At 39.2% G+C, this 288,358-nt stretch overlaps 1 protein-coding gene, 1 long non-coding RNA gene and 1 other non-coding gene across 7 annotated transcripts; 1 reads left to right on the top strand and 2 right to left on the bottom strand.

Annotated features, from left to right (window-relative positions):
- Positions 1 to 86,634: 86,634 nt before the first annotated feature.
- ERCC6L2 (ERCC excision repair 6 like 2) lies at positions 86,635 to 218,424 on the bottom strand. Of its 4 annotated transcripts, none has more exons than XM_060609871.3 (19): positions 217,987 to 218,422; positions 213,828 to 214,252; positions 180,222 to 180,341; positions 165,237 to 165,430; positions 161,349 to 161,510; positions 160,728 to 160,935; positions 157,722 to 157,862; positions 156,578 to 156,691; positions 155,553 to 155,672; positions 149,552 to 149,623; positions 148,800 to 148,945; positions 145,996 to 146,091; positions 136,689 to 136,788; positions 130,122 to 130,274; positions 125,299 to 125,379; positions 122,603 to 123,767; positions 118,969 to 119,123; positions 94,281 to 94,462; positions 86,635 to 87,970 (listed from the first exon to the last, which is right to left on the bottom strand). In XM_060609871.3, exons 1-19 carry the CDS (start codon positions 218,030 to 218,032, stop codon positions 86,998 to 87,000), a joined length of 4,653 nt encoding a protein of 1,550 aa, XP_060465854.3. In that variant the 5' UTR covers positions 218,033 to 218,422; the 3' UTR covers positions 86,635 to 86,997. The 4 variants fall into 4 exon arrangements, with proteins under 4 accessions (XP_060465854.3, XP_060465857.3, XP_060465858.3 ...); XM_060609874.3 differs by lacking the exons at positions 213,828 to 214,252; positions 217,987 to 218,422 and adding exons at positions 205,737 to 205,832; positions 206,560 to 206,659; XM_060609875.3 differs by lacking the exon at positions 86,635 to 87,970 and adding an exon at positions 88,225 to 89,856 and having other exon boundaries at positions 217,987 to 218,423.
- Positions 125,486 to 125,591, bottom strand: LOC132664014 (U6 spliceosomal RNA). Its single transcript, XR_009603385.1, has one exon. It is a non-coding gene; the product is annotated as a U6 spliceosomal RNA (small nuclear RNA).
- Positions 126,398 to 265,264, top strand: LOC144614183 (uncharacterized). Of its 2 annotated transcripts, none has more exons than XR_013551791.2 (3): positions 126,398 to 126,851; positions 147,670 to 147,774; positions 148,892 to 148,969. It is a non-coding gene; the product is annotated as an uncharacterized LOC144614183 (long non-coding RNA). The 2 variants fall into 2 exon arrangements; XR_013551790.2 differs by lacking the exon at positions 148,892 to 148,969 and adding an exon at positions 265,001 to 265,264 and having other exon boundaries at positions 126,400 to 126,851.
- The last annotated feature ends 23,094 nt before the right edge of the window (positions 265,265 to 288,358 follow it).

The following is a 288,358-nucleotide window of genomic DNA, read 5'->3' as shown; positions in this document are numbered from 1 at the left end:
ATGTATAATGCTTGGACTCAAGCTGGTATCCACAAGGAAGGACATCCACCCAACTAAATTTCAGAGGTTCTGTCATTGAAGAAAGAAGGAGGTATTAGGATATTAGGAAACATTGCACTTCATATAAAACAACCCCAAGCCCCACTGACCAAACTAAAGGAGATCCAGAGCCTCCCAAGGCGGCTTCCTTGATTTGTCAGAGGTCCTCCAAGGTGCTTCAATGTTGGGTCCTCACTGCTCACTTGCGTGGATTCCTACAGCAGCTACGGAGCTTCCTCGCCACCAGGCTAAATACGGATTCTGTAGCAGATGTGCCTCTGTGCTGTCTCAGCCACTGCTGCTGCCAACGACCCTCAGAATACTGAACACTGGGCAGAGCTGTCCCCAGTGAGGACCAGAGTGAGGGATGTTTTCCTCTGTACCACCAACCAGCCTTTCCCCTTAATTCTCCATACACAGCAGAGACCAGACAGTACCCCCACGAGAATTTTCTGAACTTTGAAGACAGTGAGATGGAAATAAAACAAGGAGAAGGGCTTACAGTGACCACACAGGCCCAGACATTCCAGGTTTCTTTATCAGACTGCTCCCTCCTACCATCTTTGGAGGTACTCTGAACATCTCCTCACTCCAAACTCTAGAAAATGACCCTAAGAATGTGGGGAGGAGGAAATACAAAATCTCATCTCTAAGATCCGCATCTAGAGCCCCTATTCCTTAGACTAGAACATCCACTCCCCAGGGTGGTAATATCTGTTCCTTAGACAACCACCTACAGCGCGCGGCCCCCACAAGAATTACATAATCACCAGAATGTTTGCAGGGTCTGGACTACTGACCGTAAGTATCCTCAGCCCAGCCGAGCAGGGCTGAAGGAAGATCAGCCCTGCTTCTCTGCAGTCTCGTCTCTCAACTGCTCAACCCAGTTACTCAATCTCAGCTGTGCTCATAAACAAGCACCTTCCTTTCCACAGAACTCTGATTCAGTCCACATAGCTTGGCAGGCAAAACAGCCTCCCTTGTTTTTCCCTGAATTTGTCCATCTCTGTTGATGCAGGAGTTTTCTCAATGAGGATGTGCCCGATAGCAAGTCAAGCCTCTCGTGAGGCGAGGAGTCTGAGTCTGGCACTGTTCCTGGGAGGAGAGGGAGTTAGGAGGTCAGATGTGACAGGAAGCCATGCAGCAGCCCTGTTTTACACATTTATGTTCTAGGATCGGCCTTCTGGCAGTTCTGTCTACCTAATTCATGGTGACAGTTTCTCCTACAAGAGAACTAGGGGACAGATACAAGGGCATTTAAGGAGGGAAGTGTACCCTTCTGGATCCAGCACCCCCTGGAAACTGTTTCTGCTGACTAAAGTAATAACCTCTTGACTTGCGAAGTCACCTCTGAGAATCCTAGAAATAGAAAGCATGGTCTAGCTGCAAAAGGGCAGCTCTGGGTTGCGCCTACTTTCATGTGGATTTTTGTCCTTGTTTTCATGACACTAGCGCAATGAAATGGTTCATCCATTACAGGGGTAAAAATACGAGATATAAATATTCATTTTCTGCTCATGTGATGAAATCTTCGCGTATCTGAAATTTTATGGTCTCCTGTCATTGGAGACTCATGTTTATTTTATGTGAAAGGTGACTCCACACTGAACTTTGTAAACCCTTTACATAGCTGAAACTGTGTCTCTCTTCTCTATTCACTGGTGCACATTTATATTTCTTTCTCCTTTTGCACCTTTACCATCTGTTATTCATGGGAATTATCTTGCTATTGGGATGAAATTGTCTTTAGCTGGAATCTCCTCTGTGGGAAAACAGTGCAAGAACGTACTTACCTTTGGTGGTGGTGAAGCTTTGGCATGCAAGAAATGGAAAAAGAAATGGTGGAAGGGAAGAGACTGTGGGGCCTAGGAATGGGGTGATTTCTATGTTTAGCAGGAAATGTCTCTGCCACATGTAATGGAACAGGAGGCCTCAGAGGTGCCTAGGGAGTGACACCCCGCAGGGAGCTCTCTGTTTCCAGGCCCTGACGAAGCAGGTTAGAGTTTTCTCTCCATGGATATAATTTTATTGTTGAAACACCAATCAGAAAATAAGCAGAAAAGCACAGAGGATAATAAATAGGCATCCAAGAATCAGCTGTCCCAAATGATCAAATGTGAATCTTTGAACACACTTACTTCTAACCTTTTTTTCTAAAAAAGGAAATATTATAGACATTTTGGATCCTACAAAGTTCCTCTCTCAGTTATCCCTGCTTCATCCCCACTCACCATCCCTATGGTATCATTCCAGCCAGGTTATCAAATGTTTATGCATTTATGTGTCTACACATGCTAAAGAGATTTACTTTGCTGTTTTTTTTTTTTAAAGACCACATAAATGGCATCAAACTGTATCAACATTCTGCAGCTAGCTTTGTTCATTCTAGATTGTGTTCTGGATCTATGTTGAGACGTATAGAACTAGTTATTTGTACTGTTGTATAGTGTTCCTTTATATGACTATGTTAAATTTATTTATCCATTTCTCTACTAACACACAATTGGGGAGAGCTTTCTTTCCTTTTCTATTGTAAATAGTGCCCTTGTGCTATTATTTCTAGAATTGGAATTATAGACATGGCTCGGAGATATTGCAGGTTTGGCTCCAGACTATGCAATAAAGTGAATATTGCAATAAAGCAAGTCAAATGAATTTTTTCTTGTTTATATGTTTACTCTATACTGTAGTCTATGAAGTGTGTGATAACATTATGTCTAAACAATGTATTTACCTTAATTAAAAGGTAATTAAAAAACACTTTATTGCTAAAAAATGCTAACCATCATCTGAGCTTTTGGTGAATTGTAATCACTGATCACAGATCACTATAACAAATACAGTGATAATGAAAAAGTTTGAAATATTTCACGAATTACCAAAATGTGACATGGAGACATGAAATGAGCAAATGCTGTTGGAAAAATGGTGCCGATAGACTTGATCAATGCAGGGTTGCTACAAACCTTCAATTTGTAACAAAACCACAGGATTTGGGAAGCACAGTAAAACAAGGCACAATAGAATAAAATATGCCTGTACCGGGTTACCGAGTTTATTAATCAGGGTAGCAAAAGATGGTGTAACAAATGCAAATGTATAATGGCTCAGACAAGCTAGGAACTTATGTCTCCTTCATGTGAAGACTAAGGTGGATGGTCCTTATTGGGAAGTTGCTGTCCTCCAAGTGGGTTTCAGGGATTAGGCTCCTTCTCTCTTTGGGTTTTTCACCACAGGAATTCCCAGGTAGCCATGTTGGCCCAAATCCAGCTGGTGGAAGAAAAGAGACGGGGTATAAAGTCATACCCTTCTCAACCACCTCAGCCTGGAAATGGTACACATCACTGGGTCACATGGCCCCACGTAGATGCCACGCAGGCTATTTTCCAACACACGGGTAAACCTAACAATATCAAAGTTTGGGGGAAATGTAGGAAAACAGAAACTCTCATATACCGTTCTGGGGATGTGAATTAATACACCACTTTGGAAAGCAGACATTCAGTGAAGGTTTGGGTTCTGGAGAAAGATTAGGTCCCTGTATGTGGAACAAAGGACTTGCTAATGGAGATTAGGACCCCATCTCTGGATGTTTTCTGACTCCTACTGTCATTCTGCCTGTCCACCTTGCTTACTGTACTTCCTGTAGGTCATTTCTTCTTCTCAGCCTTCCTGGGGCAGTTAGGATATTTTAGTTGCTGCAACAAAAACTTCTGACCCAGTAAGCAAAAAGGACAAAAATGTAATTTCTAGGAAGGATAAGGAATGAGTGAGGAAATGGAAGGATTAGCTGAAGAACGGGACCCCAGCATGGATGGGAACCAGGATTTCCTGGATTCAGGGCACAGGACATAAGGGAGAGTCACTGGGATGGATTAACTCCACCCTCCCATCCCTCTACTCCAAGAAGAGGTCTGATTGGCTGAGGCTGGGTCACCAACCCCTCTTCCCCCCAACCACCTCCCCCCCCCCCCCCCCTTGACTAGAGAGTTGGAGCACAAGTGATTGACACTAAACCAAATCAGATTCACCTGTGCTGGTGCCTGGGGATACTCTGGTGCCTTTGCCAGAAGAGGGTGAGTAGGTGCTAAGCAGGCACTAACATAAATCTCAGCCTCTGGCCTCCTGCTTCCTCTCTCCACTGATCATCCTCAGAGCCATTTCCTTTGGAACGCAGAACCTCAAAATTCTTCCCATGCTACTTCACAGAGCTAGTCACCTCTTTTTCTCTCCCCCAGGCTGACTTGTCCAAGCCTTTTGGAGATAAATTATGCCACTCCACTCTGAGACACATCTGGATGCAAGAAGTTGTGGTTCCAAGGAATGCCTTTGCCTCTGCTCTACACTCACACTGAAGAGAGAGGGCATGTTCCTGCGACAGTCTCTTGTATGGTTGGGTGGTGTTGAAGATAACAGCAGGAGAGAGAATAAATATTGGGTAGAAAAAAGGAAAAGGAGGGTGGGGAAGGGTGACAGAAAACAGAGAGCCTAAGAGAAGACAGCACGACAGTAGATTGAACTGTGTGTTTTTTCCAGGTGATGGGTTGGGTTGGGTTGGATTGAGATTTTTAACTATTTTTATGGCATTGGAGTACATTTCTGGTCGCCTTATCAGAAAAAAAATGTTTTTTTTTTTAATGCATGAAATGAAATACATAGAATTACAAAGGAAACTAATTATATTGAAATACAGTTATGAAAACTTAAGCGTTTCGTCAAATAGTAATATGTGTGCTTCTTTCTTAATGTTTAAATGACGACCTAGTGGTGGGTCTAATTGCTGGAATGCGAAGAAGTGATGAGCTTATGTGATATAAAGATATCCATGATTTTACTGGTGACAAAATTTCTGTACTGCAATTGGTCCTAGAAGGAAATGCTACATTTCAGTTAGAGGTTCATGAAAATAAAGATGGGGGGGGGGGGGTTCCCCTGCAAGTCTACCAGGCTCCTGAATTCTATCTTGATAGACACCAAGTTCAGAATTTCTGCTCTGAGTGGAGGGTGAAGAAGCTATTTCCATGAGACACTTTGAAACAAGGAGCTTAGGCTGCGCTGCTTCAAAGCACCAAGTATGGCCCCGATGCAGGCAGAGGGCCATGCCCTCCTCTGTGTGGGACTCTGCCCTGATGTGGCAACTGGGGAATAGTGGCTTTGAGAGGACCAGTAGTGGCCTTGTCACATGGATGTGCTCAGTGGTACCCATCTTTTGGTTCCTCCAAGTGAAACCCCACACAGGGTAAGAGCAACATGGTGGTCAAGGTCTGTGGAGGAGGAGGAAGGGAGTGAGCGGCCTGTTTCCTTTTCAGCACCTGGCACCACCAGGCACCTGGAGGCCCCTTGCAGATGAGGGGCTTCTTCCTGTCAGATTTGTGACAGCTTTTTCAACATAGGTAGGGGTTTTAACCAATCTTCTGCACCCAGTGACATTAGCCAGATTTAGGATCGTCTTGCTCATCTTCTTCCTGGAGTTGATGCAAAGCTCTGGGAGTTCACACGGGTGCTTTGAGGGCATTGGTTTGAAGGGGCCTCTGCATCTTGATCTTAATCTTGGTCCTAAACTGAAATAGAATTCAACCTCTCTGGTCCATGGGTGGTTCTACAGACATGTGAGGATGTCCCATGTGAACCCTGGCTCCAGGATCCCCTTGTCTTAGATGTCTTTCTCTCTCTCTCTCTTTCCTCCTACTTCATGAGCTCAGGAAACACTCAAATGCTTTTCACATGAGGGGCACTGTGGGCTTTTGCTGGCTCTTTAATGCCTGGACCCCATACATGTCATGACCTACTACAGTACCATAATGGAGCAGAGGCTGCCCTGTGAGGTCTGATGACTCTGCTTGGGAAAGAAGGAGCAGGTGAACTCCATCCTGGTATCTCCAAACCTGAAGAGAGATTCCATTATTTTTTCTTTTCTTGGACTTAGCTGGTGAATGGGAAGGGCAAGCAGAGGTACCTCACACATGAATCGCCCTTTTGCCTCCCCAGCTCCTCCCTCCCCAGTTCAGACCATATTTATCCAGTCTTCCATGGGCATGTGCTTTGTCTACTTCTCTTTCCAGTCTTGTTATGACACAAACTATCTGTTTTCATGTTTTGGGAGGGGGTAGCCTTTTGCAATACAACCCACCTCCCTTCTCTCAAAATTCTCAACTTTTACAAGTTAGGATATGGGCTTTCAAGGCCATTAATTCTGAGTTTCAGGAGCCTATTTAACACCAAAAATCCAAGAATTCATTTCTTTGGTTTCTGCATCTGGCTCTGGTCCTGCAGCCATGAGTAAAAGCAGGTAGGCAACAAAAGACAGAGTGGGTCACAGGGTAACTTTTGTATGAGGAAATGATTTTGTATCTCAGATTGTCATATCAGCATCCTGAGATGTATAATCTCTGGACATTCATGGGAATGTGAGCATTCTAGCATCAGCCACATTTTCTGTCCCAGAAATGACACTATTCCTTCTTGTAAAGCATGAACATATTGTAAATTCTAATTTCTGTTTTATCACATACCAACCTCTGAGAGAGAGAAGGTATATGATGTTGATGACATCACATTCCATTTGGAGATACACTAGAAGTGTTTTCATCAAGAAGAAAGAGAATGAGGGGAAGGGGAAGAATAAAAGGAAGAAGGAGGAGGAAGAAAAAATGAAGGCAATTAGCATGTTGAGAAAGCTCATCCATGCAACAGACAGCACAGGAGACAAGGGGTGTTGGGGGAAGAGGCCACATGTATCATTGGGAGAAATAGTGCCCTGGCCTTGCTGATGGCCTAGAACATGGACTTTGGCCATGAACACCTTTTTCAAGGAGCTAAGTGGAGGCTTGGGTATCTGATCCCAGGAAGATGCAATTCCTGCCTGCATTTATGTGCTCGTGCTTTTCAGTCTTCTCAGAGAAACCACCTCTACTCTCCAGAATCTTCATTCCTAAGAGGCTCAGCCAGACTCTTCCGGAGTCCTGGTGAACACTCAGCAAGGACAGCAGGACAAGCAGTTTGGCTGAGGGAGCTGTGAGCAGCATCACCCCCTCAACCCCACTGGTGCCTGAAGTTATGTGAGGGAGGAACACTCTGTCTCCACAGGGTGGGCCCCAGTTGGGAAACATCATGTGGTCAGGGCTGAGGGTAAAGATGGCAGTGTGCCCCCACATGAGCTTGTTCCCATAAAGAGTGCCAGTCAGAAAGTTTCCTTGGTGGGGACAAATCAGCGGAGTGTGAATGGGGCCCAAGCAGCACACAGGCATCACGGGCCAGCAGCTTCCCAGTGTCCCAGATAAAACTCGCAGTGCCCTACGCCCAGCAGAAAGCAATGGATGCTCCCTAATAAATGCTCTCATGCATTTATTAAATGTTCCTCATGCTGAGGAACGCTCCCTTGACTCCCACTTTGAATGGATTTCCTGCATCTCAGTAAGCAACCAAACAACCTTAGCTGGAGGACACTGAGAGCCCAGGGACAATGCGTGCCTGGGCTGAGGGTGAGTGTCTCCCTAGCTGTCTTGGTTTCCTCAACTCTGTGTCAATAAAGTATTTCCTCCTACAAGGCAGGACTCCCTGGGAAGTTTGCATTTTCATATCACACTACCCCCAGAAAACCAGTATGTCACGGAAGTAAGGGTGTGGGCACCAGAGATCTGGGGCCTCTGTCTTCTCATCTGGGAAGGGAGACTGCTGCCAGTACCTACCTCACAGGTGACATAGGACTAAGTGAGATGACACATGAAAAGTGCCTTAAAACAGTGGCCACCAGGAGCGCTCTTCAGCTGTTTCCTGACTGCACCTCAAGCAAATCCAAAGCCACAAGGCTATAGCAAGCAGCAGAGAGTTATTTACAATTTCATGGAGACACAAGTTTGTACATAAGTCCTATGCCACAGGCAAAGTTCTCGTTGGTCACTTCTGTCCTCTGCCCAAAATTTCCCTAAGGTTGTCGTCCTTGAGCACTGCCTTTCAATCACATCTGCCTGTCTTCAATATGACTGTAATCATGAAAGTTTTCGTTTGTGATAATAGTGGAAAGTCTTAGCAAGACCATTTTATAGTGAGGCAAGGGCTGTTTAAGGCAGTCTGATAGCACTTAAATGAAGTTCACCTAAGATCCACACCCAGCAATTCTGCGTCTATGCACCCAAGAAACTCGCCCATGTGTTGTGGGGTCATATACCTCAGTGGCTGTGAGGTTCATCACAGCACGGCCTGGAAGTGAGAGAAAAAGCATGAGGGGTGCTGGCTTTGGAGCAACAGACTAGGTGCACAGCCATGCAGGAGAAAGGCTCTTCAAGTGGCTCTCATTGAAAAGGTAGAAACAAAATATCTAGAGGCTCCCAGTGCTCAAAGTGACAGTGGGGACCAGCGCGTGGATGCAGGCCTCACCTGGTGGTCTGTTAAAAAGGCAGCCTCTGTGGCCACCAGACCGCCCCATTCCAGACCTGCACGTTAACAAGATGCCCAGGTGAGCACATTAAGGTTGGAGAGGCGTCATCTGCTGCAAATAAGGCAACAGCATGCTCTTCCCACAGCCTCGGAAAATGGACTCACATCAACACCTTAAATGTTTGCCTTTGGGAGAAGAGGGATGGGACAGGAGAATGGAGATAAAGGTTACTACAGAAAGTAAATGAAAACTAAGCAGTGAAATGCGTCTCCTGGGGATGGGGATGTGGGCACTTTCTGCCAGCAAGATTATTGAAGATGCAGATATATTTTTGCCTCTTCCCTCCTGGTCCACAAGCCCCTAAAGGAATCTCTGACCTGAGGACAAGCTTGGGGTCAAGGTCTCAGCATTGTAGACACACTTGCTTTGCCGAGGCTGGGCAGGGGCATCAGGCTTGGACTCTTGTGCTCCATTTGCTGGGGCTGCTCCTAAGTTCCAAGTACTTGCACATGGAGCCGCGTGGAAAAACAGGCGGGGCACTTAAGACAGAGCATTTGCAAGACACACACAGAAGAAGAGAGGTCTTTTCATCTAGCGCTGATTCCCAGTCAAAGCAAATTCCAGAGATTGTGAAGAGCAAAATAGTATTAAGCAGAAAATCATTTTGTGTTGAGAGACTCCGTACTCTGCCATTTGCTTGCAGTCTGTCTATTGCTTTATATAGTTACTTCAAAGCGCTGGATGGTGGGTTCAGAAGGAACTATTAGTAACAGAAGCATGGTTTAAAAAAGAAAGCGTGGGGAAGGAGGGTTGGGGGAGGACGGGATGGACCCAGACCACTTCAATAATGCCCAGAATATCCACAATGAAGCTGGAGCTGGAACTCCTCGTTTATGGAGCTAGAATAACAAGAAGCTGGCTTTTTGGCATCCTTATTTGGCTCTGTGTGTGGTGTGTGTGTGTGTGTGTGTGTGTGTGTGTGTGTCTTTTCAAATCTTGGAAAACTGAGGATAATTCAAACACAGGCTCTGAACTCTCCAGCTCAGAGTCAAGAAAACCCTGGATGAGATTACCATGGACAATGACTCTTCCAAAATAGTTAATGTAGGAAGTGTCACTAAGTAACTTTTCAAAACCTAGGCCCATGCCTGCCATGCTTCTTTTGCATGGCCCCGGTGGGGATGAGCGAGACAGGGTTATTGCAGAGGAGAGAAGCTGCCTTTTAGGAAGGAAATGGAGACTGAGCCCTGGGGCAGGGCCAAGGAGCCTTGGCCCTGTTTGCAGCAGAGAAATGGTTGGGGGCCTGCCCACCACTGAGAAGAAAACCTAAGGCCTTGGAGACACCATAAGGATTCTTTCCACTTTGCTTTTCCTTTCATCAGAGAAGCTCAGAAACCCTTTTACAGAAATTAATGAGGCCCTCATTGTCATTGAGTATTATCATTTCCGTTCTACAGATGGGGTAACATCTAAGGTTATAAAATGAATGAGTGATGGAGTCATCCTTATTTTTGAGGAATCCCAGTTTTCCAAACCCATTCTGTGGATATTGAACATGGGCTGTAGTAAAAAGTTTCCAAAAAAGAAAAAAAAAGTTTTGGAGTAGTCTTTGGAATTCTGTATGTGGTACTGTTCAGTCTATAAGATGCATGGTGCATCTTTTCTGCTTAACTTGTAGAGTTTCGGAGCAAATCAAAAGAGGTTAAAGGGATGTGTAAATACCTTGTAAAGTCTACCACGAGACACAAACATAAGGTACTAGCACCAATAAAGGATATGTTTTCTGTTGTGTAATTCTGCTTACCCAAGACCCTTTGGGGAGGAGAGTCACCTAAGGGCTGTGCTGCCAGGCCTCTCCCTCTGGTTTCTGTTCAGACCTTTCATTACCCTGTGCAACTGTCCTGAGCCATTTTATTCACCTGGACTCCCGAGAACCTGTGAGAACCTGTGCCCCTGGAGGCAGAGTTTTTAAGGTCCTTGACAAAATGTTCAAAATAAAGGCCATGCAGTGGGATTTTTTTCTACAAAGCCAAATTTATTCAACTGAAAAAAACCTGTCCTTAAATCTGAGGCCCCCATTCCTTTACTTGGCATTACAATGCCATTCTAACATTTGGTGCTAAAATGATGGTGTCAGTGGATGGTAACTTTTTCCCCCCTTAATGTGTTTACTTGGAAAAATTACAAGTTGGCCGCTTTATATAAGTCCTCTAGTTTTGTTTTGTGTTTGAAATTTTATGGGTCCATTAAATTCCACAGTCTGGGAATCACTGCTAAATGCTCTATTGTTTGCTTTCTGAAGGCCTGAACTTGTGCCTATGGGAAGCAATGAAGTGCATATACTAGACCCTTTATAGGACACTGATGAGGAGGGGAATTTGGGCTGGGCAGTCTCTGACTTAGGAACGCAGGCTTCCCAGAATTTAGGTAAGCAAATGGGCGTCAGAGCTCTCATCAACAAGAGGCAACTGCTTGGACCATGATTCAGATCTCAGAGGGTGGCCTGGCCGCAAAAGTGTGGCGGGGGTGGTGGGGAGGACACCTGCTTCGACCTGCTGCCTGGGTCAGAGTTTATTCACAGCATCCTTAGAGCTAGCAGAAAATAACATTTTGGGTGATCATTAGGGGTAATTCAAGCCACACTGTGTTTGACAGGTCTATTGCCCATTAATTAGGGCTTTGTGGGCAGGCCCAATACTTTAATGGCCATTTATAGTGTTGTTTCTAAGGAAAATTGCCTTCTGATTCCAAATCGCTATATTAAAATTAAACTCTTGAAATGGCTCATACAAGGTAGGATCTGGGCCCCATCCAAGAGACCCAAATGAATGAAAACCAATAATTAGCTTTTCTATCGTGTATTCTTACGTGTCAGCATTAAGGTCTGGTGAGCCTTCTGAGGTAGACAGAAAGGCTGGGTTCTAGACCTGGGGTTCTCTATGCAGCCACCAGCCACATGTGGTCCCAGCTGTGATGGGCTCTATTAAGTACACACTGGATTTCAAATATGTAAAATATATATATATATATATATATATATATATATATATATATAATATCTCATTAATAATTTTTAAAATATTGATAGCACATTGAAATAATATTTTGGATTTATTGTGTTTAAAATATAATATTAAAATTAGTTTCACCTGTCTCTTTGAAATTTTTAAAATATGACTAGAAAATACAAATTACATAAAATTTTAAATTGCATATGTAATCTGTGTAATTTATGGCTTGCTTTATTTCTATTGGAAAGCACTTCTCTAGACCAGGGAGGTTGGCAAAGTACAGCCCATAGCCAAATATAGGTCATTGCCTGTTTTTGCAATAAAGTTTTATTGGAACACAGCCACACCCATTTGTTTACATATTGTCCCTAGCTGTTTTTGAGCTATAACAGCACAGTCAGTAGTTGTACAGAGACTGTGTGGCTTGCAAAACCTAAAATATCTACTATTTGCCCTTTGACAAAGTTTGTCAACATTTGGTCTAGACTATCAGGGTTCAAATCCTGGTTTCTAGATTTACTAGCTGTGTGACTTGGGCAACTTTATCTATGTGTGCTTCTGTGCTTTCTTTCTTTCTCTCTTTCTTTTGTTAGAACAACTCAGCAAAATAGAATTCCGGAATTATTTTTGGACAACACTGTTTCACACATAAATCAAACAGGCCAAAAAAATAAAAATAAAAAGCAACTTCATAGACAAAAAAGCTAAAAACAAAAGAAAACTTTCATCTTTCGCCTTTTTAACCATCTTCTATAAGCCAACTACTTATTTTTTTTTTCCTTGAGTTATTTATTTATTTTTGAGAGCGAGGGAGAGAGACAGGGAGAGAGAGAGCATGAACAGGGGAGGGGCAGAGAGAGGGAGTAAGAGAGAACCCCAAGCAGTCTCCACACTCCTAGCACAGAGCCAGTTTTGAGCTCAAACTCACAAACTGTGAGATCATGACCCAAGCCGAAATCAGAAGTCAGATGCTTAACCAACCAAGCCACCCAGAACTACTTATAGTACAACTAAGTATATACACACAAAAAGCTACTGGAATGCTGGGAATAAGATTGTTTTGTTGTTGTCGTTTTCACTTTTCTTATAAGGTTTGTCTTCTTGAAATTATAATGGACATAGTCACAGCACAAGTAAGGTCAGAAGTAGGACAGAGAATGCTGGGAAGTCTGGTTAGGTCATCAGAGATGACCCCTAACAATATGTACAAAAATATAAAATGTAAATAAAAAATAAAATTTTCCTTTTTAAAATACTTAAAAAAAAATAAAGCAGGGCTTTGGAAGTTTTGGTTCTTTTTTCCTCCCCTGACATAGATTTCCAGTGTGGTTTGGATGGGTGGCCAGGTGCACGTGTCACTTGTGGTGGCGCCACTGGGTGGGACTGTCCACTGGAGTGTGACCAAGTTTAGCGTCTGAGATGGGAAGTGGAGGGTGAATAGGTCACAATGGCCTTTTTTTGTTGCTAAGTTTAACTTTTCCTTTCTTGCTGTCTAGTCACCCTCGTTGGTCTTCTGCTTCTCGGTATGGACATCAACATCCTCATCATCTTCAGCTGCTGTGTGCCCACAGCTGCCTCAGCTTCCTCATCTTCCTCTCCACCCCCTTCCTCGCCATTGCTTTCCTCCTCTTCCTCCTCCTCCTGCCCTTCTCCCTCTTCTTCATCTACCTCATTGTCGGCCTCCTGCTCCCCATTTTCCTCACAAGCTTCCCATCACCAGGTGTGGCTCTTCCAGTCTCCACCTCCTGCACAATTTTCTTCTCTTGCAAGTCCTTGCTGGTCATCCTGAAGCTGGTGCCTGGGGAGTCTGACAGGAGGAGAGCCCCAGTAATCCCATGCAGAGGGTCAAAAGGAAAGGAAGAGGAAGAGAGGTGCCTGGGTGGCTCAGTGGGTTAAATGTCAGACTCTTCATTTCAGCTCAAGCCATGGTCTCAGGGTTTGGGAGATCCAGCTCCACTTTGGGTTCTGCGCTGACAGAGCCTACTTGGGATTCTCTCTCTCCCTCTCTCTGTCCCCGTGCTCGGTCTCTCTCTCTCTCTCGCTCTCTCTCTCACAAAATAAATAAACTTTCTTTTTTTTTTTTTTTTTAAGGAAATCATGAGTTGGAGGACTCTGGCCACAAAACTGCAGGAGTCCAAGGTGGCAGAGGTGGTTGTGGTCAACCGAGAGCAATGTAAACATGGCTTTTCAGAGCAGCCGTTCGGGGGGTGCTCCATGTTTTCATCTGTAAAATGGGGGTAATGATGAAGCTGACCTTATTCCAAGAGGTTGTGGTGAGGATCAAGAGAAATAGTACGTTGGGGCGCCTGGGTGGCTCAGTCAGTTGGGTGTCCGACTTCGGCTCAGGTCATGACCTCGTGGTCCATGAGTTCGAGCCCCACATGGGGCTCTGGGCTGACGGCTCAGAGCCTGGAGCCTGTTTTGGATTCTGTGTCTCCCTCTCTCTCTGACCCTGCCCTGCTCGTGCTCTGTCTCTGTCTCAAAAATAAATAAATGTTAAAAAAAAATTAAAAAAAAAAAAAGAGAAATAGTACGTATCAACCATAGAGTCAATGTTGGATAAATGCATCATCGTCGTTTTTCAGATGACATGGCTGGAAATCAGAGAAAACAAAAGAGGCATGCCTGGGTGGCTCAGCCAATTGAGCCTCTGACTCTAGATTTCAGCTAGGGTCATGATCCCAGGGTTGTGAGATCAAGCCCAGGGTGGGGCTCCACACTGAGCATGAAGCCTGCTTAAGATTCTCTCTCTCCCATGGGGCACCTAGGTGGCTTAGTCGGTTGAGCATCCGACTTCAGCTTAGGTCATGATCTCACAGTTTGTGGGTTCGAGCCCCGCATCAGGCTCTGTGCTGACAGCTTGCTCAGAGCCCGCAGCCTGCTTCAGATTCTGTGTCTCCTTCTCTCTCTGCCCCTCCCCTGCTCACGCTTTGTCTCATTCTGTTTCTCAAAAATAAATACATGTAAAAAAAAAAAAAGATTCTCTCTCTCCCTCTGCTCCTCTCCCCACCACCCCTGCTCACACTCTTTCTTAAAAAAAAAATTAAAAATTAAAAAATATATTAAAAACAAAAGAAAAAGTCCTTTAAAAAAAGGATTATTAGTGCCAAGAGGGTAAATTCACAGCCTGCATGAATACCGTCTCCCTGCTCAGATGTGTCCTCAGAATCGTTCTCAACACAGTTTTCCAGGCAGTAAACACAACTGGGCCTGGCATGTGGGCAGAAACCTCTTTGTCATTTCTGCTCCAAAGACATGGAATTTGAGGTCAGTTGTAGACCTGTAGATTCTGTAGACAGAATCCAATGTAAGTCGCTCTTGGCGTATCAAATAAAAACATATTGTACTTTTGATGTCCCCTAAGAGTTATAGAGTTTTTTTTAAATTAGGGGCATAAAATACAAATAATATTTTGCATTTACAAAGTTCTTTGCAATTTGTAAAACATTCAGATAAAGTTAGTAGAGCAGACACTGTTATTCTACTTTCGAAGATGGGAAGATTGAAGGTCAGAGAATTGATGATTTCTCACCAGTAGAAAGCTAGCGAGAAAGAAGCAGGACTTAGGCCCTGGTCTGCAGGTCCATGATCTCGTATCTCTGGTCACCCTTAGAGCCAGAGCCCTCAACAGAAATGCTTTAGAGAACTGGCAGTATAAAATTTTGAAGCAAGCTGGGTACAAATTTTGGGCAAGCTGGTGTACAAATTCTGTACACCAGAATTTTGTCTTCAGTTCCAAAAATGTTTACTTTCTTCAAATTTTCCAGAGATATGTCTCCTTCTTACATACCTTTCTTTTCTCCCTAAATTTGATAATGATAGGGTGTTTAAAATTTTTTTTTTAACGTTTATTTATTTTTGAGACAGAGAGAGAGCATGAACGGGGGAGGGTCAGAGAGAGAGGGAGACACAGAATCTGAAACAGGCTCCAGGCTCTGAGCTGTCAGCACAGAGCCCGACGTGGGGCTCGAACTCACGGACCGCAAGATCATGACCTGAGCCGAAGTCGGACGCCCAACCGACTGAGCCACCCAGGCGCCCCAATGATATGGTGTTTTGATTAGCTATTGCTACAGAAGAAACCACCCCCAAACTTAGTGACATAAAATAACCACCAGCCACTTACCACATCTCACAATTTTGTGGGTGGGCTGGGCTCTGCTGGGTGTTTCTTTCACATCATGGTGTATTAGCTTGAGCGGTGGTCAACAGAACGCTCGACCAGGCCGGAATGTCCAGGATTGCTCATTTATATGGCTGAGAATTAGGTTGGCTGTTGGCTGGGAGCTCAACTGGGGTTCTGGAATGGAATGTTCTAGTCCTTTCTAGATGGCCTCAATAAGTGGAGTGGGCAGGATGGCTGAGTTCCAAGATGGAGTGTCCCAAGTATGTGGAAGCAGAAACTGCTAGGGTCTTATGACCCCATTTAAGATTAAGATTAAAGAAGTTATGCAGCATCACTTCTACCACATTCTGTTGGAAAGAGCAAGTCACTGGCCAGTCCTGATTCAAAAGGGGAAATTGATTTCACTTTCGATGGGAAGAATGACAATGTATTTGCAGCCATCTTCAATTCATAACGTATGGGCACAGAAAAAATATGTCTCTGCTGTAAGGAAAACAACAGAGCAAATAAAATGATAAATTACATCTGACGTTCAGCTGTGGTCTGAAGAGATAAGAGAAAGTGTGAGACCATGGCACTGAGGGACAGGCAGGCCTAGGCAACTAATGCCGGGTAGGAATGTGGGCTCACCATTTCCAAAGGACCTCTCAATTTCCAAGAGAAGGCCAGAATATGAATTTTCATGTGAAGCCTCTACTTTTTCCATGTGAGCTCAACTTTTAACATCATATTGCATGGGGCGAATTGACCTGTGAGCTTCCGGTTTTCAACATCTGCTTTATACCCTCATGGGACAGCTTGTCCTTTATGTGAAACACCTGTTGGCAAGACAGTTGTGAGCAACCCATTTACCAGAGAATATAATGTCACTGCTTTGTGGTTGGTAATAAAGGGAGGAGAAAAGAACAAGTTAATTATCATGAAGCAGGGTAGTCGCCAGGGGGAAAAGGCATTTCTGTCATTTATTTACTAGTATTTACTTACAGGACAATAAATCAAAGTCTCATGTCTACCAGGGGAAGCAGCAGTGGCCCCAGCTATGTCAGACACAGGTTTTTATATGATGAACACCTGGGGAAGATGGTTTCCAATTATTTCATGCAACTCTTATCAGATTCCAGGCTGGAGAAGACTAGGGAAGGGACAAGAAGGGCAGACTGAGTGGGGGGAGCCTAAGAGGAGATGCCCCAGCCCCCGGAGAGACGCGCTGCTGTCTGCAACAGAATGGAAGAAATGGGCAGAAGAGGGACACCCTGGCTCGAGTGGTGTTCAGACCTATGGCCACCCGAAGTGATCCACCTGCCTGGGCAGGAGGTCCTCACACCCTCCCCAGCCCCACGCTCAATGTCTGGGCCTTTTCTCCCCATGGAAACCAAAGAGCATTCAGTTCAGCAATGGAAAAAAATCTTTCCTGCAGGATAGGGAAGAGACACCCATGTTGAAGAGCTCCCTAAACAGACACTGGCTGTGGCGGGTAGTGGAGAGAACGCTTTGAAATCTGACTCCTGGGATACTGCACACACCAAACAATTCACAACATGTAAGGCCACCGGCGACTGGTGCCTTCTGATGGGAACTCTAGAGGGGACAGAAGCCACACTGGGGATAATATCCTCCTCCAGGGGGCTGCTTGAAGGGTTTCCCAGGGTGGAAATAGGAGCCAGGGATCTCTCCTTGCCTGCCGCCCATCCACACAGTATGTATGGGTACACATGCCAGGGCCTGGTGGGGCGTTTGTGCCTCCATTTGCTCCAGTCGTTCATTCAAGAGGGTTTATCAGCCAGGTGATTCTCCGGGCTCTGGGAACCCAGTCTTGACCTTGAGATGAGTGCAGGCTTTCCCTGCAGGACCTGCACTGCACAGCCCAGGAGGATGGGGTTATAGGTCAGGCGTCACCCCCGCTGCTCCCTGACCGCCAGGTGGATTAGGAATGGGGCTGCTGTCCCCGTGACCTCAGTGAGCCAGAGGGCCAAAAGGATGTAGGTCATATTTTCCAAATGTAAACAGGAGTTAAAGTTGAAATTAAAAATATATGTATTTTAGTCTCCACTTTGGGGTGAAAGAGGCAGTCTGGGAGATGTAGTTTGGGCGAGGAAAATATTTTGTTTCTAAATGTTTATGAGGACTGTTGGTCAGGATATTTGAAATTAGGGCCCTCTAGCGAATTCCTGACTACATGGGATAAAATACTTCTGGGAAGAGCAGTAGAAACATGGAAAACAAAAGAAGAATTGTAATTCTGGGGACAGAATTCTTATTTGTAATATTTATATAACATATTCATTGCTGGATGGGAAAACTGCCCTTATTTTGTATACGAGCATGAGAAATAATTAATAACTAATAATAGCTGACATTTGTTGGACTCTTATTCTGTGCCAGATATTATCTTAGTAACTTTGCCTATATTGTCTTATTTAATTCTTGCAGCAACCATCTGGGATGGGTACTCTCATCACTCCCAGAGGTAAGACACTCCCCCAAAGTTTCCCAGTTCATAACTGGCAGAACCTAAAATCAAACTCAGGAAATCTGAAAGAGAGAGAGAGAGAGAGAGAGAGAGAGAGAGAGAGAGAGGTAGAGGGAGAAGGAGTGGGAGATGGAGAGAGAATCTCAAATAGGCTCCATACTCAGCATGGAGCCCGACGTGGGGCTCGATCCCTAGGATCACGAACTGAGCTGAAATTAAGAGTCAGATGCTTAACTGACTGAGATACCTAGGCACCTCTTTTGTATTTCTTTTTTAAAAAGTAATTGCCTTTAAGGAAACATACATACAAATGACTTGGGAAGTGCTTAACACATTCAAAGGAGCAAACTATTTTTGAGCAATCCAATTTCTTAGGTGAAACAACATAGAAGTACAGGACTTTCCCTGTTTATTACAGCAGCTTTGTCCAGGGTGTCTCCAGCAAAGTACTCCACCAGCACTTCCATGAATAAGTACTGCTAGGTTTGGAAACCACGAGGCCATGTGGCTATGTCTTCTAATGTATTTTGTATGACATAATCATTTCCCTAAATCTCTGTGTGCCCCCCTCCCAGCCCATATCAGCACAATTTCATTATAATCTCCAGCCAATTCCATTTTAGCACAATAAAAACTAGCGAGTTAATGGCCGGCAATTGAGGGTTCTGTTGAAAGTTTCATCTGGGAAAAGATATAGAAGATAAAGCTTTTGATCAATCTTTGAGAACGCTCTTGCCTGCAGGCTGACGTGGTGGTCTGGACTTCCTCTGTGTTTATAGAACAGCCCTCCCGTGCTGGTCTTCTAGCGCAAAGCCACAGCCACATCTGCAGTGCCTCTGGTTTTAGAGCCTGCAACTGAAGCACTAGAAATGTTACATTTGTCCCCTGTTGCCCACCTCTCATTTTAGGTTTTTTTTTTCCTTCCTATTCCCAAAGGGGGACCATCTATTTTTGGTTAGATAAATGGTTCATCATCTATTGCTGTGGACTTCCTTTTATGATCAATTAGTTTGAGGCTGTCAGCGCTGCTTCAAAGCTACCATGTATCTTTCACACCCCTCTACCCTGTAATTTATAAGCCCTATGGGTTTCAAGAAAAAGAAAAAAAAAAAAAAGAAAGAAAAGAAACCCTCCAGTACTTTTATTAGCTGCTGAAATGCATCAGGGTACGTACACTTTGAACTGCACAGAAGAAGATAACCATGCCTGTAATTGGAATAACTCACATCGGTCCCCTCTTGGCTCCCTTTAATAACCTCTGCATTGTTTTATCCCCAGGATTTATTGATGACCTGCAGTACCCTCTCCCAGGCCCCAGCCCACTGGGGTGTTTGTGGGGGAAAGGGCAATGCGCGTGGCCCACTCCCTGACCTGAGCCGCCCCATAAATCAGGGCCTGCATTCGTCTGTGATGGTGAGCCAGATGGCAGCTGTTGTTGGAGGAGCTCAACAGGAATCAAGGCCTGTGATCTTTCCTGTTGCTAACAGGCCTGATTTTTTATGGCTGTCAGCATCCTTGGAATGGCTGAGGGAGGCATGCAGGGAGGCAGGGGGCGGGGGCCCAGTGGCTCTAGATCTCCGCTTTCTTCTCCCAAGGGGGCAAGGCACAAAGGTCTTTCTCTCTTCCTCACCGGCCAGGGGGCTTGGCCTTATACTGTGTTTCTGAAGAAGTTGCCTAGAGTGTGCGAGTGGAAAGCTAAACATAACCAAATACCTTGTTACAAAGGAAAATGGCGGTCAGCTTCCCTTTGCTGTTGGTACATAGGCCCTGAGCATCAACCTACCTGAAAGATGAGTGGCCCTTTCTGTTGGAATATTGTCTAAAACCCAGTAGCTTCTTAAAACATAGTCTTGTTTCCCAAATATCTTTTATATGGAAATAAAAGCAATAAAGCTAGTTGGTGGGTCCAACATTTGGATTTTTTGCTTTTCCAGAGTGAATGGACAGAAAATTCAGGAAGGATATAAGGGTAAAGGATGAAAAGCAAAGAGCTGGCCAGACTAAAGAAAGAAACCCCAGCTAGTTCTGAGGTACCTGATTAGGGGGTGTTAGCTGCAGAGATCCGGTCATTAAGGTGGAGTTGGACCACAGTGGGTGTACCGGCCTGAACACCAGTGTGGAGTAAACAGTTTATTAACAGTCCTTGTGTGGTCCAACAGCCTGCCTCTAACAGATGCAACCTCCCAGCAAGAACAGAGCCGGCCACAGGGCAGGGCCGTGTGGCCAACACCAAACAGAGCCTACAGAAGCCCAGAGGAGATAGTAATAGAATCCCAGATGCAGCCAAGTAGTTTATAGCACAGGAGAGTGAATCTATTTATTTATTTATGTAGGGCTTGAAGCTAGCCTCAGACCATAGCGACACTAAGCTTACAGATAAAAGCAGGCATACCCAAGAAATCACATGCAGAAAGTTCTGGGGGTGGGGGGGAGGTGGACATCCAAGTTCTTAGAAACATTGTGGGTCCACTGAGACTCTTGGCTGTGACAATATTTGCTGCAGTGGGATTTAGCCTGCAGCCAAGTGTCCACTTTTCAAGTGTTGAGTCCAATGGACCACAGGTCCACTCCCATTTGGGATTGTCTGTAGGCCAGTGTCATGGCTCTTATAATCTCTAGAGGTCTTGCTTGTTTAAGAAAGAAAATTACTGAAACAGCCTCAGGGACAGTTTACCAGTACAAGGCATATTCAAGACAGGCTGGCCGGAAGAAAACCATTCAGACGTTTCCCCCAAAGGGCAGGTGGTCTGCTTTCCTCCAGACCAATCGGGGAAGGGCCCAGGTGCTGTTGTCAAGGGGATCAGGCCACAGGTTAGAACTTCCTGACTAATATCAGGGCAGGTAGGCATGGGTGAAAGTAGGCGTGAAGAATTCTTTTCCCAGAGCCAGGCATTTTGGCTTTCTGAGACACCTGTGAGATGTGCCATTGACTCATAATGTAAAAATGGTGGTCAGACTCTGCCTTCATCTGGGCCCACCTAAGCAGAAGCAGCAGAGGGTACAAACACAGGCAGACATTTTTTACTCCTCCTTGATTCAAGTGCTCTGACCAGGACTATGTTTGAACCCCTCCCATTGTAAAGCTTTCGGGAAGGATTTCCCATGTATGACCCACATGATTATATTGGGCTTTCTGGGGGAGTGCAGAAAGGCATCCACAGAGTGGCCATAGTGAGAGCCCGGGAACCTGAAGAGATAGAAGAGCCATTGTGGTGGGCAGGATAATGGCCTCTAAGGATGTCCATGTTCTAATCCTTGGAACCTGTGAATATGTTACCTTACATGACAAAATGGGCTTTGCAGGTGCGATGATGTTAGGGGTCTCAAGATGGGACATCATCCTGGTGGGCCCAGTGGAATTGCTAGAGTCCTTGAAAAGGGCAGAGGAGGGAGGAGAGTCAGGGGAGAGGTGACAATGGAAGCAGGGGTTGGCATGATGTGACAGATGGCCAAAGGGGCCAAGAGCCAAGGAATGGGGCAGCCTCTAGAAGCTGGAGAAACAAGGAAATGGATTCTGTCTTAGAGCAGAACACAGACCTACTGACACCTTGATTTTAGCCCAGTGAGATCCATTTTGTACTTCTGATGTCCTAAACTGGAAAGGTAAAAAATTTGTGTTGTTTCAAGCTTCTAAGTTTGCAGTAACAAACTTGTGACAGCAGAAACAGGAAGCAAGTACACTCATCACTTATGAAATGGTCTTTCCATGTGTTCACCTCCCTTGTAAAAAGGCTTTGTTGCCCCTCCTATGATTGGACACCCATGATGTTCTGAACAACTCTGAACAGGTGACAAATGAAGAACTGAGGGCTAAGAGTAAACAATTTGTTTTCTGAGAACAGATTCAGTGGCTATTTTAACAATCAGAACAAATAAGCCTTGCACGTGAGACCCAAGGTCAAGAACTAGCAAAGACAGGCAAGGGGCTAGTCAGAGATTCAGCTGGGGAGTTCACTTTCATTCTGGAATAAATATGCTGACACAGAAGTATTTTCCCCTCGGGCATCTCTGTCCAAGAAAAAAATACTTATTTTTTCCCCTAATTGTTAAATCTGACTTAAGCAAACATACACACGCAAATACATACACAATTTGGTCCTTGTTGAATTTCATTTTACATCTGACATAATGACCTTGGGTTTGTAAAAGCTGTTGAATAGGAAGGCAGTATCTTATAGTGGTTTGAGCGTGGGCTATGGAGTCAGAGAGCTGGGTATGGATAAATGGCCTCTTTTCACATTAATGATTGACCATGGGTAGTTCATCACCATCCCCAAATCCCCATTGCCCGCATGTAAAAGGGGGCTAAATCCTGGTCCCTACATCACAGCATCATTGAAAATATTAAATGACATTGATGTCCTGGGCCCTTATCAGAGTTCTCAGCCCATAGGCACATAGCTGGTGCTCTACAAATATAAACTGGTTATCTTAATAATTATATTTGGTATAACTAAATGTGCAGTTTAGTTAATTATTCATTTAACTAAGTTCATAATCTGACCCAAAGGTGATGAAGGTGGCTATGACCATAAGAGCAAGCATTTGGGGTGCTGGGTGGCTCAGTTGGTGAAGCATCCCACTCTTGATTTCAGTTGAGGTCATGATCTCACAGTTTATGAGATTTAATCCCGAGGCGGGCTCTGTACTGACAGTGTGGAGCCTGCTTGGCATTCTCTGTCTCCCTCTCTTTCTGCCCCTCCCCCCACTTGCTATAAATAAACATTAAAAAAAAGCAAGCATTTATTGATCACTTGCTGTGTGCCAGACATTCTTTGAAATACTTTACCATGCAATAATGGAAGCTCAGGGAATTTGAGTAACTTGCCCAGTCACCTGGCTAGTCAGTAGCGGAACTCGGATTTGAACCCAAGCAGTCTCAGCTTAGAGCCTAACTAACCACTCTGCCATGCTGACTTTCAAGGGATACCCTCTCAAGGCTTATGCCACGATTCCTATAACCACGGGATAACCAGCAGATTCACTTCAGCTCCTGGTTTTCTTATGTTCTATAGGGTCAGTGTGGTGCCCTGGGCATTTTCCTTAAGATTAAATGATGCTGATTAATATCTTGGAGATGCCATGCAATTAAAATCTTGGCTTCCCAGTGGAATACAGGTGGAGATGTGGAAGAGGGTAAATGATTGTTTGGCCAGGTGAGCTTGAAGCAAGTCTTCCAGGCGTCTCTCCAGCATTGTGGTCAGGGCAATCCCCAGGACTGCTAGTGATAGTTTAGGAATGATTCACTTGGCATTGTATTCTGGACACAGGGTGAGTACTAGGGCACTCACCTTTCATGGGTAGTCATTTCCATGATTACAGACAAGCATGTGCTTTCCAGGATTCTGGAACATGTGGGTGTAAGGAGCTATAAGTGTGATTTAATACCACTCTCATACTCAACTGGTGGCAGTGCACAGCATGGGAAAGACAAGAATCTTCTACTGAAAGAGGCGACATTTAAGAATGATTTCTGTTTCTTTGCTGTCATACTTTGAGTTTAAAACTAACAGTTTATATTCATAACGTAAAGTGAAATGAAATGAAATGAAATGAAATGAAATGAATAATGAGTTCCTGGTGTATTGCAGTGTAATTAGGCTGTCCTTGGGGGTGGTGAATCACCCAGTGCACTAGGTTCAAAGTTCGCGCTTTGCTTCAGTAGTAGGGAGGCTGCAGATTCCATTGCATGACAGTAACATTTCAGACTCAGCTTGTGAACCCTGATGGGTTCTGTTGCTATGAATATTATTGCCGTTGGATTATTTTGTGTTGAGGCCTGTGTTCTGTTAGTATTTTCAGAATCTTATTTCAGTTTGCATACGTTTTAAATACCAGGAAGAGTTTAATGGGGAAGCCGGGCTTATGTAGGCTTCATAAACTGCAGGAAAACGAGCTGTCCTCGAGTCTTGGTCAGTTTTGTTGCCAATTTGGAGAGCCAGGGACTCTTGTCTCAGAAGCAACCAGACAGAACAGCTCAATGCCAGCAGGGGCCTTGGGGAAGAAGTGGGAAAACCTAATGAAACAATGAAACAATGGGTACCCAGGAGGAGCCAAACTAATAAAAACTAAGGACAGAGAAAACTGAATGATAGAATAAATAGGGCAAAGGTGATTTTATACCCTCTCAAGCTCTTCTTGCACACCCACATATGCTACTCAGTACGTCATTCATTCATTCATTCATTCATCAGATTCACTCATCTGATCATCACTTTCAGGAAAGATTCAGAAATAATGGATCATCAAAAATAAAAGCCACAGCATGAATGCAATGAGTGAGGGGAACATACAGAAGGCAAACTAAGGCATGAAACTTAACAGAGAAGTTAGGCAAAGGAACATTGTTCTCTCCAGTTCAATACAATCAAATCTCAGAGTGGATCTGGTGGTTGGCCTATGAGCATTTTTTACTTGCTAAAAAAAAAAAAATAGGATAAAAGCAACCACTTTGTTTATTTTCATATTCCTCACTTCCATATAAATAATGGAAGGATTGGGAAATAAGAGTGGTAAACTCCAGTAGATGAGAAAAAGAAGGGAATTAGCAAGACGTGGGAATCAAATGGGAAGTCACCAGAGGGTGGCTCAGAGAGAGGGGACAAGGAGGAGAGGAAGTCACAGAGAAAGGCTCCACAGAGTATAGCATCACAGAGTGGAAGGAGCCCTGTCTGTACTCTCTAGCATCTCAACGTTCATCAGAAGGATCCATATTCAGTGAAATACTCTTTTAGCTTCTGTCTCCCCATTAGTCTATCAATTTCTCCCTAGAGAAGTTTCTAACCCATAGTACATCCATAAATGCTTGTTGGACTCGGGTCTAAAAACGATAAATGGAAAAACAAGTACAAGGAAAACATCTGTGAGATAGAGATGATGGAAAATAATAGTAAGGGACAAAAGGAAAGAGACATCTTTCAGGTGTTGGTTTGGATCTTTCCTGACCGTTCTAGAATCAAGTGCCCCTCCTGTAGGTTTCCCCAGCACTGTGCACTTCCTTCACTGCAGTCTATGGTGGCCTGGTCTGTGTCCACCCGACTCTCTTCCCCAATGGACTTCAAGCTTTGAGCAGATGGCAAGTGTGCCCATCTGGCTCATTAGGGTGTTCTAGAAGCTAGCGTGGTGACTGGCTTCTTGTAGTTGTTCAATCTATATTATTTTGAATGAATAAGAAAATGAGGCAAAAGTTTTAACTCATCATGAAGAATCTCATGATGAAATAAGGAAATTTGTTTTCAAAACACCTGAGGGCATGAAAAGGTGTTTAGGCACCTCTGAATGAAGAGATTTAATTTGAAAATTAAAAAAAAAAAATTAAGGCTCTTTGGTGAAAAAGCAGGGAAAGCTGCTATAATAATAAAGATGTGTGGTATGATCTGGAATTTTGGTTTCTTTATCTTTAAAATAAACTAAGTCATCACCATATCCTTTTTGGGAGGGTTCAATGACACTGTGTGTAGAGTGTTGAGCGTTTACAATTTATTGGCCTTTACAATGAAGACTGGTAAGTTGAGTGAGATAGAAGCCCAATTTGAAGTGATTTATGAGAAAGAAAGGGGGGGGTTGCTTTCCTGGCTTGTGTACCCAGGCCAAGACGATGGCAGGAAGGGGCAGTATGGGTGAACCCCAGATTCTCTTGGTGTCTCCACAACTCTGGCTGTCTCCACAAACCTGTCACTGTGGCCACCAGCAGCTCCAGACTCATGTCAACAGTTTCACAGACAGAGGGGAAAATGGGGCTTCTCTCTATGGGCACCAAGTCAACAAAGCCCGAGAAGGTCTGTGATGAGCCCCACCCAGTTATGTCCTCACCTCCTATGCTCCACACCATGCTCAGGAACCTGATGCACCATGGCTGCCCTACTCTGGGGCACATGCTCACCTTTCAAAAGAGGGCCAAAGCATTGCAGAAATCATTATAGGCCAGGAACTCATCCCAATTTCTGTCTCTGATATTCAGTAAATGGAAGCTATTAATGATAGAAGCAGTCACAACAAAATGCAGTGAAGGAAGTGAAGGAGAGGAAATGACCCTCAGTTTTTCCACTTTATTCTTAGTTTAATAGCATGGACCTGCCCCTGGCTTTACATCTCAATCCCTACTCTGTATCTGAAAGCTTAAAAAATTGGAAGTCACATACTGCACTTTGTAAATAACAATATTCCAATTTGATCAATCTGCCAGCCACACTCAAGGTGACTGGCATCTTGTACCCACTTCCCTTTTCCCTCCTCCTCTTGTTTGAATAAGTAAGTGTCAAGTTCCACAGAAGGAGGCACCATGCCTCCTGTTTTCTTTTGTGTACCTTGCCTTACCCACAGAGTACTGTGTTCCCAGGAAGTGTTTATTGAGTGCTTTTTAATAATTGAATGAACAAGCAAATGGATGAGCAAGCACGAATGGTGTTGCAAGATGAAACTCATGTGTCAAAACGTTTTCTCTAAAAGTAACTTGAGGTGCCTGGCTGGCTCAGTCAGAAAAGCAGGGGACTCGAGTTTTAGCCCAATGTCGGGTGTAGAGATTACTTAAGAAAATAAATAACTTTAAAAAATAAAAGATAAAATAAAAATAACTCACTGAAAATAATTAAAAATTCTGCCTTAGGAAATATGTCTCCTAAGCCAGTTAAACATATTTGTTGGATGACTAAGATGTACAGATCCGTGAGTTTGGCACACTTCCTGAAGATTTGGCCTCTGAAAAGTTTCCAATTAATGACTTCTTGTTTGTAAAGTAAGCTATTTTAATATTTCTCAGTGAAAGATTAATTTATCCCCTCGTATTTCAATTCTGAGCTGTTTTTGCTAATCCTACAAGTAAAACGTAGTCTGAAAAGGCAGCATGGAAATCCAAAGAACACATTTACAAAAGAGCTCATCAACAAGGGAACATTAACACAGTGCCCTTGAATAGCTAAGTTCCGGGGGGCAACCAGCAAAGGAATGAATCAATTCATGTGCAATCAGTCCTGAAATGTTTCCCAAACGAGGTGAGTTTGGAGTCATATTTTAAGGGAAGTTAGAACTGTGCATTGAAATTAGGAGTGGGGACAGGAAACTGGAAAAAGGAATCATCTAGTCACAAACATGAATTTTAAAACAAGACCGATAGATCTCTTTCTCCCTGTCCTTAGGAAAATACATTACCTCTGAGATTAATGAGGGGAAGGGGGGGTGCGAGAGCAGATGGAGGAAACTCGTGGGCAGTTGCTCAATGAGCCCCCTCCTCCCTCTGGGCTGTTTCTAGAAGCAGGATCGCTGTGAGACGTCGGCACCAGGAGGAGGATATGAGACACTGGACTAGAGTAGCTGGAGTTTGAACACTGTCAGGATGCTGACAGGCTGTGAAACTCGGCATCTCTCAAAGCAGCAGAAGTAATCACTGGGGTGTTTGGGCAGAGACATCCAGGTAACTAGGAGAGGCAACAAAGTACGTCGGAGGCACACTAAAACCCCAGTCCAAGCGTCAGTCTGGATTTACAGAGGTGATTAGGCTGCATAAAACAAACAAACAAACATGACAGAGAGAGAATGAGAGACAACTGACTCGTTAGAAGGGCCTAGGCTATGCTTCGTAACAAACAATGCCCACGTATCTGTGGTTCAAACAAAAGTTTGCTTCTTGCTGACACTTCTTGTCCATTGCACGTCAGCATCACAGTCGCTTGTGAGGAGACCCAGGCTGATGGGAGCACCATCCCGACACATGCGACCACCATTGACAGGATAGGACAAAGGGAGCTTGTGGATTCCTCCGCAGCGGTTCTTCAAGCTTGCGCCCAGAAATCTCTTCCTCTCGCATCTCATTGGCCAGAACAAGTCACGTGGCCATGACGAACTTCAAAGTTCTCCATCATCTCCTTTCAGTTTAATTTGCTAATAAAACTCGCTTCAGATTCTCAAGCTTCACACACTGTATTTTTTCTTTAAAGCCAGTCTTCATCTGGATTTATGTTAATATCTGTGAATAAATAAGTTATAATAAATGAAGAAGGCTTGGATTGTGTGCTGTGAGGAGTCGTCTTCTATGCCGAGTGAAGGGCATTGCTACAATAGAATATTCTTCGGGAGGCAGAAGTTTCAGGTTGAGAGTCTGTTATGGTTGGTTAAGGACTGGCCAAGGGGAATTCCCTAAGTGGAAGGACCTTTGCTTTGCGTTATGCATGAGCAGGTCCACAGCCAACGGTGCCTCAGTGCTGGGGGGAGAGCCTACATGCATGTAGTGGCCGGTGAAGGCAAACAGTCCACCCCTGGGTGAGTGGGGTCAAGGAGTGTCTGATAAATGTGTGTTTCTGTCAGTCTCTCTGTTTTGGCCTAAGACACTTGGGACAGTGAGGTTAAGATCTGTCTCCTGTCCACTTATCTGCTCCAAGATTAATGAAGTAATGTCCTTTAGGGATTGAAATTTAAGATTAAACATAATAGCTTGGAGTGGAAATACAATGGTTACTCAAAGGGCACAGCCTGAATCTCAATCCACTAAGATACATCTGCCAAAAACTTACTGAATTCCTTCCTGTGGACCAGGTACTGTTGTAGGCACCTGAGGTGTGGTGATGAGCAAGACAGATGTGGTGGACGCTGTGAGGTGCCACCCAGGTCCCCCTTTAGGAATGCAACTACTGGGAGTTCTAATGGCAGATGGCCCTCAGGTGTCTGCCCTCTGGGGACTGCCTCAGCCACAGGAAGCTGCCTCCCTCAAGGTCATGTCCACTTTAGACAGCAGCCCACATCCAGTGACTGATCAATGAGGGCAACCTCAGGCGGAGAGGACAAGTGTAAGGGTCCTGAGGTGGAAATAGACTTCAGGAATCCGAGGAAGTGCACTATGGCTAGAGTGGCATGAGCAGGGGGAAGTCACCATGAGTTTAGTGAGGTAGGTGGGGACAGTCCATAGAGGCCAGGGCCATGGCAAGCACTTTAGATTTTAAGGGCCGTTAGAGACAGGGCACCACTAGTCCATAAGGGGCTGTCCGTGATTTAGAAAAGGGTACTCATGTCTCAAGTTTAAAAAGAAAAAGAAAGAAAAGTTCTGTTAATGACCAGGTTAGTGCACAGTTTGAACAACCATTCCTAGGATCCCTGCTGGGAATATCAGGAATGAAGCTGACCGTGGCAGCTGAGACATGGAAATGGGAGGGGACAGGGGTAAGATGATAGGAAGAATATCAACCCTGGAGTTTAATCAGCAGCATCCAGCCTAAGTTGACCCAAACAGTGGTTCCATAATTCAAACTGCATTTTAAATCGATGGCCAAACATATGTATCCTGTTAGGACTCAGGCAAAGCTGCTGCTGTGTGGATGCACCGTTGACTCAGCCTGGCTCTCCCCACATGCACACTCTTAACCCCTTGACATGGGGGTGCACATGCAGGCAATAGTGTGCATACCCTTCCCACATACCCCCTCCACCTGTGCATGTCCCAGCTTATTTAACACAGCTGGAGAAGGCTGTGTTTCTTTGGATGGTTAGTTCCATATCTCTAAGTAAAATGGTGTATTTCTTGTATCAGATAGGAATTGTGTCCATCTGCCAGGACAGAGATCCAGCAAAAGCTGCTTAAACAAGATAAAGGTTTGTTTATCTCTCACATAAGAGAAACCAGACACAGGGAGCAGAAAGATAGAAGGAAGCCCGATCCTGAATGATTATAGAGCTACCATAGAAACACTGGACTCTACATCTGGCAAGAAAAGAGATGAGAGAAAGGAAAAGGGGAATGCCCACATGCTTTTTGACCTTTTAAGGAGCTTTTCCATAAGTCCTACCAACAACTTGGTAGGATTCAGATTTCATTGGCCCTTAGTTACATCTTCTCTCTACCTCTGTCCTGACACAGATATGTCACTATTTATAGTTAAATTAATAATCAAAATTTCTATTTCTATTTTTATGACTATGTAAATATTGTTTCAGCTCCAAGAAATGAACCATTTCTTTTCTTACAAAGAAAAATTCTTGTAAAGTTGTTGGGTTTTCCTAGAGTTTTGACTAGCCTCTCCTTTTTTGTACTGCCATTATTATAGCCCCAGCTTCCCTCCACCCCCACCCTGACCCAGGGTCTCCATCACATTAAGTATTCTCTCTTTCTTCTTCCTCACAAAGTCCATTCTCCCAGGACCTCTTGTTCTTCAGTCTCACCCTCTACTGGTTGATCTCAGTCTGCTGCAAAACTGTCATCCTTGGACTTGGTCATTACTGCTCTAATGGGTCACAGGCAGTGTGTATTGGGTTCCATATCTTCTTTCTTTGTTTACTCTAACATTTTGTTGGAACTTAGGAACTTGATCATCATAGATCAGCAACCAAAGAGGTGCTGGACTAGGCACCAGACATATGGACATCAGTGAAACATAATATAATCCCTGTCCTGAAGGGTTTCACAGTCTAGTGATGGAGACAGGTGGAAAGATAAGTAATATTACTTAAGTGCACTTACATGTGCTAGTAGCTAAAGCACAAGGCAGCACATGAGCAGGAGCAATGAAATCTATTTGTGAAATCAAGAAAAGCTTCATAGTAAAGGTGACACCAGGTCCTGAAAGAAGACTGTTTGCCGAATAGAGAAGTGGAGGAAGGGAATTCCGGGCAGGGGTAACAACATGTGCAAATTCACGGAGGCACAGAAGCCAAAGCCAGTTAGAGAAATACAAATTCAGAGATACTGAAGGATAAAACACATAAGATAAGGGTGCCTATGTGGCTCAGTTGGCTGAGCATCCAACTTTTGCTTTTGGTTCAGGTCATGGTCCCAGGATTGTGGGATCAAGCGCCATGTTGGGCTCCGTGCTGATGTGGAGCCTACTTGGGATTCTGTCTGTCTGTCTGTCTGTTTCTCTCTCTCTCTCTCTCTTTCTCTCCCTCTGCCCTTCTCCCCCACTCAAATGCTCTCTTTCTCTAAAATTAAAAAACAGCAGCAGGGCACCTGGGTGGTTCAGTTGGTTGGGTGTCTGACTTCGGCTCAGGTCATGATCTCATGGTTTGTGAGTTTGAGCCCCGCTTTGGGCTCTGTGCTTACAGCTCAGAGCCTGAAGCCTGCTTCGGATTCTGTGTCTCCCTCTCTCACTGTTCCTCCCCTGCCTGTTCTCTGTCTCTCAAAAATTAATAGACATTAAAAAAAAAGTTTTTTGAAATTAAAAACAGCAGCAGCAGCAACAACAACAACAACATATAAGGTAGTCAGTTAGGCTGGTGAAGTAGGTTATGGCCAGAGGATACAGGACATAATATGCTTTCCAAGTTCCAAAACCCCTTTGTAAACTTATGAGTATGTCTTATTTGCAAATTGTGGGTGGCCTAAGCAGATCTATAAATGTAGGCAGGGCATTAGAAACCCCAAACATTTCTGTAAAAGAAATAAAGTCTCTTCAATTCTGGTTGTTGATTGTTGGTTTCTCAGTCCCAATTCAGACGGAGGAGGCCGAGATGCTTCCACTGGGTTTACACACCCCTCACTAACAGACTGCTTGAAGTTTTTCAAGAGATAGAGTTTTATTAGAATGTAAAAAAGAATAATTGGTTTAGTTAATCTAGTATGCAAAATCTTTGGTGTTCCTATGACACTATAAAATGTTGGGATTCGAAGTAATTACAGATCTCTCTAGCACTCTAAATTTTCCCTGCTTTAAAATGCTAAAACGATTTTTACCTAGATGCATACTTTGCTTTCCCTTCAAAAGACAGAGTTAAACCAAGTCACAGAGGGTAAGACCTTCCCCTTTCCACCTTTGCAGATTATTGGGTTTGTTCTGTATTTGCAACATTTCTAAGTGCTTCAAAGGGGCTGTGGCAGACATAACCTCACCTCATAGACTCCTTCTGGCTCCACATCACAAGTCTCCTGGGTATTTTTACAATATTATTAGTTGAAAACCATTTAAAATATCTTTCCTGCATAAATGCATGCGTATATAGCTTCCCTGTTTCCCTGCAATATCCACATTATTGGTAGGAAGTAGCCAATCAGACAACTGTTTTATGAAGAGGCTCATACCTGGAGAAAAAACTCCCTCACATTCCTTAAGGGTAGACCCCAGAATAAGGTACTTCATGGTTACTCCCTTTTCAAATTAGGTTTGCTCTCATGGATCAAAGTGTTCCATGGATTCTGTCATAATAGCTCTTTAGAGAAGAAAATAGTCAATTATTGGCTGAGGGAATGGTGGAAAGGTATATGCGTAGAGGGGAAGATTATACTAACAATATTTTGAAATCTACTCCTAAACTAAAACCTAATTCATAAGTTTTGTTAGGTACATTTGAAAGTATTGGGTTCATTCATTTACTTTTCCAACTATTATTGAATGTGTATCTAGTTTAACACTAGGCACTTGCTGGACAATGAACAATGTCCTGCCCTCAAGGACCTTAGTCGTCCCCTGGGTGGTAGATGAGGGAGACTTTCTTTCACACAGTGTTGTCAGTGCATGGCGGAGGAGTTAGAGCCCCCCACCCCTCACTGTTGCGCTCACATTTTCAGATTTAATTTCCACTCCTAAAATGACATCCTCTGTCCAATTCAACAAATTGCACTATTACAAAATGTCTTCAAAAAAATTTTTAAGGCTTTCTGGTCATTGCTCAACTGCAGATGATTTTCTTTGGGTTCAACCTACTTTAATATGGTTTTTCTTGGCCTGAAAATCTCGGCATTGCCACTGAGGACTCTCCTTCCTTCTGGAAAAGAATGTCAACTGCTTCAGGCTTCCATTCCAAAACTCTAAACCAATCCAATATCATTCTGGAATCATTTCTAGGGATGTGTGCATGTATATTTATACATATATATTGAAGTATATATATTCATGTACATATATGTAATATGTACACATATGCAAGTGTATATTTACACTTCTGGTTTTGCCCCTTTTTTCTTCATACTAGAAAAAATGCAATATAGATAAAGAAACTAAAACATGAACTGGTTTAAGGCTCCAGATTTCACAACTCAGTGAATGGAAGGAATTTCGTAATGACCCAAAGAGGAGTATCCTCACGGTGTCCCACCTCTAAGCTTGCGGGGGAGACACCCTTTGGAAGTGAGTGTTATTATACAATTGTTGTTAATGAGACCATTTGGAGTTATCTTGACCCAAATCCTCATGTGGCAGACAGGAAACATCTGCGAGGGGAGAAGCTTATCCTGACAGCCAAATCCCTACAGGGCTTATCAGTTTTATGGGAATAATCGACAAACACCCGTTCCATTTTGTGCCCCAATCGGATACCCTGCTGTGGGGCAGCCGTTCTCAACTTTTCTGCCACTCTGGAATCACCTGCAGAGATTCTAAAGGCATTCCTGTTGGCGTGCTGCCTGCAAGGAGTCTTCCTGGAGTGGGATGGGTGGGGCTGGGCACTGGACGCTTGAATAGTGATTCTGAAAATCAGCCCAGTTTGGGAACCACTGTGATGGAGTCATTGACCTAGCAGCTCCTGATATTTAGGGGCTGAGACTACCAAGGTGGCCTGTGTTCCGTCTCCCTCTCTTTTTCCAGAGTGGAAGGTCCTGGAAGCAGGACAGGGATATGTGGAGCTGCCTGGACACCAAGGGTCTGGGCGTCCCTGCTGCTGTGGCCGTGTGGATGCCGCCACACACCTGGCCCGGAGCCCCACGTGGACTGTTGTAATGGGGAAAGATAAGCTTCTTGGAATAAAAAGAAGGCAGCCTGCCTTTTCTAGATTCTTGTGCCAAAGCAAGAGGTCTCAGAACCACAGGGTGGGGGGAAGCTGGTTCATGGACACAAAAAAGCCAAAGGACAAGAGGGCTCTGTGTTAGCAGATTCATTTATAAGGAAAATATCAGAAGCAAAAGGCACACATGGGAATATTGTTATTGGAAAGAGTATTTTGCTAAAGAATTTTTATAAATGGAAACTGCTTCAAGTTCAAGCCATATTTAAAAACACAACCACATGGGTGGCAGGAAGGAGGGTAACAGCTGTGTTCAAATATTTTTCTGAAGGGATGAACACCCGACCTCTTTCAGCTGTCCCTCCAGCAGGCCTGAAGTGGCTCTGTGGGTCTTGCTTGTGCTTGGACTGGCCCCCTCACCCCCTCTGAGGCCTCTGTGACCTGGTGAGGATGATAAAACATGGTGGTTGGTAAAAAAGATGTCCATTTTTTTTCACCCGGGGTGATTCAAGAACAGTTCATTTTGGAGGTGCCTGGGTGGCTCAGTTGGTTAAGTGTCCGACTCTTGTTTTCAGCTCAGGTCATGAATGATCTCATGGTTTGTGAGTTCAAGCCCCACGTTGGGCTCCACACTGACAACGTGGAGCCTGCTTGGGATTCTCTGTCTCCACTTCTCTCTGTCCCTCCCCTCCTTGCTCTTTCTTTCTCAAAATAAATAAACATAAAAAAAGAAAGAATGGCTCATTTTGGTACTAGAGGGGAGAAGTGGACAGAAACTATGTACAAGTTAGTGGAAAAGTCAAGGAGTCAGATTGTCTATGAAATTCACACCCAAGGAAGCTCAAAGTCTGCTCAGGAATGTTTTTTTTCTCTCTCTCTTCTTTTGACCCATGGTAGAATGGACTGGGTTAATTTTGGGTGTTTCCGGGTGGCTTTTGAGGATGGGGGTTGAGGGGATTTGGGGAACTTGAAGAAAATAACTGTTTGTGAATAGAGCAAAAGTGAAGGTTTGCTGTGGCGTGCAGCCCAAAGCCTAGTGTAGGCCTTCCTTGGTGGTATTTTTGGAAATTGCTCTGATTTGATACAACCTTTTTTGGCCTACTGGAACTTTGCTTATCTAGAAAAATACATTTCTGTGTGAAACAAGGTATACGGTCCACTGCTAGACATGAGCTCCATGAGGGCAGGCGTTCTGGTCAGCTGCCCCCATGCAGTGTGCTCTGTGCCCAGACCAGTGCCTGGCACCAGGGGCAGGTACTCCAAATATATTTGTTGAACAAATGAAAGAGTAAGTGCCTGACCTATGAACTCCCAGGAAGCATTTCTGAAGTAGACAGAAGACCCTTAATACCCATTTTCTCCAAAATTAATAATTTCAGTTCCCAGGAAACAAAAATTTTTCTGACCTTCTATGTATTGTCTTATAGCATATAAATGTAATTAATGTAAATAAAACCTGTTCCATCCTATTTATAATAATTAACATTTTGTGAGCACATACTGTAGAATCAGGCATTGTTGAAGGAGCTTTGCATATATTAACCCATTTTCATCCTATACCACTGTATAGACGAAACAGCTCTTCCCATTTCACAGATGAGGCAATGGGGGCACAGAGGATTTAGTACCTTACTTAGGGATAGTCTGCTAATGAGTGGCAGAATTGGGACCCCAGCCCAGGCAGTCTAACTCTGGACTTTGTTCTCCTGACCACTGCCCTGCCCTGTGTCCAGAGCTCATCAAGGGGACCCCTCATGGGTTTGTCTGCCCACATCCCACTCCTTCCTTCTGGACCAGCCATATCTGCCACCCTAAGGAGAAAGCTGTCTGCAACCAGAGAGTGAGCAGAAGGAAGCCAGGTGCTCAGAGAAACAGGCAGGAGAGACCAAGAGTACTGGAGCATCGAACCTCTGCTTCCCAATGTTCTGGAGACCCGCCATGTTCCTGCCATGGGATCCATGATCTCTGCAATGTTTCCCCTTTTGGCCGAAGCTAGTTTAAATAGGGTTTCTGTCACTAATGACTTAAAGTGTTTGAACTGGCAGAGGCAGAAGCTCAACTCTGAGCTCTACACCCAAGATTTCAGAGCCCTTTGCCTTTTTGTAAAGAAACAGGCCTTTGTCTAGAGAGGGATGTGAGCCCCTCTCACATGGCCTTCCCCACAAGGTGGGACTGTTCAGGAGTTGCTACCCCAGATGCTTTCAAAGATGCTGCAGCACTTTGTCTTGTGATCTCTTGTGAAGGGACTTTAAGATTCCTTTCATCAAGAGGGGGAGTCTGTTTCTCTCCCTCTTAAATTTGGGCATGACACATGACTTGCTTTGACCAATTGACAGTTATCAGAGGTAGGTGATGTGACCTTCAAGACTAGGCCTTAAAAGTCCTTGCAGCTTTTGCTCTTGCTCTCTTGGGGCCCTGCCCTGAGGCCCCCATATAAGGAAGGCACCAGCCCCTGAAGGATCAGGGGCCTCGTGGAAGAAAACTGAAATGTCCCAGCTCAGAGCCAGTAGCATCTGCCAGCAAGTGCGAGTTGAGCGTGAGTCCCTGTTGGACCTTCCAGTCCAGTTAACCCTCCAGCTGAATGCAGCCATGAGAGTGAGCTCAGGTGACCCAGCAGAGAAACCAACTTTCAGAATCAAAAGAAATAACAAGTCATGTCATTTTAAGCCACTAAGTCTTGGATTGGTTTCTTTCACAACAACAGATAAGTGATACAGCCAGGTTCCATGTTGTAATTTTTCAAGTTGTTTAGCTAATATTCCTAATGGGAACAAATACAGCTGGCAGGGAGCAGGAAACTTCCAAATGGCCTCTCCCTAGGTGCCTGGGTTTTGTTATTTGGTGAAGAGGTATGGGGATAGAAAGCATGACAGGAAAGGAATAATAACTTATAAAGCAGAGAGGCAATCGTTTTTTGGGTTTTTTTTTTTTTTTTTTTACGTTCAATTCCAGGAATTTTATTTTTTTATTTTTTTTATTTTTGTTAATATGAAATTCATTGTCAGATTTGTTTCCATATAACACCCAGTGCTCATCCCAACAGGTGTCCTCCTCAATGCCCATCACCCACCCTCCCCTCACTCCCTTGCCCCCATTAACCCTCAGATTGTTCTCAGTTTTTAAGAGTCTCTTATGGTTTGGCTCCCTGCCTCTCTAACTTGTTTTTTTCCCTTCCCCTCCCCCATGGTCTTCTGTTAAGTTTCTCAGGATCCACATAAGAGTGAAAACATATGGTATCTGTCTTTCTCTGTATGACTTATTTCATTTAGCATAACACTCTCCAGTTCCATCCACGTTGCTACAAAAGGCCATATTTCATTCTTTCTCATTGCCAAGTAGTATTCCATTGTATATATAAACCACAATTTCTTTATCCATTCATCAGTTGATGGACATGTAGGCTCTTTCCATAATTTGGCTACTGTTGAAAGTGCTGCTATAAACATTGGGGTACATGTGCCCGTATGCATTAGCACTCCTGTATCCTTTGGATAAATACTAGCAGTGCTATTGCTGGGTCATAGGGTAGATTTATTTTGAATTTTTTGAGGAACCTCCACACTGTTTTCCAGAGCGGCTGCACCAGTTTCCATTCCCACCAACAGTGCAAGAGGGTTCCCATTTCTCCACATCCTTGCCAGCATCTATAGTCTCCTGATTTGTTCATTTTAGCCACTCTGAGTGGCATGAGGTGGTATCTCAGTGTGGTTTTGATTTGTATTTCCCTGGTGAGGAGTGATATTGAGCATCTTTTCATGTGCCTGTGGGCCATCTGGAAGTCTTCTTTGGAAAAGTGTCTATTCGTGTCTTCTGCCCATTTCTTCACTGGATTATTTGTTTTTCGGGTGTGGAGTTTGGTGAGTTCTTTATAGATTTTGGATACTAGCCCTTTATCCAATATGTCATTTGCAAATATCTTTTCCCATTCTGTCAGTTGCCTTTTAGTTTTGTTGATTGTTTCCTTTGCAGTGCAAAAGCTTTTTATCTTGATGAGGTCCCAATAGTTCATTTTTGCTTTTAATTCCCTTGCCTTTGGAGATGTGTTGAGTAAGAAATTGAGGCAGCTGAGGTCAAAAAGGTTGTTGCCTGCTTTCTCCTCTAGGGTTTTGATTGTTTCCCATCTCACATTCAGGTCCTTCATCCATTTTGAGTTTATCTTTGTGAATGGTGTAAGAAAGTGGTCTCGTTTCATTCTTCTGCATGCTGCTGTCCAGTTCTCCCAGCACCATTTGTTAAAGAGACTGTCTTTTTTCCATTGGATATTCTTTCCTGCTTTGTCAAAGATTAGTTGGCCATACATTTGTGGGTCCAGTTCTGGAGTCTCTATTCTATTCCATTGGTCTATGTGTCTGTTTTTGTGCCAATACCATGCTGTCTTGATGATTACAGCTTTGTAGTAGAGGCTAAAGTCTGGGATTGTGATGCCTCCTGCTCTGGTCTTCTTCTTCAATATTACTTTGGCTATCCGGGGTCTTTTGTGGTTCCATACAAATTTTAGGATTGCTTGTTCTAGCTTCAAGAAGAATGCTGGTGCAATTTTGACTGGGATTGCATTGAATGTGTAGATTACTTTGGTAGTATTGACATTTTAACAATATTTATTCTTCCAATCCATGAGCATGGAATGTTTTTCCATTTCTTTGTATCTTCTTCAATTTCCTTCATAGGCTTTCTATAGTTTTCAGCATACAGATATTTTACATCTTTGGTTAGGTTTATTCCCAGGTATTTTGTGATTCTTGGTGCAATTGTGAATGGGATCAGTTTCTTTATTTGTCTTTCTGTTGCTTCATTATTAGTGTATAGGAATGCAACTGATTTCTGTACATTAATTTTGTATCCTGCGACTGCTGAATTCATGTATCAGTTCTAGCAGACTTTTGGTGGAGTATGTAGGGTTTCCCATGTATAATATCATGTCATCTGCAAAAAGTGAAAGTTTGACTTCATTTGAGAAGCAATAGTTTGATTGTACAGGTATTTACTTTGTGGCCTAAAAAATGCCTTGGCACATGAGACACCTGGCTGACTCAGTCGGTTAAGCATCCAACTCTTGATCTCAGCTCACGTCATGATCTTATGGTTTGTGAGTGTGAACCCTGCATCAGGCTGACAACACAGAGCCTGCTTGGGATTCTCTCTCTCCCTCTCTCTCTGCCCATCCCTCCCGCTTGCACTCTCTCTCCCACAAAGTAAATAAACTAAAAAAAAAAAAAGGTAACAAAGGGTTCTTGTTCCCTGGCATTAAGTCTGAACTAAATGTCAGATGCCTTACCAGGTGCATAAGGAGAAACAGTACCTGCCTGGGAGAATGGGTATGTTAGCTGTGCAGTGTGAATTTATGTGGATAAAGCCCTGGGTGTCATTCGAGTGCTGGTCTGATGAAGTGCCCTTGCTAGAAAAGAATGTTCTGGGTGAGCCCTGAAAATATTTGCACTTAGAGTCCCAGGATCACATGGCCATGCATTCACTCTATCAGACCCTGTAATACTTGTGCTTCAGGAGAACCTGATACAGAACTAAGGTGGTCAAAACTTGGGATATGTTAAGCTTCCAAATCTGGAGTTCTTGACTCAGCCAGAATGCTTACAAATTTAATGTGTTTTATACATCTTTTCTGATTGTACCAGTTCGTTCAGGAAAAGGCTTTCCAATGCTTTGCTGTTTTTCTTCCTGGTTTGCTAGAATGCCATGGAATATAGAGCCATGGAGCCTTGAGATATAAGGGAGGAAAGGTCCTTGTTTTCTGTGAGGTTGGGAGTGTCTCCCATGGCTAGAGACAGACTTGAGGAGTGTGGAGTTGGATGTTGGCTCCTAGGGAATCTCTGTGTGCTCAGGGCCGAGAAAAATGCCTTACTTAATTGTGATCAAATTCTCACGGCCACATAAACTGGTGTCCAGCCAGATCTCTTGGGTTTCCTGGGATCTCACTAAAAAGAACGTAGGCCACAGGTGTGATTCAAGTGTCTGAAGGACTCGGGAGAAGGAGATTGCACGGAAATCTCTGGGTGCGAGACTGTAGACAAATCTATATGGGGACAGTTTCCTTGCATGGGGAAGGTATTCAGCATGTTGCAGGCTGCATGTTGGGTGTGGTGTGAGGAACGATTGGGGTCCAGGCAGGAATGTTCCCCCTCTGTCCCCAATGACACCAAAGCCTCTTTTTAAAAAAAGAATTTTTTTAACATTTACTTATTTTTGAGAGACGGAGAGAGACAGAGAATGAGCAGGGGAGGGACAGAGAGAGAGGGAGACACAGAATCTGAAGCAGGCTCCAGGCTCTGAGCTGGAGCTGTCAGCACAGAGCCCGACGGGGGGCTAGAACCCATGAACTGTGAGATCATGACCTGAGCCGAAGTCAGTTGCTTAACTGACTGAGCCACCCAGATGCCCCTTCTTTTTTTAAAAAATTTTTTTAACATTTATTTATTTTTGAGAGACAGAGCATGAGCAGGGGAGGGACAGAGAGGGAGGGAGACACAGAATCTGAAGACACCAAGGCCTCTTTGCCAGGAATCTCTGCCCTACGGGGATAAAACTATAGCTTCAGGGACAAAGAAACAGTGCTGCGGGAGGGATGTTTTCATGCCTGCTGGGGAGATGGACTCTCCTGGGGGTGAGGCAGGCAGAGATTAAGAACAGGTGGCCTGGGGTGTGGAGGGCACTATGGTTGGTGTGTGTGTTGAGAAGTTTGGCCATGGAGCCCACAGATCCCTGTGTAGAGCTTTAGCAGCAGGGCCATACCCTTAGTGCAGGCTGGTGAGACGAGCACAGACAGCCCGGTGGATGGATGTGGGGGCCACACACAGCAGAGGGATTACAAGGTTATTTATGTCTAAATCGTACAGCTATAGATATAGATGTAGATACAGATGTAGATGTAGATATATAGATATAGGTATAGACATATAGATATATACTGTATATATGTACATGTACATACACACACATCCACTGTTGGATTCTAAGACAGAAAATAAGAGAGGGCTGATGTCCCATCCCAGAGCAAGTGGGGATTCCAGTCAAATTGTTCCAATGATTCTACCGGGGACCTACAAGCTGAAAGGTCACAACATCCTCTGGACAATTTCTACATGAAGACCTTAGGGCTCAGAGAGTAAAGTGATGTGTCAACAAAGGACAATACTGTGGACCTCACAGGCTAAATGTGGTCCAGGCCTGTTTTTGTAGATAAAGCTGTATGGGCACCCAGCCACAGCCAGTCAGTATTCAGAGGAGGGAAGGTTGGCATGTGGCTCCATCAAGGGCTTCGTTCCAGAGGAGAAGGTATCCCCACGCTCTCTGTCATGATTGCAGAGTAACGACCAGGGTGAAACCCAATGGCAATTCTGAATAGATGTCATCAAAACAAGGGCATCTTGGAGCAAAAGATTTTATAGCTCATGTCGCTTGCGGGATTGAAGGCTGAGAGTGGCCTTGGCAGCTATGCTGAGACAATGGCTTGGGATGGAGTCAGCACAAACAGCACAGGCACTGCGGGTCCCCAGACAAGCTTCCTTTAAATTAGCTCATTCCAACCAGTAACCTGTAGCAGCTTGAACGTCAGTTGATGTGCACTTTTCTTGCCAAGGGAGAGAGAAATGGCATAAGAAACTTGTGAAAAGCTGTTAGAGAAGACATGATCCAATCTTTGGCAACTGTGTTTGGACTCAGAGCTTTGTGCCAGAGGTATCTCTACCTTTATTATGCACCGTAGATATGCCAGAGAGCCGGGCAAGAAGGACTCAGCGGGGGAGAAGTGAGGAGGAGGGAAATTACGGAAAGAAACCGATGAACTTTATAGTCTTCAAGTGGCCGCTTCACAACATCTGGAGGCTGACAATCCCCAGACACCCAGCCATCGATCCTGTCAGACAGGCCTGGATGCAGAGGCGACCCAGGCCACAGGGCCAGAAGTGCAGCCAGCACTGGGCTGTGCGGGGCTGAAGGGTGAGGAGGATGGCCTCTGCACCTGGGAGGCCACACGGGGCTGTCTGGTCCCCGAGGCTGCAGCAGAATGGGTCACGGCTGTCCCTGCTGATGTTCAGAGCCAACACAGCTCAGGTCCTTCTGCAGGAGCCGTGACGCAGCCTCACAGTGGCTCCAGTCCAGCTCCCCACCCTTCTTCCCTCGTTTTCTCCTTCAACCTCCAAGACAGCAAAATGTGCCACAGGAAAGGGCCTGAGACTGCAAAGAAACCATTTCTGTGGGCACTGGCACTGTCACATGTGAAATGAGACAGGTGTGGAAGGGAACAATGAATTTCCAAACTATTTATTTATTTATTTAGAATGTGCTAATCTCTAGCTTTTTAAAAATGTTTTTATATTTTTGAGAGAGAGAAAGCACACGTGAGCGTGCAAGCGGGGAAAGGTAGAGAGAGTGGGGAACAGAAGACCCCAAAAAGGCTCTGTGCTGACAGCAGAGAGCTTCACGCGTGGCTCGAACCCATGAACTATGAAATCATGACCAGAGCCAAAGTCGGATGCTTAAGCTTAACTGACAGAGCCACCGAAATGCCCGACTAAACTTTTATTTTAAACCAATAGATCCATGTTTTTCAAACGATATGTTAATCAAAGCGAAGTGGAAACTTCGGGTTGGGGGATGGCCCAGGGGTGACACACAGCCTGGTAAAGCTGCTATAACAAAGTACCCCAAACAGCAGGGACGAATTGTCTCCCAGTTCTGGAGGCCAGACATCCCGAAACCAGTGTCCACTCGGCTGGTTCCTGCGGGGGCTGTGGGACCGATCTGCCCCAGGCTTCTCTCTAGCTTGTAGATGGCGCCTTCTCTCTTCACGGTGTCCCTTCCTCTGAACATTTCCCCTTTTTATAAGGACATCGTTTGGGTGGGTTAGGGCCCGCCACCCTAACACCTCACCTTGACTTGATTGCCTCTGTAAATACCCTGTCTCCAAATAGTCCATATTCTAAAGTACTGGGGTCAGGGCTTATCTGAATTTGGAGGGGACACAATTCGACCCAGAACAGAGTCTTTCCTGCTTTGGCCCACCACCTTCTGAAAATGGAAACACAGAGCTCCAGACGCATTGCAAAGCCACATGGAGAACCTTATCAGCCCCTTCCCTAAGCTGGAAGTCTTCTTTGGCACAGACCTGTGCTAAATGAAACCCTTTGAGAATATGGGTGGTTACTTGGTGGCCTGATGTTGGTTTCTAAATGCCGTTTGTATGGAATAATGCCCAGGGAAAGGTCAGGTTCCACGGCTGGCATAGGGAAATTAAAAGACTAGTCTGACATAAATATTTGTGCTAGCAAGTAATGATGGGAGCATGTCAAAAGGACACGGCATGGGGCATGGAGGTAGAAAGTAGAGAGAGAGAAAAGAAAAAAGGACACAGAAGCCTGCTTGAAAGGGGCGTCATTAGTGAATCTAGAATCATATGAACAGCAAAAGAAACAGTGCTTGTAACTGATTATAGTCTTTTGAATAAAACAGTGATCTAGGAGTTTATATTGATAGAAATGAAGGAATTGAAGAAAGAAACAAATGTGGAGAAAGGAATGTACTTTCTTATAGCCATGTTAACTAATGCCAACTAATAGTGTAATAATTAGTTAGATTTAGAAAATCACCATTTGTAGCTGTCACAGTAATAATTAACTCAGGCGCGAATGACCATTACATGGTAACACCAGTGGGGGAGAATGTGATGGCAAAGAGGGTATTTAGATAGTCTCCAAGTCTCTTCCCACAGGTTATTTATTCGTTTCCAAGGGAAAAATAGTAACGTTACAGTACAGAAACCTGAGGGACATCACCTCAACTGAGTGATCATTGTTAACAAAATGACGAATGAAACAAAGTATCATCTTGTGCCTCCTCATATGATGCAGTAAAGACACAACAGCATGTCTGTGCTATTCTGCATATTTGTTTTTTATGGCTGCTGTAAAAAAAAAAATTACCGCAAACTTGGTGGCTTAAAATAACAGAAACTTATTCTCTCACAGCTCTGGAGGCCAGACGTCTGAAATGGGCGTCAGTGATCCAACATCACTAGTTATCAGGGAAATACAAATCAAAACCGTAAGATATCACCTCACACCAGTCAGAATAGCTACTATCAGAAAGACAAGAAATAAGAAGTGTTGGTGAGGATGTGGAGAAAAGGGAGCCCTTGTGCACTGTTAGTGGGAATGCAAATTGGTGCAGCTGCTATGGAAAACAGTCTAGAGGTTCCTCAAAAAAACTAAAAAATAGGGGCGCCTGGGTGGCTCAGTCAGTTAAGGATCTGACTTTGGCTCAGGTCATGATTTCACAGTTTGTGTTTTTGAGCCCTGCATCGGGCTCTGTGCTGATAGCTCGAAGTATGGAGCCTGCTTTGGATTCTGTGTCTCCCTCTCTCTGCCCCTCCCGTGCTCATGCTCTGTCTCTCAAAAATAAATAAATGTTAAAAAAAATAATAAAACAACTAAAAAATAGAATAGAATAGAAATATCATATGACCTAGTAATTCCACTTCTGGTTATTTCTCTGAAGAAAATGAGAATGCTAGTTCAAAAAGAGCCTTTAAAAAAAAAGTGTTCTTTTGGGAACACTGTATTGAGATATAAGGCACATACATACAATTCATGCATTTAAAGTGTACAATTCGGGGAGCCTGGGTGGCTCAGTCGGTTGGGCGTCCGACTTTGGCTCAGGTCATGATCTCACGGTCCGCGAGTTCGAGCCCCGCGTCGGGCTCTGTGCTGACAGCTCAGAGCCTGGAGCCCGTTTCAGATTCTGTGTCTCCCTCTCTCTCTGCCCCTCCCCTGTTCATGCTCTGTGTCTCTCTGTCTCAAAAATAAATAAACATTAAAAAAAAAGTGTACAATTCAAAGGTTTTTTGTATATTCACAGACTTGTGCAACCATTGCCACTACAACTTTGGAACATTTTCATTACCCCCAGCCCCCTCCCCTCCCCCAACCCCCAGCCCAGCCCAAGGCAACCAGTAATCTACATTCTGTCTCTAGAGATTTGTCTGTCCTGTGCATCTCATAAGGAATCCTATATGTGCTCTTTTGTGTTTGGCTTCTTTCACTTCACATCATGTTTTCAAGGTTCATCTGTGTCGGAACATGTATCAGCACTTCATTCCTATTACACGCATAGGCTTATTTGTATAAAATTGTGTAAAATGGCCCGAGGTTACTTACTTCCTCACAGCAGGCTGAGACCCCTTAGTTCAAAAGCCACCGGCGCCACACTCAAATTGTGCACATCCAGTTGTTTTAAGAAGAGCTTAAACTAGCAAATTTTTAGCCAGTTGGGGCCTGCCTACTTTTCATGCTGTGGGAAACTACTAGAGCCTTGTGGTCTTAAGGCCCAAGGGTGCTAAGGTCCTTCTGAGCTCTCTGACCTGAAGGCTGCCCGCCATGCTGCTGAATGGCAACCCCTAGATATATCCATCCCCTTTCTGGCCCCTCCCCTGGGGTTGCCTTTGCCCTCTTCCCCTTCAGGCTGGTGGGCGCCTTGCCATCAGCCTCTTCAGGGCTCATGTTGTGAGGAACTTCTCCTTGCACGCAACCCTGTCCAAGTGCTCCCCAGGAGAGTCTGCTGTGTGTTACTGTCACTCATGGCTATTTCCTTTTTTTTTTTTATTTAAACTTTTTTTTTAATGTTTATTTTTGAGAGACAGACACATGGCATGAGTGGGGGAGGGGTAGAGAGAGGGAGATACAGAATCTGAAGCAGGCTCCAGGCTCCGAGCTGTCAGCACAGAGCCCAACGCGGGACTTGAACACTCACGAGCTGTGAGATCATGACTTGAACCGAAGTCATTGGACGCTCAGCCAACTGAGCCACCCAGGCGCCCCAACTCATGGCTATTTTTCCTTGATCACCTCCGCAAATCACTCAGAACTCTTACAATTCCTTTTTATTGCTGAATAACATTCCGTTGTATGGATATACCACTTTCTGCTTATCCATTCATCCCTTGATGGACACTTGGGTTGCTCCTAGCTTTTGGCTGTTGTCAGTAGTGCTGCTATGAACATTCCTGAGCAAGCTTGTTTGAATGCTTGTTTTCACTTCTCTTGGGCATAGGTGTATAACTGCTGGGTCGTATGATAACTCTATGTTTAATTCTTTGAGGAAGTGCCAGACTGTTTTCCAAAGCGGCTGCACCCATTTTGCATCCTTACCAGCAATGTATGAGGGTTTCAATTTTTCCATGTCCTTGCTAACACTGGTTCTGATCTGACTTTCTAGTTATGGGCACCCTAGGGGAAGCGGAGTAGTATCTGATTGTGCTTTTGATTTTCATTTTCCTGATGACTGATGAGGTCAAGCATCTCTTCATGTGCTGTTGGCCATTTGCATATCTTCCTTAGAAAAATGTCTATTCAGATCTTTTGCTCATTTTTAAATTGGGTTATTTGGATTTTTATTATTGAGTTGTAAGAATTCTTGATACATTCTAGGAACAAATCCCTCATTTATATATATGATTTTCAAATATTTTCTCCCATTCTGAGGGTTGTCTTTTCACTTTCTTGATGATGTCCTTTGAAGCACAAAAGTTTATAATTTTGATGGTGTCCCATTCATGTACTTTTTTCTTGGGTTGCTTTTGCTAAGAATCATTTTAGTTCTTCCATTTTGAGTTAATTTTTTTAATATAGTGTATGTTCTTTTGCATGTGACTATCCACTTGTCTCAATGCCATTTATTTAAAATACAACCATTGAATTGTTTCAGCATCCTTGTTCAAACTCAATTGAGTGTAGACACATGGGTTTGTTCCTGGACTCTTCATTCTGTTCCATGCACCTATAAGTTTGTCCCTTTTTTTTTCAAACAATTTTTTTTTTTATTTGAGAGAGAGTGAGAGAGAGAGCATGAGTGGGGAAGAGGGGTACTAGGAGTGAGAGACAGAATCCTAAGCAGGCTCCATGCTCAACATGGGGCTCAATCCCAGGGATCATGACCTGAGTTGAAATCGAGTTGAAATGACTGAGCCACCCAGGTGCCCCTATAAGTTTATCCTTATGCCAGGACCACAATGCCTTAATGCTTGGAGATGAAGTCTCTTGTGTGACTCATTCCCCCACCTAATGAACTGCTCAGGTCAGGATTCACCTCAAGCCCAGTGCCCTGCACCTGAAGGTGTGGTGTCTTTTTAGGGTGCTACTGCTCTAGGTATTAAGATTTGGCTATACTCTGTCAATGTCCTTTGATTTTTCTTCTTTCCAGCCCTTCTGTGGTCTTTGTTGCCAACAGCCATTCCATTCCTCAGGAGTGTTCCCCTTAGACTGGGGCAGTGACTCCTGCTTCCTTGAAGCAGTAAGAGATCTGGTAGAGGGTAGTGGTCAAACCCACTGTCTACAAAGGGTGGGGGGGCTTCCTCTGTGCTCCCCAACTCCCATGGACACATCTGCACCTCATTTTTGTAGCTCTGGTTTAAGAATACTAACATCAAGGGGTGCCTGGGTGGCTCTGTCGGTTAAGCACCAGACTTCGGGTCAGGTCATGATCTCACAGTTCGTGAGTTGAAGCCCCACATTGGGGTCTCTGCTGTCAGTGCAGAGCTCACTTCAGATCCTGTCTTTCTCTCTCTCTGCTTCTTCCCCACGTGCATTCTCTCTCTTCCCCTCTCTCTCTCTCTCAAAAATAAACATTAAAAAAATTAGAAAAAAAATAATGCCAAAGTTGAATCCAAGGTATGAAATGGCCTAATTAGAGAACTGGCAAAGATGTTCAAGAATAACATCTTGAACATCTTAAAAAAAAATGCTGAGAATTGAATCCATTCGTCATCAGGAATACTGTGCCTTTAAAAACTTTCCCCAACCTGAAACATTTCCAAAAAGGGTAACTTTACAGACTCGCAAAATAGAATCTAGAACTAGAAGGGCAACTGAAAAGAGGCAAACATCACTGCTTCAGGAGCAAAATACTGGGGAAAGGAGACCTCCCCAAAGAATGTTTTCATGGGAAAGAGGGATGTGCAGAAAGCTGAGATTGTACATCTCCAGAACAAGGTCACTTTAGGTGCTTTGCTAGAAACTGAGAAGATCTTATATGATCTGGGAATGTCTTCAGTGAAAGCATCACCTGTAGTGATTTTAGACAGAGGAAGTGTTGTTAATGTTTCTCATCTGGAGCCCAGCTGGAAGGGAATGGGGTGCGGGAGGGAGTCCAGGGACACCTAGAAGAGCTTCTTTGTTTCCTGGATGAAAAAACAGCATCATCATTTTGCAAATAGGAAGTGAAACATAAAGGGGTAAGAGACCAATACAAGATTTAAGTTGTGCGATCAGAATTTCAGAGTCTATGCCCAAGCTATAATCACTAGACCCTGACCCCAGAGGGCAAAGGAAGGAAAAATGGAAAAGGCGTAGACTGGCTAGACTGGCCCGTTGTATCCAGAATGGCTCATCTTGGGTCCCCCACCCTCCTCTGCTGGGACACGGGGGTCGGTCTTTTCCCCTTGTCTATAACAAGGTGTAATTTTTTTTGGTTTAAAGAGGTTTATTTATTTATTTAAGTATAATTTATTGTCAAATTGGCTTACATACTACACCCAGTGCACATCCCAGCAAGTGCCCTCTTCAATGCCCATCACCCATTTTCCCCTCTCCCCCCCGATCCACCCTCAGTTTGTTCTATTTAAGAGTCTCTTGTGGTTTGTCTCCCTCCCTCTCTGTTTGTAACTTTCTCCCCCCTTCCCTTCCCCCATGGACTTCTACTAAATTTCTCAAGATCCACATATGAGTGAAAACATATGGTATCTGTCCTTCTCTGACTGACTTATTTCACTCAGCATAATACCTTCCAGCTCCATTCACGTTGCTGCAAATGGCAGGATTTCATTCTTTCTCATTGCCAGGTAGTATTCCATTGAATATATAAACTACATCTTCTTTATCCATTTGTCAGTTGATGGACATTTAGGCTCTTTCCATAATTTGGCTATTGTTGAAAGTGCTGCTATGAACATTGGGGTACATGTGCCCGTATGCATCAGCACTCCTGTATCCTTGGGTATTTTTAATAAGCACCAGGATAAACAAAGGGGTGGATTGAAATCTTTAAGGGGTCCTCTTTGCCCAAGATTAAGAGAATACCATATGATCAGAGCTCTATGGGATCTCTGGGGTTTTGGTCTGTTTCAAGGTGTTCTAAGCAGGGATTACCAACTTTTTTACATGATAAATACATGTTGATTTAAAAAGTGCAAGTAAGCAAAAGGATAATAATTACCTGGAACTCCACCTGATAAGATAACCATTGATGATATTTTCATCTCTACTCTTCACAACTTAAAAATACACACACACAGAGACACACATGTGAACACATATTTGATTTCTTCAAATATTGAGTCTCACTGTACGATAGTCTTTTGTAGTTTTTTTTCCCACTCAGCTGTGTATGATGACTATCTTCCCTTGTCAACTGAAAGTTTTCACATCATTTTTTAGTGGTTTCTACCTATGAATGTATCACAGCCTTCTAGTAATACATTCTAGTATTTTTTTTAATTTTTTTTAACGTTTTATTTATTTTTGAGACAGGGAGAGACAGAGCATGAATGGGGGAGGGTCAGAGAGAGAAGGAGACACAGAATCTGAAACAGGTTCCAGGTTCTGAGCAGTAAGCACAGAGCCCGATGCAGGGCTCGAACTCACGGACAGTGAGATTGTGACCTGAGCCGAAGTCGGACGCTTAACCGACTGAGCCACCCAGGCACCCGCATTCTAGTATTTTTTAAAGTTTATTTATTTATTTTTAGAGAGAGAGAGAGAGCACGAGCAGGGGAGGGGCAGAGAGAATGGGAGAGAGAGAGAATCCCAAACAGCATAGAGGTAGATGAGGGGCTCAAACCCATGAACCATGCGATCATGACCTGAGCTGAGATCAAGAGTCGAATGCTTAACCGACTGAGCCACCCAGGCACCCCTAGTAGATTGTATTTTAGATCAATTACCATGATCATAGCAACATGTTTTTGCCTCTCCTGAGCACAGCCAGAACAGGGCTCTCTGTTATATGTCCCTCTTGCTTTTCTTAATGTCTTAACTTTTCTTAATGAAACAAGGGTCTATAAGAGGGAGAACAAGTGACCTCATCCCAGGCAGACACAGAAATCCTGTTTAAGGATTCTTTATTTCTGGTGGTTCCCTTCCTTAAGCTCCAATGAAATTAATAGCTTTCTTTGAACAGATAATACTCAAATGGGATAATACATTTGGGATGATATGTAAGATACAAAATTGCTATATAATTGTTATAATAATAATAACAATATTGTTATTATAGATTAAGCTCTCGATTTTGGAATCCCATAGAACTTTTAGAATTACACAAAGCAATATCTTGCCTCACTTTAGCCATAGATGTGCTCCTGAAATTTTGGGACAAACTAAACATTTAATGAATCAAATCGTACATTCAAACCTAAATTTTAAAATGTTTTTTTTCTTCCTTTCTGATGGGTGTTCAGTTTTCCCTTCAGACTTCTAGTTCTCCCTTCAACTTTAGTTTCCTTTCAAACTTTAGTTTTAAGCCCCACCCCCTTCCCACCAGAGGTGAAGGGTGGGCAAACACTGAAACCTTCTAGAGGGACCTGTTAAAGGGCTGGTCTATGAGCAGGGCAACCTGTTTGCTGCCCCCCAGCCCTCCCCACTCTCTCCTCCCCAGGGAGTCTGGCCTGTGCGGACTGCACCCTACAGCTCCTGGGTTCTTTGCCTTCTGGGTGCATTTGGCCAGTGGCAGCAGGAGATCAGAAGGAGGGGAGAGTGAGGCCAGGGCGTTCATTGCTCTCACTTTGTCTCTGCAAAGTCATCTCTCAAGGAGATATCCTCCTCATGACTTCTCTCTCCTTCTAGGTTCCCATAACCTCTCCCTCCCTCACCCCTTTGGGTTTGGTGGTGGCAAAAGTTTCACTGCCCTAGCCCACACTTTGTTAGTAGCCCCTCTAAATAAACCCTCTTCTATCTTTCTAATTTGAGCGTGCCTCTGTTTCCTATTGGGACTCTACTCAATAAAGTCTAGAGAGCTTAGAAACCCTTTGCTAGAAGATTGAATCCTTCCTTAATTTGGTGGCCAGAAGTCAGGGGAGGCTTTGCTATTTCTCACAAGGGCTCTGTGAGTAAAGATAAGGGCATGCAGAAGAGGGATAGGCACAGGGTCAGGCATCAAGGATCTGGGTGCTGAACAAATGGCAAAACCATCAGTGGAAAGAAGAGCATAGAGTTTAGGTATGTAAGCATTGATGCCATGCTGCCTGGGTTCAAATACAGCACACTGCTTACTATGGCAGCCAACTTGAAGATGGCTGCCAGTAATCCTGTCTCCTGTATTTTGTCCTTGTGTAATCCCTCCCTTTGAGTGGGGGTGGGAACTTGTGACTTTCTAACCAACAGAATACCACAAAGGTGATGAGATATCATTTCCATGATTATGTTGCATAAGATTATAACTTCCATGCAAGCAGACCCTCTCCCCAGCTGGCTTTGATGATGCCAACTGCCATACTGTGAGTTATCATTAAAAAAGGCCCATCAATCAACAGTCAGTAGGGAACTGAGGCCCTCTCCCGAACATCCCTCAAAGGAATGGCCACTGGCCAACAACCCTATGAACGTGGAAGCAGGTCCTTCCCCAGTTGAGTCTTCCCCAGATGAAACCCAGCTGATAGCCTCTTGAAAGACCCTGAGCTGGATCACTCAGCAATGCTGTGCCTGGGGTCCTGGCTCACAGAAGCTGTGAGATCATAAATGTGCTTTGTTTTAAGCCATTAAGTATGTGGTGATTTGGGGCACCTGGGTGGATCAGTCGGTTAAGCGTCCGACTTTGGCTCAGGTCATGATCTCGCTGTTCCCAAGTTCAAGCCCTGCATTGAGCTCTGTGCTGACATCTGGAACATGGAGACTGTTTCTGATTCTGTTTTTCTTTCTCTCTCTCTGCCCCTCCTCCACTCATACTCTGTCTCTCACTCTCAAAAATAAACATTAAAAAAAATTTTTTTTAAGTACGGTGATATGTTGGCAACAAAAGATAACTACTATGGGGCACCTGGGTGGCTCAGTCAAACGTCTGACTTCAGCTCAGGTCATGATCTCACAGTTCGTGGGTTTGAGCCTCATGTTGGGCTCTGTGCTGACAGCTCAGAGCCTGGAGCCTGTTTCAGATTCTGTGTCTCCCTTTCTCTCTGTCCCTCCCCTGTTCATGCTCTCTGTCTCAAAAATAAATAAACATTAAAAAAAAATTTTTAATAAAAAAATAACTAATATACTTATTATCTGTGTAATTGCAAGGAAGCCACTAAACCAATTTATGTCTTAGTTTCCTTACCTCTAAGACCAGAATTAAGATAACAATCAAACGCTTCTGCTTTGCAGGGCAGACACAAGAACAAATTAAGATAACTAATATGCTTAAAGTAGCACCTGTCACATAAGTAGCTCATCACATATCAATGTTGGTTAAGATTTTCAGAGCAGACTCTAGCCTCTTCAGGACTACAGCACCTTACCTGATCATAAGACTTGGTTGGCCCTTCTTCCTCTGCTCCTGTCCCCCAAGTCACCTCAACTTTTTGCCCAATTGTCTCTTTGGTTAGCGTGGTATTCAGTGACAGATTTCCACAGAGCAGAAAGCACCTTGCCGAGCCCTAAAGCATGAGAGTACTTCCCCAAACCTTTCCCAAGACTTGGCCACCCCTTCTGTCATTTTCTCTGTGGGCTCTCCTCCACTGCCATCTCTGAATTCCTTAGAAAACCAACTAAAACACAGCTTGGTTAATGCGTGGACAGCCCAGGAGCAGAGCACAAATCTGGATGTCTGTTCAACGGCATTTATTATAATGCATCCCTCTAGGGGCCAGCAGAGCATCAGAGAACCATAGCATGCATGAAGCTGGAGAGGAGTGTTTTCCAGCCTTGTGTCCCTCAAAACATAGTGTTCAGCTCAAATGTCACTTCACTGTTCTGCCCAGATCTTGGATCCGTCTCTCTTCCTAGAGTCTGAGAGATTTTTAGATCTCAAGGATCCTTTCCTGTCAGTCCTCTTTTCCTATACCTCCCCCACCACCCATACGCTCCAAACTTTCAGATCCATCTTTTCAACACAATGAGGTTAAGGTCTCCGAGCAACTTCTTTTCTTCTCGTACCCACCCTTGTACCTTTTCTCTCACAGCACTTACATGCAAAACGATTTCTCCTTTCCCATTCAGCAACCCACTCTATTCACTTCTGCCTCCTGTTCCTACCTACCTTGGTAGATTTGGTAGACATGGCTTTTTCTCATTGTCCCAAAAGTCAACCTCCCAAAATAAATGCACACCTGTTTACCCATGCAAATAAGCCAGAAAGAGGATTAATAGTTGTCTCATCTCCATGCACAATATTTTTTCTGAGTATACGCTGCCCCGCAGGCTGTGGTGGCGGGGGTGGGGTGGGGGCAGACCAAAAGAGGAAAAGGGACCTGTCCTAAATTAGCCACTTACCTAAATTAGCTCATTACCACTTCAGGAGTAAAACTCAGGGGTCCTGACCCAGAGCAGATTCTGTTAGACAACAGGATTGGTCTGTTGTCTGGGTCCAATCAGCTGGGCAATAGTTATGGTTCTTTCTGAGCTGTTAGGTAGGACAAGCCCACAGTGAATTGGAAATCCCAAAGGTCAAGGGTTACCTCCTATTTACATTCACCACAGAGAGTTGGATGTAAGAAGTACCCAGGAAGCATGAGTGGATGTGACTCTGTTGTTTCTTTCAGAGAAGAAGGCAGGGAACCTACAAGAGGTTGGAGCTTGTTTGGAAAAAACAGAAGACCGAACTTGAACTTCCAGATGGAGTCTTTCTAGAAGTTGTTTCATTGTAGCTATTTTGCCTTTTAGTGCACGGATCACTTCAGGGGGCTCTACTGTACCCATTCTGTGTGATCACCAGGAAAATGATTCTTGTCCTTATCAGCCATGGTTTTTTAACATGTGAGTAAGCGGATCTTCTGCATCTTTTAAATCTCATCCAGCTGAGCAAGGAACCCTGGCACTGAGGGGAGAAGGGGGGTAACGCAGAGTGGGTTTGTCTACAGATTTATTCACTTAGCAACATCTTTGCTTTTTTCTGCTCCCCATTTTTTGGGTGGCGGCGGGGGGAGGACACTACAATACTGGGATGGGTGAGCCGACAAGTGGGTGGATAGACAGAAGAAGGAGTTTCCTCCTTGAGATTCTCGTAATTGGTGTGTGGTTTACATCCCATTCATCTGGAGGGTGCTGATAGGAATTGGAAACAGTTTGAGCTGAATTTGCCTCTGGTGACACAAAGGTGCCAATCTCAGCTTGTCAGTGGTCTCTTGTCTCCTTCACACCCATCAGCTCTTGCTTTATTTTAAACAAAACACCCTCTAGTGTCCTTAACCTCAAGTAACCAGCACATGAAGCTCTTCACATTTAAACTGAAAGCACGATGACGTACATAGAGTTTTAAAAAAATAGCAGGAGAAAGGTGCAATGAAGTCCCAGGTGTCCCTCTCCAAAAGAAGCTTTTAATGGCTGAAAACTTGCAGAAAAATGTTAACCTCCCAAACCAGGAAACAGTACATACTTTCCATTTACATGAAAGGAATTTCTCTATACCCAGCCCTTGCTGAGTTTGCTTACTACCTATGAGAGAGCATTCAAATCCACTCTGGTTCATTCTTTTCAATGCAATATATTCCATCGTACAGTTATATTTAACTGATCTATTTCTATTGATGGTAGTTTTGGTGGCTTGCAGTTTCTCACGGGGTGGCTTTGGGGACAGAAGTCTCCTGGCTGGAACATGGGGCCTCGTGGTCATTTGTGTGTTTGTCTTGTTGAAGGCATCTGTCAGCCAACGGCCAAGCACACAGACTCCTCGAGATACTCCATCTGGCAGTGCGGGCCCACCATGGGAGAGGTCAAGGCCCAGAAACTGAAAGCCAAAGAGGTACAGATAAAGGCACTTGGGCCCCTGGGTCCCATATGCAGATGCCACCACATAGGGGCCTCTGTGGGGAGTGGGGGAACGCTGTCTGGGAGTCTGAGACATGCACTCTTAGTCCTACGTCTGCAGAAGAGTAAGAAACACAAGGAGCCTTTGTTGTGCTCCAACTAAGAGCCAGCCACCTTGACATGCCATGGCTTTCCTCCCCATCCCAGGGACAGGTGTTACCAGCCCCTTGCAAGTGGAGGTGGAGTCACCTGTCCCAGGCCAACACTACTGTGGTCCTGTGGTGCATGCTGGGGTCCCTTCTCAGATAATTCTGAGTCTGAAATTCTTTCCCTCCCACCCCTGCCCTGGCCTCCTTTGTAACTTTTCTTGCCCTCTCCTTTCAGGATAAACTAAATGAAGTCAACACGTGTGTACTAGCTCCTAGTCTTTGCAGGACACTTTTTCTCCCTCTCCTGTGGGTTTCCAAATGGGAGGCACCGTTGCCTAAGGGGCTCCAAGGTTTCAGATCACCCTCATGGGCCATAGATTCAAGAAGTCCCCCTTCTGGCAGCCTCCTTGGGAAGTTGTCACAGGATGCCCTCCTGACATATGGGACAACTGGTGTGAGGGCGGGGTGGGTAGGGAAATGGTTCCTCCCTGCCTTCAGCCTCTCCTGCCAACCCGAGGAGCCCACCCGTGCAACCCGTGGCTCCTCCAGGCCACGCTGTGAGCTCCAGCTCTGAGTGTGCTGAAGGCTGGGCATCAGAGGCTGCACCAGGGCTCAGGCTTGGACTTGGAAGGGAGGAATCTTAGAGGTTCCTAGAGCCCAAGGTGGGGGATGGGTTGGTGAGGACAGACGGCAGCTTCCCCAGGTCTGGAGACTGAAGGAAGAAGTGCCTGCTGTCAGGAAATGTCAGACACCTGCCCTCTCCGCGCCGCCCACCCCGCCAGCGCCCACCGGACCAGTGCCCGTGGGAAACCGATGGGGAGAAGTGGATTGACAGCCACTAGCCCTGGCCTCAGGCCTCCCGCTGCCATCCAGCCCCTGTGCTGTCAGCAAGGCTGTGGGACCTCCCCAGACTGCTTCAAGGTTTGAATAATAACAAGGGCAGCCATTCACGGAGAAGTTACCAAGGCGGGAGCTCTCTAAACCGAGGCCTTTTCTAAACCCCAGGACAGCAGGCAGGCCAGGTACCAACACCCACATTTTACAGATAGCAGAACGGAAGCTAGAGCGGGGTCCAGCTCTGCGTCTCAGTGCACAGCGCACTTGGGAGCTAGGCAGACAAAGCGCGAGGCTGAGGAGGGAGGAAACCTGGGTGGCAGGCCGGGGTGGCTGAGAGGTGGCTCTGGCTGGGGCACGGGGAAGCAGTTGCATTATAAAAGCCCTTTGGGCCTTGTCTTTCTTGAATGGGGCTATTTAGTGGTGAATCCATAATGTTGGAGCAGATTGGACTCCTTGGCAAATCCCTTGGCAAAGCCCTTGGCAGGCTCCCTCTAATGGAACATCCAGAGAGAAAAAGTCCCCTGTCCTCCTCCGCGGCCCTCGTAACCTCCGGCCCCACCCACGAGGATCTTGTTTGCTCTGGCAGACAGGGAGCCCATTCAGAGCCCTCGAGTGGCACAGGCAGAGTCTGGCCCGGGAGCCTGGCCAGGCCGCGTCTGGGTGGGGGGTGGAGGGGCCGGGGGCCCTCTAGGAGGCCGCGCTGGCTGGGGAGGGGGCGGGGTGCTGACTTTACTCTGGCCCGTGAGAATGACTGACTACAGTAAACCAGAAAGCCACTTCCAGCTGGTGGTACGAGGTCTGGTGGGCGGGTGTCCGCTGCCATCCTGCCGCGGGCGGGGCTGCGGTCTGTGCCAGCCGCAGGGAAGGCTGTTCCAGGGCCAGCAGCAGCCCCGGGGCGGGTGTCGGGCTGCGCACACAGGGAGGATGTTCACTGTACCTGCCCCCCCGGCTTTGGACACCCACAGCTTCCCAGCTTAGCACTTTAATTACGCTGCCTTCAGAGGGCTTTGTTTTTATACAAGGAGGGGCTGCCCACGCCTTTGTATTTTTCCACGGATGGGAAATACTACCTTACCTTAGGCTCAAACCCCATCTGATTATGACGGGGCTGTGAGCGAAAGTCACAGGCTGGCGCCCAAACTGCCCCCAGGGGTCTCCCAGCCTTGGGAGTTAGGTCCTCATTTCCAGCCTCTTGCTGGGGCAGCCCAGCCCCCACGCGGTAAGAAACCTGGCTGCCCAGGGGTGTCCCCTGACAGGAGAAGAGACGCAGCGTAAGGAATATTGGCGGCTTCTGCCTCCTGCCTTTCTTGTTTGCCACAAGTGTCATGACTAGCTGAAGGTTATTATGTTTAAATATTAAAAAATGCTTAGCTAAATACATTGGCTTGTTTGCTTTTGCTGATAGTAACAGTCTACCCACAGAACCCTTTCAAACCTCTTCAGTGTTTTGGAAAGTGGATAAGGGACTCATTCAGTGACGTGCAAGTTTGACCAGAGCCAGGAATGAAGCATGGATTTCATGAAATGAGGAATAGCCTCAGACCACACACAGAGACATTTCTGAACTCAGGGCCTCCCTCTCTCCCTCTCTCTCTCTCTCTCTCTCTCTCTCTCTCTGTGTGTGTCTCTGTCTCTCTCTGTCTCTCTCTCTGTCTCTCTCTCTGTCTCTCTCTCTGTCTCTCTCTCTCTCTCTCTCACACACACATACACACACACACACACACACACACACACACACACACACTCCCCTCTTCTGACCCTGGCAAGCTAAACTGGCTGGGACTGACAGCGGGAAAGCCCTTAGTGGCATCCATAGCCAAAGGCCAAGGGGGCTTCCAGGGCTTAGGTGGCCCTTTGTTGGCAACAAGCTGATGAAAAAATGGATTAGTACAGTGTGCACCCCACCCTAAAGAGAGCTCACACACACACACAAAGCCAGCGCCACCTGAACACAGCTGTTTCAGAAGGAAAAGTTGGAGCTGAATGGAAGGTTGAAATCGCCTTTGTGCGGGGAGGCAGGAAACACACACACGTTTTCCCCAAGAATGAGGCTGATTTTTTGGCGACTTCCCCCGAGTTCAGTGATCCGGGGAGTGCCCTTGGCAGCCCTACTGCCCAGGCAACAGTCACAGGAATCAGGTGGCCCTAGTGGACATAGCATTTCTTCGTATCATATGCGGTACTGTAGGTCACGAGGAACACAGGGCTGCACAAAAATGAGATTATCAGATCTTCTGGGAGACGCTGGGGCAAAACTATGTATCCACCCCTTCGTTGCAAACTTCAAATGGAGTGAACTGAACCTGACTGGAGCCCTGTTTGAAGTTTGGAAGATCTTAAGTTTTCTTTTTCCTTTTTGAACTTTTATGTAAATGGAGGTTCCAATGTATCCAGAGAGAAAATGAGGCAGTTCATTCCAGAAAGATTTATGGTGCTTTCCCAGGCACAATGAGTGGGGGTGAGTATGTGGGATGAGGGCAGGGTGAAGGAGCACAGCCCCCTGTCCCTACAGCCCCACAGTCCTAGTCACATGCCGTAGGGCAGCTCATTGTTAAAGCGATGAGCTCCCCCAAAGCCTCGGCCCAGGCAGACATCACCATCATATTTGGCTTGGCAAAGCCTGCAGGCGTTTTGTGGCTCTTGTTTTTTCCCCTCACCATCCACTGCCTCACACTGTGATTGTTCTTGGGGAGGTGGGAGAGGGGAATTGCCAGCACCTTCTCAGGCTGTCCCCACTTGCCTCTCATCAGGGAGCTTCAAGGACAGTGACCTGGAAAGAAGACTTGCGTGCCTTCTTTCTTCTTACGCTCACGCTTTTGAAATGAGAAGATGATTTTGCCAAGAATAAATACAAAGTTGGAAGCCCCAAGGTTCTGGTTTCATTTGGAATGAAGAACCCACATAGTTCCAGGATGTCTCAATAGGTCACACGAGTTCTTCACCTCAAGCAGCACAGACCATCAGGGGAAGGAGTTCTCTCTCCTGAGCTTTCTCCAGGTTTTCCTGAAGCTTCCTCACATTCTGTGACCATGCGGGTGAGATTGTTGATCCTGGCTTCTCCTGTCCACAGCATGAACCACGGAGATGGAACAAGAGCCAAACTCAGAGGTTCCTGGCTGAGCGGCCACCAAGCATTCAGGAAGGTTTCCTCCCTCCATTCTTTTCCTGGGTTGACGCCAGCTCTGACGATGATGTTACCTCCTGCGATAAACTCACTCATATTGTAACCCAAGACCTGCCCTTCAATCCCTTTGCCCTCTACCCTTACAAATTTGTGTCCACAATTCATGTCCCAAACCTCTGCCTCCAAGGCAGCTCTGCTCCTGTACCTCTACCCATCCCATGCACGTAGCTGCCACCTCCCGGGCACCCAGTGAACAGAGAGCTGGCTCAGTAGCAGCCACATGTCCTCCTGGGAACCAGCTTCTCATCTGTGGCCCCACTGGATCACTCTCAGGTCAACCCGACTCCACAGGCCTCCCGGAAAGGGCAGAAGAACACCTTGTCCTCCAGCAGTGAAAGAGAGACCATAATTTTGACCTTGTAGGACAGTGTGAAGACCAGGTGAGATTTCCCCCTTTTCTTTATGTCAGCAAATATTTATCAAATATCTATTATGTTCCAGGCCCAGAAAAATTCCTAATTCCCAGGTATTTAATAAACATTTTGGAACACATTAGCAGAAAAAGGAGTAAGAGAGAGGGAAGGACTTTTTTCCACATAGCCATTCAAGGATCCAGACCCCCCACCCCCCACCCCTCCCTCTTATGGTCCTGGAAGTGTCTCCATCCATCCCGTGGAAGGGGGAAAGGGCCAAGATCGTGTGCGGGAGGGGTATTGGGAGTGGTAATCAAACTTTTGAGACAGTTGTAGAGTTACACGAAATTATAAGAAATACAGAAAGATCCTGTGGACCCTTTACATCCAGGGTGCTGCCATGGGCCAGGGTGGGGGGTCCTGGAGGGCTGTGTCCTGGCCGAGAATCGTGAGATGTGAGTGGTGCCCGTGACAGGTGCTTATCACCCCACTCAAATCAGCTCCCTGATGGGTACTCATGCTGGGTTGAGGACTGGAGCCCAGGCTGTGAGCAATCATGGGACACCTACAGGAGGCAAGCTGGTGTGACGTGACAGACCATCCTTAGCTCATAGGTGAGACGAGGGTGATGTGCAAATAAAGCAGGTGGAGAAAGAAGGATGCAAATATTCACTTACTTATCTGAAGCTGAAGGGGTTCCATGGATGGAATTAGAGGGCTGTGTGGTCTTTGACAAATCATTCAACCTCTCTGAGCCTGTTTCCACATCATCAATAAAATAAAAAGCACAACACCTTCCTCCAGGGCCTTATGAGGCTAAATGAGAGCCTTCATGAGAAGAACTTTGTGTGGTCCATGCACATATACTCTGTTTTAAATAGACAAATACCAGTTGTAACCTTACCTTGCCTCATGAAGAATATACTCCACATTTTCAGAGTTAAAAATTACATTAATCTTTAATACAGTCTACTTCTTGGGTTTTGCCATTGACATTGTTTTTAGAGAAACAAGTTAAACCAGAAGCAACTTTAAAATGGCTTCTAAGCCTGCATTTCGGTTTCAAGATGTTGATAGACAAATTCACTCAAAAGATGGGATAAAATCCAGCCATTGACAGATTAATTTAGTTCAAAAGTTGTCTGTTTATACTTTGAAAATGTCTAATGGTCTGTTAATCCCATGAGTAAGGATTTACCTGCCAGTAAGACCTTTTAAATATCAGCAGATAATTTAAAAGATGAGAAAGAAAGAAAAGAAGAAAAAGAGAAAGAAGAAGAAAGTCTGGCTCTGGTTGATTGGTCTGAAAAATCATATAAATTGCTTTTTTATAGGTAGTAAAATTAATACATAGATATTGATGGACATGTAAAGAAATATAAAAGGAAAAAGTAATAGTCACTCTTATTTCTACTGCCCAGAAATAAACACCACTATTTTTATTTATTTATTTATTTATTTATTTATTTATTTATTTATTATTTTTTTTTCAATATATGAAGTTTATTGTCAAATTGGTTTCCATACAACACCCAGTGCTCATCCCAAAAGGTGCCCTCCTCAATACCCATCACCCACCCTCCCCTCCCTCCCACCCCCCATCAACCCTCAGTTTGTTCTCAGTTTTTAACAGTCTCTTATGCTTTGGCTCTCTCCCACGCTAACCTCTTTTTTTTTTTTTTTTCCTTCCCCTCCCCCATGGGTTTCTGTTACGTTTCTCAGGATCCACATAAGAATGAAAACATATGGTATCTGTCTTTCTCTGTATGGCTTATTTCACTTAGCATCACACTCTCCAGTTCCATCCACGTTGCTACAAAAGGCCATATTTCATTCTTTCTCATTGCCACATAGTATTCCATTGTGTATATAAACCACAATTTCTTTATCCATTCATCAGTTGATGGACATTTAGGCTCTTTCCATAATTTGGCTATTGTGGAGAGTGCTGCTATAAACATTGGGGCACAAGTGCCCCTATGCATCAGTACTCCTGTATCCCTTGGGTAAATTCCTAGCAGTGCTATTGCTGGGTCATAGGGTAGGTCTATTTTTAATTTTCTGAGGAACCTCCACACTGCTTTCCAGAGCGGCTGCACCAATTTGCATTCCCACCAACAGTGCAAGAGGGTTCCCGTTTCTCCACATCCTCTCCAGCATCTATAGTCTCCTGATTTGTTCATTTTGGCAATTCTGACTGGCGTGAGGTGATATCTGAGTGTGGTTTTGATTTGTATTTCCCTGATAAGGAGCAACGGTGAACATCTTTTCATGTGCCTGTTGGCCATCTGGATGTCTTCTTTAGAGAAGTGTCTATTCATGTTTTCTGCCCATTTCTTCACTGGGTTATTTGTTTTTCGGGTGTGGAGTTTGGTGAGCTCTTTATAGATTTTGGATACTAGCCCTTTGTCCGATATGTCATTTGCAAATATCTTTTCCCATTTCGTTGGTTGCCTTTTAGTTTTGTTGGTTGTTTCCTTTGCTGAAACACCACTATTTTTAAAAAATGTTTATTTTTGAGAGAGAGAGGACAGACTATGAGAGGGGGAGGGGCAGAGAGAGAGGGAGACATAGAATCTGAAGCAGGCCCCAGGCTCTGAGCCTGACGTGGGGCTTGAACCCACAAATCATGAGATCATGACCTGAGCCGAAGTCGTATGCTTAACCGATTGAACCATCCTGGTGCCCCAACACCACTATTTTTTTAATTCCCTCCGACTGTTTCATTTTTAACCAGCAAGAATAAAGTGATTTTCATACTGTGCTGATATACCACAAAGTACTACCAAAGTAGACAACTCACTTTAGTTAACATCAGAAGACCTTTTGGGTTTTTTTAACCATTAAAAAAATATATATGTACCCTCCAATATCTCTAGTTGTCTAGCAATATCTGCTTTAATTTCACCCACATTTTCCATTTTTTTTTTTTTGTCTCTCTTAGACTTTCCTAAAAACTTCTAGTACTCTCTATCTCACTGGTGTAAAAGAACACAGCTTTTAGAACCACACTGGGATTCATCCATAACCACAGATGCTGAGGAGCCCAGTGACAACAAATATAGGGAGAGAAGGGGACACATGAGTCCTGCCTCACACGACTCTGTCCCCACGGATGTATTTCATGACCACCATGGTAGGATGGTGGTTGGGGCTCGGTCCTTCCTTCCATTCGCCCTCCTCAACTGCAGGGGTTGTAATGCTACACAACTTTACCAAACTCTCTTGCACCTGAGCTTTCGCACATGACTTTGAGTCAGCCTGAGTCATCCCTGACTCATCCCTGAAAGCTCAGCCTACGTGTGTTTTTTTTTTTTTTTTTTTAGCCCTTTCACCGATTCTGTAAGCCATTTTGCTTAATTAAGCCCAACTCAGTCACACTAGCTAGAGTGAATTCTGTTCTCTGCAACTGAGCCTCCCACTGATACTGCTGTTGTATTGGATCTATTTTGATCATCTGCGATGAGTCCATGTCCTATGAAGCAAGAAGGGGTCTGTCAGAGAAGTGCTATGATGGCTTGCAATGTGCCAAACTAATGTTAAGTTAATCCTCTCAATAGCCATATGAGCTTTGTACCATTATCCCTTCTATCATCCAGAAGAGGAAACTGAGTCACAGATGGATTATTTTATTTTCCTGGGGTAAAGAGACAAAAGCCAGCTTTGTCCCTGTGCAGTCTGGCTGCAGGAGGTATGCCACCCTACACCACCCGGCCTATGGTGCCTACAGGCTAGACAGTCTGATGGTTGGTCTAATGTGTCTGTTCTTTTGCAAGGACTAAAACCAAACACCATAAAGTACACAGTTACGAAGTGGGCTGTGTTTTGACTCTTTGATTTTGTTCATCTTAATAAAAGGTTTATAAATCAGGTTTATAAATCAGACCTGAGAGATTTTCAGATCTGAACTTAAACAAGAGACCAAAAGATCTCACTCCTACTATGTTTTCCCATGTGGAGAATTCACACTCTCTTTCCCACCCTCCCCTAACACCATGCCTCAGCAGAAGGACTTACCATAAGAAGACTTTTAGCTCTTAAAAACTGATTTCTTACGTCTTGCATTTGAAGTCTGGACTATTAACCAAGTTAATAACATATTTTTAGTCTGTTCCCAAAGAGGGCTGGGAGTATGAATCACACATACTGTATGGTCTTGCTTTCTTTGTAGGGAAAATTAGCGGGGAAAATGCTTTTCTCACCACTCCTCCACAGAGATAATTTATCACTACTTGAGGAGTTGTGTGTTTCTGTGGCGGCTTGGTTTGGAATTGCAACAAACTCTCTAACTTCTGCAAAATTCCATTTATTTTCTGCATGGAATGCAGCTCAATGCACCGACGTCTTCCATACAGCAGTCATAGCCCTATTAAAAACAGTCCTCAGACCCCACTTACACTGAGAGCCTCGCCACTGCTGGCATCAAGTAGCTTGAGCTCATAAGTTCACTGTACACATCTAAGATCTTCCCCTCACCCCCTGTCCTACTCCAACCAGCACAAAAAGGGGCAATGCTAACTTGATGGAATTAAAAACTGCCAAAACCACATAAAAGAATTCAGGCCTGGGTGTAGCACTCAACTGCTAAGTCTGAAATCTTCCCCCGAGTGAATCCTCCACAAACCAGGTCAGTCCCCAAAGCTGACACTACCTTAGCCAGAGAGGGGCCCATGGCGCCATTAAAAACTCTTGCCAGTGGTTACTCCAGACAATGTAAATACAAAACTGGTTCTTGTGTTTACTTAAAGCTATTGGCATCAGACTCATTCCTGGTAGACAAAGATTATCTTGTTTACAGCAGCATCCAGATGATGGACAAGACTCTGTATAATATAAATTGAACTATGCAGGGTTGGGGGGGCACCCGTTAGCGTAAACAACTTCCCTCAAGCGAAACAAATCCTGCCAAGGCTCAAGCTGGAATTCATTTATTCTACTGCTTCAAGTTGACTTGCTCCAACATTAAACAACCACAAAAGCAGAGGGATAAGAACTGATGTCCGAGGCATGTGAGCCTGTCCCTTGAACTTCTGCATTTTTTTGCAGAAGGTGTTTCTGGCCTTGCCATGCTGCAGTGTTCACTTCTCTGCAAATGTTGTCACCCCGTCGCTTCCCAGGATGCTGTGGCTGTGAGCTGAGCATCCATACAGAGGCAGGAAGGGGCAGGGCCCCCCCCCCCCCCCGAAGAGTTGCTATTGTCCACTCGAAAGCATTTGGTCTGGTGGCTAAACCCAGACTTGGGAACCTTAGTGAACTGAGTGATATAGAGACAGATTTTAGGATTTCAGGGTAAATGTGAAGAGCTTGATGATGAGCTCCACCCAGTCTGGGATTCAGACTTGCTTGGCATTGGTGACACGGCCTTGCTGAGATTTATTCACATGAACAGCCGCAGGGCCTGCTAGGAAAGACTCATCTACGTGAAGACAGAATCCAGCAAAAGAGCCAGTCCCGTAGAGAGGCGTGACTCCAGGGCCCACCTGGTGACATGGCAGCAAAGACCCCTGAGCAGGAGAAGTCCTGTTGGGGAACACAGTGACCCCCCAGAAGGCGGTGGGGACAGGAAGGAAGAGCAGCAGTGGCAGAGGTCACATCCGGGAGCCACCCAAGGAAAAGGAGACTCTGTGTGGGGGTGGGGTGAGTGGGGGAGGAACAGGACAGAGGGAGATCAGGATCCTGCCTCACAACAGGAGAGGAATAAATGAATGAATGAATGAATGAATGTGTCCCTTGCTCCAGCACAACGAAGGTGATCCAAGAACTGAAAGGAGACAGGCTGGGAGGGGCCGGCGGGACTTTGTTTCTCTGAAAGTGCTCTCCCTCTCAGGTTTTCTCCCTCTGCTGCCTGTATCTTCTGTAGATTAGGTCCACGTCTTTATTTTGGTGCCTTTGGTGCCTTTGGTGTCTTGCAGATGGTGGGATCTGGCACGGTGAAATGACTCCAGGCCAACTCTACCATCCGATCACCGCCCTGCCCTGCTTTCTTCTGGCTGCCCCCTTAGGGTGGCCGGAGTTTGGAGTGCTCCTCTTGGCCATGTACAGGCCAGTATGCCTCCACTCTTTGGAAAAACCTCCCTGAGGCCCCAAGCCACAAAGAAGAGCCACATTTACCCCCATCATCTCTTGGCTTGTACCACTCCCCACAAGTGTTGAGACCTTTGGCATCTGAAGGTAGGTCTTTCTCTGCAGCCGGAGCCCCACCCTCATCTTGGCTGGTTCCACCATCCATGAGCCCTGACTCCACTGATCCTCTCCTATCCTTAGCCTCGTCCACCCATACACGTTCCCCCAGACTGGAAAAGCCACTCTGACTTTACTATGGCTTGCCCACCCACCTATTCCCATGCATGTGTGCTTTGATTTCACGGACAGCTCTAGGCATGTGGCTTTTCCATGTCCTTCTCATCTACAAGGCAGGAACCTTCTGGCCCCATTTGATTCTCTGATTCTCATGCCACCAACCCCTCTATCTTCGTGCCCCTCAGACCTCTGCCAGGGCTTGCATGCCAAAGCTGGACTCTGGATCAGGCCCCTTGTCTACCCTCTCTGCGCTCACACTTGGCCAGCATATGGTTTATCTGTTGCTCATAGAGATTACCCCAAAGTTTAACAGCTTACTACAACAAACACGTATTACCTCACACAGTTTCTATGGGCTTGTCTGGTGGCTGTGGTTTAGGGTCTCTCATGAGGTTGCAGAGGAGGTGTTGGCCAGGGCCATGGTACCTGAAGGCTCGACTTGAGGCTACTCCACACAGGGCTGCTGGCAGGGGGCCTTGGCTCCTGGCCACAAGGGTGACCCTGTACGACTCCTTGAGCATCCTTATGACATGGCAGCTGTCTTCCCCAAAGCAAGTGATCCAAGCAGGAAAAAGGGCAAAAGGGAAGCCAAATGGGCTTTTGTGACCTGGCACTGGAAGTCTCACACTTCACTGTCACTTCTGCTACATTTTGTTCCTTAGAAGCAAGTCCCCAAGGCCAGCCCACATTCATGGGAGTGGCATACTTTAAAACCACCACAGTTCACCTTATTCTCTTCCTCTCATGAGAGCAATCAAACCGCTTTTCTGCCCCCTTGACTGCAGCCAGAGCCAACTTAGGAAATCTTAACACTGAGTAGAAATTGCATCTACCTTCCAAAGACGGTGCACAGGCAGATGAACCCTGATGGATTCCACAAACAAACCACGGGGGCAATGCTGATGTGTTTGTTCCAGCCTAGCTGGACCCTTCTGCTTCTGGTGCATCCTCTCCGTGACCCCAGGGGACTCTCACTGCTGTTCCTTGGTGGCACATCCAAGTCCGTCTCTCTCCTCACTACCAGACACCACTACTCCCAGCAGGCAGTTTGCCTCTGACTTCATTGCCTCCTCTCCTCTTGCACAAATGCACCTATATCATAAACTTACTTTTCCTCCCATCTTAGTGGAAGAGGGGCTTCTCTCCTTTTATTCAAGTTGGATCATTCTGGATCTAATTCCATCCTTCCAGCAATTGGCACAGATTCCTCTCAATCTTTCATCTTTATGCTGGATTCCCTGCCCAACTATGAACAAACTCATGTTTGTTCCAGACTTTTCTTTTTTAAAGACAAAACAAAATAGCAATCCATTCTTGGCCCACTCCCTCTTCTACCACAACAACACACCCACAGCATCCTTCAGGACTGTCCTCTGTCTTCTCCACTTCACAGTTGGGCTTCTAGAAAGAGTGACCTGCACTTTGGTTACTTCTCCCATTCTTTTTCACCACTCCCCACCTCTCAATCCCCTGAAGTCTAGCCTACGTCCCCAGCCTCCAAGATATTGATGGGGCCATCATTGAGCCAGCTCCACAGAATATTCTGCTTCCACAGAAGGCTTCCACAGAAGAAGGCTTCCACATAGCCCTGGGCTCCTTGTTGATACTTCCTTTCTGTTGACACACTCTCTCCCCATCCCTTTTGGCTCCTCACTCCCCTCTGGCTCCCTGGTTCCTCCTAGAATGCTCTTGGTGTCTCTGAGGGATCTCACCAAACTCATGCTCTATCCCCTCCCTGGCCTTTCTCGACTGAACAGTCTTTGCTCAGGAGCTCAGAACTTACTGCCCAGATGCCCTTGGCACCATTCCACCTGGATGTCACTTGTGAACATTAACCTTAACACGTCCCAAACCAGACCAATTATGTTCCCTCTCAAACATAGCATCCTTGTCCAACTCAAGCCAGAGCCTGGGAGCCTTCCATCTTTCCCCCACATATGGCCAATCAGTTAAGCAATCTTGGGAAACAAAGCAAAACAACAACAACAACAACAACGATAAAGGCTGAGGCCATATTGCTGGGGTTCCCAGCTCCCTCTGCCACCTCTCAAGCTGCTGACATAGATCAGGCAAGGTCCTTAATCTCTGGGCCTCTGTTCTCTCATTGGTAAACTGGGCATAATAACAGTATCTACTCTGTAGGCATGTTGTGCTGGTAACAGGGAATAAGAGCCGAGAAAGGGTGGCTCTGACCATTCGGTCCTCTTTCCCCCGGTGGCAGGCATTGGCCAAGCAGTGCTACTCAGGGTCTGAGTCACAGACCAGAGCCAATTTGGGAAATGCTTCTTAATTGGTCTGTAATGGGGTAAGTGCAGAAGTTGAGAGTCAGTGTTTTAACATTATAACCCTAAAGTGTTTTAAACAGTTACAGGGCCCAACGGATAATTTTATACATGTTAAATCTCATAATAAAAAGCTGGGGCTTCACTTCACACCCGTTAGGATGTCAACTATCAAAAAACCAGAAGGTAGCAAGTGTTGGTGAGGATGTGGAGACATTGCAACCTTTGTGCATCGTTAGTGGGATTGTAAAATCCCAGTGCAGTCGCTGTAGAAAAGAGTATGGAGGTTCCTCAAAAAACTTTTAAAAATGTATTTCTTTGTTCTTGAAAGAGAGAGAGAGAGGAAGCAGGGGAGGGGCAGAGAGAGAGAGAATCCCAAACAGGCTCTGAGCTAACAGTGCGGACGCAGGGCTTGATCCCATGAACCATGAGATCATGACCTGAGCCAAAATCAAGAGTTGTACGCTTAACTGACTGAGCACCACCCAGGCGTCCCTCCAAAAAATTTTTTTTTAAATTACCATGTGATCTAGCGATTGTACTTCAGGGTATATTCCCCAAAGAATTGAAAGCAGGAAAGTGAAGAGATATTTGCACCCTCATGTTCGTAGCAGCATTATTAATAACAGCCAAAAGGTAGAAGAAACCCAAGTATCCATTATAGGGTGAAAGGATAAACAAAATGTGGAATAATATTCAGCCTGAATATGTGAATAATATTCAGGAAGGAAAACTGGTCACGTGCTACAACATGAGTGAATATGAGGACACTATACTAAGTAAAACAAGCTGTATGCAAAAGGACAAATACTGTATCATTCTGCTTATAGGAGGTCCTCATCTAGAATAGTCAACGTCACAGAGGCAGAGGGGAGAGTGGCTGTCAGGGGCTGGTGGAGGGGGTGGGGAGCTGCTGTTTAATGGGTAGTTTCAGTTTGGCCAGATGGAAAAGTTCCAGAGATTGTCTGCCCAGCAATGTGGCTATACTGAACTCTACTGAACTGTATACTTTTAAATATTGTTTTAAGTTTATTTCTTAGGGACAGCACGCGTGAGCAGGGGAGGGGCAGAGAGAGAGAGAGAGAGAGAGAGAGAGAGAGGGAGAATCCTAAGCATACTCCATGCATCAGCGCAGAGCCCTATGCTGGGCTCGAACTCACAAGCTGTGAGATCATGACCTGAGCTGAGATTAAGAGCTGGATGCTCAACCGACTGAGCCACCCAGGTGCCCCTACTGAAATGTATACTTAAAAACGATTACAATGGTAAATTTTATGTGTGTTCTATCTCAATTAAAATTTTTTTTGATAAAATATTAGGACTTATATTTTGTATGTATTTTAAAATTACATTTTTCAGATGATTCATTTTATAAAAGTATCTATCCAAGAATTGGGACCAAAACACTGCATGCTACAGATGCCTCCAGAGGGACTGGCCTGGGTCAGGTTCACCTCCATTCCTTACTGGTTTGCCTGCTTGCACTCTGACCCCTCTTCCACCCATTCTCAACGTTGACCAGAGTGTGCTTTACTAAACAGCAAGGTTAACCTTGTGTCTGTCTGTCTTGGGCAAAGATTTTCAGTTGTTTCATACTTGCTTTAAGGGAAATCTCAACCCCCTTAACTGGGCACATGGAGCCCCCTGGGCTCCAGCGATGCCCCTGCCCGGCCTCACGGATCCTCATCCTGTGATGGATCTGCCATCCCATCCAGCGCCCTGGCACCTTCTTTAGATTGCAATGCCTTTGCCCCCGTGTCCCACCCACCTAATTCTTGTTTGTGTGTTAAAGGCCAAGGAAGCCTCTGAAAGTCTAGGCCTCACCATTGCCACGTGTGATTAATCACGGGGAAACGAGCCTCCTTGGCATTGACAAAAATGTAAGACGCTGTAAAGTAAGAGGTCAGGCACTGTGATGGGCCACATGAGGGAAGCTTCAGGCAAGTGGGCACTCCTCAAATGTGGCTGGAAGATCCTCTGGCCTCTAGCATGTGTTTCTGGGTCTCCCCTGGTTCCTTCTCCAGATACATTAGCAGGCTGGAATGATCTGGGGGGTCCTTCAAAGCTGGCAGGTGGTGGCATCAGACAACAGGACCTGTTGGCATGAACCCGTCGTCATGAAGTGCTCGGAAGATTCTGTCTTTCCTTTCAACCTGGGAGGACAGAGAGAGGCTTTGGGCCAGCTTTCTGATGTGCTTTCCAATGCGCAGGTTGCTGACTGGGCCGAGCCGGTCACCACAACCCGGTGTGACCGCTGGCTCCTTCTTGGCTTCTTCCTGGGCCTCCCTCCCCATCCTGTGGGAGAAACCCACTCCCTGCCAACCGGTGCTGGCCAAGATCCTGCTCTGGGAGCCTGGATTCGAACTGTGTGCCCAACTCAGAATAGGTTTTTGAGTGACTACTGAACGACCATAGACAGAAAGGGCCTCTCTTACTTCATGATGCCTACAAGAAGGGGCATTGTCATTCGGAGGCCAGCTGTCCTTCCTGGAGGCCTAGTTCCCAGCCTCCTGGTGACAGTGTTTTTTGTTTTTTTGCTTTTTTTAAACAGTAAAAAATCTTTATATTATACATAGATCTAATGGAGGAATTAGGAATTATTTATGGTTTCCTGCAATCCTCCCAGGTATAATATGTCAGATTCAAACTGGAAACTATGCCTGGAATGAAATCCTACTTGAAACAGTTTCTTGTGGTTCATATTAATGACTGGCGACTGGCGGGTTTACACAAACAAAATGAATATTATAATTTGGTGGATAAGCAAATAAATTACTTTTATAGGGTTTAGACACTTTCCATGGAAGCTTTGATTTATCCAAAGAGGCGTCTATGCATACAGGTTACTAAATTGCCAACATGAAACCCTTGAGTCCTGGTTCTTAGATTAAACGGGAGCTTGGGCCCTCTTCTCTGCAGACTTCTTGCTTAAATGGGGAAATAAAATACTTGATAAGTAGAAAGATTCTTTGTTGACATTTTTAAGCCAGCTGGGAGCCTTGAGAATTTGAGAATGGACCTTTTCACAGGCCATCAAGGGCCTGATGGAGTCTGTGGAAGACAAAGGCATTTTAGAGATGGCCAGCATTGTCTCTTGCCCACTCTGGAGCTGTCTTTGGCTCTGCCATCCCCAGGCTTTTGGTGAGATCTCAGCTGGTTTTAACTGCCCCAAGGTAAGACAGGGTCTTTTTGGGTTTTCATTGCCCTGGAGCATGACGTTACTGACAGATAAAAAGGCTCCCCCAGGACAGCTATTAAAGCTGAAGGGCTGCATTTGTATAAATACCCAAACAAAACCATCAGGGAGATATATGGCGAGAGACAAACTCTCAGAATCTCAGAGACAAAGATAAACAAAGCTGGTTGCAATGACAGAGCCAGACCAGACTGGGGTTCACAAGAAATGTCCCCTGAAGGAGCTGTCGCAGGCACACCTATGCGGAGAGACCAGGCTGAGAAAAAAAGGCTGAGCGAGGTGCTCAGTGTAACTTCTGTTTTAACAAAGCAGGACTCGCTCAGCTCAGCTCAAGTTGTACCAAATGAGATGAATTTGCTCTTTCCTGGAGGATCCAGTGGGAGACATGTGTGGGGGTGACTTTTCAGATCTGGGGTCCCTGGTCTTTTCTTGATGAAGGAGTGCTGGCCTCAGAGCTCAAGGTGTGTGTAGAAGGTTCCCAGTGGTGGGGTAGCTGGGTCCAGCCCGGGAGCTCTGAGGAAGGGGCATGTACAAGCTGCCACCATTGTCCCCTCCCTCCCCCCCCTCGCCTCCAGGCACATACAGAGCTCAGGGGCAGGCCTCCAGACAAATCCATGCTACCCCAGTGACCCATGATGTGCCACTGCTCAGCCGGGGGCCTGTGATTTAGTTTTTCTACCCTAATATGATTCTAATCTTGTCCACAGTATGCTGGATCTAATAAAAAAAAAAATGGTGGAATGCTTGTGTGCAGTTAATGTGGATGGAGGATGACCAGCCAGCCACTCCCGGAATAGGCCCAGATAAAGAGCTCCCAGACCAGGTCTTGGGACAGCAGGCAGGGGGGCAGGTCTGCAGTGAGCAGGGAAGGCTTGTGTTACTGCAAAGCTGAACTAGGCGGTGGGTCCTCAGGGATGCAGAGCGAAGAGGGCTCAGGAATCTGTACGCTTACTTTTTCTTTGCAACCAGTTATATAAATACACACGCAAGCTGGTTGCTGCCCGAAGGGTTCTGGCATGCAGCCAAACCATCCCCTGGGTCCTGGCACCTGGACACCTCAGCTTTCTAGCATTTAGAAGGCAACTTGATTGGAGTAGGCTGTGGATTTTGCTGATGCCGGGAAATTATTTTCTCTTGGATTCAAACCCTGCTTTGCTTGTCGAGAAAGGGAGACAGTGTGTTCTGGATAGGCATTGGCGAGAGATACCTCATTCTGGTTATTCTGGATGCCTCCAAACACCCAGCACAGGTCTCTGGGTGCCCTTGGTATACAAGCAACAATTGAGGCCTTGACTTGAGTGTCATCTCCTTGGGGACATCTTCCCTGACCAGTCTTGCTCAAAAAGCAACAAAAAAAACAAAACAAACAAAACAGACAGAACAACATAAAATTACCCACCCTGGCATCTTTCATTTACACCACTTAACGCTATCTGGAAATATTTATTTCTTTGCTTGTTTATTATGTCTGTCCCTCTGGACATGAGGTCCAGGAGAGCAGGGACCTTATTTGCATGGTCATGGTTCTATCCCTAGCATCTAAAACGGTACAGAAACACTGTGGAATGAATGGATATACTTTAAAACATACCCAGGGTTTGTATTTATCAGGTTGGTAAGATACGCAGAAATGACTGTCATGAAGGATGAAGCCTATACTCACAGGTTCCTAAAACAGGAGGCACGGCACACCATGTAGGGGGACCTAGGGGAACAGCAGTTATCCAACAGGAGGCAGAAGGAGAGAGGAGGAAGCATGGGCATGAGTCTTTACTGTGGTTTTCAAGGGGAAGGAGTCGGTGAGCAGGCTAAGCAACTGAGCAGATTTAGGATCGGCTAGTATGCATAATTTCTGCAGACTCTGAGTCATGAGGGTGGTCCCTCATTGTCTAGCACCAGGAATATTGCCTATAGTGCCTCCCAGACTGTAAAAGCCAGAAAGAAGAGGTGGTTTGGAGTCTAGGTTCCGGAGGGGGTAGTTTGCATATCAAAGACATGCAGGCAAGTTGTTTGCTATCTGCAGAAAATAGCTAATTCTGGGAAGGGCAGTCCCTTGCTTGGTTGGTCCCCAGGTTCCCAAGATGTCAAAGTATCATAAAGCACAGACAGTAGAAAACATGATCAAGACAGAATGACGCTTTGTCATGCATAGAAATGTAGAAGTTTACACAGATGTGAGAGAACCTTACATACTTGGAATGAGCTAAGACAACTAGGGCATCGTTCTATTTCTACAGGTCCCGAAATTGCCATGTATCCTTTGGGTGGTTTGGCCAATGGAATACTCAGTGGGGAAAGATCTTTTCTGACATCACCTCTCCCCAACTTTTATTGAAGTATAACATGTTTTCAGGGAATTGCATAAGGTACAGCTCATGAATGTTCATAAACTGAATAGACCCAGGAAACCAGCACCCAGATAAAAAAAAGAGAACATTACCAGCAGTTGGAAGTCCTTCTTGTGTCCCTTCCATTTCCTACGGCAACATCATGATGGTGCACAGGTTAGTTTTGTCTGTTTTTTAACTTCACATATATGGATTCATCATTTTTTTCTAATTATATTTGCAAAACTCATGCATATCATTGCATATGGTAGAAAACAGTTGCTTCTTACTGCTATACAGTATTCCACTGTGTGTACACACCCCAACTTATTTACCCATTCAAATGTTAAGGGCCATTTGGGAAATTTCCAGTTTGGTACTAGGACCCCTCCACTGACTTTTCCCCACTCGTGTGTCAGCCAGTCTTGCAGTTGAGAGCAACAGACCTTTCCCTGGGCAATTTGACTCAGAAAGATGTATTTATTGGAACTGTTCAACGTAGCTCACAGAAGAAAAGGAGGGAGCATCCAGGCTTTGAAAAGGGATGGCCAAAGGGCAGGCATTTGGTGGAGCTGTGGAGTTATATGGACACAGCTGGGATGTCTACACCATTGCAAGCAAGGCCCTTCTCCGTGAGTCATGAGTGGGGAGAGGAGGAGGGCAGGCTGCAGGCTGGGGCCGCCATGTGCAATCTGACTCAGGACCCACAAATGTTAGGAAAGGAAGGAGACTAGGAAGGAAGGAAGGAAGGAAGGAAGGAAGATCTTCTACTCGTGGCAACTCTGAATGACCACCCATCCTAACCTGGTATGGAACTGCAGGATTGGCCACTGGTTAGCAGTTACCAGGCCAGGAGGATGGCGGCGCACATGTGGCATTTCCGGAGCCCCCGGACACTTGTGACTGACTCCCAGGAGCAAGAGTCTGAAATCCAGTCTCCCAGGCATCAGATTGGGATGACTCTGGGCACAACTGACCCTCCAGAGTCCCCAGCAGAATCAGGCTGAGCCTACTCTCAGGAGATGTAGCCTGAAATCATGCCCTTGTTTGGCTTCCCCTTCTTTCCTCCGGGCTTCTCTCCCTCCATGACCCATCTACTCTGGTGCACTTCTTTAATATGTCACGTGTAGACCGCATCTAGTCCTGGAACTGCTCCTAGAGAACTGGACCTGAGCTAAAGAATCTCATGAGCGAAAGTATGGTATGCATGTGTCTGTGGTGGATGGTATATGTAGGTATGGTGTGTGTGTGTGTGTGGTGTGGTGTGGTATATGTGTGTGTGCTATATGTGTATGTGGTGTGTGTGCATGGTGTGTTTATATGTGTGGCGTGTGTCACTAAGTCCAGGCTGTGAGGTGGAAGGAGAAGGGCTCTGATGCTGCCCTATGTCTTGATGGTGTTTGCTCTTCTGTGCCTTCCACAGCCCAGAAGAGGTGACTGAGGTGGGGGAACTCTCCCACCCGCTCCCACAGCTCTGTCTCTTCCTCTCCTCATGATCCTGCTCCCAATCTCCTCCCTCTACCCTCTTCTCCCCTGTGCCAGGTATTAAGCTCCCAATCCACCCCATCCGCTCTCCTCCACAGGACTCCCAGCCCTCCATTATGCGGGCCGCCCTTTGAGTTCTGCCAATAGGGGGCACCAGAGGGAGGCTGCAGGACCTGTCCCCTTCTGTTTGTTCCTGTTCCTGTCAGCATCACCCCACAACAGTCGACTGTGACCCCAACAGTGGCTGGGGGTTCCAGTTTTCCAGTTTGCTTCCCTCATTCCTGGGGTCTGCCTTATCCCCTTCCTCAGGGAGGCCAGCACCTGCTGGCAGGGAGGTCCACTTCAGAGACGTGAGCCTAGTCCTGGGGAGGTCTACCTCCGAGCTTCCAAAGCTCCAGTGCCAGCTGGCACTGAGGTCTGGTTCCAACTCCTCAGGGCCCCTTCTCCATGTTTCTAGGACCCGGGTTCTAAGATGCTGCCTTCTTCCCCTCGTTCCTTGGGAATGCCAGCTGCTTTCTTCAGTGATTTTCTGTGTGTCTCTTTTTAGAGTCTTTCAGCCCTCCAACACCTGTTCAACCAATTCACTATATTTAGCTGTCTCTATTAAAGTAAGGGGTGGGGTCTGTCTTCCTGACAGGCTCCTAACTGGAAATCCGCTCTCCCTCTCCCCAGGGCTCCCAGAGGCACGGTCTCATGCATTGCTCAGTGTTCCCTTGCAAGTCAAGAGAGAAATCCAAATGATCAGTTTTAAAATTCAAATCTTGGGGCATCTGGTTGGCTTAGTTGGTAGAGCATATGACACTTGATCTCAGGGTTGTAAGTTTGAGCCCCATGTTGGGTGGAGAGATGACTTAAAAATAAAATCTTAAAAAAAAAAATTCAACTCTTATTCAAGATTACTGATGAAACTATCAATGCAAACAAAGTGAAAAAGCTCCACAATGACTAAAATTGTGTATCGACAGAAGTCAAATCACCTCGACAAGGTTTTGATTGTTAAAAGTCTGACTTAGGGAGTTGTTGGAAAATTCGATGTAGAGGAATAACAGGGTCAGATGTGTGGTGGGCTTCTGATGTGTTTTGGTTGCTCACTGTCCGTTCACACTACTCCTACCAACTGGCTCCATTCCATGCCGCCACCACTTTCAGTCCATGAGGTCAGGAGCTACTCTCCCCAGCCCAGAGGGAACGCGTGACTCAGGCCTGGCTCCTTCCTACAGGACTTGGAGTTGGCAGCATGCAAGCTGGAGTTTCTGTTGCCACTTTGCCACTGCATGCAGCCTGAGGATGAAGCCAGCTTTGGAAGAAGGGTAGACCTGAGTGGTGAGAAGGAGGCCCTGGGCCTCAGTGATGGCCATTGAGTTTCCATATCAAGCCAGTCCTGAAACCAGCCTCACACCAATAATTCTTCTTTTTGGTTAAGTCAGTTTGTGCCACTGCAATCAAAAGAGTTCTACCAGACAGATCTATAGATTTTTCTAGAAGACTTAAGAAGTGAAAGACGTGAAGGCACTGCAATGGTTGAAGCATTAGGACAGTGGTAGGAAATTCGAAAGGAGGAGGTAGAGTCAAGAAATCTTAAGACTTGGTTTCTGAGTAAACACAGTAATTGAGAGAAATGGAGGCAACCAGTGAAAAAGATGGCACTCAGATTTGGGAAATAAGGTTGAAGATTGATGGTGAAATCACTGAGTTGGGAGTTAAACACAGGAGCAAGATGAGTGCAGAGCTGGAGATGAAGAAGACCACTTTGGACACGAGTTGCCCGTGGATCGCCCAAGGCACTATGGTCACACCAGAGCAGCTGGGTGTGAGTGTGAAACTCAGGAGAGAGTCGGGGGTGGCACTGAAGGTTGGCAATCACCCCCACATGGACCGGTCACAAGCATGGCAGTGAATGGAGATCGTCTGGTATGAGACTAACCCCAGGTTGAAGGCAGCCTGGCAGGACATGGAAAGGACAAGCTGAAAAACAGGAGCCTACCAGGGCAAGACTGACAGAGGTATTACGACAGATAGATGTGCAAGGACAGCCAGGAGAACAGCTTTCAAGGAAGGGAGCAAAACATTCAAGAAGGAGGTAGCGATTTGCTGTGTGATGTCATGGGCCACCCCATCCCATCTAGAAAGCCAAGAGAGTTCTCTCCTGAATGACCAGACTGATGAGGCAGATTTCAAATAATGTTTGTCTCTCACTTCCCTTCATCCCCTCTGCTTATATCTTCTCCTCTTCCCAGTCACCAGTGCCTCCACCAAGGTGCTGGAAGGAAGGAAGGGGGAAAAAAAGAATGGAAGGAAAAAAGGTACTGATATAGGGACTCTGGCCAGGGAAAGCAAAGCTTTGGTTGCATGGTGTATGCAGCTCTGCCTCTGTTTATGATGTGACCAGACTATGGCACAGGAGTTGAATCATTTGGCTACTGGAGCAATAAGTTAGTAGCATTTCATAGGGGGTGCTTTGGTTCACTTTTGGTAAGCAATTAGTGTTTAAAAGATGTAAAGTTAGGAAGGACCTAACTTTAGACCATCTTGGTAGATAAATGCCAATATGAAAACACCCCTCACCAGAAAAATAGTAAAAATCGTCTTGAGAAAAGAGAAAGCCACCCTTGTTTGGTTAGGATCTCTGGTTACTGTTTCATTTGATGGACATCCAGGGGTTCTTAGATTCCAGCACCCAGCAAACCCTTCTATCATGATTAAGTCTTTCCAAACCTTGTATGTTGCACATCCTGCTGTATTTTTTGTTCTGGCCCCAGAGGAGACTGGGAAAACCTTTCAGCCTCTATTGGAGGTGGATGCCTCCTCATTCCTGCTGCAGCCCCATTTGAGAATAGAGCTTAGGCCACAGGATACAAGCTCCAAGCTGAGAATCTCAGGGCTCCATTCTGAAACTGTGCTGATTTTTTTTTCAAAGCATCAATTAGTATACTTTTTAAGTGTTAATACAAAAGACATCAAAAATGCAGTTAAAAGAAATGACACGTGTTTACACATGTGTGGACTATTTCTGAAAAAGACATACAGGAAGCTGCTAACAGTTAAGGATGGAAAAGCTTGCCCCTGGTTGAGAAGGAGGGAAACTGTATGCTTTTTTGTATCGTTTGAATTTCATTTTATGGATGTATACCCCCAAATTAATTAAAAACTCTATAAAAAAAAGCAATAAAGCTGCTGATAGGGTATGTATTCCAGGAAGGAAAAGACAGCATAAGCATTACATAACAGATAAGGTCACAGAATTAAAACACAGGGATTCACTAGGGCAAATGCTAATCACATAGTCCCTGTTCACTGTTGACCGGGAGCCTCTGCCCATCTTACCCAGGTCATGGAAGGATGGGTGGGGAGGAATCACCCTAATTCCCAGGCAGGAAATGGGGACAGGGTGGGTCCTGGAAAGGGGACTACTGCTGACTCCTGATTTCCCAGCCACTAATTAGTGATGAAAATCCAACCCCCACCCAGGACAAAGGCAGCCCAGACATGGCCTCATTTACATGCAAAGGAAGTGGCCACAGGCTGATGCTTGGCAGGGGCTGGGGATGAGAGGACACTAGTGATGCCTGTGTTTGTGGGAGAATGAGGAATATGTTGCTAGTCCTCCCTGTGGGTAGGACACCTGTGGTGTCTCCAGGATGCTCCCAAGCAAGAGGAGCTGACGGAGGATAATAGAGAAATCTGTCAGGTGAGCACAGGAGGGGGAGATAAATGTGGAGATGGTTCTAACTTGTCCAGGCCCAGAAATTCAGACCACTAATCCACTAAAGGCTGGTGGAAGAGCAATGGGGCCTCTGAGGCATTCCAGATCAAACCTTACCTGACATCCACCTGCCCCATCCATTTAGTACTGCTGTTAACAGATCGTTTGCTGCCACCTGGCCCCCAGGATACAGCTGGTACTGTGGGTCATTCCATCACTGTTGGGAAGGTCAAGGTTTCTGCAGAAGAGCACTGCAGTGGTAGAGAAACAGACTCAAGGGTAGACTGCCTGGTTCCATATTGCCTCTGCTGCTCTGTGTCTCAATTTCTTCTTCTACAAATCAGAGATAGAAATAATACCTGATAATACCTACCTGGAAGGATTGTTGGCAGTTGAATGAGAATATCCACCTGAAGTGTTTAACAATGACGTGTATAGGAAGTCTTGCTCAATAAACGTGAGCCCAAGCCCTCAGTTTTTATTCCCCAGCCCAAGCATGCTTAACCTGAGTAACAGGGGAAATATGAGGTTTACAATCACCGAGGTCCCTGTGTGCTTTAACACGCTTTTGGGGGAAATTGGTGTTGAAAATAGATTAGGAAGGGGAAGAGGCTAAAGACTAGACATCCAGGGAGAAGTTTGCAGGCATCCAGACGGAAGGTGGAGGGGCGGGAACTCGGGCCCTTGGCGGCAGGATTCGGGAAATATTTCGGAGAAATTCTCTCTAGGACTTGATAACAGGCTGCGAACGGGCACTTGGCCGAGGGCACCGGCTTTGCTGGCGGGAGGAAGGTAGGGCGGCAGCTGCGGGGCAGATCATAAAGGTGTGGGAAGGAGACCGGCGGCTTGGGACTGGAAGCTGAAACAGCAGGCCCGGAGGCGGCGGTGAGTGCAGGGGTGGGGTTCGGGCTGGAGTCGGGGGACGGGGTGCCTGTTCCCGAGTGCAGCTGACGCTCGTCTAGGTGCAGTGTGCGTAGGCGCTAAGTCCGATTTCCAACTCCAACAGTCAGCTGCGCGGCAGTCGGGCGGGCGTGGCGGAGCCGCAGGGGGCACTCGGCGACCCCGCCCTGGGGACCGGCCGGGAGTTCCCCGCTTCCCTCTCCCTCCCTTCCTCCCTCCGCCCCTCGCCGGGCTCAGGGCTCCCATTCCGCCCAGCCCCCGGCGCCTCCGCCCTCCCGCTTCCCATGACCTCAGTTAGACGCGCTCGGGATCAAGTTCAGGCTGGTTTTCCAGCGGGCCGCGGGCCAGACCGCAGAAACCGCCGCCGTTCACACCCGGCGGCCGCGCGCCTCCCGCGGCCAGGGCGGGTCCGACGCGGGCGGCGGGGGACGGACCTCTCGGCTCGGCCCCCAGCCCCGGCGGCGGCTGGCCGAGGGGCTCGTCTTTCACTACCCGCTCACTTCTAACCCGGCGGGGCCCGAGGGGTCTGCGCGCGGGGGAGATACGCCTCTGTGCGCCGCTAACTGGGGTGGGTGGGCCCGCAGGAGCTCGCGCCCACCTCCTGTCCGGACTCCCCCCGCCCCCGTCCACTGCTAGTCACGGCCCACCCCCACCCCCACCCCCAGCCACCGCAGGCCCCGGTCCACTCCGAGTCCCAGCCACCGCGAGCCCCAGATTTCCGCACCCCCACCCGCCGCCGCTCCCCGCCCACCTCCAACCAGGGATCCTTTCGCCCTCCCCAACACTAGCCGTGATTCTCCGCTCCGCTCCCCGAAAGCCCAGGATCCCTTTCCACCTCAAGCCCCTCGCAAGCCGGGATTCCCGCCCCCACGCCACACAGCCTACCGCAAGCCCAGGAGTTCCCCCTTCCACAGCCCACTGCAAACTAAGGGTCACTTCCTCTCCACTCCCGGCTCCCCGCAGGTCCAGGATCTCTCCCCGCAATCCCCGAGCCATCGCAAGTCTGAGATCTCCCTCCAAGCTCTCGCTCACCACAAACTTGGGAAACCTTGCCCCGCCAACCCCCCCCCCCCCCCCCCGCCAGTTTTGGATCCCTTCCCATCCGTAGCCCTTTACAAGCCCCGTATACCCCCGACCCCGACCCCGCTTGCCCCCCCGCGGGATTCCAAGCCCGGTCCTGTGCCCCAGACCTGGGGAGGGGGTTGGGTATTATCACGCGCGGCACACTCTCCCAAGCTCAAGGGGGAGGCAGGACCCCACAAAGGGCTGCCCCTCCTCCCAGCCTCAAGTTTCGCGGTGCACAAGCCTCCAGGCGCGACTGGGAACGGCAGCCGGCCACCCAGGGCTTCCTACGAACCCTAGAATTTAGGACTTTCCCGAGGTTTTCGGCTAACGGCAGATAACGCGCCCTGGAGGCGCAAGCCCCTGGAGTCTGCTTTCATGTTTTCCATCACTACAGCCAGAGCGTAACTTAATTAGCTTCTCCTTTCCCCAAAGGGAGAAAATGAACCTGATTCGGAGGAGCAGATTGTCTCCTCGGCCTGGGTGCAATGAATCCCGGGCTCGGGTGTTGCGGCCCCGCAGCCCGGGTTTCCAGCGAAGATTCTCAGCGGCGGTGGGTGGCCTTCTGGAAACTTCAAACGGCTTTACTTTATTTGACACAATTTCTACACATAGGCACCCTCTAATATTTGCCTGCGGGGCGGTGGGGTTGGAGGGAGGCGGGGCCCGGGGCGAGGCGGACCCTCCCGGGAAAGGAACACAGGCCGAGGGGGCAGAGCGCGGCGCACCCTCCGCGCCCAGTGCGGGGTCCGGCAGGGCGGCAGCTGCGCGGCTCCCGGGGCCGACCCCGCCCTGCAGTCAGTCACACGCGAGAGAGGAAAGGCCAAAGAGCTCCCCTTGCCCGGACTCTGGAGGTGCTCCAGGGCCGGACTCCCGCGGGAAGCGCTGTCCCAGACATTCAGAGCACTTCCAGTTAAACTCCCTCCCTCTCCTCCCGCCGCCTGTTTCTCGCTCTCCTTTGGCACTTGTGTCTCCCGCTCCTTTGCGTAAGTTGGAGGTTAGGTTAATCAGAAGCGTTATGTTTGGCCAATCCCAAACTCAAACTTCTCTACAAGGCGCACATTCCTTGTCATTTGGCCTTTTAAAGTCCAGGGGAGACTGGAGGAAGTGATGTTCTGGCCTTCTCATTCTTTCAGGCTTGGCCCCCAGCCTATCCCCAGAATTTGGGGTGACCTTTTCTGATCACTCTAGTCCAAGCAGGTTTCTTCTCCCTCTTTTGGACTCTGGAAGCCACCTTGTTTCCACCAGTCAGAAAGCACACATCATTTTGTACTTGGGTTCCTTGGTGGCTCTTTCCTTTTACCCACAGATCTGCTCCTCCACTCCAACATGCCCTAGCACACTGCCATGCCCTAAGGTGTCTTTTAGGAGCTGTTGTACCTTTCAGGGCAATGTGGCAGCTCCCGGCCATTTCAGGAGGTCCCTGGCACCCTTGCAGGGCTGTTTTCGCCTTCTCCGGGCAGGTCAGTGAACTACTGCCCATGGAAATGACTTGCCTGGTGATCTGACTTCTGGAGGGTCCTGGGTTTGACATTCAGCGTTCCTCCCACCTCACTCAACCTGCTCAACTTTGCTGCTGGCATTTCCCTTGGTGTGTGTGTGTGGGGGGGGGGGGGTGAGGGGAATGAGGGAGTGAAGAGGTTTGAGTAGGATGAGGTGTTTGGGGGAGAGCAGGGAAAGCTGATTTAGTGGGGGAAGCTACGAAGTGGCTGGACAGGGGACTGAGGCTCCACAACACTGGTGAGTGGGATGCTGGGGAGAGGGGGTGGACTTGGGAGTCAGGGACTGACCTGAAAGGATGAGGGGGGGGGGGGCTTTGCCAGGCAGCACTAAAGGGAGACTACTTAAGGTGTTGGCAATGGGGAGAGAGGGCAGTGACTGCTGGCTGCAGAGAAAGAGTCAACTATTGGAAGAATAGGGAAGGTGCTGGCAAGTGGGTGGGTGGCAGGATGGGGCTGGTGGGCATCCTCTGATCACGTGAAATGAGTTCTCAAGGAGCATGTGTTGGCATTTATGTTTTGAAAAATTACAACCTCTTCTTGTTCTTATCAATGCTTTTATAGTTTTAGGAAAGAAAGAAATTATGAATTAGCTGTTATGAGCCTTCTTTTGGAAGTCTTTCAGTCCAGAAGCATGTATCACTTTACAAAAAAATAAAATCAAAGTTAAAAGATATATTGGGGGGGGACTAATTCATATTTTGATAGGATGACTCACTAGAGTTTTCTTAGAAACATATAAGACATTTAGAGATGCACACTTTCCCCCTTGTTTACATAAGTGAAAACATTATACAGTGAGTTAGTTATTTCTTTCAACAAGGGGCCCATTTAGTTAACCGAAAAGATGTCTGTAGAAAGAGGCATTCTTGATTTTTAACCATGAGACAGCAGTACAAAACCAAGAATGTCAGTTGGGCATTATCTGTGTCAGTGACAGAAAGGCATCAAACTCCCATAATTAAGACTAAATTTTCAAATTCAGGGGATAACCTGTTGGTTAACCTACAGCAAAGTAAATAAAGTACATATTAGAAAGCTGAAAAACAATGCCAATGATAACTTTGGGTCTTGAAAAAGAACAGTGTGGCTCCACGATGATCTCTGTTGTATGTCCATGGGTGAGGGGGCTCACTGAGAATGTCAGGCAGGTGAGTCCTGCTCAGTGACAGACTCAGACATCGTATCATAGTGTGAAACTTTAAAAAAAAACAAATAGGTGCTTGTGTTGACCCCTAGACCTCCTGCACTAGAATCTCTTGGGGATGCACTTGGGCACCTATGTATGGAAAAGCCTCTGCAAGTGGCTCTGACTTGCCACCTGACTTGGGCTGGGAACCACACAGCCTCTGACTTCCTTGAGAGGGAGGGTCAGTCTGAGTCTCTCCTCTGAAGGGCAGACAAAACACCCAAAGGGCTGTTTTTATATTTAAAACTGTAAGACCTTGTGAGGCAAGACAGCCCTCCTGTGGTTGCCCATTAACAGAGAAAAAGTGTGTTCTTCCCACCTGCCATAAACACCACATGAAGCCAGCACTGAGTATGTGTATGTGTGTGTGTGTGTGTGGGGGGGGGGGGGGTTGGGGGGGGTTGGGTAGTGCACAAGGCTGTCACCCTGAGCAAATGCATGTCACTAGTGACAAGATGTGTTTCTGAACTTATGAGTCTTCTCTTTAAGGCTCCCAGAGGCACTGGGTAGAGGATGCTTTGCAAAAGCAGGTGGGGATGGAACTGGGGAATGAGATTACATCAATGATAACCCAGTGAGAATTAGGTGAGGGCTTAACAGGTGCCCTGCATGCTGGGCTCTTTGAAGGCAGATCCATCGTACAGGATCTTATAGATTCACTGGCATCCTAGGTGGGTCCTAGACCTACTGTTACCTGGATTTATGACATTGGTAGTAGCCATGGAGGTCTATTCATGAACTTTGAACCAGGCAGTTATTATATTCTTAAGGATTTTATAGACTAGTAGATGTCGAATAAAACTTTTGGGTACTGACATATGGTTATCAACTTTTATATCAAGTAAGGACAATGAAAAAGACTGAAAACTACGATCTACCATCATTTCATACGAAGAAGACAATTTTAATATCATAAAGGAAGGATAACTTCAGAATTTAAAAACTGCACACACTGAATTTTTAAACTATACTGCCCTTGGCTTTCTCATTTTGTGTGGACTGGGGAAAAGTTTATCACCAAACTCCGCTCTGCAAAGTGAGGCTCCATTGTCTTGAACACTTAGGGGCAGCCACACTGCTTGCAGATGATGTTAATTTACTCTGAGAAGTGGTTTCAGGGCTTTAAGGGAAACCTAAGGAATTCAAGTGCAAAAGTCTCTCAGTATTTTGCCTCAGTTTCCAATAGAGTGCTTTAAAAAGAAGTAAACAAAACAGACTATGGCAAATAAAATCTTGGAAACCTGAAGTTGGAAGGTTTTTTAGTAGTGATATGGTCCATGTGGGGTTTTTTTTTTTTGGTAAGTTTATTTATTTTGAGAGAGGGAGAGAGAGAGGGAGAGAGCACAAACAGGGGAGGGGCAGAGAGAGGGGGAGAGAGAGAATATACCAAGCTGGCTCTGAGCTGGCAGCCCAGAGCCCAATCAGGGCTTGAACTTACAAAACCATGAGATCATGACCTGAGTCAAAACCAGGAGTCAGAAGCCGAAGTGCCTGAACCACCCAGGTGCCCCTGGGCAGGATTCTTATTGTCAGCCCTTCATAGTGTCTGTTCCCAGATTCATCAATGGTTTCTCCAACTCCTCCTATTGTTCCAGTGCAGGGAAAGTCAACCCTTACAGTTTCTCTCCTGGAACTCTGACTGGCTCCTCTTCATACCAGACCCTGTACTCTGCTTGACACACTGTGCCTGCATGAAAATAATGACATATTTCACTGATAACTGCTGAAAACTAATTTTTAAACTCCAGGTCTGTATTTTTGCTTCCATTTTGACTTTTACTGATAAAAATAACTTTAATTGTATTTCATTATATTGTGTGAATATCATTTTATGACTTGAAAGTCATTATATTAAATTTTTTTTTTTAAGTTTATTTTTGAGACAGAGACAGCGTGAGCGGGGCAGGGGCAGAAAGAGAGAGAGAGAGAAAGTGAGAAAGAGAGAGGGATAGGGAGAGAGAGAGAGAATCTCAAGCAGGCTCTGCACCATCAGCACAGAGCCGATGCAGGGCTCGAACTCATGAAACCGTGAGATCATGCCCTGAGCCGAAACCAAGAGTTGGATGCTTAACCAACTGAGCCACCCAGGCACCCCTATATTAAAAAATGTAAAAGCATTTTATTTTATGAAAGATCCACTTTCATTAAAAGTGGTATAAAAACTGAGATGAAGGGGCATCTACTTGCTTATCCAACCTCCTCCCAACAGCTAGTCCCACAGCAGGCTGACAGCATTTCTATGTCAAGTCTACCACAGACTACACAACACATTCATTTTGTAGCAAGCACCTCAGTGGTGAAACTCAGCATCTGATAAATCTGAACACAACTCAGCTGCAAGTAGGATAAAAAAAAGATGAATCTAAAACAATGATTTGCAAGCTGTGATTTTCAATCATTAATGGGTTGTAAAATCAATTCAGTGGGTTATGAGAGCATTAAAAACCACACATACACAAGAGCCAAAAGAGCAAATTCCTACACATCTTTTCTAGATCAAAGTACAACTGCATGCCTTACAGGTAAATACTCTTTCATAAACATTTTATTTCATCACATATATGTACTAACACGTATGTACTAGGTCATGACATAAAATATACTTCACAGCCCTCAACCACATCACATTGAAAAACATATTTGGTTATTCAGTCTCTTAAAAGATTTGTTTCTTTGTTTTCGTTTTGTTTTGTTTTTCCATTTCTGAGCCACGGCTCCCCACTGCAATGGCTGGGTACTCTGAAGCTCTCCCCGCTCAACACAACAACAATTTATGGTGCTCTTAGTACCACCATTTCCTGGTTCACTGCTATTTTCTATTTTTCCTCTTCTATTTTTCCACAGCTCCAGGAGCTCAACTTAAGGGAATTGCCACTGGGCATCTGAATGTGGATCAGGTCCCTGCTGCCATGTGCCAGGCATGATGCCAGGGGCTCTACACACATGACTCTTTACAGATATGGTTCCTTATCTTTCACCCGTAGCAGTATCTCACCTATCCCTCTCGAGGCACTGGCACAGGACACATAGGGACTGAGGGAATGTTTCCACGTAAATGAATTCAACAATAAGTGCATTCTGTTGATTGTAAACCACATAAATTCAATTCAGCAAAAGAGAATAGTTTCAAATAAAATGTTTCCTCATTTCTCCATACTTAATACAAAAGTACTATACAAAGCTTAATTTATATTGATTAAATCCTAATTGTATAAAAAGTTGAGGCATTGGTGTTCTGTGGCTACTGGTAGTAGTTTTATTACTTCGGTGTCGTATCTCATATAGTATAGTTATACAACATTAACCCTTTGATTTTGAGCAGTTATAAACTTATTTTAACACAACATCATATATTCATTACTAGTTATTACTCTCACCTAAAATAATTTAGCAATAGTACATGATACTGAGGGAAAAGGAAAACAGTTAACTTAATACTTTTCTAAATGCTAGTAAGAAAGAAACACATCAACGCACACCTGATTTGGGGGATGGCCATAACTCGGCCTGTGACTTCAAATGGAATCTGGGAAAGTAAACCAAAGGTGTTTTTAAGCTGAAAGGACACAAATGTTGAGTTCAAACCCTTCATCTTTCATATTAGGCAGTATCTACACACGAAGGTAAATGACTTATCTACAGGCACATAATTACACAGTAAGAGAGATGTCCAAGGTCTCCTGATAACAAATCTAGACTTTCTCTATTTCATAACAGAGGTTCATACATACTATAATACAATCATATTTTTAAAAGATCAAATCAGATATCAAGGAAAACAAATCCATCATAACCTTTTAGGCTAAAAAACCCTAGAGCAAGAGTTTAATAAAAATGCATGACAGCTGTGTTCAAGATAACATAGTGTGGAATACAGTGTTGTAAACATGGATGGCAGAAGTTCATGGTGACAGTAATTCACTGTGTGTTTATGCATTAGTTTTGTGCATTAGTTGTGTTTTCATCTGTATCACTTAAGCTAAATTTTTTCCACAAAAATTTCTCATTTGATTTCCAAAGCGAAGTTTCCAGCTCCTCTTTCCTTTTGGAGGATGCGGCAAGGGGCACTTTTTCACATAGAGTCTCTATCACTGCCAAGTCAGTGAGTTTACTAAGGCTGTCGTCATTCTGTTCATTCAAGATGTCCCAGAAATCTTTTGGTCTCTGTTTTGCTTTTTCCATGGGCCCTGAAAGAACTTTCTTTGGCAGTTGTGTGGGACTGTTCCCATAACTATTAAAGAGGTCATCAAGAATAGATGTGTCGCCAAGTAAGCCTACCACAGAAGTGTTTCCTAACACTGGATTTTCTACCTTCTTGTTTTCCACTTTGAAAAGGGGTCCGTTTCTTGAAATGCCTGTTCTTGTTGGGCTTTGTTGCTCTTTCATAGTATATTCTAATTTTTCTAACTCATATGCTTCAGACTTACTGTTCAGGGAACAGGATACTACAGTATCTTTGTATGCTTGGCTGTTTTTTCCATTGTCAGTCTCTTGGGTAGAGCTCATACGTGATTTGGTAGTCTCTCCGTCATTAGAAAGTACCTGTTCCCTATGGGAACCGTGAGTTTGAAACTCAATGGATTTTTCTTTATATATTTTTGGGCTGCAAATTTGAGAAACTCTTTTGGGAGAATCTTTAAGTGCCAAAGTTGCAGAATCTGACAGGCCTTCTTTTATAAGAGATTCTGTTTTTTCAGATTTATTCCTGACTCTCTCTGTTTTCTGACAGGAAGTTTTAATGCATTCTGAAGCAAAATCCACAAAAAATTCTTTTACCTCCGGATACTGAGAAGCATAAAAGTCTTTTAGCATTTTCTGTCGTTCTTCTGATGTAGCATTAGTTATATTTTTAGCAAATTCCTTTACAGAAGGCAAGTTAAAATAAGAAGCCATTTCTTCAAATTGTTTTCTGAAGATTTAATGAACAAAAGCAGTAGTTATTTTTATTATTTTATTTTTAAAGAACTCACCATCAGTGATACTAAAAAAAGACACAAAGCAATGTTCAGTTGATCCCTGAACAACACAGGTGTTAGGTTTCCCTGTGTAGTCAAAAATCTGAATATAACTTTTGACTTTCCCCCAAATTAGCCTACTGTTGACCAGAAGCCTTATTGATAATGTAGAGAGTCAACTAATACATATTTTGTATGTTACATATATTATATATACTGTATCCTTACAATAAAGTAAGCTAGAGAAAAGAAAATGTTGTTGAGAAAATCACAAGGAAGAAAAAATATATTTGCAGTACTGTATTTACTGGAAGAAAATCTGCCAGTAAGTGGACCCACATAGTTCAAACCTGTGTTGTCCAAGGGTCAACTGTAATCTTATTCATTTAGTATATATTAACTTAATTCCATAATGAAAATGCATTTTACACTAGCAGAATGTGACCTCTTTCCTTATGCTAGTGAAAAAAAATTCTAGTTCATGAAATCACCAGCTTTTGAAGTTATTTTGATTTATACTATTAGGCATTTCCTGGGAATGATGGGATCCCAGCATGCTGCTCCTCCAGTCAGCCAACTTACGGCTGACATGAGAATCATAATTTATATAATCTGTCTGAAAATCTATATTGCATTCAAGTCCTATGAAATAAAATTGTCAAAAAAAGGTCTTAATGAAAAGACAAAATTCTGAAAAATAAAGGGATTTTTTCTTCTCTCCTTTTTTCCCTTCTTCCACAAATACAACAAAGAAATTTCATACAACTTTTTGATGATCCTAAAGGAAAATTCTAAACTGATAAACCTAGATTCTTTCTTCCCCCAACTGGCCTGCCTTGAGTATAGACAGCTAAACTAAGAAATGAGATGTCATTTAAAGGAGTGAGTTTTACTCTTAGTATAAGATACTAACAAAAGCTGTTGTATTCATGTGTGAGAAAATGGACCTTCCAGAACCCTGGCAAGACAGAGGCAGAAAGATTGTTTCACAACCCTGGACACCAGACTGTGCTCCTTTCCCCAGGTGAGGGTGCTATGGACTGAACTGCAACACCCTCAAATTCATTATGTTGAAGCCCTAAACCGCAGTCTGACTATATGGAGATAGGGCCTTTAGAAGGTAATTAAGGTTAAATGAGGTCATAAGAAGCCATCAGAAATATCTTTCTTGGCCAAGAGAGGACACGGTGAGGTCACCATCTGCAAGTCAGGAGAGCCCTCACCAGGAGCCAAATCAGCTGGTACCCTGATCTTCAACTTCCCAGGCTCTAGAACTGTGAGAAGTAACTTTCTATTGTTTAAGCCCCAGTCTATAGTATTTTGCTATGGCAGATGGAGCAAAGACAGAGGGTATTGCTTTGCTGATGCTGAGTTGGGCCACGAATCAGGAGAGCTCAGTGTTTGTAAACATTCTTTAAAAAAAAGCCAGATGGTGTTGTAACACATGATTAAAAGTACCAAAGTTTTAGAATTATGTTTATATTTGATATAGTTCCTTAAAACATTCATTTATACATTCAGCAAACATTTATAGATCCTCTATGTGCTAAGCACCATAGAGTTATACAGCAGTGAACAGCCGACCACCATATTCTTCAAGGAGTTTATAGTCAAGCTGGAGGAGACAGACACATGAAAACCAAACCAGAAGAGAGTGATAAATCCCACTACAGATGAAATAAAGGGCCCTGTGGGTTCCCACAGAAGGGGTACCTGAGCCAGTGATGGATCATGGGTAAGGTAGCAGGGAAGGCTTCTCTGGTGTCACCAGTCAGGCAAGGGTAAGTGAGGAAACCGTCCAGGGAACGGGGAACATGCACAGGCCCACTTCAGAGAGAACCTGGTACACAGAGGGGCAGGAGAAATTGCCAAGGAAGAGGCTGACTATCATGAAGGGTCTGTATGTCAATTTCAAAAGTTTGAATTTTATCCTGCACACACAACAGAGAATCCTGAGGGTAAAATAATGATTTATTTGTAATGTATGTAATTTGGAGCTTTAAAGCCACTATTATTTTGCTGCTCAGGCCAGGTTATGTCAAGTTTGTGTTTCCTGTGATTTTAGTGGCATCCATCGTGCATGCTCATGACTTTTGTGGCTTCAGATGAGCACCCTGCCTTCTAGTCCTCTTCACTGCACTGGTCCTCTTCACTGTTCCAAGTCCAGATATTATCTATGCCTGAGCAACAGCCACTCTTACTGCCAAGAGAATATTTAATAACACAAATACAAGCTTCCAAATTTCTGTCCTGGAAATTGCCAATGTTCTTGTTGGAAAGCAACAAGCACGTTCTTAAAAGGTTCCAGTTTTTACTTCATATGAAGTAATGAGGTATTATTTTGTTTATTAATCATTTCCAAATCCATTTTCATGGCCTTTCTAATAAATATTTGTGCTGTGAAGATTAAGTTATTGGCAAAGTTACAGGCTGATGTCTTATTTATCCAAGACTTGGTGGTGTCTCAGCAGCTGCCAGAATACTTCACCTTTGCTGTGCTGACCTCACTCAGAATCTTACAATTCTGTCCCTTTTGGGAGGAGAGCTTCTGACCCCATGTTATACCAGTAGTATGCAAGTAAATTAGGCTGGGAGGTTGTCCTTTACAGGATGAATATGACTGATTATAATTCATTTTATTTTTGCTTTCTAACTTGCTTTCATAATTCTTGGTCTTTAAAAGAATTTTCTCTAAGTATTTAAGGAAGGTACACTCAGGAGGTATAAACTAGCCACTTTGTAAGGAAAATTTAATAAACTAAAGTAGACACTCATAAGTCACTAGAAGAAAGAAAAAAAACGGAAATCAAAGACAGGTATATTTTAGCAAATATATCCAGAGTAGTTGTGTGTCATGTATATAATTCAAGTTCTCTTCCCTTTTCATGAGAACTGAGGGAAAATGGTGGGACACAGCTAGGTTATCTTCTTTTTGCCTGAGCTTTCTTAAGTGAAGGGAGGACTGAAACTTCATTCCGATGACCTGACGGCCACAGCGGGTACGGATTCGTGATTCTCGTAAAGGAGGATGATTAGTGGGAAAGATGTGTCAGCAGTTCTGACATCGATCCCTAGGTCAGAGGTTGGCATTCTAACATTAGTCTTTCACTTAGCCTAAGGCATTTATTCCCTGGGATGGGTAGAGAAGAAAGTGAGAGAAGAAAAATCTAATCATTTGTTAATAGTTTTATTTTTATATACAGTGCTAACGGAGATAAAGACACTTGTGCTCCTTAAAAACTGGTAAAATCCATTATGGTCTGCCTCTGAACAAAATAATTGCCCAAAGCAAATTACCCCAAATTTGCCCAGAATCATCATTGTAAGTCTATTTATGAGGAGAGATGCTACTGTAGCATGTAGGGTGTTTGCCTTTCTGGACAATGGTGGGTAGCTGAGAGCCGCACTCTAGCCTACCACACCAGCACCCAAGGGCTGAGGAGCTACCAAACCCGTGAGGAAAGAATTTGGAACAGGGAGAACCATCACCATTTGCCCATTGTCTGCAGAGGCCTTCAGGGTCAATTCAACCATGCCTTTCATCCCTGCTTAGCTCAGTCACTACTCCTCTGTCACCTGTAACAGGTGTACCAGGCCTTTTCCTGGTCCTAGTCTCTTCCTCCCCAATCTAATCGAATCCCTCACCCTTCCAGACCATTCCTCAGCCCCTGGAATGAGGCTATGCTCTACCAACTCCCCTGTTCTTCTCCCCAGATGGTCCCTCTATCCCCTCATGATGCCACCTCCTCCCATACGGCCCTCACAAGATAAGGCTCTTATACCTCACATCTTAAACCTCAGGGTTCATGCTTCACATGCTGCTTCCAGACCATTTTTTTTTTCTTAAAGATTCCTTTCCCTTTTGCAGGTTTATGCTATCCTGCTAATCCATTCTTTCCCTCAATTTGTCAACTGACCTCTTAGTCGCTTCCTCCTAGTGACTGAACTCATGATCAATCCTGTTTCCTTTCCCATCTCCTGCCATCACTCTTGATAACACCAACATCCATGTGGATGGCCCATGTAACTCCAACTCCTAGCCCACCAATTTCTTTACCACGATCCCCCACTCCCCAAGACTCAACAGAATGTCAGGTCCCTATTCCTAAGGACATATACTGCCATTGTCATTACCATTAATTGCACAACCTGCAAATCCCTGAATTTAGTCACCTCATAATCCAGCTCAACTGTTTAATTCCCCCATGACAACAATGCTGGAAGATACTTCTGACCTCATCAAGCCTCCCCTTGTTTAGCTTAGGTTCGACTTTATAATTACTCCTTTGCAAACATCTTTCAGCTTCTTTGCTTCTCTCTCCCTCCATTCTAACCCCTGATAAAACCCAGCCATCTCCCTATTCTGTGTCTGTAACTGAGCAATTGAAGCCTGGCTGAACAAAGTCTGCACAACTGCATGGATGCTTTTACTGGAATTACTCTCCAACAGGGACTTAACATGACCCATGAATTCCAGTCTCACCAAGCTTGCTGTTCTAATTGATAAATGATTTATTTCATGACTTTTCTCTCCTGAAATTTCTCTCCCTCTGATTTGATACTTTAATTCTCAGTTAATTGAGAAAATATCGCATCTATGCCCATCTTCCATCCCTCCTCTTCTGATGCCTCTCAAAGGCTAGACCTTCTTCAGTAGTCTGGATCCCACCCTCTCCTGCTCTGCAGGACTTCTGTTACCACTTCTCCAGCATGATCTCTTTTTTTCCATATTGGTTTTTTTCCCTCAACACACAAATAGGTTCTACTGTCTTCCCAACTTAAAAAAATTTACCTTTGACTGCACAATGCCCTCCAACTACCGCAACTTTTCACACTCACAGAGAAGTCTCAAGATCTGCCCATCCCCTGCTTCCCACCTCACCCCGAGTCTGCCTAGGGATTTGTAGACTGCTCACATCAAGGCAGCCAGTGAGTTCTCCTGCCAGTTCTGGAAGGCACTTTTCCACTTCATCTGATTCTGGTTCTCAGCAGCATTTAATAAAATGAAGCACTTCCTCCATTTTGAAATTTTCACTCCTCTTGGACTTCAGGACCTTATAGTGTGCCTCCTACCCAGCAGGCCACTGTCCCCTTAAGGCTCAGTCCTAGCTTCTCTTCTGTCTGTGCTGGGTTCCTAGGCTGTTCACATAACCTGTGGCTCTAAAACCATTTAAAATCTCAATGCTGATGACTTCCACATTTAGATCTCTAGTCCCCAAATCCTATTTTCATAGAACCTCAAATTTAATACAAGCAAAAGAGAACTCTTGATTTTTTTTCAGTCCAAACTCCTAGTTTTCCCCATTTTAGTAAATCCAATCTGTTGCTCCATGGAAAAGTTAAGAGTAGTCTTGTTTTCTCTCTTTCCCAACAACCAGTCCATACCAAACTGAATTCATCCACCAAACTCTATCTCCATGGGAACCACTCTACCGTAAACCACCATTGGCTAGTTCCTTATGGTCTTCCCTAGTCTGCTCTCTTCCACAAAGAAATTAGAACAATCTTTGAGAAACATACATCAGATCATGTTCATGCCTCAATAGCTTTGACACACCTGGGACAAAATCCAAACTCTTATCCACAACCTACAGGGCTTTGCATGCTCCAGCCCCATCTATGTCTTGGCCTTCAGCTCATGTCTTTCTGCTTGGTTTATTATGCACTAAGTACACTAGTCTTCTCTCAGTTCCTTGAGCACATCAAACCTCTTTGCTCCCTAGGGATGTCCTTAATCTAGTTCTTTGCCTGGTTATCCCTCAGGTCTCAGATGCCAACTCTGTTGCGAGGTCTTACTCTCTACCCAATAGAAAGCCATTGGCCCCCCTCCAGATCACCTTATTCTCTACCAACCAGGCCTGTCCACTTCTTTCCTGTAATACACCATTTTATAATTATTTATAATTTTTTTTTTTTACTTTTGAAAGTTTTATGGTTTAACTCTCACTGCACTGTAAACTGTCCTTTTTTATCCTGTCTGTGTAAAACCTAGCACAATGCCTGAGTGCATATTAGGTGCTCAATATTCAAAGAGTAAATAAAATGCAATTAAGTGTTTCATTTATCCATACAAAATGATTTCATTTTTTTATCAATTGAGGGATTAGCTTTCTAAAAACATCTAAAACATTTTGAATTTATTTTTTGAAGTATACAAATTCAGCTGCCAGGTATGGTTAAGATTCAAATTATTTGTATATTTTATTAAGTAGCTATATTTCTTTTGAGAATAATTTTTAAAGTCCAGTGTTGCTATACACATACCTGCGGATCCCTTTTGGCGTTTCTCCAATTATAAAGGTGGTCTGGTCTGTGTGGTAGACTTTTTTCTTCTTTTGGCTTACAGGGTGTGAAATGTAAAGGGGAAATGAAAAGTTTCCTTCACTTAGTTGTTGGTCTTTCTTTGAAAGTGTCAATATATCTGTCTTCATTTTTTCTTTATGTGTCTGGAAAGAGAAGGAATGCAAAACCTAAGTCTGAAAAAATAGTCGTTTTTGGTCAAATGAGGAGATGGCCTTATTTTTTCCAAAACCTCTTTATAATCAAGTATATCATATTCTCTAGTTGATAACAATATGAGAGATGTTAGTTAACTTAGATTTTTAAAAAGAAGATATAGGAATAAGTTACTTTTATATATTACTTTTATATATTTCATAAATATATATTTATATTTTATATATTTTATATAAATATAAACATTTATATTTATAAAATAAATATTTCATATAAATATATATTTTATATATTTCATAAATATATATTTATATAAATATATATATATTTATATAAATATATATTTATATAAATATATATATTTATATTTTATATATTTATGAAATATATAAAAGTAATGCCAATACTATGATGTTTCCATGGTGTCCATCGTTTAAAATATATGTTAAAGAATATATCTTTCTTAAAGATATAATAAAAGTAATAGCAATAATATGATGCCTTCATTGTCAAGTTTGTTGGGATATTATATACATGCTGATATCCACAATCCTAAATGAGGATAAAAATTAATGATTATAAAAATAATGGCATAAAAACGAGATATTTAAAATTCTTAAATCAGTAATTTCCCTCAATATTATTAATCAGATTTTTGTTATTTAATTTTACATAAGTAGCCAAACTTTAAAATAACAACAATCTTTATGTGATAGTTAAATAAGAAACCATTTTCATAAATCCTACCTTTTAATCTCTACTAGATTGCCAGAATATTTAGTGATTTTAAGATGCTAACTACAGTTGGTTGACACTATATATAGAATTATATTTATTTTACAGACTATACTTGTTGCTTGTCTAACATAAATTGTTAAAAACACTGAGTCAAGAAAAAAATAATTTTAATTATTGGTTCCAATTTCCCTGAGAAGATGGTACAGTGAATACATGGAAAGCCCCACCCCACTCCAAAATGAGAAGACTAGATACAATTTGGTAACAACAACAAAATTACATTTGAGCTCAGAAGTGAGAAAGGTAAATCTCTAGGTGCCAAAAACAAAGAAGTGGTGAATAGGAGCTGATGCTCAGCAGCCCAGAGTTAGGGCCTTAAGTTATAGTTTACAGGACCCCATGTATAGAGGGGAGATGGAAATGACTGAACTCCCTGCATTAAAAGACAAAGAAACCAAAAACACAGTAGGAATTAAGAGGCTATCCAGTTTGCAAATTAAAGCTAGGAAAGTCCAAACTGGGAACACAGAAGAGAAGCAGGCTACCTTCCTATTCTAGATAGGAAGAATCACTGGAATGCCCAGCCTGTGCCATGTGTGGAATCTGATTTTGTAGCACCTGGGTGGAATGGAAAATCTAAGCTAAAAACCAACATAAAAAACTGGTCCAGAATCAGTGAAAACCATAGATCTCAATGAAGAGTGAATATAAAAACATACCATGGGAAGATTTCTATAATCCAGAGAATGCTTTTGATTCTGATGGGTGGTGGTGGCGGGGGGGGGGGGGGTGGGGGGTGGGGTGGGTTTGGGCAAAAATTATGAAGAATATATAAAACCCACCACCATGAAAATGGGCAGAAGCAACAAGTGTGAGAATATGTATCTGAGGAATTATAGATAACAAAGCAATCTGCAAGAGACTTTAAATCATTAGCAAGTCCAGAAAGATAAAGGAAAGAATAGAATATACTAGGGCTGGTATTATATAGACAGATCTGAAAGAGCCAAACACAAACTCTAAAAAGGAAATGTGGTTTTGAAATAAAAATAGAGATAGGAACAAACTCAAAACATGGGTTAAGCAGCAGACTAAACAGCCTTACAATGATAGTTGATAAAGTGGTAGAGAAAGAAGACATGGCAGAAGACATACCAAAGTTTGTAAAATATTAGAAGGTAAGAACAGAGAAAACAGAAGAGATAATATAAAGACATAATGGCAGGTAACTGAAGAAGGCATGAATCCTCAAACTAAAAAGGGAAAGCAAATCTCTCGTGGGAAAAATAAAAATAAATCTGTACTTTGTTATATCACAGAGAATATCTTTAAAAACTGCCAGAAAGAAAAAACAAGATATCCCACAAAGAAATGACAATCAACCTGAAGACAGACTTCTCATGAATACCACCACCACCAGAAGACAATACCTTCTACATGCAGACAGGAAAAAAAAATATAAACTTAGAATTTATACCCAGTTAAACTATCTTTAAAGAATTCTTTTTTTTCAGACATACATACAGGAGTTTGCTAGACACAGATTCTTGCTGATGACATAATTATTTTTCTTTTACAGGAGTTCAGTGGGATTGAAATGGCACATATAAATGAATGTGTGTAGGGAAGAGTGTTTCATTCCACAAATATTTACTGAGCACTTGTTATCTTCCTGTCACCATGCTATGCAGTTGAGAACAAAAATATTTACATATACAAAGAGGCCTTTCCCTTAAGGGACTTAAAAATGACAAGCCAATTTTTAAATTTTAAGATGGAACATTTAGTTTTTTTTTAAATAAATCACTTATCTCTTCAACTTATTATATTTAAATTCATTTTATTGAAATAAACTGAACATTGGATAACATGTAAGATATAACTGTATGCTATTTATTATTTCATTTCATTTCATTTCATTTCATTTTTCATTTCATTTTAAAGTGATCTCTATCTAACATGGGTACCGAACTTATGACCTGAGATCAAGATTCACGTGCTCTACACAGCCAGCCAGGCACCCTGTAGCTGTATGTTTTTTTAGTAGCAAACCATTTCTAATGAAAATAAATTGACTTCTTATATGTCTATTGTGACTCAGATGAACAAACATAAAATGCTGAAAGTACTTTCCTTAAAGACATCATTTCTTGAATCTTAAAGCATCAACAAAGAGGAAAATGCTGACCTTTAAAGATAAATCTGTAAGAGATTTGACACACTTATTTTACCTCACAAGAAAACAGATGGATGTTATAAGTTTCTAATAAAAAGGCTCATCATCTTAAGATGATTCCCAAGAAATGATCTATTATTGTAAGGAGAGATGGTATGTTTACGTGAGGATAAGTGAAATAAACAGAAAAAGAAGGAACTGGGCCAAGAACACTCCCTCCTCATATACTGCAATTTCTGAAGCCATGGAGAAATCATGCCAGACAATGGTAATTTTCAATAATTTACATGATTACTCTTGGTCTTTCTGACTCTGGCAAAGCATTACAAAGCTCACATTTTGTATGGATACATTTTTTTTTAAGTCAGTTTTATAAATTCTTCAGGAAAATTCAGCTTTTCAACACAGGTATCAAACAGGTGGATCTTTAATTTTGCCAAGAATTCTATATTTAAAAACTTGATTGTGTTAGATAATCATTCTTTTCACACATGGGCTTAATACCCTATCCTTCATTAAAAACAAACAAAAAAAATCTATCTAGGTTCAGATAGGTTCATTTTAGTAGAGTACTTTGTACTTAAACAAGGTTGTAAACAAAATTTTGTTTGTTAATTAACTTAATAAACATTTTAGTGGCCTTGTTACAAAGCTGGTTTCACTACTTTATAGTAAAATGGTATCCTTTACAATAGTGGATACAAGGAAAAAAGTTCCAAAGTTTAGTTCCAATTGCAGTGATAGTTATGCCATAAAGCAAAATTCAAGGCCTATGGCCAAGATGAAAAGTTTCCAGATTATGTGAATTGGACTCAAACTCATTCATTACCACTTATGTCAAAGCTGTGAAGTCATATGACACTGAGGCAACACAATGAAGTAGCAACAGTTATAAAGGCTCGAGTAATGAAAAGTTCAGTAAAAAAGACTGGATTAGGAATTTAAAAGACAATACTGTCCCTCCTTAACACTAGGAGAGAGGGTGAGGTTGCTTGCTAAAGAAAGCAAAATAAATCCACTCCTCTTTCTGCTAAAGAGTAGAATGGCCAACAACTGGAATACTATGCCTGTATTTAAAAGGAAATTTTGCAATCATGACCTGAATAAGAAAGAAATGCCAGTTTCTGCAAAAGCCGCTAACTGTTCCTAATGTTTTCTTAAAAAGTTTCTTCAAAACTATCCATCAAGATTTGCCTTGAGGAAGTACTTCTATATTCTGTGATTCTGATGAGTTTTCCGTCATATTACAATTTATGATTATAATAATAAGGAAATATAAAGATAAGAACTTTGTACATTGTATTGTATAAATATTTCTGCTAAGTATTTTAGAAAGCCTGACACTATTAGAATATAATTTATAACTTAGTAATTGCTACATTCATGATTATTTGCCTAAGTTATTGGGTATTGTTAGGTGTTTCTACTATAGTGTTTTTCAAATTCGATTTGTGGAATCTTTATTAAAAATAAAATCTAGTAAGTGGTTTACCCCTAGGAAATGTAAAAATATAGTTAAAAATTCATTTGATGATGAGATTAGTTGAATGGAAATGGGGGGATACTTAAGAAGAAGCCGGATTATCAGAGAATTCTGAAATAATCATTCTAATCTATGGGTGGTAATATGTCTTCCTCCTTTGGACATACACATACTATATGCAGCCATCAGTTGAGAACTGAAAAAGTAAAGGAAAAACTGTCCCCCTTCAGACCACAGTTAACCAGGGCTAAAAAGGTAAAAGATAGGTTATGTCTGATTATGGTAAATCCTAATCTCATTCATATAAATAAGAATTTAAACACATGATATGCTGTTTTTACAAAAATAATGATTTATTATTAAAACTAAAGTTCATAAATATAAAAATTGTTTAATTCAGTTAAAACATTAAGTATATATCATTTCGGTAAAGGATAATTGTTCTAATATATTTTGGCCAAAATAGTCTCCTCATCTATTCACAGTTAAATGCTTAACTTGGAAATGGCTCACTTCAAAGACTTTATGAATATCACCTTTGATTTAATTTTCATGAAGTTATAAAATCATTATTGATTTTTTCTGATTTGTCTGTAAATTGTGTTTGAAAATATATCATAAAAATTACTACTTAAAAATGTACAGGGGTGCTTGGGTGGCTGAAGCATCCAACTCTTGATTTCGGTTCAGGTCATGATCTTACAGTTTGTGGGGTCATGCCCCTGTGTAGGGCTCTGCACTGACAGCACGGAACCTGCTTAGGACTCTCTCTCTCCCTCTCTCTGCCCTTCCGTTTGCTCATGGGCAAATATGCACGTGTGGGTGCACTCTCTCTCCAAAAAAACAAAAACAAAAATATAAAAAATGTATTTTGTATACATGTATACATGTATGTATATTTTGTAAAAAATATAAAAAAATGTACAATGTATACATTCTACAAAATAAAACCTATAATTATTTTAAATTATAAAAGATCTACATTAGGATTATAGTGAATAAGAGAGCACTTTTGTAGGGAAAAATTCCTTCTTCTAGAGTAGCCCAAATGAATCCACAGTAGACCTAAGCAACTGTATATAATTCTGTATAATTTATTTCTTACTGAGAAGTTTTAGGTTTATGTTGGTTCTATGAAGAAAGTTCCTTATCTTACTCATTGCTCTAAAGATCAATAGTAAGAAAGATTCAAATAACTTTTGATAATACTCTTTTGCCTTTGAAGCAAAATTCTGTGTTTCAAGGCATTAGATCTAAGCCGAGTTATGTTACTTTAAATGAAATAAGAGTTATTTTTTGAAAGGCAAAACTAAAAAGGAGATAAAGTATATATAGATTTTCAATATGAAAGAAAAAATAAAACTGACTCTTAAAAAGTTTAAAGATAGCAATCTTTACTGTCAATGTGCTGAGAAAAGAAAAAAAGAATATTCCTCTTACCTCACAGCCATATGATTACATTAGCAAGTTTCTATTTGCTATGTAGGAAATCTATCTTTATGTACTAGGAAGTTTCACTGGGAATAGTGCAGAGAATGTTTAAGTTAAAAAAACAACAACAAACTTTTCTACTAACAGTCTTTGAGGTAAAAAAAAACAACAACTTTGGAGGTAAATTACTGAAGAACTGTAGAGAGCACCTAGATAGGAATAGCAAGGAAATGAGCAGAGCTGATGGGGATCAATCTGTCCTATAGCCACCTACCTGTAACAAGTGGGGGCAAGAAACAGAACAATCCAGGAGAGTGAGTTTCAAAAGGAATCATGAACAGCCTCCAATTCCCATTTTAGCAAGAGAAATATTATTGTAATTTCTGCCATCTTTTTTTTAAAGTATTGATTGATTGATTGATTGATTGATTTTAATATGAAATTTATTGTCAAATTGGTTTCCATACAACATCCAGTGCTCATCCCAACAGGTGTCCATCACCCACTTTCCCCTGCCTCCCACCCCACATCAACCCTTAGTTTATTCTGTTTTTAAGAGTGTCTTATGGTTTGCCTCCCTCCCTCTCTTTTTTTTTTTCCTTCCCCTCCCCCATGGTCTTCTGTTAAGTTTCTCAGGATCCACATAAGAGTGAAAACGTATGGTATCTGTCTTTCTCTGTATGGCTTATTTCACTTAGCGTAACACGCTCCAGTTCCATCCACGTTGCTACAAAGGGCCATATTTCATTCTTTCTCATTGCCAAGTAGTACTCCACCGTGTATATAAACCACAATTTCTTTATCCATTCAAATAATCCAGTGAAGAAATCTGCCATCTTTCTAAAGCTCCTCAGGGCTAATTCCTGGAGACGCAGCCAGAGCCAATGCAGACACTGCGACTCTTCCTCCCCTGCTCATCTATCCATACCCTCCACGGAGGAAGCCTGGACAGGGATAAGGTACAATGCAGAACAGCCTCATAGGATGGGTAGCCTTACCATAGTGGGCCACTGGGAATTATGGAAAAGTTTTATTAAGCAATTTTAGAATGGCTCTGTCTGCTAAGCTGGTCTCTCCAAAAAACACCCTGTAGAACATATACCAGAACAAGGAGCAAGAGACATGTAACAGACACATTCACTGTTTTGTTTTGTTTTGTTTTGTTTTTCCCCCATAACCAGATGTTTAGGTTTGATTAGTCATTGACAAAACTGGAAAGAGAGAGACTTTCAAAGGGATTGGAAGGTCCTGATGGCTTGGATCCACTGAGAAGCCTGAGTTTGGATTCTAAGATCACCAGAGTATCTGCCCATTATAGGAAAGCTCTTGGTCTACACCTTGTTCCTGAGAATGGCACAGAGCCTCACAAGCCACTCTACAGTCACTGCCATGTGTGGGTGTGGGTGCACCGTGTAGCCACTGGTCCTCACAGTGTCCTGATCACACCAACTTTGCCATAAAGACTAGAAAAAAAAAAAAATCAGTGTTCTTTTTTTTCTTCATTCAATCTTAAATAGTGAAGTCTGAGAGGCAGCAATGCTTTTGTTTACACATCTGTTCAAACAAAAGATTAAAAAAGAAATCTCCCTTTGGGTAAGGGCCAAACTCTATAAACACATAAGAAGTCATAAACTTCTTTGTCTTTGCAAAGCAGGGAATCAGGAGTATTATAAAAATATATAGCACATGTAAATACATTCATTCAAATGGCATCTGAGTGTCTAAAAGGACAAAAACTTTTAAGGGTCTTTGCACAGGTGTGAAAAAGCTCCTATCCTGAAAGTAATCATTCAAGATTTTTGCCTGGAGGTAGGAAATATTCCGTGAATGCAGTTTTCCAATATTCAGGAAAGCCTAAGGCAACTATGAGCTACTCCTGAATTGTCTTTACTCATCCTCTGGTTGAAAGCCAGGTGGTTAGAGGACCCACCACAAATACATATTAAAGTCAAATTTTCTGCATGTTTAAAAATGACATTCAAATCTGAAAAAAAAACCCACTTAGATTCAAATCCAAAATCTTTTTGGGGGGGTTGTTATTGCCATTCTGCTTTACTCCTGGAAGAAGTAATAGTTACAATCCAGCTATATCTATGTATCTCTACCTGTATCTGTATCTCTCTATATTTTTAATAGTATTTTGCTTTCTAAGTGAGTCACAACAGAACAACTTTATAATGGCTGTCCTGAGCCTAGGTTCCTTTTTTATCCACAACAGTCCATTTCTCATTATCTGATAGACGTATATATCTAACCCTGGGAGAACAGGTGAGTATTATGGGGCATGCAGCACACACTGCAAACAGAAATAGAAAAGGCCCATCTCCTTGGGATCTGTGACCCTGAAGACACTGCCAGAACGGTCATCTGTGGGAACAGGCCAGGTGAGACAGTGGCAGTCAGAGCACTGGACTCAGCACCTTGGGCCCTAGGGTCCAGAGGAAACTGGGGAAGTTTTGTTAACTTTTTGAGCCTCATTACCCTGGGGGATAATGAGTGATTTGGGGATCAGGACCTAAGGGGGTAGGAATTTGGATCAGGGACTCCCATTGGTCTCTTTCATATTTAAAATTCACAATTCTGGGGCGCCTGGGTGGTTCAGTTGGTTGAGCATCTGACTTCGGCTCAGGTCATGACCTCACTGCTCATGAGTTGGAGTCCTATGCTGGGCTCTATGCTGACAGCTCAGAGCTTGGAGGCTGCTTTGGATTCTGTGTCTCCCTCTCTCCCTCTGCCCCTCCTCTGCTTGTGTTCTCTCTTTCAAAAATAAACATTAAAAAAAACAAAATAAAATTCACAGTTCTAGCAGTCCTTATAAGATCTTGAGAAAGTAGTAATCAGTAGGTCCTTAGCATCTTGTAGCCCTGACACAGTTTCAAATCTTTATATGTATTACTTGCATTATGGTAAAACTTTATCTAAAGACCATTTGAAGGTCCTGTACTTAATATTAATAATACCTGGTATGTGAAAAGGTCACAGAAGGTGGTGCTGATGGAAAAATATTTAAAGAAAGCCTTCCTTCGCAGGCATCTGTCCCTACCTGCCTTTTCAGCAGCTGGCATTTCCCACAGGGAGCTTAGGCTCCTCCCTTGCTTCCTTCAGGCCTCTGGCTGGAGTTAAGGCTTCTAAATGTAGGCTGACAAAGCCACCAATGGTTCTCTAGCATCTTGGGAAGATCATTTCAAGCATGTCCCAAATGAGAGACATTGCAATTAGCTGTGATGTTTGATGCAGATTATTATTAATAATAAAGTACTGAAATTAGCAAATTAGAGTGGATTCTGTATGGCCACATCATTCTGATGTGCCTTCTTGAATCCTGTAGAAAAGGAAGTAAAGCTTTTACACAGAGAAAGGCCAATTAAAAGTATATCCCACTAGAAGTGAATTTAATGATCAGGATCCTCTCTTCATATGGTCCAAGATGGCAGTTCTGAAACTATGGGTCTTAAAACCTCTTTACACTTTAAAAATTATTAAGGACCCCAAAGAGCTTTTGTTTGTGTGTGTTTTACCTATTAAACATTCAAAAATATTAGTTAATCCATTAAAAATAACAATAAGCTGGGGCACCTGGGTGGCTCAGTTGAGCGTCTGACTTCAGCTTAGGTCATGATTTCGCAGTTTGTGAGTTCGAGCCCCACATTGGGCGCTGCACTGTCAGTGCAGAGCCGACTTCGGATCCTCTGTCCCCCTCTCTCTGCCCCTCCCCCCACTTGTACTCTCCCAAAAATAAATTATTTAAAAAAATAAATAACAATAAGCCAATTACATGTTAACCCGAAAAACTCTTTTTATTTTTGTTTATTTTTAAATGTTTATTCATTTTGCAAGAGTGAGCATGTGCACATGCACTTGCATGACACAAGCAGGGGAGGGGCAGAGAGAGAGGGAGAGAGAGAATCTGCACCATCAGTGTGGGGCCTGAATCAGGGTTTGATATCACGAACTGTGAGATTGTGACCTTAACCAAAATCAAGAGTTGGATGCTTAATTGACTGAGCCACCCAGGCTGCCCCTGAATAACTTTTTTAACAACAATAACGACAAAACATTTTACATTTTCCAAGCAAACAAAAAATTAACATGAGTAGTGGCTATTGTTTTTATATTTTTTAACTATCTTTAACATCTGGATTAATAAAAGACAGCTAGAGTCTCATATCTGGCTTCTGCATTCAATCTGTTGCAACAAGGTTGTTTTGGTTGGAGTATATGAAGAAAATCAGCATCATGTAGACATGTCGTTAGAAAAGGGAAGAATATTTTAATGGCCTTTTCAGATAATTGTAAATATTTTTTGATGCTATATCAAAACTCAGTTAAGGTTAGTTTCATGTAAAATCTGAAACCATATCAGTAAATTTTTACATTATTAAAATTCATTGGCATATGTTGTACTTTGGCCGGATTTTTTTCCCCAAGCATGACAGTGATATTCACTTGGTCATTTGGAAATACCAATGAACTGAGTTATGTAGATCTTTAAAATGTGACACATTCAATTACACAGCATTGGTAAGTCATATTTGTTGTTATCACCACCTATTGCATCAGGAAAAAATATGTAAGTATGGGGAATGCGTCATGGTCATGGTGGAAGATACAAGATTTTCAACATTTTGCTTTATTTTATTTTTTAAAAAAAATTTTTTTTAAACGTTTTTATTTATTTTTGAGACAGAGAGAGACAGAGCATGAACGGGAGAGGGTCACAGAGAGAGGGAGACACAGAATCTGAAACAGGCTCCAGGCTCTGAGCTGTCAGCACAGAGCCCGACGCGGGGCTCGAACTCACAGACTGTGAGATCATGACCTGAGCCAAAGTCGGACACTCAACCGACCGAGCCACCCAGGCGCCCCAATTTTCAACATTTTAATTGAAAGCTTGAATTTATCCCTGGCAACACGTCCATGCCCACTGGTTTCCTTGAAGTACCAAACTCACTAGGTTCATTTTTAAGAAATTACCTACCAAATCCAAATAACCAGTCTGTCTGTCAGCAATTCTTTCAAGTACAAATGATGTTTTATTAAAAAAAAAGGTGGCTAGTTCACTTTGCAGCTCAGGTGTACAAGTGCTTATGTACACTCCCTATTTTAGCAAACAGAATAGAATGAAAGATGAGTATAAAAGGTTGAGATTTGATAAAACGAGCCATTTTTATCAAGGATAAAAATCAATCAAAGATATTCATCAGACAGTCGGTTTAAGCGGCCAACTTCAGCTCGGGTCATGATCTCGCGGTCCGTGAGTTCGAGCCCCGCGTTGGGCTCTGTGCTGACAGCTCAGAGCCTGGAGCCTGTTTCCGATTCTGTGTCTCCCTCTCTCTGACCCTCCCCTGTTCATGCTCTGTCTCTCTCTGTCTCAAAAATAAATAAATGTTAAAAAAAAAAAAAAAAAAGATATTCATCAGAGAAACTAGCTTCCTTGTCCTGCAAGTATGTACAGAATCCAGAGACTACTAGGTATGATTTGGGGCCACTGAATGATTCATGATAAGCTGCCAGCAGTTTTCTCACCATTACTTTTACACCATTTGTGCAATGTCAACAAGTGAAAAAGGCACTTCAAGTTATTCTGAGAATAGTTCGGACCTTGCAGACCCCTGAAGGAGTCTCAGATATCTTAGGGGTCCATGAACCACATTTTGGGAACTGCTCATCTACAATAAGCTGACATGCCTTCAATCAGCACATACATGATACCTCCATGCTGGAAACTCTGACCAGGATGATCGAGAGTGGATTTTGGTTTTACCCAGCTTTATGCCTACACACAGGAAAAGGCTTCCCCCCTTCTTGAGTGAAAACAGAAGGGTCTTTCTGTCTAGAATAATGATTACCAGCTCCAGGCCTGGCTCTTAGCCTTCTTCACTAGGGAATGGTTAGATATTATGCACATGTTGAAAGTTACTTGTCGGAGTATAAACTCTAACATTTCAGTCTGTTCAGGTCAGTTTAACATCTTTTGATTATTTCTCTACATGCAAGGCCTTTCATGATGTGTTCCCTCAATGCAGTCTTACTCTTCCTGATGTCCAATAGATGCTGGCTTGGTTAGGCTAATCTTCTCACTACTGCCAAACACATCATGGATATGCATTTCTGGAGCCAAATTTCCTCAGCCTTGCCTTCTGCCCAACATAGTTCTACCCATGCTTGAAGGTCCAGATTCATGAGATTTTCCTTGCGTACTTTTTTTTTCTTGCATTGTTATTTCAATTTCTCATTTGATAGCTTTATTATATAAATGGAATCTACCTTTATTTAAAATGTTATATAATCACATACAACATACCAAGCCAAGCAGCAACAATGTTGCATGTAGGCCAAAAATCCTAATTTCACCCGCCAAAGAAATACAAGACCAGGGGGCTCTCTTTGAATAGGTAGGGCCCCTATTCTATTGGAAACTATTTTGATTGCTTAGACCTTACCTATGTAACTGGAGCTATACATGCCTCTAACACAGAGAGCAACCATATATATATTTTTTCATATTGAGTCCTGAGTCATTTAGCCGACAGCCTTTCAATAAATGAATGTTGGATGAAAAAACATAACGCAAGTAAGAAAAATTTTTGGAAGACAATTTACCAAAAGCAAAAAGTTCTTCCTCTTAAGGTATTCATTACTTCACCTGGCAACAGTAAGAGGATAGCCTTATATGCTGAATAAAAAGCAGGTTATGGCTTTCCAATTCCATTTTTTAAGCAGTTGCTGCTACAGTCATGAAAATTGTTTACAGATTAATTGAAAGTTGATTCTGATAGTAACTTGGCTACGGGATGAGAGTCCCTTTTTTTTATTTAAAAAAAATTTTCTTTTTAATTTTTTAATGTTTTATTTGTTTTTGACACAGAGAGAGAGAGAGGCAGAGCATGAGCAGGGGAGGGGCAGAGAGAGAGGGAGACACAGAATCCAAAGCAGGCTCCAGGCTCTGAGCTGTCAGCACACAGCCCGACGCGGGGCTCGAACACACAGACCATGAGATCATGACCTGGGCCGAAGTTGGACGCTCAACCGACTGAGCCACCCAGGCGCCTCAAGAGTACCTTTAAAATAAAACATCAGCTTACCAACAATCTTAACATAAAAGCGGTGAGAGCTGACTCTGGTCATGTTAAAGGGGATATTATCCTCATCAGGAAAATTGCAAAAATATCACAAATTCCAATGTTAGATTAGGGACCACAGTTCAAACATATTTATCCTGCCTAAAGCCACTGCACTGCACAAGAATTCATGTTCATATTAAAAATTAGAGTAATTCCTCACATTTTTTATTTGTAGACTCTCTTTGAAAAGGCTGTAGTTAATAGCTACTAGAAATTCAATTAAAATCAGTAAGCTCTGATTGAATATCTATGTACCAGGTACTATTCTAGCTCCAGGGAATAAAAGAATAAGCTTCCATTCCTAACACAAATGAGTTTCACAGTCTAACCAGGAATATAATGGCAGACATTGTTGATGGCCTATCAACAGCCACTGTTACTTTCTTTGTTGTCTGAACAAAATTGGAGTTCTCTTAGAGATGTGCTCCGGGATGGTGGATTGCTCTCTCAGTTCTCGGGGTGGGGGGGCTGGGGGGTGGGGAATAAATGGAGATTAGGCAAGCTAGTCATGTTTTGCAACAAAGATTGTTCTCCTCAACAAAAGGAGACATGTATGAGAGAACCATACCTTTCTGTCTTTGGATGATGCATTTGTATAAGAGAATGAGTTCTTGAGATGCAGTGGTCATCCTGCAACATGAGTCAAAAGGCCCAGGCACTAAATGTTGACTTACCAAGGCCAATGACGCAGAAAATGAGAAAGCCTGAATCCTTATGATGTCATTGGGCTATAGCACTAAACCTAGAAATACCCCTCAACAGGCTTGCCATTATGTGAACTAGTTAATGGCCCACTGTATAGGTCACTTTTATTAATTAATCAATTATCTTTATTGAAATATAACTGACATACAATGTTACATTAGTTTCATAGTGATTTGATATGTCTATACATTGTACTAGGCTCACCACAAGTGTAGCTACCATCTGTCACCACTATTATAATACCATTGACTGTATTCCCTATGCTGTACCTTTCAGCCCTGGGACTATTCATTCCAGAACTGGAAGCCTGTATCTCCCACTTCCCTTCACCCATTTTGCCCATCCCCCCACCCTCTCTCCTCTGGCAACTATCAGTTTGTTCTCTGTATTTATGGGTCTGTTTCTGCTTTTTGTTTATTTATTCGTTTGTTTTGTTTTTTAGATTCCACATGTAAGTGAAGTCATATGGTGTTTGTCTTTCTCTGACTTATTTTACTTGGCATAGTGTCCTCTAGGTCCATTCATGTTGTTGCAAATGGCAAGATCTCATTCTTTTTTGTGGCTGAGTAAAATTCCATTGTGTGCATACACCACATCTTCTTTATCCATTCATCTATTGATAGACACTTGTGTTGCTTCCCTATCTCTGCCACTGTAAATAATGCTACAATAAACATAGGGGTGCATCTATCTTTTTGAACTAGTGTTTTCATTTTTGGGGGGGGACAAATACCCAGTAGTGGAATTACTGGATCTATTTTTTCAAATTTTTTGAGGAACCTCCCTACTGTTTTCTGTAGTGACTGTACCAGTTTGCATTCCCATCAACAGTGCACGAGGGTTCCTTTTTCTCCATGTCCTCACCAACACTTGTTGTTTCTTGTGTTTCTGATTTTAGCCATTCTGACAGGTGTGAGGTGATATCTCATTGTATTTTTTATTTGCATTTCCCTGATGATTAGTGATGTTGAGCATCTTTTCACGTGCCTGTTTGTATAGGCTAATTGTAGATGGTTATCCTATTCCTTGCAGCTGAAAGTATCCTGTAGACATATATACGGTATCACATAATACAATGGTAAGTACTATAGCAGATACACACACGTAAAAATGAAGATGAGGAAGACATTTACACTGCTTTGGAGAGGCCTTAGGGGACAGCTGTCTTTGATGATACAAGGGGGAGGAGTTCAATAAGCAGACACAGGTGAAATGGAATTTTAAGCAAAAGCAGCACAGGAGCAAAGGCATGGCAGGGTAAAAGTCCACGGTGTGCCCGTAGACTGGTTCACAGTCTGAAAGCTGACCAGAAGAGTCTGTTCATCTTTACATCCCCAGTGTCTAGCACAGTGCCTGGTACAGAGTATCAATAATTTTGAATGAGTGTCTCAGAATGAAAATGAAAAAGCAGGCTAGGGCCAAATTGAGATCGGCCTTATGTGCCATGGAAAAGAAGCATGATAAGACATTTCACATAACTTTGGAAGGCAGAAACTTGAGGTCCTAAGTGATTGTTTAGATGTATTACTGCTAGATGAGGAAAGCTCACAAAGTCATAAATGGGTAGGGATATCTTTTCTGGCACTGTTACCCATGTTCTCCCTTCTTGAGTGGGTTTCCTATACCAGCACTGCAGCCAACAAATGGCACGTATGGAGTGCAAATGAAGAATACCAGCATTTATGCTGCTCTAAAATGACTAAGATCTTTACATGATCTGCCAGTGTACTCTATTTAACGTTAACTTGTGGAGCTAAGACTTGAGAAGCCTTGACTTCATGGTGAAGATGGTTGTGCCTTATGTAATACTTTCACACAGGAATTCAAGTGACCATCATTTTCTGCACTCCCACTCTGTGCTGCCTGTTGCTAGGCTGTGATGTTTATGAAAGTGTACACAATGGTCCTAATCCTTAAGCAGCCTGTAACCTACCCAAGGAGAGAACAAACACATTTGAGGTAAGCAACACTAATATGGTGTCCACCGTGTCTACAGTGATGACTGGTGTAGAGTATGGGTGTGAAGGGAACTTGGAACAGAGTGATCTCTGAAGACTGAGGGAAGTGGAACTTGAATGGGTCCACCTGGAGTGGAGGATCAGACAGTAGATGATATGGATATAGAGGTGTAGACCGAGTAAATTTATTGAAAAGCATGGGTGCCAGGCAACCTGAGAATACTTCTCATTCAATAAGGAGGGACTATTTTCCCTGGCTCAATTAATATGTCCAGTGGTAGCTCTGACAACGTTTAAGTCATCTGCAGAGGATTTCCAGGAAAACCAGGAAAGTTGTTCATGGAATAGTGTAAACCACTTAAAATTCTCAAAACATAGTGATGGGTTCACTGTAACCTTACTGCAACTGAAAACATAAATTTATTCATAAGGTATCAATTATATATATATATATATATATATATATATATATATATATATATACAATACAATATATAATTATATATATATATATATATATATATATATACATAAAACACTATTTTAAATCTCTGTGGTTATCAAAAATGAGTCAGGGATATATCCTGCTATTTAGAAGTCTAGAGTTTCATTAGAAAAGAAGAAGAAGATGTGTACTTATAAAACAAATTTGGAAGTCATATTTTAGAATAACAGGCCATAGAAAGTACTATTGGGTGAAGCAGAAAGAGTGTAAGAAGGACATCTTAGTTCCAACTTAGGGAGGAGCTGGGTCAGGCTTTGTGGAAGAGACAACAGGATCTGAGGTAGGTTCTGAAAGGTAAAGAGATATGGAGATTTGGGGGGATGAAAAAATTAAGGCTCAAGGTTATTCCTGGTGGAGAAAAAGCATAAGAGAAAAAAGCAAAAAAATCATGTCTTTGCCAAAACATCTCTGGCACAGTAGATAGTGCCAACAGTGTGACTGTTATTTCTTGAGTCCAGACAGAGCTTTAACTATCTAACAAAATATTTTTTAAAGTGAAGGATACATTCAGTCCACTTAAATTTTTTTGTTTAACTGCTAAAGTGAGGGTGATTCTTCACAAGCAAGTTATTTTGAAAAATCAGACTGATTTGTCATATTTGAAAAGTAAAATGGAGGAAAAAAAAAAAAAGTAAAACCACCAGAACAAAATAGAAGCCAAAGAAACTGAGGAAAAGGCACAAGAGAAGATAGATGGATTGAAAGACTAGGGATTTAAATTGACTGACACTATTGAGCCTGAGGGAAGTCACTTACCCTCTCATTTTTAAAAATCAGTAAAATGATACTTTTGCATTAAATAGTCTCCAAGAATCCTCCAAATTCTGAAATACTATGTTTTGCTAGTCTTATAATTTTGCCTCATTCATCCTATAAAAATTCAGAATTCATATGTTTAGAAACAAGATTCTCAGATGAAAAGGCAATAGGTATTTCCATTAAGTGGCCATTCCAATTGCTAACTGGTTTTCATAGAAGGATAAAATATACGTTGAAAAGGGCTATTAAGTGCTTAAATTTCTTTAAGTCATGAGGTAAAGTCAATCAGAGTTCAATGAGGTCTTATATCTCTAAGCTTTTATATTGTTAATGAGAAGGCATTATTTGAAGAAATAGTATTTTTTAACTATTTAGAATTAATCTTCCAGCTATTTAAACAGAGAAATTGTTCCAAGAAGCGACATCTATCTACTGTGCAATTGGAACAATGGCCAGCTGGGAGAGTTAGAATACAACTATTTCCTGATAGGCAAAGATTATTTTTTCTCAGTTCAGTTCATTGTGAAATTAGTTAATAATTCTTTTCAAATATATTTTTTTTCTGTAGAATTCTTCATGAAAAATGAGTCCTAGCTCAAGGTAGGTCCTTTGTCTATACAATTAGAGAATGCTAGATATCTTTTATGGTATTCTAACATATGCTGTTATTGGTACTATCAGCAACAGAAATTGTATTGGGTCATTGTAGAGAATAAGAGAGGGAGTTTCACTCATCACCCTTACTGATCAGCAATAATAATAATTACAAAAAATAAAAATTTATATTTTGAGTAGTTTTAATGCCTTTATCACAAGGAGCTGAATGTGTTTTGTACACATCAGGTCAGTAGTCCCGTTTCTCTGTTAATCCTGGTAATACCACTGTGAGGAAGAACACCACATCTACTTGTAGCCATCAGCTAGGAGGGAAGTAGGTGTGCATGTTTAAAGGTAACAGCAGATTCTCCTTGCTCTGACTAGGTAACAGGTGTTCTTCACAAATGATACACTATCTTTCTGAATCAATCCTAGTTCCAAAGAATCAAACTTGTCATGCCAACACTAGTTACATAATTTCATACATATACACACAAAATTTAAACACTCTTGATCTCTCCTAAGATTACGTGAAGGAATAACTTTCTAATATAAATACCATAAAATTAACATCTAGCTACAGAAAGAAAAATGATCAAACCATGAAAAATCCCACCCAGTAAGAGTTAATTCCGTTACATGCTGAAACCATAAACCTTCCTTACTCAACTACTTCATAAACCAGTCATTTGTGAACGATTACTTTAAACCATCATGCCATTCAGTATCCTGAAAAATAGGATAATGGAATGCTATATCTCCCTAAAGTCTGCTTCATTGTAAACAGTCCATCCCTCCTTGCTGACTCCAAAAGCTGTATAAACATACTGCAATCAAATCCACCATAGCTCATAGAGAGCCTTTCTTTAAGTAATCTACAAAATGCCAACCTAATACAAATACAAGAAAGAGGAGTTCTTACTAACACGACATTTTGTATTTACAGTATTCTGAACAGTGCTTAAACCTGCACGGGTTATAAAAGGCACCCTTCCCCACGCTCCCCCCCTCCCGCCTGGGCCGACAGCATGCGCAGGCCTCTCGTTTACACCACACTGCAATAACATAAAGAAGGGTTTACTATTAATCCAGGTTTTACTACAAAGCGACCCGTTATTTCTCTGTCAAACACTGGCAAGAGTGCCAAGTGTCTGTCATCCAATTCAGGGGATTAAGTCTTCTTTTATAGTCTGATACTTGTACCAATTTATAAAAATACAGATATAGTTTCTTAGAGTTGGTCACAGTCTATATTTTGGCTTGGATTCAGGCAGCAGAGGTTGACCATGACAGCTGGCAGGAAACTGAGTGAGAATACATCCTCCCCCTCTCAGTCACCAGGTCTCAGTTGCCATAGTGATTAATCCTTAATTGAATGCTGTCTTTGTACATTTCTTTTCAGAAAACTTTAAGTATACTTAAGTTGAAAACATGCAGTTGACTGAAAAAATGAGGCAGCACATCACAAACAGGTATAGCTAAATTCTGTGACATACTTCCATATATTAAAGGAACAAATTAGCTCTAATAAAGGTATTATCAGTTCTTTCAAATGCTTAAAGCGTTTCTTTCTGGTCTGAGGTTAGACCTAAATCATACAGGTTTTCCCTCTTGTTACCAGACATCTCATCTTTTAAAATAAGCTGTCTTCAGACATGGTTCTAAAATATCTAAGTACCATTTAAGGCAAAACGAGTTCTTATCTTACATAGTTTGCATTACTCAATAACAAAGGTATGATCAGAAATTTATTATAGGAGAGACAGGTTTTCATTCAAGACATCTATAAAATATGTTACATAAATAGAAATTAATTTATAAAAGTATAAACTATAAGAAAGTGAAGGCAACATGGAAAAGGCTGTGTATTTTAGGCCTCTTCTTAATATATGGTTGAATTTGAAAAGCAGGTTCAGAGCTCTTGTCATTTTGGCTATCAATAATTATATCAAAAGGACTGAGAAACTCTGAAGACCACAGGAGTTTATCAAGGATTGTGGTATACACTACTTCTCTTTTGTAACTTTTCCATTTAGTGTATTTCTTTGCAATTTAGTTAAAAGCCCTTACTTGGATTCAACTACAGTATTCCTTGGAAAGTGAAACATCTGCATATTGTGACCACTTGCTAATCACGTATTACCTTCATACAAAGAAATAGGATTTGTTTTCTTTTTCTTAGGAAACAAGACAACATATCTGCCTCTGGCTGCAGACACACAGACACACACAGACCACACACGCGCGCGCGCACACACACACACACACACACACACACACACACACACAGTCTTTTCAAACACAAACAAAGGTCTCTAATAAAACTTTGGTGACAGACAAGAAGCACTCAGAAGAATTCTCAGTAATAAAGGTTCTGGATGTGAGCTCTAAGATGAAAGATACTGTACTGTAGGTGGGAGGTCTGGGGATTTCTGGAGACTTTAGAAGCAAGAGGTTTGCAGATAATTTCTGACACTATTGCTTTTACCTTGCTTTGTTTCCCTTTACCTTATTCTCTTTTCCTTCCTTAACCATTTTTAATTTTTTTTCAAAACTGCAAATTCACTGTTGCCACCCACCACACACTACAAGCTGCAAAACCTCTCAGGGAGTGACACCCAAATCTCTAATCGAAGATGATGGTATGTTCCACTGACTTACTCATTAAAGGCGCTGAAGTAATTTTGACCAGATACGATGAAATCAGTGAATGTGAACATTTTTTTTTTGTAAAAATTCTGAGATGGCTTTGAAATGTTGTCAATATCTCATATATGTAAAATAATGTATTTTTTTTAAAGTATCTTCAGAAATCCTTAATTTAACCATCTTTATAAGTAGTTTTAGTAAAGAGAAAAATGATACTATCATTGTTCCATTTCCCTGACATTACTGAGGTAGTCTTTGGCTTCCAGAAGACTTATAATGAGGAGAACCAAGAATATTATGTACAGAGATTAATGCAAAAGGATTAGTCTGATGGCAGAGTGATGTCTCACTCATTTGAATGTCTGTCAGCAGCTATGGCAATATCTTGAATTAAAAGCAGTCACTTCAATTGAAGAATCAAAACAGAAAATAATCTATCAGCTTTAAATAGAAAAGTTACTATTATCTTCAATTCTAACACAGAATATCTAAAATAAACTAATACAAAGTAATGAGTGGCTTTCTATTTTCATAAGCAAAAACTCAGTAGTCACATACAAAATTATGAAAGATATTCTACCAGGAATATTCTTGTTTTTCTTTTTTTTATTTAAAAAACTTTTTTAATGCTTATTTATTTTTGAGACAGAGAGAGAGAGAGAGAGAGAGAGAGAGAGAGAGAGAGAAGGCGGGGAGGGAGGGAGGGAGAAGGGCAGAGAGAGAAGGAGACACAGAGTCCAAAGCAGGCTCAGGCTCTGAGCTGTCAGCACAGAGCCCAATGCAGGGCTCAAACTCATGAGCTGTGAGATCATGACCTGAATCAAAGTCAGATGCTTACCCAACTGAGCCACCCAGGTGCCCTTCTTGTTTTCCTTTTAAAGGGAGTCCAAAGCCCCAGATCTGCTAATATCACCCATTTTTAAAATTTATAATTAAATATGGCTGCATACAACTATTTATGGATTATTTTTCCTCATTAAGCCCCACCTTCCAGGAGAATTAGAGACCTGACATTAGTCTTATCCAGTGGTAATAATAACAATACTTATTATTCACTGAGTGCTTACTTTGTGTCAGGTACTGTTCAGAGCATTTTTACCTCAGTCTTTGCAACTTTTTGAGGTAATAAGTATAATTATTTGTATTTTAAACACAAAGAAAGTGAAGCACAGAGAAAGTAAGTCCCTTTCTCATGGTCACACAGGAAGTATGCAAGAGAGCTAGAATTTAAACTCTGACATTCTGAGTAGAGTGTATGCCATAGGCTAATTGTAGCTATCAAAATTCCTCCTGCCCCCAGAAGAGTACAGAGTTCAACAAACTGAAAAGGAAACTCATTATGTGAGATCTTTATTACAAATTAAACGAAATGAGGAAAGTATGAGATATATCTCAGGGGTTGTAGTTTTATGTAAAAAATACAGTAGGTTTAGTTTTTGAGGTTGGTGAAAAACTAAGAACATCATAAATATGTATGAGCACTATCTATTTTGAAAACTCTGATTTTCTTATAATAAGTAAGATTTTTCTTTTTGAATGCTAAGTCTATATACTGTCCCCAGGTGATTTTTGCATATAGGTAATACATTACAACTTTCAAGAAAGTACAGCCATATTATTAACCTGATGTATTAAACAGTAGAGGTAAAATCTGAGGGACTCAATCTTATTCTGTTGGAATTTTGCTGTATCAAGTATTGATTTAAAGAAGTTGGCCACTGTAATCAGTGTGTTTGTACAGACTGTTCTTGGCCTGCTAGCATTGGTGGCATGGGATTGGACATCCTGCTTAGTGGCTTTAAAACTTCCCTGAATATTTTACACCCACTATGATTTAGTCACTAAACAACACATTTCTTCATACTCCCTTCTTCAGGTTTACTAAGTTGGTCTGTGTGTGATGGGGAGACATACAGCCTCAAAGGGCATATTAGAAATCCTAGAGGATGAATATTACAACTTGTTTCTCAGTAAGAAATGTGCCTCACTCTGAAAATCACTGTGAAGAGACAAAGTTCCTGATGAGATTGTGCTGTCGCCCTCAAGAATTTGGGGGCTAAAAAAGATTCAGAACTACTGGTATTAAGGGCAAAGCATATTTCTAGCATTTTCATTTTTATAACTTTCCTGAAGAAGTTTCCAAAGGGATATTTTATTGCTTTTATATGTAGGGGGTTGCTTCTCAGGTCCATTGTGGGAAGAATCATATGAGGCTGCAAATTTCTTCTCTGAGAAATATGTAAATAAACTAACAACCAATAGCCAATTAAATTATTTCATTGACATCTACTATAGGGGTTTGCCAAATTATGTGACATTTTCACATTAAAATTTGTTTGGATAAGGGCATGATTTAAAAAAAAAAAAGGTATGGTTGAAAAAAAAAAAAAGCCCTAATAAAAAATCAGTTGTCTATTTAAGAAATTCTGCTGGCTCCTGGGTGTTGTATGGAAACCAATTTGACAGTAAATTTCATATATTAAAAAAAAAAAAAAAAAAAAAAAAATTGTTAAAGAAATTCTGCTGGCTCTAATACAGCCAATTTCTGGCAGACACAGCATATTGCTGATTAGTTTTTTCAGATAGTTCCTACAAGATAGGCAAAGTAGAGAAATGTTCTCTACAGTGTTGGTTGAGAAATGGTATCTAGATGAAATGAGAATATAAAAAAGCAGCATACTTGGGTCATGAAACTATACCTTCATGCATTGCATTGTCCCTTTGGATTACAATAAAAAATGCTAAAAGCACGGTCTTCCAAAATCTGTTATTTACATTTACTCCAAGCATATTATAAGACAACTGGCTGTTCACTAGATCATTCAATGTCCTCATTTAAAATTCCAGGTGACAAATTTCCTCAAATTAAGTGCTTGGAAGAGAGTTTTCCTCCTCCCTAGAAGAGCTAGCTTTTTTTTTTTTTTTTTTTTCCCCCTTTTTCTTAAGGACAACCATTTAGCTCAGTGTTTCTCAGCAGGGTGTTATGGCATTTTGAGCAGAACCATTCTTGGCATGTGGGATGGCCCTTCCCACTCCCCCACCCACAACAGCCATTTAGTATCCCTGGCCTTCAGATATTAATGCCAGTCGGGCACTCAGTCACTGTGACCACCCAAAGTGCCCACACACATTTCCAAATGCAGTAGTTGAGAAAACACTAAATGGTTTACTTCCTTTGTTTTGTCTGCCAAGAAACTCGATCAAATTTGTCATTAAAAAAAATATATATATCTAGGTAAGAACACTATGTCTTATATATCTGCATTCTAACTTTCTTTTAGTCCTGAACTTCCAGTTTAATTTGTATTTTCCTTGGTTCTGAATTTCATTTTGTATTCTGATTTTATTGTTAAGACAATCCAAATTCTTTGTGGAACCAGAGGAGGAACAAATAAATAAAGACAGCTTGACAGTTCAGAGGCATTCCCCCCTACCCCTTCATTCTTCAAAGTAGAACTAACTAGAAACAAAGTATGTATCCTTGTTACATACAGTACCCACTTTTAACTCCTACAGGTAAAGTGGTAGAAAAACTAATCCTCAGATACTCAGCTTAGAAATAAAGAACAGCAAGCCAAAGAGAAAAAAATATTTTTCAGACATTTGATGAAAGTGACTATGTGTAAATGAAATACATTTATGTAAAGACTTATTTTTATATAACAGCAATTTTAAATGAGAAAATCATATAGAAAGAATTTATTACTTTTAACATTATATGAATCCTTTTGCTAAAAATATAAATTCTGTATGCAGCTAGTTCTTCCATGTGTGTCTTTATGTAGGGTGAAACACTTTGAAGGGCATCTAATTATACACTTCTCCTTTTCTGTATGAGCAGAAGTGGTTTTGGTTCTGATTTAACTGCACGATCCCCTCAGATTTCTGTTTTTAGCAATCTTTTATTGGGGGGATAATTCAACATTATTAGGCATTTAGATACATATTTGCCTTTTATTATTTATTTAAAAACATTTTTTTAAATGTTTATTTATTTTGAGACAGAGTGCAAGCAGGGGAGGGGCAGAGAGAGAGGAAGACACAGAATCCAACGGAGGCTCCACGCTCTGAGCTGTCAGCACAGCACTCAACATGGGACTTGAACCCACGAACTGCAAGATCGTGACCTGAGCCAAAGTTGGATGTTTGACCAACTGAGCCATCCAGGCACCCCTAGATTTGCCTTTTAATATAAAACATAATTTAGTGATTACAGTGCTCCAAATGGTGTTCTGTTTTTCATACTTATTGGTATGTCACTTATAGTCTAAGTAGCTACTTTCGAGGGAGTATTTAGAGAAGATCCTATGAAGTAACTTCTATGAAGATGAGATTAAATACTAAACATGTCTGTACCCTATGTTCTCTTACCTTAGAAGTGCAAACGGCTATGTTAGCAGGAAGCTGGGAAAACTGCTTCAATTCAAAGACATCACGTGCTGCCCATCGGCTCATGTGATTTTCAGCTTTGCTTGATCCAATCACATTCTGGTTTGAGTGAATATAAGCCACTTCCCGAACGCCATCTAGGAGGTAATTGATGTTTATTAAGTGATGTCTCGTTGTGAAGCAATATGGTTGCGCATATATTTTAAAAATTATCAGCAATACCACTAAAAAGAGGTTATGCTTTATTTTTTATCCTCAAGAAAAACGCTGAATCAGTATGTTAACATCACAATATTCTTTAAAAAAAAAATTGAAAAGAGAAAGAGTCCTAATATATTGGTCTAGGTTATCTTAGAAATGACTTTTCATTCTCATCTATATGAGAACTTCTGAGATTAGGTAAAAATCTTTTGATTTAAAGCTGAAATAAGGGGTTTTGGTGAAGAGAAAAGTCATGGTGAAGGGTCATCTCTATGGATTTGTTGTTTCTGTTGATTAAAAAATTCTTTTACTAATTTAAACAGCAGTCTAGCCTCATCTATCTAGCAATGGAGTGGAAGAGTGAGGTTTGTGACCAGGGAGTTTCATTTGGTTGGCTTTGTTCAGTTTTACTCTTTGTATTCTGTCTTTTTTGTACATATGCCCAGAGAATGTCAAGATTGGGAGCTTTTTAGGGAATGAAAAAAATTAACTGACAGCTTTTATCTGAAAGAAGTTTAAAAAATGGCTACAGTTTTTATTGCTTTGCTTCTAGGTACCTATAACTTACTTTTAAATTGTGGTCCTAAAAAGGAAGGCTAGAACTGAGGTCTGTAAAGGCTCCTACAAACATCCCTGGCAATGAACCTCAGTTTTGACTTTCAACACTTGTGCTGTTTCAGTCTTGAACCTCTCTCAACCCAAATTGGCAATCACAAGAAAACAAGATGTTGTTAAATAAGGTAGCTAAAAGGGCAACTAAGATAAAATTCTCCCTAAATTTCAAAACATCAGGTAGCGTGTATGGCAACAATTTAAAACCTCCAGAAGGATTCAAGGATTCTTCTGGTAGAACATTTACTCCGATTTCTTAATTTTGATGACATGTTTTATGCATTATTCAAAATAGCATTAGTTCCACACTACTGACATCTTTTACACAGTAAAAAACAAAAACAAAACTCAGTTGATCTTTTACAGAACGGTTTCTGCAATAATTCCTCAAACCTAAATCTAACTGTAGCACACACACCAAAGGACAGTCCAGTACTTAGCTACAAGGGTACCAAAAAATATATCAAATCGAACTTTTGAATAACCACAAAAGAAAACTTGCTTTGTAAATAAGTCAAATACTTATGATTAAAGTTTTTACATCAAACTATCCTTGCTTATATATCAGCTTCTTTCACATAGTGTTTTTGGGAATGAGTCAGATACTTTTAAAAGCAGCGTTAACTCTTAAAATGACTAAACAGGTTCTCAGCAGATGGTGGTGGCAGGGGACACAGTTTTTCAATCTCCCCGAATCCCTACATAGAATGGACAGCAATGAGTCAGCAAAACAAAAGGCCATGCACAACACATACAACGAACTAAGATGACAAGATAACCCCCCATAGTTTGCCCTAAAATACAAATAGATGGGGACAATCCACCAATAGTACACCATGCACAGCATCAGGGTGTGTGTGAAGGAAGCAACAGGGTGGCATGTGATGAATTTGAAAATAGGAGAGCCTAGAACACCCAGCAGGTGTTCCCTGGAAAGCACAGTGAGCCACTTACTGTGAGTAGCTGAATCTGGGTTTTCCATTCTTTAAAGCTGAGTGGGTACAGGGGGCTTATGAAAAGAAGGCCTGAGAGAATGAAGCAAACTTGCTCTGAGGAACCCCCAAAGTGACCCACCAGGGCTCCCAGGTCAAGCCCACACAATGAAGAAAACTGCTGGGAGGGAGTCAAAATGTGCAGGGTAGGAAGATCAGGAAGGGGGGAAAGAGAAGGCCTAGAGCGGAGCAGTGGGCAGGCATAGAGGCAGGAAATCCCACCACGGTTTTGAGCACTGCACAAAAAACCAGTTATGGATCTTTGTGAAATTGGAAAAGATTTCCTAAATTCTGCCTCACTTAAAAAACTCAGGGAAAATAAGGTCTATGAAAATGAGCAAGAGGGTCAAATATCATAAAAATTATTACAAGAGAAAAAAGAATAAGCAGCAGAATGAAAACATGCCAGAAACATGTGCTCACAAAGCAGATTAAAATTGTAATTTCAAAACAGGTAATAGACATTAAGAAAATGGTAAGACACAGGAACCAACAACATTAAGTCATAATTAGAATAACTCAGAAATGGGTGACAGGACTCAGGAAAAATTTAGAAGTTAAAAAAAATTCAGAAATGAAGACAACTAGAAGGAACACAGAGGGAATTAACACAACTACTGCTTTCAGAGAATGGAAGGGTATTTTTAAAAAGCAGAAAGAAACAAAAAAAAGAAAAGAAAAAGGGCTTGAGATAATGTGACAAATACTGAAAACAGGTAAAGAAAGTTGAATATTTGAATACCAGGCATCTCTGAAGCAAAAGGCCAAAGCAAAGGAATAGAAAAAGTAAGTAAAAATACTAGTACAGGAATAGAAAAAGTAAGTAAAAATACTAGTACAAGAAAGCTTTCCTGATATAAAACCCGAGTTGAAACTACATTATGACAATCTTGACCCAAGAATAACCAACAGTGCCAGGGTCTGAATGTCTTTAGGAGATAATTAGGTCATGAAGGTGGAGCCCTGATGAATGGGACCAGTGCCCTTGCAAATAGAGACATAAGAGAGGTGAGTTCTGTCTCCACTAGGTGAGGACACAGCAGCCTTCTTTAGACCAGGATGAGGGCCCTCACCAAGAACCTGACCATGCTGGCATCCAGATCTTGGGCTTCCAGCCTCCAGAACTATGAGAAATAAATGCTTAAGCCCCCCAGCCTGTAGTAGTTTGTTATAGCAACTTGAACAAAGATAAACATTCAAACACAATCTGGTAAATTTACTAGGCAAGAATGAAAAGAAAAAAATTCTTTGGGTATCAAGGGGGAAGAAAAATGACGTGATAGGAAACTTCATGGCAAAAGAAAATGAAGCCTCATGTTAAAATACTTCAGAAAAAGAAAGTGTGAGTCAACGATTTCATATCTGGCAAAAATGACTTTTAAGTATAAAAGGGCATAAATAGTTATCAACAGGAATCTCAGGGAATATTATTCTCATGAGCACTTCCTGAGGGAGCTACTAGAAAATAAGCTTCTGACGAAATTGACAGGAGAGACACTGACAGAAGGACTGAAGAGGAGCACTAAATTTATAGTTACCTACAGGTCAAAAGTAAATGAAGTCTGGTGGGGGGATGGGGACGGTGATTCAGTTGGGGCACATGGAGGGAGCCCTGGGGTGGATGACAAAGTTCTCCATCTTGACCTAGGTGGTCTTCCCTTTATCCTGCCACCCCCCATGTCCTCATTTGCACCTCAGTGTAGCATCTTGATTATAGAGCTGTTTTACAAGCTAATTTAAGAAACTTTCCCAGAACTATTTGATTGCACAAAACAAATATGTAACAAAGTTTTCAAAATGTCTATAGTTACCTAAAAATTTATCCATTGATTCATACATTTGCTCTTGATTGACAACTCTCTCATTTGAAAATTGCATTGATTGTTTTGGCATAAAAGTGCTATTTTTCTTATGGGTAGGTAATTTTGAAGAGAAACCGACCCTATCTTTTAGAGTTTTTCGTGTATGGCTCTGTTTAGAGAAACTGATGTGGCGAACAGTTAAATCATCATCTGAGGATGAAAAATCATCGATAGCCTGAGAGCTACAATCCCCATCTGCTGCATACAGTTGATTTGTTTTCTTCATGGTTTTAGGACAAGTGTGAAGTTCCTTTTTATCTTCCTTTTTTCTCTTAAACCTCAAAGAACTAGTAGGTCTTTGCTTTCTTGCTCTTGACTCAGGGAAAATTTCAATGTCATCAGACTCGTCACTAATATCACTACTGCCTTTTCTTCTCATAATAGATTTCAGGGTCACATTCTCAGGGTTTAATTGTTTTGAAATTAGGCTATTTCCTTTGACATCAGTCTTTCTATCATCCCCATTATTTCTTATTTCAACAGGATGTTCTCTTTCAGAACCTTCAGATCCATCCACGAGTGGCTTAAACTTTACACCATTCTTGGGGCATCTCTGAGTTGTATACTGTGTGGGAAAGATGACATCACTATCTTCTGATTCTGTGACGTTCTGTAAAATGTGATGGTGGTCAGCTGTATTTTTTAAATTGTTGCCATCGTCAGACTCAGAAGAAATATTTTGTTCTAAAATGTTCTGACTTTTATCAAAGATATATTTTTCATTTGGATTTAGGACGTTAGCTAACCTCTGATGTTTTGAAGTACCAAGAGAGTCACGACTTTTCTGATAACTAACGTCTTTGGCTTCTGTTGAAAGACATATGGGCTGTTCATCAGGACTTTCATCATCAGAGGCAATATTTCCATCACTTTCCTCAACTGTATTACATTTTGTTTCAAACAATTTAGAGAAACCACACTGGAGTAATGTAAGCTGTCCAGGAGGACCTGAAGTTTTGCTTGAGTCAGAGGCTTTCTTTTTAGCAGTCTTTATTCTTGAGCTTCCCACTGATTCATCATCACTAAAATCACTGCAGAGATTACATGCTTCTTCTGTCGGCAACTCTGCAGGCTGCTCCAGACCTCTGTGTTCTTGACAGTCAGGGTCTCTAGGCTATAAAAGAAGCAGTCACAGAAACGTTAGAAAATGTCCAGATAATATCAAATCTATCATACTGCAAGGGAATGAAATTTGGATGGAAGATAACTTATGTACTAATATACCACTTGGTATTTTTTAAAAGTACAACATTTAATAAACAAATGTAAAGGATTTAATATTACAGTTGGGTACACTCTTTTTTCAAGTTGAATAACTTTCCAAAATAAAAGTTTAGAATATGACATAATCAAGTTATCTATAAGGAAAAAACAGAACAGAGCAGTCAGCTTCTAAGATGCAGGGGCTGATTCTGGTCTCAAAAGTAAGAAGTATACAACTCATTGTTTTCCATGGTCCAGCACATACTTCCAACCACGTTTTAAGAAAAACATAAATTTTCAGGTATTAACAAAGTAAAGAATTCACAACTGGAAAATGGTTCTAATAGATTAAAAATAAGATCTGATAGGATCCTGCCCATCAGAAATAAAGAAAATATTTTAGATATTTTGAAGTGAAATTTGCTACAAATTTAAATCCAGTATTTATTATTTTTACATCAATTGGAGCTAAATACATCCTTCAGTTTCTTAAAGCTGAGGCTTTATTAGTAAACAATTTGGGGAAACTATTATCCAGTAATTACTCCTTTTTAGAAATCCAGTAATACATTTGATGTTTGTATATTTCTATAAAGTTAGAAAAACATTCACCGATATTCCAAATCACTAAGCTGGTATAAATTTACACTTAAATTCCTAAATGCAAGAAAAACCCAGCAACAACATAAACAAAATAAGAAAAAACCTTCTACATGTACATTCTTTACTTCTGAAGAGGGCTTATGATGATAATATAGACTTTGTAGTATGTGAGATGACAAACTACCAGAAAGATCACAAGATCAAGGATGCAAATAAAATAAAATATCTGTCAGAGAGTAATTCTGATGTTTGGATTTAATAATCTTAAACACACAATGATTACTATTTTTCTATTTAATTTGTTGTTTAATTAAAAATTAGTTAGGTTTGATTGGCGTACTTAATTTTGGATTTACAGTTTGGTATAGTTAAAATTCTAGTTTGGATGCAAATGACTGGTGATTGTTCCCGAATGTGTTCTTATGATATGAAATGTTAAATTAGCCTAAATTATTTTTTAAAAATTTTTAAAAGTTTATTTTTAAAACAGAGAGAGAGAGGGCACGTGAGCGCACGGGGGAGGGGCAGAGAGGGGGGGGACAGAGGATCTGCAGTGGGCTCCGTACTGAAAGTAGAGAGCCCGATGGGCTGGGCTCAAACTCACAAACCATGAGATCATAACCTAGCTGAAGTCAGATGCTTAACTGACTGAGCCACCCAGACGCCCCAAATTCACCTAAACTATTAATTTTACTGATCGTCTGCTTTGTATCCTCGACTTTTTTTCAAAGACTTTTTTCTTTACACGTTGAAAAATAAAGAAAAAGGAAAAATAGCTTAAAATTGTCCCAGTACATGTTTTATAGCAGTTGTAGGCTACAGATTAAAAAATTGCTTACCGCTTCTTGTTTGTGTACTGGAGGCTCCTCTTTCAACCATGTTGTGGCTGTCATGATCCCTGCTTCCACTTTGCCTTCTCTCTAAAAGAATGCAAAAGAATTGTAAAATATGGGGTAAAAACAACCAAGTAAACAATAGCGATGGCATGCTAAAGCTTGGGATTAACTGAGAGCAGCTTGCTTTAGCTCTAACATGAACTGCTTCAGAAATCAGTGTGCCATCCTTGTGCAGGTCTATGCTAATCTTCTCTGTATTGTTCTAATTTTAGTATATGTGCTGCCCAAGTGAGCACTGCTTTAACTTTCTTCCTTAAGTTTTTTTTTTTAATTTATTTTTTGAGAGAGAGAGAGAGAGAGAGAGAGAGAGAGAGGAGAAATGTGAGCAGGGGAGGGGCTGGGAGAGGCGGACAGAGGATCCCAAGTGGGTTCTGCACTGACAGGCTGACAGCAGTGATCCTGAAGCTGGGCTCAAACTCACAAACCATGAGATCATTACCTGAGCCAAAGTTGGATGCTCAACTGACTGAGCCACCCAGGCGCCCCTACCTCAGCTTTCTTAATGTTATTTTTCCATTTTGTTAATTAATATAAACTCATATATAGTTTATATAACATTTTAAAATGCTCATAATTTTAGGTAGTACAGAGGTACAGTGGAAGTGTGCTGGGCTCATAAAGTACACTTATTTCTTGTATTAAAGCTTCTTTTTAAGATAGAAAATAATACTTTCCAGCCAACTCCACTAAAAGTTCTGGTACGGGAGGGAGAATAAAAACAATGTTACATATTTACCCAGTAACAATATCCATAGTAACTATGTCTACACAATAGCTAAGGTAAGGACATATTAACAACATTTCAAACACTACAGATAATGTTGAATATTGGGAATTTGATATTCTAGCCTATATTGTTAATGTATTTATTTAGTTCATATTCATTAAAATTTATTTTATTCATTTAGTTCATATTCATTAAAATGTTTATTGATTCCTTCAGTGTAACAGACATCAAATGAAAAGGACCATCTAATATGAAACTAAAAAAAAAAAAAAGATCTTAATTGTGTAACAGGCTTGCTACATCCTTTGGGAAAGTATTTATGCTTTTAAAGCTTTTGGTGTATCATTCAGCAAAGGTATTTAATGGCCTAGATTCTAGAATATTAAATTCTCCTTCAAAAGGAAATCAATTTATTTTTCTATTTAAGGTTCTGTTTACTGAACAAGGGGAAATAACCACTACCATCACCAGAGTTACAAATGCCCAACTTACAGATACGCATATGTACCGGTGGCGTGATTCCAGCCACCTGGTATCCAGGACAACAAGTGAGAATCTCCCCTACAGAACTCTGGAGAACGATAAATAGTTTGTTGAGATATTTTCTCTCAATGCCTAGAGGCTGTTACTGCAAGGGAGGTGGGCGGGCGGGGGAGGGGGTCTGCTTCCCAGTACTGCCTTTATTCTTTCAACAGAAGCCAAATGGCTACAACAGATGGAACAGGGAGCACCAGAGATCCTCAATCCTGTTGCAACCCTCTTGTGAAAGGTAAATGGCAACTCTGGTCTTTTGTTTCTCAGGCCAACCATGTTGGTATCATCCTTAACTCCTCTTTTTTTCTCAGACCCTATACCTAATCCATCAGCAAATCCTGTCAGCGGCACCTGAGTAATATATTCACACTCCAATCACTTCTCACACCATCTACCATGATCGCTCTAGTCCAAATCACCATCATCCCTTGGCTAGATTATTGCAGTATCCTCCTACCTGGCATTTTGCTTCTGCTTTTGTACTTTGATAGCCTAATTCGTAATATTTAATCTAGATGTATAGGTCAGACTATGTTTCTCTTCTGTTCAGAACCCTCTAATTGCTTTTTGTCTCACTCAAAGTTCTCACGTGATCTGGCTTCCTCTCATCTCTCCGGCCCCATCTCTTGCTCTCTTGTTCACTCCACTCCAGCCACTAGGGCCTTCCTGCCGTTTTGAAATTATGCTGGGCATGTTTGTCCTGCGGGGCTTTTGCATTTGTTCCTCTACGTAGAATACATCTTCCTCCTGCCATCTCCTCAAAGAATCAGTTGCAACCTCACAGTGAGCACTTCCTTGGCTACTCCATCTAAAACTGCAATGCTCTTTTCTTGACAGTCTCCCAATTTCCCTTCCCTGCTCTATTTTTAAAAATTAGGATACAATTTACATATAACACTGTGTACGTTTAAGGTGTATAGCGTGTTTTGATACATTTATATATTGCCGTATGATTACCACCATAGTTTTAGCTAACACCTCTATCATGCCATAGAATTAGCATTTCTTTTTTGTGGGGAGAACATTTAAGATCTAGTCCATTAGCAATTTTGAAACGTATAATACAGTGTTATTGACTATAATCACAATGCTGGGCATTCGATCTCCAGAAGTCATTCATCTTCTACCTGCTCTATTTTTATCTTCAGAGCCTGTCATCATAATAAACTCTATGCATCATTATTTTTTCTGCTTATTTGTTTCCCCAAAATAGAAGGTAAGTTTTTCAGTGAGTAGAGCTTTTTGTCTATTTCATTCATTTCTGTATGCCTAGCTCTATGATGTATAGTACTTGACACTTGGCATACACTCAGTAAATATTTGTGCAATTAGCTCTCAATATCTATCTCTAAAGCGGGACCATGACAAAGATAACAAAGTTAGTGCAAAGTAGAACTAAGCTGCCTGGACACTTGGTGGGATGAGCACTGGGTGTTGTATGTAAGTGATGAATCACTGGGTTCTTCTCCAGAAACCAATACCACACTGTATGTTAACTAAATAACTTGAAGTTAAGTGAATAAATGAAAAAGAAAAAAACGAAAAAAACAAAACTAACCAACCAAAAAAAAAAAAAAAAAAAAAAAAGAACTGTCTGGAAATCATCAGGTTAAAAGTGTTCTATAAATTAAAATTTCTACATCTTAAAACATTTTAAAAGGGATTTTCTACAGCCTTTAAAAATTAAAAATGTCTCATAGGAAGTAAAATAATTATTTTACTTTGTGATATATGCTTCCATTATACAGGGCTTAGAATATTTTAAAACACTGTTTGGCCAAAAGGAGCATGAATCTAATGAGGCCTGAATAATTTTGCTATTTATTGTTTATTTATTTATTTTACTTTATTTTTTTAGAGCAAAAGACTGCCCTGTAAGCACCTGGCCTGAATAATTTTAAATTCTTACTCATAACAAATATTGCGGTGCTGATAATGTGCCTGGCAAGAAGTTAAGCACATTTTGCAACGAGAAAAATGTAAGACATGGAGAGTCCTGTCATTAGTCAACAATCCTGGAGGCGAAACAAGATATACTTAGGACAACCAGAAAACAAGCGAACATCCCATTTAATAACTTGTCATACTGAATGTCTTACTTAACATTTGCTTGAGGAATAGGTTGCTATTCTGTTAAAATAGAGGGCTCAACTATTTGATAAATAAGAGAAAACAGGAGAAGTAATATAATGCTAACATATTTTATAGATAATAATTTCAAATGAAAAACACAAATACAAGTTGGTATGTTGGGTAGTACTCTGAGATGGAAGTAGGATCTGAGGGGTGGCCTGGAATACTGGAATACTAACAAGGCTCTGATTATAAAAGAGAAATGGGAAAGAAGAAGTCCATGAAATAGCATACTCAAAACAAGAAAAAGACAGGGGACTTTATTTTTATTTATTTATTTATAAGTAATCTCTACACCCAACGTGGGCCTTGAACTCACGACTCTTAAGATCGAGAGTCGCATGCACTTCTGACTGAGCCAGACAGGCAACTCAAGACAGGGGGACTTTAAATGGGCCACTCAATTCAAATCAAATAGTTACTATAAAATAAAAATTCAGCAGTATACACCAGACACTGTATAATAGTTGCAATATTCACAGAATACATACGATACACGTCTTCCTCTTAGCCATCTTGCTTACCATGCTTATTGATGTTACATGTTCATTATGTAAGTGTTCTCTTTCACCTCTCATCAAGATGGTCTAAATTCTTTAAGGACAGGGACCAATAACTGTTTTTATGAAACTCACTATTCAATCAAGTACTGAAGCTTTTGAAAAGCTAAGGGAAACATCCTTGAATTTTGTGAGGCTCATTTTCCTCATCTATATGAAAAGGAAGTTGATACATATGATATTCCAGGATTTTATGATACTTATATCAATATCAACTGGAAAATAGGTTAATATCCATAGTATTCTGGTATATCAAAGAATTTAAGCAATTAAAAAAAAGATATAAATTTCTGTTTGAAGAATAAGAAACATCTGTATGCTAAGGATGAACACAACTGGGAGAGTTTGAAATATTGGTGTGGAATTTTTATTGGGAACAGAAAACAAAAATCTCCATGAGACATGAGAATGCATCTCAGGGAGTATTTGGTAACTTTTAATCAAAACACATTTTATAATTTTGTTTATTTAGGAAAGTCTCTTTTTTTTTAAGTTCCTGACTTAGCAGCTGTTTTCAAAATACTACATTTCTTTCTGCCAGTCTGAAAATGGTCTTGGGAGGTCATACTATGTACTATATGTATCTGTATTTGTGTGTAGACATTACTTATAACTATGCATGGGGAAATCTTAGTTTTGAGGTACAATAATTCATTTCCTATTTCTAAAAGTAGAAATTCTAAACACAAGGCATTTTTTACAAGAAGACCCCAAAGTTCTTTGAAAAGATACCAGCAGTTATATTTCAAGTTTCCTGTTGGAGAAAATTGTATTTAAAATAGTACTGAAAAGGTCAGGCAACAATTTCACACCTCCAGGATGTCCCTTGTAAGACAAGACGCTTGGGACCTTAGTTTGAACAGATTATAAACCCCAAAAAGCTCTCCTCGATGTTCTTTTGATCCTTGAACTGCTTCAAAATATCGCTTGGCATTTTCACTTCCAACCACCACACAGTGAAGTTGCTAAAACAGAAAAAAACACAAGATATTTTTGAAGTGTTTGCTCCAACAATATGTCAGAATTTCCTGGCATTCTCTGTATATACACAGCTTTAGCTGGAGCAGGCAGAATCTCCTTAGGGAGGAAATTTTATTTTAATTTCGCTGGCAGATGTTGCCATTATGGCGAAATAAATAATAATAAACTGGCCAGTCTTATTGAAGAAGAGATCTTACATTTCCTATTTTATGTGTTCTACCAACCGAGTCAAGATCCCATTGCTATGCAATATTCACTTGATGTAAAATGTTTAATGATAAAGGCATGTAATACATCTGACTACACTTTTCTCCTTTCTAGACTCATTACAATAGGAACTACTAAAACTGACAAAAATCATCACTATTTCACCAAAGTTAAATTATAACTTAGTAACTACATGATAACCACATTAGTATCAAACCCTAATTGTAGCCATTGTTATACTGTCAACTAACAGCAAAACCCAATCACTGTTTAGAAACATTTAGGCATCTTTGAAACAATTTGAAATACAGAAGGAATCCTGAAGGACATTTATCACTTTAGTAACATTAGTGTATTTCTTTATTTGCTAGATATTTTGCTAAATATAAATATAATCTGATTAACCCCATGTACACTTTAAAATTTCTTGAAAGAAACAAAGAATGCACAGAGTGGAAAATAACCGTAGTCTGTTGTTAACGTAAGGATTAGTAAGAAGTTGCTTTGCACTATACTAAATTACTATAGGCAACTGAAATAATTCTTTTTTTAATTTGAGGGAGTGTGTGTAAGCACGTATGAGTCGTATGAGTCGGGGAGAGGGGCAGAGGAAGCAGGAAGGGGGGAGAGGGAGAGGGAGAGGGAGAGGGAAGGAGGGGGGTAAAGGAAAGAGGGAGGGAAGAAGGGAGGGAGGGAGGAGGGAGAGAGAAAGAGAGAGAGAGAGATTGAGGGAGAGAAAATCCCAAGCAAGCTCCACACTCAGCATGGAGCCCAATGCAACATGGGGCTCAATCCCACAACCCTGGTATTATGACCCTAGCCAAAATCAAGAGTCAGATGCTCAACCCACTGAGGTGCCCATGAAATAATTCTTATTAATAATATTTATTTTTTGAATACTTACTACCTGTGTAGCATTTGTACATTCTCTCATTTAATGCGTACAACCCTATAAGACATTGCCATTTTCTTTTTGGAAATAAAGACTAAAATTGGAGAAATTAAGTGCCTTCTCACAGCTGTCTAGCCAAGAAGTGTCATTTCTAGAATTTATACCTGGATTTGGCTGAATTCAAAATTTATACTTGTAACAATTTCTCATCTCCAGGAGTTCCCTTTTATTTTTTACTAAAGAAATTTTTTAACGTTTATTTTTGAGAGAGAGAGAGAGAGAGAGCACATGCACGTGAATGGGGGAGGGGCAGAGAGAGAGGGAGACACAGAATCTGAAGCAGGCTCCAGGCTCTGAGCTGTCAGCACAGAGCCCAACGCGGGGCTTGAACCCACAAGCCATGAGATCATGATCTGAGCCAAAGTCAGATGTTCAACGGACTGAGCCACCCAGGTGCCTCCAAGATGTCCTTTTTAAAACAAGACCCTTGAGGGGCACCTGGGTAGCTCAGTCAGTTGAGTATCTGGCTTTGGCTCAAGTCATGATCTCACAGTGTTTTTTGTTTTTTGTTTTTTTAATTTATTTATTATTTAAAAAAAAAATTTTTTTAACGTTTATTTATTTTTGAGACAGAGAGAGACAAAGCATGAACGGGGGAGGGTCAGAGAGAGGGAGATACAGAATCTGAAACAGGCTCCAGGCTCTGAGCTGTCAGCACAGAGCCCGAGGCGGGGCTCGAACTCACGGACCGCGAGATCATGACCTGAGCCGAAGTCCACCGCTTAACCGACTGAGCCACCCAGGCGCCCCCATGATGTCACAGTTTTATGGGTTCAAGCCTCGCATCAGATTCTCTGCTGTCAGCACATAGCCCACTTCGGATCCTCTGTCCTCTCTCTCTGTGCCTCCCCTGCTCACATGCATGAACACATGTGTGCTCTCTCTCTCACAAAAATAAATAAACATTAAAAAATAATAAAAATAAAACAAGATCCTTGGGACCTTAGTTTGAGGAAGCTTTGAATCAACATCCAAGTTGATCAGTTGGTTTCAATGCCCCAGAAACATGGACTATAGTCCAGGAAATATGGAATCACAACAATAGCAACTGATGTACCTGATAGTCCAGATGATTTCACTCTTTGCTCCTGACTCTTTCTTAAACACTGTATAGTCACACTGCAACTACTTAATGTAATCACCAACTTGTAAGCGTTAATCTGAATCTTTAGAAGTTCCCTACTTTATCGCAAAATTTATAAAAGGCACATTGTTTTATACTTAAAAGAAGTTTTTCAAAGTGGCTCCCCTAAAAGTGAAGGTCAGATACATCCATCTGTAGGCTGCTATAAAAAATAGGGTTGGAATTAAAGAGGGGAAGGGAAAAGAGTCAGTAATTGGAAAATGTAGCTTAGTTTCTGGCTTAAGAAAAACCCATTCAAGGATACAAAATGTTTGGATTTCTTCCTAACAACATTCAGGATACGCAAGAGGTAGAAACAAAAGTAGTGTTCACCATGTTAAAAAGTCATGGCCCCTTCTTCCATCTTCAAGGCAGTAGCATGGCATCTTCATATAATCCTCTATGACCCCTTGCTTCTGCTGTCACATCTCCTTCTCTCCTTTCTCTGATCCTCCTGCATACTCCCACTCCCTTTAGTGATTACATTGGCCCACCCAGAGAATCCAGGTGGATTTGATGTAGATATCTTTGGGAGAACATTAGCCTACCACCATAAGGACATGCATAATGAATGATGGAGGCTTGACAAATGACACAGAAGCCAGCTTGAAGGGGTTCTCACTGGACAAAACTGAGACAGTTTGAACACCAAAATACACAGTGATATTCAATAGGTTGTAATGTAATCTATTACTAATATAGAGTAATATTACTAATATCCCGAGTCCAAATATATTAATAGAAAAGAAGGGCAAGCTCTTTTTTATGGTAGAATAGCAACAAATAAAGAAGGAATCCTGGAAATTAAAAAATCACCATCTGACAATCATCACAGTGGTGGCTGAGTCAGGTGGGTTTCATCAGTGAATGCTAGGGCTGACGGGTACGGGCTTGACAAGGAACAGGATATTGGCATAGTCTCAGAGGATGTCCCCATAAAATACTTACTAAGGGAAAAAATGGTGACTCTGCAGTAAAGAAAGCTGGCAGGCACAAAACTGGTGATCAAGGTTAGCATCACCAATGGTGGGACAGGTCATCACCAGGTGCCTTCTGACCAACGCAATGAGAAGAACATAGAGTCATTTCTGTACTATTCTTGCCAGGGGTTCCTGGCTTGAATCTGGACATGAGGAAACATCAAATGGACCTATTTTAAAAGAGAGCTAACACAAGGAAAGGCCTTACTCTTTAACACTGTGAAGGTCATGAAAGACAAAGGGGGTTTGGGTAACTACTCCAGTTGAAGAAAACTAAAGAGACATGAAAAGAAAAAGTTGGTAACCATGATCCTGGATTGGATCCTGAACCAGAAAGGAAAAAGGAGACAAGAAATTGCCAGGAAAGTTAGTGAAATCTGAATGAGTTTTGTGGTTTACAAGGTAATGTTGTATCAATGTTAGTTTCTTGATTTGGATAACTGCATTCTGGAGAGGGTAATAGGGGGACAAAGCAAGTGCAAAACAACACACAAAATTGAATGTTAGAATGCATAAAACTATTTTTATATGTACATCTAAACAGGAGAGTGTCCTTTGGAGGGAATACACACTAGAGAACTTAGAGGTGATAAATCTGCAACTTTCTCTCAAATGGTTCAGAAAAATAAATAAAGATCATGGCTGAGGGAAAGAGAAAAGCAAACGTGATAAATGTTAACTGGGAAATTTGGGTGAAGTTAATTGGGTGTTCTCTGTGGTATTCTCGGACTTCTTCTGCCAATACAAATATATTTCTAAATTACACACACACACACACACATATATATATATATATATATATATATATATACACGTATACATATATATATATACATATACATATATATATATATACACACACACACACACATATATACATGTACACATGTAAAAATGAAAGGTGAATTTCTGAATGCCAAACTTTAGATTATGCTCCAAACATGAAGGAAGGCAGTTGCTATGTAAGTGATGTTTTTATTTTTTAAAAGTATAAAATGTCTGAATGCATTATCACAACAAATACGAACAAAAACATCAAAGTGAAATTTCCCTTTGAATAATACAGATCATCCTTTATCAGTCTTAGCAACACTGTAATATTTAGGTATATCCTTCTAGATCTTTTTTCAGTGCAGTTAGAGCTATTTATGTACATATACAGAGATAACTTTATGCATCAACATAACTGATATACTTGTTCTGCAAGTTGTGTTGTTTTGTTTTGTTTTGTTTTGTTTTAATCTCACTTAGAAATGTCTTGGAGATCTTGCCAGATCAGTATGTCTGCTCTATAGTTTTTTTTTCTGCTATTGGGTGTATCAGAATTTATGTTACCATTGTTATTATTGGACATTAAGGCTGTTTCTTTTTTCATTTTTTAAACAAATACTAACAATACCAAATATAAATCCTTGTCATCTTTCACTGTGCATATGTGAGAATATTTCTGTAAGGTAGATAGGGAGAACATACTATGTGTTTTAATATGTTGTGATATTAGCCTGTAAAATCAGTGTACCAAGTTATATTCTCAAAAATAGTATATGAGTATCTCTGTACAAATACCCTCACCAATAATGAATATCACCAATCTCCCTGCCTCCCTAAACACACACACACACACACAACCTCACTAAGTCTTTGCAGAATATGTGTAACACATTATTATTTTATATTTCTAAATTACAACTGTGGTTAAGCATCTTTTCATATATGGGTTAACCATTTGTGTTTTTTCTTCAATAAAATGCAAAATTATAGTCTTTTTATTGATTTGTGGAAGTTCTTTATGTATTATAGATGCCAATCCTTTGTTTATCATATGTGGAAATTTTCTTCCTAGACACTTTTTAAATTTGGCTTGTTGTTCCTCTGTCATACATAAGTTTCACATTAAAAATTTAGTTAAATTTACAATATCTGCCTTTAAGACTGTATTGGTTTCCTAAGACTGCTTTAACAAAATGTCACAAACTGGGTAGCTTAAAACAACAGAAATTTATTCTAAAGAACTACTCCTAAGATGAAAAGAATAATGTCCTACTTTTTCCCAAGATTGGTTAAATATACCTGAACAAAATAATGTTCAAGTAGTTGTGCTATACCCAAGAACAAAAAGATGACAGGTTTCTTATAGAGCTAAGTGCTTTAAGAAAAAACAAAAACTGCTGTGTACAATTCTATTTTTAGAATTAAGAAAATAGCATAAATTTAAGATTGGATCATTTTTAGGTTAACTACCACCACATGTGGCAGATGTTTGCTCTTAAATAGATGCCAACAGAATATATAGGGAGTAATTCAAATTTAACATTTATAATTAAACTTGAGCCTCATTCCAGATCTTCTCAAGTGAGCAATTATAAACTAAATAAATTTTATTTAGAGATATAAATGGTGAAGTAATTAATACTGTAAGGATATTAAAGAGTTAATGCAATTTCAGATGAACACTAAAAGCACCAGCACAGTAGTTAATACACTTGCGTTGTATTCCTATAATTCCATTTACTGGGGTATCCCCGGGTCCCAGTTTCATTATGTACAACATGAGATGATTGCATTAGATATCTTTAAGGCATTTTCCCCCAGTTTTCTTCATGTCATGGTACACACGGAAAAGGGTAACATATGAACACCTACCTGGAAAGGTTTCTTAAGGTTGGAAGTCGGTTTAGGTAAACTTGCTGCCCAGAGAGCTGTGTGATCATTGTGTCGGTGCACCTGTGTCCCGCCTGTAGCATATCATTATGTCTTGGCCCACAGGCTGGGAAGCTGTGACCTTGCTACTCAAATTATAGTCTGCAGTAGTCTTGGCACTCCTGGGAGCTTGTTAAAAATTTGAATCTTGGGCTCCACCCAGAGCTACTAAATTAGAATCTGTAGTTTGAACATCCCTAAGTAATTCATGTACACATTAAAGCTCAAGAAGCACTACTCAAAGAAAATTTCAGCTCTAAAATTCAATGAAAGTAAGAATCTGTTTTACAGGATTTATTCTACAGTATATTTCATAATCTTATTAAATTCCATATTACAGTTAAAACGAAATTAAAAACATTTTTACACAAATTTCTGGAAGTTTTGATATAGACAAACGTTTACTTCTTAATCTGGAAAAGGGAAATATATTTACCTGCTTGTATACCTGTCGTAAGTACATGATCTCCTCCACAGTTCCCAAAGATATCAGCCTAAACACTTTCACATCCCTGCATTGCCCAATCCTATATGCTCTGTAAAAAGATTTTTAAAAAAGCCAACAAAAAACAAGTGAAGCAAGGTTCAGGAGGTAGCTTTAGGACAAAAAAAAAAAAAAAAAAAAAAATGGAACATTACTAAAATTTTAACTTAAAAAGAAACATATGTGCAGTTTATTCTATGTTAATTATACCTCAATGACACTGTTTAAAATGGGGGAGGGGAACAGTTATTCAACTGGCAAGCCTACAGAAGTGCAGATTTGCAGCCCTCATTTCACAGAGATTTCTGTCTGAATTCACTCAGTTGACTACCAGCAGCCCAGGTATTTTGACAGGGACTATAATGCTAATTAAGACAATAATTAGCACTGATTCACCCCACTGGTGAACCATAGATCTAGTCCTGGCAGCTTCTCTCAGGTGAAGGCTTTATTGGATGCTCTGAATGAGGTCACCTGTTTCTAAATACCTGTTACAGTCACAATTTGGGGAGTGGGGGTACTGATGTTTTAAACTTAAAATTTGGTGAAAATTTTTGACCTTATAAGGTCACTCTATGTTGTTGTATCTGATGCTCTCTCTGCCTCCTTCACCCAGTACCGTACTCCTAATAGAAAAGGACTTTACTACTAGAGGGTGTCTTGGGGCCCTGCACATCTTGTACCCGAAAAGGGGGATGGGGCCTCTTGTGGCACAGCACAGCCAGGGTAAATTACTGCATTCTCACTTTCATCCTGCAGGCTAGATATAGAGGGGCTCATAATCCCTTTCTTTCTCACAGTGGATTTGAGTCTTAAAATTTTTTTTAAATGGATCTAAGGAAATGTCTTTTGGGTGTGTGCTCAATTGTTTCATAAATAGGATAGATTCTTTAGAATATATATTCTTTACAGACAAAAACCTTACAACATGTTACTTTAGACCTAAGCTTCATCAATTTCTGGGTCCATTAAGTAGGGATATGTTAAGTGATGGTCTTTTTACCATGAAAATAAGTACTGAGGAACTGTTATACAGTATGGAGGTCAAAATCTTCCTTTCTCTTCTTGGTTCCTCCTGCCAGAGTTAATTGAAGGGCAGGGAGGAAAAGAGAAATGTTGTTCATTTAGTTTTATTGTCAACTAATTTAAACTGAATACCAAAACACAGTACCCTAGGATAAATAAGATATTAGGTCTTGATATGTTGTTAAGACAAAAGAAAAAAAAAAGTGAAAATTTTTCTGTGGCTTTCATGTGATTATTTTCCTTTATAGCTGTCAGTGGTGTGAAGCTGTTTAAAAGTGTGGGCTCTGTAAGAGCGCATGAATTCAGATCCTGAAATCATTGGCTGTGAACTTCAGCAAGTTACTTCAGTTTGTTGTGCCTCAGCTTCGTCACATGTAAAATGGGTAGGATAACACTGCCTATCCCATAAAAGCTTTGATATCAGGGTAATGCTGGCCTCACAGAATGAATTAGGAAGTGTTCAAGTTTTTGTAAGAGCCTGGGGAAGAATGGTATTAATTCTTGTTTAAATGCTTGGTGGCATTCATCAGTGAAGCCATCTGGTCATGGGTTTCTGTTTGTTGGCATTTTTAATTACTGACTCAATCTTCTAGTTGTTGGTCTATTCATATTTTCTATTTATTCATGTTTCAGTCTTGGTAAGTTATATGATTCTTCAAATTTGTTCATTTCATCTGGATCATCTAATTTGCTGATGTACAACCATTTATAGTACTTATAATCCTTTCTATTACATCAATAGTAACATCTCCTTTTCCACTTCTGATTTCAGTTATTTCAGTCTTCTCTTAGTCAATCTAGCTAAAGGTTTGTCAAGTCTGTTGATCATTTTGAAAAAGAGCTCATGGTTTTGTTGTTTTCTATTGTTTTTAGTCTATTTCATTTATCTCTTGTTTTATTCATTCATTCATTCATTCATTTATCTCTGTTTTCATCTTTATTACTTCTTTTTGCTAGCCTTAGGTTTAATTTGTTCTTTTTCTAGCTCCTTAAGGTATAAGGTTGGAGAGTTGATTTCAGACCTTTCTTCTTTTTTAATGTGTTTACAGCTATAAAATTAGCACTGCTTTCACTGCATTGAATAAGTTTGAATATGTTGTGTTTTCCTTTTCCTTTTTCTCAATTTTCTAATTTCTTTTGTGATTTCTTTTTAAAACCAGTGGATACTTAAGAGCATGTTGTTTAATTTCAACATATCTGTGGATTTTCCAGTGTTTCTTCTGCTGTTGATTTCTAATTTCATTCTATTGTGTTTGGAAATGAAACTATAAAATTTCAATCTTTTAAAATTTATTAACATGTTTTGTAACCTAACATATGCCCTATCATGAAGAATGTTTCCTGTGCACTTGAGAAAAATGTGTAATTTCAACAATCTAAAATTGTTGGAAGGAGAATTCTGTATATGTCTGTTAGGTCCAACTTGTCTATAATGTCATTCGAGTCTTTCTTCCCTTATTGATCTTCTGACCAGATGTTCTATCCATTATTGAAAGTGGAGTACTGAAGTCTCCTACTACTATTGTAGAGTTGTGTACTGCTCCTTTCAATTCTGTCAATGTTTGCTTTATATATTTTACAGCTTGTTTATTTGGTATATTTATGTTTCTATTTGTCATAGCTTCTGGGTGAGTTAAATCAAGAATTATCATTGTATGCCATCCTTTGTCTCTTATAACAGTTTTCAATTTAAACTTTATTTTGTCTGATATTAGAATAACTACCCCTCCTGTCTTTTGGTTACTATTTGGATGAAATATCTTTTTTCATCCTTTCACTTTTAACTCATTCATGTCCTTAAACCTAAAGTGAATGTCTTATAGACAGCGTAAGTTGGCATGCCGTGTGTTGTTGCTTTTAATTTATCCTGCCAATCTGTATCTTTTGATTGGAAAGTTTAATCCATTTACATTTAAATGTATTAATGACAGGGAAGGATTTACTTTTGCTATTTTGTTTTCTGTATGTCTCATGGCTATTTTGTCCCTCATTTCCTCCATTACTGCCTTCCTTTGTGTTATGTGATTTTTTAGTGACACATTTTGATTCCTTTCTCATTTCTGTTTGTGTATATTTTATAGATATTTTCTTTATGAAGATTACATATAACATCCAAAAGTTATAACAATCTACCTTAAACTGATACCAACTTAACTTCAATTGCATTAAAAAACTCTCCTTTGCAGCTTTGTCCCCACTTTTGTGCTTGATATCAAAAATTAAATCTTTATATTCATTATTCATTAACACAGATTTATATTTATTTTCATGCATTTGTATTTTATGTTTTTAAAAGATTTTATTTTTAGGTCATCTCAACACCCAGCGTGGGGCTTGAACCCACAACCTCGATATCAAGATTGCATGCTCTGGGGCGCCTGGGTGGCGCAGTCGGTTGAGCGTCCGACTTCAGCCAGGTCACGATCTCGCGGTCCGTGAGTTCGAGCCCCGCGTCAGGCTCTGGGCTGATGGCTCGGAGCCTGGAGCCTGTTTCCGATTCTGTGTCTCCCTCTCTCTCTGCCCCTCCCCCGTTCATGCTCTGTCTCTCTCTGTCCCAAAAATAAATAAAAAACGTTGAAAAAAAAAAAAAATTTAAAGATTGCATGCTCTACCAACTAAGCCAGCCAGATGCCCCTGCATTTGTCTTTTAAATTAAAAAAAAAAAAAATAGGGGTGCCTTGGTGGCTCTCAGTCAGTTAAGTGTCCAACTCTTGATTTTGGCTCAGGTCATAATCTCATGGTTCATGAGTTTGAGTGCTATGTTGGGCTCTGTGCTTACAGTGTGGAGCCTGCTTGGGACTCTCTCTGCCCCTACTCACCTCTCAAATAAATAAAGAAACTTAAAAACAAACTGTGAAAATTTCATTAAATAAAAAATAAAAAGTAGATTTATAAACCAAAATTATAGTAAGACTGGTGTTTTATATTTGTCCCTGTACTTACTAGCACTGGAGAATTTTATATTTTTATATGGTTTTGAGTCACTGTTAGAGTCCTTTAATTTGAACTTGAAAGTCTCTCAGCATTTCTTTTAGGGAAGGTCGAGTGGTAATAAACTCAGCTTCTGTTTGGGAATGCTTTAGTTTCTCCCTCAGTTTTGAAGGACAGTTTTGGCTGATATAGAATTCTTTGTTGATGTTCTTTTCTTTTGGCACTTTAAACATATCATTCTACTGCCTCCTGGCTTGTAAGGTTTCTGTTGAGAATCTGCTAATAATCTTACTGGGGAATCTCTTGTACACTACAGGTCATTTTTCTCTTGCTGCTTTCAAGATCTGTCTTAGACTTTCTCCAGTTTGATAACCTGTCTCAGTGTGAGTCTCTTTGGGTTTACCCTACCTGGTGTTTGTTAAGCTTCCTGTATTTGCATATTAATGTCTTTCCTTTGAATTTGGGACGTTATTATTTCAGTCATTATTTCTTCAAATAGCTTTGTCCTTTTCTCTCTCTTCTTTTGTATTCCTACAATGTGTATATTGGTCTATTTAATATGTTCCATGAGTTCCTTAAGCTATGTTCATTTTCCTTTGTTTCAGTCTTTTGGTTTGTTGCTCCTCAGATCTGTCTTCAAGTTTACTGCCCAAATATGATGACTCTTTCTAGTGACTTTTTTTTTCATTTCAGTTATTATATTTTTCAGGTTCAGAGTTTCTACTTTGTTCTTTTTATATATACATAATTTCAATCTCTTTGCTAATATTTTAATTTTGTTTATATGTTGTTTTCCTGATTTCCTTTAGATCTTTGTCCATGTTTCCATTTAGCTCTTTAAGATAGTTGTTTTAAACTCTTTGTCTAGTAAGTCCTATGCCTGTGTTTCTTTAGAAGATTTAATTTGTTCCTCTGAATGAGCTAGTTCTCCTCTTTCTTTATAAATGCCTTGTACTTTTTCGTTAAAAATTGGCCATTGATAAAACAGCCACTTCTAGTCTTTGCAAACTATTATTGAAAACATTCATTAATTAAGAGGCTGTGTCTTGAGTCTTAGGAGCAGCTCAGGGTAAGGATTAAAAAATTGTCTTTGGGGGGCGCCTGGGTGGCTCAGTCGGTTAAGCGGCCGACTTCGGCTCAGGTCATGATCTCACGGTCCGTGAGTTCGAGCCCCGCGTCGGGCTCTGTGCTGACAGCTCAGAGCCCGGAGCCTGTTTCAGATTCTGTGTCTCCCTCTCTCTGACCCTCCCCCATTCGTGCTCTCTCTCTGTCTCAAAAATAAATAAATGTTAAAAAAAAAAAATTAAAAAAAAAAAAATGTCTTTGGTCATTTTTGGTTATGTGTGACCAGGGCCTGTGTGTTTGTGTGTGTATGTTTTCTGGTATCTCCTGTATACACAACTGCTTTTAAATGTCTTACTTTCTCAAAAAGTCTCATCTCAGCCTCTTCTCAGGGCTTTAGATATATTCTACTGTATTCCTCTACTGTAATATACAGTCCCACTACTGCTTTCATGCACAATGAATGGCCTATAACTGTCTTCAACAGCTTCTGCCAGTCTGAGATCCAAGCTATGCCACCGTTTCTTACCTAAGCACTGTCAGGTGAAAAAGAAACCATTCCCTCTGGCAGCTCACAGATAGGTTAGAAAGTTGCAAAGGAGTTCCACACTGCTCTTTCCAACCTGAGAGGGAGGGAACAGGGAACTAACTGTTACTTCCTCTTCCTGGCTGTGCTGTGCCAGGAAATGGGGTGAGGCAAGAATGGGTAAAAATGCCATGAAATTTCCTACAGTTTTGAATATAGCTTCTTCTTGATTGGGAGTTTGCTTGATAACTGTAGATCTTCGATTTAAATAGCTTCCATAAAGTTATTTTAATCTGTCTAGTTTTTTAAATCCACCCATGGGGAAACATATACCTAGAGCTTCCAGTCTGCCATCTTGCTGGCATCACTCTTTGATTTCCTCTTTAATACAAGAGTTATTTAAAAATATATTTTATATTTTAAAATGTCCATATGGAGAGATTTTTATTAGCTACAAGCTCATTGTTACTTTCTAGGGTCTTGTCTTTTGTATTAATTAGAGGCATGTAATCTAGTCCTTGTGGTTTCTATTAAAATATATAGTTATTTAAAAGTATGCTCTAAAACGTTTTTTGAAGGAGTGGGTATTTTCAGTTATTATATGGTTAAATACATTTATTAAGTTAAAGGCTAAATACCTGTTAATCAAATAATTTACATACTTCCTTTTTTTGCCTAGTTGATCTATTAATCTTTGAGAGAAGGATATTAAGTTTCCCATCATGATTGTAGATTTACCCATTTCTCATCATAAAAGAGTTTTGTCTTTGTTATGTAGTGACTATTATACTTTCCTCATCGATTGTTCCATTTTGTTTTCCTCAATGCATTTTGCCTTGAAGTCTATTAATATTTTGCCATTCTTACTTTTTGTTATCTCCCTGATGAGATTTTAAATATATTTTATTTTTAACCTTCTATGTATTTTTGAATTTTATAAATATATAAAATTATATCTATAGCAATAAGCATAAATCTGAATCTAACATTTCATTTTTACCTTCTTTTTTTTGTTTAAAAGGAAGTTTTACGTTTGGCTTTATTTCTCACAGTTTACATTAGGTTTTATATTTGCCATGCTTAGTTTCTTTTACCTCTTGCTATACACTCATATTTCCAATCATTTTACTGAAATAATCACATTTTCTCAGTGATTTTTTAAAAATTTCTTTTAGTTGTTGTCCTTAAATTTTTGGCTAAAATTTTAAGAACACATTTTTTTGGCATAAATTTGAAATCTGACCAGGATATCCAAATTCTTTTTTGATGAAATATAACTTCTAACACAATTACCCCCACCCTCTCAATGTTTTATTGAAATTATATGAAATTTTAGTGTTTGATTCTTATTAATTTTCTTATACCATCCCTTTATATTTCTCAGAATCCTTTCTTTATAACTGCATTAAGTCTCTCAACTAAACCATGAATAATTATTTAGACTTAAATATAAATTTTTCAGTTCCTAGATGTCAACAGATGATTTATTTCCCCTCACATATTGATATTTTAGTCATTTATTACAACTATAAGTCAAAATTATTTTCTTGCAGATACATCATATGAATTTTGTCACTTTGACAACTTCTGTTGTCTTCTAGAATTCTATAATGCAGATGAAAAGTCAGTTCTTCAAAGTCTATTTTGCAGGAACAGTGGGATTTGCAGAAATGAGTGGGATTCTCATCTGTTGGTAATCTGTTTTGTTCTTTTTTTTTTTTTTTTTTTTATAAATAATTTCCTCTCCCTCTTTCTCATTCAGGCATTGTTTAGTCCCCTTATCTTTGGAACTTAGAAATATCAGCAAGATGTGTTTCTGTTTTTTCTCCTGCTCTGTCACTGTGTTTTCAAATATTCATTCCTTTTATTTTCCATATCAATTTTCACTTTCAGTCTTCTTCATTTTATTACTCAGACCTTGTAATGAGTTATTTGGTAACACTTTTAAATTCTAAGCATTTCTAGTTTTCTTTTCCATGCACTTTTTTTCAGGGTGCCCTATTCTTATTTTATTTCCTTCAGGGTCAGTTTTTCATCTTGGCCCTTTTCTTTCATACTGCTGGTTTTATTAAACTGTCTCACAATTATTTTTTTTTTAAATTCTTTAATGCTTATTTGAGAGAGAGAGAGAGAGAGAGAAGAGTGTGAGTGGGGTAGGGGCAGAGAGAGAGGATGACACAGAATCTGAAGCAGGCTCCAGGCTCCAAGCCATCAGCACAGAACCCAACTCAGGGTTTGAACTCATGAACCATGAGCCAAAGTTGGAAGCTTAACTGACTGAGCCACCTAGGTGCTCCATAAAAGGTCTCATAACTCTTAGCTTTTCATTCATAATTACAAATGAAGAACTGGGTGGACTGCACAGGAAAGCTGGTCTGGATTTCCATGAAGGTACATAAGTCTATTTAATCATTTCCCCGTTTTGTGTTCCACAGAGACCTGGGAAGCAATCCTTCAGGTTCAGTTCTGCGTTATGATCTGATCCTAATGCCCACTGTAAAAACCTTTTGTCAGTCGGATTCCCCACTTATTTAAAAAATTTATGAAACAATTCTTTCAGTTTTGATCAAGGGGCATCTGTTGTAGGCCAACCTCTCTTTATATTGGGTACGGGAGAGGAAATTGTTTTAGAGTTAGCACATTAATTAATTTCTAACAAGAATTCACTCTGGTCTGTTTCTACATCCTATAGTTACTGACCCCAAGCTTGCAATTTCTCTGTGCTCTCCTGCTGACTTTGGATTGTGGCTTTTCTCTGCTGGTTTCTTGATTACACAGATGCTGTTGTAAGACAGATTCTGCCTTCTACCTTCTGAGAGTTTCTCCAAACTTCTGATCTACTAGTAGTGACCTTTCCTATCTTCCTGCAGTATGATGGGTTTGTTCCCTTTTTTTTTTTTTTTTTAGGTTTTTACTTATTTATTTTGAGAGAGCGAGCAAGTGCAAATGGGAGAGGGGCAGAGAGAGAGAGAGAGAGAGAGAGAGAGAGAGAGAGAGAGAGAATCCCAAGCAGGCACCATGCTGTCAGTGCAGAGCCCGAGATGGGGCTCGAACCCACAGAGCCGTGAGATCATTACCTGAGCCCAGACCAAGAGTTGGACACTTAACTGACTGAGTCACCTGTCCTTCTTAAATCAATCCTGCCAAAATGGGATTCTGAGATAGAAAGAAAATAAATTGCTGTTATCAGCCTGCCATTTGGGTTCAGATCTGAATACAATTTTTAATTACATTTTTTTTTTTTTTAAGTAGGCTCCATGCCCAGCAGGGCCCAACTCATGACCCTGACATCAAGACCTGAGCTGAGATCAAGAGTTGGATACTTAGGGGCACCTGGGTGGCTCAGTCGGTTAAGCATCTGACTTCAGCTTAGGTCATGATCTCACAGCTTGTGAGTTCGGGCCTTGCATTGGGCTCTGTGTTGACAGCTCAGAGCCTGGAGCCTGCTTTGGATTCTGTGTCTCCCTCTCTCTCTGCCCCTCACCAACTCATGCTCGGTCTCCCTCTCAAAAATAAATAAACATTAAAAAAAAAAAAAAGAGTTGGACACTTAACTGACTCACCCAGATGCCCCTTAAATGCAATTTTTTTAAATAAGGTTTTCTCTGTCTTCTAATCATAGTCATATTATAAAAGCAACTTAAGAGAATCACAAGGGGGTATTTTCAGATTCAAAGTATTTGCAAGTCACTTTAAATTTTGTCAGTATTATACCTGTCAATTGCTTGAAGATCATTGGCTGGATTCCAAGTAGGATCAAACAATACAACAACATTGGCACCAACAAAATTGAGGCCTAGTCCACCAGCCCTGAGGAAACAGAATTGGGCACATTCAAATAGCAAAAGCATAGTCATTGCCTTCTAATTCAATTGTGCCAGGTTTCTGTAACCAAATCAACACAATACTGCATTAACATCATAAAAGATGATTAAAACACAAACATGCCACAAACAAAACAGCTACAGAATAGTTTTTCTACCATTCTAGAATAATCCTAAAAGAAATTGACCATTAAAGCCCACGTAAATAGGTTGTACTGTTTTTTTTCATTGTTGTGGATATTCAAATACGATGCTGTAAGGTCTTCCTAACATAATTTTTAAAAATTGTAAGTATGGTCCAACTAAATAAAGTAATATACACATTTTTAAAAACCAAGGCAGGAGTTGATGCACTTCTTACTCCTCTCAGTAAGTGCAGCTTAAAATGCTGGGCATCATATATAAAATAAATGTAAGACCTGAAAGGTAGAGAGAACAAAGCATGGCTAGAGACTATAAGAACTAAGGAAGGACATGACAGTGAGTTCTCCAGCTTTGTTTTTGCTTAAAAATCCCAGACTGGGTTCTGGAGAAACCAGCAAACTGGAAATGCCAACAGTCAAGACCAAAAAAAAAAGGCCCAAGAAAAGCCCTTTTCCTTTAGCTAAAGAACCAGGAAAGGTATAGACTTTTAACACAGAAAATGTTAGATAATAACCCGCCTATTTTTGTATCTATGACCTGAATCCCAACCTGGTCAGTAAAGGCTATGGAAAAAAAATCTATGACCTGAATCCCAACCTGGTCAGTAAAGGCTGAGTGAGGAGATTAGATTTCCATTCTTGCTTGACTAAAATGGGGTGCCTCTCACCTCCACTCAGAGGATATCACAGAAGACTGAGGAGCTGGGACATTCATTTCTGCCCAGCTATAACCCAGTCGCCTCTGTAATGTCAGTGGAGGCCGTACAGAAACAGTAATCAAGTGCCTCACTCTTAGGATGTCAATAAAAGCCAAGCAAGAAACATGGATTCCCATCCCTATGTGGCTGGCATGATGTCTGGCTAAAATAGAGGGGGAAAGCCCCTCTATAGATAGATAAGCTCAAAATAAAAAATTACAAAATGTGTGAAGAAACCATGTACCATGAGCAAGAGCAAGAGGGAACAACAGAAGGATTAGCAGCCCCAATTCAGGAGTTAACAGAGCAAAAATGCCATTTAAAAAGGGATTTTAAAAAATAATGATTGAAATTACTAAAGAAACAAAAGAAAAGCTAGAAAACATAAAGAACAAAATATAAGTAAAAATGATTAGGCAGATTTGAAAAATACCAATAGGGCTTTAAACATGAAAAATACAGTCTTTAAAAATTCACTGAATGGGTTAAATAGCAATTTCTAATGTAGAGATAATTAGGAGCCTTATGGCAGATCTCATCAAATTAGATGGGGGTGAGCAGACAAGGAATGGCAGATGACAGCTTGTCTAGAAGTTCTGTACTATTTGAAGTATTGTTGAAGGCGTTTGTTACTTTGGAAACATTATTTAAGAAATTAAGCATGTTTATGTACTTTATAAAACTTAACAGAAGACAATATCCTATGTCATTTAATGCTCGTAGGTAAGGGCTCATATGAGAAATTACTTCTTGAATCCATTCACAGGAAAATGGGAATCCAGAGCGTCTCTCAATGCAAGAGTTCAAGGAGAATTTCGGTGTTCAATAGTAAGTAGCGCATTCATCATATATATAATTTTATGCATTTTAAGTAATTTTTGTGTTGACTTTTTACATTTTACATATGTTTGCTTTTAACTTTTTTTTAAAAAAAATTATTATCCTTGAGAGAGAGAGCACAAACAGGGGAGGGGCAGAGAGAGAGGACAAAGGATCCAAAGCAGACTCTATGCCAAAGCACCCAGCCTGATGTGGGGCTCAAACTCACAAACTGTGAGATCATGACCTGAGCCAAAGTTGGACGCTCAATGACTGAGCCACCCAGGCACCCTGCTACGTTTGTTTTTAAAGTCCTCTGAAATTCTTTTTGCAAGATAGTGGGGGTAAATCTATAAAGTACTTATTACATTAGATGTCAAAAGTTAAGGATTTGTTGCCCCCCAAAAGGGATTAATCTTCTTAGGTGTTTATACTGGCATAAATCTTGCTCTAAAGTGTATATATTCTTTAAAAGGTTTTAATGAGAGATTCATAAATAGGTGTTAGAACTGACTTAACTTTTATAAAACCTATTAATGTAGAGCTGCTATGGTTGAGACCAGGTAGACAGAGGGAGGAAATACCTGGCCCACTAACCCTAGTGAACTCTCTAGGGCTGCTTGAGCATACTTTAAAAGCCACTGCTACAAATAATTCTTAGTTATTTGATTAATAACTCAATTACTCAATTAAGTCTGCCTGTTCTGACCACAGACATGAATAAAAACACTACCACAGAAAATTCCTGGGAGGAAACATCCATTTCTTTTGATTGTTATCTTTATAAACCCAGACATATAAAGAGAATCCAGTGATGATAAGGAAATTGAGAAAAAAGGTTAGGTAAAACTCAAGATATTGTTATTTCAGTCATAATTAATATAATAGCATTTTTGCTGCTTCTCCTCAAAGCCAAATAAAACAAGGCAATATAATCATAACCACTGAAAATTAATCCAGTAATAATTTTTAAATTACCCTAAATCTTAAAAGCAATTACATAAAAATCAAGTTATCAAATTTTATTTTCTTACATTGTGGAGACAAGGCAAATGTTAACATCTTGTGTACTGTTGAACTCTTTCACGATCTTGATTCTTTCCTCTGATTTCGTACTTCCATCAAGTCGTCGGTAATCAAGGCCAGCTGCCATACAGTATTGCTGCAGAACATCAAGTAACTAGAGAAAAGGTATGGAAATGGGCAAAAACAAATGTATGGTTTAATAAATTTCGTACCACTATAGAGAGAAGTTTTACTAAGTATTAATAATTGCTGCTCACAAGTTCTTTCTTATAATCACAAGAGCAACAAATATTTTCCTGACTTCTGGCTTATGTATTTCTCCCCATTATCCTGAAACTGACTTTAATCTTCACCAATGTTTGTTTTTTAAATCAACCTTTCAGGGAAAAAAAATCAAACTTTATTTTTTTTTGAAACTAAAACCAAATAAAAAGTATTGGCCAAATAATTTATGTAAGTGAATTTCATTATTTGTGCTATTTTCCAAGTTCTAAAATCTCTTACATGCCTTAAAGAACACTTTAATTATTAATAAAAATATCAACAGAGAATTAAAAATCTTTGAGTTTGCTCTTTGATAGTAATCTTGATATCATTTAGATTTAAGTGTCTGTTTTAAAAGTTGCTTATGTCACTACTATTTTCTACAGTATGTATAAGATAAAACTGCGGCTGGACACTGTTATGTCTCTTAGGATTATCTATGCCTCAAGAGCTAGGGCTGGGCCAATTAAGAGTATATACTTCAGAAGGAACTTACCTTGGTGGAAAAGGAGAAAAGAAGTATTTTATCTTTGTTTTTCCTACAATGATTTAAAAGCTGCTGAAGGACCTAGAAATGAACCACAGAAATCAACCACCAATGAACCAGTTCCAACTAAAAGCACACTTTATACATATAAACATCACTAGAGAATTTCTTAAAAATTATTTTTATACAACATAACCTCAGTCCTCTTTCCTAATTCCCTTCATTTTTGCCAAGTTAGAGAAATAAAGTATTAGATATTACATGAAATGTTATTCATCATCATACTGTCAATAATGAGGTAAGGTTCCCAAAGACTTTTGTTTCATCTCATCTGGTTTTAATAAAAAGGAAACATTTTAGATTATGGGATGCATTTAAATGAATTAATTTAATTTCCAAAAAACACTTTCTTTATACCTACAATATGTTCAGAAACTAAATTACAGAACAGCATTCCTTTTAGGAAGTATTTAAATTTTTTCTAGATAGATGTAATGAAATGTGTTTAATTACATCTAGGTCTTGATATTTGTTTTCTTAAAATAATCAGTCACATATACACCTCTTCTTATTTTATCCCCTCTGCTTCTCTATTTACAGTAAGTCCTGACTTCCAGATTTGATTCTGACCTCAAAATGTCAATAATTTGCCCCAAATACAGTGCTTTTAGGGAGGAAGCAAATAACTCAAACCTGTGTATAACAGTATCACTGTAATTTTTAAAATAGGCATTTCCACATCTGGCAGTGACAGTTCCAGAACACTGTGGAAAAATAATCCACAAAGTAAAGAAAAGGAATTTTCTGTACTAAGCCTAAAGTTTTTCTGAATTATGCAATAAACACTTCAGTTTTATTTATTCACTGATAAGCATTTAAACTTAAACAAAAAATCATATTCAATATAACACTCTTTTAATAATTGACTAAGAGAAGATATTGTGCTAACTCTGACCCCCATGGTCCAATCCCTCAGAAAAAGCTATAGAAAAAAAAAAAGCTACTCAAATAACCAAACGGTGATAAAAATGTCACAGATCAAGTCAACATAATTTTAATACTTGCAAAACTTATAAAGTAAGTTTTGCATTAGCTTTATTTTTTAATAAAATAACTGATTCTGTATAAAGGATGTGAATTTGAACTTCACATAATACAATAACTTTTTAAAATTAAAGACTTTTTTAGAGCAATTTTGGATTTTCAGAAGAACAGAGTAAAATATACAGAGAATTTGCCCAGAATCCCTCTCCCGCATCTTATATCCCTGCCCCTCCCTGCACAAAGTTTTCCCTATTATTAACATCTTGCATTAGGGTGGTACATTTGTAACAACTGATGGACGAATAAATTGTTATTAATAAATTATTATTATAAACTATTATTAAATTATTAACTATTATTATTAACTAAAGTCTGTTAACATTATTTATAATAGGGCTCATTCCTTGTGGTGTACATTCCATGAGTTTTGACAAATATATAATGACATGTATTCACCATTAAAGTATTATATGGAATTGTTTCACTGCCCTAAAAATTCCCTGTGCTCCATCTATGTATCCCTCCTTGCAAACTCCTGACAACCATTTATTATTTTATTTTCTCTACAGTTTTGCATTTTCTAGAATATCATAGAGTTAGAATCATACAGTAAGTAGCCTTTCAGACTAGCTTCTTTCACTTAGTAATATGCATTTAAGATGACCATGTCTTTTTGTAGTTTGATAGTTCATTTCTTTCTATTGTTGAATAATAGTCTATTGTCTGAATGTATCACAACTTATCTATTCATCTACTGAAGGACATCTTGGTTGCTTCCAAGTTTTGGCAATTATAAATAAAATTGCTAAAAGTATCTGTGTACAGGTTCTTGTGTGAACTAAGTTTTTAATTTACTTGGGTAAATATCAAGGAGTGCTGTAAATAACAATGTTCACACTAAGAAATCTTGAACGTAACTTTTCTCAAATTAGTCAAGCCTAGAGAAGAACATGACCCCTATATGATCCCAACAGCACTAAACTCGGTTTTCTAAGCCTTTTTCCCCACCCTTCACAGTAAGTGGCTCTGTGGTATTTCCCAAGGGAGGGGAAAATGAGGATTCTTATCAGGGGAATAAGTGCAATTTTTGACCATCTGCTTGAATAGTAGTTGAGGTCAAAAAAAGACCTTCACATTTAACAGAAAGAGCTGGAGTTCATGAGTATAGTTCTGAGGGTAGGAAGGGTACAGTGAGCATTATATCAACAAATAAATTGCAGCTGTAGGCTGACCTATAATAAGAGAAGCAGAACTAGTATCTTTCATCACTTGAATTCAAGAAGTACATGCAACTTGGATTTCTTAACCCCAGAGACAATAGATTATAAGCCTATACATTTTGTATCACGAAATTACCAGGTGATGCTGATAATCAAATGATGAAACACAATTTTAAAAATATAACCTTAGGTTATTAATATCAGTCTCTTTCTTGTTGGTGTTCTCTCACAAAGTAAATTATAGGCGCCTTTCACATATAAAGACATCAGCCCAGACTCCATCAATAATTCATGCTTGCTTTTTCCCTTCTAAAACTCATAACAAAAAAAAGTAATAATTATTTTAATCAGACATTATTTCTAAATATACATTGAGTAGTTATAAAATTCCATTTAATATCAAGAGTAACTTTTTAGTGAAGAGTCACAATGAATGATATTTAAATATATAACAATAGATAATACAGTTTTCATAAGGAGGCCATGATTTCTGAAAATATTCTATTGGCTTGAATTATGGGATAATAAGTGCTCAGTTCCAAATTAATTGAGCTTTTTATATAGTTTTATTTAAAATAAATAAAGTCGGGGCACCTCGGTGGCTCAGTCAGTTGAACTTTCCACTCTTGATTTCAACTCAGGTCATGATCTCACAGTTTGTGAGATCAAGCCGTCAGGCTCTGTGCTGACAGCATGGAGCCTGCTTGGAATTCTCTTTCTCCATCTCTCTCTGTCCCTCCACCATTCGTTCTCTCTCTTTCGCTCCCAAAATAAGTAAACATTAAATAAATAAATACGTAAATAAATAAAAGTCAATAAAATGGGTGACAAAAATAGATTTATTATTGTTAGGAAATATTGGTAGGAAAATTACTACTATTAGGTTTGAATTATTTATTGTGATAATAAAACAGAATATTCTCACTAATACAAACTCATTTATTTAAAAATACACAACTCTCAACAAAGTGGGTATAGAGAGAACATACCTCAACATAATAAAGGCCATATGTGACAAGCTTACAGCTAATGTAATATCCACTGGTAAAAACTGAAAGCTTTTCCTCCAAGATCAGGAATAAGACAAGGATGCCTACTCTTGTCACTGTTATTCAACACTGTACTGGAAGTCCTAGCTAGAGCAATAAGGCAAGACAAGGAAATAAAAGGCATCCAAATGGCAAAGGAAAAAGTAAAAGTGTCTCTGTTTACATATGGCATGATCTTATATATCAAAAACCTAGACTCCACAAAAAACTGTTAAAACTAAAAAATTCAGTAAAATTACAGGATACAAAATCAATCTACAAAAATTCATTGCATTTCTGTACATTAATAAGGAACCATAAGAAGAATAAATTAAGAAAACAATCCCATTTACAAATGCATAAAAAAGAACCAAGTAAAAATAAATTTAACCAAGGAGATGAAAGACCTATACATTGAGAATGATAAGACACTGAAGAAGACACAAATAAATAGAAAGGTATTCAGTGTTCATAGGCTGGGAATGTTGGAAAATGTCCATACTACTCAAAGCAATCTATAGATTCAATGCAATCCCCATCAAAATTCCAATGGCATTTTCCACAGAAATAAGAACAAACAACACTAAAATTTCCATGGACTCACAAAAAAACCTGAATAGTCAAAGCAATCTTGAGAAAGAGCAACAAAACTGGAGGCCTTGTTGGAAACCACACTTCCTGATTTCAAACCATACTACAAAGTTATGGTACTATATGGTACTATATGGTACTGACATTAAAACAGACAGGTCAATGGAACAAAACAGAGAGTCCAGGAATAAACCCAAACATATATAGTCACTTAATTTATGACAAAGAAGCCAAGAATATACAAAGGGGAAAGGATACTCTCTTTAATAAATGGTGCTGGGAAAACTGGACAGCCACATGCAAAAGAGTGAAATTGATCTCGGTAAGACATCTGCACCCCCATGTTTACTGCAGTATTGTTTATAACAGCCAAGACTCGGAAAAAATGTTAGGTGTCTATTGACAGATAAATGGATAAAGAAAACATGAAATACACATATACAACGGAATATTCGGTCATAAAAAAGAAAGAAATCCTGGCATTGCAACAACACGAATGACATTATGCTTCATGAAATAAGAGAGACTAAGAAATATAGATACTGTATGATCTCACTTATACGTGGAAACTAAAAAAAAAAAAAAAAAGTTTGAGGGGTGCCTGCATGGCTCAGTCGTTTGAGCGTCCGACTTTGGCTCAGGTCATGATCTCACCATTCATGAGTTCAAGCCCCGCATTGGGCTCTGTGCTGACAGTTCAGAGCCTGGAGCCTGCTTCAGATTCTGTGTCACCCTCTCTCTCTGCTCCTCCCCCACTCACACTTTTTCTCTCTCTCTCTCTAAAAAATAAATAAAAAATTTAAAAAAATTTTTTAAAAAGTTTGAATTTATAGGTGCAGCAAACAGATTGGTGGTTGCCAGAAGCTAGGGGTGGAGGCAGGCAAAATCGATGAAGGTGGTCAAAAGGTACTTTTCAATTGTAAGATAAACAGGTGCTAAGGATTTAATGTACAGCATGGTGACTATAGTTAACAATGCTGTATTATATATCTGAATGTTGCTAAGAGAGTTGATCTTAATAGGCCTCATCATAAGAAAAAATAACTATGTGTGGTGATTGATATTAAATAAACTTATTGTGATTATTATTTAGCCATATACATATGTATCAAATCATTGTTTTGCACCCCTAAAACCAAAACAATGTTATATGCCAATTATATCTCAATTAAAAAAATACATACCCAAGTATTTAAGGTAATCTTCTTGGCTTTTATTCTATTTCATTGAATTTAGAGGTCCAAGTAAACTACACTATGATGAATTTATGTAGATTAACTGCTAAAAATATTTCCAGGGTTTTAGAAACAACAACAACCTACCTTGAATTACTTCTTATTTTATTTATTTAGCCAAAAGAAATAACTTACTTTTTAAAAAATTAAACCATAAAGCTGAGAATTGTTCTGTAATAGTCTCTGAATCCATAAAGATTCTTGACAGTTATTAAAGAGTTAAACAAGCAAAGTCCGCTGCAAAAAGGCCGGAAGCTGTCAGCAATCATGCAGCTGTCACAGGCCTACGTCATGGGTGCAGAACCTAGCCATACTTTTCACACCTTCCCTCAGTAATATATCACCAAGGGCAGCACCTACAGGTCAGTTTCCTAGTGTACAACAAATGCTCCCTTGCCACAAATGAGATTAGCAACCTTCCAATACAGATTGGCAAGTGAAACCAAGAGGCAGAAAATTCAGTATAGACAGAAAGGTCTTGTCCACCTTGAACTCTTTAAGAAGTTCCTTTCTCTAAGTCCAAGCTATTGTATAGCCTCCTCCTAGTATTTGGCATTAGCGTTTGTATTTCTGGTAGATTATCTCCTTAAACATTTGAAGACAAGCTATTATATATGCAGCACAACAGCGCACATTTTTAAGGAGGCATACGTCTAATACATTGATAAGAAGAGTCTAAAGTGTATCTGATGTAACCACTAAGTGAGAACCTACTGCATGTATGGTTCATTGTGAGCTAGTAAATGCTGACACAGCTACGCCAGTCATCTTTGGCCAATCTCTTCTGAATGATTGGGTATCTGTTCTGATTAGTTGGTGTCCCTGTCACACTACTGATAAATATTTTGAATATCATCCTTGTGTGTATGCAGCCTGAGAGAAGAGCACTTACCTTCATTTTCCCACTGTATTTTGGGTCCGAGAGTGTTTCAAAGGCTGCATCTTTGCTTTTCTGCACAAAATCTGGGAATTTGGAAAATACCTGATCACATATCCTTTTGATAAGTGTTTCCTTAAGGGGAAAAAGGTAGAAGAAAAGAAATTTCACCTTAACACATTTAAACCTATATAAATTGAGATTGTTTATGAAAAAAATTCTATTTAGAAGGAACATATTACTTTGAAGATATTATCTTCTCTAAGTCAGACTAATAATTCAGAAAACCTTAAAGTGATAATGTTAATTACATATGGTTTTGATGAGTTCTGAGATAATGATAGGACTAATAATGTTATCATTATTCTTTTATGATTTCCAAAACAAGGAATCAAATACTTCCTAAAGAGCAAACAGTACTATCAAAGAACAATATTAAATTCTTATTAAATTTTAAAATTACATTTAAACAGCATTAAGATTATAACACAAAAAGAAAATAGAAAATCATTATGTAAAAAGCTTTAAAGAAGTTTTTTTAAATTTATGTTGTGCTCTAGAGTAAGATACAATCGAAACGACCAAAGTAAATGATTGCATTTGTCTAAACTTTGAAATTACTCATTTATGCCAGCTTGGGAAATACTCGTAATATTTAATATACAGGTTATTATAAATACATTTTAATCCAATAGATTGAACAGATGGAATTAGACACATGATTAGTGGAAGAGGACTGACTCATCAAATATCTTACTTAGTAATTACATCAAAATATGTTAGGAAAACGAATATATGAACGTTATCACAGGTATAAAAAAAGAACTGTTATTTTAACTTAGGCTTTAATTTTCTCACTTCAATTAAAAACATATGAGCATATATTTCTTTGACACCTAAATTTAAAAATGAGCAAGTTCAGTTTCCTCTTTAATTGCATACAAAAATAAAGATATCTTTATTGGCTAAGACATTTTATATCAAATATAAAATCTTTATACCAGTAGCATCATGAAGAAGTACAAAAAGCCAACTCAAACCTGTTGTTTGGAGGTGCTAGCAGTCTGCAGTAGTGCAACATGGTTAGCTACCTTTTGAAGGACTGCAAGGTAACTGAAATACAAGGTTTTCACTGTTTCGCCATGTGAATTGGTCTGTAACCAGAAAGACAGAAAATAAAAACAGCAAGGAACTAACATGGCTATGTAACTACTTACTTCATGAAATCTATCACTTACACTAGTATTTATCATCTGGTTACTACTAGCACAATACATTTTGAGAAAATAATGGTCAACTGTTACACAAAATATCCATGCATCACTAATGTGGAATCATACTTTTGGTGAACCATAATACAGTAATGTTTAAAAAATAAAAAAAAAAGAGGGGAGAAAGTCCTCATTTCAGAAAGTATTTATCCTCATGACACACAGCGATAGAAATGCTGCCAGAAGAGGTCCCTGGTAAATAAAACTATGGCATGGAGGCAGGGCTGTAACAGAGCCCTTCACTATTCTCATTTATATTCCAAGGCTTCCTAGGAAACTGTGCATTTACAAAAGAGTGAGGTGGCTAAAAACAGCAAAATAAATGAGAGGTGGAACAAATATCAATCTAGAGAAATATTTATTTAGGGTCCCTCTATGTACATGGATATTTGATAGATAACTTGATAATAAAATAGGTGAAAACGGGCAGGAAATATAGATAGGTTAAAAAAATACAAAGTAATATTTGTTTCTAAATAAAAATAAAATACTCTATTATACCAAAACACAGTTCTTATTAATATTCTATCAGAATATTTTAAGCCTGCTATCAAAGAGTAAGTTTATTAGTAAGGGATAATGAGAAAGTTTTAAAAATTAGATGCAATTTCAAGATGAAAGTAGGCTACTTTCTAATAAAAGTTGAAAGGGAGGATATCAAATTGAAGCTACTAGTTTCTGAGAGCTACTGAAAAACTGGTTTATTGAAAAGATATATGAATATTGTATTTTGCTATGATTACTATTTGATATTGTAAAATATTTTTGAAAACTATTCCTTTTTATTAACTTATGGTTTCTAAATTTAGGGAACTGAGGAAAAGTTATTTTATCTGCTCCTCACTCTTACAGTAGAATAGACAACTGTGTAATCAAAACCAAGACCGTGAATATACCACACAGAAATGCTTGCCTTGAAACAACAATTTCTCTTTTTCCGGCCACTGTTACAGCTACAAGGCTCAGAAGACTGAAGTATCAAAGTCACATCTTTTGTTTCTAATACTGTTTGATAGACAGCTTTCTGAAAATCTGTCAGAGAACAATACACCATCTGCCAAGATAAAACACAAGGTGATTATCGGTACTTTTTTATAGTAGTAATAGTCACAATGCACACCAGATTTTATAAATTTTAAGAGTGATAACTGCTGATAAACTATTTTTCTTTTAGATACATTATTATGACAAATTCTCCTGATTTTCCTATACTCTTTGCTACCATCTTACCCTAAACTACATAAATAGAACTTTATTTTCAAATAAATCTCACAGAACTTTTTTTTCAACTGAAAGGAATCAAAATATGAAAAAATAAGTGAAGTGTTTTCCTTATATATTTCTATATAGAATGTACTCTATATTTCAGGGTTTCATACTATTAGCCCATCATGCAAATATATGACTACAGTTTAGGTCAGATAAAAAAGTAGATGAGAAAAGGGAAAACTTTAGAACAATAGTATGAATAATATTTAATGAATTACTTGAAAATTTATACTAAAAACAGCATAAAGTATTTGTATTTTATATCCTGGTATAAATTTCTAATATTAGTAAAGGTAAGAATTAAAAAATACACATAAAACAACTACAAGTTTCTATTTTGTGTCCAATTCCAAGAAAAGAAGAAAATATGATAAAATAATGCCACTAAGTTATGTGGGATATAATTTACCTTAGATTTCTAGTAGCACTGGAAACTGGTAAACATCTTCTAGATGTAGCTCTATATAATCAGGGTCATAAAACTCATAATAAGATTTTGAAAAATGTGAACAAAAAGGAAAAACCATCTATCTATAAATATTTATGTGTTTATATCACTACAACAGAATAGTATTGCTAAAAAATGACAAATTCTGTTGTTTCTTTTGCTATAAAGAAGCTTTTTAGTTTGATTAACCTCACTTTTAAAATTTTTGCTTTTGTTGCTTATGCTTTTGATGCCATATTCAAAAAAATCATCAGCAATCATCACAAGATCAACGTCAAGGAGCTTTTTCCCTGTTTTTCTAGGAGTTTTACAAGATCACATCTTGTGTTTTAATCTTTAACCCATTTACAGTTACTTTTTGTGAGTAGAAGATAGGAGTCCATATAAATATACAATTTTCCCACTGCCGCTTATTGAAAAGAGCATCTTACTGAGTATTCTTGGCTCCCTTGTCAAATATTAGTTGACTGTATATACATGGGTTTATTTCTGGATTCTTTATTCCACTCTACTGGTCTTGTTTTTATGCCAGTACCATACTGTTTTGATTACTATAGCCTTGTAATATAGTTTGAAATCAGGAAATGTGACACCTGACAACTTAGCTGTTCCTGCTCAAGATTGCTTTGGCTATTTTGGGGTATATGGTGGTTCCATACAAATTTTAGGATTGTTTGTTCTATTCCTGAAAAAAACTGCCATAGGAATTTATATAGGGATTGCATGGACATTTTAACAATACTAATTCTTCCAATCCATGAACATGAGTATCCTTCCATTCATGTGTGTCTTCTTCAATCTCTTTCATCAGTTTCTTATAGTTTTCAGTGTATAGGTCTTTCACCTCCTTGGTTAAATTTATTCCCAAGTATTTTAAAACAGGTAGTAACATTTACTAAACACTTCTTACACGCCACACACTTCAGAGCAACCATGTGAGGCAAAAACTATCACCATTCACATTTAACAGATGGGAGCCAAGGTTTAAGAGACTTAGCAAATTGCTCAAGGTCATAAAACTCGTAAGTAGGGAGCCAGGATTCAAGCCTATAATATTTGACTCTAGAGCCCAAGCTCTAGACACTCTGTGCACAACTCTTTCTTCATATTTTAGTTGTTGCTCCTACTGGATAGACAAATAGTATACATAAAATTGCACAAAATATTTTTAAAAGTGAGGGTTCATTAAGTATTCCAATTAAATGACAATATCTGCTTTAGATCAAAAAGTCAAATGTTGGGGCACCTGGGTGGCTCAGTTGGTTAAGCATTCAACTCTTGACTTCAGCTTAGGTCATGATCTCACAGTTCATGAGACTGAGTCCTGTGTCAGGCTCGGCAATGCGTGGAGCCTCCTTGGGATTCTCTCTCTGCCCTCCCCTGCTCACACTCTCTCTCAAGAATAAAGAAATGAACTTAAAAAAAAAAAAGTCAAACACTTTATCATTTTCCCCAACTTGCACATCAGTAACATATTTTCCTTTCAAGTCTATCTTTTTAAAGTAATAATCAACAGGACATCCTAAGACTAGAGAGTATTTGATAGCATTGCCCTTATTTGGGACAACATTAATTAAACTTAGTTCATGGTAATTTATAAAACCTTTTTTCCATTACCTGAGCAAGAAGAACTACCAGATTAAAAACTATACAAGAGGACCACAACATTAAAAAAAAAAAATCTCTTAAGGTTTACTCTTCAAATGTTCTTAAATAATTAACAGAATTTAATTATAACTTTCCTAAAGTTCTTCAAACTAAGTTAGTTGTATAACTGCAAATGGCCTTCTAAAAAAAAACAAAGCTTTTAATCACTGTGGTCCTATAGCTGTAATTAAGGTCTCATGGAATATACTGGGCTGTGGATAGTAGACAATATATGAAGGATAAAATATGAATGGATAACAAATTAGGGACAGAGCTCTTCTTTTCCAACTGAGGAAGAACTGCAGCAAAAGCCTTCTTATAAGAGAAATGAATTTAATGCATACTAACAATAAACCTGCTAGCTAACCTGCTAGATTGGGTTCAATTAACATTTTCTGAAATTTTGCACATAATATTTTTTTCCATACTACTCAGGCAAAAAAAAACCCTATATTCATAAAATACCATAGGAGACAGATTTTCTTTTAAAAAGAATTTTTTCAGGAAAAAAATAAAATATGAGAAATTAATAATTTAAACAAATGCAGTCCTCACCCGGTCTTCCTTCTTAGGCAACTGATCCTTGATTAGAGTCTTGGTACGCCGGAGAAACCAGCCAGACATCTTCTTTGCAAGCCTTTGCATGGCCTTTCGGCCAGTAGCTAGTTCTCTTTTTGTTGCTGTGTGTCTCTGACCATGTTCTACTGGGTCAGAAAACTGCTTCTTGAAGTAGATCCTACTACCTAAAAGTCCTGGCACAGCCCTATATAAAGGCAATAACAAAAATATTAGGGCTTTGGTCAATTATCTAAAAAGAAACACACTGACTTCTTTCTGAGTCTAAGAAATATACTAAGTCGCTTGTTCATGAATAGTAACAATAACAAAATAAAACAGAGTGTTCTTTCTTTATGACAGTTTCAGTAAATAACTATAAGATGACAGAATTGGTAAATAAGTTCAGATATTTACTTCAAGGACCGAGACTAATATATAAAGAAAGGTTTTCATGGGACTCTACTCTGTATATCATGTTTGGGACAAATACATCTGTAAACATAGCTATATTTGGGTCCCCCCCTCCCCACTCCAGAAACTATTAATTAGCAAACAAGGTAACAGTAAGTTAAAGAAATATTAAAAATTTTCCAAAACATAAAAAGTGTTTTTACTCACCAGTCCATAACACACCACAGTTCTTTCATGTTGTTCTGAAGAATGGTTCCAGTGAGGCCAATGCGGACATTACATTTTAAAGCTTTCATAACTTCTGTTACTCTAGCCTTTGGATTCTTAATTCTATGAGCTTCATCCACAATGACAGCTGACCATTCCAAACTACAAAGTGAGAAAAAAGGGGGAAAAAGTTTAGAAAACTTATCCTACATGGTTAATGAATACCTTATTACATTTATGTAAGTGCAGAACATCTTTTGGGGTCATATAATATGTTAAATAAAAGCTCAAGTTCTGGAATTAGATGGTCAAAGTTTAAATTTAATGTCTACCACTGACAGCTGTTGTAGGCTTAGGTGAGTTACTTCTCCGTGCCTCAGATTACCCCTGTCTTTCTGACAGCTTTCTTGAAACAGGAGCATACTATTATTAGCTTCTAAGTGAAGTAAAGTCAAATCCTAGATCTGACAAAAATGGTAAATCTAAATCAACTTTAATAAATATATCAAATGTAAATGGATTAAACACTCCAAATAAAAGGCAGGTTATCAGAATGGATAAAAAAGCAAGATCGAACTATACATTAACCACTAAAGGCTCACTTTAAATATATAAAAATATATTCAAATAAAAAGATAGCAAATGATAAATATTCAGTAAGTACAAGAAGACTATATTGTCTATATTGATATCAGATAAAACTTCACAATTATTAGCTATAAAATGGAGCATGTTTTTTAAAGATAAAAGGATTAATTCATAAGAAAAAATACTAACCATAAATGTGTGTGTACCTAATAAGAGTTTCAAAACACTGTATATAAATTGAAAGCTGACAGAACTGAAAGGAGAAATTTAACAATACTCAAGTATAATTGAAGATTCCAACATTCCTGTCTCAGAAATTGTAAAACTAGAAAATCAGTAAGAAAGAGAACACTTAAGTGTTAACAGCTCCTAACTTGACTTTATTGATATTTATAGAATACTACACCTAACAACTGTAGAATAAACATTTTTTTCATGAATACATAGGCCAGAAAATGCAAATTATACAACAGAATACCACCACAGACACACTAAAATATCTAAAAACAAAAAGACCGACGATGCTAAATGTTAGTGAACATACAAAGTAACTGAAGTCTTGTAGATCACTAGTTGGAATAGAATGATACAACCACTCAAGAAAATGGTTTGGGAGTTTCTTCTAAAGTTAAACCTATGCTTAACCATAAAACCCCAAAATTCCACTCCCAGGAAATGAAAATATGTCTACCCAGGATAAATGAAAATGTATGTTTAAAAAAAGGCTTATACATAACTATTCCTTACAGTTTTACTTATAATAATGAACTGGAAAACCCAAATATAAATATCCATCCTCAAATAAATGGGTAACAAAATATGGTATACTCATAAACTGCAATACAACTCAACATTAAAAAAGAACAAATACATTCAATAGCACGGATGAATCTCAAAAATATTATGGTGAGCAAAAGATACCAGATACAACAGTTCTAGAATCTAGAAATCCAAGATCAAGGTGTTGGCAGGCTTGGTTTCTTCTGAAGCCTCTCTCCTTGGCTTAAAGATGACTGCCTTCCTGCTGTGTCCCCATGTATTCTTTCCTCTGTGCACTTAAATTCCTGGTATCTCTTTCTCTTCTAAGGACACAAGGCAGATTGGACAAGGGCCTCACCTTAACGGCCTCATTTTGACTTTATTGCTTCTTTAAGAATATTTTCTCCAAATACAGTTACATTTTGGGGTCCCTGAGGTTGGCACTTGAACCTACAAATTTGGAGGGGACATGATTTAGCTCAAAATAAGCCTCCTAACTGGTCTTTCTCCATTTAGTTTGGCTCTCCTTGGTCTGTATACACAACAACTAGATTACTTATAAAATGCAAATCTAGGGACATCTGGGTGGCTCAGTTAGGTGAGTATCTTGGTTTCAGCTCAGTCATGATCTCATGGTTCATGAAATTGAGGGAACTTTCTCTCTTTCAAAATAGATAAATAAGGGGCACCTGAGTGGCTCAGTTGGTTAAGTGTCTGATTCTTGGTTTTGGCTCAGGTCATGATCTCAGTTTTGTGAGTTTAAGCCCCACACTGAGCTGACAGTGCAGAGCCTGCTTGGGACTTTCGGTCTCCCTCTCTCTCTGCCCCTCACCCACTCACGCTGTCTCTGTCTCTCTCAGGATGAATAAGTAACTTAAAATAAATAGATAAATAAACCTTAAAAAATAAATTAAAATGCAAATCTGACCATTTTTATCATATTAGTAATCTACTGAAAACATTTCAAGGGTACTCTATCATTCTAAGAATAAAGACCCCTAGGGGTGCCTGGGTGTTCTGTCAGTTAAGAGTCCAACTCTTGAATTTGGCTCAGGTCATAATCTCACAGTTCATGGGGTTCAGGCCCCACATGGGGCTCTGCTCTGGCAGCATGCAGCCTGCTTGGTATTCTCTCTCTCCCTTTCTCTTTCTCTGCCCTTCTCTCTCTCTCTCTCTCTCTCTCTCTCAAATAAATATTTAAAAAAAAGAATAGGGGCGCCTGGGTGGCTCAGTCGGTTAAGCGTCCGACTTTGGCTCAGGTCATGATATCACAGTTCAGGAGTTCAAGCCCCGTGTTGGGCTCTGTGCTGACAGCTAAGAGCCTGAAGCCTGCTTTGGATTCTATGTCTCCCCGTCTCTCTGCCCCTCCCCCATTCACTCTGTCTCCCTCTCTCAAAAATAAATAAAAACATTAAATTTTTTTAAAAAAAACTAAAAAAAAGAATAAAGATGCTTAGCTCTCCAGACAGCTTTCAATACCCTTTATGATGTTCCTTGCTTACCACACTGTTGTTGTCTCCCAGCCACTTTCCTCTTACACGTATGCTGTAGCCATGAGATACAGAAAGCATCAAAACTGCTTTCATTTATTCAAAAGTAATGTGATCTTTATTGTTTGAAGGCCTCTGCAAATGCTGCTTGTTCCCTCTTCCTGCATTACTCCCCTACTCTTCAACTCTTACTTATCCTTCAATTCTTTTTTTTTTTTTTTTTTTTTAAGTTTATTTATCTTGAAAGAGAGAGAACATGCACAAACAGGGGAAGGGGAAAGAGAGAGAGGCAGAGAAAGAGACAATCCCTGCCGGCTCTGCACTGGCGGTGTGGAGCCCAACACGGGGCCTCAAACTCACAAACCGTGAGATGATGACCTGAGCCAAAATCAAGAGTCACACATTTAACCCGACTGAGCCACCCAGGCACACTTCGTCATTCAATTCTTATCCAGCTCATAGGTCATCTTCTCTGGGAAGCTCCCTGACAACTCTCCTCACTCTGTAGCAAAGTTAGGTTCCTTATGTTCTTTCTTACAAAGGATGCTCCCACTGCATCCTTTCTTACATACTGCAACACTCATATGCCTTTATAATTATGTCTCTAGATGCCTCATTAAAATCTTAAGATGCAGGTAGGCATTAAGTCAGTTCATTTCTTTTGGGTACTTATAGTCCTGGAATACTGATTCTCAATATGTTTATGTATTTTTTGCCAATATACATTCACAACAAACTCCCATAATTAAAATCACTCATGAAAATCACCATCTTAGTCTAGAGGTGCCATATGCATAAAAGGTTGTACATGAGATTTAGGACAGTCTTACCCTTCTGTAACAGGCATTGTTTGGAGAGGGAATAAAGGAAATACAATGGACTGTATAAAATCTGAAGGTTTTTCCTTCTTAGAAAATAAGTTATTATAAATTAGTTCAATAGTTCTTAAATGAAATTAAATTATGCTATGGATATTTGGAGCTTTTTTGAAAATCACAATATAAAGGGATGTAAACAATATTAATGTAATCATTCTCATTATTCCCATTACCTGTTCAATTCATCCAGACATAAGCGCAGTGTTTCATAAGTTGTTAGAGCAATTTCACATTTCCTCTGCTTTACACGAATCAGTTCATAGTCTTTTTTGTTACCATGTAAAACAGTGACTCTGAAATATCCCCAGGTGTCCAATTCATCTCTCCAGTTGTAGAGTACAGAAAGAGGAGCAACTATTAAGAACATCTAAAAGAAGAAGAAAAAAATTATGATATATTTTTTAAATGAAAAAAAAAAAAAAAAAGAAATCCAGAATACCAATAGTCCTATTCTTTAGTTTCTGGCACTGCAGTTAATAAGAATAAATACAACTTAGTGATTGGATATATCTGGATATAGAAGACTGTCAAAAATACTTTGTCATCCACTTCTCTTTTATTAGGATAAAACAGATATCTAACTCTGTCCAAAGGAAGAGTTGTTTTTTATTTCCCCCCTCTCCCCGCCAAAAAAAAAAAAAAAAAAGGAGCTGAGAGATAAGAGAGAAGCAATTTTCCAAAAGAGAAGAGTATAATCAGAACCCAAATAATAACTTCAAGAGCCAAGGGGGTAATATATAAAGCAGGACAGGTTTTTTTCTTGAAATACATGGTTTTCTGAAGCTCTTTCCTTTGCATTGCCCTAGTCCATTTCCTCTTTCCCTCTTTCAGATACTGTCAGTTGGAGACCTGGAAAATTCATTAGAAAATTGAAGCAATTAGAAGAAAACCGTTACCCCTCTTACCATTAGGTCAATAATCTACCTGTATTTATTTTCATGTATTCTGCCCTCCCACACATTACCATGGATGAATTGTCCATGTTCTTATCTGAAAATAAACCTTAAACTTACACAGTGGCTGCCATCATTTCTTGCCAACATAAAATCAATGCTGGAGAAATTGCCTCCAACTGCCCTATGAGACTAACTTTCCCTTTTTAATGTACCACATCCATCCACAAGCGAGTAAGTTCTAATTTCTCCCAGAGTTAAAAAACAAAACAATACCCCAAATCTTCTTCCTTAAACGTATAACTCTCTTCAGCTATCCCCTATTACTTTACCATCTTTATAGCAACGATCCCTACGAGTTATCAATACTTACTGCTTTTACTTAATCTCCTCCAGTTCTCCCTTGAATTCATATAAATGGGACTTATGTCCTAGCCCTCCAACCAAAGCAGTCCTTGTGAAGATTAACAATGTATCTGTGTTTAGTTTTCACATGAATATTTTGGGGTTCCACTGAACTTCCCTTGTACTAACCCCAAATCCTGCTGTCATCACCCATTTTAATTTTTTAATGTTTTTATTTCTCATATTATCACTCTTTCTAAGCTATTATATTTAATAGTGTTACAAGTTTCTTTCCTAAAGTTTTATATTTGTCCTACTCGATAAAGATCAGCAAATCAAACATACTGAAAATTTTCAGTTTAGCAAAAATTAACTAATACAATACTAGTCTAAATCTTGCTCTCTCTTCTATGAAATATTTCAGCTAGGCCATTTGTCAGGTATAAGAATTCAAAGCTGTGATTGTATTTTGGAAAGAGAAAGAAGAAGAAAGAACAGAAGATTAACCTACTGAATGGCAGAGTTCCTTTTTCCCACCCCAACATCAAACACACATAAATACTTTCTTGTCATACTTGATTCATCTCAAATACTTTTGCCTTTGGTTTGGAGTTTATCCTATGAATTCTATTATTCTCTTACCTTCAAATACAAAATCTGGGATACAAATACTAAGTCCAAGTATAGTCTCATCCCATCCCCCCCATTTCTGTTATTACAAAATGAAAATGATGGGTCCAAACTCCATCTGAGCACTTTGAGCAGTTTTCCACTTCAGATATCATTCATCAAAGTTGCCAATGAATCTAAAGATTCTTAGAATCAGCCCTAAGATTCAACAAGTTTTAAAACGAAGACATTTCTTATTATTGGTCTTTGAAATTGCAAAAGGTAAATAAAATAGTTCAGTAACTCATTTTAGTACTGAGAGGTCAGAGAACTGAGTTATGCCATTTGCAAAGTCCAGAGAATGTATATAAGAAGAATGTAAAGTCTTTACTACCATACTATGAATAATATTTCATTTAGCAAGCCTTACTTAAGCACAAGATGTCAAAACAATAAAATGGAAAGCAGTGTCCAGCTGCTAAGTCACTGCACATAAAACAACATTATTTGTTATTCTGAAGCTAAGAAACAATTTTATAAAACTAGATCTAAAATGTAATATACATAGAATTAAAAGTTGCTCACTTAAATATTACTAACACCAACAGAGGCCACATTTAATCCTTCAACTAGAGAATACTGAATTACTTTTATCTCTTTCAACAAATCTAGTTCAATAATTGAAACACATGCTTTTAAATCTTGAATCTTCTTGTACTATGGCTTTAGGAAAATGATGTGATGTGGGCTGTGACAAAATAACCAAAGATGTTTTTCATGTGATGATTTCTGTGGTAGGAGGTACAGTATTAACGATAATTACCATACCATTATTGAGCACTTGCTGTATACCAAGGACTGTGCAAAGTAGTTGACAAATATTAACACAAGGACTTTACATAGAAATGCTACAAAGTAGGAGTATTTAGTATTTTCCTAATAAAGGATGAGATGAGATAACTAAGGTGTAGAGATGTTAAATAACACACCCAAGGTCCTACTCCTATTAGATGGCAAAATAAGTATCTGAACCCATGTCTGTCTAATTCTAAAACTCAGCCACTACTATATATCATATTAGTATTGTAATTTGCAAAGTCCATGACCATGAGATACAGAGCTCTCTTATTTACCACTATAACTCCAGAACTTTGTATAGTGTTTAAAAACAAAGGTGTTCAAATGATAAATGAAATAATAAATGCAACAATCCATGTCAGTGCCAGAATAGAAACAGCAATGTATATTTAGAGAACAACAATAGACAAACAGAACCAAAGCAAAGGTCTCACATGGGAGGAAGTGAAGATATCAAAGTGAAAAATAATACGTACCTTTACAGAGAGAAACTATAGACCATAAAATTGAAATTTTTGCCATACATAACTCAAAGTTCTAAAAAATATTCCCTGTAATTACCTCTACAATGTTAATTCCTTAAAAAAATGCCAAACCTTAAGAAAGAAAGAAAGAAAGAAAGAAAGAAAGAAAGAAAGAGAAAATGCCAAACCTGGAGTGCCTCGGTGGCTTAGTCAGTTACACATCCAACTACTGATTTTAGCTCAGGTCATGATCTCATGGTTCATGGGATTGAGACCCATGTCAGCTTCTGTGCTAACAGTGCGGAGCCTGCTTCAGATCCTCTGTCCCCCTCTCTCTCTGCCCCTCCCCACTCATGTGTGTTCGTTCTCTCTCACACACACACAAAATAAACAAACTTTAAAAAATTTTTATTAAAAAATGCCAAAACTAATTAATTTAAACCCTATAATACGTAATTGATAACTTTTCCTTTGGAATACTGTGGCTGCCCAGAGTTGGGCTCTGTGCTGATAGCTTGCAGCCTGGAGCCTGTTTCAGATTCTGTGTCTCCCTCGCTCTCTCTCTCTTCCCTATTCCTCTCACGCAGCCCCTCTCTCTCTCAAAAATAAACATTAAAAAATTAATATATATTATATATGGGAATTTAAGTTTAGAATCCATTCTAGTCATGAGCCTCTCCAAATCTTTTTTTTTAAAGTTTATTTATTTTGAGAGAGAGCACACGGGGGAGGGGCAGAGAGAGAGAATCCCAAGCAGGCTCCACACTGTCAGCACAGAGCCTGTTGTGGGGCTCAGTCTCACGAATTGTAAGATCATGACCCAAGCCGAAATCAAGATTCAGATGTTTAACCAACTGAGTCACCCAGGTGCCCCCAAATCTTTTTTTTAAAGTAGCAGAAGAATTTTACCAAAACTTGACATTCTTTAAAAATATAAAATTACAGACCAATAGCACTTAAATTAATGGACACCAAACCAATAGATCTCAAATCTTGCAATTAAATAAATAAGGTATGAAAATGGAAATGACAAGTAAAAGTATAAATATTAATAGAAAATATATGTAAAGCAATAAAATGAACAGTAAATCAATTATTAAGAACAGTAAAATAATTAAGAAAGCGGAATTTATAAAATATATGTCTCACCTTAAATGACACATTAGACCTGTTGGATTTAATATATACAGAATATTCTATCCCAAAGGAGAATATACATTCTCTTCAAGTGCACGTTACAGTTTTTGGTATAGACCATATGTTAGGCCACAGAACAAATCTTAATAAACTTAAGGAGACTGAAATCATATCAAGCATCTTTTCCTACCACAATGCTATGAAACTAAAAAGGAAAAGGGGAGAATTCACAAATATGTAGAGATTAAGCAACATGCTACTCATGATAAAAACCCTCAACAAGGTAGGTTTAGAGGGAACATACCTCAACATCATAAAGGCCATAGATGAAAAGCCCATAGTCAACATCATCCTCAATGGGGAAAAACAGAGCTTTTCCTCTATGGTCAGGAACAAGGCAGGGATGTCCACTCTCACCACTGTTATTTAACATGGTACAGGAAGTCCTAGCCATAGCAATCAGACAACAAAAAGAAATAAAAGGTATCCAAATCAGCAAGGAAGAAGTAAAACTTTCACTATTTGCAGATGACATGGCATACTATATAGAAAACCCGAAAGACTCCACCAAAAATACTGCTAAAACTGATATGTGCAGTCAGTAAATTTCTGTGAGTTGATTTCAGGACACAAAGTCAATGCAGAGAAATCTGTTGCAATTCTATATACCAATAATAAAGCAGCAGAAAGAGAAATTAAGGAATCAACCCCATTTACAATTGCACCAAAAATAATAAGATACCTAGGAATACACCTAACCAAAAAGATAAAGGACCTGTACCCTGAAAACTATAAAACACTGGTAAAAGAAACTGAAGATGTAGAGAGCCCAGAAATAACCAACATTTATATGGCTAATTAATTTATAACACAGGAGGCTAAAATATCCAATAAGAAAGGACAGTCATGGGGCACCTGCGTGGCTCAGTCAGTTAGGTGTCCAACTCTTGATTTTGGCTCAGGTCATAATCTCAAGGTTAGTGAGATTGAGCCCAGAGTTAAGGTGTGTGCTGACAGCATGGAGCCTGCTTGGGATTCTCTCCCTCTCTCTCTGTCCCTCCCCTGCTCATGTGTGCTCTCTCTCTCTCTCTCTCTGGCTCTCAAAATAAATAAATAAACTTAAAAAATAGAGAAAGGACAGTCAAGTCAATGAATGGTGTTGGGGAAACTATACAGCCACAAACAAAAGAATGGAACTACTATCTCCTACAGCACACAAAAGTTAACTCAAAATGGATTAAAGACTTGAATGTAAGACCTGAAACCATAAAACTCCTAGAAGAAAACATTGGCAGTAAGCTCTTTGATATTGGTCTTAGTGATGATTTTTTTATATGTGACTCCAAAAGCAAAGGCAACAAAAACAAAAATAAACAAGCAGTACTATCAAACTAAAAAGCTTCTGCACAGAAAAGGATATCATCGACAAAATGAAAAGACCACCAACTGAATGGGAGAAAATATTTGCCAATCCTATATCTGATAAGGGGGTTAATAACCAAAATATTAAAGAACACATACAACTCAATAGCCAAAATATCTAATTTAAAAATGGGCAGAGAGAATCTGTATAGACATTTTTCCAAAGAAAAGGAAATGGCCAACAGGCACATAAAAAATATAACTGATCATCAGGGAAATGCAAATCAAAACCACAATGAGATATCACCTCACATCTGTTAGACTGCCTATTTTCAAAAAGACAAGAAATAACAAGTGGTAACAATGATTTTGAGGCAAGGAAATCCTTATGCACTACTGGTAGGAATTAAAATTGGTGCAGCTACTATGAAAAACAAAAAATTAAAAACAGAACTACCATATGATCTAGCACTTTCACTTCTGGGTAGTTATCTGAAGAAAACAAAAACATTAACTTGAAAAGATGTATGTACTCCCATGCTCATTTCAGCATTATTTACAACAGCCAAGATATGGAAACATCTAAGTATCCAGTGATGGATGATAAAGAAGATGTGATACATATGTATCACATATATATAAAACATGTCACATATGTACATATACATGTATACACACACACACACACACACACACACACACACACACACACATATACAAATGTGGAATACTATTCAGCCTGGACCTTAAGGGCATTATGCTAAGTGAAACAAGTCAGACCAAGAAAGAGGAATACCATTTGACTTACTTATATGTGAAATCTACAAAATAAAACAAACCAAAAATCAAGCTCATATATCACATATATATATCACACATCACATATATGTGTATCATATATATATATCTCACATATCACACACACACACATATGAATACATATATACATGTAGAATACTATTTAGCCATTAAAAAGAATGGAATTCTGTCATTTGTGATAACCTGGATGGACCTTGAGGGCATTACGCTAAGTGAAACAACTCAGACCTCAAAAGAGAAATAGCATTTGATTTCACTTATATGTGGAGCCTACAAAATAAAACAAACCAAAAAATCAAGCTCATAGATACAGAGAACAAATTGGTGGTCACTGGGGCGAGGGGGTAGTATGCAAAACAGGTGAATGGGGTCAAAAGTACAAGCATCCAGTTATAAAATGAGTAAGTCATGAAGATGTAATATATGCCATGATGACTGCAGTTAATAATACTGTATTACATGTTTTAAAGTTGCTAATACAGATCTTAAAAGTCCTCCTCACAAGAAAAAAAATTAAAAAAAATTTCTAACTATGTATGGTGACAAATGTTAACTAAACTAGACTTATTTACTGTGGTGATCATTTTGCAATCATTACGTTGCATACCTGGAACTAATACGTCAATAATACTTCAAAAAAAAAAGCCTGATAAAGCATGTGGCTTTAATATATATATATATATATATATATATATATATATATATACACACACACACACACACATATATGTGTATATATACACATATATGTGTGTATATAATAAACATGACCAATTAGAATATAAAATTTTAAAAATTCCATTTGAAATAGCAACCAAAAAGAAAGAATACCCAGTTAAACTTAATGAACAATAAACAAGGTCATACAAAGAAAGCTAGAAACTCTGAGGGGCATGAAATAAAACTTAAGCAAATGATACAACCACTCTAGGATATGTACTATTTACAGTGTAAAGATGTTCACTCTCCCTACGTCAATCAATAAATTCAGAAATACTACCTAAAATATCAATAGGTTTTTAAGAGAAAGTTGAGAAAATTTGAAGATAAACTAGTCTTACCAAACATTGAAACATATTATAAACCCAAAAAAGTTAAAACTGTTCAGCACTGAAAGAGAAAGGAGCAAATAAATCAATAGGACAGAACAATATATCTAGAAATATACCCACAAATATGAGTGTTGTTTTACTCAAAAGTGACCCTTCAAATCATTGTGAAAAAGAGGGCTTATGCAATAAATGACAGTTAAAATAATTGGCTAGCCATCTGAAAAAAAATAAAGCTGAATTAATAGATTAGTCATTATAGCAACATAAATTCAAGCTTACACAAAGATGTAAAGGTATAAAATAAAATCATATACATTACAAAAGAATCATGGGTGAACTTACAATCTTAGGTACAAAAGACTTCTAGGCAGGCATAAAACCGAGAAGGTATAAAGATAAATATATTTAACTACCCAATTTTTTTTTAAATGCAACCAACAAGTCAAAAGCTGACTCTGAAAAAGAAAAATATTTACAGAATATATAATGGACAAAAGATTAGTTTGTAGAACATATGATTAAGGACTATTAAGAAATATGATTAAAACTAGAACTTGATTTTTTAAAAAGCTATTAAAAATGTCTTTTAAGATTCTGAAAAGATACTCGACTTCACTCATAATTAAAAGAATAGAAATCAAAGCAAGATATAACTTTTCTAAATCTCTGACATAATTTATGTAACAAACATAAATCCCTTGAATAAATAAAAAGGTGGGAAATAGACACTATTCTGTTTTCCAAAGTGATTTTCCAAAGTGATTCTGTTTTCCAAAATGATACACTATTGGTAAGAATACAAACTGGAACAAGCTTCTGAAAGGCAATTTGACTCTAGCTATCAAAATATAATATGTAAATACTTAATTTCAGTATCACAGATTGTGTGATTCCAGTACCAAGAATTTATCTTATGGGTATGATGGCAAGAGATGTGCATGAAGATTTTCACAGTAGCATATATCTTTATTTTCTCATGAATACCAAGAGGATTATCTTGGTATACATCAGAAACTAAAGAAATAGTGTGTAGCAAATAAAATGCTGGAAACTTACTTTTTGTTCAGTCACCATTGAAACTGCTTCTCATACTGTGATTAGAAAAATTCTCTGCATTAATACTGATTATGAATTTTCATAGATTCTCTGAAGTTTTATCATATAATATTTTAAAATTAATTTACTTTGATTCATTTTCTTAAAGACTGAATTCCAATCCTAATAGACTAAATCTAAAGAATCATTCCAAGAATTAATATTTGAAATGAATACTTTGTGTCTTTTCATTTAGGAATTTGTTCTTGGCACAAAGCATTTATTTTATGCATTCCTAGATGACTTATTCACACTTGAAAAGTTTCAAAATGTATATGAGATGTATCATATCACACACACATACCTCAAATCTACCACTCCTTAATTTGTTGCATTTAATTCATTAAAGGATTTTTTGCAAGGAGTTCCAACATTAATTTTTCAGGATTCCATTGCAATTCTGGCATTAGCATAATAAATATAAAGTAATTTATTTTTTCTCTAGCTATTTCATAGACCATCTTTTAAAAATGCACAAGATTTTATTTTATTTTTTTTAAGTTTATTTATTTATATTTGAGAGAGAGAGACAGAGCACATGAGTGGGGGAGGGACAGGGAGAAAGAATCCCAAGAAGGCTCTGCACTTCAAGTGCAGAGCCTGACGCGGGGCTCGAACTCACAAACAGTGAGATCATGACCTGAGCCGAAACCAAGAGTCAAATACTTAAGCAACTCAGCTACCCAGGCGCCCCTAAAAATGCACAAAATTTTAAGTGGACCAATACAAATTTATCTTTTAAGAATTTCATCACACAAAATTATAGTATTTGTTTGAATTCACTTCTGGGGAATACTTTAGGATGTCATTGGCAATCCCATTAAAAGCTTTATGAAATTCCAGTTCACATGATCAACTAAACACATGTATTTATTGATGCCACTTAAAACAAAAGAACAAATATAAAAATAAATCCATAACAGTGTAAAATGCTTCGAAGGGGCACTGCCAGAGGACCAGAAGTGTGTAAGAGTATAAGAAAACTGCCATACTTAAAGAACCGAGGAATCCATTCTACACTTATGTAAGAGAAAACTTGCCCAAAAAACACAAAGTGAATTTTCCTAAAAAAATAGACTTCAAGCCAAACACTGTAACAAGAGACAAAGATCATCAGATTATAATAAAGGGGTCAATTCATTAACAGAATATAACAACTGTAAATATTATATGCAACATCAGAACATCTAACTATATAAAGCAAATAACAGATAGGAAGAGAGAAAATGACAGAAATATAATAATAATATGGGACTTCAACACCCTACTTTCAACAATGGATAGATCATCCAGAGAGAAAATCAGTAAGGTAACATCAGACTTAAACTATACATTACACCAGATTGGACCTAAGAGGCATATACACAACATTTCACCTAAGAGCAGCAGAATATATATTCTTCTCAAGCACATATGGGACTTTCTCCAGGATAGATAATATGTTAGGCCACAAAAGAAGTCTTAAATCATATAAAACGTATTTTCAGACCACAATGGTATGAAAGTAGAAATCAATGACAAGAGGAAAACTAAAAAATCCACAAATGTGGAGATTAAACAGTATGCTCCTGAATAATGAATGGACCAAAGAAATCAAAAGGGAAATAAAAAAATATCAAGACAAATAAAAATTGAAACACATATCAAAACTTTTGGGATGCAGCAAAAGAAGTTCTAAAAAGAAAAACTTTCTACATTAAGAAAAAAGAAAATTCTCAACTAAACAACCTAACTTTACATCTCAATAAACTATAAAGAGAAAAGCAAATTGAGCCCAAAGTTAGTAGAAGGCAACCACAAAGGTCAGAGTGGAAATTAATGAAATAGAGACTAAAAAAACACTAGAGAAGATCAATGAAACTAAGAGCTGGTTCTTTGAAAAAAAAAACAAAATTAGCAAAACTTTAGCTAGAGTAAGAAAAAAGAGAACACTCAAAATTAGAAATGAAAGAAGAGAACTTATCACTGATAACAAAGAAATACAAAGGATCATATAAAATTACACAAGTATATACCACAAAATAGGTAACCCAGAGGAAATGAATACATTCCTTGGAAATATATAACCCAACAAGACTGAATCATGAAGAAAGAAAATCTGAACAGATCAATTACTAGTAAAGAAACTGAATCAATAACCAAAAACCTATCAACATAGAAAAGTCCAGGACCAGATGGCATCACTAGTGAATTCTACCAAATATTTGAATAAGTAATGTCAATCCTTCTCAACAATCCTAAACTCATTTTTCAAGACTAATGTTATCCTGCTATCAAAGACAAGGATAGCACAAGAAAAGAAAATTATAGATGTAAAAATCCTCAACAAAACATTAAACAAACAGATCTGTCAGTCCATTAAAAGGACCATACACCATGATCAAAGTGGGATTTGTTTCTGAGATGCATTGATAGTTTAAACATAAGAAAATCAATAAATGTGATACATCACATCAACAAAATGAAGGATAAAAATCATATTTCAATAATTGCAAAAAAAAAAAAAGCATTTGACAAAATTCAACATCCTTTAACGATAAAAACTCTCAACAAATTGGACAGAGAATACATACCTTAACAAAATAAAGACCATGTGGGTACCTCGGTGGCTCAGTCATTAAGCATCTAACTTTGGCTCAGGTCATGATCTCACAGTTTGTGATTTCGAATCCTATATCAAGTGAGCCCCAGCCCTGCTTCAGATGAGCTCGAGCCCCACTTTGGGTGAACTCAAGTCCCACCTTGGGTAAAACATGAGCTCCAGGTGAGCCCCACTTCCCTCTCTCTCTCTCCCCATCTCTCTCTGCCCCTCACTCACTTGCCCTCTCTCTCAAAACAAAACAAAACAAAACAAAACAAAACAAAACAAAAAAAAGCCCACATATGACCAGCCCACAGTTATCATCACGCTCAACAGTGAAAAGCTGAATACTTTTCCTCTTAAGATCAGTAACAAGACAAAGATGCCTCTTTTTTTTTTTTTACGTAATTTATTGTCAAGTTGGCTAACATAAAGTGTATACAGTATAAAGTATATTCATAAAGTGTATACAGTATAAAGTGTATTCAGTTCTTGGTTTTGGGGGTAGATTCCTGTAAATCATCGCTTACAGATGACACGCAATGCCTATTCTTGCCCAGTTTATTCAATATATTTCTAGAAGTCCTAGCCAGAGCAATTAGGCAAGAAAAACAAACAAAAGGCATTCAAATTGTAAAGAAAGAAGTAAAATGTGTGTTTGCAGATGACATTACACGTAGTAAATCCTAAGATGACAAAAACAAACAAACAACAACAACAACAACAACAACAACAAACAACCACTTAGAACGCAGTAAAATAAGTTCAGTAAATATGCAGGACACAAAATCAATACACAAAAATCACTTGTGTTTCTATACATTAGTAATAAATTACTGAAAAAAAAGAAATTAAGAAAACAATGTAAAGAAATAGTAGAGTAATTTATTAAAGGAGAAACAATTATGCCAATCATCTGCTCCAGAGAAGCAGCACTCTGCTTCCCCTACATAAAGTACTGTGTATATTTTTCCAAAGCAGGAGAACATCTTCAAAATTCATAGTGAGTGTTCGGGTTAAAGAAATATCTGAATTTCAAGGTTGAATAAAAAGTCCTATATACTTTAAAACAAAAAGAAAATTTCCTTTCCAAGGAAAAAGTCAATTCAGTATTGAATCCTCATCTATGACAAGGAGTGACAGAAGAAAATAAAATTATTTTGGTCAACTTTTAAGAGAAAATTCTTAATTTAGAATTCTACACACAGATAAACTATCAATCCAGTATGACAGCACTATAAAAGTACACAAAATTTTTGAAACAAATAATAAAGTTGTTAAGCAAAAACTGATACAAATGCAAGAAAAAATGAGAAAGCTAAAAGATATAGTGGAAATTTAATCCATTTCTCTCAGGATCTAATTGCTCAAATAGATTTAAAAAAGAAAAGCATTAATTTTAACAATACAATTAACAAGCCTGATCGAAATATTTATAACTATGTGGCCATAATAACAAAGAATGCACAAAATACTAGCAAACATTTAAAATTAAAAAAAAAATTAATGTTTATTTATTTTTGAAAGAGACAGGGCTTGAGTAGGGGAAGGACAGAGAGAGAGAGGGAGACACAGAATCTGAAGCAGGCTCCAGGCTCTGAGCTGTCAGCACAAAGCCCAACACAGGGCTCGAACTCACAGACTGCAAAATCACGATCTGAGCCAAAGTTGGGCACTTAACTGACTGAGCCACCCAGGCACCCCAGCAAACATTTTAAAATAAGTGAAACTACATAATATTCACAGCATTAAAAACACTTGACCATGGGGGCGCCTGGGTGGCGCAGTCGGTTAAGCGTCCGACTTCAGCCAGGTCACGATCTCACGGTCCGTGAGTTCGAGCCCCGCATCAGGCTCTGGGCTGATGGCTCAGAGCCTGGAGCCTGTTTCAGATTCTGTGTCTCCCTCTCTCTCTGCCCCTCCCCCGTTCATGCTCTGTCTCTCTCTGTCCCAAAAATAAATAAACGTTGAAAAAAAAAAAAAACACTTGACCATGGATTTAGCCACACACACAAAAAAATACCAACCCTATTATCCCAAAAACAAAAGTAGAAAGTAGAAATCAACAATAGAGGCTAAATACTCCCATCATTCTCCATTCCCCAATGATATCTATTTACTTGGAAATTTTACACTTTGCTTTATTTTTTTTAAGTTTATTTATTTATTTTGGGAGAGAAAGAAAAAGTGTGAGTGGGGGAGGGGCAGAGAACGGGAGAGAGAGAATCCCAAGCAGGGTGTGCACAGGCAAGATCATGACCTGAGCCAAAGTCGGACACTTAACCAACAGAGTTACACAGGTGCCCCTAAACTTTGCATTAAATAGTACTTGAGTAAAAGCTATAACTGGAGTCACAGATAATTTAGAAAAGAATACTGAAAGACTACATAGTAAAAACTATGGAATGCAGCCAAAGTAGTACTCAAAAAAACATTTACAGCTTTAATGAAATTTATTAGAATATAAGATGAAAAATAAATAATTAAGAATTGAACTGAAGGAGATAGAAAAATACCAGTGTATATATATGTGCCTATATAAATATATAAATGTAAATAAATATATATTACAAATACATATTATATATAAATACCTTTAAATACCTAAAGTATTACTTTTCCCTGTTGTTTACTCTGTCTGCTAATTATCACAACTGACATAAGATATTCATAAACTCTGCACTGATATTTAGAATCAAATAACAACTGAAAACAGGACTTGAACTCTAGAAGATTTAAAACACATCAAGAATATGTTTTTGTTTTTGTTTTTTTTTTAATTTTAACGTTTATTTATTTTTGAGACAGAGACAGAGCATGAACAGGGAAGGGGCAGAGAGAGAGAGGGAGACACAGAATCTGAAACAGGCTCCAGGCTCTGAGCTGTCAGCACAGAGCCCAACACGGGGCTCGAACTCACGGACCATGAGATCATGACCTGAGCCGAAGTCGGATGCTTAACCGACCAAGCCACCCAGGCGCCCCAAGAATATGTTTTAAAAAAAGAAATTAAATTTGACATAGGATGTATTTATAATATTAAAAATAATAAAAAATTTAAAGTAATAATAATACCATAAGCCATTACTTCTCAAAATTTTGCACAGAATTGCCCCACTGATAGACAAGAGTAAATTGGTCTTCTCAACAATCTTATGTATATATAAGACTTATGAATGAGACTGTTTTAAAACTTGTGGAAAGTGATTCATTACCATAATATAACAAAGATTTCATAAAATCACTTCATCTTTATTTCTATCCAGTTTCCTGGTGCTGAGAACATAAAAGTCAGACACAAAAGTACACCTTTTTCTTTCATTATTTTATTAGAAATATATTATTTTTTATGAGTCATATATGAGATATCTATAAATATATATTTATAGAGGAGAAAGCTGATGTACAGCTATGAAGACCATTCATAGTCACATGGGCAAAGATAAGTTAAGACCTTAATTGTTCTGACTCCAACTTCAATGGTCCTGATATAGGAAGAACTTGTTACATATTTTCAGGATGTAATTACTCTGCTAACAACTTTATCAGTTAACATACCTTTGTTAGCAACATCTACAACTGTCTTCCTTTCATTCTCCCATAAATAAAAAACAGGATAGTAGACTTCAATGAACTTTACATACACAACAATGGAAATTTAACAAATTAATGAAAGTAAGTCCTGTAAATCCAGCCAAGGAAAAGACTGAAACCCTCTAAAACAATTTAAGCTAAAATTGTACTTTCCCATTTTGAGAGTCAATCATACTTAATTTGAGGATGAAATTGATAACCCTTCAAGAATTAGGCCTATAAAACAAGTATTTTAACAATGTCTTTAGATTCTATGTTTTAAATTTATACTATAATGTGTGATGTTTATAAGTTTCTATATACTTTTCTAATACCAGCTTCAATAGATGTATGCTTCTAAACATCTTACCTTTTTTGCTATAGAAGGGGTTTCCTTTTTCATACTTCTTAGTAAAAACTCTGGCATGTTGTTTTCAATATCCTCACGAGTTCCCTTTTTATGCAAAACTGCAGCCAAAAATGAAATAACCTGGGAGGAAAAAAAAAAAACAAACCAACGTTTCAATTACTGGGTAAATGTTTCAAGATGGACAAAATTTCATGGCTTACATGATTAACTACCCAATTAGTGACAATTTGAGTATGTACAAATAGATTTGTTACAGGGAAAAACAACATGAAATACTAGTATTGGTTTTCTTTATATATATCAACAACTAAATGTACAGTACACATTACCCTTCAATATAGTATAAAAGAATTTTCATGTTGCTGTCTCTTCCACCATAAGTTCTACCTACTCAATGAATTCTTCCTTGATCTCATCAGTCGGGACATTACCTTATTTGTTTCTCTCCATGAAAACTATCTCTTCATATACTCTATTAGAATAAACTATATACGTTCTTTTTTCCCTGTAGAAAACAAAGCCCTTAAGGGAGTAATATTTGGCTCATAAAGTTGTGCACTTCTGTTTATCTAATAAGTATAGATGGAATGATAGAATGTTATTTCAGGATAGACTAAGACAATTCACTCACAGACACACCACTATGAATAACAGCTATTCTCCAAATATCAAGTAAGAAAGACAAAGAGACATTATAAAGGAAATATAACCCCCATAATGAAGAGCAAGAAACATTTAATCAACTGGATGTTGGTTCAGATTTTAGCATTAGTTGCCTGGCAGCTATGTAAACTTGGGCAAGATGGTTAACCTCTTAGAATAACTGTAAAAATACTTGAAAATAGCAAAAATAAATATTTGCAGAGTTGTAGTAAAGATTGGGGGGGAGGGGCACCTGGATGGCTCAGTCAGTTGAGCGTAGGACTTTGTCAGGTCATGATCTCATGATCTCATGGTTCATGAGTTCGAGCCCCACATTGGGCTTGCTGCTGTCAGCCCAGAGCCCGCTTCAGGTCCTCTGTTCCCTCCTCTCTGTCCCTCCCCTGCTGACATGCTGTCTCTCAAAAATAAAATAAACATTAGAAAATAAATAAATAAAAATAAAAAATAAAATAAACATTAAAAAAAAAGTTGGGGGAAAGTATTTGAGGTATCCATATGGGAGAAAAGAATTAATCATTACTTTAGAAAGATAAATTATATAAATATTAAAACCTAAAGAAAAAATTTTCAGAAAATTAGGAAAAAACCCAGAAAGGTGTTTTTAACATGAGTACGATTACCTATAATCTCAATCCCAAATGACAGAAGAAAAAAATGGTGTAAGAGAAGTAGTTGAAGAGATAAAGGCTGAAAACTTCTAAAAACTGATTTAGAAAACATTAAGCCATATATTCCAGATCCACGAAGAACATTAAACCAATAAATAAGTAATAAATAAATAAACAAACAAGCAATCCACAAGTAGGTGTTTCATAGAAAACCTGGCCAAAACTTGAGACAAAAAACAAAAAAAAACAAAAAAAAACAAACAAAAAAAAACAACCAAGAGAGGGGGACAGGAGTTAAGCTGGCAGAGGCGTAAAGAAACCCTAAGCTTGTCCTGTTCCTCCAACATAGCTAGACAGTTATTATATATCATTCTGAATACCCAAGAAGTCAATCAGAGGTCTGAGAGAACAAAAACTGCAAGTCTACAAGTACAAAAGTGACCACCTTTTGTAGGAGGTAGGAGGTGTGGAGAGTTGATATGGAGGAGACAGCTTCAGGTACAGCATCAGGGAGGGAGGCTGCTTACAGAGGCTACCACAAAGTATTATAAACAGCAGAGCACAAAATCTGAAATTTTAGAAGTATGTTATAATGGGGGATGTGCCTGGCTTAAAGGTGCTCAGGTGGTGAAGCTGGGCAGAATCCCAGATGTGACAGTGTGGTCTTAGGATCCCCTGAGTCGCAGGAAGAATGGGTGGCACCAATGTACTGCACTTTTTCTAGGCATAGGAGTGGGGACTCAGGCTGAGGGCAGCAAGCAGGGGTGATGGCTTTTGGCTCTGTTTTGTCATAAACGTTGAAGTACTATAGGGTCATGCAACCACTTTCCTCACATAGTCCAGCAAAAGCTCGCTGAGACTCTCCCCCAGAGGAACAGTGTGGGTCTGCACCATGGGATTCCCTAAAAGTTGAAGTTTTGAAACTCCTGAGATAAAAACAAACAAAAACAAAAAAAAAAAACAACAACCCTCAGACATGGGTGGCAGGGTGAACGCAGGGTTCTGCTGGAAACCAGATACACAAGGGGGGTGAATGACTGCTCTTCTGTGAGCATTCCCTGAAGGAGAGGGCATGATTTTCAGCTCCAGGGCTAGAGACTGGTCACCACCATATACATCCCGCCCCTCCGCACTGAAAGCCTTCAGTGAACAAAACAGCGCCACCTGGTGAAGGTCAGAGCCACTTCACCAAGCGCTGTCCCCTTGCGCCCTGAGGCACATTTGTACTGAAACAAGTCAGCCTGAGAATCAGCACAGCAGGCTCCTCCCCCAGAAGACCCGTACTTGTTTGCACCAAGTCTACTGATCATAGAGTGCTACAAAGCTTCAGTTCTAGGGGCAATAGGATCTAGCTTCCTGTTTACTTTTATCCTTTATTTTTTATTATTATTTATTCATTTATTCTCAGTTTTTTCTATTCCTTTTACTTATTTTTATTTTTTTATTTTTACTTTTTTTTTAAGTTTATTCATTTATTTTGAGGGAGGAGAGCATGTATGAGCAAGGAAGGAACCAAGGTGGGGGAAGAGAGAGAAAGAGAATATCCCAAGCAGGCTCTGGGCAGAGCCCAATGTGGGGCTCAATCTCACCAACTGTGAGATCATGACCTGAGTGCTTAACTGACTGAGCCACCCCAGGCACCCTGCAGACAAGAGTTCTTTACCCAACAAGGCTCTCATGCAGAATAAAAGGAGAGATAAAGAGTTTCCCAGACAAACAAAAACTAAAGGAGTTCATGACCACTAAACCAGCCCTGTAAGAAATTTCATGGGGGACTCTGAGTGGAGGGGAAAAAAAAAAAAAGACAAAAAGCAACAACAAAGGCTAGAAAGAACCAGAGGGCATCACCAGAAACACCAACTTAACAGGTAACACAATGGCACTAAGTTCATATCTTTCAATAATCACTCTGAATATAAATGGACTAAATGCTCTGATCAAAAGACACAGGGTATGGATAAAAAATAAAGATCTGACTATATGCTGCCTACAAGAGACTCACTAAAGACCTAAAGACACCTGCAGATAAAAAATGAGGGGAACCATCTATCATGCATGGATGTCAAAAGAAAGCTGGAGTAGCCATACTTACATGAGAAACCAGATTTTAAAATACAGACTGTAACAAGAGATGAAGAAGAACATTATATCATAATTAAGGGGTCTATCCACCAAGAAGATCTAACAATTGTAAATATTTATGCCCCCCAAATATTTATGCACCCAAATATATAAATCAATTAATAACACATAAACAAACTCATTGAAAATAATACACTGATAGTAGGAGACTTTAACACACTACTTAACAGCAATGGACAGATCATCTAAGCAGAAAACCAGCAAGGAAACAACAGCTTTGAATGACACACTGGACCAGATGGAGTTAGCAGATATATTCAGAAGATTTCATCCTAAAGCAGCAGAATACACATCCTTTTTGAGTGCACAAGGAACATTCTCCAGAGCAGACCACATACTGGGTCACAAATCAGCCCTTAAAAAGTACAAGAAGACCAAGATCTTACCATGCATATTTTCAGATCACAATGCTATCAAACTTAGTCAACCACAAATGTGGAAAGCTCTAAAATACATGGAAGTTAAAGAACATCTGACCCAAGAATGAATGAGTTAACCAGTATATTAAAAAAGAAAAAAAATATATACAGAAGCAAATGAAAATGAAAACATGATAGTCCAAACCCTTTTTGATGCAGCAAAGGCATATTGCAATTAAGGCCTATCTCAAGAAGCCATAAAGGTTTCAAATACACGACCTAACCTTACAGATAAGGGAGCTAGAAAAGGAACAGCAAATAAAGCCTAAAGCCAGCAGAAGAAGGGAAATAATAAAGATTAGAGCAAAAATAAATGATATAGAAACAAATAAAAAACAGAACAGAGCAACAAAACTAAGAGCTGGTTCTTTGAAAGAATAAAATTGATAACCCAGATCCAGACTTATCAAAAAGAAAAGAGAAAGGACCCAAACAGATAAAATAATGAATGAAAGAGGAGAGATCACAACATCACAGAAATACAAGCAATTATAAGAGAATACTATGAAAAATTATATGTCAACAGACTGGGCAATCTGGAAGAAATGGAAAAATCCCTAGAAACTCACAAACTACCAAAACTAAAACAGGAAGAAATAGAAAATTTGAACAGACTCATAACCAGCAAAGAAATTGAATCAGTAATCAAAAACCTCCCAACAAACAAGAGTCCTGGGCTAGATGGCTTCTCAGGGGAATTCTATCACACACTTAAAGAACAGTTAATACCTATTCTTTTCTAACTGTTCCAAAAAATAGAAATGGAAGGAAAACTTCCAAACTCCTTCTATGAAGCCAACATTACCTTAATTCCAAAACCAGACAAAGATCCCTCTGAAAAGGAAAATTACAAGTCAATATCTCTGATGAACATGGATGCAAAAATTCTCAATTACTGCTAGCAAATCAAGGGGCACCTGATGGCTCAGTCAGTTCAGTTTCTGACTCCTGATTTTGGCTCAGGTCATGATCTCTCGGTTCATGGGATTGAGCTCCATGTCAGGCTCTGCACTGACAGAGCCCCCACATCAGGCTTTGTGCTGACAGTGCAGATCCTGCTTTAGATTCTCTCTCTCCTCTCTGCCCCTGCCCTGCTCATGCTCTCTCGCTCTCTCTGTCTCTCTCAAAATAAATAAACATAAAACATTTTTTTTACTTAAAAAATTTTAAAAAATACTAGCAAATTGAATTCAACAGTATATTAGAAGAATTATTCACCACGATCAAGTGGGATTTATTACCAGGCTTCAGGGCTGGTTCAATATTCACAAATCAATCAACATGATATACCACATTAATAAAAGAAAGAATAAAAACTATATGATCCTGTCAACAGATACAGAAAAATCATTTGACGAAATACAGCATTCATTCTTGATGAAAACCCTCATCATACAAAGGATAGATGGAACACGCATCAACATCATAAAGACCACAGATGAAAACCCCACAGTCAACATCATCCTCAGTGGGGAAAACTGAGAGTCTTCCCTCCTATGGTCAGGAACAAGACAAGGATGTCTATTCTCACCATTACTATTTAACATAGTACTGGAAGTCTTAGCCTCAGCAATCTGACAAAAAGAAAGAAAAGCCATCCATACTGACAAGAAAAAAGTCAAACTTTCACTGTTTGCAGATGACATGATATTTTATGTAGAAAACCCCAAAAACTCCAAAAACAAACTGCTAGAACTAATACATGAGTTCAGCAAAGTTGCAGGATATAAAATCAACATGCAGAAATCTGCCGCATGTCTATACACAAATAACGAAGCAGCAAAAAAAGAATTCAAGAAATCAATCCCATTTGCAATTGTACCAAAATCAATCAGATATCTAGGAATAAAACAAAAGAGGTAAAAGATCCAAAAACTATAGAACACTTATGAAAGAAATTGAAGAGTACACCAGTAAATGAAAAAGCATTCCATGCTCATGGATTGGACAAACAAACTTTGTTAAAATTTCTATAGTACTGAAAGCAATCTATACATTTAATGCAATCCCTATCAAAATACCACCAGCATTTTTCACAGAGCTAGAACAAACAATCTTAAAATTTGTATGGAACCACAAAAGACCCAAATTAGCCAAAGCAACCTTGAAAAAAGAAAAACAAAACTGGAGACATCACAATTGAGGATTTCAAGCTATATTACAAAGCTGCAGTCATCAAGACAGAATGGTACTGGCACAAAACACACAGATCAAGAGAACAGAATAGAAAACCTAGAAATGGACCCACAACTATATGGTCAACTAATCTTCAACAGGAAAGCAGGAAAGAATATCCAATGGAAAAAAGACAGTCTCTTCAACAAATGGCTTTGGGAAAACTGGATAGCAACATGTAGAAGAAAGAAACTGGACCACTTTCTTATACCATACACACAAAAAAATCAGAATGGATGAAAGATCCAAACGTGAGACAGGAAACCATGAAACTTCTAGAGGACAACACAGGCAACCACCACTTTGACCTTGGCTGCAGCAACTCCTTACTAGACACATCACCAAAGGCAAGGGAAACAAAAGCAAACATGAACTATCAGGAATTCATCAAGATAAAAGGCTTCTGCACAGCAAAAGAAACAATCAATAAAACTAAAAGGCAGCCTATGGAATGGGAGATGATATTTGCAAACAAGATATCTAATAAACGGTTAGCATCCAAAATCTATAAAGAACTTATCAAACTCAACACCCAAAATACAAACAACCCCATTAAGAAACGGGCAGAAGAAATGAATAGACATTTTTCCAAAGAAGACATCCGGGTGGCTAACGGACACATGAAAAGATGCTCAACATCACTCATCATCAGGAAAATACAAATCAAAACCACAACAAGATACCACCTCACACCTGTCATAATGACTAAAACTAACAACACAAGAAACAACAGGTGTTGGCAAGGATGCAGAGAAAGGGGAACCTTCTTGCATTGTTGGTGGGAATGCAAACTTGTGCAACCACTCCAGATAACACTATGGAAACTCCTCAAAAAACTAAAAATAGAACTACCCCATGATCCAGGAAGTACACTATTAGGTATTTATCCAAACAACACAAAGATACAGATTTGAAGGGGTATGAGCACCCTGATGTTTATAGCAGCACTATGAACAAGAGCAAAAGTATAGAGAGAGCCCAAATGTCCATTGACTGATGAATGGATAAAGATGTGGTATAAATATGCAATGGAATATTACTCAGCCATCAAAAAGAATGAAATCTTCCCAGTTGCAATGATGTGGATGGAGCTAGAACATATTATACTAAGCAAAATAAGTCAATAAGAGAAAGACAAATATCATTTGATTTCACTCATATGTGGAATTTAAGAAACAAAACAGATGAACATATGGGAAGGGGGGGGTAATAGGAGACAGGGAAACAAACTACAAGAGTCACTTAAGAATACAGAACAAACAGGGTTGATGGAGGGAGGAGGGTGGAAGATGGCCTAGATGGGTGATGGGTATTAAGGAGGGCACTGAATGTGATGAGCACTGGGCGTTGTACATAAGTGATAAATCACTGAATTCTACTCCTGAAACCAATATTGCACTGTATGTTAACAAAAATTTAAATTTAAAAAAAGGTAGCAAGAGGAAAAACACAATAGATTATCTACCAAAAAAGCAAAAATTGGACAAAGCAGCTGACCTTCCAGAAAAAAAATGGAAGGCACTGTATGATAGATATTTTCAAAATAGTAAAGAAAATAAAACAACCTATTTTTATACCCAGTGAAGATATCATTCAAGAATAAAGATGAAGATATTTTCAGACAACAAAACCTGAACAAATTTCTAATCAAGAGTCACACTAAGGAAAATAACTAAAGGATGTTTTCAGGCACAAGGAAAATTATCCTATGTAGACATTCAGTGATGCAAGAAAAAATTAAGAGCAACAAAAATGGTAAATACATAGAACATATAAATATATGTTGATATTATTAAACAAAACTAAAATGTCTTCTTGAAATAAAAGTATTGAAACATATGACAACAAATGTATATGAGTCAGAAAGGGTCCGATGAAGTTATAATATTCTGAGGTACTTATGCTGTCCAGGAGGAAATAATAAATACTAATTTATATTAGATTTTGATTAGTGAAACATGTCTTATAATCTCTAGAAGGAAAAACATCAATGTATAAGTACTAACCTATTAAGCGAGAAATAACAGAATAATATGAAATAATCTATTCAAGGGGCACCTGGGTGGCTCAGTTGGTTAGGCATTGACTCTTGATCTTGGTTCAGGTCATGATCTCATGGTTCATGAGCATGGTTCATGCTTGGGGAGTTTTTCTCTCCCTCTCTCTCTGTCCCACCCATGCTCATACTCTCTCCCTGTCTTCTAAAATAAATAAATAAACTTAAAAAAAATCTACCCAAAAGGGGGCAAAAAAGAGGATGCAAATAAACATAGGTAGAATGCAACAAATAAAAAGCAACAGTAAAATAGTAGGCTTAAATCCAAATATATTGAAATCACATTACATGGAAGGACTAAGTGTTCCAATTAAAAGACAAAGATTGTCAGATCCATAAAATATACATGCCATTTACACAAAAACATTTAAAACAAGGGATGAAGTTGTAAGTATAAAAATTAAAAAAGACCATGTGAATAAAAACCAAAAGCAAGCTGATGCAGCTGTATTAATAGACTCTAAGGGAAAAACATCACTAAATTAAAAGGACACACTTCAAGCTTTGATATTGATTTAAAATTTTAATTCACTTGGAAGATCTAAGAAGTGTAAATTGTTAAACAAAAGAAAAACTTACTGAAACGAGTAGACAAATCCACAAGCACAATGGTAGATTTTGAAATAACTCCATAAGAACAAACAAAGTAATCAGTAAAGATACAGAATATTTGAGAAAGATGGTTAGCAAATTTAACCTAATGAACATCTGATCAAATACTGTACACGATTGCAAAACACAGTTTCATTTAAAGTACACATTATTCTCTCTAAAAAAAAATAAATGAATAAAATTAAAAAGAAATGCGTGGTTCAGTCAGTTAAGCATCTGACTCTTGATTTAGGCTCATGTCATAATTCCAGGGTTATGGGATCGAGCCCCGCATCAAGCTCTGTACTGAGTGTGGAGCCTGCTTAAGATTCTCTCCATCTGTCTCTCTCTCTCTCTCTCTCTCTCTCTCTCTCTCTTTCTCTCCCCCCCTCTGTGCCTCTCCCCTGCTTAAGCTCTCTCTCTAAAAAAAAATTAAAAGGGACACCTGGGTGGCTCAGTTGGTTGAGCATCTTACTCTTAATCAGCTCAGATCATGATCCCAGGGTTGTGAGATCAAGTCCTGCATCAGGCCCTGCACTGAGCATGGAGCATGCTTAAAATTCTCTCTCTCTCTCTGCTCCTCTACCCCACTTATGCATGCTCTCTCTCTCCCTAAAATTAAAAAAAAATAATTAAAAAAATTTAAATTAACCTAAAAAAGCAAAAAACTAAAGTATAAATGAAATATTTACCAAAATATCATACAAGATCATAGAGCAAATATGAATACTCTTAACACATTTCAACAGAAATCATATAGAATATGTTATTTGCTGCAAGAAACTAGAAATAACAAAGGTATAAGTAAATCCACAAATATTTGTGAAGAAATATACTTCAAAGAAGAAATAAAATTTAAAGTAGAATTTACTTCTAATCTCACAATTGAGATTACATATTAAATTACATATTAATTACATAATAAACTTGCTGAATACACCTAAAATCATGTTTTAGGGACATAAATGTCCATAATAGGAAAAAAAAAAGAAGCTGTTAATAAGGTATCTAAGAATCTACTTCAAAAATCTATAAAAATGCAGAAAACATAACACACACACACACACACACACACACACACACAAAACAATTATGAACACAAGTGAAAAAGCATATATTATAAAAAGGATCAACACAGCCAAATGATCATTCCGTGAAAGAATTTATTTAAAAAGACCTAGAAAATTAATAAAGAAGTAAAAACTAAAAGAAGCAAACACACAACACACCACACACACACACACACACACACACACAGGATATAGTAAATAATGTCATGCCAACAACTGAAAATTTAGAAAAAATGGAGGAACAGAACTTATCAACATTGACACAAGAAAAAAGAGAAAATTTACATATTCATAAAACTATTAAAGAAATCTAAATACATAATTATAAACCTTACACAAAAAAAACTAAAGATCAAATGGTTTCACCAATAAAGTCTACCAATCCTTAAGAAAGATGTAATGCCAGTCTTAAACTCTTCCAGGTTTTAGAAAGGAAGAAGTGGTCTCAACTTGTTTTATGAATTGAACATGATTTTGATAAGAAAATATGACAAGAATATTATATGCAGGAGATCTACATGCCAATTTTTCTTACACAGAAGCAAAACTCTTAAAATATTAACAAATGTAACCCAGAAATATAAAAAAGAAATACAGACCAAAACCAAGTTGGACTGATTCTGGGAATGTAAATTTGGTTTAATCTTCAAAATTTAGATATTGGATAGTTATTAGTTAGGTATCTTAGATATTACACTTAGCTTTCCTAACATTAATTTCCTTAAAATAATAGGACAATTTATTTCATTACAAGATAATTACATTTTACATGAAGTGCTACATTATTAACTTTAAGCACATTGTGAAAAGTTGGGAATAGATATTTTTATCACTAGTTCAACCACCAAAAAAATGTAGAAGGTATAGTTAAAAAGCCAATAGAAGAACTGAAATCAAAAATTTTTAATATCTTATCAAACCAAAAGAAAGCATGAATGGAGGAAGAGTAAAACAGAAAACAGAGTTCAAATAAATAACAAATGATAAAACGGTATGTACAAATACAAACATAACAGAAATTAAATTAAATGTAAATGGACTAAACACTCCAATTAAATATCAAAGATTGCCAGAATGGATAAAGATTGATCTATAAGAAACATGCTTTATTTTTTTTTAATTTTAATTCCAGTATAGTTAGCATACAGTGTTATATTATTTTCACATGTATAACATACTAATTCAACAAATCTATGCATTATTCAGTGCTCATAATCAAGATGAGTGTATTCTTACTCTCCTTCCCCCAGACACCCACCCTCTTCCCCTCTGGTAACCCACCTGTTTGTTCTTTATAGTTAAAAGTCTGTTTTTTGGCTTGTCTTTTTTTCCCTTTGGTTGTTTTCTTAAATTCCACATGAGTGAAATTATATGGTATTTGTCTTTCTCTGACTGACTACTTCACTTAGCATTATACTCTCTATCTCTGTTTGTGTTGTTGCAAATGGCAAAATTTCATTCTTTATGGCTGAATAATATTCCATTGTGTGCGTGTGTGTGTGTGTGTGTGTGTGTGTGTGCATGCGCGCACACTTGTGTGTACACATCTTCTTCATCCATTCATCTTTCGATGGATGCTTGGGCTGCTTCCATAATTTGGCTATTGTAAATAATGCTGCAATAAACATAAGAGTGTATATATCCTTTTTTTTAATTTTATTTTTTTAATTTACATCAAAATTAGTATATAGTGCAATAATGATTTCAGGAGTAGATTCCTTAATGCCCCTTACCCATTTAGCCCATCCCCCCCACAACCCTTCCAGTGACCCTCTGTTCTCCATATTTAAGAGTCTCTTATGTTTTGTCCCCCTCCGTTTTATAGTATTTTGCTTCCCTTCCCTTATGTTCATCTGTTGTGTCTTAAAGTCCTCACATGAGTGAAGTCATATGATATTTGTCTTTCTCTGACTAATTTCGCTTAGCATAATATCCTCCAGTTCCATCCACGTAGTTGCAAATGGCAAGATTTCATTCTTTTTGATTGCTGAGTAATACTCCATTGTATGTATATAGCACCTTTTCTTTATCCATTCATCCATTGATGGACATTTGGGCTCTTTCCATACTTTGGCTATTGTTGATAGGGCTTCTATAAACATTGGGGTGCATGTGTCCCTTTGAAACAGCATACCTGTATCTCTTGGATAAATACCTAGTAGTGCAATTGCTGGGTCATAGGGTAGTTCTAGTTTTAATTTTTTTGAGGAACCTCCACACTGTTTTCCAGAGTGGCTGCACCAGTTTGCATTCCCACAAGCAGTGCAAAAGAGATCCTCTTTCTCCACATCCTCACCAACATCTGTTGTTGCTTGAGTTATTAACGTTAGCCATTCTGACAGGTGTGAGGTGATATCTCATCGTGGTTTTGACTTGTATTTCCCTGATGATGAGTGATGTTGAGCATTTTTTTCATGTGTCTGTTGGCCATCTGGATGTCTTCTTTGAAGAAGTGTCTATTCATGTCTTTTACCCATTTCTTCACCAGATTATTTGTTTTTTGGGGTGCTGAGTTTGATAAGTTCTTTATAGATTTTGGATACTAACTCTTTATCTGATATGTCATTTGCAACTATCGTCTCCCATTCCTTTGGTTGCCTTTTAGTTTTGCTGATAGTTTCCTTCACTGTGCAGAACCTTTTTATTTTGAGGAAGTCCCAATAGTTCATTTTTACTTTTGTTTCCCTTGTCTCTGGAGACGTGTTGAGTAAGAAGTGGCTACAGGCAAAGTGAAAGAGGTTTTTGCCTGCTTTCTCCTCAAGGATTTTGATGGCTTCCTGTCTTATGTTTAGGTCTTTCATCCATTTTGAGTTTATTTTTGTGTATGGTGTAACAAAGTGGTCCAGGTTCACTCTTCCGCATGTTGCTGTCCAGTTTTCCCAGTACCACTTGCTGAAGAGATTGTCTTTACTCCATTGGATATTCTTTCCTGCTTTGTCAAAGATTAGTTGGCCATACACTTGTGGGTCCATTTCTGAGTTCTCTATTCTGTTCCATTGATCTGAGTGTCTGTTTTGGTGCCAAGGAGTATATATATCCTTTTGAATTACTGCTTTTGTATTCTTTGGGTAAATACCCAGTAGTACAATAAGTGGATCATAGGGTAGTTCCATTTTTATTTTTTTGAGGAACCTCCATACTGTTTTCCACAGTGGCTGTACCAGTTTGCATTCCCACCAACAGTGCAAGAGGGTCCCTTTTTCTCCATGTCCTCTCCAACACTTGTTGCTTCTTGTGTTTTTGGTTTTAGCCATTCTGATGGGGTAAGGTGTATTTTTCATTTGCATTTCCCTAATGATGAATGAGGATGAGAATATTTCATATGTCTGTTGGCCATTTGTAGGTCTTCCTTGGGGAAATGTCTGTTCATGTCTTCTGCCCACTTTAAATGGATTACTCATTTTTTTGGTGTTGTGTTTTAAAGGTTCTTGACAGATTTTGGATACAAATCCTTTCTTTCTGTCATTTGCAAGTATCTTTTGCCATTAAGCAGGATGACTTTTAGTTTTGTTGACTGTTTCCTTTCTTGTGCAGAAGCTTATTTTGATTTAGTCCCAATAGTTTATTTTTGCTTGTTTCCCTTGCCACAGGAGACACATCTAGAAAAATATTGTTACAACCAATTTCAGAGAAATTACAGTACTGCCTGTACTGTCTTCTAGAATTTTTATGTTTTCAGGTCTCACATTTAGGTCCTTAATTCATTTTGAGTTTATTTTTGTGTCTGGTGTGGAAAGTAGTCCAGTTTCATTCTTTTGCATGTACCTGTCAAGATTTCTCAACACTATTTGTTGAAGAGACTTTTTCCCACTGCATATTCTTGCCATCTTTGTTGAAGATTATTTGGCCATATAATTGTGAGTTTGTTTCTGGGTTTTCTATCCTGTTCTGTTGATCTATGTGTCTGTTTTTGTACCAGCACCATACTGTTTTGATTAGTACAGCTTTGGAGTATAACTTGAAGTCTGGAATTGTGATACCTCCAGATTTTTTTCTTTTTCAAGGTTGCTTTGGCTATTCAGAGTCTTTTTTGGTTCTGCACAAATTTTAGGTCTGTTTTAGTTCTATGAAAAAATGCTGGTGGTATTTTGATAGGGATTGCATTACATCTGTACATTGCTTTGGGTAGTAAGGACATTCTAACAATATTTGTTCTTCCAATCCATGAGCATGGAATGTCTTTCCATTTGTTTGTGTCATCTTCAATTTCTTTCATCAATATTTTATAGTTTTTAGACTATAGGTCTTTCATCCCCTTGGTTAAGTTTATTCCTAGGTATTTTATGATTTTTGATGCAATTGTAAATGGAATAGTTTTAATTTCTCTTTCTGCTGCTTCATTTGTGGTGTATAGAAATGTGACAGGGGCACCTGGGTGACTTACTCAGTTGTGTCCGACTTCAGCTCAGGTCATGATCTCACAATTTGTGAGTTCAAGCCCTATGTCGGGCTCTGTGCTGACAGCTCAGAGCCTGGAGCCTGCTTCAAATTCTGTGTCTCCCTCTCTCTCTGCCCCTCCCCTGCTCACGCTGTGTCTCGAAAATAAATAAATATTTTTTAAAAATGTGACAGACTTCAATATATTTATTTTTGTATCCTGTGGCCTTATTGAATTCCTTTACCAGTTCTAGTAGTTTTTTTGGTGGAATCTTTAGGGTATTTTATATATAGTATCATGTCATCTGCAAATAGGGAACATTTTACCTCCTCCTTACCAACTGGATGACTTTTAGTCCCTTTTCTTACCTCATTGTTGTGGCTAGAATTTTCAGGACTATGTTAAATAAAAGTGGTAAGAGTGAATCTCTTTGTCTTGTTCCTAACCTTAAGGGAAAAGCTCTGTTTTTTCCCATTGAGTATGATGCTCACTGTGGGTTTTTCATATATGGCCTTTATTATGCTGAGGTATGTTCCCTCTAGACCTACTTTGTTGAGGGTTTTTGTCATAAATGGATATTGTACTTTGTCAAATGCTTTTATGTTTTACTGCATCTATTAAAGTGATATGTTTTTTATACTTTCTCTTATTGATGTGATGTATCACATTAATTGATTTGTGAATATTGGACCACTCTTGCATCCTGGGAATAAAACCAACTTGATTGTAGTGAATGATCTTTTTAATATATTGCTGAATTTGGTTAATATTTTGTTGAGGAATTTTGCATCTATATTCATCAGAAATATTGGCCTGTAGTTCTCATTTCTGTAGAGTTTTTATCTTGTTTTGGTATCAGGATAATGCTGACCTCATGGAATGGATTTAGAAGTTTCCCTTGCTCTTCTATTTTTTGGAATAGTTTGAGAAGAATAGGTATTAACTCTTCTTTAAATGTTTGGTAGAATTCACCTATGAAGACATTTGGTCCTGGATTTTTGTTTGTTGGGAGCTTTTTGGGTTTTTTTTACTGATTCAATTCTATTGCTAGTAATAGGTCTGTTCAAATTTTTGCATCCTTCCTGATTCAGTTTTGGGAGGTTACATGTTTCTAGAAATTTATCCATTTCTTCTAGGTTGTCCAATTTGTTGGCATATAATTTTTATAATATTCTCTTACAATCCTTTGTATTTCTGTTGTGTCAATTATTTCTCCTCTTTCATTTATGATGCTGTTTATTTGAGTCCTCTTTTTTTGTTGTTGTTTTCTGTTTGCTTTTGATAAGTCCAGATAAGGTTTATCAATTTCTTTTATCTTTAAAAAAAACCAGCTTCTGGTTTCATTGATCTGCTCTATTGTGTGTGTGTGTGTGTTTTAAGTTTCTATTTTGTTTATTTCTGCTACATGAGACACGCCTTAAAAACACAAATACACAGAAAGCTTGAAGTAAAGGACTGTAAAAAAGCATACTTTGCAAACAGCAAGCATAAGAATACTGGAGTGGTTATCTTAATATCAGATAAAGTAGATTTCAAATAGCATTACCAGAAATAGACATTTCATAATAATAGCAGACTCAATTCCTGATTGAAGATACAATGATTATAAATATTTGTAACCCTAGAACATAATTTCAAAATACATGAAAATTAAATTGACAAAATTAAAGGGAGAAATAGACAAACCCACAATCATAGATTTTAACCTCCCTCTCTCAGTAATACTAAAAACATAGAAAATCTGAACATTATCAATTACCTTGATTTGCTAATTTATAGAACACTATAACTGAAAAATGCATTTTCTCTTCAAATGTACACACTATATTCAATAAAATGGACCATTAAAAAAACCCTCAATAAAATTTTCAAAATACTGACAACTTGTAGAATGTATTCTGTAAACACTATGGAATTAGAAATCAATGATGAAATATCTTAAAAAAGAATAAATATTGGCAAATTAAACACTTGTAAATAATTCAAGGACGAAAGGAAAAAAATCACAAGAAAAATTAGAAAATAATTTGGATTATATGAAAATGAAAATATAACATCAAAATGTATGAAATATAGATAAAGCAAAGTTTGGACGTAAATTTAGGGAATAAGAAGATAGGTATGAAATTAATGACCCAAGGTTCTACTTTAATAAGCTAAAAATTCAAGAGCAAAATACATCCAAAGTAAGTAATAGGAAAATAAAAGAAATAATTGCAAAAACTCATGAAAAACCAAAAAAAAAAAAAAAAAAAGGAAGAAAGAAAGAAAAGAAAAACAAAGAAAAAGCTTAAAGTTAGTTCCTTGAAAAGATCAACAAAATCAATAAACCTCGTTGGGCTATCAAGAATAAAACAGATGGGGCGCCTGGGTGGCTCAGTCGGTTGAGTGTCCAACTTCAGCTCAGGTCATGATCTCGTGCTTTGTGAGTTCGAGCCCCATGTCAGGCTCTGTGCTGACAGCTTGGAGCCTGGAGCCTGCTTCCAATTCTGTGTCTCCCTCTCTCTCTGCCCCTAACCCACTCACATTCTGCCTCTGTCTCTCTCAAAGATAAACAAACATTAAAAAAAAATAAATAAAACAGATAGAGGAGGAAGAGCTGAGATGGTGGAACAGCATGGAAGTTTTTTTTTTCCACCTCTCCTCCCCAAAATGTAGCCAAATCAACACTAAATCATCTTGCACACCTACAAACCTGATTTGAGGATTAACACAACAATCTGCACAACCTGAACCACAGAACTCAGCAGGTAGAAGTGAACTGGGGGACAGAGAAGACACAGAGGGCAGGGATCTATTTTTGCTTGCAGAGAGAGGACAAACACGGGGGGAGAGTATGGGAAAAGCAACCCCCCCCCCAAAAGCAACTGGAGAGAAAAAGAGTGAAAACAGCCACAGGAACTGAACAAAAAAAGGAGAAAGGAGAAAGGAGAAAGGAGAGAGTTTAAATTCCACTAAGACTCTATAAACAGAGGGAGCGCAAAGTCTGAAACTCCGCAGCTTGATACCTGGCAGTGCTCTGGTAGGAAGGGTGAATCCCTGGGAGAGCAATCCTAGGGGTCCTTGGGCCACACAGGGAGAGGCGGTTCCCCTGCTGAGAGAACATTAGGTAGAGGTGGTGCAGCCTCCCCACAGGCAAAGGTCCCAGCAGACCCTGGAGAATGGCCACATTCACTGGTGTTGGAGTGAGGACGTTAAGGATGAAAACTGGTGCCACATGTGTGTTGTGATTTGCCATAATCCCTGAAACGCTGCTGCTACACGATCCCGTGAACTTTTTCTGGGGTGGGTGGGCTTATGCCCAGTCAGTCTCTGGGCATGGCAATGGTCTGGTCTCACCAACATTCCTGAGGGTGGGCTAGCACCCAGCCATTACTCAGTGAGACACTCCTCCAGAGATTAGAATGGGTCAAAGCTGCAGTCCTTCAGAAGTGAGGTTTGGAAAAAACAGTTCCATCTGAGATAAAACTCAGGATGGAGGTGCCACCTGGAAGCCTAATAGCTTGGTCATGGCCAGTGTGGAAGCGGGACAGTGTAGAAGCAGGGAGTGGACGGAAGCCAGAGAAGAGGGGGGTGCTTGATTGCCAATTGGGGAGAGCACAGAGTTCTGATTCTAGATACTGGGTAGCTGGGTGACGCCATTTTCATCCCTCCTGTGCATGCACATAGCATACACGCCTACACGCACCACAACAATCCACCGCAGTAAGCTAAGCAGCGCCACCTAGTGGAGAATGGAGCTGTTACACTAAGTGCTGCCCAACTGAGCCAACCACACCCTTGAGGAACACAAATCTCTCTCTGCCTGCTTAGTTTATGTACTATAAAGTGCTTCACAGTTGGACTTCTAGGGGAAACCAAACGTAATTTCAATCATATTTGATTCTGTTTGCTGGTCCATCTATTCAATTTTTTTTCTTTTCTAATTGTTGAATACAGAAAGGGAAAATATTTATTTTTATTTTCCATTTTTATTAAGATTTTTCTTTAATTTTTTTCTACTATATTTCTTACTTTTTTGTAAACTTTTATATTTTACTTCCATTATCTAATTTTATTGTTTTACTGTATTCATTTTTCCAAATTTTCAAACTTTTTTCCCTTTTTTTTAATCTTTCCCTTTTTTTCTCTAATCTATCAAGTTTCCTTCAACAACCAGACCCAAACACACCTAGGATCTAGCATCCTTTATTTGATTTCCTTGTTGTTTTTAATGGTTTAATTTTTATTATTTTTTTTTACTTTATTAATTCCTTTTCTTCCTTCAAAATGATGAAATGAAGGAATTCACCCCAAAAGAAAAAACAAGAAGAAATGACAGCTAAGGACTTAATCAACAAAGATACAAGCAAGATGTCTGAGCCAGAATTTAGAATCACGACAGTAAGAATACTAGCTGGGATTGAAAATAGATTAGAATCCCTTTCTGTGGAGATAGTAAAAGCTAGCCAGGATAAAAATAAAAAATGCTACAACTCAGATGCAATCTCGAATGGATGCCACGGTACAAGGATGGATGAAGCAGAGAAGCAATTCAGCAATATAGAGAACAAACGTATGGAGAATAATGAAGCAAAAAAAAAAAAAAAAAAGAGGGAGACTAAGGCAAAAGAGCACAATATGAGAATTAGAGAATTCAGTGACTCATTACAAAGGAATAACATTAAAATCATAGGGGCCCCAAAACATGAAGAGAGAGAAAAAGGGGTAGTATGTTTAAGTGAGCAAATCATAATGGAACACTTTCCTAACACAGGGAAAGACACAAACATCAAAATCCAGGAAGCACAGAGGACACCCGTTAGATTCAACAAAAACAGACCATGAATAAGGCATATCATAGTCAAATTCACAAAATACTCAGGCACGGAAAGAATCATGAAAGCAGCAAGGGAAAAAAAGTCCTTAACCTACAAGGGAAGACAGATCAGGTTCGTAGCAGACCTATCCACAGAAACTTGGCAGGCCAGAAAGGAGTGGCAGGTTATATTCAATGTGCTGATCGGAAAAATATGCAGCCAAGAATTCTTTATCCAGCAAGGCTGTCATTCAAAATAGGAGGAGAGATAAAAGAGATTCCCAGACAAACAAAAATTAAAGGAGTTTGTGACCACCAAACCAGCCCTGCAAGAAATTTTAAGGGGGACTTTCTGAAGGGGGAAAAGATAGGAAAAAAAAAAGACCAAAAGCAACAAAGACTAGAAAGGACCAGAGAACACCACCATAAACTCCAACTCTTCAGGCAACATAATGGCAATAAATTCATATCTTTCAGTACTCACTCTAAACATCAATGGACTAAACACTCCAATCAGAAGGCTAAGAAAAGAAGATGCATCTATATGCTGTTTACAAGAGACCCATTTTAGACCTAAACACACCTTCAGATTGAAACTAAGGGGATGGAGAACCATCTATCATGCAAATGATCGCCAAAAGAAGGTGGATTAGCCATACATATATCAGACAATCTATATTTTAAAATAAAGACTCTAACAAGGGATGAAGAAGGACATTATATCATTTTAAGGGGCCTATCCACCAAGAAGATCTAACAATTATAAACATTTATGCTCCAAATGTGGCACGCCCAAATGTATAAATCAATTAAAGACAAACATAAAGAAACTCATTGATAATAATACCGTAATAGTAGGAGACCTCAACATCCCACTTATAGCAATGGGCAGATCATCTGAGCAGAAAATCAACAAGGAAACAATGGCTTTGAATGACACACTGTACCAAATGGACTTAACAGATATATACAGAACATTCTTATCCTAAAGGAGGGCACATTCTTCTCGAGTGCACATGGAACATTCTCCAGAATAGATCACATACTGGGACACAAATCAGCCATCAACAAATACAAAAAGATGGAGATCATACCATGCATATTTTTAGACCACAATGCTATGAAACTTGAAATCCACCACAAGAAAAAATGTGGAAAGACAATAAATACTTGGGGCCTAAAGAATATCCTACTGAAGAATGAATGGGCTAACCCAAGAAGTTAAAGAAGAAATTACAAAGTTCATGGAAGCCAATGAAAATGCTAACATCACAGACCAAAACCTCTGGGACACAGCAATGGGTGGTCATAAGAGGGAAGTATATAGCTATCCAGGTCTTCCTAAAGAAGGAAGAAAGGTCTCAGATACACAACCTAACCTTACACCTTACATCTTAAAGAGCTGGAAAAAGAACAGCAAATAAAACCCAAAACCAGGAGAAGGCAGTAAGCAATAAAGATTAGAGCAGAAATCAATGCTAAACATTTTAAAAAAAAAAAAAAACAACAACAACAACAAAAAAAAAAGTAGAACAGATCAATGAAACCAGAAGCTGGTTCTGTGAAAGAATTAACAAAATTGATAAAACCCTAGCCAATTTGATCAAAAAGAAAAAGGAAAGGACCCACATAAATAAAATCAAGAATGAAAGAGGAAAGATCAAAACCAACACAGCAGATATAAAAACAATAATTAAAGAATATTACAAGATGGGGCGCCTGGGTGGCTCAGTCTGTTAAGCGTCCGACTTCAGCTCAGGTCATGATCTCATGGTTTGTGAGTTCAAGCCCCGCGTCAGGCTCTGTGCTGACAGCTCAGAGCCTGGAGCCTGTTTTCGATTCTGTGTCTCCCTCTCTCTCTCTGACCCTCCCCCGTTCATGCTCTGTCTCAAAACTAAATAAACGTTTAAAAAAAAAAAAAGACTATTACGAGCAATTTTACGCCAATAAAATGGGAAATCTGGAAGAAATTGAAAATTCCTAGAAACACATAAACTACCAAAACTGAAACATGAAGAAATAGAAAATTTGAACAGGCCCATAACCAGTAAGGAAATCAAATTAGTAATAAAAAATCTCCCAAAAAACAAGAGTCCAGGGCCAGATGGCTTTCCAGGGAATTCTACCAAACATTTAAAAAAGAGTTAACATCTATTCTTTCGAAGCTGTTCCAAAAAACAAATGGAAGGGAAGCTTTCAAACTCATTCTATGAACCCAGCATTACCTTGATTCCAAAACCAGACAAAGACCCCACTAGAAAGGAGAACTACAGACCAATTTCCCTGATGAACATGGATGCTAAAATCCTCAACAAGATACTAGCCAACTGGATCCAACAATACCTTAAAAGAATTATTCACCATGACCAAGTGGGATTTATACCTGGGATGCAGGTCTGGTTCAATATATGCAAAACAATCAATGTGATACATCACATCGATAAAAGAAAGGATAAGAGCCAACGATCCTCTCAATAGATGCAAAGAAAGCATTTGACAAAATACAGCATCCTTTCTTGATAAAAACCCTCAGGAAAGTAGAGATAGAAGGATTATACCTCAAGATCATATGAAAGACTCACTGCTAATATCATCCTTAATTGGGAAAAACTGAGAGCTTTTCCCCTAAGGTCAGGAACACAACAGGGATGTCCACTCTTGCCACTGCTATTTAACACAGTATTGGAAGACTTAGCCTCAGCAATCAGACAACACAAAGGAATAAAAGGCATCCAAATCGGCCAGGAGAAAGTCAAACTTTCACTCTTCACAGATGATACAATACTCTATATGGAAAACCCAGAAGATTCCACCAAAAAACTGCTAGAACTGATCCATGAACTCAGCAAAGTTGCAGCACATAAAAATCAATGCACAGAAATCAGTTGCATTCCTATACACCAATAATGAAGGAAAAGAAAGAGAAATCAAGGAACCTATTCCATTTACAACTGCACCAAACCCCACAAAATACCTAGGAATAAATCTAACCAAAGAGGTGAAAAATCTATACACTGAAAACTATAGAAAGCTTATGAAAGAAATTGAAGAAGACACACACAAAAAAGGAAAAAATATTCCATGTTCCTGGATTGGAACAACAAACATTGTTAAAATGTCAATACTACCCAAAGCAATCTACACACTCAATGCAATCCCTATCAAAATAACAGCAGCATCTTCACAGAGCTAGAACAAACAATCCTAAAATTTGTATGGAAACAGAAAAGACCCCGAATAGCCAGAGCAATCTTGAAGAAGAAAACCAAAGCTGGAGGCATCACAATCCCAGACTTCAAGACATATTACAAAGCTGTAATCAAGACAGTATGGTACTGGCACAAGAACAGACACTCAGATCAATGGAACAGAATAGAGAACCCAGAAATGGGACTCACAAACGTATGGCCAACTAATCTTTGACAAAGCAGGAAAGAATATCTAATGGAATAAATACAGACTCTTCAGCAAATTGTGCTGGGAAAAATGGACAGTGATATGTACAAAAATGAACCTGGACCACTTTGTTACACCATACACAAAAATAAACTCAAAATGGATGAAAGACCTCAATGTAAGACAGGAAGCCACCAAATTCCTGGAGGAGAAAGCAGGCAAAACCTCTTTGACTTCGGCTGCAGCAACTTCTTACTCAACATGTCTCCAGAGGCAAGAGAAACAAAAGCAAAAATGAACTATTGGGACCTCATCAAAATTAAAAGCTCTGCACAGGAAAGGAAACAATCAGCAAAACTAAAAGACAACCGAAGGAATGGGAGATGATATTTGCAAAAGATATATCAGATAAAGGGTTAGTATCCAAAATCTATAAAGAACTTACCAAACTCAATACCCAAACAAATAATCTGGTGAAGAAATGGGCAGGAGATATGAATAGACACTTCTCCAAAGAAGACACCCAGATAGCCAACAGACACATGAAAAAATGCTCAATATCACTCATCATCAGGGAAATACAAATCAAAACCACAATGAGATATCACCTCACACCCGTCAGAATGACTAACATTAACAACTCAGGCAACAACAGATGTTGGTGAGGATGTGGAGAAAGAGGATCTCTTTTGCACTGCTTGGGAATGCAAACTGGTGCAGCCACTCTGGAAAACAGTGTGGAGGTTCCTCAAAAATTGAAAATAGAACTACCCTATGACCCAGAAATTGCACTAATAAGTATTTATCCAAGAGATACAGGTGTGCTGTTTCAAAGGGGCACATGCACCCCAATGTTTGTAGCAGCACAATCGACAATAGTCACAGTATGGAAAGAGCCCAAACATCCATCAACAGATGAATGGATAAAGAAGAGGTGGTATATATATACAATGGAGTATTACTCGGCTATCAAAAAGAATGAAATCTTGCCATTTGCAACTCTGTGGATGGAATTACTGGGTATTATGCTAAGTGAAATTAGAGAAAGACAAACATCATATGACGTCATTCACATGAGACATTTAAGATACAAAACAGATGAACATAGGGAAGGGAAGCAAAAATACTATAAAACAGGGAGGGGGACAAAACATAAGAGACTCTTAAATATGGAGAACAAACAGAGTTGCTGGAGGGGTTGTGGGAGGAGGAATGGGCTAAATGGGTAAGGGACATTAAGGAATCTACTCCTGAAATCACTGTTGCACTATATGCTAACTAACTTGGAGGTAAATTAAAAAATTAACTAATTAAATAAATATATATGTTAAATTAATTAAATAAATATATATATATATATATACACATATATACATACACACACACACATATATATTTATTGCTGGAAAAAAGAATAAAAGAGATAGAATATAAAATATTCACATAAAAAACACAGAAGTATCATTCAGATCCTACAAACACTAAAAAAGTAAAGAAGGAGTATCATGGAAAACTTTGTCAATTTGACAACTTAGATGAAATAGATAAATTCCTTGAAAAATAAATTTGCCAAAATGATATAGCGAGAAGTAGAAAATCTGAATAGCTTCATATCTATTAACGTAATTGAATTCATTATCTAAAACCTTCCCTTGAAGAAAACTCCAAGTCCAAAAGATGTCACTAGTAAATTCCTTGAAGAAAACTCCAGGTCCAAAGATGTCACTAGTAAATTCCATCAAATAAGTATAAAATAACACAAACTTTACTCAATCCTTTTTTTAAAAAGAGAAGAAAGAAACACTTACCAATTTATTTTATGAGGTCTGCATAACTTCAATACCAAAACCAGACAAACATATTATGAGAAAATTATAGACCAATATCCATATTGTAAAGGCAAAAATTCTGAAAATATTAGCCAATCAAATCCAGCAACTATAAAAACCATACTTCATGATCAAATTGGGCTTATCTTAAAAATACAAAACTGGTTTAACATTAAAAAAACAATCAATATAAATCATATTGACTCATATAATATGTTAACAGAGAAAAGGAGAAAAAATGATTATCTCAACGGACGCAGAAAAAGTATTTAATAAAATTCAGTACACATTAACTACAAAAAAAAAAATCTCAGCAATTAGGACTAGAAGAAAGCATCAAGCAGCTTATAAAAGATGGTATGAAAATCCTACAGCTAATGTTAATGTTAAAATACTGAATGTTTTCTAAGACAGGAATGAGATAAGGATGTCACTGATTATATTCAAATTGTCCTAGAATCCTACCTAGCCAGTGAAATAAGGCAAGAATAGAAATAAAAGACGTAAAAATTAAAGAAGTAAAACTGTCTATTTGTGAATGACATATACCATTTACATAGAATATCCTAAGGTATGGTGCCTGGGTGGCTCAGTCAGTTAAGCCTCCAACTTTGGCTCAGGTCATGATGTCCTAGCTCGTGGGTTCGAACTCTGCTCAGGCTCTGTGCTGACAGCTCAGAACCTGGCACCTGCTTCAGAATCTGTGTCTCTCTCTCTCTCTGCCTCTCTTCTGCTCTCTCTCTCTCTCTCAAAAATAAACAGTAAGAAAAAAAAAAAGAAAATCCTAAGGCATCTACCAAACAACTACTAGAACTAATTAAGTGATGAATTTAGCAAGGTAGCAGGATACGAGCTCAATATATAAAAATAAATTTGACTTTTATACTACCGGCAGAAAATCAGGATATTAAATTTTTAAATTCCACAAAAAACAGCATCAAAAATATACAATTACCTATGACAAAATATGTGTAAGGCCCACATATAAAACTATAAAGCCCTGGTGAGAAAAATTAAATAGCTAAATGAATGGAGCTATCATTCCATGTTAATTCTCCTCAAACTGTTCTATAAATTCAATATAATTGAACTCCACAATCCTAATAACACCCTAAAAGATATGTTCTTGGAACTTGACAAAGTGATTAAAATTTTACATCAAAATACAAAGGGGGAAAGATAGACTATGTATAGCAAGAAAGTAATTAACACAAAATTGAGTATAAGGATAGTCAAACTGAAATTGTATAGAAGAAAAAGACCAGAAAAAAACTCATACGTATATGGACAAGCAACTCAGTTTAAAAATGGGCAAAGGACTTGTATCTTAGTCACTCTGGGGCACTGTAACAAATTACCATAGACTGCGTAGTTTAAAAAACACTCTTACTTCTCACAGTTCTGCAGTCAAAGTGCTGGCAGATCTGGTGTCTGGTGAGGGCCCACTTCCTGGTTTGCAGACAGCATGCAGTCTTCTTATTGTATCCTCAGATGATAGCAGAAAGGGGAAGCAAAGTTTCTCCTATCTCTTCTTACAATACCACCACTCCTCAAAGGCCCCACCTCCAATACTATCACATGGGGGATTAGAGTCTCAACACATGAATTTTGCAGGGACACAAACATTCAGTCTATATATCAACTTGAATACACATTTCCCCAGGAAGACATACAAATGACCAAAAAGCACATGAAAAGTTGTTCAACACCCTTGGTCATTATACAAATACAGATAAAAACCACAATGAGATACCACTTCACATGCATTAGGGTGGCTATAATGAAGAAAACAAAATAATAAGTACTGACAAGGATATGCAGGAATAGGAAACGTCATACATTGCTGTTGGGAATGTAGAGTGGTACAAACACTGTGGAAAATGGTATAGAAGTTCCTCAAAAAAAATAAACATAGAAATACCATATGACCTAGTAATTCCACTACTAGGTATATATGCAAAAGAAATGAAAGCATATGTCCACACAGAATCTTGTACATGATGGTAGCCTTTTTCATAATAACCCAAAGGTAGAAATAATCCAAATGTCTGCCAAAAGATGAATAGACGAGCAAATTGTGGTATTTACATACAATAGAATATTTCTCAGCATAAAAGGAATGAAGTACTGATGCATCCTACAACTTGGATAAGCCTCAAAACATTACACTAAGTGAAAGAAACCAGGCACAAATGGTCACAATTGAATGATACCTTTTGCATGAAATATTCAAGAAAGGCAAATCCATTCGGATAAAAGGCCAATTAGTCGTCGCCAGGGAAATGAAGATGATTACTTCTGGGGTGTTCTGTGCTGACGAAAAATTTTGAAACAGAGAGAGATGGAGTTGCATAATATTGTGAAGGCATTAAGTGACTTGTACACTTTAAAATGGTTGTTTATGTTATGTGAATTTCACCTCAATTAAAAAATTTTTAATTTTATTTTACATTTTTATAAGATGCATTTGTGCATTCAAGGTATAATCAGCATTATTTTAGTTCCTGAAAAAAGTTAAAACATGTAAAATGTCAAGCTAATACATATCAATGATTCATAAGCAGGAGCTATTTTTGTCAGCATCATTCCACTGAGATAAGGAGACCTGTATACAATCTTGTATACCACAATAAATAGATTTTTCGGTAAATTATGTTATCTAAAAGATTATAAAATAATGATATACAAGAATGGTCAAAACTTGTGTTGAGTTTTAAAATATGCTAACGAAATTTGCATTTCTAACACATATTATATAAAGCAGTATAATACAGGAGTTATGGCCAAGATTTTGTAGTCTGACCAACCAGCTTTATACCAGCTATGTGACCTTGGGCAATTTTCATAATGTCTCCATAAATTTCAATTTTTTCATCAATAAAATGGGAGCAATAATGCCTAATTAACATGTATGTTTAACAGAAAATGCCTGTCATAGAGCCTAAGGGATTATTAAACATAAACTATAACACATGATTACCTAATTCAACTTAAAATTCATTAATGCATTCAATAAAAATATATTTATTACCTACTACATGCTGGGTACTAGGCTACGCACTGGAAAAGTTTAGATGAAAGGCTTATTTCTATCTGCCAGCAGTTTGAAATCAGTTGATTTGGGGGTGGGGAACCATGGAAAAGGAGATGAGTTGAGGAAGTGTGACTAAGAAAACAACTGATGAGCAGAAAAAATTGATGAGCAGAAAACAGGTATTAAATTCAGCAAGAGATTGATGTGAGCAAAATGGCTGATGCAGAACTTAGGAGACAGAAAGGATATTTCACAAATGATGGAGCTTAAGCATTGGACAACATGAAAAGTTTGGTACTGACTGGAAAGGGACATGAAGAAACTCTATGATGAGGGAAATGTTCTGTATCTTATTACAGTACTGGTTATATATATGAGTTAAATATGTATAACTGTATACTTTATATCCATGCATTTTACTGTTTGTAATTAAAGACATAATGACATAATTAAAGACAAAATGACAGACACACACGCACACATACAGATATATATATTCTTTTGAATTACAGGCAAACTGGTCCTCAAAGACTATTGAAAAGGCAGACACAATACCTATTGGATACCATGTGACCATTTAAATGAGGCAATATAAAACCTAATCCATTGCTTTGCTCTTAAGTCATCTGCAAATTGTTTCATTATAAGAAAACTATATTATGGGGCGCCTGGGTGGCTCAGTCAGTTAAATGTCCGACTTCAGCTCAGATCATGATCTCACAGCTCATGAATTCAGGCCCCAGGTCAGGCTCTGTGCTGACAGCTCAGAGCCTGGAGCCTGCTTCAGATTCCATGTCTCCCTCTCTCTCTCTGCCCCTTCCTGACTCACACTCTGTCTCTCAAAAATGAATAAATGTTAAAAAAAACCTTTTTGTAAATAAGGAAACTATATTCCCAATTATAATTCATAATTCAATCTATTTATCTATCCAAAATGATACAAATCTTAATTTTAACTTGTCAAATTCCATGAATTTGAGAATTCTGTAAAATATTGGGAAATTTTAATAAAAATCTAGGATTTTGCATCCATTCTCAATTTTAAGTTCTTAGTCAAGTTAAAAACCAAAAGTGAAAACAGTAGATGATGAATTACTGATGTTGAACACATTATGGGCACAATGTATACAAGGAAACTTCTGGGGTGATAGATATGTTCATTACCTTGGCTGTGGTATTGTTATGATCATTTCTTGGGTGCATATATTTGTAAAACGTGCCAAACTACATACTGTAAATTTATCCACTTTACTGTGTATCAATTATACCTTTAAAAAGTACATAAACAACATCCAAACATAAATATACACACACCCCCAACAAGTATGCTAAAACTAATAAGCCTGACAGAACCAAATTTTGTGAGGCTATGGAGCAACCATGATGTCATAGATTGTAGGCAGGAATGCAGAATGGTACAAACACTTTGGAAAGGCTTGGCAATTTCTTACAAAACTAAGCACACATCAGTTTTTGACCAAGTAATTCCATCCATAATTATTTACTCAAGAGAAATGAATACACAAAAGATTGTTCAAGAAAGTTCTTAACATTTTTCTTCATAACAACTAAAAACCAGAAATAGCTCAGATGTCCGTCAGCCAGCGGGAGGATGGATAAACAAAGTGCAGTATCTATACAATGGAATACCACTCAGCAATAAAAAGGAACAAACTACTTATGCACTCAGTAACATGGATGGGTCTCAAAATACTATGTTAAGTAAAAGAAGCCTTACACAAGAGTGCACATGTATGATCCTATTTATATGAAAAAGCAAAACTAATCTATGACAAAAAAGCAGAACAGTGATTGCCTCTTAGGACTGTTGGGAAGACCAGCAAGAAACAGAATAACCTTTTCTGGAGTGATGATGAAGTTCTATATCTTGAAAGGGTTTATTTGGCTTATGCAGAAATACATATTGGCCAAAACTCATGGAAGGGTGGGTACACTAAGATTTGTGCATTTCATTATAAATTTTACTTCAAAATGAAAAAAAAGAATTGTAAATAAATACTGACTAGCTAATGACATGTATGCTCAAGTGTTTGGGGCTAGGATATGCTAATGTCTGCTACTTTAAAATGCAACAAAACATGGCTTGATGGATGGACAGATAAGTGATAAGCCATGTATAATGACACATTAACAGAATCTAGGTAGTGGGTATTCATTGTACAATTCTTCTAACTCTTCTATAAGTTTGAAAAATCAGTTTGTAAGATCGTAGTGATACCATTTTTTTGCACATTTATGTATCTGTGTTTCATGGACATGTATATATGAAGTATATGCATGTGTATGTTTATGTGTGGTATATTCAACTGCTCCCTCTCAAATCAGATCCTTCCAATTCACTTAAACAATACTCAAGTTGCTCCTATTCCCAAATAATACAAAACAAACAAAAAGAAACTTCCTCAAAATCTTATCCTCCTTCAGCTACTACTAGATCACTCTTGTTCCTTTCAAAGCCACATTTCTTAGAGAGGTAAACACACTTCCTATATCTATGCCTTCACCCTATCTCATCTGGCTTGTGATTCCCCCACCTCCCAAATTCCAGAAAAATAGCTCTTGTTCAAGATACCAATACTTTCCAATGTCACTAAATCAAATGGGCATTTTAAAATCCTCATCCCTTGAAGAATGTAAAATAACAAATTGACTTTTTAAAACTTTGAAATGAGGGAAGCAAACTTTATATGGTTTATAAACCAAGCTTTTTTGAGAGGGGGGAGGAAGGAGGGAGGGAGGGAGGGAGGGAGAGAGAGGAAGGGAGAGGCAGAGAGAAAGAGAGGGAGAGAGACAGCACATGCATGTGCATGAACAGGGGAGGGGCAGAAAGAGGGGCAGACTCCTTGCTCATCACAGCGTCCAATGCAGGGTTCGATCTCACGACCATGAGATCAAGACCTGAGCTGAAATCAAGACTCAGATGCTTAACCAACTGAACCACACAAGTGCCCCTGTAAACCAAGCTTTTTTAAAAATAAAAGCTCAATTTCATATTATAGCCAAGTCAGAATGTGAGAAGGGGAAAGCTTAAAGGATGATATCAGAAAAAGGGGGAAAAAATGAAGATTATACGATAGTCCAAATGGTAAATGCCAATAGGAAAATTTCATAGACCATTTTCACCTAATTCTACTGTATTTTTGAAATTCTACTAAACTTATGAACTACTGTTAACATTTCTTCAACTGGTTTACTCACTGTATCTATAGAAACTCCATCTTAAATGAATCTCCCAAATCACCTATTTATGCAGAAATTTTTTCTTAACTTTTTTCAACGCTTATTTACTTTTGAGAGACAGAGCAAAAACAGGGAAGGGGCAGAGAGAGAGAAGGAGACACAGAGTCCGAAGCAGGCTCCAGACTCTAAGTTGTCAGCACAGAGGCTGACATGGGGCTCAAACCCATGAACCGTGAGATCATGACCTTAACCGACTGAGCCACCCAGGCACCCCTATTTATGCAGAAATTATTACCTGAGCAACAAGAATAATAACCAGAGATGTTATTCTCCAAGGATAAAAAAATCCAGCGAAGTATCAAAACTAGTATAGAAACTATGTCCCAATCTTCAGAAGATAAGCCCTCAAGCTTTTCACAGCACATTTGAAACACAATTCAAAGCCTTTCAATGATTTTGGTGTATTGGGTAACAGAAAACTGTACAGTAAAATCACTTTTAAAATATATATCATAAAATAAGGGGAATTGCTTTATAACATGGACTTCAGAGATGAAAGCCAAATTTGAGCTTAAAACATGCAAAAGAATTTGAATTGTATTTAGTAGTTTTAGTGGGAGGAGATTCCCAGATAGTCGCCAAAACAGTCACTTTTTGTAGCACACTCGTGTTTCTGATTTTGCAGATACTCAGGCAATGGGTAGTCAAAGAAATGCTGGAAAGGACTTTCCACCATGGGCAAAAACAACAAAGTATATGTAAAGATAGTCACAGAGGGACTTTATCATTTATTTTCCCCTATATGGTATTCATCTATATACCCTGGTCACAGATGATAGTTTCCTAAAGGCTCCTTTCTTTATTCTTGCCACCTATTCTCCTGAGAAAGTAAATTTGCTTATTCCACAAGCAATTATTTAGCACCTTCAATGTGCAAGCCTAGAACTGTATGCATGGCCTGGGCTGAAAGGGACAAACAGTATGGCTAATGGTAATACACTACAATTATTGAAGGACTTAATTTTACTCTAACTTTTTACATCAGAGCTTTATACATAATTGTATTAGACTATTTTTAAATGTTAAAATTAGTTGTTCACTTACCTTTGAGTTCCACTAAGAATGGAAGTGTCATGAAGAATAAAATAGCTTAAATTCAATTGTAAGGAAGGAAACATGGAAGGATTTAATCACAAACGAGGCAAACAACCCTGAAAATCCAGAGTGCTTGTATAGTATAAAGTCTAGCTTCAGAACTCTAATCTTTTTGGATCACAAACCTTTGTGAAAAGCAGCTTCTGACAGGGCTCCCAATAATCCCCAACTGTTGGTATCCACAGCCTTGTTAATCTCCCCCCTTGAGTAAGAGCTGAATTTAGCACTTGCTTCTAAAGAAGCAAATATGGCAGGGTTCCTGGGTAGCTCAGTAGGTTAAGTGCCTGACTCTTGATTTCAGCTCAGGTCATGATCTCATGGTTCTTGAGATCTAGCCCCAAGTTGGGGCTGCTTGGGATGCTCTCCCCTGCCTCTCCCCTACTTACATGTGCACCCGCTCTTGCACTCTCTCAAAAATAAATAAACATAAAAAAATAAAGAAGCAGGGGCGCCTGGATGGCTCAGTGGGTTGAGCGACCGACTTCAACTCAGGTCACGATCTCACAGCTTGTGAGTTCGAGCCCCGCGTTGGGCTCTGTGCTGATAGCTCAGAGCTTGGGGCCTGCTTCGGATTCTGTGTCTCCCTCTCTCTCTGCCCCTAACCCACTCACATTCTATCTCTGTCTCTCTCAAAAATAAATAAACATTAAAAAAATAAAATAAAAAATAAAAAAGCAAATTTGGCAAAAGTGAAGGGCTATCTCTTGTGTGATTAGGTTACAAAAGACCACAACTTCTGTCTTACTAGTGCTCTCTCTTACCCTCTAGCTCTCCCTGATGAAGCATGCTGCCATGTTATAAGAAACTCTATAAAGAGGCCCATGTAGTAAGGAACCAAGGGAAGCCTTCACCAATAAATAGCTCACAGTGAATCGAATCCTGCCAACAACCATGTGGCCAGGAAGGGAATCCTCCCTAATCCAACCTTGAGGTGACTGCTGCCTTCTGAGAGGTGGAGCCAGAGGACCCAGCTAACCTATACCTGAATTCCTGACCCACAGAAAGTAATGATCAATGTGTACTGCTGTACGCTGCTAAATTTTGGAGTAACTTGTTACACAGCAATAGATAACTAGCATATATCCCCTCTGAAGAAAAGTACATCAGTAGGGGCGCCTGGGGGGCTCAGTCAGTTGAGCGTCTGACTCTTGGTTTCGGCTCAGGTCATGTCATGGCTTGTGAGTTTGAGCCCCGTGTGGGGCTCCACGCTGGCAGCACGGAGCCTGCTTGAGATCCTCTCTCTGCCCTTTCCCTGTTCACACCCTCTCTCAAAAAAAATAAATGAACTTAAAAAAAATAATAAAAGAGGGGTGCCTGGGTGGCTCAGTCAGTTGGGCATCCAACTTCAGCTCAGGTCATGATCTCATGGCTCGTGAGTTCAGGCCCCAGGTCAGACTCTGTGCTGACAGCTCAGAGTCTGGAGCTGCTTCGGATTCTGTGTCTCCCTCTCTCTCTGCCCCTCCCCTGCTCCTGCTCTGTCTCTCTGTCTCTCAAAACTGAACAAACATTAAAAAAAAACAAAAAAAAAATTTTTAATTAAAAAAAAGAAAAGTATAGAAGTTTACAAATTCTGGCACATATTATGGGGAAATAGGAAGCCTCTCTGAAGTCCACCAATAGAACTCCTAGTGGTCCAGGGATCCCAGATCAAGAAACTTCTGATATGATAAACTCTAAACAATATACATAAAAGTCCTGCAGAAAATCAACATAATTATGCTAGTAACTTTAACAAATGTCAGAATACCTTCTTTCCATACAGTATTGCTAAGAAAGTTCAATTATTTTAAATATATTTTAAATATCTTAGTACCACTATTACCAAAGGTAAAATCAAGTCAAGTTATACCAAATCATTATTTTCAATAATGTATTTCATAGATACTAAATAAGTACTGAGGATAAAATAATGACTAAACACCATCCTAACTTTGAGAACTTTCCTGTCCAGTGTGTGAGAAACATAGGCACACACAAAATAGCTATTATAAGATTTGGGAGTACAAATAAAGAATTGTATATGGTATCTACTCATGGACATAATAAAATGACTTTAATGAATTTTAATTATAAAGTAATTTTAAAAAATACCTGTACTGTTTTCCCAAGTCCCATGTCATCACCAAGAATACATCCTTTTCCTTGGATGAAGTGTGCATAGAGAAACTGGGCTCCTTCCCTTTGGTAGTCTCTCAAATACCTGTTAATAGTATAAGGAATAGAGTCTCCATCTTCAGATAATGGAAAAGCAACGGCAGATGATGGAAATTTTCGGTCTGGGAAATAAGGTTTTTCCAAATCTTCATCATCAAATATAAAATTCCTGGAGCAATCTTTAACAGATTTTACTTCATGAATTCTTTTAAGAGGTACTTTCCTTTCTTGAAAATCTGAATATAAGATGATTGCAAATGATTTCCCATTTTCATCCACTGTGACAGATTTTATGCTTGCTTCACAAAGTGTCTCATTATCTGGAGAAGGGGCAAGACATCTTTCTCCTGGATGCCATATGTCTGTAATAATACAGAAGAAAATAAAATTTCCAAATCTAACTTATAAAGTAACCCCCCATTTAACCACTGCTATGAGGAAAAAAAATGTAACTCACACAAATACCCTTTCCAAATTACTGAAACAAGATAAGTTATAACACATATAGATATCTTCCTAAAATATATTATCAGATATTCTCCTATAAAAATCAGAATAAAGGGTATATAATTTATTTCCAGTTGTTCTCACCCTGGCTGTGTGTCATAATCTCCTCAAACATGCTTAAACACTAAACCACAGTGGTTTAGCAGATATGGGCCATGGGCATCTGGTTTTATTACTTTGGCAGAGATTGTTGAATTCAAAGGGTGATTCTGATTCACAGCCATGGTTGAGAACCACTGACTGAGATATTCATGATGATTCATGAACATTATATATATTATTCATGATATGATAGACTAATAGTAAACGGGGTTTGATAATGAGTAAGCTAAAATCCTCTAGACAGCAATACTTTTGTGATTCTTGTGTCTGCTTTTTTAGTTATCCCATCGCCTTTCTCTGGAGACAGCTGTTTCTTCTTCTCATCAATATTGCTGCTTCTAAACCATTGCTTGAAATTGTATACAACTAACCAAGGAAATCTCCAGTTCAACTACAAAGTTATGTGTGCCAGCTTTGTCACAGCTTTTTTCCCTTCTAGGTTTTGAAGGGTTCCAGTTCTTAAAAAAGAGATGAATTCTAAGATCTCTTTCTGCTAAGATTCTATTACTGTTTGAAAATTCTGACCCCTTTCTATATGTGTATTTATCCCATCCTTAATTGTACAGCTTTCTGTTTTATTTTCTATTCAGAAAATACAGCACTATGACTAGGGAGGGGAATATCTTTAGAGCATACAGCTAGTATAATTGAAAGATATGAATAGAGGAAATAAAGTAAAAATAATTTTCTAAATGGAATTTCTTATAACAAGAACTCCAGAGGAATTATATGGCTACAAGTGTATGAATAATAGGAATTTTTTTTTTTTTTAAGTAGGCCTCACACCCAATGTGGAACCTAATGCCAGGCTTGAATTTATGATCTTAACTGCAGAATTAAGACCTGAGCTGAGATCAAGGAGTTGGATGCTTAACTGACTGAGCCACCCAAGTACCCCTCTCAAATATTTCTTATTGAAATCAGATGATTATTGGTAGTTTCTTAGGGTCTTTCCAATGATTTCTTGTTAGGTTTTTATGACATTCATGATTATAATATGACTTGTATATCTATACAGTCTTAAGCATGAATAGCTCACTAAGCTATTCCTCATCGATTGTTCCTCAAAAGTAAAGTCATTATTCCTACCAACTTTGGTAAGGTTGTTTTACATATCAGAAGTACACCAAGAAAAATCTGTTCTCCTACTCTGATCTTTGGATCCAAACAATTTGAGAATTGTCACACAATTCTAAAAACATAGTTTAACGTGAAACTAAAACCTGGATCCACCGTAGAGGGCTAACAGACAGATCTGTGGGCTCTATTTTTATAACAGTACTGTTTGAGCCTTCAAACCTCTATTAACCCCTATAGCAATTCTTAACACATTTCTGTTTCACATGATTTGGTTGCCTATCCAGAAAATGCTTTCTAATTTTTAGGCTTAAGTCATTAATGTGTGTACTATTCAACGTATGTTTTAACATCAATTATCTGCCAAATACTGTACCACACAATAGGTATAAAATGAAAAAAACCAATGTCAAAAATAATGATTAAACCTTACTCAGAACTAGTCTTTCCTAATCTCGTTAAATGGCATCATCACCTAGCCAACTTGTCATGGTAGAAAACATTCAGCCAGTCCTTATTCCTCTTTTTATATTACTACCTACATTCACCACCTCAGAAAGTCCTGCTGGTTCTACCTCAAAATATATCACTTTCCTTCATCATGCTACCACCTCTCTAAAACAACTGTTGGCAAACTTTTTCTGTAAAGAGTCAAATTTTAGCTATTTGTTATTTTAGTTTTGCAGACTATACTGTCTCCTACCCTTGTAACACAAAAGCAGGGACAGAAAACACATAAACAAATGTGCCTGGCTAGTTTGAGGGAAGGCCGGAATCTCTCTGTATCAAACTCTAAAACAAATAGTTTAAACTGGGAGGATTTCCTGTTGGATTGGAAAGTCATCTTTAACTTCGTTTCCTCCTGTCCTTCATTCCAAACTGGCCTCTTCGCTGTTCCTCAACCATGGCAAGCATGCTCCCACCTCAGGGCCCCAGAGCATTCTTTCTGTTCCTTCTACCTGCACTCTCCCAAAATACCCAAATGACTGACTCATTCACTTCATTCAGGTCTCTGCTCAAAGGACATCTCCTAAGAGGTGCTTTTTCTGACCACTGAACCTAACATAACATTTGCCACCACTCTTACTTTACCCTGCTTAATTCCATTTTCAGAGAAAAATATGAAATGTTTGTTATTTATCTCAACTTCGTTCCCTAGAGCAAGGACTTAACTTTGTTCACTGCTATATCCTGGGCACCTAGAACAATGTTTGAATCTCAAATACTTATAGAATTAACAAATACATATAGCTGATATGTGAAGACTGATGTGTGCCAGGCATGTGCAGTAGTTCATTTAAGCCTCACCACCACCCTTTCATTAGTTCATGTAAGTAATATTGTTAGTTTCATCTTACAAATGGTGAAACAGATAAAGGCTAACCAGCTTGCCAATGGTTACACAGCTAAAAGCTGGCAGATCCTGGATTTGAACCAAGCAATCTAACCCTGTAGCTACCACCAGTACCATTCACACATGGACGAACAAGTCCCTGGAACTGAATGGTCCCTGCCCCTTTTAACTGAGAGATGAGCATCCCAGTCCCTACAAGCTCCATTCAGCAGCTTCATTACTTAGTTCATCTGCCAGGCTTCTATGTGCACTTATATTTGTGATCCCTGAGTTATAGCGTCATCAATTCCCAGCATTCAGAGCTGAGGCTTGTTGTATAAACCTCTAAACTTCAGCTCTGAATTCTTCATCTATTTAATTAGATCGATATCTTCCTCAAAGGAAAGCATGTAGATAAACAATCAGCATATTGCTGGGCACAGCATTCAGTATCTGATAGCTTTTACTGTATCACTTTTAATAATGAAAGCTATTAATCTGGGGGGCAAGAAGGCATCCCTTTTGACCTGTGGCAGATAACCACACCCTCTTTAAACTCTCTCTTGATGGCCCATTAAAGGTTGACCGTAAGGCCCTGACTCAGTACATCATATATTAAGCTCTTTGTGAAATAAAGTGAACTGGGTATCTCAACCTTTACTCACCTACGTTACAAATTTCTACCATTCGCTAAGAAGTGGGGCATACAAGGATAAAGAATAAACATACCATATATTTACTGAGTGCTTACTATGGGCCAGAGCTGGGTCACGTTAAGTGCTTTGCATACACCATCTTATTTAGTCATCACAAGAACTCAGCAATGATCTCAATTTTACAGATGAGGAAACTGCCCAAAGTTTCTCAGCAACTGTCAGAGCCAGCACTAGATCCAGTCTGACTCCAGAGTCCAGGTTCTCAACACCAAGTCCCAAAGATCTGGTCCCAGGCTCCAGGAGCCACTCAGAAGAGCCACGGGTAAAACCCCAACCCCAAGAGAACTGGCAGGAATGGGTCCAACCCGGCGCAATAAAGACAGGCGTCTGGGCGGAGAGGTGAGCTCGGAGCTTGTAGTACCTTTGCCGGCGGCTTCCGCGCGAGGCTTGGGGACAGAGGCATCCATCTGGCCAAGGGGAGGGGCTGGGCGGCCTGGTTGCGTATAACACCCAACAGGCGGCCGAGGACCCCGAGGAGGCGGCAGGCGGGAAGACCACTTCCTGCAGCCCTCCGTACATCGCCCCCCTGAAGTGCGACGCTGCGGGACAAAAGGGAGCACAGGTGGGGCCCTAGAGAGAAGGGATGGCGTCGTCCGAGGCAGCGGCAGAGCCGGAGGGCGCTGTGGAGGCTGGCAAGGCGGCGCTCACCTAGTCGTCTCGAATTCGGCCAGGGGGGGTAGCGGGGAACAGCAAGCCAGCAAGTGGACCCCTCACCCTCCCTCTCACAGTTGGCCCTCCCTGTCTCTACTTTCCCCAGCAATTTCCAACCCTAAGTCGGAAAATCCCGCGAGATCAGGCTCCTGAACTGTCATTGGGATCTCGCGATAACAAAATCTTGGTTCACAGGGCGGAGCAATCTGCCTGCCATCTTTGCTCCGGGAAGCCGGTGAAAGGTTCGCGACAGTTGCAATTATCGCGAAGTTTAATATGGCTTTCCTTCCCTGCGCGGAGCTTGCGGGATACAAGGAAGCCGGAAGACAAAGGTGGGCAAACACCTACCGTGGTCTTTTAAGGGCAGACCTATAGCGGGAGACCAGCTCCGCGATCGTGGCCTGCTGGTTTATGTTTGGTGCTTCCCCGTGTATGCACACGCCTTGGAACCTGAGGTGGCGAGTGATTCCCTCCTGGAGTGCTGTCTCAGCCGGGTGGATCATCCACCCGGATGCTGACGCTTCACGGCACCCACGGGAGGCTGAGTACATTCAGCGCGTTTTCTTGGGTCACACAGTAAATAAAATACAGTCCTAAGTAACCTGAGTGCAAAACCAGCAACACATGCCATAAGTAGAAGACAAAGGTTAAAAAATACTATGAAAAGGTAAAGTGTTTTTACGTGTACTGTCTAGTTATAGTGGTTTGTGTGACACATTATGGAAAAACACTAGGTCGACTTTCGGGCTGTGTTTGTAAAAGCATCATCAGAGCAGCACGCTACTCACAAGTTAGGGGATACGGCTTATTTATACCACAAATTTTAGTGGCTTAAAACAGCCCAGAAGGATTAGGGACAAGACAAATTTATTATGGTATACTTCGGTAAGTCAGAAGTCTAACTGGGGTGTTTTGAGGCTAAAATCGAGGAATCAGCTGGATTGCATCTTTCTTGGAGGCTCTCCAGCAGAATCCCTTTCCTTGCCTTTCTAGACATTCCTGCCACCTGCCTTCTATCTTCAAAGCCAGAGCTGTTGCACCTCTCTGACCCTTCCATAGTCACATCCTGGGTAAAATACTTTGATCCTAAGAGCTCTTACAAGATTGGGGCTACCGGAATAATCCAGGATAATCTTCCCATTTGAAGGACTGTACCCTCAATTACATCACAAATTCCTTTGCCAGGTAAAGTAATATATTCATGGGTTCCAAGATTAGGATGTGAACATTTTGGGGGGCTCATTATTCTGCCTACCAAAGGGTCTAAATGAGGAAAGCTATATGGCTGTTTGCTCCGCAATAGATAACTATTCTTTGAGAGATACAAATAATTAGTATGTTTTCATAAAACCCTTCATCTAGAATAGCACTTGTTTCTGTTTACCAACAGGCAGAAACCTTATATCTAGGAAAAACATCTAATTCATCCACTGTGTGTGAGATGTTGGCCCTCACACATCTGGAGAGGTTATGTCATTTAACCTCATTGCTTCAGTGTCCTCACCTATGATAGCAAGTACTTGGTCATAGGAAGGAATGTGTGGATTGCTATTAATGTTATTGATGGAATGCATCCTCTTGAACGTTGCATGATTCTGCATAAGCATTGCTTCATTTTAATATTTTGGCTAATTTTAATATTTTGGTAGTATAGCTATTAGATTTATTCTAATCTATTAGATTAGAATTTTAGACTACATTCTAATTTAAACACCATGGACTGTAAGGCATATTATTTAGGTACAGCCAAAAAAAAGAAAAACTGCTCTTTATATAAATTGTAAGTCTTAATTTTTAACATGCATCCTGATACTGGAAATCTTTTTTTAAATTTTTTTAGTGTTTATTTTTGAGGGAGAGAGAGACAGAATGTGAGCAGGGGAGGGGCAGAGACAGAGGGAGACACAGAATCCAAAGCAGGTTCCAGGCTCTGAGCTGTCAGCACAGAGCCCAATGCAGGGTTCGAACCCACAAGCTGTGAGATCATGACCTAAATTGAAGTCAGACGCTTAACCAACTGAGCCACCCAGGTGCTCCCTAGAAATTTTTAAACATAGGAAAAAAATTTGCTTCTTGGAACTGATGAAATACATCTGTTATACTTAAACTCTTTTCAAAATTGTTTCTAAAATCAATGGCGATTGGAAATTTCAACCAAGCTTACTTTTTCTTTTTACAACTACCAGAGAAGTTTGATGTTTTCCCCCACTGAAATAACTAGTTGTGTAATACTTACTCTTCCAGAAGTCTACTAATTTAAGATCTTGATCTTTAAAAATCAAGTGGTAAGACAAAACCAGAAGTAAATTTTTTATTTTTTATTTATTTATTTTTTTAAGTAGGCTCCACACACAGCATGGAGCCCAGTGCAGGGCCTAAACTCACAGCTCTGAGGTCAAGACCTAAGCTGAGATCAAGAGTCAGACGCTTAACTGACTGAGCCATCCAGGTGCCCCAGAATTTTTATTTTATTTATTATTTTTTAAAAGTATTAATATTTATTTTTGATAGAGACAGGGAGAGTGTGAGTGGGGTAGGGGCAGAGAGAGAGGGAGATACAGAATCCAAAGCAGGCTCCAGGGTCTGAGTCAGCTCAGAGCTTAATACGAAGCTCAAACTCATGAACGGTGAGATCATGACCTGAGCCAAAGTCAGATGCTCAACCCACTGAGCCATTCAGGCACCCCTAAATTTTTATTTTAATGAAAGAGATCATCTGGTTGAAGGAATACTCTTGTGACTAACAAAGGAAGAGGGGTCTTCAGTTTCTGAGTATTTATTTTTTAACCTCACCACCATGTTTGTAATGCATAGTGAAGCAGAAAAAATCATGACATAAAAATATGTTTTAATGGGGCGCCTGGGTGGCTCAGTCGGTTGAGCGTCCGACTTCAGCTCAGGTCACGATCTCGCAGCTCATGAGTTCGAGCCCCGCGTCAGGCTCTGTGCTGACAGCTCAGAGCCTGCAGCCTGCTTCAGATTCTGTGCCTCCCTCTCTCTCTGCCCCAACCCACTCGCATTCTGTCTCTGTCTCTCTCAAAAATAAATAAACATCAAAAAGAAAAAAAATTTTTTTAAATATGTTTTAGTGAATTAGATGCTTCACAAAATTAGATATCCTTAAACATCCCTTCTCCCAGGTAACAATGGCTGTTGTCTGAGGCCATTGCAATGACATCCTTGTCTAGGTGCTGATGTTATAAACATCTAACACTGTAATACTAATCACTGCAAAGTGAAATTCAAAGTCTTGGGAAATACTTGGGAATTCCTGAAGCCAATATAAAAAATGAAAAAGGATCTAGCAAAATTAAGCCTATTAAAACAAAAAGAGGGGGTGCCTGGGTGGCTCAGTTGGTTGAGCGCCCAACTTCAGCTCAGGTCATGATCTCGTGGTCTGTGGGTTCGAGCCCCGCGATGGGCTCTGTGCTGACAGCTCTGAGCCTGGAGCCTGCTTCTGATTCTGTGTCTCCCTTTCTCTCTGTCCTTCCCCCACTCATGCTCAGTCTCTCTCTGTCTCAGAAATAAATATTAAAAAACAAAAACAAAAACAACAAAAAGAGAAGCAGCACAGATGACAATAACAAAGACATTTAAAAAGAATATTACTTAGATATCAAAGAGGCCCTTGAGAAAGGTGATTAAACCTTCTAATATTTTACCAAAAAGTCTTTCTTTATGCTTACACTGCAAAAGTCGAACATATATCTATATGTGGTTCATAAACCTCCAAAATTGTGAGTTAATTAATCAGAAGGGCTCAAGAAAAAAATAGGTGTTTCAGTCCATTTGTGCTGCTGTAACAATACCACAGACTGGATATCTGATAAACAACAAGAATTTATTTCTCACAGTTCTGGAGGCTGGGAAATCCAAGATGAAGGCATGAGTGAGCATGGTTGTGTTCTGATGAGGCCCCTTTTCCTGGTTCATAGCTGGCAACTTCTTGGTATATCTTCATCTGGTGGAAGGGGCCAGAGAACTCTGGTATCTCTTTTTTTAAGGGCACTAATCCTATTCATGAATACTCCACATATGTGTGCGACATCACATTGGGCATTAGGATTTCAGCATATGAATTTTGAGGGTACACCAACATTCAGGCCATAGCAATATGAAAACTTTGAATAAGAAATTCTTAGTTAGATGATTTTAAGTTGTAGCATTTCTCCCTTGATATAATGTTCCAGCCACTGTATCAAGGGAAAGAAAGGGAGAAGAGATGAGTAATTTCTTGTTCTTACTCATCTAGGCATGGTAGAAATAGATATGTTCTTTACCAATAAATGATCTACACCCTGAAGTTTCAAAGTCAACATTATTCAACAGTATTAATATACCTAACATTACTGAACTGTAAACTTAAAAATGATTAAGAAGGTAAATTTTGTGGGGGGGGGGGGGGGTAACTGCAATTGAAAAAACAAACAAACAAACAACTAAAGACCTGGGTCAACAGAAGGACAATTTAAGACGACCAAGTGTAGTGAAAGATACGTAGTAAATGACAGTACTAGGAATATAATGAGTATTGTTACATCTTGAGTCTTCACCAATGCCATTTTTACTTCATTGACTCATTTAACATTAAAACTTGAGGAAATCTCAGACATCCCTTGATCCAATGTTCTAATTTGAAGATAGTAAGGTAATTTGAAGGGCACCTGGCTGGCTCAGTTGGAAAAGCATGCTACTCTAGATCTTGGGGTCATGAGTTTGAGCCCCATGTTGCATGTAGAGATTATTTAAAAAAAATCTTAAAAAAAGAAAATGTTTAAAGATAATAAGATAGTTTGAGAAACATTAGCATATTTTCCCCAAGGTTGCAAATAGCAAAGTCAGGACTAGAACATGATTCCTCATTCTCATTCCAATATGATAGGTGTATATAAATATTATTTCACAGAAGATATTTTTAGATTTGAAAAGTTAAAACTTTTGAGTTTGTTTCCTATAATATTTCATATCTCATGTCATATAATAAGCCTAAAAATCCTGTAACAAAACACCAAGACCTGCAGATTGAAATACTTTTATAAAAATACTCAAAATGCATTGCTGGCTGAGCAGAAAAAAAATGTAGAATACTCAGAGGCCAAAAATAAGGAGGAAACTGAAAACCAGCTTTTTTTTTTTTAAATTTTTAACGTTTATTCATTTTTGAGAGACAGAGCATGAGCGGGAAAGGGGCAGAGAGAGGGAGACACAGAATCTGAAACAGGCTCCAGGCTCTGAGCTGTCAGCACAGAGCCCAACGTGGGGCTCAAACTCACAAACTGTGAGATCCTGACCTGAGCTAAAGTCTGATGCTCAACCCACCAAGCCACCCAGGCGCCCCTGGAAACCAGCTTTTTAAGCTGACACTTATGCCACTGCTGTCCTGGAGGCATTTGCCCATCTCAGTTACAGAAAAGGTCTGAGTTTTATTTGTCCTATGGGGACAGAAGACATGATCTTAACCTCTTACAAGGTCACAAATTGTAACTGAGACCCTCATTTGAAATCAGACGCCCTGAAAGGCCACTCCGTCAGCGAAATACTGGGTAGAAGAAAATCTGGACGGCAGAAATGGGGGAAGATGTCTTGGCATCAGCTCTTCCAACAGGGTGTGCGTGTGTGTGAATTTCCTTTGATATTTTGAAACCACCGCCATCCCCTCAAATGGATTTAGGATTTGAATTCATATAACCTGTATGATCTAGGAAACTCCAAGCCAAGGTAATAATGTAGTGCCAGGTTAATTGCATCCAGGCTGGTAAAAAGAAGCAAGCTCATGCTCTCTAAAGGAAAACAAAGATTTGTTAAAACAAAGATTTATCAGGGCGCCTGGGTGGCTCAGTCAGTTGAGCATCTGACTCTTGATCTCAACTCAGGTCAAGATTTCACCATTCATGAGATCAAGCCCCGTGTCCAGCTCTGTGCTGACAGCATGGAGCCTGCTTGGGACTCTCTCCCTGTTTATCTTCCTATCCCCTACTTGCTCTCTCTCTCTCTTAAAATAAATGAATAAGCTTAAATAAATAAATAAATAAATGTCCCTCAAAGTTCTCAGAGATAAATCCCAAACAATTTACAATCCCCAAACTGCAAAACATGCACAAAACAAGCCACCATGAACAAAAGCCAGGAAGGAAAACATGCAACAGAAATAGACTCTTAGTAAGTTCAGTTAACAGAAGTATTAGATACAAGTGTTTTTGTGTATGTGTGATTAAAATATTTACTGATATTTTTGGAAGTGGAACTGAAAACATGAGAAAGAAAAAAAAGACACTGTCAGAAAACAGCAAATAGATTTGTTAAAAGAACCAGAGCTTCTGGAAATGAAAATTTTATTATTGATATTTCAAACTCTATGGTAAATTAAACAGCAGATTAAACACACCCTAATAGAGAATTCATGAACTGAAATATCTAAAGAAATGACTCCAAATGCAGAGTAGAATGTCACGTTGATGGAAAATACAAAAGAAAAGTTAAGAGAAATGCAGGCTAGAATTGAATTTTCACAAGTAATGAATAGAAAGGCTGAGAGGAAAAAATATTGAAAGAAATGATAGTTGAAAATTCAGAATCAGTCAGGAATCATAATGAATTAAGTGCAATACAAAGAAAAATATCAGTAGTTAGAACATTGTAGTAAAATTACAGAAGCAACAAAGAATCTTGGAAGCAGCCATTAGAAAAGACAGATTACCTATCTAAAATAGAATGACAGTTTGATAACAGTTAACTGATAGCAGTTAATAGTAACAAGAAAGCCAGAAGACACTGGGATAGTAACTTCAAAGTGCAAAGAAAATAACTATCAACCTCGAATTTTATAGTCAGCCTAATCATAATGAGCAAAACAAGAATATTTTCAGACAAAACAAAACACCTATGGACTCTCACTACAGGCCTTTTTTAAGGATTTTGAACTAAAAAAAAAAAATCTGAAATGTAAGAATGATTAAGCCTAACAAAATGAACAAATAACCATTGACTGTATAAAACTATAACTGATGATGTGATTTGGATATATAAAAAATAAAGGAAAATTAAAACACTGGACAGATATAACTTAAAAATATGATAACAGTGGAAGACTTTAAGATGTTGAGATAAAGAGAAGAGATATTGATCAATTTTACTGACCGGAGTATTCACGTTGTCAGAGTATATGTAATGGAATAGTAAAGGAATACATAAGTTCTTATGTATTCCTTATACATAATATTCTTATGTATACATAAGTTCTTACGTATTCCTTATACATAATAACAATGTGGGTAATAAAGTTCAATTAATCCAATACAAGGCAGGAAAGGAGGGAAAAAAGCAAAAGCACAATTAATAGCACAAAATAGGAAAAATTCTTGTATTTCAGTAAAAGTAATAATGTCTTAAACAGGTCAAAATTTTTGGTAAAAGTGACACTCAGATTGGATAAAACTAAATCCAGCTACATGTCACTTATAAGATATACACTTAACAAAATAAAGGCAAGGTTGAAAGTAAAGTAAACCAGATATAATAGAGAAATAGTAGAGAAAAAGAGTTAAAGTAGCTAAGAATATTAATATCAGATAAAGCAAGCTTTAATGTAAAATGCATTAAATATAAAGAAATTAACCACATAAATGATAAAAATCTTAGTTTGCCAAAGAGGTAAAAAGTTTTCAATGTATCATCATCTCTTAACAGTCCCAAATATATGAAAGTTGTCAGAATTTCAAGGGGTAATTGATAAATCCACAAACATGGTAGGAATTTTTAATATTATTCACAATAATTGAAAACTAAGAAGAAAAGTAGAATCAAGCCACACAATTAACAGTCTTCATCTAATAGACATATATAGAATATTCCATTCTACTGTTAGAGAATAAACATCTTCACAAGCACATAGGGAACACACATAAAAATTGACCATGAATGTGTCATCAAGCAAGTCTCAACAGCTTTCCAGCAATCTGCTTCACACAGATCACATTCTCTGATCCCATGAATTGTTATGAGTCAACATTTAAAAAATATTTTTTTAAGGTTATATATTTGGAAATTTAAAAACACTTCTAAATAACTTAGAGGTCAAAGAAAAAAATCATCGTGGAAATTAGAAAATACTTGTACAGCAGAATTTAAAACATGTTTTTAGGCTCTTTCAGATGAAGCCATACCAAGACAAACCCCACATATTAATGTAAGATAGTCTTCCATATAATATTTCCAAAGAAATTCACCAACATAGATTTTACGATCCTAACTCCTCGTCTACATTGACAATACAAAAGGGTTGGATGAGAAGAATTGGAAGAAGGGAATGGGAGATTAGAGAAAGAGATTGATAAGGCTATTGCAGTACTAAGTCCCACACTTCAAGAAAACAAAAGGGGATTCAGAGGAATCACTTGCAAAGTTTAATATGCATCCCCTGGAATTTGTGGGACATGGGGGAGGGGGGCATTTGCCTCAAACCTTAGAAATCTTAAGGACAAGTACTGTGGTTGGCTAACTGCCCTGAAGTTGAATAAGAAAAGTTGAGGCATTGGGGGGCCACCTTACAAAAGATGACAAAAAGATACACATTTCCCCTGGAGCAGTGGTAGGTCTTGGGTGAGAGGAAGCCAGCAGAGACTTCAAGATGACCCTATTTGGGGCCCTGGATAGCCTGTGACTAGGGGTAAAGCAGTGACTGAAGAACAGAGAAAAGCATCCTGTGAGAGGAAGATGTTTAAGGAGAGCCTATGCAATTTCATGGCAGTTAAGTAAGACCTTTGCTGTTCCTTACTTTATCTCCTTTTCCCAGGATCAATCCTGAAAAAGTCAGAAGCAGCTTAGTAAGTAGGGGCAGAAGGCAAAGGCATAATTCTTACGAAACAAGCAGTCATCCCCACTTTTTTCACAGCACACAACTCATCTGAGGCAGATATGAGCTCTGGTAGAGGAAGACATTTAGGTTTGAATGAGTGTAGAAATCTTAATTTTAATATCACAGTCGACTTAACTGCTAAACTGAGGCTTTCTGTTTGTCTAGTGGCTGAAACTAACCACACAATTTTTTATTGAGAGATACCAAGAAGACTCTGTGGTTTTTCCTAATTTTCTTTCAAGGGTATGGAGAAAAACTAGCTCTCAAAGTGGGTTTGAACAGCAAATAAACGAATTTCTATTCTAATTTCGTCTCATGGGCCCTGCTGTTTCAACATCCATTGGGACTGAATAAAAGAAATACCACACATCAAAGCTAGTAGGAAATTAGTACTTAGGAAGTAAGAAAATGCTTATACTGAGAAAGAAGAAAAGCTGAATGATCTATACCTAAAACATAAGTTACAAAAGAACAACTAGTCCTAAAGAAAATAGAAGAAAAATAAAGAAAAGAAATTAATGAAAGAATAATAAAAAATACAATAGTGATAATAAAGCCAAAGGCTAACTTCTAAAAGAATAAAAAACTAGGCAAACCACTGGTGAAATGCATCAGGAAAAAGAAAAAATACAAATAAACATTACGAATGAAAAATAGGGCAAAACTAAAGACAATTCAAAGATTAGAAAAATATGGGAGTATTTTTCATGCCAAATTTTTAAACATATATTTCCTTAAAAATATATCAAAAAATAAAAAGAGGCCCTGAATGAAACTATAACTGTTAAATAACTTGAGTCAGCAATTAAAAATGCCCCTCTAAGGAAAGACCAAATCCACATGGCTACATAGGCAAATTCTTCTACTAAATATTCAAGGAAATAGATAAATTCAGTATTATTAAACTCTTCCAGAGAATAGATGAAAAGCTTCCCAACTTATTTTATTAACTTAGTGAAATCTTGACAACAAAATCTAATAAGGACTGTATGACAAATGAAAATTACAAGGCCAACTGTAGTTATGATTACTGATGTAAAAATTCTTTTTAAAAAAATTTTTTTAATGTTTATTTTTGAGAGAGAGAGAGCGCGCGAGAAGGGGCAGAGAGAGAGAGAGAGAGAGAGGGAAATACAGAAAGCAGGCTTCAGGCTCTGAGCTGTCAGCACAGAGCACAAACGCAGGGCTCGAACCCATGAACTGTGAGATCATGACCTGAACTGAAATCGGTGGCTTAACCAACTAAGCTACCCAGGCGCTCCTCAAAAATTCTAAGCGAAATATTAGTGAATCAAATCTAACGCTGAATAACAACAACAATAATAATAATGCATCATGACCAAGTTAAGTTTATCTGAGGATTTCAAGTATAGTTTCAAATTGGAAAATCTAATACTGTAATTGATTAGCAGATTAAAGGAGAAAAATTCTAAGATCATCTCAGTAGATGGGAAAATCATTTTATAATATTCAAACAAAAATTAGCAAGATAGCAATAGAAGTAAACTTCTTTAACTTAATAAAGGTGTCTATTCCAAATCTGTAGGAAACACTATGCTTAATGGTATACACGATCCTTTTAAAACCATGAACACACGATTATCACTTATTTCCACATCTGTTTAACATTGGTCCAAGTCATTTCAATAATAAAAGAAAGCTAAATATAAATTATAGATATTAGAAAGGAAAAATCGAAACTGCTGTTATTCAGGAGAGGATTCTGGGTAGATGGTGGAGTAGGAAGCACCAGGAATCTGTCTCTCCACTTAGGCAGTAATTGAGCTGGAAGAATCTGCCTGTTGTAACTATTTTGGAACTCCAGAGTTTGTTGAAGGCTTGCAACTTCCAGGGGAAGACTTGGACAGGTAACTGTGGTTAATTTTCGACAATTTCAGATCTTAGCACAGTAGCAGCAATCTATCCACCTCCCCCAGCCGCTAACAGGTAGTTGTGCATGTGTTCCTCACACAGTTTGCACAAAGCTGTGAGAACTAGGGTGGACTTAAAGGACTCTGTCCTCTGACTGTTGGATATCTCGGATCTGATTGCTGATTATCGCTTCCAATCACAGAAGTATAAAGAGGAAGCAACCATCATTGCATCTACCCCCATTTTTGCAAGCCCCTCCTTATCTGGCTGAAGTGATAGGATTTAAAGGGCTAGCCACCCTTTTTTCCCTGCTTCATTTTTTGGCCTTTTTCTCTTTCAGAAGCCAGACATTAAAGAGTAAAACATCCAAAAACAACTGTATACATTAGAGACTGACCACACATGCCCAGGGAAAGGCTCAGAAGAGACCTGAGAATACATTATTTACACCTCAGGTTGATCCTCAGCACAGAGACAGCCCACAAAAAACAAAAACAAAAGCAATAAAAGACAGCAAATCTTGGAGAAGGTAAGAATCTGGTTTCCAGAGTTACTACATTACTAGATTTAAATGTCCAACATTCAACCAAAAAGATCACAAGACAGAAAGAGAAACTGGAAAATATGGCCCCTTCAAAAGAAAAAAATAAATGTGCAGTGACTGTCCTCAAAAAAGCACTAATGGGAGATATATAAGATAAAAACTTTTTAAACACCATCTTAAAGATGCTAAAAGAACTATAGGAAGGTTTGGAGAAAGTCAAGAAAATGATGTGGGAAGAAATTAGAAATCAAAGAGATAGAAAACCTAAACAAAATAAAAAAAGAAATTCTGGAGCTGAAAAGTACAATAACTAAAATGAGAAACTCACTAGAAGAATTCAAAAGCAGATTTGAGCAGCCAGAAGAATAAGTAGACTTGAAGATAGGACAATGGAAATTACTGAGGCTGAGGAACAAAAACTTCAATACTCCATTCACAATAATGGACAGAACAACCAGACAAAAGGTAAGTAAGGACTTAACACAACAAATCAACTAGATAGACACAAAGAATATTCTGCCCCAAAACAACAGCATATACATTCTTCTCAGGTGCACATGGAACATTTTCCAGGATAGACAATATGTTAGGCCACAAATTCTCAATAGATTAAAAAGATAGATATCATACAAAATATAATATAAAGTATCTTCTTTGACTAAAATGGAATGAAGTTAGAATTGATAACAAAAATAAAACTGGAAAATTCACGAAATGATGGAAATTAAATAATACACTTTTGAACAACTAATGGATCAAAGAAGAAATAATAAGGGAAATTAGAAAATCCTTAGAGAATAATAAAAACAAAACCCCAATGTACCAAAATGTATGGAATGCAGCAAAACCAGTGCTATAGGAAATTTATAACTATAAATTCTTACATTAAAAAAGAAGAAATCTCAAATCAACAACTTTAACTTTACAACTTAAAGAACTAGAAATAGAACAAACAAAATCCAAAGCTAACAAAGGAAGGAAATAAAAATTAGAGTGGAGGTACATGAAATAGAAAATAGATAAACAGTAGAGAAAATCAATGAAAACAAAAAAATGGGTTCTTCAAAAAGACCAATAAAATTGACAAACTATTAGCTAGATGAACTAAAAAAAAGAAAACTCAATTTAGTAAAATCAGAAATGAAAGTGGGGAAAGATTATAAGAGAGTACTGTGTATGATATGTATGCCAAAAAATTGGATAACCTAGATGAAATGAACAACTTCCTAGAAACAAAAAACTTGCCAAGACTGAATCATGAAGAGAGGTACCTGGGTGGGTCAGTCAGTTAAGCATCTGACTCTTGATGTCAGCTCAGGTCATGATCTCATGGTTCCTGGGATCGAGCCCTGTGTCGGGCTCTGTGGGCTCTGTGCTGACAGTACTGAGCCTACTTGGGATTTTTTCTCTCCCTCTCTCTCTGCCCCCCCTCCTTTTCTCTCAAAATAAATAAATTATTTTTTTAAAAAAAAGGATAGGGGCTCCTGGGTGGCTCAGCCGGTTAAGTGCCAACTTTGACTCAGGTCATGATCTTCCAGGTTTGGGGTTTGAGTCCCACATCAGGTTCTGCGCTGACAACTCAGAGCCTGGAGGCTGCTTTGGATTCTGTATCTCCCTCTCTCTCTTCCCCTCCCCCATTCATGCGCGCACGCTCTCTCTCTCTCTCTCTCTCTCAAATGTAAATAAAAAACATAAAAAAATAAAAAATTACAAAGACTAAATCATGAAGAAATAGAAAATCTGAATAGAACTATAACCAGTAAGAAGATTGAATCAGTAATTAAAATCTCCCAGCAGAGGAAAGTCGTGGACTTTATGGCTTCATTGGTGAATTCTACCAAACATTTAAAGAACTAATGCCAATTTGTCTCAAATTTTTCTAAAAAATTGAATAGGAAGGAACATGTCCTAACTTTACGGACCCAGCATAACTGTAATATCAAAGCCAGAAAAACTCACTATGAGAAAAGAAAACTAAAGGCCAAATCCCTATGAACATTGGTGCAGAAATCCTCAACAAAATACTAGCAAACAGGATTCAGGAGCATATTAAAAGGATTATACACCATGACTAAGTGGAATTTACTCCTGGAATGCAAGGATGATTCAGCACACAATATTTGATCAATGTAATACTCCATATGAACAACATGAAGGAAAAACCACATGATCATCTCAATTGATGCAGAAAAAGCATTTGACAAAATTCAACAGCCTTTCATGATTAAAAAGAACACTCAACAAACTAGGGATAGAAGGAAACTACTTCAACATACTAAAACCCATTCATGGAAAATCCTGACATAACATTGTACTCAATGGTGAAAGACTGAATGTTTTTCCTCTATCAGGAACAAGGCAAGTATGCTGACTCTCACCATTTCCATTCAACATAGTACTGGAAGTTTTAACCAGAGCAATTAGGCAAGAAAAAGAAATAAAAGAAATCCAAATGGGAAAGGAAGAAGTAAAATTATGTTTGCAGATGACATTCTCCTAAACACACCACAGAAAACAGCTGTTAAGACTAATAAATGAATTCAGCAAAGTAGCAGGATGCAAAGTAATACACAAAAATCAGTTGCGTTCTATACACATGAACAATCTAGAAAGTAAATTACAAAAGATTTCTATTTATAATACTATCAGAAAGAATAAATACTTAAGAATTAACAAAGGGGATGAAAGACTGTACACTGAAAACTACAAAACATTTCTGAAAGAAATTAAAGAAGGCAAATAAATGGAAACACTGCTTATGTTCATGGATTAGAAGACTTAATACTGTTAAGATGTCAGTAGTACCCAAGGCGATATACAGATTCAATGTAATCCTTATCAAAATATCAATTTTTTTTGTTTGCAGAAATAGAAAATCCATCCCAAAATTCATATGGAATTTCAGGGTACCCATAACACCAAAAAAAAAAAAAAAAAATCTTGAAAGAGAAGAACAAAGCCAGAGAGGCTCACACTTCCTGATATCAAAACTTACTACAAAGCTACAATAATCAAAACAGTGTTACTGGCAAAATGAGAGATCAGTGGAGTAGAACAGAAAGCTCATAAAGGAACCCTCACATATATGGCCAAATGATTTTAAACAAGGATGCCGAAACTATTCAATGGAAAAAGGAGTCTTTTCAACAAGTGGTACTGGGAAAACTATGCAAAAAATGAAGTTGAACCCTTACCTAACACCATATACAAAAATCCACTCAAAATGGACCCAGGACCTAACTATAAGACTTAATACTTAATAAGACTCTTAGAAGAAAATAGAATAAAATCTTCACAACATTGGATTTCTTCCTGATTTCTTGGATATAACACTAAAAGCACAAGTAACAGAAGAAAAAACAGACAAATTGGACTTCATAAAAATTTTGTGCATCAAAAAACTATTCACAGGGTAAAAATACAACCCAAAGAATGTAAGAAAATGTGTGCAAATCATATATCTGACAAGAGATTAATATCCAGAATATTAAGATTAATATCCCGAAGTTCTTTATGAACTTCTGAAAGTCATAAACAAAAACCAACCTTATTAAAATTTTTTTAAACATTTATTCATTTTTGAGACTGAGAGAGACAGAGCATGAGCAGAGGGCAGAGAGAGAGGGAGACACAGAATCCGAAGCAGGCTCCAGGCTCTGAGCTGTATAGCACAGAGCCCAAAGCGGGGCTTGAACTCACAGAGTGTGAGATCGTGACCTGAGCTGAAGTCAGACCCTTAACCGACTGAGCCACCCAGGTGCCCAAAAACCAACCTGATTTAAAAAGGACAAAAGGTTGAATAGTTATTTCTCCAAAGAAGATATACAAATGGCCAATAAGCACATGAAAAGATGCTTAAAATCTTTAATCATTAGGGAAATACAAATCAAAACTACAAAAAATTAAATTAATTAGTTAATTTTTTAAAAATTGAAAATAGAATTGCCATGTGATCCAGCAATTCTATTTCTGGGAATATACCCCAAAGAATTGAGAACAGGGTCTCAAAGAGACATTTTTACACCCATGTTTGTAGGTGTTATGGACAATAGCTAAATGTGGAAGCAACCCAAATGTCCATTGATCAACAAATGGATAAGCAAAATGTGTTATATGCAAACAATGGAATATTACTCCACTTTAAAAAAGAAGGAAATTATGCAACATGCTACAACACTGATGAAACTTGAGGACATTGTGCTGAGTGATATAAGCCAGTTACAAGAAATCAAATATTGTATATGATTCCACTAATATGAGGTATTTAGTGTAGTCAAAATCATAAAGACAGAAAGTGGAATAGTGGTTTCCATGGGCTGGCGGGAGGGAAGGGTGTGCAGTTATAGTTTATTAGGTACAGAGTTTCAGTATTATAAGATGACAAGCGTTATGGGGATGCATGGTGATTATGGATGCACAACAATATGCATGTATTGAATACCACTGAATGGTACACTTAGAAATGTTTAAGATGGTAAATTTTATGTTACGTGTATTTCACCACAATAAGAAAAAGAAAAACTACTATTACTTACAAACAATATGAACATTTACACGAAAAACAAGAGAATATACAGATACATTTTTAGAATAAGAGAATTCAACAAGGTTTGTGGGTGCAAGTGCAGTTTATGAAAATCAACTGCATTCCTATACACCAGCAATACAAGTTAAAACATAAAATATTTAAAAGATACCATTTATGGTAGCAACCACAAATATATGAGAATAGCTAATAATTATCTTTAAGACTGCATGCGACATACTTGTAGGGGGAATAATAAAATTTTATTGGAAGTCTCCAAAAGGAGAGATATGCTATGGCATGAAACTTTAATATGATAAAAATTTTAGCTTTCTTCTAATGCAATTCCCTTTTGAATTACTGCAAAGTTTTTCCCCTCGTCAGGGGACTGTAAAGGGGAAGTGTAACATGCCAAGAATAATCAAGATGATTTTGATAAAATATCAAAGGAAGGGAGGAACTGTTCAATAAATGACTTCAATACTGGAACAATTGATTTTTCACAGGGAAGAGAAATGGAGTTGAATTTTTATCTAATGCCACACACAAAGTTAAATTGCAAGTAAATGAAAAACCAAATGTAATATGCAAAACTTGAAAATTTTTAGAAAGGTTTAAATTTAGAGAGAAAGAAAAGAAACAAACACTGACCCAAGATTCTTTTTCACATGCTCAAAATTTCTAGTAAGCCCAGCACAGCTATCAAATACCAAATGAGTGGTAAAGCAGTAGAATGATGAAGGAAGTGATATAATAATACCATGTGTAGGGACTACATAAAAAACAGTTACCTTACTAGACATGCGTATATGTTTATGTGACTCTGTTTTATTGTTTATAGGTCAAATATTGCATGTTAATGACACATATATGGTTGTGTTTGAAGTATTTCTTTTAGCATATTTTTATTTCAGTAAATATTTTAGCATATTTTAATTTAAGCACAGCCAAATAAAAGAGTTAGGAACATAGAAGTGTTTATAAAAGGTCTGTATCATATATAATTAACTTATGAAAACAATCAGCATAAAACCCTACTTGTAACTATGCAAGAACATGCTACTCAAATTTAAGTTAGCATTATAGGAATGAGATAGATTGCTTAAAATTAAAATGTAAATCAATAGTTAATAGTGCTTTAACTAAATACATCAAATACAGGCTTAATCACATGACATTTTAAAATGCCAAAACTAACTTTTAAAAACTAAATTAAAAATTGAATGTAATTTCAGATAAAATATTGAAAAATAATACTTGGTCTATCTCCCTTCACTCATTTACCTAGAAGTGTGGCAGCATAGAAAATTAGCTGATATAAGTACCATAGAAAGACTTTTTGCCCAACTAGGAAAATACTAATGAAGATGTATTTTCCCAAGGAATTAAGTAAACTCAAAAAATCCATTACATATTTATAATAGAATCTTTTTTCCCAAAAGATTCCAGTTAAAATAGTGAGGACTATATTTGAATAACATCTAGATAATGCAAAAAATGTAGATTTATTTTCATTAAACAGGATAGAAACATTAAATACTGGGGTACATTAAAAATTATAAAATTTTTACAATTGAAAAAGATTTCAGAGTACATGATTTGTAAGGTCCATTTCACGTCTAAAATTTTATGTGATTCTTGGGGTGCCTGGGTGGCTCGGTCGGTTAAGCATCTGACTTTGGCTCAAGTCATGATTTCGCAGTTCATGAGTTTGAGTCCGGTGTCGGGCTCTGTGCTGACAGCTTGGAGCCTGGAGCCTGTTTCAGTTTCTGTGTCTCCCTCTGTCTGCCCCTCTCCTGTTCATGCTCTGTCTCTCTGTGTCTTTCTCAAAAATAAATAAAACATTAAAAGTATTTAAAAAATAAAATTCTATGTGATTTCTGTAAAAGATAACCTTTTCCCAAGTTATTTTAGACCACATTACCTCATCATTGATGACTTTACCTGGACATTCATTGCTTAAATTCTTTCAACAAGGCAACGGTTTCAAAAGAGAATCTGTACATGGTTTAAAATGTTAACACTCACATTTTTAACAGTATGCCTGTGTACTTTATAAAGATGGTTGCCAAAGTTTTACTTTTCAAATATGTTTCTAAAGGGAGTGATACCTTAGGAACCATGAAACAATGGTAAAAGGGAATTCTGTGGTCATTACAGGATGTACAGACATGAATAGGAGTTTATTTTGAAAGCAAATATAATATTGTGCTTCCTTAGTAAGTATCATTTTATCACATTGCTCTATATTTATCAATATATTTGAATGAGATGGCATAAGCTGGGAAATGACAGTGTTTGGTTAATAAGAAGTTAACTAAAGGAACTAATTAAAACAGGGAAATATGAAAAGCATGTAAAAGTTAAATGAGTTTATTTTTAAACTGGACACTATTTTTGTTAATATAAAGCAACTCTTTCAGGCAAACTACTCTTTCCAATTTATGCATAGATTATTTGACAGACTGGTTGAAATACTCCATACCACCTTTGCACAGTAGAAATGCAAAACCCAAAGAATTCATATTTTCAAGACTGTTAGCACTTTCTTAAATTTCAATAATTTATTCAATTTCTGCAGAAAAACATGGGCTTTCTTTTTCTTTTTCTTCTGTTAGCTATTTATATAGTTTATTTTTACAGATTCTCAATGTCTAACAGCCTGCAATAATACCATCATTTAAAGCATTTTCTTAAGATCTTCTTGCATTTAACATTGTTGTCACAATAATGCCTCTTGTGGCTGTTAATTGTCCTGAGTCTTTCCGTATTCACAATCATGATAGGATCTACCTTTTCTTTTCCTATCAACCTTTTTATTACTTTTCTTCAGGAAAGATTATATCAGTTCCTAAGTCTGTGACAATTTGCATATCTGCTAAAGTTGGACATTATTGCCATTATTTTAGACGGTAATTAAAAGAAGCAGAGAATATGATGCTGGGGCTAATACGTGGTTGTTTATTATTAGAAAAAAAATTATATGTTGAAGCAGAATAAGCCTAGAACCAAAACAAAGTGATTTAAGCGAAGAAAGTCCCCATTTTCTCTTCCATTTCCTAAAAAACTTAGCATTCATTCATATATATGGATATTATTTTTTTATTTATTGAGATATAATTGATATATACCATTCTAATAATTTCAGGTGTAACACATAATGATTCAATATTTGTATATATCGTGGGGTGCCTGGGAGGCTCTGTCATTAAGCGTCTGACTCTTGGTTTCTGCTCAGGTTATGATCTCATGGTTCCTGAGTTTAAGCCTCCGCATAGGGCTTTGCACTGGCATGGCAGAGCCTGCTTGGGATTCTCTCCCTCCCTCTCTCTCTGCCCTTTTCCAACTCGCTGCACATGTGCTCTCTCTCTCAAAATAAATAAACTTAAAAAACATTGTATATATTGTGAAATGATCACCATAGTATAGTTAACATCTGTCATCATACGTAGCTATAATTTTTTTTTCTTGGATGAAAATTTTTAAGATTTATCCTTTTAGCATCTTTCAAATATGAAAAATACAGTATTATTAACTGTAGTCACCATGGTGTATGTTACATTCTAAGTGGATATTCTTGAAGTAAAAAAAGAAAACCACCACTTCTTTCTAAAGAGTTTTAATTATTATATAGTGATACATATTACTAAAGGAGTAAAGTACAAATTTTGTCATCTATATTATTCAAAACAGGTCGTCCCTCCAAGCTGATCATAATTTAGTAGAGGAGAAAAGGCTATAGACCAATGTGATAAATGACATGTACAAAGGGTTGCTGCATGTTTTACTGAAACTAGTATCTTTCAGACTCTGGATACAACTGTATAAACCAATGATAATTTGGATGGTTCTTTTCTCAACTATGTAATTTTTTATATTATATATAACCTAACCAATAGACCATTTTAATAGACTAACCCAGTTTAATGTTAAATTCTATGAAATGTCAATTTCTTTTCTGCCATAAAAATTCTCTAGCTATTGGGGCTCCTGGGTGTCTCAGTCGGGTGAGCGTCCAACTTCGGCTCAGGTCATGATCTCACGGTTTCTGAGTTCACGCCCCATGTCAGGCTCTATGGTGACAGCTCAGAGCCTACAGCCTGCTTCGGATTCTGTGTCTCCCCCTCTCTCTGCCCCTCCCGTGCTCATGCTCTGTCTGTTTATATCTCTCAAAAATAAATAAATGTTAAAAAAAATTAAAAAAATTCTCTAGCTATTGAGAAAAATTACAAAAGAAATATTAATAAATGTTACAGAATCTTAGAAAAGTTGGCAGTCCCCTTAGTGTCTAATTCATTCAACAAATATTTATTTTGTACATCTAGCATAAGTCAGAAAACTTGCTAGGCACTGAAGATACAGCCATGAACCAGAAAGACATGGTCCCTGCCCTATTAAAACTCCAAGTCAATAACTTGTCCAAAATTGTTAAAGCATAAAGATTTCATATACTTCCAAACAGTTAATTAACACAGATTGCTATTATTGGAATAGTTTTTATACTTATCCCCATTATAGTATAACTTAAGAATATCAAGGTTCACTTGGGTGGCTCAGTCAGTTGAGCATCCTACTCTGGATTTAGGCTCAGATCATGATCCCAGGGTTATGATCAAGCCCCATGTTGGGCTCCATACTGAGCATGGGGCCTGCTTAAGATTCTCTCTCTCTCTCTCTCTCTCTCTCTCTCTCTTTCTTTCTCTCTCTTTCTCTCCCACTGCCCCTCTCCCCCATTCATGCTCATTTGTGTACTCTCTCTCTCTCTCTAAAAAAAAAAAAAGAAAAAAAATTTAAAGATCATCAAAATGAAGAAAACCTTCCAGAAAGAAATAGAAGATTACTTGCAGATGAATAGATAATATTCATTTTAGACACTTCGAAAACTTCTGCAAGAGGACCACTGAGATACACACACACACACACACACACACACACACACACACATACACACACACACACACACTGAAGGAGAGAAAAATTTCTAAAACCAGTATTTTGGACACTTATCCAGACTGTCATTCAAATATGAGAGTGCAGTAAATCTACTACTTAAGGCCTCAGAAACTTTGCCACACAAACACCTTATTTATGAAAAACGATTCTTGAGCACAATAATAGTAGGCAAGTTTAGTACACCATTTTTAATAATGGATAGAATAACTAGACAGAAGATCAATAAGGAATGACTACACTTGAATGACATTGTGGACAAATTGGACCTAACAGACATAAACAGAATTCTCCTTCTGTCAACCATGTATTACACGTTTTTCTCAAGTGCATAAGTAATATTCTCCATGATAGATAGATAGGCCACCAAATAAGTCTTAATAAATTTTAAAAGACTGAAATCACACAAAGTGTCTTTTCTAATCATAATGAAATGAAACAGGAAATCAACAGCAGAAGGGGAACTAGAAAATTCATAAATATACAGACATAAAACAAAGTCTTAAATAACCCATAGGTCATAAAACAAATCACAGGGAAATTAAAAATATCTTGAGAAAAATGAAAAAAAGACAACAACTTATGGGATGCAGCAAAAGTCGTGCCAAGTACGAAGTTTATAGCTGTAAACATATTAAAGAGGAAAAGTCTCAGATCAACAGCCTAACTTTACAACTTAAGGAACTAAAAAAAGAAAAATGAATTAAATGCAAGGCCAGCAAAAGGAAGGAAATAACAAAGATTAGAGAAGATATAGAGAGTAGAAAAACAATAGAGAAAATGAAACCAAGAGTTCATTTTTTGAAAAAGATCAACAAAATTGACACTCAGCTTATATTAACTAAAGAAGAGAGAAGACTGAAATAACTAATCAGAAATGAAAAGGAATATATTATTACTGATGTTACAGAAATAGAGAGAATTATAAGAGAGTAATAAACAACCCTACACCAACAAATTCAATAACCTAAATGAAATGGACAAATTCCTAGAAACATACAACCTACCAAGACTGAATCATGAAGAAGTAGAAAATCTGAATAGACTTTTTACTAGTAAGGAGATTGAAGCACAAATGTCAACAAACAAAAGCCCAGGACCAGATGGCTTCACTCGTAAATTCTACCAAACATTTAAATAAGAATTAGTACCAATCCTTCACAAACAGTTCCAAAAATTTAAAGAGGAGGAACACTTCTTAACTCACTTTATGAGGCCATTATTATGCTGAACTAAAATAAACTAAGAAAATTATCAATCAATATTTCTTATGAATGAAGTCCTCAACAAAGTACTAGCAAACCAAATTCAACAGCATATTAAAAGGATTGATTATACACTATAACTGAATGGGATTTATTCCTGAGTGCAAGGGTGGTTCAACATCCAAAAATCAATGTAGTACACCGTATTAACAGAATGAAAATCAAAACAAAACATGATTGATTGATGTAGAAAAAGCATTTTACAAAATTCAATACCCTTTTACACTCAACAAACTGGGGACAGAAAGAAACTAATTTAACGTAATAGAGCCCATTTATGGAAAGCCTACAGCAAAAATCATACTTAATCAAAGATTGAGTGCTTTTCCTCTAAGATCAGGAACAAGGCAAGTATACCCACTTTCACCATTTCTATTTAACATAGTACTGGAAGTCCTAGCCAGAGAAATTAGGCATGAAAAAAAATAAATAAATAAAAGGAATCCAAACTGGAAAGGAAGAAGTAAGATTATTTCTGTTTGCAGATGATATAATCTTATATAAAGAAAACCCAAAAGACTACATACACACTCAAAAAAAGCTGTTACAACTAATATACAAATTCAACAAAGTAGCAAGATACGAAGTCAAAATGCAAAAATCAGTTCCATATACATTCACAAGCAATGAACAATCTGAAAACAGCCCCATTTAAAAATTGGGCAAAGGGGGGCACCTGGGTGGCTCAGTCGGTTAAGCGGCCGACTTCGGCTCGGGTCACGATCTCACGGTCCGTGAGTTCAAGCCCCGCATCGGGCTCTGTGCTGACAGCTCGGAGCCTGGAGCCTGTTTCAGATTCTGTGTCTCCCTCTCTCTGACCCTCCCCCGTTCATGCTCTGTCTCTCTGTGTCTCAAAAATAAATAAACGTTAAAAAAAATTTTTTTTTTTAAAAATTGGGCGAAGGACTTTAATAGACATTTCTCCAAAGACAATATGCAAATGGCCAGTAAATACATGAAAAGATGCTCAATATCACTAATCATTAGGGAAAGTCAAGTCAAAACCACGATGAGCTACCTCACTTCACACCCATTAAGATGGCTATTAAAAAAGACAACAACAACAACCTACAAAACATCAAGTGTTAGGATGTGGAGAAATCAGAACCCCTGTGCTTTGATGATAAGAATGTTGATGTAAAACTGTGCAGATGCTATGCAAAACAGTCAGTTCCTCAAAAACTTAAACATAGAATAATCATAAGATGCTAGAATTCTAAATTCTAGACTTCTGAATTCTAGGATTGCCATAGGTCCAGCAATTACACTTCTGTATATATACCCAAAAGAATTAAAAGTACAGACTCAAATAGGTATTTGCATACTGGTGTTCATGTCAACATCATTCTCAATAGCCAGAAGGTTGAAGCAATCTACGTGCCCATCAATGCATGAATGAATAAATAAAATGTGATACAATAGAATATTATTTGGCCTTAAAAAAGAAGGAAATTCTGGGGCGCCTGGGTGGCTCAGTCGGTTCGGCGTCCGACTTCGGCTCAGGTCATGATCTCACGGTCCGTGAGTTCGAGCCCCGCGTCGGGCTCTGTGCTGACCGCTCATGGCCTGGAGCCTGTTTCAGATTCTGTGTCTCCCTCTCTCTCTGATCCTCCCCTGTTCATTCTCTGTCTCTCTCTGTCTCAAAAATAAATAAACGTTAAAAAAAAATTAAAAAAAAAAAAAGAAGGAAATTCTGACATATGCTGTAGCATGGATAAACTTTGAAGACATAATGCTAAATGAAATAAGCCAGACCCAGAAGAATAAATGGTATATGATTCCACTCACATGAGGTACATAGAGTAGCCAAATCTATACAGATAGGAAGTAGAATAGGGTTTGACAGGGGCTGAAGGGAGGAAGGAATGGGAACTTACTGTTTAACGGGTACAGAGTTTCAGCTTGACAAGATGAAAAAAGTTCCTGCGAAGAGTGGAGATGGTTGCACAAAAATGTGAATGTACACCTAAAAATGTTTAAGATGGTAAATTTTATGTTATGTGTACTTTACCACAACTAAAAATTTAAAAATGGTTAAAATGGTAAATTTTATGTCACATATATTTTACCACAATTAAAAAATATATAAAAACTTCTCAAAGAACTCCAACAAGAGAAGTAAATTCTGTATGATGTTATACAGATACGGGAAAAAAAAGGGTGAGCAAGTAACTTCTTAAATTTATTATTGTCTAAAAATGTAAGGACAAAACAATAAAGAACAAAAAGGGAAAAAAGAGGATAAAAATGAGAAAAACCACATTCATAACAACCCAAAGCAGATGTGAACTAAAACATTTCAGAGAGGAGCTAGAAAGAGAGGAGAGAATACTAAATGATTTGTATTGTTTGAGGCAAGGTATAGATATTGATAAACTTGGGAAATAGAAAAATAAGACAAAGTGTAACAATAGGTCTTAATAAGGTAGAGGTAATCTTTTAGAAGAATAAAATTAGAATGTAAACCTCAAACCAGCAGAAATTTTTATCTGGAAGAAGGAAAGACTAGGAAGATGAAATATGAAATGCAGAAATAAATCCTGTTACAACACTAATTACAGTAAATGTAGAAAGTACTCCTATTGGATCACAATACAAAATGTTAAGAGCAAAAGTAAGAGACATTTAAAACAAAAAATTACAGACAGGTGGAATTTAAAAGCATTGAAAAAATATAGTACTCAGGAAATATAAACAATGATCATAAAAAGGACTAACATAGTAATCTTAATATCTATCAGAAGAGAATTCGAGGCAAAATATCATAAAGGGCAAAGAGCAATATTATATATGATCTTACACAGGTCAAGAAGGTAAAGCAAATCATGAAGTTTAGCAAAGATCAATTTTAAGTCAGTAACATTTCTCTATACCATCAATGAGCATCTAGAAAACATAATAGAAAATAAGCTACTATGCAGAGCAGTAGAAAAACAGTGAAGTGTCTAGTAATAAACTTTTAAAATAATATGCAAGATCTCTATGGAGAAAGTTTTCAAAGCCCAATTATGGGATATAAAGATCTAAATAAATGGAGAAATTGTTTATCCTCATAGAAAAGATCACTTGCCATTCTAAAATGCATCAATTATTTTGAATACATGTATTCATGGACTCATTTTAAGGAACATTCGACTTGTAGCAAGTGAGGACATAGGCAGTCTAGTGTACTTATGACCATTTTCTTCTAGTGTAGACTTTTTAATAAGCATTGACCAAGAAATTTGTCTTTAGGTTCTTTGCATTTGCTGTTCCTTCAGCCTGACTACTCTTCCCTCAGATATCTTCATGGCTCACATTCCAAGTTTATTCTGATTTCTGTTGAAATGCTACGTTTTCAGATGCTTCACTGAATCCATCTATTTAAAATAGCACCCCCGTCACTCATCTAGGGTAAGGACCATGGATCCATATGTAACTTTAGCAGTGTCACTTTCTTGACTTTCTCAGCTGCTTGTCAGGGGATGGATACCTGATCCAGACCACTGACATCTAGTCAGGAAAGAAAGGAACAGGAGGTATGGGTGGGACTTTTTAGCACTTATCACTACCTGATATTACTTTTTATATATTTTATGTATTCATTGTCCATGTCCCTTAGGCACCATGAGGGTAGAAGACTTCTTGTTAGTGACGCTTCCTGTTACAGGCACAACACATAGAACATCGCTGGATATAGTAGGCACTCAATAAATATTTGTTGAATGAATCAATATATACAATAATAATTTATTCCTAGTGGGAAAATTATATGCAAGAAGAATATCAGCTAAAATTAATTTTTGGCAAATTAGTAAATTGACTTTTAATAAATTGATTTTTAGAATGTTGGCCTCTCAACCACCAGATAATGCACCTCAAGGGCTTACCAGCTCTATTTAATTCTCAATTTAAATGACTAATTGAATGGATAAAAAGATATTCTTTTCTGGCTTTAATTCTTTTCTATACTATGTATAATAATTCTCAGATGCAAGATACTGTGTAGTGATTCATATTGTACATTTTACTGTGTCTTTTTATAATTGAGTTTATGCCCCCTAGACCAGCAACATGTATATTTAGCTATAAAAGGCTAATTACCCCTCAATATCTAGTTAAGAGGCAAATTTTGAAAAGACTGAAATGTTGCCCTAAAACAGATATTACATTGTCACATCAGTCATAAATACACATTCAGCTTTCATCTTACCTTGAGAAGAGCTTAAAGAACTAACTTATCAATTGTAATAGATTTGTAATTAATGTGTAGTCACTCTGAAACCTTTCAGACATAAGTTTTCCAGATACTCATAGCTTAGATGAACTTACAATGTCACAATTCTTTAGAGACTTCATGTTACTTCATGTTACATTATAGAGCAACATACGGATTTCCCTCACACTTAGTTGGCGCACTAAAGAATTTAGTTATTTTTGTATATTGTTTCCATTTTTATATATTCACAATATATATTATTACTCTAGAGGCAAATACCTTGCTGTCTAGATAGTTCTAAGACCTACTACCTATCAGTACAAAAAATATATTTAATTAAAAGTCACAAACATATTACAAAGGGGAAAAACAAAGATTGTATGCTGACAGGAAAAGACTAATTTTTAGTATAATATACCACATTCTAAATGAAAATGTTTGGATGCAAAGAGGTTAAATATGAATGGCATGATTCAACTGGTAAATGTGTGGTATATATTTTGCTAAGAAATTATAAAGCAGAGGAGAGAGGTCTTACTTAATGCCACTTATAGCTATATCTTATGAAATCAGAAAGACTTTAGTTTATTGAATAAGGCCAAGTCTTATGTCCATGCAATGATAAAAAAGCCAACCTAAGTGGCTATAACTCAGGTAAAATGTTTAAGATGAATCTAAAGGACTCACAGTTCACAAGAAATACATAGGGGAGGTAAACAAGTTAAGTAACACTCTGAAGAAGTAATCAAATCTGGAATGTAGAACATTACATAAAACAACTGGCTTGGACCCTTTAAAAGTTCAATGCCAAAGAAAAGAAAACGTGTATTGAGGAGTGGGGAATACTGGGGAGAACTCTGTTCTAAATTAAAAGAGATTAAAGAGGGGCACCTGGGTGGCTCCATCAGTTGAGCATCTGACTCTTGTTTCAGCTCAGGTCATGGTCTCAGGATTCATGGGTTTGAGCCCCATGTTGGGCTCTGCACTGAGAGCAGGAAGCCTGCTTGGGATTCTGTCTCATTTTCTCTCTGTCCCTTCCCCACTCGTGCTCTCTCTCCCTCTCAAAATAAAAAAATAAACATCTAAAAAAGAGAGAGAGATTAAAGACACACACAACAAAAAACCCCAACTATACAATATATTGGGGAACAAATGAAGAAATTTGTATATGGTCTGGGTATTGGATAATATGATATTACTGTTAATTTTCTCGAGTTATATTAATGATATGACTATGTAGTAGAATGATGTTTTTAGGAGATGAGGCTGAAATATTTAGGGAAGAGTATCATAAAGTCTGCAGCTTATTTTTAAATGGATTCAGCAAACATACACATAACACACACACAAGTCTATATAGCAAAATGTTAACAACTGTTGAATCTAGATGGTAGGTATGTGAGTGATATGAGTGTTCATTGTATTTTTCTTCCAAACTTTCTATACGCTTAAAAATATTCACAATTCACAATAAAAAGTTGAAAGGGGCTCCTGGCTGGCTCAGTCAGAAGAGTATGTGACTTTTGATGTTAGGGTTATAAGTTTGATGCCCAAGCTGGGTGTAGAGATTACTTACATAAATACTTTTTTTAAAAAGTTGAAAAAAAACAAAAATTATTTAAACATTCATAATAAAATTTTCTTTAGAATTAAAAAAATATTAAAGATAAAGAGCTAAGCTCAAATATGAACAAGCACTCTTTACAAAGGATGCCATTGGCCTATTACTAAACAAAATGCCAAGAAAATAATGATAGTCTTCCTTAAGATACAGGTGATTGGCCTTACAATATCAATTATCTGTGTTTCTAAGTATTATATATGCTTTCTGGATAAGCAAGGATGCCAGTGGCTTACACAGCACGAGGATGTGTGGCTACACAACTTTAAGCTCACAGAGGTCAGTATATTAATTATTTCCACTATGATAGATACCCAACCTTTACATAAATTTTATACAGGAGTCACATGAAATTCTTAGTATAAAATCTAAAAATCTTTGTAAGCAGAATGAGTAAATATTTTACCATTTAGCTAACATAGCACATGAATTAGTGGGTTTACCTGAGTAACTGTGGATCTCACTGAAATGGCGTCTTGGCATCTCTGTAATACTGTATTAAGTGCAAAATGCTTCCTAGAGGATGCTGGTTTCTTTACAGCCCAGGCTGGAGAAACAAACTATGAAGCAAACTGGTCTACCTGTTAAATACAAAGCAAAACATTTAGCTAAAGAAATACATTAGTGTTGTACATTGGTGATAAAAATTACTCCCTGAATATCTGGCATTTACATTTATTAATGTCAGGGGTAAGTTATTTATTAATTCAGGGGCTTTTGAGAAAATTTAATAACAATTATATAATTTAAAATAAGGTTTATGGGGGTGCCTGAGTGGCTCAGTCAGTTAAGCATCAGACTTTGGCTCAGGTTATGCTTTCATGGTTTGTGAGTTCAAGTCCCCCATCAGGCTCTCTGCTGTTCACTCAGAGCCTACTTCAGATTCTCTGTGCCCCTCTCTCTCTGCCCCTCCCCCACCTCAAAAATAAATTAAAAAATAAACTAAATTAAGGCTGACGCACAAACTATGTCATATGCTATGATCTAAGTAAGCATGAAAGATCTATAATTAAATAACTGATGATAAATAATTCTAATTATCCTTGCAATTTACTCTGCAATTAATGCTCAATTACTCTTCCATGTTTTTCTATTTATCTTGCTTTTATTCTACCACCCTGTATACCTTTCTGTTTTCTTTTTCCCTTCACTTTAAGCATGTGTGGAAAATGTGTCATGACATCCCATTGTTTCCAACAAGCCCTGAGAGCGTTGAAAGTATTGAGTCATTGTCCCTCCATCATCTTCTCAAACCCACTCTATCATAGCAGCTTCATTTTACACCTGAGCGTCCCTGTCATCCCCTTCTTAAGTGCCTTGATGATCCAGGTCTGCTTTGAAACCCACCATGAATAATACACAAGGTTTCTCAGAGTGGTTAGGAAGAGAGGACCTGGCTCTTATGGCATCCTAGTAATAAACATTAGCTTTCTAGTTACCTTAAACTGATTGTAGATTTCCACCTTGCACGCAAAAGCCTGCTTTCCAGTCAGCTGCATTCAGAGACCTTATGCTGGTGAGCTCTTCTTAGGAAGAATGTTCTTATTTTTCTGAAAATCTGAAGCACGAGGAAAAAGTATTTTTGTCGGGTGCCAAGTAAAGAACTCTTTAAAAAAGATCTCTACAGGAACAAAAAGTCAGTGTCTTCTGCCATTTTGCAAGGTAGAATTTGGCAGCAATAAGTACTTTGCATTAAAAGAGCATTCTGATCTCTTGAAAAGAAAGTCTCCTATTATAGAATTGGTTATTTGTTAAAATTGAGGTAAAGGCCACCTGGAGGGAAACTTCTACACAGCAACTCATTTCTTCTACTGGAAGATGTCAAAAGTAGAGGCTGGTTAGTCATAGTGAGATTGCTTATCACCAATGAACATGTCAACTGAGTCATTTAAGAAACATCTAAAATGGACTTTTAAGAGGTTGAAAAGTTTGCTTCTCTTCATCAGTAGAGCAGGGAGGGGATAAATAGGTATTTAATGACTAATTGGTAAATGTCCTTTCCCACACTCAGGTCAACTGAGGAAGTCCAGGAATGCCAGTAGTGCCAGTATAGAAGAGAATCCTTTCTTTTCTTGTGTCTACAAAGACTGTCTTTTTGTCTATAGATTCTTACTACTGCAATAATCCAGAGAATAGGGGATATTATGCCAAAGGTTAAAATAAAACTTGAAGAATCACCTTAAGTATCTAATTGTGGTTTTAGAAATTCCCCATCTTGATATGCCAGAAGTTTAGACCCAAGGCTTTTGCAAAATTTTGACATAGAGGCAGCTTCTAACAACTTTGCCTCCATCTTTCCTTGTGGTTGCACTTGTAGTTCCTGCCTCTCCCTCACTGGTGTCCCTTCTGGTCATGTCCCCTGACTGCATCTCCAGAATCTTCTCTGATTCCTTCACCACAACTTCTCTGCTCTCTCAAGGATGGGTTAAATGACTGGCTTGATAATCTGCTCAGCAGAGGATTTGAATTCCTCTATTTTTCTTTCATGGCACGGTTGATTATGGGGTACTGAAGTTGTGTTTAAAAAAAAAAATTAAAGCATATCTTTCCAGTGAATTCTATTTTGTGATGTGGTTGTTGACTTTCACTATAAAATTAGACATACATTATCCTGAAAGTAATCTGATAAGGTTTAATGCAGCAGCTGTTAAAATCACATATTTAAATGAACTATTATGGGTAGAAATATGAATGATTCTAAGAAATATTAATAATTTCCAACACGTTAAAAAATTCTAGACAGCAGGGCGCCTGGGTGGCTCAGTCGGTTAAGCGGCCGACTTCGGCTCAGGTCATGATGTCGCGGTCCGTGAGTTCGAGCCCCGCGTCGGGCTCTGTGCTGACAGCTCAGAGCCTGGAGCCTGTTTCGGATTCTGTGTCTCCTTCTCTCTGACCCTCCCCCGTTCATGCTCTGTCTCTCTCTGTCTCAAAAATAAATAAACGTTAAAAAAAAATTAAAAAATAATTCTAGACAGTAATAACTGAAAATAAGATGCCCCAGTTCCAATTTTTGTAAAGTACCTGAAATTTAGTATTTTCCACACATTGTTCACATAATTGTGGCAATTTGGTACTTTTCACACATTGTTCACATAATTGTGACAATTCTGTATCTTTACCTTTAAAACTTTACAGCAATTCAGTTCATCTTCCCCCAGCTTGAAATGACCTTAAACTTAAGTTTATTTTCTGTATCGAAGTATGTAACTTTCTAAGCACACTGAGATTTTCCCCTTCTTATAACTGGAGCCCTGTCCCAGAAGTCTGAACAGCTTCCTGCTCCTATTTTAGAAGAGACAGAGTGGTTGGATTTGACATGTTCATGGCTGTCCAGATGACAGACCCCTGAAAATAGATCTCCTCCCCCTCCACAGGCCCACCTGTGAAGAAGTAATACTCCTTTTCCAGTCACCTTGGGGCAAGAGGCATCTGGTATTGTGACAATTGCGTTCTGACTCAAATCTAAGGCTGCCTTTTTTTTTTTTTATTCCTCACAAACAGACAAAAAATATCATCTTTCTCCTGTTGCCTCCTGATACCCTCTCAGGACCCTGATGTAAGATGATGACAGCCAGATGTCATCACAAAATATCCTAAATTCAGGGTGTGCCATTCCTTTGCAACATAATTCCAAGGTCACACCATCGTCTAGAAATAGACCATAGCGATAATGACAGCTCTAGGAGAACTCAAAATTCTCATATTCCTGCCAGATTCGTGGGGCAGTTGCTGGAAGGCACTCATTCTCCATTGCTGAGGTTTCCAGGTAGAGATCATCTGTTCATGAGGCACGGTGCTACCTTGCTTTTTCCTTCTTTGAGTAGGGAGCTTGGGATAATGAACTGGACACTTACAGCTTAGGTCCTTCCTCCTTTGTTATGGGGTCTGCTTGCTTACAGAGGAATGTGCTTTGGGCTGCTCTAGATCATGAGGTAAATAAGAAAGGCTTTGTGACTGCAGGGGAGAAAGGGCTGTGGTTTTCCAGCACTGCCTTTAACGGGTGAGTCAACCTGTCTAATCCTGAGGTTAGGTATTGGGAATCTCCTTCTCGTGTTTGTGCACCTTCTTCTCCCGGTGCTCTATCAAAAATGATAGAGCCATCTGTCTGGTTCCATCTGTCTGGTTCCACTTTTTATCTTGAATGACTCAGAACTCTAGTGGAAGATAAACGTGTAAATGCATGGACCTCCTTGTGTGTCACCAGTCTCCAGAAGATGTGGACTCCACAAACTGGTTCTCTTGGCCCCCATAAGGTAGCCTCCATTTTCCCCTTCTGCCTCGGTGCTAAAATCTCCACTCCCTGAGAATATCAAAAACAGCTGAGATGCCCCCAATGCCACAACAGCTGTAATGAAAGGTACTGTTCCTGCTGTTGATGTGGGAACAAAAGCTGTAAATGCTTGACAATGAGGACATTACTGTCCATGTAAAGGATCCTCTCTATTGCTGCTGGTGGTATCACTCCTTGTTATTACCAAAGCTGTTGACACCTTCAGCTCTCAATGTCCCACATGATTTCAACTGATGAGCTCCATATATCCTTTACCCTGCCGTCCAGGCATGAGGATATGGGGACCAGTGTGACGAACAATCTGAGGGAAAGAGTGCTTGCTGTTCAGCAAAGTGCACAAATATGTACAGCTATATGAATTTTATATATAAATACAATGGTGTAACCACCACCCAGATCTAAAATACAGAATATTTTCAGCACTCCAGAAGATTCTCTCATGCTTCCTCCTAGCTCAAGAGTCCCTCTACCCAAAGGTAATCATGATCCTAATTTCTGTCACTATAGATTAGTTAAGCCTATTCTTCAACTTGATGTAAATGGAACAATAAAATGTGTATCTTCTTTTGTCTTTTATATGGGACCTAAAATGTGAATCATCTACCCTGTTGTATGCAGCTGTAGCTTTTTCTTTTTCTTTTTCATTGCCCTATATAATATTCCATTATGAAAATGCCATCATTTATGTTTCCATTCTGCTACTTGGATTGTTGTAAAATATGTCTTTTGATGGGCAAAGCGCTCTTTTTGTCTTAGTGGACTTTATGTTATAGAGCAGTTTTAGGTTCACAGCAATATTGAGCAGAAGGTATAGAGATTTCCCATCCCCTTCCCCCACACATGTACAGCCATCCCACTAACAACATCCCCCACGACAGTGGTACACCTGATGCAGGGCTCAAATTCACGAACCACGAGATCATGACCTGAGCCGAAGTTGGACGCTTAGCCGACTGAGCCACCCAGGCACCTGGAATTTTGAATAACAGTCCTTTCTCAGATGTGTCTTTTACAAACACCTTCTCTAAGTCTGTTGCTTATCTCTTCATTCTATTAAGAGTGTCTTTTGCAGAATGGAAGTTTTTAATTTTAATAAAGTTTTTCAGCAGATACTCTTAAAATGATTTTTACCAAGCTTCATCTCAAATTTGTTTATGGTAAGCAATGTTCATCCCAAGTTTTGCTGGTAGGGAGTTATGTTTCTTATATAGATTATGCCTCTGGTATTGCATCTAAAAAGTCATCACCATACCTAAGGTCACCTAGATTTTCTCATATGTTATCTTCTAGGAATTATATAGTTTTTCATTTTAAATTTAGTTCTATGATTCATTTTGAGTTAATTTTTGTGAAGGCTAAAGTCTGTCTAGATTTTTTTCATGTGGGTGTCCAGTTGTTCTAGGATGTCTAGTTGTCTAGACGTTCCATTTGTTGAAAAGACTATCTTTTCTCCATTGTATTGCTTTTGCTCCTTTGTCAAAGGTAGCTTTTTATATTTATGTGGGACTATTCTGGGGTTTCTATTCTGTTCTATTTATCTATTTGTCAATTCTATCTGTCTATTCACCAATACCACACTTGATTACTACAGCTTTATAGTAGGTCTTGAAGTCTAGTATTATCAGTTCTGTGACCTTGTTCTTCTCCTTCAATATTATGTTCGCTATTCTGCATATTTTGACTCTCATAAAAACTTTAGATTCAGTTTGTTGATAATCCACAAAATAATTTGCTGGAAACTTGACTGGGATTGTGTTGATCTATTAGACTGTATTGGGAAGAACTGGCATCTTGATGCTATTGAATTTTCCTATCCATGAACATGGAAAATATCTATTTAGATCTTGCTTGATTTCTTTCATCAGAGTTTTATAGTTCTCATATAGATCTTATATATATATATTAGATTTATACTTAAGTATTTCATTTTGAGCGTGCTAATGTTAATGGTATTGTTTTTAATTTCAAATTCTATTCGTTCATGCTGGCATATAGGAAAGTGACTGACTTTTGTATATTAATATTATATCCTGCCATCTTACTATAATTACTTATTAGTTTCAGGAATGTTTCTGTCAATTTTCTTCAGATTTTCTTCAGAGACAATCATGTTGTCTACAAACAAAAGACAGTTTTATTTCTTCCTTCCCAATCTTTATAACTTATATTCCCTTTTCTTTTAACAATTAGTTGATACTTCCAGTACAATGTGAAACAGCAATGTTGAGAGGGGTCATCCTTGCCTTGGTCTTGTTCTTAGCAGGAGTTTCTAGTGTTTCACCATTAAGTATGATATTAGAGGTATGTTTTTTGTAGGTACACCTTATCAAGTTGGGGAAGTTCCACTCTATTCCTAGTTTGATGAGAGTTTTTATCACAAATCGGTGTTTGATTTTGGCAAATACTTCTTCTGCATCTACTGATATGATCATGTAATTTTTCTTTTTAGCCTGATGATGTGATGAATTACATTAATTGAATTTTGAATGTTGAAACAGCCTTACATATGTGGCATAAATCCCACTTAGTTGTGGTATGTAATTCATTTTATATAGTGTTGAATTCAATTTTTTAATAATTTGTTGAGGATGTTTGCATCTATGTTTATGAGGGGTTTTGTTCTATAGTTTTATTATAATATCTTTTCTGCCTTTGGTGTTAGTGTAATTCTAGCCTCATAGAATAAGTTAGAAAGTATTCCCACTGCTTTTACACTATGGAAAGATTAAGGAGAATTGGTATAATTCCTCTTTACATGTTTGGTAGAATTCACCAGTGAACCCATCTAGGCCCAATGCTTTCTGTTTTGGAAGGTGATTAATTATTGATTTAATTTAGTTAATATACATAGGCCCATTCAGAGAGTCTATTTTCTATTGTGTATGTTTTGACAAATTGTGTCTTTCAAGGAACTGGTTCATTAAATCTAGGTTATCAAATTTGTGTGCATGATTATTCATAATATTTCTTTATTATTCTTTTAATTTCCATGAGATCAGTAGTGATGTCCCCTATTTCTGATAGTAATGATTTGTATCTCCTCTCTTGTTTTCTTAGCACAACCAGAGGCTTATCAATTTCATTAATCTTTTCAAAGAATGAGTTTTTGGTTTCATTGATTTTCTCTATTGATTTCCTGTTTAAATTTCATTGGTTTCTACTGTAATTTTTATTATTTATTTTCTTCTAACTTATTTTAGATTTAATTAGTTCTTTTTTTAAAAACTTTCCTAAGGTGGAAGCTTAGATTATTGATTATTGATTTTAGATCTTTCTTCTTTTCTAATACATGCAATTCAATGCTATAAATTTCCCTCTAAGCACTTCTTTTGCTGAATCCCACAAATCTGGTAAGTTGTATTTTAATTTTCATTTAGTTAAAATTATTTTTTAAATTTATCTTGAGATTTCTTCTTTGACCTGTGTTTTATTTAAAGGTGTGTTGCTTAATCTCCAAGTATTTTGGGATTTTCTAGCTATCTTTCTATTACTGATTTCTGGTTTAATTTTATTGTGCTCTGACAGTAGACATTAAATGATCTCTCTTCTCTTAACTTCATTTAGGTGATTTTTATAGCCCATAATGTGGTCTGTCTTAGTGGATGTTTCATGAGTTTAAGAATATGTATTCTTTTGTTGTTGGACAAAGTAAGCCAAAGATGTTAATTATATACATTTGATCGATGATTCTATTGAATTCAGCTATGTCTTTACTGTTTTCTGTCTGCTAGATCTGTCCACTTTTGCCAGAGAGTGCTGAAATCTCCAATCATAATAATGGATTAACCTATTTCTCCTTGTATGTCTACCAGTTTTTGCCCCATGTATTTTTCAGCTCTGTTGTTAGGTGCATATACATTAAGGATCATATGTCCTCTTGGAGAATTGACCCCTTTATCATTATGGAATACCCTTCTTTATTCCTAATACCTATTCTTGCTCTGAAATAGCTAGCTATTCCTGATTTCTTTTGATTAATGTTAGCATAGTATATCTTTCTCCATCCATTTACTTTTTATCTATGAATGTCTGTATTTAAGGTGGTTTTCTTATAGACAATATATAGCTAAGTTTTGTTCCTTGATCTGCTCTGACAGTTTCTCTTCTAATAATATATGAATCACTATATCATGTCCCTGAAATTAACATAACACTTTAAAAAATAAAAATAAAGTTACACTTACATAAAAATAGTATGCTTGACCATTGGCTTTAAAGTTACTGCTATAGTTGGATTAATAGCTACCATTTTTGTTACTGTTCTCAATTTGTTGCCTTTGTTCTTTGTTCCTATATGTTATTGAGGTATAGTTGACTTATGACATTATATTAACTTCATGTATACAAGATAATGATTTGATATTTATATATGGTGCAAAATGATCACCACAAGTCTAGTTGACATCTATCCCCATACATAGTTACATTCCTTTTCTTGAGATGAGGACTTTTAAGATCTACTCTTAGCCACTTTCACTTTGTTCCTATCTTTACATCCCATTATTTTCCATATTTTGTGACTGTAATTAAGCATTTTACATGGTTACATTTTCTCTCCTTTCTTAGTGTATTGATTATGCTTCTTTTTTTTTAAACTTTTTTGTTTGCCCTAGAGATTGCAATATATACTGACAATTATTCCAAATCTACTTTTGAATAACAGTATACCACTCAATGTGTAAGGCAAATACCTTTCAATATCAAAATAGTCCCCCAATTATATATATATATGTACATATATATACATATATATATATATATTTGCTATTATTTTGAACAAACTATTATCTGGTAGATAATATCTTCTTACTTTTACTTACTTTATGTAGATCCTAGTTTCTGACATATATCATTTTCCTTTCTCTAAAGAATTTGTTTTAGCATTTCCTGTACGCTTGTTTGCCTGAAAAAGTCTATTTCTCTCTCACTTCTGAAGGATAATTTGACAGGATACAGAATTATGAGTTGGTGGAGTTTTTCTCTCAACACAGCCAATATTTCACTGCACTTTCTTCTTGTTTGTGTGATTTCTGATAGGAATCTGATATCATTCTTATCTTTGTTCCTTTATAGATAAAGTGTATTTTTCTTCCAGCTTTTTTCAGAATGTTTTCTTTATCTTTGATTTTCTGAAGTTTGAATATGATAGGCCTAGGTGTGTGGGTTTTTTTTTAAGTTTATTTGTTTATTTTGAGAGAGATAGAGAGCAGGAGAGAGTAGAGAGAGAGAGGTAGAGAGAGAATTCCAAGCAGGCTCTGCACTATCAGCACAAAGTGTGACATGGGGCTCCAACTCATGAACCACATCATGACCTGAGCTGAAATCAAGAGTTGAATGCTTTACCAACTGAGCCACCCAAGTGCCCCATGGTATGGGAGTTTTTGTTAGTTTTTGTGTGTTTGTTTGCTTTGGCATTTATCCTACTTGGTGTTCTCTGAACTCCCTGATTCTGTATCTGTGGTTTGGTGTCTGACTAATCTGGGGAAATTCTCAGTCATTATTGCTTCCAATATTGTTTCTGTTCCTTTCACTCTTTCTTCTTCTTGTACTCCCATTGTGTGTATCTTTTTTTTAGTTGTCCCACAGTTCTTGGGACACAGAATAAAATTCTATATATTTTTTCAGTCTCTCTTCTCTTTGCTTTTTTAAGCAAAAAGCAGTTTTAAAAAAATTTTTTTTAAATGTTTATTTATTTTTGAGACAGAGCGCAAGTGGGGGAGGGGCATAGAGAGAGGGAGACACAGAATCTGAAACAAGCTCCAGGCTCTGAGCTGTCAGCACAGAGCCCGATGCAGGGCTTGAACCCACAAACCATGAGATCATGACCTGAGCCGAAGTCAGACGCTTAACCGACTGAGCCACCCAGGTGCCCCTCTTTGCTTCTCAGTTTTGAAAGTTCCTATCAACATATCCTCAAGCTCAGAGATGCTTTCCTCAGTCATGTCCAGTTTACTGAGTCCATCAAAGGCACTCTACAGTTCTGTTACAGTGTTTTCTTTTATCTTTAGCATTGCTTTTTGGTTTTTAGAATTTTCATCTGTCTGTTTACATTACCCATCTGTTCTTCTATGTTGTCTCCTTTTTCTATCAGAACCCTGTAATACTGTGATAGAATAAGAAGTATGTATTTCATCTTCATCTCTTCCCGGTAGACCTTCTAAAACTTGTAAATTCTAGAGTGATAGGGATAATAGCAGTGTCTTTTGTTATTCATAATAAGCTCCTTTCAACCATACAGGAATTTATGCAAATAAGTTGATACTTGGAGCACTGGAACTTTCAGCTCCACCCCCTGAACACCAGGGATGGGAGGCAGTAAGGAAACTGAGTTAATCACCAATGGCCAATGACTTTGTCAGTCATGCCTACCTAATGGAAACTCCATAAAACCCTAAATGATGGGATTTGAAGAGCTTCCAGATCAGTAAATGCATCCACATGCTGGAAGTGTGGCACACCCCAAACTGTATGGTGACAGAAGCTCCTGTGCTTGGAACCCTTCTGGACCTCACCCTATGTATTGCTTCATTTGGCTATTAATTTGTATCCTTTAAAATAAACCGGTAAATGTATGTAAAGTGTTTCCCTGAGTTCTGTGAGCTGTTATAGCAAATTATCAAACTCAAGGAGAGGTTGTGGGAACTCCTGATTTGTATCCAAGTCAGACAACCTGGGAGCCACTACTTCCAATTAGCATCTGAGATGGAGAACAGTCTTGTGGGACTGGGCCCTTAACCTATGAGGTCTGTGCTAACTCTGGGTAGTTAGCGTCAGGCTCGAATTAAATTGCAGGGCACCCAGTTGGTGTCCACAGAGAATTGGAGAATTGCTCAGTGTGGAAAAACCACACATTTGGTGTCAGAAGTATTGTGAGTAGAGACATAAGCTTCCTTTCATCCTTTAGCATATTAATCACAATTGTTTTAAATTCGTAGTCTGATGTGTCCAACGTCCCTGCCATAGCTGATTGTGATTTCAGATACTTGCCGTATTTCTTCAAAGTGTGTTTCTTTTTCCTTTTGGTATGCCTTGTAACTTTGTCTTGATAGCTGGGCATGATGTACTAGGTAAAAGGAACCTCAGCATATAGGGCATTAGTGGTGTGGTGCTAGAGGAAGGGAAACATTCTACCTACCATCTTGTGATTAGCTCTCAGTGTCTTTTTGTGAGCAGTGTCCCTGGGCTGTGAACTTCACGAGTGCTTCTCAGTTCTCCCCCGACCCCAGGCTAGAGTGAGCTGGGGTTGCATGTTTCTTTTCTCCCAAGTCAGGCTCTGACAAAACTCAACAGGCTAGGCTCTGGTAAGTTTCTCTTGAGGTCAGTCCTTGCTAAGAAGAATGGAATGCTCTGGTTTATTTCAAAATGGTTTCTTTTCCCCTCTCCTTTGCTGAAAGCACGAGGGGATTTTTCTCTGACATTCACTATGAGAATCTGTTAATGCTCCTAGAGCCCAAACTCACAACAGCATGCCTCCTTCCAGGGGTGCCTGGGTGGCTCAGTACGTTGGGCGTCTGACTTGGGCTCATGTCAGGATCTCACGAGCCCCGTATCAGGCTCTGTGCTGACAGCTCGGAAGCTGAAGCCTGCTTCAGATTTTGTGTCTCCCTCTCCCTCTGTCCCTCCCATGCTCACTCTTTCTCTCTCAAAAATAGATGAAAACATTAAAAAAAATTTTTAAAGTATGCCTCCTTCCAGACTAGACCCCTTCCCCTGAGGTTTTAAGCCTCAGAGATGTCCACACCAAGCTTCCAGCTATTTGTGGGTTACAGTTCAGGTTTTCCTACCTCATTACTGGTTCCCGTGGAAGCTTTTGCTCATGGGTTTCAGCTTCAGTAAAAATTGTGATTCTCTGTATTTGCCCCCTCCAATATGGGGGGCAGCTCTTTGCCCTATGACTTCACTTCTCTGACAGATCAAAGAAGAAGAGTTGTTGATTATTCTGTTTGTTTACCTTGTTAGGATGGAGTGGTGACTTTCAATCTCCTTATATTCCAGAATGGAAACTGGGCTATGCACTTATTTTTGTCACCTAAGAATGGAATTTCTGGGTCATGAAATATTTGCACTTATGTTTATATTGATGGGGAGTTTTCCAAAGTGGTCATACCAGTATACCCTATCTTGAGCAGTGTGTAAGACTTCTAGTTGATCCACAATGTCACCAGCTCTTGGAATTGGCCATGTTTTTATTTTAACCATTCCGCTGTGTGTGTAGTGGTATTGTATTGTGAGAGATGATGATCGCGATGCTGAGCACGTTTTTATTCCATGCTGTGTTTAACTTCTATTTAAGTCCCTTCCCTTTGGATTTATTTACCTAAACTTCTTCTTGCTTTCTGAAGGTATTTGACTTATATATCCCCTTCACTTCATGCTTACTGCTATGTGCTGGCTCTGCACAGTAAATTCTCCTTCAGCTTCCAGGGTATTTCAGCCTGCCTTCTGCTCCATCTACCTGGAAGTGTAGTTAAGAAAGAACTAAATGCCAACACTCTCTTCCTCCAATAACCTTCACCCTACAACTTCCCACCAAAGTTCCCTGGATTCTTCTGTGAACAGACCCCTGGGAGACCAGCAAGTTTCTTTGACATATTTAATTATGCCCAAGTTGCACAGTGAGTACGGTCCCATCTCAAGCTGGGGTTCTGCTACCCTTAAGTAAGTCAGAGGCACAATTAAAGAGTTTTGAAATTTGATTCTGTGGATTTTTATTGAACAGAAAGTACCTGAGATAGAATTAAGTCCTCTTGGACATGGCTAAGTGTTTCCCCAAAAAGCCAGTTGGATTTTGCAGTTCACAAAGACCCTCAAACCCAAAATTTAACTATTGAAGTGACTGTCATCAACTTCTGCTATTGTAACTGGTTATTGTGATGCCACAGGCTTGATGAAGTCCTTTTGCTAATAGAGATTGTCTTGTACCTTTGTACTAATAAAAATATATTTTTGCCTGGGGATGATTTTAGTTTGGAGAAGGTAGTAAAAGTCAATTATAGAGAGAATTGGCTTAATTTGGAATGAAGTTGTTTCCCGTTGCAGTACTCATGCATACTACTGGTCACTATATTGAACTGAGATCCCCATTCTTTGGGCAAACTAAAAGTGATACATTTTCCACAGTGAATTATGAAAAACTATAAACCTTACCAAGAATACACAGAGTATATAAAAATAGCTGAAGGGAACAGAGAATATCATGAGTTTTAAAGTTAAGTAAGCAAAATCTTTTTTTTAAAGCTTTATTTATGATTTGAAGATTGTTTTCACTAGTAAATTGCTCAATTTTTCTCTGTGTAGCATTGAACTAGCTCCAAAATAAAAATTGAAGACTTGGTCTCAAACTCATAATAGTGAATCTTCTGTATTTTAATAGCCTGGAACAAACTCCACAACATCAATCATTATGCATCTTTGAAATATAGAAAATTATTGTTATGAAAGTTGAAATGAAATTTTAAGGGTTTCAGTGGGTCTATTTTAACATGTGAATTGTAGCATTCATTCCCCAAAGTGAATTCTAAAATAATAAAATGCACCCGGGGATATTGTAAAAATGTAGATTCTGATTCATTAGAACCTGGGAGGGGCCTCAGATTCCATATGTCCACAAACTCTCAAGAAATGCCATATTGCTGGTCCACAGATCACACTTAGAGTAGAAAGGGTAGGTGACCCCTAATGAGCCCTCATTATTTATGAAAGCACAGTGGGGAAGGTAATGTGTTGCAACAGGAAGAGCAATGCCCCAGTATCAAATGACATTAGTTCAAGTTTAAGTTCTGCTACTTGCTTGCTGTGCATCCTGGAATAAAATCATGCACTGATAGTGAACTTCTGTTTTCTCATCTACTATGTGTGTGCAATTTCTGCCCCTACCCAGCTCAAAATAGGGAGGGGTTCTTCCAACTTGAAGTTTACATTCTAAGTAAATGTGTAAGGCAGAAATGTATATATGCATATACTCTGTGTGTGTGTGTGTGTGTGTGTGTGTGTGTGTGTGTGTATGATCTGTATGTATATATGTGGAAGGACATTTAAATCTCTCATTGTGTATATTATTTCAATAAATCCAACACAAGTACATAGAGGCTTTGTGTACTCACCTAGACGATCATCTCTTCCTGGACAATTGGCATCATGGTTTGTTGTGGCATCTTTTAGTTCCAGTGAGGTTCACATTACCTTCTATCACCAGGAAAGGGTGGAGAATACAGTAATAGTACAAATCCCCTAGGGATTGCCCTCTGATCCCCAAAGACACAAGAGTAATTTCAAATTAACTTTCAAATACATTTGTATAAACGGTTGTTTCCTTTTTCAGAAAGAATAATCCACAACATTCACTTATAAACAGAAACTTAAATTGCAACAGATGTTTCCCTTTTTGAAAAGGTTCTTGAATTCATTGACAGACCTTTGGCTAAACTGATGAATTAATTTGTCCAGGCCAGAATTCATAAATCCTCTAATAATTCTTCCCTTTACACATGTTGACTTGATTTTTGAGAACTACAGCATGTGGTTTCAAAGTTTGAACCTTTACTACTTTAATCAACTAACATTTTTTGTGGGGCTGGATGATGACCGATCACCAAAAGATAGTTAACTCAGACATAAAGTCCAATTTGTCAATTAAACAAGCCTGGATATCTAAATAATAAGTGGAAATCAATCGGTGTCACTGAATTTTGAAATGTTTGGCCATTTTGATATAACTGTTTTTCTTCCAACTATATTGAAGATAAATTTCTAGGTATTACTACAAAGCTTGGAAACGTGTATCATTGCTACATTTAGATGTGGCTGGTTTAGCCTAGCTGTATACAAGCCAGCTATTAACTATACAAAAAATTTTTAAACTGTAAATACATTTATTTATAATTCGTCAGTTTCTTTTTTTTCATTAATACATGAAAGCTAAGTAGCAATTTAGCAGGGTTCAAGCCAGGCTTCAATAGAACATTTAGCAAAGCTTTAAAAATTTTAGTCTTGTTAACTCCCTACACTAAAACCAGAGGTAAACGTTGCTTACCATAAACAAGTTTAAGATCATGTTGGGTAAAAATCTTTTTAAGATTATCCGTTAGAAAACTTCATTTCTACAACCAAGTTAACCAGTTATCATGGGTCTTTCCTTGTGGTTAATTCTAACAGGTCAATGGGGAAAATGCACTGGATCACTTACTAGTTATAACAAATATGGATTTAAATTGGTAACACTTTCCTTTTTGATATGAATCAAATGTCTTGGAATCCTGTTAGATAATTGTAGTGAGACTAGTCATAATTTCAAGATTAAATGTGTTCTATGCATTGGGAAGTTCAGATTATGACTGTCCAATTCTTATGTTGGTTAAGTATAAGATAAAGGATAAAACCCACTTAGAATAGTGGTTCTTAAATTTGGGTATACATTAGAGCCACCTGGAGGTCTAGTTAAAACACAGATTGTTACCAGGGTGCCAAGATCATTCAATGGGAAAAGGACAATCTTTTCAATAAATGATACTGGCAAAATAGAACATCCACATACAAAAGAATGAAGCTGAATCCTTGTACCACATACAAAATTTAACTCAAAATGGATCAAGGACCTAAGAGCTAAAACTAAAACAAATTCAGTCTGTACATAAAATGGAACATTATTCTGCTGTAAAAAACAAACAAACAATGAAACTCAGATAGATGCTACAACATATATGAGCCTTGGAAACATTATGCTAAGTGAAATGATCCAGATACAGAAAGAAAAGTGTTGTACGATTGCATTTATATGAGGTATATAGAAAAGGCAAATTTATAGAGATAGAAAAGTAGAAGTAAACAGATTGACTCAGGAGTGGGGTGGGAGGAATGCGGAGTTATTATGTTTAGGATGATGTTATGTTTAGAGCTTATGTTTAGGATGATGAAAAAGTTCTGGAAATGGATAGTGATGATGGCTGTACTACAATAGCTGTGCATTTAATGCTACTGAACTGTATACTATACAAATGGTTAAAGGGTATATTTATATTACGTTTATTTTGTAACAATAAAAAAGATAAAACTCATGGACTCCTAGGCTCTGTCCCCAGAGTATGTAACTAGGTCTGGGTTAGAGCCGGAGAACTTACATATCCTTTTTTTTCTTTTCTTTTTTAATGTTCTATTTATTTTAGAGAGAGAGAGAGAGAGAAAAACAGAGTATGAGCAGGGGAGGGGCAGAGGGAGAGCGAGACACAGAATCTAATGCAGGCTCCAGGCTCTGAGTTGTCAGCATAGAGCCTGACACGGGGCTCAAACTCACAAACCACAAGATCATGACCTGAGCCAAAGTCAGACGCTTAACTGACTGAGCCACCCAGGCGCCCCATGAGAACTTAACATTTCTAACAAATTCCCTGGTGATGCTTATGCTACTGGCTTAGAAACCACACTTGAAGAAACCTTTCCTTTAAAGACTAGTTCTTCCCACCCAATAAGAGAAGGCATTCGAAAAAGGATTTAAAAATATATGTACTCCAAATTGTGGACCAATTCTGGTTGAAAGTGGTAGATACGGTGTTCAGAAGGATTTTTTTTTAATGTTTATTTATTTTTGAGAGAGACAGAGACAGAATGTGAGTGAGTTAGGGGCAGAGAGAGAGGGAGACACAGAATCCAAAGCAGGCTCCAGGATCTAAGCTGTCAGCACAGAGCCCGATGTGGGGCTCTAACTCACGAGCTGTGAGATCATGACCTGAACCGAATTCGGTCACTCAACCCACTGAGCCATCCAGGTGCCCCCAGACGGATTCTTGAACTATGTCCAGGCTCAGTGGGAAAGAGCTTTAGGACAGAGTAACAGTGCACATGATATACAGGAGGAGCGGTGGACAGAACAAATGCCACATATTTATTATCCACAAGGTTGGTTGGTTTTGATCTTGTTCTTATTGTATCCATTTTATAATACAGAGTCATTCTTGCACTTGAATTTAATTCATATCACAGAACTATAGCTCTTTGGTGCTGGCTTCAGCCAAAGTTAAGTCGATGCTGCCCAGCCAGGTCAGGGTGTAGGTTTGTCTTGTGTAGGGGTTGGGGAAGATGGTGAGGTGGGGGAATGGAGGAGGAGAGAAGAGAATCGGGCTAAAGACAGTGAAAGCTGATAGGATCAAGTTGGAGAAAAGAGTAGCAAGTAGAAAAGCATGTGCGAAGATTTCTTGTGAATTCTCAAGCACTCAATTAAAAGCAGGCCAAAGCTTGAGGACTGGGTTGAAGGCTAAAGACTGTGTGTGGGAGGCAGAGGTGGGTTAAGGGTATGCAATACATTTTTCAGGGACAGGCCCCAATACTGGCTCAGAATCTCTTAGGCATGGCTTTTTTAAGGCAAGTTGTACCCAAAGCCTGGTTTACATCTGGAATTCAAGAACTCTCCGTGTTTTGAATATGGCCTAGAGAACACATGTGGTCCACAGGCTGCATTTTTGCCACCCACAACTTTGGGCCACATTTGTAGGAGCCAGCAAAAGAATCAATCTGCTGAGTCAGGATAAAATCTCACACTTTAGAAAATATTATCCAAATAGGCATTCATACATGTTGCCATATTAAGCACTCAAGTGGCCCCGTTAATAATAAACTCTTTAGACACAGAAGCACTTACATCACAAATTATGTTATGAATTATAAATAGAGGATAAAACAGCTGAGAATGTGAAGCCAGGAGTTCTAAGTTCTGTTGCTAGCTCAAGCATAGGCCTAAAAAAAAGGCACGCACCTCTCAGTTCAGTTTAAGAATTTTCCTTGAGTATTTTTTTATAAGGCACTTAGGCAAATGGTATATAAATGAGACCAAGTGTCTGTCTTGAAAGTGCTGAAAATCTAGGAAGGGGGTAAAATAAATACACAAATTAATACGTGCAAGACATGGAAATAAAATGTTATGAGAGAGACACAAGCAAAACACTGACTAAGGTTCAACAAAGGAACAAACAAAAACAGTACATTATTAACTTCTCTGTATCCATTAGATTCTCTTAGCATGTCTGGTTCCCAGGACAGAGTAAGCATTTGATAAATGGTTTTTTGAATGACCTAAATGATCATGTCTCTTCCAGTCCTAAACAGTCTGCTAGTGGCCCGGTCAGCAATTTATTTACTCTTAATTTGCATTATTAGACCCAGTATCTATTTCTGTGCCACAGAGTCACACATAGGTCAGTGCATTAATAATCGTGAACTGGTTTATAGTCCTGTGCTCCTCAGGTGGAAGATAAGCAACTTTGGTACAATCTATTAAATATAATATAATTCAAAGAGGGATTTAAATAAAAGAAGATATTGATAGACCCATAAATACAAATACAGGAAAGGGAAGTTAAGAATTGCATGTAGGGTCAGTAGAGTTGGAGGAAATGATTATGTACCGTTTTTCCTCCAAAACTCACGTCTATTTCTACCAGAGGAGCTTGGAACAATTCTTACAACTGTGAAATACTAAGAGCCATGTATGAATCAGTCATGCAAGTTCTTCTTAGCATCCGATTCATATCACATATCATATTTGGCACACTGACCCATTTTTGCAGGAGGCCAAGCTGGAATGTGCCTGATAGTTGAAATCCTTTCATTTTGCAGACTGGAGATTCCTGCAGATGAGGTTTCATGCGCTTGGCAATATGGAGACCATGTTGCAAAGGAAAAGCAAAAGGAGTTCGGTTGCTTGGAATTTCTTGGCTGTGGAAAACATCTTTTAAAGAGAAGTGACTTCAAGGCAGTGTTCTCAAAAGTTACGAAGTTCTAAATGTGTTTTAGCAACTTTTTTTTTAAAGGCAAAGCTCAAAACTGATTAATTTATTTCTGTTCCACTGAAGAGTACAATAAATATGTTATGGTTCTTAATCTTACTAGGCAAAATTAATCTTTCTAATTACATAAGCAAACATGAATCCAGAGCTAGTTAAACATGAATCCAGAGCTAGTGCAGCTAAAACTGCAACCACAAAGGATAACAAATGGACAGAATCAAGCCTTTTGGCAGAATATTATGATACAGTGTTGCAATACAAGAATTTTATTATCTGCTCCACAGTTTTTATGATAACAAAATTACAATTCCTTTCACTTTTTTGTCTATTTAATGCATTACTATTTGACAAATAATTCGAAGTCTAAGTCACTAACATAACAATATCACATCTTACCATATAAATTTTTAGGTAAATAAGGCATCCCTTCGGCCACTGACCAAGCATCTACACCTAAGGAAATTACCTGGCTTCTCCAAACTTTATTTTCTGTTTTTCTGTTCCCCAAGAAGCAGACCCTGAAACAAAGATCTGAGTGCAAGCAGTTCTTTAGGAGGGGGGAAAGAAGGGGTGGGTGTGGAATGCTGGAGGCAGCTCCTACTGGCTGGTGAGAGCTGACTGTACACATTTCTTCTCAGGTCCCTGTTCAGTGATGTCACATTGAGAGCTTGAAATAGGCCACGGCGGGAGCGTTTACACCATGGAAAGCAGCAAGTGCTAAACATCAAGGCTGTTTTTGTTTTTGTTTTTTGTTTCCTTTATGCTTTGAGCACTGTTAGTACAGGATACACAGTAACAGAGTGGAGCCGTGAGTAAGACAGGAAAGAGACACACTATTAAAGACACGCTAATAAGCCTGTTGTCCGTGGATTTAAGCTGCAGTTTAATTCTGGGGAGAAACTGTGGGCAGTGATAGAGGACACACTGCAAAATTGTAGCACTGCTGAAGGTAGAATGAGCTGGGGCATTTATATACCCACTCAGTCATTGGAAAGGTGTCTGGGCATGGGTGGTCGATTCCCCCTGACATATCTGCCTCTAGTGAGTGGGGAAAAGAGGCCTTGCCTATCCTCACCCAAGAGACACAGGTCCCAGCAGCTGGAAAGTGGCCCAGCAGCCACTGAAACAATAGGACCCAGGAATAGGGGTGGGGCCCCAACAGCATCTGCTATAGTTTCTTTATAAAATAAAAATAAAAGCATCTACCATCTCATTTCACTTTTTTAAAAACATTTTTAAGCGTTTATTTATTCTTGAGAAAGATAGAGACAGAGTAAAAGCAGGGGAGGGGCAGAGAGAGAGGGAGACACAGAATCTGAAGGAGTTCCAGGCTCTGAGCTGTCAGCACAGAGCCCGATGTGGGGCTTGAACCCACAAACCATGAGATCATGAAAGTAGAATGTCATCACTGGAGACCAACAGTTTGTGAAGGTGACATTGACAGGTAGGCACGTTAGGGGCACAGACAAGACCTCTACTTAAAATTACCTCCTCTGGACTATTTTGACCCCCAAAATCTCCCCCATTGGTTCTCTGTCTGGGTTTGGAGCCTGACAGGCCCTGATGATGATTAAGTAGGATATTTAAAAATAATACATGAACCCACAAACTTCACTGATATTGGTGCCCTGATGATTTGTCGGGATACTGGATGCTAAGGAATCACACTGTAAAAGGAAGTTTTATAGGAGAAGAAGGTTGGGAAAGTTCAGAGCCTGGAATTCTGGGTGAGGACAAGGCAAGTGCAGAATGCAGAGGTCAGAAGAATGCCACTCTGGCCCCAGCTTTTTCCAGAGCTGTCCCTACGTCCCCTTGGCCCTCCCAATAATTGCCTACCACTGTCGCGGGCTGGTCTTAACATATTGGATGAAAGTAGTTGGGTGACAACAGACCCTAAATTACCTCCCTTACTCTTTTTCTGATGCCTGAAGTTCTATTGTCAAAATTTCTTTCTTGGACTTAAAAGAGAATTCTCTGAAACTGTAAGCAACTAAGTCTTAACAATACGTTAATAGTTTGCTCCCAGGTGTGTGGGTGAGGGGAGAAGGCAGAGAGGAGAGGAGAGGACCAAGAGGTAGGAGAGCACAAGAGTGCAGGATCCCTGCAAAGTCTGTAGGGTTTGAAGAAGATACTCAGAGAGGATAGAAGGAAGGACACTAGGAAGAGAAGAAACAGACATGTTCCAAAATGACTCAAGCCAATCTGGCCATGTACCACTCGTAGGTTCCCTTTGGTCCTAGGTGAGAGCTGCTGAGGATGAAGTTTTCCATGGTAAGGGTTAGTGACATCCCTCCAAACTCACTGTCAGGTTATAACAAAAGCAATTCTCAGCGAATTCTGATACCTTACAAACATTTATCAAACACACATTCGCAGGCAAGAAGGTCCCAAACATTTCTTACCACCTGTTTCATTGGCCCCACAAGGTCCCAGCCTCCTACCCTTCTAGGTGCTCTGACCACTACGTTTCATGAAAGGCTCACCTGAGAAAAATGCGACAATATTCCACAGGCAGGATTCTATTCATCTTATTAGTTCTCTCATCAGAACAGAAACCAAAGACTGGACATAGGACTGTTTAGGGATTAAGGACCATTTACGGATCAAGCATGAACATGATGGCAAAGGGCACAGGCTATAGACTCATTAGATTCTTACATCCCTTACGTTCGGGGGGCGAGGGGGGCGGAGAATGTTTAAATTAAAAACAAACTTTTGATTAATCTTTAAAAATTCAACATTTAGAGCTCATGTATAGCATTTGTCACGACAGTCAACAGGCCATTATTTTAATCAATAAAAACTCATTTTCAACATTCACTAGCTAATTAGAAAAGCCCCATGTGTGGTCAAGGAATGGCCTCTGAGTGTGTCCTCTTTGTTAGGATGCAAGCTCACCATCTTAGATGGGGATTCCTGGTTAGAGCAACTCATAGTGCCGGACTCAAGGCCAAGTATTTTGTGGCCAAGTGCAGACATTCTAATCATCAGCTTTCGGAGTGGAGAGGGGAGTGGGGGCGCACCAAAGACAAAATCCACGATCTTAACAATTTTGAGTAGAACTAACCTACCGATTGGAGTTTCCCATCCAAGTATTTTTCTGTTTAACTTTATTAAAAACATCCTATAAATTTGATTTCTCAGGCTTTGTGTTTTTGAACAAATAAAACTGTTGGCTCTTCTCCAATGAAGAAAAATGTATACTCTTTTCTAATCACTCCTGGAGACGTGCACTTTTCTCACTTCACTCCTTCAGTTAAGCCTAAAAGATAAAAAGTTGAAATCCTAACAGACTTTAAAGAATATACTTTAATCTTATCCACTGCCTGGAGTGCAACTGCAGGTTACCTAGCTGATTTTTATAAAGTTATCTTTCAATAACAATTTGGGACGAATGACTACTTTTCATTGTTGTGTCTTCTTGGAGTTAAGACATCAAAACTGCAGAGATATTATGCTCACATCGGGTTGGAGGCATTCTGGGCAAGTAATCTAAATCTTACTAATCTGGGCAATGGTTCTGCTAATCTACCAACAAATAATCTAAACTGAAAAACTAAGTGAAGAGTCAGGAAAGGAGGAGTCAGAGAAGAAAACACTTGTCCAAATCCGTGTGCAATCACAAGTAATACTGTTTATTGGCAGAAAAGTACAAGGGAACTTCTACTGTCATTTCCCATCAAGAGAACAGATGTAGGGATTATTTATAATTAACCCACGAACTAGGCAGCAAGATCATTAATTCCTACTTAACATACCCATGAACATTCAGGTTCAGAAGGGTAACTAATCATGTGTCGAATAACTACAAGGGTTAATGAAACTGAAACAAAGTGAAGGTGTCCTGAAGTTCATAAAGCTTACTTGGTGGAGCCAAGAATTCATGAGCCTTGACTTGGCTCTTTTGTTGGAGCAGCTTCCTCACTAGCCATGGTAATGGGCAGTCTAATAGACAAGCTGTGACTACGCCACGCCTGGCAGCCCTGGCCTTGATTTAGTAGACACTTCTGGAACAAATAGTCTGGCTAAGTAAGAAAGCTTCGTAACTAGAATTCTCAAAAACAAACAAGTCCACTTAATTTTGAAAGTAAACTCATCTTTTAAAATATAGAAGTAAATCAAATCTCAGTGGAAGACAGTCACCCAGGCTACGAGTGAGTGAGGATGTAGGGCCACGATGCTGCATGATGGGGATCTGGTGTGAGATTCAGGGTTTCATAGTTAGAGTCTGGTAACTTTCGCTTCTACCCATCCTCAGTACAATGCAAATGGTTATTAGTAATCATTTGGAAAATGGCATTCAATGAAGATCTTTATGCCTTCAGAACTGTTTAAATCCTGCTATGGATTTGAATCTTCCATAACTATTTATTGCAATGAAACAGCAGGTATCACTCGTTCAAGGTGGACTCACAGGTACCCCATCTGATTTTCAGAAGAGTCACTCTCCACCTTGCTCAATCACATGGCTGACTCAGCATGTCCACATCCCCAGGCTGGAGGTGTCTTCATCTGATGTTTTGCAGGAGGGTCAAGCAGCCTTTTTTTAGTGGCAATGAGTTTCCGTAGATCTTTTCCATACTCAGCTTTTTCTTATTGAGAAAGTGCTTGAAATGTTTCTCAGTATTTACTAATCTGACATGGTAGGCTAAGCTGTATGATCTCAGAAGATTCCAGAACACAAATATTCTGTCAAAGACTGTGTGGTCAAACCCTAGTAGAAGCATGTATATCAGAAAAATAAAAATCAGATTCCATTCTTAAGTGGTATAAAATTAAGATACTGCCCTAGCTCTCCTTCCTGTTAAACTTAAATCTGTATACTAATACAACATGCCAATGTCATGGTTTTTAATAATATAATCCAGTAGGTATGATGAGAAACAATGACTGTTGGTTAAGTGTTATTGGGAAAAATGCCAAAGAGGTTACTGCCTGTGTTCTCTTCTAGGATTTTTTATGTTGCAGGTCTCACACTTAGATCTTTAATCCATTTTGAATTTATTTTTGTGGATGGTGTAAGAAAGTGGTCCAGTTTTCCTAACACCATTAATTGAAGAAATTATCCTTTCCCCATTGTAGATTCTTGGCTCCCTTGTTGTAAATCAGTAGGGCATATATACCTGGGTTTATTTCTGGGCTCTCTATTCTGTTCCATTGATCTATGTGCCTGTTTTTATGCCAATACCATACTGTTTTGATTACTATAACTTTGTAATACGGTAGGAAATCAGGGAGCGTGATGCCTCCAACTTTGTTATTCTTTCTCAAAATTGCTTGGGCCATATGGGATCTTTTGCGGTTCTATACACATTTTAGGATTGTTTGTTTTATTTCCGTGGAAAATGCCACTGGAATTTGGGTAGGGATTGCATTGAATCTGGAGATTGTTTTGGGTAGTATGAACATTTTAACAATATTAATTCTTCCAATCCATGGGCGCAGAATATCTTCTCACTTATTTATGACATTTTCAATTTCTTTCATCAATGTCTCTAAGTTTTCAGTATATAGATCTTTAACTTCCTTGGTTAAATTTATTCCTAGGTATTCCATCTTTCTACCTCTTGTCTCTCATTGTTCGAAGTTTGCCAGGCAGCTTCTTTTTGGTGCTGGAGAGACCAAAGGTGAGAATGCATGGGGCTTTCTATCTAGCAAGAGTGAGGAGCAGAGGGGGTCAAGTGAAGCTAGGGAAGCTGGGGTCAGTGACAGTGATGATCTCAAGTGTAGAATTTAGCGTCTGTCTTCACAATTTTCCTCTGATCAGTTCCCCTGGGCTCAGGCCTGAGTAATAATAATCAGGTGCTGCACCAGAAGAGAGTATGAAAACAAGAAGCTGTACCACTAACGCCGTTATAAGCGTCAGCAGCTTTGGCCCCAATGGCACCACAACATCAAGAGATAGTTACAGGTGCCATGGCAGAGATGCCTGGTTTCTGGCTTCTGTGGCCACTGAAGATAGTAACAGCAGTTTTAGCAGCAGTAACAGAGAGCTGCCTGGGTATTGACCACGCTAACTTTGACAAGAGACGTGAATGAGCCACTCCACTGTGGAAGGTCTGGGTGGCAGTGGCAGTGGCTGTGGCTGTTTCGGTGACATTAACTGTGGCTCTGACATGGATAGCAGGAGGAGACCTAGCTGCCGGGAGTCTGAGTGAGAGAGGGGGCAGTGGTGATGCCAGTGGCTCCAGTACACAGACCACCTTGCCAGGGTGACTGGTATAATCACCATATTTTACCCTTAAGTGGGGCGGTTCTACCTGGCGTAAGAAAGATTTTGCTTCTTGCTATCAAGGAATGGATCTATTAGGGTGAATCAGAAAGAGGTCTCTTCATCTCAGCAACCCAGATACCTTCTTCTCAGCAGAAATTAGCTTTTGAACTGTACAAAAGTCACGTTTTCAGCATCAACCAGAAGAAATATGAACTTAAACTTTAACATGCCAGGGGGGCCTGGGTGGCTCGGTAGGTTAAGCGTCCAACTTTGGCTTGGGTCGTGATCTCATAGCTTATGAGTTCGAGCCCTGCGTTGGGCTCTGTGCTGACAGGTCAGAGCCTGGAGCCTGCTTCGGATTCTGTGTCTCCCTCTCCCTGTACCCTTCCCCCACTTTCACTCTGTCTCTTTCTCTCTCTCAAAGTTAAATAAACATTAAAACATTGTTTAAAAAACTTTAACATGCCAAATCCCTGTTCCTCTTCTTGGATCCTCTTGTACTGCAGCTTCTGGGTGGCTTGGCCTTATCTTAGTATTCACCTTATTGGTCAAAGATATCGAAGGAATCATACAGTTTCATTACATTTTTGGGTAATTCTCAGCTCCTTGAAAGGGGTGGAGACCACACTTCCATGGAGAAGCGATTTTTTATTTATTTTTATTTATTTTTTATTATTATTTTTTTAACGTTTATTTATTTTTTGAGATAGAGAGAGACACAGCATGAACGGGGGAGGGGCAGAGAGAGAGGGAGACACAGAATCCGAAGCAGGCTCCAGGCTCTGAGCCATCAGCCCAGAGCCCGACATGGGGCTCGAACTCGCGGACCGCGAGATCGTGACCTGAGCTGAAGTCGGACGCTTAACCGACTGAGCCACCCAGGCGCCCAGAGAAGCGATTTTTTAAAAGGAATTTCATAGTCAAGAAGGAGAGGAACACTTGGAGTAACTGATTGAATTTATTCAAAGTCACATCCAAGAAGGACAAGTACCACTCAGGGGAGGAAGCAGACTATTCTGTAACATTTCATCTACTCATTGCAGATCTGGATCAAGAGGTGGGACATCTGGGCAGAGGTACAAGTGCAAACTGCCAAGTGATGAAGTCTCTGACATGCCTTCGGAAATGTTGCAGGATGTAGACCAGTGTCCTTATCAGGACTCCTCAAGGAGAGTGTGTCATGTGGCCAGGAGGTGGGGTGGGCTGGGGGAGACCCAGCCAAGCATAAGCTTAAGGAGAAAAAGATGGCCAGTAATTTGTCTTCAAAAGGGTACAGCATTGCCTTGAAGAACTTTGGCTCTGCTGCCACAGCACCTTCCCTGGTCTTCACACAACACTTTGATCCTCCTTTAGGTAGATATTGAGGAGCAACTATTGAAAAGCAGACACATCTGGGGCTGACAAATGACAAGCCTGCCCTAGGCTCCGCCTACTTTTACCCCATCCCGGGTGCCACCAGGCAGAGCTGGTTCTGGCCCCTCCGGCCTCTCCTCCAGACTGCATTTCCTGAGGCTCCAGCCATCTCGCTTCCATGTTCCCAAGCCCCCAGTGATTTCCCATCCACAACTCAAAGAGGCCCAGCACCTCACTCTACAGTGTCCAGAACCTGCTCCTGCCACCATTTTAACTTTATTTTCAGTTCCTCCCTCTCCGTATCCCTATTCTGGTCAAATTAAATTCTTACTGATTTGTTGCACACCATGTGCATCAGCTTTTTGTGGCTGTGCTCATGAAACTCCTTAGGTGACATTGCTCTTAGTGGCTTTCCTCCCTCACCGCACCCCTGCTCCTCCATATCCGAATCCATCCTGGCCTTCGCAGCCCGACTCTGTGCCACCCCACCCCCCACCCCACACGGAATCTTCCATGATCTACGAAGTCTAACAGCTGGACTTCAGGTGCATTTCATCTACACGACTCCCAAGAGATGGAATGTCGTGTAGATTGTGTCATGGCTGACCAATGTTTGTCTTATTCCCCCGTGATAAGCCTGTCAATTCTTGGAAGCTCCCCCAGGAGTCAGTGTGACTTCTTGGTGGCCATCTAATCCAGGACCAAGCATCTTGCTCCTCCTATTGGAGGAATGTTGGCAATTAAAAAATGTTTAAAAGGAAATGACTATGTGTAGTTCTCCCTCTCCTACCACCAAAATAAGCTTATCATAGTGAATAATGATATAACCTGCCTTAATAATATGTGAGTATCATTTAAAAAGAAAATATAATCATAGGTATAATCAAGGAATGCAGAATGTCTGAGAGATCAATGAAAAAATTACCTTTTTACATTTAATATTTATCACTCTTGCTCAGGTCTAAAACTATATACACAAAAGGAGTAGGGAAACAGTTCAAAATGGTCAAGAAAGAACTATCCAGTTGATTGGAATATTCACATTAAAGGAAAACACTCAGTGTGTCAAAAGGAATATTTCCATCCTGAATTGGGACAATCAGAAGTATGATTCTGATTTGCAGCTATGTGAATGCCTATTAATAAAGCAAAGTGAGAAACCCCCAATGAATAGAGAAAACCAGTAAAGCAGTACTTTGTGTTAGTGTAGGAATTTAGTAGATCTCTGCTGTCTTATTCTAGCCCATTCATTCACTATACACATAGTTATTAAGCTCCTATGAAGAGTCATTTACTTCTCTAAGCACTGGGGATATAACAGTGAACAAGGCCCTGCTTTCATGTGCTTCTATTTACAGAAGAGAAATGAGCCATAACCAGCAAACACATAAATGAGCAAGTTAATTTCGGGCAGTAAAAAGTGTTATTAAGAAAATAAAATAAGGTGATATGAGGGCAAGTGAGAGAGAGACTATACATAGTCTGGATGGGTAGTCAGAGAAAACCTCGACAAGGAGGTGACTTTTATTCCGAGACTTGAGTGACACGGAACCAGCCATGGAAGGGCATACAGCAGGGTAACTCAACCATGACACCAGTGACATTTTGACAGGATGACTCCTTTGGGTGACTGTCCTGATATTGTAGGGTGCTTATTAGTAGCATCCCTGGGTGCTGTTCTCCAGTAGCAGCAACCTCACCGTCCCCACACTTATGACAATCAAAATGCCTCCAGATTTTGCCAAATGACCCCTGGGGGCTAAAACTGTGGTTGGGAGCCACGCAACCGGAGTGAAGGCTCACAGTAACAATCAAGCTTAAGGTGTCCAATGTACAGAGACAAGGTCAAGAGACATTTTTAGCACTTGCTCCCTCTATATGACAAAATTATTTTCTATAATAATTATGTAACAATCCATAGCAATCATTTTATTCATTCTTCAGTTATAAAATAACCAGCAATTAAAGAAGAAATTTTGATTTTACATTTTGAATACAAATAAAAACTTCAAATAGATACATACAAAACAGAATAGAAACAAGTCAACTCCTGTTTTTCATCTTTACAAGCATTTCTGTCTCATTGGGTTGGCTACATACTGTGTCTAGAGAGAGCTTGAATGATCCCGAACTGTTACAAATTCACTCTTGGAACTAGCATGCATAGTAGAGTCCTCTCTAACTGCTGTATCTGGGAGTACTCCAAATTAACCTACATGTAAAATACAAAGTGCATTAAAGGATAAGGGATAAAAAATATGCTCCCTTAAAGCCTACCTATATATCATTAAAACTCTACATACTTTAAATAATTGTTCAGAACTCAGACCAACACATGATTTTTGCAAGGAAGGAGTATTTTTACCACTTACATAGCTTAGAATTACTGGCTCATGGTGATAATAAAAAGCAGACTAAGTGGGTTTTACCACAGTTTTTAAATTTTCTGTAGCAAATGCATCCCCTTATTGTCCACACCCAGAGCTGACCGTTCCCCTCACTCTGCCCTTGGGGCAGGCAGGGCCACAGCGTGTATGACTCTGGAAGCCCAGGGTAAGGGTTTGGGATTTTATTTTTACTTGAATGTTAAGTGCAGAAGAAAGCCCCTGGGGGGGGGGGGGGCAGGGCGAGGGGGGGGGTTATGGATCAGAAGAGTAACTTCACTTTCATTGTGGTTTCTAATGCAATCATGTTGGCAGGAGTAGACACAGGAAGATGAGTCAGAGACTGACACAGGAGTCCAGGTGAGCCCTAGCAGTGGCCAAGAGGAGGCGGAGAGTCAGGCAGAGCCATGTGAGCCAAGTCAGTAAGGTAAAATCCAAAAGAGTGAAGTGCAGGTCCAGAGCCCAGGGGAGAGATCAGTACCCGGGATTTCCATTTGGGAGTCACTGGCATGCATATTGTATTTAATGCCTCAGGTGTCCAGGGAAAGTGTAGCTAAAGGATTGTGGCCTCCTTGCAGACAAAGAGGAGCTAGCAAAGGAGGCAGGAAGGAGAAGTGACTGGATGAGGTGCCCTGGTTTAAGGAGGAGGGAGTGGCTCTATGTCATCCTGGTGAGATGCTAACAATGACAGATTACAACCTGGCTTTGCATGCTGGAGATTATCAGAGGACATGGGTGAACTTGGGGATGCCCATCTGTGCAGTAATGGAACAGAAGCCCACCAGGTGGATGATAAGAGCCCAAGGTTGTGACAATAGGCAATTCTTTTAAGACATTTTGCTGAATATGAACAAAGAAATAGGACAGAGCTGGAGGAAGACATGGGAACATATATTTTCCTTTCTTCTAGTCATGCCATTGACTTTTTTCCAAGGAACCTCTCCTCTCCCATGCTCAGCACATGTGGTTCAAGAAAGGCTCAACCCCTACTCCAGGGACAAAGCATGTGACCCAGCTTGACCAACTACAACATCATATTCCATGGCCACAGTGATTGGTTAAGAAATGGGTACATGACTTGAGTTGGTACAACCCAGAACTTCTTTGGAAGCTACAGAGAAGTCACCTTCCCAATTCACCAGAATTTGATCTGGGAAGATGTGTGTCTGGATCTGCAAGCAGCTGCTACAGGAATTCTTAGAACACGATGAAATATTCTGGGCTGAGAGATAGAGTCCTTTGCCTGGATTCATCTACCCCTTGAGTCAGTGAATTTCCTTTGTTTTATTTTCAGTTTGAATTTTCTGTTTTCTTGAAAGAGAAAGTGTCCTGACCAGTAAGTTCCAAAATTTACAAAGGGCACCCCTACACAATATGCATTAAGATGGTCAGGACGGGGGGTGCCTGGGTGACTCGATCTGTTAAGCATCTGACTCTTGACTCAGGTTAAGGTCATGGTCTCATGGCTGTTTGAGTTTAAGGCCCACATGGGCTCTGTGCTGACAGCATCAAGCCTGCTTGAGATTCTCCCTCTTTCTCTGAACTTCCCCTGCCTTCACTGTTTCTGTCTGCCTCAAAATAAATATTTTTTTTTAATTTTTTCCAAGTTTTTCTATAAAGTCCTTATTAATTTCCAAGAGAAATATAATTTACTTTTTTCATTTTCATTTATTTATTTATTTATTTATTTATTTAATATGATTTATTGTCAAATTGGCTTATATACAATACCCAGTGCTCATCCCAACAAGTGCACTTCTCAATGCCCATCATCCACTTTCCCCTCTCCCGCACCCCCATCAACCCTTAGTTTGTTCCCGTATTTAAGAGTCTCTTAACAGTTTGCCTCCCTCCCCCTCTGTTTGTAACTATTTTTTTCCCCTTCCCTTCCCCCATGGTCATCTGTTAAATTTCTCAAGATTCACATTTGAGTGAAAACATATGGTATCTGTCTTTCTCTGTATGACTTATTTCACTTAGCATAATACCCTCCAGTTCCATCCACGTTGCTGCAAATGGCATGATTTTATCCTTTCTCATTGCCAAATAGTATTCCATTGTATATATAAATCACATTTTCTTTATCCATTTGTCAGTTGATGGACATTTAGGCTCTTTCCATAATTTGGCTATTGTTGAAAGTGCTGCCATAAACATGGGGGTACCTGTGCCCCTATGCATTAGCACTCCTGTATCCTTTGCATAAATACTAGTAGTGCTATTGCTGGGTCATAGGGTAGATCTATTTTTATTTTTTAAGGAACCTCCACACTGCTTTCCAGAGTGGCTGCACCAGTTTGCATTCCCACCAACAGTGAAAGAGGGTTCCCGTTTCTCCACATCCTCGTCAGCATCTATAGTCTCCTGATTTGTTCATTTTAGCCACTCTGACCAGTGTGAGGTGGTATCTCAGTGTGGCTTTGGTTTATGTTTTCCTGATGGTGAATGACGTTGAGCATCATTTTATGTGTCTGTTGGCCATCTGGAAGTCTTCTTTGGAAAAGTGTCTATTGATGTCTTATGCCCATTTCTTCACTGGATTATTTGTTTTTCAGGTGTGGAGTTTGGTGAGTTCTTTATAGATTTTGGATACTAACCCTTTATCCAATATGTCATTTGCAAATATCTTTTCCCATTCCATCAGTTGCCATTTAGTTTTGTTGATTGTTTCCTTTGCAGTGCAAAAGCTTTTTATCTTCATGAGGTCCCAATAGTTCGTTTTTGTTTTTAATTCCCTTGCTTTTGGAGATGTGTTGAGTAAGAAATTGCTGCAGCTGAGGTCAAAAATGTTGTTGCCTGCTTTCTCCTCTACGGTTTTGATTGTTTCCTGTCTCACATTTAGGTGTTTCATCCATTTTAAGTTTATGTTTGTGTATGGTGTAATAAAGTGGTCTAGTTTCATTCTTCTGCATGTTGCTGTCCAATTCTCCCAGAACCATTTGCTAAAGAGACTGTCTTTTTTCCATTGGAAACTCTTTCTTGCTTTGTCAAAGATTAGTTGGCCATACATTTGTGGGTCCAGTTCTGGGCTCTCTATTCTATTCCATTGGTCTATGTCTGTTTTTTTGTGCCAATACTATACTGTCTTGATGATTATAGCTTTGTAGTAGAGGCTAAAGTCTGGGATTGTGATGCCTTCTGCTTTGGTTTTCTTTTTCAATATTACTTTGGCTATTGGTGATCTTTTGTGGTTTCATAGAAATTTTAGGATTGTTGTTCTAGCTTTGAGAAGAATGCTGATGCAATTTTAATTGGGGTTGCATTGAATGTGTAGATTGCTTTGGGTAGTATTGACATTTTAACAATATTTATTCTACCAATCCATGAGCATGGGATGTTTTTCCATTTCTTTGTATCTCTTTCAATTTCTTTCATAAGCTTTCTATAGTTTTCAGCATACAGATCTTTTACATCTTTGGTTAGGTTTATTCCTAGGTATTTTATGGTTCTTGGTGCAATTGTAAATGGGATCCATTTCTTTATTTCTGTTTCTGTTGTTTAATTTTTGGTGTAAGGAAATGCAACCGATTTCTGTACATTGATTTTGTACCCTGTGACTTCGCTGAATTCACATATCAATTCTAGCAGTCTTTTGATGGAGTCTTTAGAGTTTTCCATGTAGAGTATCACATCATATGCAAAAAGTGAAAGTTTGACTTCTTCTTTGCCAATTTTGATGCCTTTCAGTTCATTTTGTTGTCTGATTGTTGATTGCTGACTTCCAACACTGTGTTAAAAAACAGTGGTGAGAGTGGACATCCCTGTCGTGTTCCTGATCTCAGGGGGAAAGCTCTGTTTTTCCCCATTGAGGATGATATTAGCTGTGGGATTTTCATATATGGCTTTTATGCTGTTTAAGAATGTTCCTTCTATCCGGACTTTCTTGAGGGTTTTTATTAAGAAAGGATGCTGTATTTTGTCAAATGCTTTTTCTGCATTTATTGACAGGATCATATGGTTTTTATCCTTTCTTTTATTAATGTGATGTGTCACATTGATTGATTTGTGAATATTGAACCAACCCTGCAGCCCTGCAGGAATGAATCCCACTTGATCATGGTGAATAATTCTTTTTATATGCTGTTGAATTCTATTTGCTAGTATCTTGTTGAGAATTTTTGCATCCATGTTCATCAGGGATATTGGCCTATAGTTCTCCTTTTTTGTGGGGTCTGTGTCTGGTTTGGGAATCAAAGTAATTCTGGCTTTATAGAATGAGTCTGGAAGTTTTTCTTCCCTTTCTATTTTTTTTGGAACATATTGAGAAGGACAGGTATGAACTCTGCTTTAAATGTCTGGTAGAATTTCCCAAGGAAGCCATCTGGTCCAGGACTCTTTTTTGTTGGGAGATTTTTGATAACTGATTCAATTTCTTTACTAGTTATGGGTATGTTCAAATTTTCTATTTCTTCCTGTTTGAGTTTTGGTAGTGTGTGGGTGTTTAGGAATTTGTCCATTTCTTCCAGGTTGTCCAGTTTGTTGGCATATAATTTTTCATTGTATTCTCTGATGATTGCTTGTATTTCTGAGGGATTGGTTGTAATAATTCCATTTTCATTCATGATTTTATCTATTTGGGTCATCTCCTTTTTCTTTTTGAGAATCCTGGCGAGAGGTTTATCAATTTTGTTTATTTTTTCAAAAAACCAACTCTTGGTTTCATTGATCTGTTCTACTGTTTTTTTGGATGCTATATTGTTTATTTCTGCTCTGATATTGATTATTTCTCTCCTTCTGTTGGGTTTGGAGTTTCTTTGCTGTTCTGCTTCTACTTGCTTTAGGTGTGCTGTTAGATTTTATGTTTGGGGGTTTTTCTTGTTTTTTGAATTAGGCCTGGATTGCAATATATTTTCCTCTTAGGACTGCGTTTGCTGCAACCCAAAGGGTTTGGACTGTTGTGTTTTCATTTTCATTTGTTTCCATATATTTTTAAATTTCTTCTCTAATTGCCTGGTTGACACATTCATTCTTTAGTAGGTGTTCTTTAACCTCCATGCTTTTGGATGTTTTCCAGACTTTTTCCTGTGGTTGATTTCAAGTTTCATAGCATTGTGGTCTTAAAGTGTGCATGGTATGATCTCAATTCTTTTATATTTATTGAGGGATGTTTTGTGACCCAGTATGTGATCTGTTTTGGAGAAAGTTCCATGTGCACTCAAGAAGAATGTGTATTCTGCTGCTTTAGGATGAAAAGTTCTGAATATATCTGTCAAGGCCATCTGGTCCAGTGTATCATTCAGGGCCATTGTTATTTTATTGAGTTTTTGTCTAGATGATCTGTCCATTGTTGTAAGTGGAGTATTAAAATCCTCTGCAGACACTTCTCTAAAGAAGACATCCAGATGGCCAACAGGCACATGAAAAGATGCTCAACGTCGCTCCTCATCAGGGAAATACAAATCAAAACAACACTCAGATATCACCTCACGCCAGTCAGAGTGGCCAAAATGAACAAATCAGGAGACTATAGATGCTGACGAGGATGTGGAGAAACAGGAACCCTCTTGCACTGTTGGTGGGAATGCAAATTGGTGCAGCCACTCTGGAAAGCAGTGTGGAGGTTCCTCAGAAAATTAAAAATAGACCTACCCTATGACCCAGCAATAGCACTGCTAGGAATTTACCCAAGGGATACAGGAGTACTGATGCATAGGGGCACTTGTGCCCCAATGTTTATAGCAGCACTCTCCACAATAGCCAAATTATGGAAAGAGCCTAAATGTCCATCAACTGATGAATGGATAAAGAAATTGTGGTTTATATACACAATGGAGTACTACATGGCAATGAGAAAGAACGAAATATGGCCCTTTGTAGCAACATGGATGGAACTGGAGAGTGTGATGCTAAGTGAAATGAGCCATACAGAGAAAGACAGATACCATATGTTTTCACTCTTATGTGGATCCTGAGAAACTTAACAGAAACCCATGGAGGAGGGGAAGGAAAAAAAAAAAAGAGGTTAGAGTGGGAGAGAGCCAAAGCATAAGAGACTGTTAAAAACTGAGAACAAACTGAGGGTTGATGGGGGGTGGGAGGGAGGGGAGGGTGGGTGATGGGTATTGAGGAGGGCACCTTTTGGGATGAGCACTGGGTGTTGTATGGAAACCAATTTGACAATAAATTTCATATATTGAAAAAAAAATAAAAAAAATAAAGTCCTCTGCAATTACTAAATTCTTACCAATAAGGTTGCCTATGTTTGTGATTAATTGTTTTATATGTTTGGGTGCCTCCGAATTCAGTGCATAGACATTTATAATTCATAGCTCTTCTTGATGGATAGACCCTGTAATTATGACATAATGCCCTTCTTCATCTCTTGTTACAGCCTTTAGTTTAAAATCTAGTTTGTCTGATATAAGTATGGCTATTCCAGCTTTCTTTTGACTTCCAGTAGCATGATAGATGGTTCTCCATCCCCTCACTTTCAATCTGAAGGTGTCCTCGGGTATAAAATGGATCTTTTGTAGACAGCAAATATATGGGTCTTGTTTTTTATCCATGCTGATACCTTACGTCTTTTGATTGAAACATTTAGTCCATTTACATTCAGTGTTATTGTTGAAAGATATGGGTTTAGAGTCATTATGTTATCTGTAAGTTTCATGCTTGTAGTGATGTCTCTAGTCCTTTGTGGTCCTTGCAACATTTCACTAACAGAGTCCCACTTGTGGGTCTGGTTTAGTGGTGATGAATTCCTTCAGTTTTTGTTTGTTTGGGGAAACCTTTATCTCTCCTTCTATTCTAAATGACAGGTTTGCTGGATAAAGGATTCTTGGCTGCATATTTTTCCTGTTTATCACATTGAAAATTTCCTGCCATTCCTTTCTGGCCTGCCTAGTTTCAGTAGATAGGTCTGCTACTACCCTTATCTGTCTACCTTTGTATGTTAAGGCCCACTTATCCCTAGCTTTCAGAATTCTCTCCTTATCTTTGTATTTTGCCAGTTTCACTGATATGTCCTGCAGAAGATCAATTTAAGTTATGTCCGAAGGGAGTTCTCTGTGCCTCCTGTATTTTGATGTTTGTTTCTTTCCCCACATTGGGGAAGTTTTCAGGTATGATTTCAGGCAGAAGTACACCTTCTGCCCCTTTCTCTCTCTTCTTCTTCTTCTGGAACTCCTATGATACAGATATTGTTCCATTTAGTTGAATCACCTAGTTTTCTAATTCTCCTTGTGATCCAGATTTTTTTTTATCGCTCTTTTTCTCAGCTTCCTCTTATTCTGTAATTTTATCTTCTATTTCACCTATTCTTCCCCCTGCCTCTTCAATTCTAGCTGTCACCAACTCTAGTTTATTTTGTACCTTGTTTACAACATTTTTAAATTCATCATGACTATTTTTAAGTTCCTTGATCTCTGCAGCAATAGATTCTCTGTTGTCTTCTGTGCTTTTTTTCAAACCCAGTGATTAATCTTATGACTATTATTCTAAATTCTCATTCATTTTTTATCAATTCTCTAACTGTCATTTCTTCCTGGAATTTCTTTTGAGGAGAATTCTTCTGTTTCATCATTTTGGCCAGTTTTCTGTCCCTTATGTGTTTTAAAAGCTCGTTATGTGTCTTGCACCTGCGAGCACTACTATATTAAAGAGGGATCATACGTTGTCCAAGGCCTGGCCCTTCAGGAGGTGTTCTTTGGAGAGTTGCTTGCTCTCTGTTGTTGTTACTGTGGTTGCTTTATCTCCCTACTTGTAGTGATGTTTTGGACCCTCCACCAGGTGTGCTCTGATTTGTTCATTGAAGTAGCCCTGGAAAGGAAACAAACAGACAAACAAAAAACAAACAGAAAACAAAAACACGCAAACACACACACAAACAAACAAAACCCCAAAAACAAAAAATCAGAAACACCAGCTACAAATAAACAACAGGGTGGAGGCGCTGCTGACGGAAGAGACCTTATCCCATACAAAGAGAGAAATGACAGGTGTGGAGAAAAAGAAAGAATAAAAATTGACCAGAGAAACTATAGGGCTTAATCCAGAGAGAGAGAAAGGAAAATAAAGAAGGAGGCAGGGATAAAGAAAAAGAAAATAAAGTTATCTGGACAGAGAAACTATATGCCTTAATCCAGAGAGAGAGAGAGAGAATGGAGAATAAAGAAAGAGGTGTGGAACATGTATCAAGAGAATGGATTAAATATGTCTGCTTAAACAAACCAACAACCAGAGTAACGAGACTAGAGGAGGGAAGAGATAAGAAGAAAAGGAAGGAAGAATATATTTATATAATAAGAATTGTCCGAGAATTAAACCAGGCAATGAAGCAGCACAGGTCTGGAGGAGGGGCTGTCTGGTTCATCAGTGTCAATCCCTCCCCAGTAGATACCAGGCTGGAGGGGCGTGGTTTGGTGTAGGCGGTCCCGCCTCCACTGTGGGCTGGCTGTCCAATCCCTGAGGCCCCATCTTGGGGGGTTGTGGGGAGAAAGATGGTGACACCCCAGTCTCTCCTCCAGAGAGTACTTTGTTTGAGCTGGCATCATTATGCTGTGGAGGCGGTTTGTCCCACTCCACCAACTCCAGTGCCTGACTTGGCTGGGATTCAAACTCTTGTGCTGCCTGCCCCAGTACTAGGGAAGTGTCTCTTTGCGCTGTCCATATGTGGTCCCTGGCTGACAGGCACAGGCAGGCTTTGTCTTGTCTCACAGCAATCCAGGGAGGAATCGCTTTCTCCTACTGCAGACTGCACCCCTGACCTAGCCACCCAGCCCAGGGGTGGCTCCCCTCCTCCCTAGGTGCACAATCCAAGCAGCTGGCCCCTGTTCCAGAGCAAGCCCTGCAGTTAGAGATTGGATTTTTCTCTATCCCAGTCCAAGGTTTTTCTCTTGTCCAGATACAGTCCTATGCTTTCCCAGCAGCTCTTTCTCTTCTCTTTGTCTCTCCACAGAAGGAGATCCCTCCCCACCGTTCATTTTATCTCTCCCAGTTCACAATCATGCACCTATGGTCCATCAGTTTGTCCCATTGGGTCCCTGGAAGCACAACTGTCTCTTTTTCCTCCTGAACTGTTGGGATTCAAGGTCCTTTGGCTTCAACTCTTCTTTATTTGAGAGACAAGGGAAGTTTGGATTCCCCCTACTTCTCCACCATGTTGGCCCTTCCTCCCCTCTCTCAAAATTAGTAAATACATGGAAAGAAAAAAGAAAGAAAGAAAGAAGGAAAGAAAGAAAGAAAAAAGAAAGAAAGAAAGAAAGAAAGAAAGAAAGAAAGAAGGAAGGAAAGAAGGAAAGGAAGAAGGAAAGAAAGAAAGAAAGAAAGAAAGAAAGGAGGTGGGGAGGCACTTGGGTGGCTCAGTCGGTTGGGCATTTGACTCTTGATGTCTGCTCAGGTCATGATCCTGCAGTCATGGGATTGAGCCCTACATCAGGCTCCACACTGGGCATGGATCCTGCTTAGGATTCTCTCTCTCTCTCTCTCTCTCTCTCTCTCTTCCCCTCTACCACCCAAGTGCCTCCCACCTCCTTTCTTTTTCTTTCTTTCTTTCTTTCTTTCTTTCTTTCTTTCTTTCTTTCTGGAGGAGGACAGCCTTGTCCCAGTTTTAGGTTTGTGTGAGGAGCAGTGGGAAGTTGTGTCAAATTCCAAGAGTTGCAGATTACCATCACATTGACAGAGGTTTTTATTCCCCATCTCCTTTAATGCTCTTGCATCCAATATTTGGATGGTATGATTTTGTGTCACTGTATGGCCCCAGGGGCTCCTCCTCCAGGCCACATCAGTCGGTTAAGCATCCGACTTCGGCTCAGGTCATGATCTCACGGTTTGTGAATTCAAGCCCCCATCAGGCTCTGGGCTGACTGCTCAGAGCCTGGAGCCCACTTCAGATTCTGTGTCTCCCTCTGTCTGCCCCTCCGCTGATTGCACTCTGTCTCTCGCATTGTCTCAAAAATAAATAAACATAAAAAAATTTTTTTTTAAAGTTTACCTAATTATGTTAGAAGAGGAAGAAGATTTCTAAAATATTGCTGATTTTTTAAAAATAACCTACTTTCTGACTATTTTATGTGTCACATACCCAGATGTTGAAAGAATTCAGGAAAAGGCCAAGAAAAGCAGACAATAAATGTAAAAGAACATAATCATTTATACTCTGTAAAACCCATGCCCTTGAGTGGTAGTTTACATGGAAATCTTGATCTGGAGCTGAAGGGGGAGGTGTCTTGATATGTTTGCATCCAGTGGTCTCTGACTCTCCCAGAAGAGGGTCAAGGAAAAATTAGAAAGCTGATAATATTTTTTAAAGCAGATGAGCCCCAGGAAATATGGCCAATAAAAATTCATTGCATTTAGCATAGCTTTCAAAAAGCTCCCCAATATAGCTTACCTTTCCAGTTTCATGTCTTCCTGTGTCCTTTCTAGGCTTTGTTCCAAGGACGTTGACCCATTTACAGATATATATTTTGTTGCTTTGTATCTCCAAAACTTAGCACAAATCCTGGACCGTAGAAGCCACACAACAGATATTTGTTGAACTGATGGCTGAACAAATGGAAACCTAGCCATTCAATATAGATTGGATCTCATCACGTTCTTTCTGATTCCCTTGTACCACGGAGGGCAGGATTAATACGGTGGAAAGCATCAATAATAACTGGAAATGTGAGGAGCATTATTGTCTGGAAAAACAAGGACACGTTGAACTGTCTCAGTCCTGTCTCATAGAGAATTCCTCAATTTCAGCTGAGGAGAGAGGGTCTTGGGCATTTGCAACCATTGATTCCATAACAGGAACTGAGAAGCTCACACTTCACTGTCTTAAAACATCTATACGGCAACTGATGACAAATGGACTCACAAATCCTTCTCCAAATCTTCAATCTCACCCACATTATGTTCATACTAGGGAATTTTTATTGGTCTTACTTCCCAGGGGCTCTAGGCTTGGTGAATAGAAAGGCCCAGCTCCTTTGCAGCCAGTTGAGACAAACTACCATGTACCATACACTATAGAGTCCCCTATAGGATTAGGCTGATGCCACCACCACCCCCACCCCAGGCCCCAGCCTGAAATAGCTCCCCTGTTTGGCTTCCACCCCTTACTGCCCTGCTTCCCTCCCTCCTGACTGGGCTTCCCACAAGTACTTCCTTAATAAATCCCTCAAAATCCCTCACACGAAAATCCTCATCTCAGAGAGTGAGTTCTGGAGAACCTAACCTTACAAGGGTGTTTACTATGTGGGTGTATGAACATGTATAAAATGTTGCAACAATTCTTGAGGCCTTTTCAACCAAGTTGAACTTGATTTGAAGTTGTATACTTATTTCTTATTGGAAAGTAACCCCCCTCAAGCCTAGGAACAGCATGATTGTATAGGTATTCTTGGAGTCCCGAGGACAGTCCTTCTGTTTTTACAAAGAGCTGCCTGCCTCATATATGGCAGTAGGTTTGACAATTTGGCCTTGCCTCACTAAATTAAACAAAAACAAGCATTATCAAATGTTTAGATTTCCTGGAGTCTTGGCTTCAAGTAGCTTGATGAGTCATTCCTGACAAGTTCATATGCAGACCTCTAGTTCTATTAAGGCCTTAAGCTTTGTGGTGGTGAGGTGAGTTTCCTTTGTTTTATTTTTAAATCTAACAACACAAGCAATGCTAGCCACACCAATTAAAACAAGGAAAGAGTTAACCTTCGAGATGACCACAGTCCAGATGGCAGCATGAAAGTCACCAGAGCCATTTCATCTTCCAGAAGATTTATCACTGCAGAAATCCAAGTCTTTCATGTGGATTTCTGCCACAATCCATATTGCACACTCACACAAGGAATCTGGAGTTCAAGAGTCTGAAACAGCACTGCGAACACGGATTTGTGCTATAAACAGGACCCTGGAGGCGCAAGGTTGGCCAGGAAAACCATGCAGCTTTCACAAAATCAGGATATGTGAAGACAGGCGCCCTGATGACAAGAATATCCGAAGCCCTTGGTGTCACTTTGCAGGCACCCACTGCTTTGCTCTCCTGCTTTTGCCTCCGGTCCTCATTCTCAATCTTGCCAAATGCCTCTTTTTTTTTTTTTTTTAGCTACAACACATTCTCTTTTCTCTCAGTTCCACCCCAGATGTTTGCCCATGCTCTGTTCCAAAAGCCTCAGTTTCCCTTTCAAAAGCTGTTCCTTAAGAATTATTTTCCTTCAGGAATCCCAAGCTGTGGTGTCCCACACTGGTAGTCTGGAACCCAGGGGAAGAAAAGAATTTAAAGTGCTGCCTGGCTTCCGGGCATTGGGGTAGCACACTAATGTCCTCATACCCAAGTCTTGTTTCAGACACCCTGAAATCAAGTTTAAGAGCTCATTCTCAATGGTCATGAAATTTTACAAAATGCTACAGAGAATCAAGTTTAAATGATGCAACCACTTTATTTTCAGTACAATGTATTTTTAGCTGAAAGAGGTTTTCAGAGGAAAGCCATATCTTTTATGGGATATCATGCTTGTCAAAAGCAATTAAATAGTACATGGAGGCCTCAGAGTGGGCTCCAGCGTAATCTGGATATGGTTTGGGTACATGAATAAATATAAATTTGATGAAACCTCCTTGTATATGAAATGTAGCCTAAAACATACTACTTTTGAAAAGTAATGAAGTTATTCAAATACTTTGATTTCAAATTGCTTCCACCAGTCATTGATTTATAAATGTCATTTGCCATGTGATTTCAAATGACTTTACAGACTACAGAGCATGGAACTATGGGGATAAAGGAGACTTTAATGATCTTACATAAACCAGAAAGACTTTATTTAAACTTTATATAGAACAATGTATTAATTGTTTGGTCTAAGAACCTCTTGTTTCAGACACCTGTCATTTGAAAGACAGGATTTAAGAGAATACATGGCATTCCTAGAAAACTGGACCACAGTTTATAACAAATAAAGAATGAATTTGTTGTTTCTATAGTCCAATATGTTTCAAACCCATGGCACCCATTGCTCATTCCTTTTAGACACGTGATTTTAGGTCCATTTACACCATCCAGACAGCCCAAAGCAAAATTATTAGTCTTGTCTTTTGCTGCATAACCAACTCTCCCAAACTTAGTAGCATAAAACAACTACCATTAGATTATGCTTATGAATTCTGTAGGTCAAAAATTTGGAAAGGACACAGAAAATCATGGGCATACAAGGATTCCATGATGTCTCTGGCACCAGCAGGGAAGACTGGAACAGACCAGCCTGAAGGATTCACTTCTGAGATGGCTTCTTTACCCATAAGTCTGGCTTCTGGC

The sequence above is a fragment of the Panthera onca genome, chromosome D4, assembly GCF_046562875.1.
Source record: "Panthera onca isolate mPanOnc1 chromosome D4, mPanOnc1 haplotype 2, whole genome shotgun sequence".
NCBI classification, from domain to species: Eukaryota; Metazoa; Chordata; class Mammalia; order Carnivora; family Felidae; genus Panthera; species Panthera onca.
This window is presented reverse-complemented; position numbering and strand designations above follow the sequence as displayed.

Bases quoted from the DNA above. Each gene is read 5' to 3' on its own strand.
- ERCC6L2 (XM_060609871.3), bottom strand. From the start codon at position 218,032: ATGGATGCCTCTGTCCCCAAGCCTCGCGCGGAAGCCGCCGGCAAAG. The intron at 155,673-156,577 runs GTTTGAGTTGGC...TTTCCCCTTAAG, and splicing joins CTAGCACCTCCAAACAACAG to GAAACACTTATCAAAAGGAT. The intron at 94,463-118,968 runs GTAAGAGAACAT...TTCTCTTTCCAG, and splicing joins TAGCCGTTTGCACTTCTAAG to ACACATAAAGAAAAAATGAA.